The 288358-nt window shown below is 45.6% G+C and overlaps 1 protein-coding gene across 1 annotated transcript; it reads right to left on the bottom strand.

Annotated features, from left to right (window-relative positions):
- Nucleotides 1-45449: 45449 nt before the first annotated feature.
- Nucleotides 45450-283603, bottom strand: ARHGAP35 (Rho GTPase activating protein 35). Its single transcript, XM_033953808.1, has 7 exons — nt 283395-283603; nt 212870-216764; nt 153796-153928; nt 107568-107645; nt 81738-81869; nt 61677-61782; nt 45450-51103 (listed from the first exon to the last, which is right to left on the bottom strand). The coding sequence occupies exons 2-7, from the start codon at nt 216551-216553 to the stop codon at nt 50755-50757; spliced, it is 4482 nt and encodes a 1493-aa protein (XP_033809699.1). The 5' UTR covers nt 216554-216764; nt 283395-283603; the 3' UTR covers nt 45450-50754.
- Between the last annotated feature and the right edge of the window lie 4755 nt (nt 283604-288358).

Here is a 288358-nt window from a genome sequence, read left to right as displayed (position 1 = left end):
AACTGAAGAAAAACATATAAATATTTTGAATATGACAAACGCTTCAATCAAAAACAATACCTCAGGGAAAAAAGAACACTACATGAGTACCATGAGGAGCATTATTTTTATCCAATGTGTCTTTCTTTCATAGTTATATTGTAAGCTCTTTTGAGCAGGGACTGCCTCTTGTGTATTTGATGTATAGTGCTGCATGCATTTGGTAGCACTATAGAAATAATAAATAGGAGTAGTAATACTGTATATTTTCTTGCTGTATGTTGCACATTCTTTTCGAACTGCTTTGTATTTGATAGTAATAAAAATAAATTTTCCTCTTGATGTATCATTTTCCTGATTGTTAGGTCTGATTATGTTGACTTTTCCTGAATGTTACATGTTGACTGTTTTATTAGTTGTTTATCAAATATCAATAAAAATATTGAACTTAAAAATATATACAGTATATATATCTAAACCTACCTCTCTTGTCCCACTACTCTCTATCTCAGTGGATAACACTAATCCTCCTTCTCGGGTCAGCTGACAACCCAGGGTCATCTTTGACTGACTTTCTATCTCTCTCTCTCTCTACACAAATCCAATGACCACCAAAACCTGCCATTTCTATCTCAAAACTATCACCAACATCTTACCCTTCCTCTATGAGCACACCAACAAGACCCTTATCACCTCTCACCTGGACTATTGCAACTTGCTTCTCACAGCTCTTCCGCGTAACCATCTCTCTCCCATTTAATCTGTTCAAAATTCACACAATTTATATTCCACCAGAGTTGCTATGCTCACACTACCCTCCTCCTCAAGTAACTTCATTGGCTCAATATATAGTTCCACAAACAGTTTAAATTCCTTTTATGGACCTACAAGTGCATTCAATCTGCAACTCCTCTCCTCTCTTGCTATACTTGCCGGGAACTCAATTCATCGGGAAAGTCTCTCCTATTTGGACCCTTCTCCTCTGCTGCCAACTCCAGGCTATAGTCAGACATAGTATGGTGGTAACATGCATAGTCGTGGAGGCTATACATTATACCACAGGAGGGGTACTTGGAGCGGTAGAACATTATATGCTATGCCCTCTTCCTCTGGAGTTTCCTTTTAGAAACATGATGATAGATAAAGTCCAAATGGCTCAACCACTCTGCCCATCCACAGCATCCACTTTCTCCTCTCCCTATTGGCTAAGGCTCTTAACATATTCATCTCTTCTTCCTATGGGCTAAGGCTCTATACACCTGTATTGTGAGGTCATAGAGTTTTATGGTTATAGAAACATGATGACAGATAAAGACTAAATGGCCCATCCACTCTGCCCATCTGCAGTAACCATTATCTCTTCCTCTAAGAGATACCACGTGTCTACCCCACAGCTTCTTGAATTCAGACATAGTCTCTGTGTCCATCACCTCTTCTGGGAGACTTTTCCTTGCATCTACCGCCCTTTCTGTAAAAAAGTATTTCCTTAGATTACTCCTGAGCCTATCACTTCATATTTCATTATTTTTTTAAATGTCTTACTGACATTCTACAGTTCTGAGCGAGTTACAAAGAAACACTCATAATTAACATGACAGACATCCTATGCCCTCTCATTCCAGAATTCCTTTCAATTGAAAAAGACTCAACTCATGCGCATTTATGCCACATAGATATTTAAACATCTCTATCATATCTTCCCTCTCCCGTCTTTCCTCCAAAGTATACAGATTGAGATCTTTAAGTCTGTCCCCATATGCCTTATAACGAATTGAAAAAGACTTGCCTCTTATGCAGTGTTCTCCCCAGAAATTTTTTCCAGTCGGGTACCTTTTTGTCTGGTTATTTCATGAGTCTCTGGTTGCACTTCTACTGACTGTAAATCCAATATTTCTTTTTTCTGACACTTCCCTTTTCTTTCTCTCTTTCTTTCTCTCTCCCCCTGACTGCCTGTTTCTCTCTCCCCCTGTCCCCCCCAAGCCATCGCGCCGATTTCTCCACTTCCCTGATTTTTTCCCTACCCCCTAAGCCACCACACCGATTTCTCCCTGCTGCTTCCCTGAGCTAGGCCAGGCATGTACAAGCGCCGGACTCACAAAACTTCACTTCTGACGTCAATACTAACGTCGGAGAGGAAGTTCCAGGCCAGCCCTTTTCTTCCCCCATGCCCTGGCATCTCCCTCCTCCCCCCATATGCGCTGACATCTCTCCCCTGCTCCATTGTCTGGTAGTTCCTTTCCCTCCCTCCCATAGTCTTGGTGTCTCTTGCCTCTACTCTCCCTTCCCTGGTCTTCCTTCTCCCCTCTCTCTCCCCAATTGGGCGCTGCTGCAGCAGCACTTCTCATCCTTCCTCCCCCTCCCCAATTGGGTGCTGCTGCAGTACTTCTCTTCACCTCCCCCCTCCCCATTTGGGTGCTGCTGCAGCACTTTTCTTCCACTCCCCCTCCCCAATTGGGTACAGCAGAAGCACTTCTCTTCCCCTTCCCCCTCCCCAATTGGGTGCAGCAGCAGATTTTCTCTTCCCCTCCCCCATTGGGTGCACCAGCTTTTCGCTTCCCCTGCCCCCCAAAAAAATTGGGTGTAGCAGCAACATTTCCCTTCCCCCCAAAATCGGTGCAGCAGCAGAATATTTCTCTTCGCCCTCCCCTCCCCTATTCAGTACAGCAGCAGCATTTCTCTTCCCATTCCTCCCAGCTCAAACCCGTCGGTAGAGTTGCTAGGGAAGTTGTAAGCTTCCCTCAATTGCTGACCTATCTTTCATAGCGACGGAGGGAAGCTTACAACTTGCTGCTTTTACTTGCTTTGGGCCTTCTTTGTTGCCGGGTCCTGCCTACTTTGTTTCCGCGAAGGCAGGACCCGGCAGCAAGGAAGGCCCGAAGGAAATAAAAGCAGTTAAGTTGTAAGCTTCCCTCTGGGGCTCTATCAGGTGCGTGCCGGCTTCCCTTCTCTCCGAAACCGGAAGTTGCGTCCCGTGGGGGGTAGGGAAGAGAAGGGAAGCCGGCACGCACACGATAGAGCCCCGGAGGGAAGCTTACAACTTACTGCTTTTACTTCCTTCCGGCTTTCCTCGCTGCCGGGTCCTGCCTTCGCGGAAACAAAGTAGGCAGGACCCAGCAACGAAGCAAGTAAAAGCATGCTGGCAAAAAAAAAAAAAAAAAAGACACTCGTCAAACAAAATTTTCGACGGAGAGTCAGCCCAGGAAGGAGCATCGGCAGCTGCAGAAGGATTCGCCGGGCAGTCATCTAAATTAGCTGGGCGGTGTGCCCGGCTAAAAGGCCCTGGGGAGAACACTGCTCATATGAATTTATGCCAAGTAGATCATGTGAATTCCAGTAGGTAAAGCCAAACACCTAAAGAAAAGGTTTGTAATAGGGGTAGGAGACTGCTTGTCAACACGTACGCTAGTGGAAATTTGACAAATAACTTTGAAGAGCCAGCACAAATGGAAGACAGACTTGAAGGACCAAAATCATCCGATCAGATCTGAAGAGTGCCAATACAAGAGCTTGACTGGCCTTGCAAGGCCAAAACCATTGGAACAGTGCCATCATAGCAGGAAGATAGACTGGAAGGTCTTCAAAGCAGCAGGAGAGGCTAGAACCTCAAAATGTATTTTATTCAATTTTCTAAACCGTTCTCCCAAAGGTTCTCAAGTACTTTTCCCTGTCCTGGTGGGATCACATTCTATAATGTACCTGGGGCAATGGGGGGATTAAGTGACTTGCCCAGGGTCACAAGGAGCATGTGGGTTTGAGCCCACAACACCAGAGTTTAGTACCTGGTGGGCATCGCAAATATGGTACCTGCAAATCATGTAATATTACGGCACAGATTTCCAACTTTCTCCTCCTTTACAAAGCCACACTAGCGTTTTTTAGCACCGGCCACAGCGGTAACAGCTTCTATGAGTATCAGAGCTGTTACTGCCGTGGCCAGCACGGCTTTGTAAAAAGGGAGGGGGTGGGGTTGTGAATCCCTTTGATGGTACGGTTTACTTTTGTCAGTGTGTTATGACTTGTAAATCTTCTAATGTAATGAATATCTTAAAAAGTAAGTACAATAAACTGTATGTGGGCAAGTCTATTCATCTGCTACATGTGCGCATTAATGAGCACCGCTCATGTGTCACCAGGAGAAGAACAGGAGCCCCACTGGTTGCACACAGCATTAGTTTGCAACACACATTTGTTGATTATGAGTGCTTTGCTTTTGACAAAGTGTCTTCTTCGGTGTAAGCGGGTAATATCGACAGACTTCTTTGGCAACGTGAACAGAAATACAGTAGATATACATTTTAAACACCCGAAAGCCTGTGGGCCTAAACAGCAGCATTGAGCGGGCTGCGTTTTTAAAAAAATGAGTCTGCCAGTTCCTCCCCTTAATGGGAGGTGCTTTCCCATGTATGTGGTGTGACATTGAAATACAAAGTTTACATAAGCCTCACGGGTGTTTGCTCTGGTTCACAAAGAATGGGGCTTTTTTTTTGCCATGAAATTTTATTGAAAAGTTTTGTTAAAATACAAAAAGGAAACAAGATAGAAACTTCCAACATCAACACTTCATTAACATCCATTTCAGTGGAATTTTATAAACTCTATAAGAATAAACTATCACCTATACTCAACTCTCTGTTCAATTCTTTTCAATCTACCACTGTTTCTAATAGCCACTTCTTAGATGCTATTATTACGGTAATTCCCAAACCTAATAAAGATCCTCAATTAGTTCAAAATTACAGACCTATATCCCTTTTAAACACAGATTACAAAATTGATGCTACTATCCTTTCTCGCAAACTTAAAGGCTTTATAGGTAAAATCATCTCTCCTCATCAAGTTGCTTTTATGCTGGTCAGGCTTATTATCACTGATAACTCATCTTTTCTTTCACTTAGCCTCTATTGCTCGCACTTTTTTTTTTAATATCTTTATTCATTTTAAAGCCAAAAATGAGTGCAAAATATTATACAGACATTTTACACTTTAACAGCAATTAAATTCTATCAAATTATATTTTATGACAAATATATATATCATCCCCCCCTTTATACATATCCAACAATTGCACTCTAATTAAAAGTATTGCTCGCACTTCTAATGACCCTTGTATTGCTTTATCATTGGATGCTGAAAAAGCGTTCGATAGAGTTGAATGGCCACATCTCTTTAAAACTATGGCTTGGTTCGGAATTCATCATAAATTTATAGACTCTGTAAAGATTTTTTATTCTAATCCGAAAGCTTCCGTCCTTACTAATAACACTCTCTCACCCTATGTAACCTTGCACAGAATGGAGCTTTTTAAAGAAATTCTTCATAGTGATTTTGGATCGGGCTCACATAAGATGGACTGGCTGTTTTTTCCGCAGAGATAAGTAGGACTTGCTCTTAGTGTTTGTTTAGAGTGGCATGCTATTTTGCAGCTGTTTTGAGAATTACACAGAGCAAGTTTTAAGACTGTTTTCTCTTTTACACGGTGAGTCTTCCAAGTTTGATTTTTACCATAACATTGAATCAGCTGTTTGTTTTGAATGGGTTCACTTTAAATGGGCCAGTTCCTTCCTCCCAGAGACAGGCAGGGCTTGCTTTCAGCATCTTTTTAAAGCAGCATGCCATTTTGTATCTGTCTTGAGAATTACACAGAGTGAGTGTTAAGACTGCATTCTTTTTTTCCACGGTGAATTTCCCCCAGTTTGATTTTACTTTTTTGTCAATTTTATACTCTTTTTTGTTTCAGTGGACAAGGTTCTCCAAGTGGCTGTGTCATTATTTATTTGCTCTACTTTATGACTTTTTTTATGCTCAGCATGTGATCTTTTGTTTTTGTAGACACAGCACTTTAATCCCCTGAAGAAGCTTGTTGATGAAACAGGTCTGGTTGGAATACAAGATAAGTGTTTGCTTATTATTGAATTTTTGATCAGTGTATCTTGATTACATCACATGTTGAATTTAATTTGAATGTATATGATTTATACATATGGAGGGGTTATTTTGCCGATGAAAGATATTCAGTCCTAAGATGAGGTAGCATTATCACATCTGGACTTCTGAGGATTGGGTAGAAAGAGATCTGTTTGGTTGGGTATTAAGCTAATGTAGGCCATGCTTAACCAATCTATTAGAATTCCCTGAAGGTGTGAATATACATGTGGATAAAGCTGAACTGGTCAATACAGTGTATGTGAATTTTCAGAAAGGATTTAATAAATTCCTTAATGCAATATTCCTCAAGAAAGTTAGTTAACTCTCCATTGCACCAAGTACAAAATTTAGAATGTGAGCCCACTAAGTAAAGGAAAAATACCTACTGTACCTATATGTACCAGTAGAATTTAAACCGCTTTGGTTGTATCACAGAAAGGCAGTGTATCAAGAGTAAGGATCGGATGTAATGTTTTAATTTAGATTGGTAACTAGCTAAAAGTTAGCAATGAGGACTAAATGATTAATTTTCCTAGTGGAAAGAAATAAGTAGTGGAGTGCTTTAGAGATATGTGCCGAGACCAGTGTTATTTAATTTATTCATTAATGATCTGAAAAGGGAGTAGCAAGTGAAGTGATCATACTTGCGAATGACACAAAAATATTAAAAGTAGTTAAAAATAAGAATTTTGGCAGCTGGGTATCTAAATGGCAGCTGAAATCTAACAAGTGCAAATTGAGGCATAAGGAGAAAATAATCCAGATTATAGGTACACAAGACTGGATTCCATATTAGGAATCTCCACACAGGGAAAGCATCCCAGAGTCATAAGAACATAAGAAGTTGCCTCCACTGGATCAGACCAGAGGTCCATCGCGCCCAGCGGTCCACTCCCGCGGCAGCCCATCAGGTCTATGATCTGTGAAGTGGTTCCTGACCATTTCTATAACCTACCTCTGCTTCTATCTGTACCCCTCAATCCCCTTATCCTTTAGGAACCTATCTAAACCTTCCTTGAACCCCTGTACTGTGCTCTGGCCTATCACAACCTCTGGAAGCGCGTTCCATGTGTCCACCACCCTCTGGGTAAAAAAGAACTTCCTAGCATTTGTTCTAAACCTGTCCCCTTTCAATTTCTCCGAGTGACCCCTAGTACTTGTGGTTCCCCACAGTCTGAAGAATCTGTCCCTGTCTACCTTCTCTATGCCCTTCAGGATTTTGAAGGTTTCTATCATGTCTCCTCTAAATCTCCTCTTCTCTAGGGAGAACAGCCCCAGCATTTTCAACCTGTCAGCGTATGGAAAGTTTTCCATACCATTTATCAGTTTAGTCGCTCTTCTCTGGACCCCCTCAAATACTGCCATGTCCTTCTTGAGGTATGGCGACCAGTACTGGACACAGTACTCCAGGTGTGGGCGCACCATTGCACGATACAGCGGCATGATGACTTCATTCGTCCTGGTTGTGATACCCTTTTTAATGATACCCAACATTCTGTTCGCTTTCTTTGCGGCTATCGCACACTGTGCCGATGCTTTCAATGTTGTGTCCATCATCACCCCCAGGTCTCTTTCACCCCTAGCAATGATCCCCCCATTTTGTAGCTGAACATTGGGTTCTTTTTCCCTACATGCATGACCTTGCGGATGTGTTGAAATCCACTGCTCAGTGTGCAGAGACAGTATGACTCGGAAAAGAAAAGAGAATGCTAGTAATTATTTGGAAAGGAATGGAGATTAAAATGGAGAATATCATTAGACTTTTGTACATCCTCCCCTTAAGCATTGTGTGCCATTCTGGCCACACCATTAAAAAAACCCCAACAGATATGGCAGAATAAGAAAGGTATAGAGAAAGCAACCTAAATGATAAAGGAGATAAAACAGCTTTCCTATGAAGAAAAGTTAAACAAGTTAGGGCTTTTAAGCTTGAAGAAGAGACAACACACATGGACTACTGTTAGAAACCTCTGCTATGATCCAGGCATAACATAGTTTGTGTTTTTATGTTTCTATGCTGCATTCCATGCTATCCCCCTGAGATGCAGTTTTAAGATCTTCAGTATTGTTGCTTGTCTTTCAAACATTCAAGTTTCAAGTTTCAAGTTCAAGTTTGACCTTTATTTGATGAATCGCTTATAACAGTATCTAAGCGATGTACAGTGTTAAAAACCATCAGAATGTGGTAATACATTTAATTTACAAAAGTCACTCAAAAGACAAACAGAATTGAACGAACAAGAGGGGGTGGGAAGGAGGGGGAAAAGTTACAATGTTATTCTTTGTTAGAAATTGACATCAAAGGGAAAGCACATTGGGTAATAATGGGTTAAGATACGATAGGAAGAGTATGAGAACCTAAAGAATGATAATTCATATGTCAAACGCGTCTTGGAATAGGTATGTTTTTAGAATTTTCTTAAACGCAACGAGGTCTGTTTCATTTTTAATGAAATTTGGAAGGGAGTTCCACATTGTAGGGGCTTTTACAGAAAATATGTTGTTTCGTCTTGTGCCTATGACTCTTAGCGAAGGGACTGAAAGCAATTGTGAAGAAGAGGATCTTAAAGAGCGAGAAGCTTTGTGTGGGACAATCATTTTTGTAATATATTGAGGTTCATTGAAGGTCAATGTTTTGTAAACCAGAAATAAAATTTTAAAGGTAATTCGATGGGTTATAGGAAGCCAGTGTGATTTGATTAGTAATGGGGTAACGTGGTCAAATTTCTTTGCATTATGAATTAATTTGACTGCTGTATTTTGGATGATTTGGAGACGTCTATTTTCTTTTTGAGTTATGTTGATAAGGAGAGAATTACAGTAGTCTAGCTTGGAAATAATAAGAGTGAACTAAAATATTGAGTGATTTAGAATCCAAAAAAGTAGAGATTGAACGTAAGAGCTGTAGTCTGTAAAAGCATGATTTGACTATTTCACTGATATGATCATGAAAAGATAGATCTGCGTCGATTATTACACCTAGGATTTTTAGCTTAGATACCGATTCTAAAGGAGTGTTGTCAAGTGTGAATGGTATTTTTTGGGATATGTGTGAAGGTAAAAAAAAATTAAAATCCCAAACCTCCAAATCTATACTGTTGCGTCTCCACCCTAGCATGAATAAGAAGTGGCTCCTTCCTCTATGTCTTTCTTCGGTTAACTACTTGCTAAGCAGACACCTGTCAGTTCATATGTTAGGGCCATGTTACCCCATGCAAGAACCAGACAGGGGTTCCTGTATTGGGCATAAGAGAAAAAGAGCAGGGAGGGGAGAGGAAAGTATGGACAGAGAAGCAAGAGTGATGTGATCAGATTGAAAAGAAAAAGTGTGAAAGGACTGAAGTCCCCATTCCCCTCTTGATCACAAGATGGAAAGCCGTGCTACCAACAATCCCACCCCCCACAAGTCCTGGAACAAAAAGAACAGCTTACCTGGCTGGCATGACTGACTCCAGCTCTGCCCTTTGTAATGTAATGTAATTGTAATTTATTTCTTATATACCGCTAAACTCCGTTAGGATTCTAAGCGGTTTACAGAAAAATAGACAATAGGGTACATTAAAATTATAAGTAAAATAGGTACTTAGAATTTCCCTTACTGTCCCTTTGCACCTGTTGAGCCCACTCCTCTTGGACCCTGGGGTGTTGCCAGCTGACCATCCGTTGCAGCTTTTGCTTTTCCTTTAAACTGTTGGTGGGTCAAGCTGCAGACAGCCGGACACTCCATAGACCTTGGGCTGGAGTTAGCCTCACTCTCCCGTTCAAAAAGCCTGTTCCTCAGTACTGACACTTTCCTTTCAAGAGCGCAGTGGTCTCTGCAAGCATTCTGGAGTCTTTATGAATTACAGACAGATTTGGCTCTTTCACAGCTTTTCCCTCTCTCTCAGACAGGCATACAAACATCCCCCACCCCTTTTCAAGCCCATCAGTTCTTTCTTTCAAATGCTGATTAGCGGACATTGTGAGTAGAGGAGGCGGAGGAAATTCCATTACTTTCTTGAATATTCAGGCATAAACACACTCACCCCCCCCCCCCCTAGCATATTGATGTTCAGAACAGGCATCACTTAAACCCCTGTACTGAAAACCAGTACTACGGTAGCACTGCTACTGATCAGAGACACAGCTCTGGATGAGAATACAGTAACAGGTGCAACTCAAACATAATGTGATTCAGCATCCACACATGTGCCCTCTGTACCTCCTTTCCTGCTTGAGGAATGCCAAAAATGCAGCTTTATGTGGGATCTACTTAGCACATCTCTGAGCAGGACTCACCAGAAGTGTTAACTGGATGGCTCAGGGTAGGAATTGGAATATAGGACTGGAGGGTTCAGTAGATGGACAGAGAGCCAGTCATCTCTAGGACTGGCAAGCTCAGAGGATGGGCAAAGGGATACAGAGCCTGTCATCTCAAGAAGTGGTAGGGCACAGGAATATATGTGCAGGGATGTATGTGCAGGAATATAGAACTTGTCCCTGCTAGGACTGGAGGGCTCAGGGCATGGGTACAAGGATACAGAGCCTGACACCTCTATGACTGGAGAGAGCTGAGCAAGTAAACAGCAAGACAAACCGTTTACAAAATCCAATATGGTTAGTAAGAAAACCAAATAGACTATTTAAAATTGAAGTTTTTATTCATTCTAGTTGGCAACCAGGTTTAATGCATAAAGCCTGACATGGCAATACCCCAAAGGGGCTGCTTCAGGGTTGAATGGATACTGTTAACATGTGCAAACATAATATTACTAATAATTAATTGTATGCAAATCATAGAAAACCCAAAAAGTACAGAAACATTTATATTAAAACACTCAAAAAGAAACCATATATATAAAATATAATTTAAATGAGAAAAACATCATAAGAACCATACAACTCACATAAAAGTCATGCAGGAGCCAATCAGACACAAGTGAGTTTACCCAGTAGGTATAAAAATCCAAACTTCACCAAACTGTAAAAACTAGCATAAAAGTAAAACCTTTTACAATGTTGTAAGGGTTCAGGCACTTTAAAACCAATTAAAATACAGACTGGAGATAGATTGAGATACTCACCTGTATTTCTGACCTGGGTTTTCATATAGTGAGACAGACTAACTTACTGGCATACCCTAACTTAAATATTTCACTTGTAATGTTAGCTAAGTCACACACAACAAAACTATAACACAATTTGAAAGCTGGTCTCTCAAAGAAATGATTGGATTGTAAATTGGGAACTTGCTTTTGATGAAGCTTAGAGGAAGTGAAACCGGCAGTTTGTTACATATAAGTTCCCTGCTTCTTTTCAATTAAATATATCACTATTGTTTTCATATTGAATATATTACTGATGAGAGAAGAAAACTATAGGTTAACTATATTAAAGAAATACAGGCAATCCCCGTGTTAAGAACAAGTTACATTTATAAAGCTGTTCTCTCCACCCCTCTCTTACCTCCCTTTAATTTATTTTATCTCGATGTACTTTACTCCTCCTTACCCATGGATCCCTTTGTTACCATACATCTCTGTCTGATCTGTCCTCGATATTTTAACTATGAAATGCCCCCCTTTTTAAAAAAAATTTAGTATTGTAAACCGTCTAGGTAACCATTGATAGACAGTATGAGATAAATTTGGAAACTTATAACTCAGAACTTGTGAGGTCACGTGGTATCATGCACGAGTGAGGACGTCTCCTCGTTTGCTCCGGGGCTGCCCTACAAATAACTGACCCGATCGAGCCAATTTGACCGGCCACGGAGCTCACAGCGCGCTTGGAAGTACCCCCCAATTGCATGGACAGATATTTAACTCGATCACAAAACTCCATGCAGGCGAAACCAGCCAGGAAGGAGCGCGATCGAGTGCGGCCGACCGAAACCAAAATGGCGATGAGCCCCGCGGCGGCGGTATCTAACCTCACAGAGGCCGCGCTTAGCGATATAAAGTCGGCACTGGCACAGGTACTGGGGCCCCAAATGGACACTCTGACTGCCCAGATTTCTAACATTGAATCGCTCCTAGCCGCGGCAGCCACTCGAACCTCTGAACTGGAACAACGGGTGTCTGACCTAGAGGACACATCCACTGCACGTGCGGCTGAGGTAGAGACTATGCAGGAGAAACTGAGAGCCCAAATTGATAAGTTGGATGACCTAGAGAATAGGTCGCGACGCTCTAATTTGCGGCTGCTGGGGGTCCCGGAGACTATTGCTGACCATCTCCTGCTGGAAATTTTGGAAAAATGGCTACAAGACGAATTCTCCTTCCCACCTTCTATGGGGCCTTTGCGCTTGGAAAGAGCGCACCGCTTGGGCCCTAAGCCTGGACTAGACACGCGACCCCGGGTGGTCATACTGAAGATTTTGAATTTCAGACATAAGGTGGCCCTCTTGCAACAATTTCGAACCAGGAGGGAGAGTTTGAAATATGATGGACACTTGATTCGCATGAGTCAGGATTTTTCTGTAGCGCTGCAGGAGCGACGGAGGCCGTATTACCCTCTTTGTGCCCGGCTCTCCGAGCTGAAACAACGCTTTCAATTTAACTATCCAGCCATACTGAGGGTTCAAAACAATGGAGTTTGGAAAACTTTTCAGACCCCAGAAGCCGCTGCTGAGTATATACAGCGCTTGGCGAGTCCGGGGACTGGAGCTGATTGACTATAAGGATTAGTGCCACACTGAGAGGGGCATGAGGACTAATGGCATAGTTTACTGTTCTAGTTACTTAAGGAGGGAAGGGTGGCCTATTGGCTCTTTTGAAAGAATTATATTGATGGTTGGGGTGGCCCTGGGGAGATATCTCTCGTGACCTGTACCCCCAACACGGGATGGGGGTTCTTGGGATACCTTGGGGATATGGCAGGGAAAGGGAAATTTGGGGGGCAGCAGCGGTGGGGTATTGTTCTCTTATGATCTACTTTGCTTATTATTTTGGGTTGAATTTCATGTGGTGGAATGGATGGTTTGCTAACACTGTGAGTGTACTGTCTTGGGGTGAGGCTGGGCGCCCTAGGACCCTTCCTTTTGGGGAGATTGCCTATACTTACAAAGGGAGTGTGGATCCTTATGGGTGACCGGAACATACGTATAATCTCCTGGAATGTATCGGGCATAACATCCCCTGTTAAACGCACTAAAATACTTTCACAATTGAAACATCACTCTGCAGATATAGCTTGCTTGCAGGAGACTAGGCTTACTGATAGTGAACATCGGAAACTTCAGAGGGGTTGGGTCGGAGATTTACACTTTGCTTCGGCACCAGGGAGGAGAGCTGGGGTGGCCATATTGATTCGCAGGGGCTTCTTAGGTACAGTGCAAGTATTGCGACGTGACCCTCAGGGCCGGTATCTATTGGTGAAGGTGGAGGGACCTGGTGGGATCTTCAGACTATTGGTGGGATATGGTCCAAATAGCTATCAACATGCATTTTTTCAGAATCTGGTGAATATAAGCGTGCAGGATCTGGGCTGCTCACTAATTTTGGTGGGCGACTTAAATCAAGTACATAATCCCACTATGGACTGCTCTGGGTCGACGACTACGGCCAGAGTGAACCATACGAAGGGCATTCCCTATTTGTGTAGAGCCTTGGGGTTGGTGGACCCCTGGAGACTACTCCATCCCTCTGAACGTGATTATACGCACCAGTCTAGAGCTCACGGCTCTTTTTCTAGACTCGATTACATATTACTCTCTGAGACATTGTTTACTAGGGTCTCGGAGGCCATGATAGGCCCTCTGGAAATATCGGATCACAATATGATCTGGATTGATGTGGCACTGGGTGGTCAACGGGGACCGGGGGCCGGATGGAGATTTCCCTCCTATTTACATAAAGATGCTCATTTTCAAGAATTCTTAAAAGAAAAATGGGAGGCTTACTGTACACACAATGCCCAACATGTTGACCAACCAACTTTATTTTGGGATACGGCCAAGGCGGTATTGCGCGGAGATATTATTGCTTATGTCACTACTAGAACCCGTCGCATTGCACATCGCATAATATTTCTTGAACGACAAGTGACAGTGTTGAAACAGGACTTGTTGCGTGATCCATCTGAGGCTAACAACGAGGCATACAGGGCGGTGTTGGTGGAGCTTAATTCCCTAATCCACGAACGCACTAAGAAACTCCTGTTTTACCGTAAATTTCACTTTCATAAATATGGTAACAAGGCGGGGAAATTGCTTGCCTCTATAACAAAAAGCTGGAAGGGGTCCAGATACATACCCATGATACAGGAGAGCTCGGGGAGGCTCCTAACTTCGTCAGTGGATATATCGGCTGGCTTTCGGAAATATTTTGAGGCCTTTTATGCTTCCCCCGGTCCTTATACGGGTCCTGACGTACAGGACTATCTGGCGGATGCGGGAATGCCTCGATTGACGGCGGCCCAGACGTCCAGATTGGACAGGCCATTACATGTACAGGAGGTGACCCAGGCAATACAAAAATTGAGATCTTGTACTGCACCGGGACCGGATGGTTATTTGCCCGAGTTCTATAAGATCTTATCCCCTTATATAGGCAAACCTCTTTTGGATTATTATCTAACTATCCAAGAACAAGGGGTTTTCCCCCGTCATAGTAATGAAGCTCTGATTACATTGATCCCAAAACCATCTAAGCCCCCAGAAGATATAGAATCATATCGCCCAATATCTTTACTAAATGTTGACGTTAAAATATTAGCTAGAGTCCTGGCCGATAGGTTGGCCCTTATTTTGCCGTCCATAATAGTGCCCTAACAGGTGGGATTTGTGCGGAATAGACATTCCACCATTAATGTCAGGTGCACACTTTTAGCTTTTTCCCGCGCACAACAGGAACACCGCCCTGGATTACTTGTCGGGTTAGATGCGGCAAAGGCCTTTGATAAGGTTAACTGGCACTACCTGTTTCAGGTTTTACACTATATAGGGATCCCCGTGGGCTTCCTATCCTCTGTGCAAGCACTATACACTGGTCCGACGGCCTCAATTTTGGTCAATGGAGTGAGATCTTCTCCCTTTGACATAGGTAGGGGGACAAGACAGGGCTGCCCACTATCTCCCTTACTTTTTCTGTTATATTTAGACTCATTGCTGCGCACTATACAAAAGGATGATATACTTCTGGGTTTACCTGAGGGCGCGTCGCAATTACGGGTGCTAGCCTTTGCGGATGACCTCTTACTTGCATTAGATAACCCCCACAGCTCACTACCAAGAGCGTTAGAAATACTGGATGAGTTTCACATTTATTCTGGCCTGGAACTAAATAAGCAAAAGTCTTTAGCACTCCCCACTCTTTTAGAAGTGAGACACACTTGGCCGGGTGATTTTCCATTACAATGGGCAACTTCTTCATTGACATATTTGGGAGTAATTATCCCCCAAAATTTGACTAGACTTTATTCAGCAAATATAATACCCTTGCTTCATCGAACCTCTAGTACATTGAATGGCTGGCGGACATTTCCCATTTCCCTGTCCGGCCGCATAGCTCTCTATAACATGATGGTTGTGCCTCAATGGACATATGTCCTACAAATGCTCCCTATCATGTTAACCGCACCTCACATTGCACTTCATAGATCCCATCTATCTAAATATTTGTGGCAGGGTAAAAGAGCGAGGATTTCTTTGGCTAAGTTAATGCTTCCTGTGGATCGAGGGGGGTTGGGATTACTATGTATATCTCGGTTTAACCTTGCATGTCAACTACGTCATATCCATGACTGGTTCTGTACCACTTCTGATTTTTCTATGCCTGTGATTGAATGTTTTTCCTTACAGCCGTACCATTTTAGCTATCTTCTCCATGCTCCTCAGTTACCAGACTTACCTCAGCTGAAGTCCCATCCACTTTTGCCAGCGATGCGTACAGCATGGAAGTTGTTGTGCAAGGGCTTGCAGATTTCTCCGCATCATACCCCTTGCCTCCCATTAGTGGGAAATGGAGACTTTCTACCTGGCATGGATTCCGCAGTGTTCAGACGTTGGTCTCATGAGGGCTTACAATATGTGTCACAGACCATACAGGATAATGGTTCACCGATCTCCTTCAGTGACCTACAAATACAGTTTCGGCTACCATCTACGGACTGGTTTGCGTATCAACAGCTTAAACATTATTTACAGTTCTTGACTCCGGTGAGGTTGAAGGAGGATGTGCAAGACCGACTGCAAGAAGCGATTGCACTCACTGCTCCTGAGTCCATGTCCCTCAGATTCTTCCACAAGTGGCTGCAGAAACGGGCGGGTGAATTAGACTTCATCGCCTTGGCTCGGAGGTGGTCTGATGATCTTCGGTTGCCCATTGCTGCAGCTGTGCTTCGCAGAGGCCTTCGCTTGGGAAAGGCCACGACTGTGTCCTCGATTGAGAGGGAACGAAATTATAAATTTATACTAAGAGCCTTCTGTACGCCCAAGAGGGCACATGTGATAGGGATCAGCGCGGACCACGGTTGCCGGAAATGTGCGGGTCCTCAGGCATCGTTTGGACATATGTTTTGGTCTTGCCCCATGATATCTTCCTTTTGGATACAGTTAGTGTCTTTGGTGGCACGACTTTGGCATTGCTCTTGGAGATTACACCCAGATTTCCTTTTCACGATGCAGGTTCGATTTCATCCACCTAGACCAGGTTGTGCAGCATTCTTCAGGAAAACCGTGTTGCTGGGACGGAAATGTATCTTGTTGCAATGGCTTTCACCCCACCCTCCGACCGTACCACAATGGAGAGCATTGATGTTACATCAAATGTTACTGGAACGTCGTGAAGTGCTGGACTTGTCGACTAAAGCTGGACGATTGTACGCTCAGTGTTGGTACCCTTTTAGCTCGACTTTTACACCTTACGTTCAAAACCGACTCTGGGGTACTTAATTGACTTCTTTTCCCCCCTTTTGCTTTATTTTTCTTGATTTGTTACCGCTGCTGCCGGGGTGGGAGGGAGGTTGGCGGGTTGGGTGGGTGGGGATTGGCCTTGTGTGATATTTGAAAATAGTGCTGTGTTTTGTTCATTGCTATGTTTGTGCTTCAATAAAAATGATTTAAACATAACTCAGAACTTGTAGATTTTAAGATTCTTGTTGCTTAAGCTCTGCTCCCAGCTTACAAAAGAGCCAACTGTCCCTACCAGTGTTCTCTCTAAGGTACAGCATGCAAACCACACACTGTTCTTAATGTGGTTGTGCATCATTCCTGAATCTGCTACAGGAGAAGCATAGACATCTACGCCACTGGAAATACTGCTCAGCGAAATCAAATGAAGCTGCAACTGTGTTCTTAAGAACGAGTCATACTTAAGCCTGATTTGCTCTGCCGCGTCTCTGATGATGTCATCAGGGACATGCCAGAGTAAATCAGAGCAGTAGAAGGAACCGAAGCAGCGTGTGAAGACTGCTGCACACGCTGGAATCGCCAGGTTCGTAGTCGGGACCGCGGGAAGGGAAAGGGGGGTAGAGGAAACGCTTATGCTGCTGCACAGGAAAGTGGTGTGGGGGAGGGAAATGGAGGGGGAGGGAATGCTGCTTTGGACAGACAGACAGACAGACAGAGGGAGGAAGGGAGACAGAAAGAAAAGAAGAAAGACACAGGGGCAGGGAGATACACAGAAAGACAGACAGACAAAAGGGGCCAGGGACAGAGAGAGACAGAAAGCAAGACAGCGGGAGGAAGAGAGAGACATAAATAAAGACAGACAGACATATATTCTAGCACCCGTTAATGTAACGGGCTAAAATACTAGTAAGAATATAATCAATGTGGGTGGTTTTGTATGCTCCCAGTTCTACGCGCAGAACCCAAGAGGCAGGTATAGAGAGTTGCGCGGGGACAGAAATCCCACCTGTCCCCACCAAAATCCCACCCGTCCCCATGAGGAATCCCTCTTTCCCTGCAAGGAATCCCCTCCGTCCCCACCCATCCCTGCGAGGAATCCCCTCCGTCCCCGCCCTTCCCTAGAAACTTCAGAAATAGTTATTTCATTTAATTATGCTACTGAATTAAAGGCTCTGGTAGAGACCTATTTACAAATAAGCAAAGACACTTTATTAATTTGGAAATATTAATTAGGAAGAATACATACTTTGTAAACAAATTTCTACCAGAGCCTGTAATGTAAATATAAAATATATATACTCAGCTGATGAGAACCCCCAAGCTGTCAGCTGAGGACTTCCTTTGCAGTTGGCCGGGGGTCCCTTTTGCCAAGCTTGGCAGGCAGCAGTAGCGTCCCTGAGTCACAGATGCTGGCACCTCAGTGGCTCATGGATGTTGCCAGCAATGCTGTGCTTGGTGGAGGGGAGTTCTGGCCACCTCTAGAGGAGGTCCTCTGCTGGCTGTGCTTGGGGATCCCCACCAGTCACAGCAAGGTCAGCAAGTACTTCAACACTGTAGAAATAAAACCAGAAATGTATTTCCTTTTCTTTTGAACACACTACAAAGACATCTACTATATACATTTCCCAAAGCTAACATATTTTAGTCAATAAATTCTGTTTTTTACCTTTGTTGTCTGGAGACTTATATTTCCATAAAGTTGGTCCCAGTTTCTTTTTTCTGCTTTCCCATCTTCTGTAAATTCTTCTGTTGTTGTCCATTGGTTCCTCCTACCATGGTCCAGCATTTATCCCTTTCTCATCTTTCGCCCCTGCCCACCAGCCCCATGCCCAACATTTCTCCTTCTATCATCCCTCTCCAGCACCATGCCACATCTCTCCCTCCATTCCCTTCACCACTATGTCCATCATTCCTCCCTCTTGCATCCATTTCAATCTGTCCCACTGTTCCCTTTCTACCACAATATTTCTCCCTCTCATCTGTACCTCCCTCCCTCCCTATGACCAAAAATTCAACTTTCTTCCATTCCCTGTGTACACAACCATCTCTTTCCTTCTCACTGACACACCCACGCCCAATTCTTCCTTTCTATTTCTTCCCCCCACCTCAGCATCTCTTTCCCTCCCTTCCTCTCTCCCAAGTTCATGCCTTCTGTGTCCAAAATAGAGAGTTGCACGGGGACAGAAATCCCACCCATCCCCGCCTGTCCCTGCCAGGATCCTCTCCGTCCCCACCCGTCCCCGACAGGATCCTCTCCGTCCCCACCCGTCCTCGTCAGGATCCTCTCCGTCCCCACAAGGAATTACTTCCATCCCCGCCCGTCCCCATAAAAAGCAGCAATTACTTCTGACAGGATCATCAATTCCACAGTTTCTTTTGTGTTTGCACTGCTGTTTCCCTTGTGGAATCTCTATGGTGGAACCCTTTTTTTGTTTTCTGTTCAGGTAATTAACTTATAAACCCCCTCTTTTACTAAGGCTGACATGTCCATTATATTATATGGACGAACCCTGCTTCCAAAGCCTTCCATCCCCGTGGGAGTCCCGTTGGGTAGAGGGGGGTCCCCGTGGGAGTCCCGTGGGTTAGGGGGGATTTCCGCGGGAACCCTGTGATCCCCGTTCTCGTGCAGACCTCTAATCCAAAAACACATTTCCTCCCCCCACCTTAGCATCTCTTTCCCTCCCTTCATCCATCCTCTCTCCCAAGTTCATGCCTTGTGTCCAAAAACTCACTCCCTTTCCCCTTTTGTGTTCCGCGTTTGCCTCCCATGTTCGACCTTCTGTCCCTCATTTGCCTCCCATGTTCGTGTCCAGCCTTCTTCTGCCAGCAACTTTCTCATCCAAATGGAGCGCTGGGAGGTAGCTGGAGCCGCGAGGCTCATCTTCTATTTCCTGCCTGCACTGCAACAGCACACATAGCCGACCGGAAGTCTTCCCCGATGTCAGCACTGATGTCTGAGGGAGGTAGGGCTTTGCTTAAGCCCTCCCTCCAATGTCAGAGCTGACATTGGGGAAGACTTCCGGTCAGCTATGTGTACTGCTGCAGGGCAGGTAAGAAAAGAAGATGAGCCTCGCGGCTAGAGTTGAATCGAACCCCGCAGGATCCCCAAGACCATGGGAGGCGTCCCCACGGGATCCCTGCGACCCGAGGGAGTGTCCCCACAGGATCCCCGTGACCCGAGGGGGCGTCCCCATGGGATCCCCATGACCCAAGGGGGCGTTCCCACAGGATCCCCGCAACTCGAAGGGGGAACCCGCGGGATCCCTGTGGGTCCCATAGGATTCCCGCCGTCCCCGTTCCTGTGCAGCTCTCTAGGCAGGTACAGCTCCAAAATCTCAATGCATGGTTGAGACAATGGTGCAGGGATGAGGGATTTAGATTTGTTAGGAACTGGGCAACCTTCTGAGAAAGGGGGAACTTGTTCCGAAAGGACAGACTCCACCTTAACCAGGATGAAACCAGGCTGCTGACACTAATGTTTAAAAAGGCGATAGAGCAGCTTTTAAACTGAGATGCAGGGCAAAGCTGACAGTCGCCTGGTAGCAGATGGTTTGGTGTGAGGTATCCTTGGAGGATACTATTGAAACAGGATATTTAGAGAGTCCCGGTAGAGAAGTTCTAATAATGGTTAAAGAAAGCCAGGAGGGTTTAAGAGGAAGGCAGCGTAAAAGACTCAACTTTTCCCTGTCTTCTCAACAGACTGTAGTTGCAAGGAAAAAACACAATTTGAAGTGTCTGTATACAATGCTAGAAGCCTAAAAAATAATATAGGAGAGTAAGAGTATATAGCACTGAATGATGAGATAGATATAATAGGCATCTCGGAGACCTGGTGGAAGGAAGACAATCAATGGGACACTGTATTACCTGGGTACAAATTATATCGCAAGGATAGAGTAGATCAAATTGGAGGGGGTGGGGGTTGCACTATATGTTAAAGAGGGAATTGAATCAAATCAAATAAACATTCTGCATGACATAGATAGCAGTGTGGAATCCTTATGGATAGAAATTCCATGTGTGAAGGGAAGGAATATAAAAAGGTAGGGTTACACTACCATCCCCAAGGATAAAATGAGCAGACAGATGAAGAAATGTTCTCAGAGATTAGGAAAGCTGGCGAAATGGGCAACACTATAATAATGGGTGATTTCAATTACTATTTGAAAAATTGAGAAGCATATGTTTCACCAACAAAAATATCAAAAAACATATGCTAGACACTTATCTCGGTCTATCTGATCTACAGAGCTACAAGGTGAAACAGATCCAAACTGGAGCAGTGCTAGAGCAGTATTCCTTCAACCCGAGGAGCACCTTTCAAAAAAATCAAAATTTGGAGAAAAAAAGACTTCTGTTAAAAGGCTTCATGGGTCTAAAAAAAAACCTCCAAAATAGCTACCACTCGGGTCACCACATTGTACTTCTGTACTTTAAATTTTTATTGCAAATTTTACTCTAAGGCACAGTCCCAGATGGTACACACTCAAGGTCTAATCCCAGAAGGTCGTTCAGCATCAACATGTGCTTCTAATCACAACTACATAGCACTGAATGTAAAAAAAAAACAGAAAGGAAGACTTAGCTTATGCAAAGGTCCAGCAATATTCACCTTTTCTGTTGGTTCCACTCTGTACACAGGCTAAAGACGCCCATTCCTGGAACCCAACAGGGAGTGCCCATTTCACATGTCAAAGCTGAGTCAGGGGTCTTGCCAACAGGACAACGCTGCTGCGAATTTAATATCACATAAGTCACATCTAATGTGAAAAAATGGCGCCACGATTCAAAGATGCTCAGACAGAATTTAAACTCCCCTTTTGATGACGTATTGCCAGGGAGGAAATGCAGTCTAAACTAATCCACTCCTCCTTTGACTTCCAACCTTCTGCAATTGGATATAAACATCCAATGACACTCTACCAGAGGAGGAGTTGAAAAAAGAAAACAAATAATTCCAGCAATCTTTAATATGATCAAGTCTTCAAGAGTATCTATAGGCTTATAAAGACTGGCTACCAAAGACATCAAATTTGTAACCATTCAGTTCCCCATTCTTTAGTACACTGTAATTCCACTGTGATCTTCTGCAGGGATGAGGACCCCATATAGAGGAAAAAACAACCCAATAGAAAGCTGCCCATTCCACTCTGTTATTCAGACCCCCCAGGGCACACAGTACCCAATCAATATATCCATCGTTGCTTCCTTTGTCAAAGATAACACCGCCAGTTGCCTCTTCTTGTAACCACTTTACATTGTTCTAATACAATACATGTCAAATCTCTGAAAGTATGATAGACATCCTTACAATGAGCTACCAGTGATTCCTCAATTTGGTTTGTAAGGAGGCAAGATTTATGTTCTTGCCACCTGGTTTTCAAGACACGAGATGTCTGGTCAATGTACAAAAGGGGGCAAGGGCATTGAATGCAGTATATTACTCCACTCGCTCTAAATGTGGTATGGGCACTTAAAACCATACTTCTGGAGGGAAACAAGGTGTATAAACTGAGAGCCTTTCATCATCTGTGGACACATCTGACAGCTGCCACATTTATAGTGACCTGGCATTATTCCTATGGAGGTCCTTTCCATTATAGGGAGACAATTAGGACTAAGAATATCACAAAGGTTCGCATTTAATTGGAAAGAAAACATAAATTTTGAATTCTCAAAACATTGGGAGTGCTAGGGAGGTAAAATTCCTAGAAGTTATAAATGAATGCTTCTTGGAGAACTGGTCCTGGAAGCGACAAGAGGGGGTGCTATTTTAGATCTAGTCCTTAGTGAAATGCAAGACATAGTACAGGATAGAGAGTTGCGCGGGGACAGAAATCCCACCCGTCCCCACCCGTCCCCACGAGGAATCCCACCCGTCCCTATAAACTTCAGAAATAGTTATTTCATTTAATTATGCTACTGAATTAAAGACTCTGGTAGAAACCCATTTACAAATAAGCAAAAAGACTTTATTAATTTGAAAATATTAATTGGGAAGAATACATACTTTGTAAACGGGTTTCTACCAGAGCCTCTAATGTTTATAAATTTTTATCAACACAACTAATATACTACTTTATCCTGAAGCAAAAAAAAAAAAAAAGAAATAGAATTCTTTTCCTACCTTTGTTGCCTGGTTTCTGCTTTCCTCATGTTCTCATTCAATTCCTTCCATCCACTGTCTCTCTTCCTTCTGCATCTTCCATTTGCTCTGTTACTGTGCCTCTCCCTTTCTTCCCCTTCCAAATTGGTCTGGCACCCATCTTCTCTCCGCTCCCCCATAGTCTGGCATCTGTCTTCTTCCCTGCCAGCGTCTTCTCCCTACTCTCGCTTCCCCATTTCCTTTCAGTGTCCTTCTCCCCCCCATCTTCCCCATGTCCTGTCAGCGTCCTTCTTCCCCCTCTGTCTTCCACATGTGCTTTCAGTGTCCTTCTCCCCCCTCTGCTTCCCCATGTCCTTTCAGCGTCCTTCTCCCTCTCTGTCTTCCCCATGGCCTTTCAGCGTCCTTCTCCACCACCCCCCCCCATGTCCTTTCAGCGTCCTTCTCCACCCCTTTGTCTTCCCCATGCGCTTTCAGCATCCTTCTCCCCCCTCTGTCTCCCACAAGTGCTTTCAGAGTCCTTCCCCCCGCCCTTCCCATGGCCTTTCAACGTCCTTCCCCATCCCTTTGTCTTCCCCATGTGCTTTCAGCGTCCTCCCTCCTCTGTCTTCAAGTGCTTTCAGAGTCCTTCCTCCCCCCCGCCCGTCTTCCCCCCCGCCCGTCTTCCCCATGGCCTTTCAGCGTCCTTCTCCACCCCTTTGTCTTCAGTGCTTTCAGCGTCCTTCTCCCCCCTCCTTCTCTACCGCCCCGGGTGCAGCACAGCCGGCCAGGTCCCCTTACTTTTGTGGCACTTCCCCGACTGACTGACAACAGCCCCGGTCCGACAATCCTCCCTGCCCTTAACCGCGAATCTAAATTACCTTCTTATAGCTGCTGTATGAAGGTAATTTAGATTTGCGGCTACAGGGCAGGGAGGATTGTCGGACAGGGGCTGTTGTCGGTCGGTCGGGGAAGTGCCACAAAAGTAAGGGGACCTGGCCGGCTGTGCTGCAACCAGGGCGGACCGCCCCCCTCCCTTGGTAGCCACTCGAACTGCAAGGCTACTCTCCTTCTCCTTACCTGCCCTGCCTGCAGCACAGAGCGAACGGAAGTCTTCCCGACGTCAGCGCTGACGTCGGGAAGACTTCCGTTCGGCTCTGTGCTGCAAGCAGAGCAGGTAGGGAGAAGAAGAGCCACGCGACTGAGTACATCCAGCCCCGCAGGAACCCCGCGACCCTCGGAGGCGTCCCCACGGGATTCCCGTGACCCTAGGGGGCGTCCCCACGGGATCCCCGTGACCCGAAGGGGGAACCCGCGGGATGCCCGTCGTCCCCGTTCCCGTGCAGCTCTCTAGTACAGGAATTAACTGTGTTGGGTCCACTGGGAAACAGTGATCATAACGTGATAAAATTTGAGCCGATACCGAGAGCAACGTCGCAAAAGAAATATACTGTAGGGGCGTTTAATTTTCAAAAGGCGTTTAATTTTCAAAAATGAGGAAAATGGTTAAAAAGAAGCTAAAAGGATCAGTTGCAAAGCTTAGGACTGTAAACCAGGTGTGGATGTCATTTAAAAATACCATCGTGGAAGACCAGATCAGATGTATTCCACGTATCAGCAAAGGTTGAAAGAAGAGGATATGAGAGCCGGCATGGTTAAAAGGTGGAGTGAAAGAGGCTATTAGAGCCAAAAAAAATCCTTTAAAGAATGGAAAAAGGATCCGAATGAAGAAAATAAGAAGAAACACAAGCACTGGGATAAAGGGATCATGGGATACTGAGGGAGGAGCTGGGATGTAACACAAGTATAGAAAGCTAATCAGGTAATGAGTATAGAAACCAAACCAGGTCGTGCATGTGCAAGACCGGAGGGTTAGGACTTCGATAGGAAGACAGGACTTAAATGAGAAACCAAGGTGGCAAGGGAGCCCCTTCTGGTGATACAGACAGGTCGTGACCTGTTTGGGCCGCCGCGGGAGCGGACTGCTGGGCAGGATGGACCTGTGGTCTGACCCGGCAGAGGCACTGCTTATGTTCTTATGTTCTTATGGCAAGTTAGATGCAAAGCATGGATAAAAACAGCTAAGAAAGAATATGAAGAAAAACTTGCAAAAGAAGCAAAAACCCATAGCAATTTTTTTAGATACATCAGAAGTAGAAAACCTGTTGGGGAATCTATGGGACCATGGGATGATAGAGGAGCAAAAGGGGCACTCAAGGAGGATTAGGCCATAGCGGAAAGATTGAATTAATTATTTGCTTCAGTCTTTAAAAAAGAAGGAAGAGATCTACCTGAACCAGAAATTGTTTTCAAGGGTGATGATGCAGATGAACTGAAAGAAATCTCTGTGAATCTGGAAGATGTACTAAGCCAAATCGACAAGTTAAAAGAGATAAATCGCCAGGACCGGATGGTATACATCCCAGAGTACTAAAAGAACTCAAACATGAAATTGCTGACCTACTGTTAGTGATCTGTAACCTGTCACTAAACTTGTCTTTAGTACCTGAAGATTGGAGGGTGGCCAATGTAATGCCAATATTTTTAAAGGGCTCCAGGGGAGATCTGGGAAATTACAGACTGGTAAGCCTCACTTCAGTGCCAGGCAAAATGGTAGAAACAATTATAGTTTAAATCATTTTTATTAAAGTTTCAGATATAATTACAAACAATAATAAGTTTATAAATTATTTTCCAATAGTATAAAACAAAATCAATAAAACAATTTTTCAATTTCCCCCTCTATTCCCCATCCCCTTCTAAGAACTGTGATTACAAAAGAAATTAAGAAATTATTATTAATATATTATGACATTTTAACTAAAATATGACTATGGGTATATGATGTTAAAGTGTCTAAATAAGAAAATTATAAAAAAATAAAATTGTGGAACATGATTTAATGAGATGGAGTCAGCATGGGTTCAGCCGAGGGAGATCTTGCCTCACCAATTTGCTTACTATTTGAAGGTGTGAATAAACATGTGGATAAAGGTGAGCCGGTTGATATAGAGTGTATCTAGATTTTCAGAAAGCTTTTGACAAAGTTTCTCACGAGAGGCTCCTGAGAAAATTAAAGTGTCATTGACTAAGTGACAAAGTTCAGTTGTGGATTAGGAATTAATTTATCGGATAGAAAGCAGAGGGTAGGGTTAAATGGTCATTTTTCTCAATGGAGAAGAGTAAACAGTGGAGTGCTGCAGGGTCTGTACTGGGACCGGTGCTGTTTAACTTATTTATAAATGATCTGGAAATTGGAACGATGAGTGAGGTGATTAAATTTACAGATGACACTAAACTGTTCAAAGTTGTTAAAAAGCATGCGGATTGTGAAAAATTGCAGGCGGACCTTAGGAAAATGGAAGATTGGGCATCCAAATGGCAGATGAAATTTAATGAGGACAAATGCAAAGTGATGCACATTGGGAAGAATAACCTGAATTGCAGTTACCGGATGCTAGGGTCCACCTTGGGGATTAGCACCTAAGAAAAGGATCTGGGTGTCATCGTAGACATTATGATGAAACCTTCCACCAATGTGCAGCGGTGTCCAAAAAAGCAAACAGGATGCTAGGAATTATTAGAAAAGGGATGGTTAAGAAGACTAAGAATGTTATAATGCCCCTGTATTGCTCCGTGGTGCGACCTCATCTGGAGTATTGCATTCAAATCTGGTCTCCTTCAAGTTTTATTACAATTGGATAAATCGCTAATCATAAATACTAAGCATTTGACAATAAAAATTAAAAATGGGGAACAATCAACGGACTTAAAATACAACTTTGCTTACATGAAAACAACAAGAAAGTGGTGAGAAATACAATTTTAAAAGGTTAAAAACAAAAGGGAAATAGAAGAAATTATATTGATGTTGAATATGCGTAAAAACAGAATGTGGCAGGAAAGGAGCCAGAGATTGATTAGCAATCATAAGCATCTTTAAATAAGAAGCTTTTAAGGTTGCCCTTAAATTTATCTAGATTTTGCTCCACCCTTAAATATGATGGTAGCGCTAGAAAAGGTTCAAAGAAGAGCAACCAAGATGGTAAAGGGGCTGGAACTCCTCTTGTATGAGGAAAGACTAAAATGGTTAGGGCTCTTCAGCTTGGAAAAGAGACGCCTGAGGGGAAATATGATCGACGTCTACAAAATCCTGAGTGGAGTAGAACGGGTACAAGTGGTCGATTTTTCACTCCATCAAAAATTACAAAGACTAGGGACTCCTTTTACAAAGGTGTGCTAGTGGTTTTAGTGCGCGCTTAGCGTGCGCTAAAATGCCGCACATGCTAGCTGCTACTGCCTCCTCTTGAGCAGGCGGTAGTATTTTAGGTAGCGCGCGCTAATCCTGTGCGTGTGCTAAAAACGCTAGCGCACCTTTGTAAAAGGAGCCCTAGGGGACACTCAATGAAGTTACAGGGAAATACTTTTAAAACTAATAGGAGGAAATTTTTTTCCACTCAGAGAATAGTTAAGCTCTGGAATGCGTTGCCAGAGGATGTGGTAAGAGCGGATAGCGTAGCTGATTTTAAGAAAGGTTTGGACAAGTTCCTGGAGGAAAAGTCCATAGTCTGTTTTTGAGAAGCCACTGCTTGCCTTGGATCGGTAGCATGGAATATTGCTATTCCTTGGGTTTTGGCCAGGTACTAGTGACCTGGATTGGCCACCGTGAGAATGGGCTACTGGGCTTGATGGACCATTGGTCTGACCCAGTAAGGAGCTTGGCATAGGGGAAACCAGTGGTGGACATTTGTTTGAGGTCTATAGATTTTTCTTCCTGGTACAACCTAAATCCATGGAGAGGTGGTAATGTGGATACTCTGCTTCTGAGAACAGAAGAGGGTTTTGTTTGTTTTTTTTAAGTTTAATATAGTCAAACCTTGGATAGCGAGTAGCGTGGTTTATGAGTGTTTTAACTTGATAAACGAGTGTTGTCTTACATATATGTGCATCATGTCAAATATGCACAATATATGCACGTCACATCACTGATTACAGCTGAATGTAATACATGCACCCGCAGTTCAAACAAGCACAACATACACACATCTCACGCTGAGTATGGTTGAACATAATAAAAGTATCACACCCAATTCACCTGCAGTGTAGCGACTGTTCAAAATTAGAGATCTTGTAATACAAGTATGTACAGTACTGTATTTTCTATTAAAGTTTTTGGGGATGTAGAACAAATCATCCGAGTTTCCATTATTTTCTATGGGGAAATTTGCTTTGAAATATGAGTGCTTTAGATTAAAAGTATGTTGTCTTGTTTTAACCTTGTTTTGAATTATATATCTTGGCCCTGATTCTCCAAAAGTGCGTCCCGATTTTAGTCAGCTGTAGGCGTCCTACAGCTGTCTAATCAGCCAATCGGGATGCACGTTTTTTTAAAAAAATGCTCCCCAGGCAGGCCTAAAGGCGCCTCCGGGAGCCTAGGGAGACCCGCAAGACGCCTAAGCTCGCCTAAGGGCCTTAGGCGAACCTAGGTGGCCCTACGCGTCTCCCTAGTAGAGGAAGAAACCTTAAAATGTAGGCCAGCAAAATGCTGGTCTACATTGTAAGTAGACGCAGCCGCTATACTTATCGCGGCAAGGGATCTCTCTGCCGCTATAAGTATAGCGGGCCGCGGCCTGTCCGATCAGATGTCCCCCCCCTCTGACACTACCGACCGCCCCCCCCCCCCCGACACTACCAACCGCCCCTCCCCCAACATTACCGATCTCCCTCCCACCCCGACACTACCGATTGCTGGCAGGAGGGTGTCCAATCCCTCCTGCCCGAAGATGCCCCCCCGCCCCCCCAGCGCTAACAACCTCCAAACTAACCTGTTCTTCAGGCCAGACGGTTCTTGCCCGTCCAGCCTGTAGCCCGCCTGGTCGAAATGAGGCAGGCTCGCCCCTTCCCGTCCCATCCCGCCGAAGCCTAAGGCCTGATTGGCCCAGGCTCTAGAAGCCTGGACCAATCAGGCCTTAGGCATAGCGGGTCCGCCCATCCCCACTTAATCTAAGGCCTGATTGGCCAATCTAAGGCCTGATTGGCCAATCAGACCTTAGACTTAGTGGGGATGGGCGGACCCGCTATGCCTAAGGCCTGATTGGTCCAGGCTTCTAGAGCCTGGGCCAATCAGGCCTTAGGCTTTGGTGGGATGGGCCGGGAAGGGGCGGGCCCGCCTCATTTCGACCAGGCGGGCTACAGGCTGGACGGGCAAGAACCGTCTGGCCTGAAGAACAGGTTAGTTTGGAGGTTGTTAGCGCCGGGGGGGGGGGGGGGCGGGGGGTGCGTCTTCGGGCAGGAGGGATTGGACACCCTCCTGCCAGCAATTGGTAGTGTCGGGGTGGGAGGGAGATCGGTAATGTCGGGGGGGGGGGCATCCGATTGCGGGCCTCGCCTTCAATATAGGCGGCCTGCCTGGAGAGCTTTTTTTTTTTTAAAACGTGCATCCCGATTGGCTGATTAGACAGCTGTAGGACGCCTACAGCTGCCTAAACTCGGGACGCACTTTTGGAGAATCAGGGCCCTTATGTATGTAACCATTTGTAAACCGCTTTGGGAATAAAAGGTATATAAATTTTAAAAATAAAATAAATAATGCTCACAAACCAAGGTACCACTGTACTTCTAAACCAGTCTATCTTTTTATTAATTTTTGCTCCAGCCCTTATTAATTTATTTAGCATGTTTATGTTAATCAGGTTTTCTATTCCATCTTTACCTATTCAGTTCAAGGTCAGATAACAAGAGGTTGGGTCAGTTACAATGGACAGTTTAGTTTGACACTGACATTTAATAGAGTTGTTATTACAGGTAGATCAGTGCAGTTATTAATACAGTTAGGTCATAGTAGTATGATCATCTAAGTGCTGTTTTATTGTGGTCTTTTAGTTATATTTATTCACCCATTTATTATGTGAATTACTGATCCAAATATTTTTTATGTTTGATAGCCATTAGAGGATTATCCCTAGAAGTTTTGATGTTATTTTTAGGTTTCTGTTACTTTTACTTTTTATAAGATTATTAAACAAACATTTCTTTTATACGCAATTGTACATTAATATCAGGGCATTAGATTCATTTTGTTTTGTTTTTAAAGAGTATGATGATTTTGCCTGTGGTTTGTTACCAAATGGGTATATTGCCAGTTTATTTTCAGGGTTCCTTTTATAAGAAATTAAATAGTATTCTTAATAAATTTATTTGGCTGGGTAAAATTGCTCTAATTGCTTTAGTATCTTTACAAAAAACAATTGCAGCGGGTGGGGTAAATTTTCCCAATTTTTAGAGGTATCATCAGGCCTATATACTGCGTCAGGGTATGTATTAGATCCTCCCCAAGCTCATGGAACATCTCCCTGATTGGTTATATTTAGAGTGGCAATTGATGTCCCCATTACGACTGTTTCATGTGTTGAGTATCAGATTACCCAGATATGTTATGGACAATAGTATTATATTTGACACCTGGAAAACTTTAAAATTTATTAATTAACAGATGTTCCAGTAGAGAAATCCACTTATCAATCTTTGTGGTTAAACTCCAAGATTCAAATAGACGGATCTGGGATCACCTAGAAGCACTGCATGCAAGCAGGCATACGTACACTAGATGATGTTCTATCAAATGGGAAAATGCTTGATTTTTCACGACTGCAACAAACATTTGGTATTCCAAAGTCTCAGAATTATAAGTGGTTGCAGTTGAATCAAGCCCTTCAGAAGAGGTTACCTGATTGGCAAAATCTAAAAAATTATTACAGCTTGTAGGTCCTATGCTTCCAGATGGATTCGTTAGGGCATCAAGCTGCCTGGTGGTATAAATTAATATCTGATTTCTTGAATTAAAAAACCCAAAAATGGTCTTAGAGACATTTGGAACATTGAGATTAAGCAGTATATTTCTGCATCTCGAAGGCCACGAATTTGGACTCGGAGGATGAGATGTACAGCGTCAGCATCTATGAGACAAACATGTTTTTTTTCTGTTACATAGATCTTTTTGGACCCCTGTTAGGTTGCACAAGTTAGACAATTCTAAATCTAATAGATGCTGGCATTGTCATCTGGACATAGGGACACTGGATCATCTGTTGTTCTATTGTCCTTTGATACTTAACTTTTGGAGGTCAATATGGGGTACGATTAACAACATATTGGAATCATCAATTCCACTGACGTATGAGGCAGTCATATGTGGAATGTTATTACATGTTAAACCCCCTATGGATCGTTATAAATGCTGCCTTTTTCTTGTCATGACCAGGATAGCTTTGCAGATGGTAACCCAAAATTGGAAGAACTATGTAGGGATGAAACACAGCAAACACACAGGATACAAGTCGGGAGGAGGCATTGCCATGGCAAGCTCCGAGCCCCTTTTATTAAGCTTCTAGGCTAATTACATCAAAGTACCTCCCCTAATTACATAACTAAGGATTGGTGGATACAAAATCACATGCATTTACATCATGTCACCCTCAACTCAGCACTTAGACAATGCCTGTGTTTCTGCACGTATTCAATACCTGTGTTTTTGCATGTAGTCAATGCCTGTCATCTGATGCCCTTTTCCAAATAAGAACTACATAAATAAGATAAGGGTTAATTTGTGACAAGTAAGGTGGAGAGAGGGAATGATTCAGCATTCTTTCACAGGGCTTGTAATGTCAGTGTGCTGAACATTATCCTGTTTCAGAATGGCGTCTCTACAGAACTATGACCACCTAAATTTTCCTTTCTGGTGGGCAAATTTGTGTTCCAGCTATAGAAATGAAAAAATGAATGCTGATAGTTTGGGACACAGTAATTTATTTAAGCTGGTTTGGAGACTGTTGACATCATATATTACCTCACTATAGTAGGTCTTTGATTATGAGTCAGTTTTGGTTTATTTTCGTACACATCCAGGAAAGAGAGTTTGGGGGGGGGGGGCTATTTCTGTCCACCTGGGGTGGGTGGATATTTTTAATCTGAATAGGGTAAGGTTATTGGGATAGTCTATGTTTCTGTGTTTTACTGAATAATCATTGGGTGGAGGGGGGGGTGAGAAAATGGTTGGTTATGCATATTTGTAAGTTGAATATGCTTTTATTAACTTATTATATAATATATATTTGTGTATTGCACTTTTGAAGTTTAGAAAAATCAATAAAGAATAAAAAAAAAAGGAGTATTTTTATTTTCAAAACATTTTTATTGAATTTTTTTTTAGATAGCAGACAAGTGAAGGGGGCATAATCAAAACAAACGTCTAAGTTGAATTTGGTCACATGCCACTAGATGCCCAAAGTCAGCAGTGGGAAAATGTCCATTCTCAAAAAATAAGTCTAGAATATTTTTTTGAAAATAGTCTATCTGGACGTCAAGGCTACTGTTCATCTAGACCATCAGTACATCCATCTTTATACCACAGTTTTGACCAAAATTTAATCCAAGTCCCAAATGCCCAGAACAAGACCGTTTAGACGTGGGAGGGGCCAATCTTGTAATGGACTGGCCCCCCAGACATGGCAACAGAACAGTGGGGCATCTTACAGGTTACTGCTGTTAACTTCACAAAAAGGGTGCCACAAAGACATCTCACAGAACTCGCTTATAGGTTATGGCGAGACCCCCCCAAACCCACCTGTCTACAACCCCAATAGCCTTTATGGCTGCAGGTAGCACCTATATGGCAGTAGAGTAGGGTTGGGGGGGGGGGGCGCGCACATGTTCCACCATAAATGTAGAAGTATTTTGCATTCCTATAATGAAGGGGTGCTCTAACCTAAGAGATGAAGTTGCATTCTTCATGGAGAGAAAGAGAAGTGGGTTAGACCGCCACCTCTCCAATCTGCTTACCACGACGCCCAACTACAAAACATTCAGGAAAGAACTTAAAACTATACTATTCAAAAAATGTCAAATGATCTAACTAAACCTGATCGACTCTCTCCAGATCCTGACACATACTGTATCTATTAACCTTGTAATCTCCCTGGGAATGCTCAGGCCAATTCTTGTAAACTGCCTAAAACTGAAAGGTATTGGTGGGATAGAAAACACCAATTTAATGTAAATTTAATGATGGAGCTGTGTCCCAGACTCAGAAATGAGATGAAACTGTGCTCTTCTTGATGAGATGCAGCACTGCTATATGTACCTAAAGGACCCATGGGCTCCAAGTAGAAAAGGAGCTGCATCCTCCATGTAGAGCAGTAGCTGTACCCTCACAGCTTAGATGGGGGAGTGTTCCATGTCCAGACATGGGGCTGTATTCTGCGTTCAGATGTAGAGTTGTGCTCTGTATTCAAAACAGGCATTATACTGTTCATCCAGAAATGAATCCATGGTCCAAATCGAAAAGGACCTATGTTGTTCATTCATATAAGGAATTGAACTATACAGCAAAGATGGATAAGTGCAACCTCTGTAGAGGTAAATCTATGCTCCAGATCCAGGAAGTAGCTGTGCTAGATGGAACTGTGCTTAAAAGCGAAGCAGGTGTATTTCTGCATGTACTCCTCATTTGCAAGTACTGAATCGGGACCTGCCCACAAGGACTGCCCTAAGAGTGGAGAATATAAACCACCAAAAAAATAGAACAGAAACAACCTATAGAACAGAGAGAACGGAAATAAGCCAGACATCCTGAGCTGCTTTATAGGCACCTAATAAGATGTACCAGCCCATCAGGATTAAGGTTACCAGATATCTGGGTTTCCCTGGACCTGTCCTCATTATAAGGGCTACGTCAGGTGTCCAGGCGGCTTTTGAAAATTCTTAATTTTTGTCCAGGTATCCACAGCGCTCCAAACTTCTGGATGCAGCGTGTAATCCCGTATGGCATCAGAGTCTTTGCCTGAAACGAAGTGTGTCCTTCCCTACTTACATCCATTTCCCCTCATCTGCATGCACAGATCGGAATTGGATCGGAGGAGAGGTTAGCGAATTGGGTCGGAGTAAAATCTGGTCGCAAACCAATCGGTACACGATTGGTTTGTTTAGTGAATCTAACCCAAAGTGCTAAAGAAGTGAGATCAGAAATACTGTTTAAACAACAGTTTTCATGAATATTAGAAAAGGAATATTATAAGCAATATATAATTAAACATATCTTCTAGTAATCTAATTTAGATTTTTAAAAAAATTACTGTACAATAAAATATTCATACCTCACAGGTCAAGATGAATTTAACAGATGCTAAGGGACAGTTCTAAATGAGAAATAGTTCAAAAACAGTGAGAACACATATCTTTACACAAACAGCACCCTCTGCTGGACAAATAACATAATTACAATTGTACCTGATCAAATCTAAAAAAACATTATGAGTTTGTAACAATATCCCAATAGCATTAAATAACCCAGAGTAAATAATCATCACATATAAAAACTGAACTATTAATAATTTGATTTCAGATGAGATATAATGGGCATTCCAATATATTCATGAATACATAACAAAATACATACAAAAAATAGAATCCTATATTCATTAAGCATAATAAAACAGGCTCAAAAGGCAAGGTAAAAAATAAGGGGTAAAAATAATAATAAATATATGCCCTTGATAGTCACAGACAGAATGCGAGTTGAGTGTCTCTTACAAGTATGAAATAAAATAAATATTTCAAAGAACATCGACACTAAAAAGTAAGCACCTTCTCAAATATTAATCAAATGGATGGATATGCGAAACCATTTGCTTTTGTTATTGGCAATACTTGGTATTGTAGCTGCATGCACTGGCAGCATATATCAGAAATATATAATATAAAATAAAACAGATAATAGATGCATGCAGTGCTAAGGCATTCCATTGGTAAATCCCATGGACAAAGGCATCGCTCAAAAAAAAAAAGTATGTAATGTGAATGTCTTCAGCCAGTTTGATACTATATAGTTAACATCACAATATAAACAAGGATAAAAATATAAAATGAAATTACACCTGTGGACATACAGTACAAACACTCAACCCATAAAACAAACCATCCAAATATTAGGAACATAGCGGCAGAATCTCAAAACTAAAATCTGCCTTTAATGTACTTGCTAAACCGGTTCCAGCTGATTTAGCATGCATGTATTTTAGCAGAGGATTAACAAAATGTCTTACCAAGGTTTTTTCAAAGTTTTCTAGCAGTCTGATACTGCCATGCAAATGTAGTACAAGGTCATTAATATTAAAATGATCACTCCGAGCGATTATCTAACCTCATTATGCCACATTTGCAGCCAAAATTTGCAGACAGGTATGAGCTGTTGTTGCCTTACTTTCTAATGAGTACCTGAGCACTAATTTGCTCAGACACTGGCAGGAAAGTAAAGTTTGACTGCTCAGACCCCCACGCAAATAAAAAAAAAAAAAAACAAAAAACAAATTGAAGAGTGGCAGGAGAGATGCCCACTCTATCCTGCCATGTCACAATCACCTGACACTGCTAGCCCCCCCCAAAAGAAATGCCCACTCCCACCTGCTTAGCAACGCCCCCCCCCCCCCCAGGGGCAGCAGGAAAGATTCCCACTGCCTCCTGCCACCAAGCAACAACCCCCTCTAGCAGCGGGAGAGATGCCCACTCCCTCCTGCTGCCAAGCAACACCCCCATGCCTCCGTTTTTGTCCTTCCCCTTTACCTTGTAATCAATTTCTAAATTAAGACCACTGGGTTGGATAGTATTAAACTTATAAATCCAACGTTGTTCATAAAAGGACTTTATCTTTAAAAATTTTGAAAAATGAAAAATCTAGGTTCTGTGATTATATTCCTTCCAATGTTCAATGATAGAGACACAATGCATATTTTAGCTAATGTAACTATGATGTTCAATAATCCTTGTTTTGATCTTTTTGTTTTGCCTACATACATTATATTACATGGGCAGATGATAATATACAAGGGGTATTCAATAATTTATCTACCTCAGTGGGAATGAAGTTTATTTTTCAATATAATTCCCCAATAGGGCTTACATAAGAATAGCCCTACTGGGTCAGAACAGTCCATCGAGTCCAGTAGCCCGTTCTCACGATGGCCAATCCAGGTCACCAATACCTGGCCAAAACCCAAGGAGTAGCAACTTTCCATGCTACCAATACAGGGCATCCACTTTTCCTGCAACTTTAACCCCTTTGAAAAGAATTCTCCTGTTTGACCTTCAAACCAGGATGTCACAGCTTCCTTGACTTCTTCAAAACTCTGAACAGGAAATAATCCAAGGGAGCTAGGTCAGGACTATAGGGTGGATGGTTCAGCTGCTGAAACCCATATTGTCAGATGGCAGCCTATGATTGTCGTGACATGTGCACTGGTACATTGTCATGAAGAAGCAGCAGCACGCCTGCTGTGAGTTTCATCATCATTTTATTATGGCATACAGTGTACAGCATGAACAAAGTACAAGTACAAACTGTTAACATTCTTCAACGTAGTCTCCCAGGTTATCTTGTGTGTCATCCAGTTTGTGAGGGACACTCTGTGAATGTAGTTACAAGTAATTTCTGCAGTTCGGGAGAAATGTCCAGAACTGTTGCACAAAACCATTATCCTACATGACAATGCTGCAGCTCAGACAGCAGACAGTCATTTACAGCATTGGGGATGGAAGACTACTTTGAATGATGTTAACAGTTGTGGTATGCAGCCTATGCCTGCTAGGAGTGTCCCCGGAGCAGTGCACAGGTCTAACACAGGCTCTACTCATATAGCCCGATTTAAACCATAATTTGAGTCAGTTGATGACTTTCCTTCCTTGAACTGTAGAGGGAGCAGGGGAGCAGAAATGCAGGTTTCCCATCTCCCACAGAATCCTAGGATAATGGCCCGTAAATCATTTCCACCTGAGGGTTTGGGGCAGGGCTGCAGGCTGCTTTCCCTAAGAACTAAACTGTTAGCGAGATAGAAGCAGGAGGAACAGCCAGAGGACAGGCCACAGCGCTCAGGGCTGAGAGCTCTGGATCACAGTCAACCTCCAGAGTCTATGGAGCTTGCAGAGGCTGGTGAGGAAGTGCCTCTTAGTATGCTGGAGGAGTCTCAGGATATGGAGCTTGACCCTGAGACAAAAGCTGAGTTGCCAGATGAGGTCCTACCCATGGAAGTATGCTGTATGAAAAGCAAGTAACTACTTATGCTTGTGTGAGTACCTGAAGTCTGACTTGTCCAGATTGCTTACAAGTATTTGATAACCCTGTGATATCTGAAAAGGGGAGAAACGCTTATAAGAACTGTGCAAGGACTTATATTTGGTATTTTACTGGGGGGGGGGGTTTCTTTCCCTGGTGAGGGAAGTGGACTGTTTCAGTCACAGGCAGTGGGGTTTGCCCTGTGTTCATTGTGGTGGGATAGAGGGCCTGTTATTGGCAGAATTGTTACCACAAAGCACTGTCTGACCAGCACTTCAGCTGCTGAGGTCAGCACGATTGCACTGACTCAGGCTGAGTTTGTACAGCCCTGAAGTTTGTTTTTGGTTTTTGAGGGTTTTTTTCTTTTCTGCTTAGTTCATGGACTGTGGATTGAAAGTGGACTTTGCTCTGCTCAAAGATTTTCTTTGTTGAATACATTTGGACTATTTTTACCTGAGATACTCTCAGAGACTATTGGCTTATACAGTAGTTTTGCAGTATTAATTTTGAGACTATTTGCATGTACAGAAACCATCCTGACAAGGTTCCTGTTTATTTTTGATTTGAGAAAAATAAATTTCAAGTATTTTTGTGGAAGTACTTACCTGGTGCGGTGGTGTTTCTTGCTCTGAATTTTCTTTTTTTTCCTCTCCTTGTGCAGCCCGCAGTGACTCACAAGAGTTTTTTTCCTGTACCGGTGACCCAAGACCCATTGCCTTGAGGTTGCCGGTTACACATAAGAACATAAGCAATGCCTCTGCTGGGTCAGACCAGAGGTCCATCGCGCCCAGCAGTCCGCTCACGCAGCGGCCCAACAGGTCCAGGACCTGTGTAGTAAACCTCTATCTATACCCTTCTATCCCCTTTTCCAGCAGGAAATTGTCCAATCCTTTCTTAAACCCCAAAACTGTTCTCTGCCCTATAACGTCCTCTGGAAGCACATTCCAGGTGTCGACCACACGTTGGGTAAAGAAGAACAAACTAGCATTCGTTTTGAATCTGTCCCCTTTCAACTTTTCCGAATGACCTCTTGTTTTTTTATTTTCTGAAAGTTTGAAGAATCTGTCCCTCTCTACTCTCTCTATGCCTTTCATGATCTTGTAATCTCTATCATATCCCCTCTAAGTCTCCTCTTCTCCAGGGAAAAGAGACCCAGGTTCTCCAATCTCTCAGCGTATGAAAGGTTTTCCATCCCCTTAATCAGTCGTGTCGCTCTCCTCTGAACTCTCTCGAGTAACGCCATATCCTTCTTAAGGTACGGCGACCAATACTGGACGCAGTACTCAAGATGCGGACGCACCATTGCCCGGTACAGCGGCAGGATAACTTCTTTCGTTCTGGTTGTAATACCCTTCTTGATTATACCTAGCATTCTATTCGCTCTCTTAGCAGCCGCTGCATACTGTGCCGTCGGCTTCATTGTCATGTCCACCATTACCCCCAAGTCCCTTTTCTGGGTACTCTCAGTCAATAACATCCCTCCCATCGTATAATTGTGCCTCGGGTTTCTGTTTCTCACATGCAATACTTTACACTTCTTAACATTGAACTTCATCTGCCATCTCTCAGCCCATTCCCCTAGTTTGTCCAAGTCCCTTTGCAATTCTTCGCATTCCTCCTTCATCCGAGCTCCATTAAATAGTTTGGTGTCTTCCGCAAAATTATCTCACACTTCGTTCCTGTTTCTAGATCATTTATGAATATATTAAAAAGCAGCGGCCCGAGCACCGAGCCCTGCGGAACACCACTCGTGACCTTCCTCCAGTCCGAGTAGTGGCCCTTCCCTCCTACCCACAGTTAAACACGCTCAAGCTGTATGTTTGGTTTAGTGAAATAGCTAATGGAAGATTAGGTTCTTACCTTGATAAATCTTTCCAGTAGAAAGCACACAAAACCAGAACTAGTAGCTTGTGTTATCTTCACCTGCGAAGGAACGCAGACATTGTCTACTTTTCAGCTCCACCTCCTTATATCAGTAGGCAGTGCCCTATCTCCTCAGTTCATAGCAAAGAAAAAAACAAGGAGGGCATAGGGAACTTCCAACTCACTTTTAATATATTCAGAAACAAAAGACAAAAAATTAACAATGCAACATAGTATTAACAAGGTGGTGTGAAAAACAAACCACCTACCTGAGTGCAACCAGCACTAACACTTGTTCTGCTCTGAAAACTCTGACCAGTGTGATCGAATATAGATTCTAACTTCTCATTTTTTAAGATAGCAGCCCGCAGCTGCAAGCTGCCTTAATACAAGCCCCTGGAGAGACCTCCCATTCTGCGGTTGAAAGAACAAAAGTGAAAAATAAGAGTAAGGAATAAAAGTGAATAATGCACCATTGTTGAATAATAAAATAGTGGCGGATGCAATATAACTAAACAATGATTGAAATTCAAAACTTCATATTAGGGGTGTGTGTCCCTTTAGCATTAAGGATGATATGAAGAGTGAATATGTGAAAGTATAAATGAAGGAAAATATGAATGATGTGTATGACATTACAGATAGTGACATTTTATTTCCATCAATGTATCGCATCAACTGTTCTGCACAATCCTCATGTCATTCTTTGTCTGCTGTTTCCTACAATGTCTTCTTGAAAAGATCTCCTTGCCGTTATCGGCTCTTGTAAGCTCTCTTCTTCACTGTAACCCACTACTGCAGCTCTTCTATAAGCTCTCTGTTTGTATGGGCTCTTATAAGTCCTTGATTAGATCCTCTTATAGTCAGATCATGACTTCTGAGTTTTCATTCCTTTGTCTATATGTTTTTCAGCTCAACTGCTCCTTTCCTATGCACTCACCTTCACCATTTTTATTTTTTCATACTGCAAGGAAATATCACACTATCCATAATATCATATACATCATTTACACTTTCACATATTCACTCTATCATCCTTAATGCTAATGGGACACAAACCCCTAGTATGTCATTTTGAATTTCATTCATTATGTTATATTGCATCCCCACTATTTTACTATTCAATGATGGTGCACTATTAATTTTTATTCCTCTCTTCACTTTTGTTCTTTACTTTTCATTCTTGTTTTTCACTTACTATCTATACATACTTTCATGTATTCATCTAACTCTCTTCTTTCCTAAAATATGCCTGAATGAAAAATCTAGGGTTTGATTTGGAAAATATTACCATCTTTGTGAGCAATTATCTGTGGTATAAGCATTATCTTGTCCAACACACAGATTGTAATGCTTTTAACTTTTAAGTCTTTATATGCTTTTATATTTAGACATTTTTTAAACATACTTTTCAAACTTGCTCTGCCCCATTTTGGTTTTGGATTCTCCTGCTTAAATGTGGAACACAGGTCTCTTTTTTTTTCTTTTTGTTGTTGCTTTGTCTGCTTCAGACAATATATCCTTTTCATCCTGGTACCATATTTTAAGTTATCCAGAGGATAGATTGCAACTTCTACAAAATCAACCAACCATTGAGGTAGGAGATAATCCTGCACCATTTTTGGATCAATGAAAAATGGTTTGCGGTTTTTTTTCCTTAATCAAATCATCATTAGACATGAGCTATATGCTTCCTTTTTATTAGAATATTGTTACCAACAGAAAATCCTACATAGCCTCAGGATCACTAAAGGAACAACTATATTTCTGGATGATCAGGATTTTCTCTATTAATGGTGCACTATACTCAACAAATGCTTATTGGACCTAATGATCCTACTTACAGAAACTTACTACTTACAGAAAGATAATAGAAATAGATCAAAATTAGATAAACAATTAAATACTCTTAGGAAAGAAGATTCCACTTTTGATGCACTGATACAAGATGTTCACTCCATAAAAACTGTTTTTAATAAAAGAACTTAAAGCTGGCAAAATTGAAAAGAGATGCTCTACAGATGGGGAAAAGGGGCTGATGACTGGAAAGCAGTATATACTAATGCTTGAAACAAGATTCTGGATCTAGAAGCCGAGATGGAAGATCAGTTGGATATAGTGGCAATCACGGAGACGTGGTTCACGGAGAAACATGACTGGGATGTGGTTATACCGGGCTATAATATGTTCAGAAAAGACAGCATAGGGTGTTATATGTTAAAGATCATATTAAAGCCACACAATTGGAAGATCTGCAGGGCAAGGAAGAGGCACCGTGGATCAATTTGGAAAGAGGGAATGGTGAATATATTCACATTGGTGTGATATACATGCCTCCTTAAGAGACATAAGTGGACAGAGATTTAATAGTAGACATTCAGAATATATCTTAAAAAAAAAGGGGGGTGGGAAGTTTTACTAATAGGTGATTTTAACATGCTGGATGTTGATTGGGGTATCCCTATTACAGAGTCTTCTAGAAGTAGGGAGATCATGGATTCTCTACAAGAACTGTTCCAGCAGTTGGAAATGGAACCCACACGAGATGGGGTCATATTGGACTTAGTGTTTACAAACAGGGAATGTGTTTCTGATGTTACAGTGGATGATCATCTGGCATTCAGTGCATGGTACAGTTTAATATTAAGATGGGTACAGAGTAGAGGTCTGTACAGGAACAAGGATTGCAGGAATCTTGCAGGGATGCCCCCAGGTCTACGGGACTCCTGTGGGGATCCCCCCCCCCCCAGGCTCACAGGACTCAAGCAGGGATGAACCCGGGGTTCCTGAGGCCTGGAAAGATAATTAGTAGAAGATAAACAAAAGCAGAAACTAGGACAGGGGTGTCCAATGTCGGTCCTCGAGGGCCGCAATCCAGTCGGGTTTTCAGGATTTCCCCAATGAATATGCATGAGATCTATTTGCATGCACTGCTTTCAATGCATATTCATTGGGGAAATCCTGAAAACCCGACTGGATTGCGGCCCTCGAGGACCGACATTGGACACCCCTGAACTAGGACCAAGGTGATGGAAAAACAAAATGTCCCACCAGCAAGGGAGATGTTCATTTTGAGGGGAGCTAAGCTCAAAGTGGGAGGACAAGCCCAAAATGAAATACTTGCTAAGTTTGTTTTGGGGTTTCTAGTTCAGTTTTGGCACATTTTTCTTATGCAACCATTGTCCTGAAAAGTGCTTCTCTCAATTCTGCTTTAAATGATTTTGATGCTGTATTGTTTGATTCTTTACTCATTGCTGCATTAAAAATCATTTGTGGATCTTGGAAACAAATAACTGAACAGAAATAAGAGATGCATACATCACTGGAAAGAATTAGAATAGACATCATGTGACTGTAAGGTCAACCATTTCTTATTAAAAGAAATGAGTTTGATTTTTTAGCAATATAAAGCTCATATCTGTAGCGCAAACAAATCTGGTTCCACCATCTGGCTTAAGTCACTTGTGAGATGATGGCTGGCGTCCATCATCAAGATCACACAGGTGAGATATGGAGGGGTACTCCTTTGGAAAGAGGATTCAACCAACAGGCTAGACTGCAATGAGCCTCTGCTGTTCAAGGGAAACACTAATGTAGCAGATCCCTTTGCGGACTCCAACGGAAGATAAGTGCCTCTTGCAGTGGGCCACAAGTGAGTGCTTGCCCAGGGAACATCTATGGTTGCGACCATTGACCCCAGGACCTGCAAGTATTGCCAGGCTGTCGGGGCCTGTGTGTTCAGAAAGGCATGTATCAGCTGGAGAAGCTTCTCCTTGCCTGGTTCCAGAACACCGTGTACAGTCCTGTGATGAAACAGACTCCCAGGTATTCCAGGTTGTGTCATAACGAGGTGATTCTTTCAAAAGGTGATCTGTGAGCATCTTCATGATGTCTGGATGGTCAGGAAAGCAGGAAGACTGTAGTTTCATGCTATTCATAAGGAGCACTACGCTGCCAAGGTCTGAGGAGTCTCTAATTTGAACTTGTGTATGAATTCCAATCAACCCTATCAGCGCTGACGGTTTGAACATTGTCTGCACAGTGGGGTCTTCCCCAAGATTTGAAGCATTCCTCCAAATCTGGGTCCTGCAGCTGTGACTCCAGCCTCATTATCTACTGCCAGAGAAAGTAAAAGCATTAAAATTGCATCCAGATCATCTGCATCGATCACAGGCAGACTGTCCCCTAACTGCGTTTGACTCCGGCACTGGAGAAATCAAAGCAGGATAGTGGAAGATGTATGTCAACAAAATCTGAGATCTTTTCCTCCTTTAAGGTAGATTTCTTATTATCAACTTGGTGTAGTACTTATCCGGCACTGGAGACCCACACTGTTAGGGAAAGAAAATCCCGGGCGCCAACGGGGCCGCAATATTAGATGAATTCATAGAACCCTAATTAAACAAATAATCCTGAAACATCATATTAATAAATTCTGGGGGAAATTCTTGCCCCCGAGGTGCGGAGGATACCTCTGACCCCTGTTTTGAACCTTTTTTAGATTTTAGCACCGAATCATGGCCGTGCTTCGCCGGGGATGCACTTGTTTTGACCTCCAGCTCAAATTTGGACTTTTTGGATGATCCTTAGAAGGAATGGGCATCAGAACTGCCCAAAGGGGCAGAGGGGGCTAAAGAAGATGCTACCACCCTTCTTGCACTACACAACACACAGATGCACCTCTAATAGCCATCTGCTGCAAACAGGACATAAAACTACAATATCCTACCCTGAGGAATCCATCCCAACCATTTTTAGCTGTAGCAGCAGCAATTTTAGTGCTGAAAACAGCCTGGGAAACCAACACTGAAAAATTTTTAAAAGATGATTTTAGAATTGTTGAGGTGGGACCTAGGACTAAACCACCCAAAACCTGATTTTGTGGAAACCCTCCAAAATCGATCTCATAGACTTTCAGCCTGTTACTCACTGTGCGATGCTGTGTGCTGCAAGATGGAAGCTATAACAGCTTACAGGGCGATCCCTCTTGTCTCAAGAAGCCTAGAACCTGGACTGTTTCTTCTGTCTCTTGTGTTTAACGTACTAGCTGGAGATCTCCACCCCTTCTGGAATCCATGCACACTAACAGGTGGACACAACCTTGATCCTGGATAACCTGTCACAAAGCCATGCAGACTGTTCTCAAAACCACTAACAGACGAACCTAGGGTAAGTTATGCTTCCAAGGTAACGGTTCCTGAGCTTCCAAACTGTGAATGCAGGCTGTCCAGTTAGGTGCGCTGCAAAGTAGTCAACCCCCCTGGAAGCGGACTCTGCACCTCAGAATCTGCAATCTCTTGCAGCCAGAGCTGTTCCCCAAGGGGATCCTCTATAGCACGAAAAAGAAATCACACCAATCCTTCATCATCAAATTAGCCAACCGCTTTTAAGAAGCGATCCCATCCCTAATGTTTTTCCCCTTTTTTCTTTCCTTTTCCCTTCTACCCTTTTTTTTCTTCACCACTAATAATGTACTCTTACTCCCCCCCCCTCTTTTTTAACCTCACCATCATGTTTGTTACTGTTAAATGTCCTTTATGTACACATCCCCTCTTTCTTATAAGTATTACTATTTATAAGCATTTCTCTTATTCTTATTTTATCATTTTATTGTAAACCGGCTAGATACCAGTTGATGGTCGGTATATTAAAAAAATAATAAACTTGAAAAATAAACATGAGCAGAAAAACCTAGCTTCTACTGTCTTGCTTGTAGGAAGACAACTGGAAATTGGAGGGCAGTCCAGAAGAGAAGAGGAGCAAAACTATACAAATGAAACTTCTTACATGAGATCTCACGAGTTGTGATTGACTATCCAAGAGTTTAAGAATAGAGTGGGGTTGTACAAGAAATATACACATAGTGTGTGTGTATATATATATATATATATATTTTTTTTTTTTACACACATACATACATATACACACTTTAATTATTTTAAATACAAGAATGGATTCTTATTTTGCTTTCCTTTTTTCTAACAATATTGATTTATTAACTATCTAAGGCTTTAAAATGTTTTTACACCATTCCCATTGGTACAATACCTGGTAGGAAATACATTTTAAAATATTGTTAGCAGAAGCTGATCCCAAGAGATTTTACATAATCATGCACTAAAGAGACTGACCTTGGGAAAAAGAACATTTACCACCCCTGTTTTATGAAGCTACATTAGGGTTTGTTTGTTTTTTAAATTTCAGGCTGTGGCGGTAAAAGCTCAGATGCACATAGAATTCCAATGAGCTTTGACTGCCGTGGCCTGTGATTCATAAAAGGGGGGAGGGTTATGTTAAAGAATAATGTCTTCAGAAGAGACAAAAAAAATATCAGTCTATCATTGATTTAAAAAAAAGATGTATCTGCTAAGCCCTCCAAAAAATGGAAAGCAACCAATTTTAACTCATCTACAGCTATTTTTTATTTTAGAATATATTTTTCTGGCTGCATAAACTTATCAAATCATTAACAACTTTTATTTTACTTTTTCTCTTTAATACCATCGATATTTTAGTGAACTCAATATATGTTAATTCATAAAAGTATATTTAGAGCATAAAAACAGTTTTTCATGTAAGTACTGGGAAATAACTGCTAATTTCCAGTTTATTCAAGGATTTCTAATCCCCATACAATTAAAAAAATTAATGTACACAGGCAACCAAAATGGATTCAATATTTTCCCTCTTTTATTATTATTTAGACAAATAACTTATACTAGCTGTAGCTACAATTAAAAATACAACAGGTAATGCTGTACTTTGTTTTGCAAAAATTAAAAAAAAAAAAAAAAAAATGGGTGTTGAAAAACCATAAAACCTAGGACATTATCAATAATGATACAGGTAGTGAACAGAGATGTCTGGTGGAAAGGCCTAATCATGCCCAGAAGATGCAAACACAGAAGGTATATGGAGATGTAAGGGGGCCACTTTGATCCCAAGCACAAAGGCCTGAAAAAGAAAAACTAGTCCCACATGAGCAAGGGATTTACACATGCTTTCCAAAGCTCTTCTATGCTTCCAGATAACTCTAGTTAGTCCAATAATAGGTTAAAATGCCATTGACTACGCATCAAGTTCCTGGAGAGGGGTCATTTTAGCACTTTGTACCTCTCAGTCAATACATTTTGGTATTTGATTTCCATATGAAAGAAAGGAGGACAAGTACTACGGCACACTGAGGATAGCTGAAAAGCCAGGATTGGTTTATGGAGCGTTTCACTCCTGAAAGCCAAGCTAGATGCAGGACAGGTTTCCTTAGTGAAAATAAATGGCACTAGTAAAAAAAAAAATAATAATAATATTACCAGTTCTATACAAGTGAGTATTGTGGTTGATCTGGGCAGAGTAAGAAAGAATTTGAAGGCCCTTTTACCTGGAAAAAAACAACCACCCCTGGTCTTAGACTAGAGATTTGCATGGCCAAATTTGCGTTTAAAATAGGGTAGCTCCGAGGATCTTCATCCATGGCATCCTCATCTGCTTCCCATCCTAGTAGTTTCTGTAGTACAGCAGGAAAAGATACCGGAGATTCACCAGAGGTGCTTCAGCAATCAGCAACACCCATCAATTGTTCATTTGTACCCTCAGCATCAATACAGAAATATTAATACAATTCTTTTGTCTGTACATGCGATAAATCACAGTATATTGGAGCATTTTTACATTATAAATGATCAAGACAACACTGCTCAGTTCTCTTTGGGAATGTACATGATCTGAAAACCCAGGTAGATTTTCAGTCTCCTCTCCCTCCCACCAGGCTTTACTAGCTCAAGAACTTTAACAAGGTGCCTATGCTAACTTCAAAAACACAACTCCAACTGTCAGGGGAGGGATTTTTCAATATTTTCTCTTCCAAAATGAAGATAGTACTACACACAGCCAACCTGAAAGTGCTAACCAGGCAGGGATTTAGCACTTATGTTTGCAGCATAAGGGTCTGTCTATTTGAAGGACTATAATAACCACAGAAAATGTAAACAAAAGCTTTCAACACTCCTTCCCCTCCTAAAAACCCTTCTCAATGTCTCAGGGCACTCTTCATTATATACTTCTGTTTCCCTTGTGGTATAACATATTAGAACACTGTAGATATGGTACTTGGAGCGAATCAAATCCTGTCTCATTGCCTAGAAGTATAAAAAAGCACTACTTGCTATTACTGAGCAATAGCTGCTATTAGTGATTTGTGCAAAATATAGGTTTTCTAACACACCAAAAAGTGGATTTTTATGCAAAGAAAATGAAAGGTGTACCTTTTAACTCAAAAGAAGAACAAAAACCCTGAAAGCAGCAGGATTTGAGGGCTACACGTTTGATTTTCTTTTTATCAGTTTTTACCCATCTCAAAGAAACATGCTGGACATCAAGGACATAAAACAGCATTCTCACAATTCTTTCAGCATCAGGTAGAACAGGCTAAAACCAATGAGAAATAAAAGCAGTTTCTCCTAGGTTTTCTAGGGATTCAGCAGCATTTCAGAGAGCACAGAGGAAAGACATGTCTGGACAAATAGAAACCACAACAGATTACTAAAGATGCCTTATCATTCACATTCATGCTTCTCTTCATCTCTCTACTGCCCCTTCCACATGAACAAGACTACACATTTAGCTGCTAACCTGATCTCCAGCTGCTGCACTGACTATGTACCAATCCCATTTCGTCATCTAAAGCAGAAATGGAAAAATGAAAGGAGTCCAGGAGTTCGAGTTAGCATCTATTGATTAAAAAAAAAACCAAAACACACACTCATACACACATGATTTCCTACTCCTGTTCACTCTAAAAACTGGATCCCAATATAAACGACTGGGTAAATTCAAAGAAGCAAAAAAGTTCCTAAATTAACCGTATCAAAAAACAAACTGGTAAAGGAACTCACTAGCTACTTCAAAAATCTTTTAACATTAGGTGGTGCTCAGATTCCGAGATGGAAGAGTTCAGTATGGGGACTAAACCCCTATGGAAACTCTTATGGTATCTATCATTGCACCGTATGAAAAAGATGTTTTAAAGTGCTCACAGTATGAACTCATAGTATTCCCAAAGTCCTTGGAAAAACACCATTATTGTCCAATCTTTGTATAACTTCAATGGAGATTAACTTCAATATATGCAAATTTCAAAGAAAGGGACTTAGCTGAAGAATACTGAAAGCGTTGGTGATTGCTGGGACATAATTCTGAACAGGGGTGCAGAGCCATGTAAGGGTTGTGAACAGTAAAAAGCCTCAATGAGAAGTGTGTTTGTATATATTACATATAAAACTTTCAGCACTCAAGCACCCTCATACATGTAGTACTGTCCTACTCAACTATCTGTAGTGAGCTTTTCATAAATGTAAAACTGAAATTTAAATAATGCTCACCACTGTAACCTTTAACTTATTTACAGCGCTTGAATGAATTATAGGCAATATTGTAAAAAAGTGATAACTATTACGTGGCCACCAGGTTGCTCCTTACCAGTGACCTTTTATGCAAGCCAGCAACCATCTTTACGATAAGCTAAAGCAGGCCTGGCTTTGCAACAAACAGTACAGCCTTGCTTCTTTTCAGGCCCATTAATACAATTGGCATAAAATCAGGACTGGCTCAGTCTGTCCTTGATAATATAGGTCCAAGTAGTACTGGGACACTTTTCTTCTCCACCATCAGCCATATGCCACCACTCATCACTGATACATTCAGACTACAGATTAATAGATATGTCACTGCTCAGCAGCCTCCAGGATGTAATCAACCCGCAACCACTCTGCTCTATTTCATGCAACAGCACTTGTAAGCCTGGTACTACCCCTCTCACTTCTTATTCCCACCCCACTCAGTGTACAGGTTGTTTCCAGAATGGACATGGGGAGAGGTTGCTATCCTTGAGAGGAATGTTCCTTCTCTATTTCCCAGAAAGATACAAAAATATGCATCTTGTATACCAGGGAGCTGTAACACATCCATTATTTATAACAAATTGAGATTTTGGATGTTTAGAAACAGCTACTTATAGAACGCTTACAAAGATCTTTTGGGCACTATTTTGCGATACACAGAGTTCTTAAATGCATTTAATTTTTTTATTAGTACATAAATAACTCAATTTATTTCTAGAATGAATTGTTTGTTTCTCATGCCAAAAAATGCATTAGAATCTGCAATTACAAAATCCAGAGCTACATATTATACAAATGAAAGATGGGAAACCCCTATCCTGTTCTACTGGTTATTTAAAGTGCGAAGAGAAAGAGAGAATGGGGAGATTATGAGTCTCCCCATCGTTACTCTACATGCCCCAGCAACATGAGGGAGACACCACGCATGCAGCCCTGACGAACTCTACCAACCAGGGTCTGAATAAATGCACCAAGGGCTGAGAAATAATGGGGAAATGAAGAGGTGAAAACATGTATGCATGTGCACTTACATGCACTCTTGTGCATACACATAAAACCCACAGGAAGTGGCCAACGGAGCAACTATGGAAAGGTGCTCCCCTACATTTTTAACACATACACATATCACAAATGCACATAATGGAAGCACATATGCCACTCTGGGCATGCCTCTCTATGAGATGGGAACATGCAAATGTGCAATAGTCCCAGGAAGTGTAGAATGGGAAGGCTGGTATAGTTTATGACATGTAAGTAAAGACCCTCAGTCTGCAAAGGTTCTGTATACCCCCAAGTAAACTGAACAGTCAGACATATTATATATTCCATTCTGCAATTACATTATCTGTACCACCAATTTACACACAGCATTCTGACAAAATTAGAAAAGCAGAGTGTAGAAATCATCACCCCATCTAAAATGCCTCCCTACCACAGGTGTCTGCTTGCCAACACATGGTCAATCATTCTTCCACAGGAATATATGCAGCAAACATGCCCCTTACTTATTTCTTTACTAGTCAGCACACATCATGAAAAAAATTAAATATTGTAGTGTATTATCTGTAGCGATGTAGTATGCTTTTTCCACCCTCTAAATACACAAGAGGAAAAGCCCTCTTCACCACATACATTTAACAGTAGTGTTTCAGTGACAGTCTAAATATTCAGCTCGACTCTTTCTTCCCCTGCCCCTTCCTATGCTAGGCTTTTATCTAGTCATCCTTTTCTCTAAGTGCTAATTGCCATCTCTTTACTGCCAAATAGATGTTAATAACTGGATACCAGATGGCGGCCCTGGTCAATTCTGAGATAAACAGGACCCACTGGTACACTGTATGTGTAAGTTAGGGGGAGGAGCGGCAAATGACATTCTTAGCTATAGGCCCAGCTTCATCCTTCCCATAACACAAACAAAACAGTAGATCTAAGCCTCTCTCTCTGTAAACATACAGTACTGCTCCTCTCCTGTCAGTCATGTAAGTACAGTACACTGTGAAGAATACAAATAAAAGAGACAGCAACTACTCACAATTATTAAAAATGATCAATGTTGGAATAAAAGGCATAGTGCTTGCATCTGAGCAGTGGGAGGCAATGTGGGATTTCAGGGAAAAAGTTATGCTTGTTTCTCAAAGCAAAAGCCAGCCAGTTCCTCCTAAGTAGTGGCTCCAGCTAAACCTCTTTATACTGCCCTGTGTAGGCCCTCAATACAAGTGGCAGTGGTGGCAGCAGCCAAAGAGCATATGCACAAGGCTGAATTCTTAATATGAATTTGTGCACCCTCAGTTTTGCCAGAATTTAAAAAGGACAGAATGACATCCAGCTCACGCAACACAATCTCAGTACTTGAAAGAAAAAGTCCCCTCTCTATTAGAGGCATAACATATTGTGCTCCCCTCTTCACCTGAATAGCTGCTTGTCCAATGTCCCTCAACAAACCTCTCCAAGGCCTAGCTAAAGTCTGTGGTAATAGTACTGATGGTAGTAAAAAGAAATTGGGGTAGCAAATCAGATCCTGGGTCCCACACTCATCTCCACCTCACAGATGAGAACTTCTCCCTTCCTCTGTCCCACTTCACAGTGTATGCTGTTCAGCTTGAAGCTGTGGGGGGAGGAGTGGCATCTGCACCAGGGACTGTTGTGTTAGGGGAGGAGACTGTGGGGGAGATGGCAAGGTTGGAAAGGGGGTATGAGCTGCAAGAATGGAGGAAGGAGAGCTGGGTACAGCCCCAGAAGGATCAACAGGGGACTGGTGGTAAAAGAAGAAGGGGCACTGTTGAATAAAGAGTTCGATGATTGTCTGGTAGGTCCGAGTGGCAGTCAAAGCATCCATGGTGCTAAAATCCGGCCGCATCAGGGTAGGCCAAAAGCAGATGGACAGATTCTCACTGGTCATCAAGTTCACCTTGTTATTCTGGCTGACCCTGGGGAACAAATAAAAATGAACATAGTGAAGCTATTTGCTTAAAAACCTAGAGATCCAGTTATTCAAGCCTTTAATTAGTCTAGCTGAGCTTTATTTTCAAAAACAGATTTATGCATCTACTAGTACTAACAAGAATATTTTTGGAAAAGAAAACCATTTTTGTCAGCCTTTTACTTAAAAGTACTTATTGGACAATTCAGATCTGCTCTCCCAGGACCCAGGGAAACCCAAAAAGTTCTCTCAGCTTGCACAAATGTTCCTCTGCCTGCATGTCAGTTGCTCCTCTTCCTCAGCCTACTTTATCCACTTGGCAAACCAATAATGGGATTATGCTCTCTCTCTCTCTCTCTTCCCAATAAAAAAATCAATATTGAAATATTGATATCCTAGCTAAAAGGTACCAACCCTGAGGTCCCAAAATAGCATCTGTGGGAATTTCTGATTCAAGCACCAAAGGGCCAAACCACCCAAGGAGCTCAGAGGACTCTATAGATCCTAGTGTCCTAGAACAAAAAAGTGCCAACTGCACAGGCCACTTTGTAGTACCAGAGAGTTGGGGGGGGGGGGCAATAGCAGTAGAAGCTATGTTCTCTGACAAGGTGGTTGTACAGTGCAATTACTCTACTGTAAAGCAAAGGCAGCATGCTCTTACAGAGAGATCCCCTATCTGCAGCTCAAACAGCAGCTGTCTTTTTATTAGAAGCTTTATCAGTGTAGTGCTTGTGGTGAGACCCTCATCATTTGAGACCTTCTCATTCCCAGTGCTGAAAAGTGTACCTGTCTTGCTTGCTGCCTTAAATGTATCACCAGGGGGTACCAGGCACATGCTTAGTCATCCAATGAATAACAGATCTCCCATACTGCAAAGGCTGAACACATTATTAGCCATTCCTCCACTGATATGGAATTGGCTCTTTTTGGGATTTCAACAGCATATTTGAGAAGGTTACATTGAGATTGCCATTCAAGTCCTTGTTGGGCCAGTGATTTAACAAACAAACCACAGACCAAAAACATAACCATAGGGCAGCAGTTGGTGGTCTGAATTACAGCAAAGCTCTATCCATTAACATCAAGGAAGCCTGTATTCTGCTTAACTCAGGCTCCTGACCACTGCCAACAGCCCACATGACCAGAGAGAATGGAGGTACAGAACCAGTTGCTTTTGACATGCTCACTCCCCTGTTTGGTACCTTACTTGTTGATAGCATATGTCTCAATCCCTTGTGTTTTAATAAATGCAAGGTCACTAGGTAATAAATTAGAAGTACTAAGGCAGTGTTCTTCAACCTTTTTACACCTATGGACTGGCAGAAATAAAATAATTATTTTATGGACCGGCACCTGTCCGCGGACCGGTGGTTGAAGAGCACTGGGCTAAGTCATGAGCCAGACCTCGCCCCCATAATAGTACTAATTGTAACACTATTTTTTCCATTCATTTTTCACACAATATAATCTTATTAACAAAACATAATGGTTAACCACAAAATTTAACTACACAAAAGTACATTGTATGTTTCTCAACATTCATTCCTACCAGAACAGATTACCCCTATGCAAATACAGGACCACAAACTAAAAGTACAAATGTATTCAAACGAAACCCTGAGATTCAAGGCTCTGCATGCCGTGCAACCCCAGAGAAAAAGAAACAAATATATTTCTTCCTGAACAGGGCAAAATATAGACAGCAGATGAAAATTCTCAAAATTGACACAATTCAATCACTAAATTGAAAATAAAATCATTCCCCTTACTCTTTGTTGTCTCCCTCCTTACATGCTGTGTCTCAATTAGATGCCTCCCTCTGCATGCATCTGCTCTCTGACCTCCTTGTCAACATGCCATCCCTTCATCACGGCAGTTGGGTGAGGCTGGGTATCCTGCCCTATCTTGTTGGGTGTGACATTAGGCAAGAGTGAACAAGAAAGGGACCTGGGGGCACTGATAGACAGGACCCTTAATCCGTCGGCGCAATGTGCGGCGGCGGCCAAGAAAGCAAACAGGATGTTGGGCATGATAAAAAAGGGAATCATGAGTAGATCGGCGGACATCATAATGCCACTTTACAGAGCAATGGTCAGACCACACTTGGAGTACTGTATTCAGCACTGGTCTCCCTACCTTAAGAAGGATATAACCCTGCTGGAGAGGGTGCAGAGGCGAGCCACGAAACTAGTAAAAGGCATGGAAAATATGAGCTATAAGGAATGCCTCAGAAAACTGGGTTTGTTCACCCTCGAGAACAGAAGACTGCGAGGGGATATGATAGAGACCTTTAAAATACTAAAAGGATTCGATAAAATAGAACAAGAAACGTTATTCACATTGTCAAATGTGACTCAGATGAGAGGCCATGGACTGAAGTTGAGAGGCAACAGGCCCAGGACAAATGGCAGGAAATTCTGTTTCACACAGCGAGTGGTGGATGCTTGTAATGCACTCCCGGAGGAGGTTGTGACGGAGACCACCATTCTTGGTTTTAAGGGCAAGTTGGATGCACACCTTCTTGCAAATCACATCGAGGGATACAGGTAAACAAGGTCTTCCTCAGGGAACACCTAGCTTGGCCTCCGCATGTGCGGGTCACTGGACTAGATGGACCAAGGGTCTGATTCGGTGAAGGCGTTTCTTATGTTCTTATGTTCACAAACAATGCCTTGAGAAAGCCAGCTGTCTCTTCCTCCCCCTCTGCAATAAACATACCAGCACTCCCATCTGGCCATTTTATGCTGCCCGCAGCCAGCGCCCTCTTCCTCACTGCTGCAGTTTGTTCAAAGCCACGTGCGGCGGCTCCTCACGCGTCCCATGCCTCATCCAGAAGCCTTTCTTCTGATGTTGCGATGACAGAGAGAAAGCAGCTGATTCAGGTACAGGATGCACATAGTAGTCGCAGCCCACGGCTTTGTGCACTGATCTCCTCAGGCCCAAAGTGCGAACCAGCAGGAAATTTCTGCGTATCGTCAATGGTCCGCGCACCGGCGGTTGAAGAACACTGTACTAAGGGATTTAGTGGAGGGATACAGACAAGGGTTTAGTCTTTGTTACTGAGACATAGAAGTAGATTGCAGTAATCTAAGCGTGAGGTTACGAGAGCTTGGACAAGGGTCCGGGTAGTGTGCTCAGAGAGGAAGGGGCAAATTTTGGTGATATTGAACAGATAAGAGTGACAGGTCTTAGCCGCATGTTGGATATACATAAAAAATGAGTGGTCAGAATCGAAGATGACTCCAAGGTTGCGAGCAGAAGAGACTGAAACAATGAAAGTATTATTTACAGAGATGGAGAAAGGAGGAAGAGCAGAGGATTTAGGAGGAAAGAGAAGCAGCTTAGTCTTGGACATATTTAGTTTCAGATGACGGCAGGACATCCAGGCAGCAATGTCAGCCAAACAAGCAGAGACTTTTTCTTTTACTTTAGGTGAATTTCAGGTGTAGAGAAGTACAACTGAGAGTCATCAGCATAAAGATGATACTGGAAGTAATGGGAGGAGATCAGGGCATCGAGGGAAGAGGTATAGAGAAGAGAAGAGGTCCTAAGACAGAATCCTGGGGTACACCAACCGCTAGCGGGGTGTCAGCAGAAGAGGACCCACCTATACATACACTAAAGGTATGTTGGGAAAGGTAGGAGACAAACCAAGAAAGGACAGAATCATGGAATTCAAACAAGGACGAGAACCTCAAAAACCCAGCAGTCAGAGGTAATGGCCTCCAATTCTGCCAAAAAGGCCAATAACCGCCCCCCGAAGCACGGAGGGGGAGACAGTGGGCTGGTATCAGAACTGTTTCTTGGTGGCAGCCACCGGTTGACTTTCCACAGACTGCTGATGGCAAGACCTGCCAAAGTGCAGTCTGGCAGATGAGGAGGAATGATAACCTGTAGAAGGGCCAGAGTACGGGCGAGAATGCCAAAAGGGATGAAAATGAGAATACCCAGAAGGGCAGGACTTGCTCCCAGGTAATGCCTTGAGATTATGATCCTGAACACTGGCCATAAGGTCACCCAGACCTTGACCGAACAGGAGCTGAACCTTGAAGGGCAACCTGCTCAATGTAACCTTAGAAGATGAATCACCAGACCATTTCCGGATCCAGAGCATCCAGCAAACTGAAACAGAATAGGCGCCAAGCTTGACGAAAACGTTCAAGATGTCGTACAGGGCATCAGCCTTGTAATCCACTCCAGAGATGAGAAGATCCAAATCCCGAAGCACCACAGTGTCGGGATCGTGGTGCAGCTTGGAGTGGCATGCCTGAGTCACGAAAGAGGAAACCATCTCCACTTTGACCGCAGCCGCGGCTGAATTAAACAGATGCTTAAGGATAAAAGTCAAGCGTCTGTCCTAGACATCCTTCAGGACCCCCCCTCCCCCCCATCGCTAGGGAGAGATGTGCGCTTGGCGATATGCTCCACCAAAGAATCCACCTTCGGAGAAGTAAAGCGCTTGTTAAAGCCATCCAGCATAGGATAAAGATGCCATGGCTCGAACACATTTCAAGGGACCCTCAGAAGTCTCCCAGATATCCATAGGAATCCAGACAACATCAGGATGATCGGCAGATTGTGGCCTCTGGTCATTCATAAAGGGAACATTCAGTAGAGACTGGCTTTTCCGTCTGTAGTTTCAATTCCTGCAGAGAATCATCAGAGATTAAATCCACAAGGTGTGCGGGTTTGAAGAACTTGTGCACAGTGGGATCCTCCCCCAAATCACGGGCTCTGTAGCAGTCCAGATCCTGGAGATCCGCTAGATTCGCCATGTCCATGGCTGCCACAGAGCTGCCCTGTGAAAGCAGAGGAATGGAAAGTGTGTCTGGCACAACTGCGGGCCAGTACACTTGCAAGAAGACAAGAAAAAAAGACCCTAGTTTCTTGGAGCAGGGGTCCCTGTGATTGGCACAGAAGCCGGTGGAAAGAAACAGGCAGGGAGGGACTTTTTAACTAAGTATGCCTGATAAAGCATGTGCACAAATTCCAGGGGGGGACCATCCTCTGCTGCGGGAGCTGACTTCTGCATCTCAGATTTGGAATGTTTGAAAGATTTATGAGGGTTTTTACAGGAGTCGCGCTTACAGTTCACTGAAACGCTGCCAGCGCACTCCCCAGGGCCCCCCAATGCCAATTTTGTGGGAGTCAGGGCCTAAGGCACTTGAAGATCCTCCCCAGAGATCAAAGGCACCGCATTTGAGCAAATCTCGCCCCCCTCACAGACCGCAGCGCACTTGGAACACGGCTGTGCAACAGACAGCCATCTACCGCAAATGAGGCATGAATCCATCCCATCCTGCCCTGGGGAGATCATCTATGTGGTTTTCTTTCATACATGAAGCTACCAAGTATGAAAAGAAAACCTGGAAAATCCAAAACGGCCACTGAGGCCCTGTTTTGACTAAAAATAGCCCAGGAAAACTACAGAGAACCCTCAAAAACAGAGCTTTTAGGATTTTAGGGGTGGGAGGTATAGGACATGCAGGGAAACCACCTAAAAACTCCTTTTTAAAGAGCACCCCAAATCTCTGATTCAAACTGTTAGCTTACTCTCACATAACCATGCTCACAGGAAAAACTGAAACATTTTACTCACTGTGCTGAATGAGAGAAACTGTATGCAGCTGAATACAGCTTGCAGGGAGATCCTTTGCCTCAGTGAACTGGAAATCTGGATTTCAAGTCTTCTCACTGCCCCACCGGCCTGATCACCACAGCCGGAGACCTCCGCCATCCTTGAACACAATGTGCAAATGCCTGGCGGAGGGATGCAGTCTGGCTCTGATCCCAGTCGCACCTCAATGGAACCGTCTTAGCCTGTGCTACACCAACTAGTGGATGAACCTGGGGTGAGCTAGCTCCCAAGGGAAAGGTCCCAGAGCCCTGATTTAATGTGCAGGCTGTCCATGGGGCTTACTGCTAAGCAGGGACCCCCCAGAAGCAGACGTTCTCCAACAGTGTGCGATCTCCCGCAGTCAAGGATGTCTCCGCAGGGAACCTTCACAGCATGAGGGCGAAAACCACGAACAAAAAATACTGAAAGATCAAAATAAAACACAAGCAGAAAAGATAAGCTCCTAATGGCTGGCTTTGTAGGAAGATAAGACTGGAGAGCATGCTCAGAGAGGAGATATGTAAGGGAGGGGGAAAAAGCCTCTGAAGTTTTGAGGCTTCCTACAGACTCTGGCAGGTGGAAGGAAATAACCCACTGGTCCCAGAATAACATAGTAGATGACGGCAGATAAAGACCCGAATGGTCCATCCAGTCTGCCCAACCTGATTCAAATTAAATTTTTTTTTTTACATTTTTTTTCTTCTTAGCTATTTCTGGGCAAGAATCCAAAGCTTTACCCGGTACTGTGCTTGGGTTCCAACTGCCGAAATCTCTGTTAAGACTTACTCCAGACTATCTACACCCTCCCAGCCATTGAAGCCCTCCCCAGCCCATCCTCCACCAAACGGCCATACACAGACACAGACCGTACAAGTCTGCCCAATACTGGCCTAGTTCAATATTTAATATTATTTTCTGATTCTAAATCTTCTGTGTTCATCCCACGCTTCTTTGAACTCAGTCACAGTTTTACTCTCTACCACCTCTCTCGGGAGCGCATTCCAGGCATCCACCACCCTCTCCGAAAAGTAGAATTTCCTAACATTACCCCTGAATCTACCACCCCTCAACCTCAAATTATGTCCTCTGGTTTTACCATTTTCCTTTCTCTGGAAAAAATTTTGTTCTACGTTAATACCCTTCAAGTATTTGAACGTCTGAATCATATCTCCCCTGTCTCTCCTTTCCTCTAGGGTATACATATTCAGGGCTTCCAGTCTCTCCTCATACGTCTTCTGGCGCAAGCCTCCTATCATTTTCGTCGCCCTCCTCTGGGCCGCCTCAAGTCTTCTTCCGTCTTTCGCCAGATACGGTCTCCAAAACTGAATACAATACTCCAAGTAGGGCCTTACCAATGACCTGTACAGGGGCATCAACACCTTCTTCCTTCTACTGACTACGCCTCTCTTTATACAGCCCAGCATCCTTCTAGCAGCAGCCACTGCCTTGTCACACTATTTTTTCGCCTTTAGATCTTCGGACACTATAACCCCAAGGTTCCTCTTCCCGTCCGTGCATATCAGCTTCTCTCCTCCCAGCATATACGGTTCCTTCCTATTATTAATCCCTAAATGCATTACTTTGCATTTCTTTGCATTGAATTTTAGTTACCAGGCATTAGACCATTCCTTTAACTTTTGCAGATCCTTTTTCATATTTTCCACTCCCTCTTCGGTGTCTACTCTATTACAAATCTTGGTATCATCTGCAAAAAGGCACACTTTTCCTTCTAACCCTTCAGCAATGTCACTCACAAACATATTGAACAGGATTGGCCCCAGCACCGAACCCTGAGGGACTCCACTAGTCACCTTTCCTTCCTTCGAGCGACTTCCATTAACCACCACCCTCTGGCGTCTGTCCGACGTCCAGTTTCTGACCCAGTTCACCACTTTGGGTCCTAACTTCAGCCCTTCAAGTTTGTTCAACAGCCTCCTATGAGGAACTGTATCAAAGGCTTTGCTGAAATCCAAGTAAATTACATCTAGCATATGTCTTCGATCCAGCTCTCTTGTCACTCAATCAAAAAATTCAATCAGGTTCGTTTGGCACGATTCACCTTTTGTAAAGCCATGTTGCCTTGGATCGTGTAACCCATTAGATTCAAGGAAGTACACTATCCTTTCTTTCAGCAACACTTCCATTATTTTTCCAACAACTGAAGTGAGGCTCACCTGTTTCCTGCTTCATCCCTGTGACCACTTTTATGAATAGGGACCACATCCGCTCTCCTCCAATCCCCAGGAATCACTCCCATCTCCAGAGATTTGTTGAACAAGTCTTTAATAGGACTCGCCAGAACCTCTCTGAGCTCCCTTAGTATCCTGGGATGGATCCCATCTGGTCCCATCGCTTTGTCCACCTTCAGTTTTTCAAGTTGCTCATAAACACCCTCCTCCGTGAACGGCGCAGAATCTACTCCATTTTCTCGTGTAACTTTGCCTGACAATCTCAGTCCTTCTCAAAGATTTTCTTCTGTGAATACAGAACAGAAGTATTTGTTTACCACATTTGCTTTCTCCTCATCACTCTCCACATATTGGTTCCCAGCCTAGCAATTCCATTTTTTATCTTCCTCCTTTCACTAATATATCTGAAAAAATTTTTTATCTCCCTTTTTTACATTTTTAGCCATTTGTTCTACCGCCTGTGCCTTCGCCAAACGTATCTCTCTCTTGGCTTCTTTCAGTTTCACCCTGTAGTCCTTTCTGCTCTCCTCTTCTTGGGTTTTTTTATATTTCATGAACGCCAACTCTTTCGCTTTATTTTCTCAGCCACTAGGTTGGAGAACCATATTGGCTTCCTTTTTCTCTTGTTTTTATTGATTTTCTTCACATAAAGGTCTGTAGCCATTTTTATCGCTCCTTTCAACTTAGACCACTGTCTTTCCACTTCTCTTATGTCCTCCCATCCTAACAGCTCTTTCTTCAGGTACTTTCCCATTGCATTAAAGTCTGTACGTTTGAAATCTAGGACTTTAAGTATTGTGCGGCCGCTCTCTACTTTAGCCGTTATATCAAACCAAACCGTTTGATGATCGCTACTTCCCAGGTGAGCACCCACTCGAACATTAGAGATACTCTCTCCATTTGTGAGGACCAGATCCAATATCGCTTTTTCCCTTGTGGGTTCCGTCACCATTTGTCTGAGCAGAGCCTCTTGAAAGGCATCCACTATCTCCCTACTTCTTACCGATTCCGCAGACAGAACATTCCAGTCCGCATCCGGCAGGTTGAAATCTCCCAACAGCAGAACCTCCTCTTTCCTTCCAAACTTTTGGATATCCACAATCAGATCCTTATCAATTTGCTGCGATTGAGTCAGAGGTCTGTAGACTACACCCACGTAGATAGAAGTTCCATCTACTATAATAAAGTGGATTGTACAAGAAATGGTTATTTTCTCTACTGGATTCTTGGACATTTTCTCCCAAAACTGGATTTGGGTATCACTGAAAATACCCCTCAGTGTGTGTTGTTGATTAAAGCCATTATCCTATTTAGGTTAAAAAAAAAAAAAAAACCCCCAAAACATTGGGTGGACATTTTAAGGGCTTTAGTCTGCTCAAGATAAAAGGTCAAAGGTCTCTTGCAATCCAGTATGTGGAGTAAGATTTTATCTTTATGGGCATGAGGTCTGGGAAAAAATGTTAGAAGGGCAATAGACTAATTAAAATGGATAACCGACACATCCTTAGGAAATATTACTATAAGAACCATTCTCTTATTGAATATTTTGGTATAAAATGGATTCAGTTATTAGAGCCTAGAGTTCACTCACTCTGCATGCTGAAGTCACTGCCACCAAAACAGGAACTTCCAGGTCAGTTCACTGATAAAAATGGCTCAAAGAAAGCTCAATTAACACCATGTTAAGTCCCATGACACTGTGGGAAGCTTCAGTAGAAGCAAGCCCTGCATCAAACTAAAAGCTGTACAGACAGGAGCTCCTTATTTGGTTGATGACCCGGTATACAAAGCTAAGTTTTAGTTTAGTTTAGTTTTCCTTCTACAAGGCACCAATTGCACACTTAAAGGGTACCTTTGCTCTGGATCGGTAACATGGAATGTTGCTACTCTTTGGGTTCCAAAATCTTGATACTCTTTTAGATTCTGGAATCTTGCTACTGTTTGGGGATTCCACTTGGGAATGTTGTTACTCCTTGGTTTTTGGCCAGGTACTAGGGACCTGGATAGGCCACTGTGAAAACAGGCTACTGGGCTTGATGAACCATTGGTCTGACCCAGTAATGTTCTTAAAATTAAAGTAAGCCAGCGAAGGTAAGGGGAAGGAAGGGAGGGAGCTGCTTGACAGCGGCAGGCGGGCAGGAGCGAGGGAGGGGATGCTGGATGAGGTGAAGGGGGGTGGAGAGAAACAGATCCTGAACACTTTGGTGAGGAATATATGTGGGGGTGGTGACGGGGACTGAGCTCGCGGGGATGGAGCTCGTGGAGATGGGGACAAATTTTTTCCTCGTGTTATTCTCTAATGCGAGGGTAGCATAGCTGTTATAAATATATTTCTCTAAATCTAAGGATCTATGTCTGTTCCCTCTCTCTCTTAATTCCCTCCTTTCTCTAGGCTTCACTATTTTCTTTGCATGTCCATTCCATGTTCACACTGCCAAACTAGGAGTCAGACATATTCATATCTCCTGTTTTCACTGAAGTGATGAGTAGTAACAACATTGGTCAATATACAAAATAAACAGAGACCACATGCAGGTGGACCTCTTCCAGAAACTGAAGAGGAGAGTATAATTTCAAGGCTCTATACAGAGGCAAGTAAGGGAACTGGAAAAGAATGTAGTATTCAGGCATATTAAATACAAAAGAGAATCCTCCCAGTGCTTGAGACCCCTGTGATGCATGGCTAGTACAATCAATGGGTCATTCAAGCTCAGATGTTGAGCACTCTTAACATGTTCAAGGAAATGCAGTCCAAACACACATGCTGGACATACCGGTTTAAATGAGAAATGACATATTTAAAGATCTCCTGGTTTTCTTTAGGAAATTTCTTCAGTACTTCCTTCAGTGCATACAGCTTCTGTTCATGATCATTGATTTCTGGAAGAGAATGAATGCTTTCAGACAAAATGAAAGAAAGACATAGAAAAACCACTTGTATGGATAAGAAGCTTGAGTTTTATGGGGCTAGGTGTTGTTTATCTTTTCCACACAGCAAGTGACAGGAGAGAATATAAAGCACAGGATGATCACAGTGTCACCAGCACTGGAAGATTAGGTTCTTACCTTCGATAATTTTCTTTCTGGTAGTCCCTGGAAGATTCTATACGTAAGGTGTCCAAATCCATTCCGCGATCTGGGACTTGCAGAAATCCACACACTTTTCTCACCATGTGGTGCTCCTACTACTGAGAGAGAGGCAGAGCCCCTTGCAGTTACGTCAAAAAGCCACGCCACCACATTGAAACAAGGCAACAACAAATTAGGAGGCATGGGGGAACCTCCCCAGAAACAATTAAGGTCTGTTTTGTTAGAAATAAGAACATAATTAATAAACAGGCAACAATGTAGAACTTATTTATTTTAAAAATTTATATACCGCCTGTTACCAAGTGGTTCCAATTAAACATGCATCATTAAGACAAATATCATTACAAAGACAAGAACATCTTACTTTACATCTTCATTACTAACTAACCTGCTGTGTGCAACAAGCATTCACAGGAAACCTGCTATCGGTAAGAATGGTACTCACATAAGAATGAATTTCCCCACAGGGTACATCTCCTGGCTGGAAGATACTTTGGCCTGTAAGGAGAAAAGACAGGCAGAAAAAATGCAGGCGATTCAGAAAAAACTGAGCCTATACTGAGAGGGCGGATCATATAGAATCCTCCAAGAACTACCAGAAAAAAAGATTATCAAAGGTAAAAACCTAATCTTCCATTCTGGTACGTCCCTTCTGGATTCTACATGCAAGGAGACGTACCAAAGCAATAGTATCGTCTAGGGAGGGACAGAAGAGCCTGCCCTCAACACCGATGTCTCAAATACTGCATCAGAACAAGCCGCTACATCTACTTGGTAAAATCTGGTAAAGCAAAGACCAAGTACCTGTCCTATAAATGTCACCCAGAGGAATTGCTTGAGCTTCTGCCCACGAGGCAGAAACACTGTTGAGCGGGCCTTGAGAGAAACCAGTGGCTGTTCACTGTGGGCAATGCAAATTGACAAAAGTGTCATAGGGACCCAAAGGCATTAGAAGCCTTAGAGGCTGGGCTATCTTGGTAAAACTGGGCAGTCAGGATAAAGAGATGATCATAAAGACTAAAATCTTTAGATTTCTCCAAAAGTGAAAGAGGACTCTCCGCACAGCCAATCTGTGCAAGATTTTATCCTCACTTTCTGACCCCATGGAGCGAAAAGCAGGTAAACTAACAACCTCGTTGACATGAAACTCTGAAGTTACTTTCAACAGAAAGGAAGGAATAGTAAGGAGAACTCCCCCCGAGTCTGTTATCCACAGAAAGAGCTCTCTACATGAAAGAGTCTGAAACCCCGAAATACACGGTGTGCAGATGACGATCACTAGAAAGACAGTCTTGAACGTCAGATTCTAAAGCGAAGCATCCTTTAGCGGCACGAACGGGGCCAAACAATATTAAGATTCCACTTAGTAAAAGGCTGATGTAAAAGAGGAAACAAATGAAGTGCCTTTCTGAGAAATCTGGTCCCATCTGGATGAGCCATCAGTGAACAGAAACCAATGTGCACTTGAAAACACGAAAACACTACCACATGAACCCTAAAGGTTTGGCGGTGGCCTCCCTTATCTAAACCTGCTTGAAGGAAAGCCTGAACCCTCACTGGCTCCACTTAGTCTTTGGCACACCTACTGCTGTATAGCCTTCCATGCTGTGGCAGATGGAGCCTGAATTAAAATATCATTCAGATAAGGATGGACTTAAACACTCCTCTCCTGCAGAGGAAGATCACCACAACTATCATAACTTTAAGGAAGGTGCAGGGAACTATCACTAGCCCAAAGGGCAGAGCTGTAAACTGGAAATGCTGCTGAAGAACATGAAAATGCAGAAACCTGCAATGATCCAGATAGATTGAATATGGAAGTAAGCTCCTGTGAGATCCAAGGATGTCAGAAACTCCCCCAACGAAACAGCAACTATGACTGTCTCTAGAACCAGAATGGGTCTCTAGGCCTTTCATCCTTTCTTTGGCACGATAAAGTATAAGGAGAATCTGCCTAAGCCCAATTCTTTTTCTGGAATGGGCTATACCACTCGGATGTTCAAGAGATGTTGCAGAGTAATGGAACCTTTGACTCCTTCTCCAGCCATCCTGCAAGAGAATCCAGGAACAAATCCGGAAAAAGGCAAAAGAAGTATATCTTGTGCCCCTCCCAAATTATATCACGTCCACTCTTGGTAAAACCAAGAGAGCCGGCCCCTGATCTGAGGGAGCGCTGCCGGACTTCTGGCGTCATTGTGACTTCTTAGGAGCTGCACTGGGATGATATCCTGATGCATGTGGATGCCTGAAGTAGAATTGTAATCTGGTTAGTATCCTTGGGAATATCTTTGGGTCGAAGAGCCCAAGGAACCTTGATGAAATCTGCGGGAGGGACAAGTAATAATAATAATAATAATTTTATTTCTTATATACCGCTATACCCTAAGTTCGAAGCGGTTTACAATGAGGTTCGTGCTGAGAGAGAGTGCAGTGTTTACAGCAGGAGACATATGTTTACAACAAGATACATATGTTTGGAACAAGATATAAGCTAGGTATTGGAACCAGGAATTTGAGATACATAAGCTTTGTGAATGTAATATCCTACTTCTCATTCACATTCTCAATGAATAAGATACAGGAAATTACAATGTGCATGAGATATTGGGGGATGTTTACAGTAAGAAGAGGATATTACAAAGTGAACAGGAACAGGAAATGTTTACAATACGATACAGGATAATACAAAGTGAGCAGGTACCGGGGATGTTTGCAATAAGATACAGTAAATTACAGAGTGAACCGGTACAGGATGTTTACAATAAGATACAGGATATTACAATATGAACAGGATACAAGAGATCAACGCTGTTTACAGGAGGATATATACAATGTGAGTAAGAGAGGAACACAGCAATAAGCGTTGGAGGTGGAAGGAAGGTAGGGGGTGGGCATTCGGGGGGGAATATAACTGGTAGAGGGGGAAAAGCTTAGGTGGTGTTGAAGAGACGGGTCTTCAGAGATTTTCTGAAGTCAGCGTATGATGTGGCCTCGAGTATTGGTTTTGCTAGCCATGTGTTCAGTTTGGCTGCCTGGAATGAAAGCATTCTGTTTAGGTACTTCTTGTAGTAACATGATTTCAGGGATGGGTAAGTAAAGAGGTTTGCTCTGCGGGAGATCTTTTTTGGGCAGTTGGTGAGGATTTGGGAAGCTAGGTAAGTTGGTAGCATTCCGAAGATCGCTTTGAAACTGATGCAGGCAAACTTGAAAAGTATTCTGGATTCTACTGGCAGCCAGTGAAGAAGTTGGAGATATGGGGAGATATGTTCCCATTTTTTTAGTCCGAAGATGAGGCGGACTGCGGTGTTCTGGATTAATCTTAGCTTGTAGAGTGACTTTTTGTATGCTCCCAAAAATATGATGTTGCAGTAGTCCAGAGTACTCAAGATGGAGGCTTGTACTAGTAGACGAAAGGATGATTCGTCAAATAATTTTTTGATGGTGCGAAGTTTCCAAAGAGTAGAGATGCATTTTTTGAACATTAGATCAGTGTGTTTTTCTAGTGTTAGATGTTTGTCAAGGGTAATCCCTAGTATTTTAATAGATTGAGCAATTTCGTAATCTTTGCCGTTCAGGTGGATCTTGTTGTCTTATCTACTCGTTGGGAGAGGCTAGGAAAAATTTGGTTTTTTCTGTGTTCAGTTTGAGTTTGAAGGCCTTCATCCAAAGTTCTATTTGGTTTAGGATATTGGATAGGTGAATGATGAAATTCGGCGAAATATCGGATAGTGGGAGTACGACGGTGATATCGTCAGCGTAAATGTGGAAGGTGAGATTTAAGCTCTGTAGTAGGTGACCCAATGAGATGAGGTAGATGTTGAAGAGGGTCGGTGAAAGCGGGGAGCCTTGGGGAAGTCCGCAGTTGTTGTTCCAGCTGAAGGAGAGTTTATCTTCTTTGAGTACTTGATAGGATCTGAATTCAAGGAATCCCCGGAACCAGGTATGGGTGTTTCCTGAGATGCCTATTGATTCCAAACAGTTCAGCATGATGGAGTGGTCAACTAGGTCAAAGGCGCTACTTAGATCCAGTATTGCAATTCCCTCCTGAGGGGCGCCGAAATTTGTTCTCAAGGAGAGACTCAGGGTAGAGACCTGCACTGCTGGCCACTACATCATCCAGACTTTTACCAAAAAGTAGCTGACCCTAAAAGAGGAATCTGATTAGAGTCACCTTAAAGGCAAAATCACCTGTGCAATGATGGATCCAAAGACTCTGACACGCTAACATTGCATAAGTTGAGACCTTACTGAGAAATCATATGAGATCATAAAGGGCATCCGGCCACATAATCCATGCCTTCCAACCCCAGCTGGGGACAGGCATCCTCCTCCGCAAAGGGCACCCGGCATAATCTCATGTGATATGCACGTGCCGCTAAGGAAGCCTCTGCAGCAGCCTTGATACCCGAGAAAGCCACATTAAAAAGTTTGGGGGGGTTTTTTTTTTCCAATTCTTTATTCATTTTTCATCTTACTTCAAGTACACAATATTACATCAATTGAATCATACACATCACTTGAAATTCTTTCAATTGTCATCTTAAATATATAAATTATCTCCCTCCCCCACCCACTTCACAAATATTGTAATCAAAAAATATCATACATGTGTTATATTCATAGAATTAATTAAATCTATATTGTAACTATATACCACCCCCTTTCCCATAATTATAATTATACTTTCAGTGTAAAAAGGCGTCTAATCATTACAATAAGTTATCAATGGCCCCAAAATCTTTTTTAAATTATTATAATTCCCTTTTTGTATAGCAATTGTTCTTTCCATTTTGTATATATGGCACAACGAATTTCACCAGAAGGTGTAATTAAGTCTGGTGTAATTTTTCCAATTTCTGGTGATATGTTGAATGGCGACTCCTGTCATTATTAATAAGTTTATTATTACTTGATGAAATTTGACTTTTTGTTCTCTTAGACGTACCAAATAGAATTGTATCATATGATAGAGCTACATGGTTTTCTAATAAAAAGTTTTAATCTAGATAATGTCCACTCAGTGAGTTTGGGAGTCTTGAGACATCCCTCCATCGCTAGGGAGGGCCATACATTTGAAAACCTGTGTCACCGTGGATTCCCCCTTGGCCTGCTCAAAAATAAAAATTTCTGAAATTCAGGAGCCACAAGATAAAGCCTAGACAGAGCTTTAGTCAGCTGGAAAGAATTCTCAGAAGCATCCCACTGCATGATAACCAGGACCATGAGCTTTGGATGTGCTGGAGAAAAAGAGCTCAGAGCATTAGAGTGACACATGACTGAACACTGTGATGTAGAGGGTTGAGATTCCAATTTGAGCTCTTTCATGGCATCCATGATGAAATGGCGAACAGATACAGACTTTAAGAGCCTGAAGATGGAAGGGTCATCACCCAGATCTGGATTGCTCAGAGATATCCCTCTGAAATGATCAACAGAGGGCATTAGTCATCAGTGTAAGGAGACAGGATAGGCATAGTATCCCTGTTCAATCTAAGGCAATCTGGGTCTGTGGTAGCCAGCATAGAGGAGCCCTACAGAGGGAAATCCAGCAACAGAGACCTAGTTTGTCAAAGGAGACCCCGCTCACTTCACGCGTCAAATGCGCTGGATCCGTGGAATACACTCTCCACAAGAGCTGAGTAATATCACGAGAAAACAAATACCCTATGGCAGCAGCCAAGTCTCGCCAAGTTGCTGGTGCTGCTCGGAAGGAGCCCCCTGACATTGGTGCCACCATGAAAAACAGACTTCGGGCGTACACGAACGCAAGGAGCCTTAGAAATAAGATGGGTTAATTAGAAGCTGTGGCACAAAAGGATAATGTTGACATCATAGGCATCACAGAAACATGGTGGACTGATGAAAATGTCTGGGACACGGTGCTACCGGGATACAAACTATACCGCAGAGACAGAGTGACTCAAAAAGGAAGAGGCATTGCCATATACGTCAAAGAGGGAATTGAATCTACTGGAGAGAACTTGCCACAACAGACGGATAAGTTAAGTCTCTATGGGTCAAAATTCCAGGAACAAACGGACCGGAAATGAGGATAGGCATCTACTACTGACCCCTACGGCAGTCCGAAGAAATTGATGGAGAAATGACGGAAGAGATTAAACGCAACTACAAGGGAAGCAACGCAGTTATCATGGGCAACTTCAACTATCCGGGGATAGAATGGAACCTAGGCACCTCTGACTGTGTTAGAGAGACCAAGTTCCTGGAAACTGTAGACGATTGCTTCCTGGAACAACTTGTCAAGGAGAATATAAGAAGAAACGCAATTCTGGAGCTAATTTTAAATAAACTGCGAGGACCGTCACAAGATGTAGAAGTAGAAGGAACGCTGGGAAACAGCGATCACAATACGATCCGCTTCAACCTGGAAATAGGGGCGAAACATCGGTCCAGAACGACGGCCACGGTGCTAAACTTCCGAAAAGGGAATTACGAAAGGATGAGATGCATGGTAGGGAAGAGGATAAACACTGTAAAGACGCTAGAGCAAGCTTGGTCTCTTTTTAAGGATACGGTCACCGAGGCACAATATCAATATATACCGCGTATCAACAAGGGATCAAAGAGGAAAAAGAAAAAAGAACCAGCGTGGCTCACTGTAGAGGTAAAGGACGCGATCAGAGACAAAAAAGCCTCATTTAAGGAATGGAAAGGATCAAAAACAGACGAAAACTGGAACAAGCACAAACAACATCAACGAAGGTGCCATAAGGTGGTAAAATGGGCCAAAAGAGACTATGAGGAAAAAATAGCCAAGGAGGCAAAAAACGTCAAGCCGTTCTTTCGATATATTAAAAGGAAATGACCCACGAAGGAAGCGGTGGGACCGCTGGATGACCAAGGAATAAAGGGAGCGCTAAAGGAGGACAAAGCAATCGCCGACAGACTGAACACGTTTTTTTGCATCTGTTTTTACCGAAGAGGACATACACAGCATACTGGAACCCATCAGGCTATATGCTGGAAGTGAAAAAGGGAAACTGACAGGGTCTAGAAGAGGTATGCAAGCAGATTAATAGGCTTAAAAGCGATAAATCCCCGGGACCGGGTGGCATCCATTCGAGGGTCATCAAGTAACTGAAAGGGACCATAACTGAACTGCTTCAACTGTTGAACGAATCGGGAAAGATTCCAGAGGACTGGAAGGTGGTGAATGTTACACCGATCTTCAAAAAAGGTTTGAGGGGAGACCCAGGAAACTACAGACCGGTGAGAGTCTGACCTCGGTACTGGGAAAGATGGTAGAGGCGCTGATAAAGGACCGCATCATTGATCACCTTGACGGACCAGCCAGCACGATTTCAGCAAAGGCAGATCTTGTTTGACAAACTTGCTGCACTTCTTCGAGGGAGTAAACAGGCAGATAAGACAAGGGCGACCCGGTCGACATTGTATATCTGGACTTTCAGAAGGCATTCAACAAGGTTCCGCATAAACGACTACTTCGGAAAATTGCAAGCCATGGAATTAAGGGTGAAATACTCACATGGATTAAAAACTGGCTGGAGCATAGGAAACACAGAGTGGAGGTAAATGGACAATACTCGGACTGGAAGAGTGTCACCAGTGGGGTGCCGCAGAGCTTGGTGCTTGGACCCGTGCTCTTCAACATCTATATAAACGATCTGGACATAGGTACGATGAGTGAGGTGATTAAATTTGCGGACAACACAAAGTTATTCATTGTAGTGAAGACACAGAGGGATTGCGAAGATCTGACATAATCAGGCTCAAGGAATAGGCATCGACATGGCAGATGAGATTTAACGTGGATAAGTGTAAAGTGATGCATGTCGATAATAAAAATCTCATGCACGAATACAGGATGTCCGGGGCGGTACTTGGAGAGACCTCCCAGGAAAGGGACTTGGGAGTTCTGATCGACAAGTCGATGAAGTCGTCCGCGCAATGTGCGGTGGTGGCGAAAAGGGCAAACAGAATGCTAGGAATGATAAAGAAGGGGATCACGAACAGATCGGAGATGGTTATCATGCCACTGTACTGGGCCATGGTGCACCCTCACCTGGAGTACTGCAGCACTGGTCGCCGTACATGAAGAAGGACATGGTACTACTCAAAAGGGTCCAGAGAAGAGCGACCGAGATTGTTAAGGGGTTGGAGGAGCTGCCTTACAGCGAAAGATTAGAAAAACTGGGCTTCTTCTCCCTCGAACAGAGGAGATTGAGAGGGTACATGATCGAAACATTCAAGGTACTGAAGGGGATAGATTTAGTAGATAAGGACAGGTTATTTACCCTCTCCAAGGAAGGGAGAACGAGAGGCCACTCTCTAAAGTTGAAAGGGGATAGATTCCGTACAAACGAAAGGAAGTTCTTCTTCACCCAGAGAGTGGTAGAAAACTGGAACGCTCTTCCGGAGTCTGTCATAGGGGAAAACACCCTCCAGGGATTCAAGACAAAGTTAGACAAGTTTCTGCTTAACAAGGATGTACACTGATAGGGCTAGTCTCAGTTAGGGCGCTGGTCTTTGACCAGAGGGCCGCCGCGTGAGTGGATTGCAGGGCATGATGGACCACTGGTCTCACCCAGCAGCAGCAATTCTTATGTTCTTAAACCCGGACCCATGCTGGCTCATACCTGGAGGAAGTGAGGTCTGAAGCTCCTGGCCCCCTCCTCCAGTGCACTCCGGCACACAGAACATGGATGCTTCTCAGCCATCAATCTGGCGCAATCCAAACATGTTTTTGACAGATATGAGGATGAGGAGTGCATCCCTACCGATTTTAAGCAATTCAAGGGGTTTTATGGAAGAATTTTAGCTTAGAAAAAAAGATCAATAAAAATCCAAGATGGCCGCTGGCCAGCAAATTCGTGCCAAAAACAGGAAAAATAAACAATTCTAAAATATACAAAAAAACAATTTGGAGTTTGGGGAGACCTGAACCTTACCCTCAGAAACTCTTAAAAACATGTTTCTCTGTCCACACCCGATGCTCCCATAGGAAACAATGGAGGTGTACTTAGTCATTGAAGTGCCTTGTCTGTCGGCTCTTTTTACTGCAGCTGAATGGCGAAAAAGGATTTTCTGCCAACCGAAACCTCTGCCCTCTCAGAAACTCTACATGCAACTGGAGACGGAGAACACAGCCTGTGCCATGAAACCCCAAGGGGCTATTACTCAGGATGCACCCTGCCTGTGCTTAAACCTCTGACATGGTCAGGAGGCAAGCTAGCTCCCAAAGGGATGGATCCCAAGCCCAAAAAAAGGTGGCATGTAGTAGGCTAGCTCCACAGGTCCACTGAAGTTTCTTTTTGAAGCTATAGTCCACTCTGCGGAAACTGCTTCCTTTCCTCCAGCAGTAGACCACCGCAAGGGGTCTCATGGCACCCAAGCAACCGAAAATAAACTTTAATTGAAAAATAGATCAGAAAGACTTCTGCTCGGATCGCTTGCAGAATTTTGAAACTGTCTCTCTTTCAGTAGTAGAAGGAGCACATGGTGAGAAAAGTGTGTGGACTTCTGCAAGTCCCAGATCGTGGGAATGACTTGATCCGGAAGGGACTTACCAGAAAGCACAGTTACATACCATAACAGGTGTTATCCAGGGACAGCATGGCAGATATTTTCATAAGTGGGTGATGTCATCCACGGAGTCCCGGTACGGACACTTTAAAAGTGCATCGCCACTTTTAGAACTTGAGAAAGTTTGCAAACTGCCCACACCACGCATGCCCAAGTGCCTTCCCGCTTGACACCGCTCACGGCTCTTCAGTTCATTAAGCAAGCTAAGAAGCCAACCAGGGGAGGTGGGTGGGTTGTGAGAATATCTGCCTGCTGTCCCTGGATAACACTTGTTATAGTAAGTAACTGTGCTTTATCACAGGATAAGTAGGCAGCATATTCTCACATGTGGGACTCCCTAGCTTATAAGAATGGGATGGAGGGAGAGTTGGCCATTAAGAAAATATATTTTGCAATACTGCTTGGCCGAAGAGACCATCCCGTCTGGAATAAGCTTCCAGACAGTAGTGTGATGTGAATGTATAAACTGAGGACCAAGTAGCAGCTTTATAGATTTCATCAATAGGAGTGGAGCGAAGGAAAGCAACTGAAGCTGCCATAGGTCTGAATTTGTGGGATGTGACATGACTCCCCAGTTGTAGCCCAACCTGAGCATAACAGAAAGAGATACAAGAGTGCAATCACGTGGAAATCGTTTCTCTTGGATACTTGACATCCCAACTTGTTAGGATCAAATGAGACAAAAAGTTGAGGAGATGTTCTATGCGGCTGAGTTTTCTGCAAATAGTAGGCCAATGCTCATTTGTAGTCCAGAATGTGAAGAACCGTTTCCCCAGGATGAGAATCAGGCTTAGGAAAGAATACTGGAAGAACAATAGATTAAGGTGAAATTCCGTGACAACCTTTGGAAGAAACTTGGGATGGGAGCGAAGCACCACTTTGTCATGGTAGAACACTGTGAAAGGAGTATCCGCCACCAGTGCTTGAATTTCACTTACTTGTTGAGCTGAAATAAGGGAATTTAGAAAACCCACTTTCCAAGTAAGGTAGTTGATATGAGCCGTAGACATTGGTTCAAAAGGATGGTTCATCAAAGCAGCAAGGACCACATTAAGATTCCAAACTATTGGAGGTTGTTTGAGAGCTGGTTTGGCATTGAAAAGTCCTTTCATGAATCTGGACACGAGGATGAGCAGTGAGATGTTTTACCATCGACTGGTCTGTGAAAAGCATTGATAGCACTGAGATGAACTTTAATCGAAGTGATTTTGAGACTGGAATTGGATAAATGTAGAAGATATTCCAATACTAATGAGACAGAGGTGGATTTAGTCTCATGATGATGAAGAGCACACCAAGTGGAAAACCATGTCCATTTCTCCTGGTAACACTGCTGCGTAGACAGTTTCCTGGATGCTTCCAAGATTAATCTGACAGACTGAGAAACATGAAGGTCAGCCAATGTTAGACCGAGAGGTACCAAGCTGTCAGGTGCAATGCTGGAAAAGTGGAATGCAGAATAGACAAGTAATTCTGTGTGAAAAGAGATGGAAAATTTGAAGAGGTATTGGTTCCTTCAGACTGAGTTGAAGTAGCAGGGAAAACCAAGGTTGTCTGGGCCACCGAGGAGCTATAAGAATCATGGTGGCCGATTCCCATTTGTGCTTGACAAGGAGGAAAAGCATAAGGAAACTTGTGAGTCCAATCTAGTAGGAAAGCATCCGCTTCCAGACAATGAGGACAGTACTGCAGGGAGCAAAACTGGGGAAGTTTGTGGATGTGGGGGGACACAAACAGGTCTATCTGAAGTGTCCTCCACTAAGATGCGATGCAATGCAGAACTGAGTGAACACTCGTGTGGTTGAAGAAACTTTCTAAGTCTGTGTGCAAGAGAATTCTGTTCCCCTTGAATATATATTGTTTTCAGGACTATATTGCAAGCAATGGCCCAGGTCCAAATCTTCTGGACCTCCTGACAAAGATGCACAGACCCCTTTCCTTCTTGTTTATGTAATACATCGAGACATGATTGTCCATGTGGATAAGAAGGACAGTGTTGGTCACAATGTGCTGAAAAGCTTTGACAGCACTGTAGAGCGCTCCGAGTTCCAACAGATTTATATGACAAAAGCGGTCCTGGGGAGACTAGTGGCCTTGCGTGCAAAGCCAATCCAGATGAGCTTCTCAAGTGCAAGTGGACGAGTCCATGGTCAGAACTTTCTGACGAGGAAGGGTATGGAACAACAACTCTCTGGACAGATTGGAAGAGTTCATCCACCACTTCAGCAACCGTTGATGTGAAGGAGTGACTCTAATGTGTTGAGAGAGTGGGTCGAGTGCTTGAGACCACTGAGATGCGAGAGACCACTGAGGTATCCGGAGATGAAGTCTCGCAAACTGAGTAACATGCACTGTGTGACACAGTAGTACCATCATTTGTCTGACTGAGATTGGCAGTTAAGTCTGAGGGAACTAGACTACTGGCAGCCAATGCGAGGAAGGAGATCGACAGGGCTTTAAACTGAGGAGAGGGGGAAAGCCGACAGCCGATCTGATGTTGACGCTTCGGACAACAGTATCCAGAACAGATGCTGAACGGGCTGACTGCAAGGAGGAAGTAGAGAGACCGGTGGATCTTACGATCAGACAGCGAGGGAAACATCAGGTAAGGGGAGCTTGCTGGGAGGAGACTAAGGGGCATGGAGACACAAGGGGACTGGGTGGCACGAGGGCAAAAGCTGAGGGCAACATAGAGGTGCCACAAGGCGAGGGGGATCAAACAGAGGCTCAAGGAATGATAGCCCAGGAGGGGGCCGGTAGGGCTAGAAAACCCAGAGGAAAAGCCGGGAAGTGGGGTGGCGGGGATGTGGAGAAGCTGAAAGCTAAGAGGGTAAAGGCTGAGGGCAAGGCAGAAGCACAGGGAACGGAAAAAATGCCCGAAATCCAAGAGCAAGTGGCCCAGGTAAATGCAAAGGTGGAAGAAAAACGACGGAACCTGAGGTGCTTATACGCAAACGCAAGAAGCCTCATGGCCAAGATGGGTGAACTAGAAGTCGTGGCCAAGGGGGAGGACCTGGATATAATTGGAATTGTAGAAACCTGGTGGACAGAGGAAAATCAATGGGATGTGGTGTTGCCGGGGTACAAGCTTTACAGGAGGGACAGGACCCACAAGAAGGGAGGAGGCATAGCACTATATATAAAGGACTCTATCCACTCGGTCGGGATGGATATGGCAACAAAGGCAGAGGGGCTGGAATCACTATGGATCAAATTACCCGGAAACAAGGGTGCGGGCATAAAACTGGGGCTGTACTATCGACCACCTGGTGCGCCAGAAGGAGTCGGACACGACTTGGAAGCAGAATTGAGACAGGAATGCAGGACTGGAAGTGTAACAGTGATGGGGGATTTCAACTACCCGGGAATAGACTGGAGTACGGGTCACTCCAACTGCACTAGGGAGACAGGATTTGTAGAAACTGTGAAGGACTGCTTCATGGAGCAACTAGTCAAAGAACCGACGCGAGGGGGTACTACTCTTGACCTCATCCTAAACGGATTAGGGGGGCCTGCTAGAGGGATAGAAGTGGGAGGACCACTAGGCAACAGTGATCACAACACGATCAGATTCACATTAGAAAGAGAGACACCCATAGTAAGGAGGACCGCAACAACTGCGCTAAATTTCAAGAAAGGGAACTATGTTGCTATGAGGGAAATGGTGGGGAGGAAGCTCAGAAACATCTTTAGGATGGAGACTGTGGGAAGCGCCTGGACCCTATTCAGGGACACCCTGCAGGAAGCACAGAGAATGTACATCCCCAGTTTCAGGAAAGGCTGCAAGAACAAGCGATCAAAGGACCCGGTTTGGATGTCAACAGAAGTAAAGAGGGCGATAAAGGACAAAAAGGTATCCTTCCGGAGATGGAAAAAGGACCCAACGGAGGAAAATCACCAGACGCACAGGAAATGCCAAAAGGAATGCCACCGGGAGGTTATAAAAGCAAAGGGGGAATACGAAGAGGGGCTGGCCAGAGAGGCGAAAAACTTCAAGGCATTCTTCAGTTACGTTAAGGGGAAGCGACCAGCGAGAGAGGAGGTGGGGCCGTTGGACGATGGGGATAGGAAGGGAGTGATTAAGGAGGATAAAGAGGTAGCTGAGAGGTTGAACACGTTCTTCTCGTCAGTTTTCACGAGCGAAGACACATCTAATATACCGGACTCAGAGGAGCTCATGAGTGGGGAACAGGCTGAAAAATTGGATCACATAGAGGTAAGTAAGGAGGATGTCCTCAAACAGATAGACAGGCTAAAATGCGGCAAATCACCGAGCCCGGACGGGATCCACCCAAGAGTTCTGAAGGAACTAAGACAAGAAATAGCGGGCACAATCCAGCATGTGTGCAACCTATCCTTGAAAACTGGTGAGGTACCAGAGGACTGGAAATTGGCGAATGTCACACCTATCTTCAAGAAGGGATCGAGGGGTGACCCCGGGAACTACAGGCCGGTAAGCCTGACTTCAATTATAGGGAAGATGGTGGAAGCTATGATCAAGGACGGCATTTGCGAGCACATCGAGAAAAATGACCTATTGAGAACAAGTCAACACGGATTCTGTAAGGGAAGGTCGTGCCTAACGAACCTTCTGTACTTCTTTGAGGGAATAAGCAGTCGGGTGGACAATGGGGAACCCATAGACATCATTTACCTCGATTTTCAAAAGGCTTTCGACAAGGTGCCTCATGAAAGGCTGCTTAAGAAGCTGTGGAACCACGGGGTGGGAGGGGATGTGCACAGATGGATCAAGCACTGGTTGTCGGGCAGACTGCAGAGGGTCGGAGTAAAGGGTCAATATTCTGACTGGCGGGGAGTCACGAGCGGTGTACCACAGGGGTCGGTGCTGGGGCCGTTACTCTTTAACATATTTATCAATGACCTGGAAAAGGAGGCAAAGTGCGAGGTTATAAAATTTGCAGACGATACCAAACTGTGCGGCAGAGTTAGGACCAGGGAGGAGTGTGAGGACCTACAAAGAGACCTGGACAAGCTAGAAGACTGGGCAAACAAATGGCAAATGCGCTTTAACGTGGACAAATGCAAGGTCATGCATATAGGGAAAAAGAACCCGTTGTTCAACTACAAATTGAGGGGGGTATTGTTGGGAGACAGCAGACTTGAGAGAGACTTGGGTGTGCTGGTGGATGCATCACTGAAGCCATCTGCACAGTGCGCAGCAGCCTCGAAAAAAGCCAACAGGATGCTTGGCATCATAAAGAAGGGCATAACAACCAGAACACGGGAAGTCATCATGCCATTGTGTCGAGCGATGGTGCGTCCACATCTGGAGTACTGCGTTCAGTATTGGTCGCCGCACTTCAAGAAGGACATGGCGGTACTTGAGAGAGTCCAAAGGAGAGCAACGAAAATGGTAAAAGGGCTGGAACACTGCCCATACGCCGAGAGGTTGGATAGGCTGGGGCTCTTCTCTCTGGAAAAAAGGAGGCTCAGGGGAGATATGATAGAGACCTTCAAGATCATGAGGGGTATAGAGAGGGTGGATAGGGACAGATTCTTCAGACTGAAGGGGACAGCAAATACGAGGGGGCATTCGGAGAAACTGAAGGGAGATAGGTTCAAAACAAACGCAAGGAAGTTTTTTTTCACCCAAAGGGTCGTGGACACTTGGAATGCGCTACCGGAGGAAGTGATCAGGCAGAGTACGGTACAGGGATTCAAACAGGGATTGGACGGATTCCTGAAGGATAAAGGGATCGTGGGATACTGAGGGAGGAGCTGGGATGTAACACAAGTATAGAAAGCTAACCAGGTAATGAGTATAGAAACCAAACCAGGTCGTGCATGTGCAAGACCGGAGGGTTAGGACTTCGATAGGAAGACAGGACTTAAATGAGAAACCAAGGTGGCAAGGGAGCCCCTTCTGGTGATACAGACAGGTCGTGACCTGTTTGGGCCACCGCGGGAGCGGACTGCTGGGCAGGATGGACCTGTGGTCTGACCCGGCGGAGGCACTGCTTATGTTCTTATGTTCTTAGTACCAAGCTGAATCAAATTGTATTGTCTTTGTTGCGGTAGAAATGCCCCAAGATGAATGGTGTCAAGCAGAGCTCCTATAAATTGTAAAGTCTGAGATGGCTGAAGTTGGGATTTGGGAAAGCTGATTTCAAAACCCAACTGTTGAAGGAAGTCGCCACTATTACCATTTGTGAGGTGCAGTCCTTGATCAGCCAGTTGTGCAGGTAAGGAAAGACTTGAAGGTCCTGAGACCGTAGTGCTGCTGCCACTACCACCAGGCACTTGGTGAATACTCTGGGAGAGAATGCAAAGCCAAAGGGTAGTTCTTTGTATTGATAACAGTGATGAGCCACCTGAAACCGGAGGAATCGCCTGGAGGCCAGATGCACTGGAATGTGAGTGCAAGCTTCTTTCAGATCGAGAGCACATAACCAGTCGTTGCGATCTAAGAGGTGATATAAAGTTGCCAGGGATAACATCTGAAACTTTTCCTTCACTAGGAGGGGGATTCTATCTCCCGAAGAAGGGATGTCTGCTGAGGGCAAGAAGATGACTCTCTTGGAGGATGATCTGGAGGAACATCGATGAAGTGGTAATTAGTTCCCAGCGAGTCCTCCGATGAGTTGAGGGAGAGGCTGGTATAGAGGAACAGCGGCTATGCTCTCGAGAAGCACGTCAAAAAGACAGAACAGGCTTTTATGGAGCTGTTGTCTGGGCTTTTTGAGGATGCTGTTGTTTCTGTTTCTTCTGCTGTGGTCTAGCAGGAGCAGCAGGTTTGGAAGAAAAACACCTCTGATAGGAAGAGAAAGACTTGGAAGCTGAAGGTTTACACTTGGATTTAACCAAAGCATCCCAATGTTTCTCTTGGTCAGTGAGCTTTTAGGTAGCATTTTGAAATAGAATCACCAAACAGCACAAAATGTTAGCCAATTTATCCTTGAGGTTGACATCCATATCAGAGACTCTGAGCCATGCCAGACGTCTCATTGTCACTGACATAGCTGAGGCTCTGGAAGACAATTCAAAGACATCATAAGCCGATCTCAGCATATACCTTCTAGCTAGGTCAAGGGTTCAAGAGATGTGATGAAAATCCTGTAATTGCTGTGAAGGGATTTACCTATCAAAAGAAGGCAATTTCTTAACCATAGTCCTGACATAGCAGGAAATATAGAAATTGTAGTTTAGGACTCTATTAGCCAACATGGAGTTTTGGTATAGGCAACGGCCAAATTTGTCCATAGTGTGCTTGTCAGGTCCCGGGGGCACTGAGGCATAAACCCAGGATGGAGTACATTTTTTCAAAGTTGACTCTACCACCAGGGACTGATGCTGAAGTTGTGGTTTATCAAAAACAGTAGAAGAGATAATTTTGTATAAAGAGTTCAATTTTCTGGGAGCTACAGTAATGGTAAGGGGGAGTCTCCCAGTTCTTATGAAGAGTCTCTCTGTCAATACCATCTAATGGTAATCTTAGAAGTTCCTTAGGAGGCTCATCATAGTCCAAAGCCTCTAAATATTCAGCACTATGAGCTGAATCAGCTTTTAATTTGATTGGAAGCTCTTTGCCCAATTGCCGAATGAATTTTGGGAAAGAAAGTCTTTCGGTTGGAGACTTAGCTCTGTGAGGAGACTTTTGAGGAGACTTTTCAGTAGTAGTGTCATAAGTCTCTGTAGTAGACTCAGGGACATCATCTGAGTCAGACTAAGTTCGAGTCAAAAAAGTCTTTTGGCGAAGGAGTGCGTCGGGATTGATGACGTCAAGTCTGGTGCCGGTCCGATGAAGATGATGATGTACGATGTGACTTCCTTTTATGCTTAGAAGAACAGGATGCCGAGCGGACTTGGATCGTCGAGAGGATGAAGGACGATGCCGAGCGGACTTGGATCATCGAGAAGATGAAGGATGATGCCGATTTCTTGAAGAACTGGATCGAAACCGTGATGGAGAATGGAATCTGCGATGAGACATGCTGTTTTTATGCATGGAACATAGGCTTGGTATCGGAGATCCAGTATCAGTACCACAGGACCTGGTGACCTTATGCTCAGGCTGGACCGATACTGATGGAGACAGTGTCGGAGCAAGAATTTTGAACATGTCACTGACTTGGAAAAGTGCTTCCAGCTTCACACAGTACAAGAGCACTGGTACTGTTTGGCGTTCTGCTGGTACCATCGATGCCTTGTCTGGCTTTGGCGAGGGTGACCTTGAAGAGGATGCACACCTCGATGTAGGAGAGGCCAGATGTAAGAACAGTCGTCGCCTGGTCAGTATCATGACTTGATGCAATGTTCACCTGTGAGACCTGTTGGGAAGCTAGCGACTTTTTAGCTGGCTTAACCAATGGAGCCATGTCCCTTGACGTCGACACTTTCGATGTTGAAGGCTGCGATGTCTTCTCGGTATCCATACCAGTGCCAAACAACTTTTCTTGTTGGAGCTTTTGTCTCTTAATGGTACGTTTTTGCAAGGTAGAATACCATGCACAGGATTCAACACGGTGTTCTGGACCAAGGCACTGTAAGCACCAACTATGAGGTAAGGCACTGTAAAAATTTACTGTTGGCACCTGCAACACTTTTTAAAACCAGTTAGCAGCCAGGATATCGACGGAAAAACCGCCTCAGCCAAATTGAATTCAATGGCTAAAAAAAAATACGAGGCCCAATGAGCGAAGTCTGTAAGGTAAGAACAGCGAGGAAAAAAATGTCAACTGTTTGATTATTTTTTTTTTTTTAACTCAAATAAAGTACGTATCTAAAAGATGAAGAAAAATATGACTAAAATATACGCATGAGTGGGAAGGCAATGACAAAAATTGAACATACATTTAAAAAACCAACTTCTTACCTCCATGGAAAACTAAGAACTGAAAAGCCTCAAGCAACATTGGGCAGGAATGAAATTGTGCATGCGTGGTGCTGGCAGTTCACAAATTCTCTCAAGTTCTTAAAGTGGCAATGCACTTTTAAAGCTGTCCATATGGGGGCTCCGTGGATGACGTCACCCACATGTGAGAATATGCTGCCTGCTTGTTATTTGTCCCCCCAAAATTACTATTGTTAAACGCATTGAATTATTTGATATTGCGTTCAAATCAAAATTTTAATAAACTTGAAACTTGTCCTGGGATTATATGCTTTGTCTTTCTACCAGTAAACATAGAGCTTGTAACAGTGTAACCTTTCTTGTAATTATTTTTTTTTGGTAAAGCAACTCAAGTTAAAGATAGTGTAACACAAAGGCAGGCTACAGGGCACTATTCTTATCTATCAAAGGATGACACTGCAAAATAATGTCAGGAGCCACTTACCAGCCAATAAAAGTAACCCACTGTTTAGCAGTGCAACCCTGAAATGCACACAACTGCTGCTACTCAAACTTTATGCCTGCAGTATCTACATATCTTACACAGCAAGATATAACTGCTGAGATAGGGAGGCTCAAACCCTTCAATACTGAGTTCATAAGTAAGATATAGGCTGAACTGAAGAGGAAAGAAGTCTGTGTAAGTGGCAGGATTCACTATAATTCAAAGGGTCCTAGATGATCTAGTCAGACATTAAAGATCCTTCACACTGAAAATTTAAAGCAATTTATGTTCTGTTCAGAGAGAAGTTTTACACCTAAGAATACAGTGAGCTATCTGACCAGAAGAGGGGTCGATTGCCATTACAAGATGCATCCTGGTGCACAGCAGGACAGGGATTTCAGCATGCTCATGATTCCTGTTTTTCATGAAGGGATAGACACACCAACATTGCTCAAAATGCTGCCTAGAATGGACACCACTTCTTTAAGATCAACTAACTGACTGTATGAATCAGAAATACTTCCCAAATCAGGGATTGCTTTCAGCCACTCTATATTTTCAACATAAGAGGGAAAGGGGCTTTTTATATACTGCTTGGACAAGGCATATTAAATGGTTTACAATCAGGTACTCAAGCATTTTTCTCTGTCTTGGTGGGCTCACAGTCTCTCTTATGTACCTGGGGCAGTGGAGAATTAAGTGGCTTGTCCAGGGTCACAAGAAGCAGCACGGGATTTGAATCCACCACCTCATGGTGCTGAAGCCTTAGCTCTAACCACTATGCCACTCTCCGCTCCTCTTTCCTCAGTTTAATATAATCACCAATCTTACAGCTGTCTTTCATGGGCCCATTCTAGTATCCCTTCCCAGACAGAGAAGACTCACTGTGTGCCTCTACCAGCTCATTCTGCATATTGTAAGGTACGAGAGGGTCTGGCAGTTCAGAGAAGAAGCTTTTCATTGCCCCAGCCACTGCATTTACTGTGAAGTCTTTTTCCACCAGGTCCAGGTTGTGATCTGAAAGGGAAGAAATGTTTGTGAAGACAACTGAAGAAGAAGCAACAATGGAGGGATAAATTAAAGGGAAATTATGTTATTCCAAGCATCTATCTCCATTTTTGCTCCAGGCATCTGTTGTGTTTCTGCTTCCATGTGCCACATCCAGAGCCCCCATACCTACCCTTGTCATATAACCAACAGCATCGTAAAACTGATAATATTCAATGGGAGAGAAGAAGATACAGAATGGCAGAGCCAGAGGTACAGCCAAAAAAGTCTGGTCTTCCATATTAATTAAACACAGGAATGTCATCAGAACACAACCATCTAACACCTTTTCTTCAATCAGTAGCCTCCTTTATCTTCTAACTCCTGTTACTTTATCTATCTGCATGTGTCACCTCCACTTACCTCCTTTTGCTATTATGTTTTAATGTGTATTCTATTAACATTGTAAAGAAGTACACTAAGATGTCTAATTTCAAAACATATGGGTGTCCCAAAATGCTGAAAGAGACATCCATGTGCTTGAAACATCCAAACCCCAATTTTGCAAAGGCAGGATTAGGAAGGGCCCAAAATCAGGACATCAAATGATTAATGAAGGGGAAGAAATGTCCAAGTCTAAAAAGTAGTACCTCCTGAGAGATGAAGTAACATCACAGCTCTTGAGGCAGCCTGATCCCTGAGCTCCTGCTTCTCCACTAACTTAACTTGCTAATCCTTGCCATCCACCTTTCACATTAGCCTTACCTATGCTTCTGAAGTGTTGGATATTATGGCTTCCCAAATGAAATCTGCTACTAAGGAGGGTGGTACATTCTCCCATAAGTCAGGACACAAAACGTCCTTGTGCCATGCATCCCCAGACCAAGATTCACTTTGCTGAAGGATTATCTTGAACATAATCTGGACTCCTAAAATGTTGTTTGGGATGCCCTTAAGCAGTTTCTAGGGGTCTTTTTTCCCCTTTAAAGCTGCTTCCCAATGTAAGCCCCGAGACTAGATTAATACAAGACTGTACTTCTAATATTAGCAGTTTACAGGCTCTGAATCTGGCTTTCAGCAGTTACAGGTTATCAGATTGCAAGATAGCTAGTACACAGAAATATTGGCCTTTGCCTCTGCCAGGCTGAAACATCAAATTTATGAGAAAAACAATAAGATAAACCATGACTGATAAAAGGAAAGATTAGGTTCTTATCTTGGTAATCTTCTTGCTTGCAAATCCACACTCTACTCCTGAACAAGTAGGTAGTCAATCCAATCTCACGAGATATCTTGTAGGATGCCTCATTAGAATAACTTTCTGCTCCTGTTCTTTTACCTCTGGACTACCCTCCAACTTTTAGTGTGTGACAAAGTAGATAGTCATTTCTGTAGAGGACACTAAAGAGTGAGGGGTACGAAGAAGCTCCTCGAGAACAAGTTTAATCTGCTCATATTAATAAACATTAAATCAAACAGGTTGTGAAAACATAATAATCGCTAAAACCTGGAAAACGAGATGACTCAGCCTGCACCAACAGTGTGGGGCACAATAGCAAAAGACCTCCAGGAGCAAAGTGAGAATGTTGATCCTGGAAAGACTGGTTAAAGACTTACCGGCACTTATGGAGGCAATCAGCAAATCAGTAATTCCCACGGTAGGCTTCAGGAATAGCATAGTTATTTACCATAACAGGTGTTATCCAGGGACAGCAGGCAGATATTCTCACATTTGGGTGATGTCATCCACGGAGCCCTGATGTGGACAGCCTCACAAGCAAACTTGCTTGTAGAACTTTAGAAAGTTTGCGACTGCTGCACCACGCATGCGCAAGTGCCTTCCTGCCCAACCTAGGGTATGTCTCCTCAGTTCAGATAGCTAGCTAAGAAGCCAACCAGGGGAGGTGGGTGAGTTGTGAGAATATCTGCCTGCTGTCCCTGGATAACACCTGTTATGGTAACTGTGCTTTATTCCAGGACAAGCAGGCAGCATATTCTTACATGTAGTGACCTCCAAACTAACCATAATGGGATGGTGGGAGTGTTGGCAATTTAGAAGAATAAGTTTTGTAAAACAACCTGGCCAAAATGTCCATCCCATCTGGAAAAGGAATCCAGAAAATAATGAGAGGTGAAGGTATGAACCGAGACCAAGTGGCAGCTTTGCAAATTTCCTCAATAGGAGTAGATCTACGGAAAGTTACTGATGCCGCCATAGCTTTGACTTTATGGGCTGTGACTAGACTCTGTAGATGAGCACAGCAGAAAGAAATGCAAGCAGCTAACCAGTCGGAGATGGTGCACTTGGAAATTGGATGTCCCAAGTTGTTTGGATCGAAGGAGACAAAGTTGAGGTGTAGATATGTGTGGCTTAGTTATTTGCAAGTAGAAACCCAAAGCACATTTACAATCTAGAGTATGAAGAGCTGTTTCTCCAGGTTGAGAATGAAGCTTTGGAGAAAAAAACACTGGAAGTACAATGAATTGATTGAGATGAAATTATGAAACCACTTTAGGTAAGAATTTAGGATGAGTATGGAGGACCACCTTGTCATGATGAAACACAGTGGTACGTACCTTGGATTATGAGCATAATCCTTTCCAGGAGCATGCTCGTAATCCAAAATGCTCATTTATCAAAACGAGTTTCCCCACAGGAAATAATGGAAACTCGCTTTGATGCGTTTCCCCACCACCCCCCGAGAACCGGCATTGCTCCCCTCGATGGCCCCCCCTGCGATCCGGCACACCCCCTCCCCCCCTGCGATCCGGCCCCCCCTCCCCCCCGCTGCGATCCGGCCCCCCCCCCCCCCGACATGATCAGGCACCACCCCCCGACACGATCGGGCACCCCCCCCGCCGCTTCTTACCCTCATCTGGGCACCCCGAAAATCGGCTTCCTTGTCTGCTGGGCCTTGAGCATCTGAGCATACTCAAGGCCTGCGAGTTCATAAGGCACCGATTTTGCAAATGTTTTGCTCGTCTTGCAAAACACTCGCAAACCGGTGCACTCGTAAAACGAGGTACCACTGTACTGTGAAAGGTGGGTCCGCTACTAAAGCTTGTAGCTCACTGACTCTGCGATCAGATGTGAAAGCAATGAGAAAAACCACTTTCCAAGTGAGATATTTGAGATGAGCCGAAGCCATTGGTTCAAAAGGAGGCTTCATCAATTCAGCAAGAACAACATTGAGATCCCAACCCACTGGAGGCGGTTTGACATTGAAAAGTCTTTCATAAATCTGGAAACCACAGGATGAGCAGAGAGGGGTTTCCCTTTGATAGGCTGATGAAAAGCAGCAATTGCACCGAGATGGACTCAAATGGATGTGGATTTGAGACCAGATTGAGACAAATGCAACAGGTAATCCAAAATTGAAGACAAGGAGGCAGATTGAGGCTCCTTGTGATGAATGATGCACCAAGCAGAAAATCTAGTCCATTTCTGGTTGTAACATTGCCGAGTAGTAGGCTTCCTAGAAGCTTCTAGAATGTCCTGTATAGATTGAGAAAACTGTATAGTGGCAGTTAGGTTGAGAGGTACCAAGTTGTCAGGTGTAGAGACTGCAGGTTGGGATGAAGCAGAGACCCCTGACTCTGTGTAAGCAGAGACGGAAAAACTAGTAGAAGAAATGGCTCCCTGCTACTAAGTTGAAGTAGAAGGGAGAACCAAGGTTGCCTGGGCCATCGAGGAGCTATCAGAATCATGGTGACATGGTCTTGTTTGAGTTTGACAAGTGTCTTGAGTAAGAGGGAATGGAGGGAACGCATAGAGAAACTAATTCGTCCATTCCACTCTGTATTGAAAATGAAGATTTTCCACTCGAAATCTGAGGAACTGGCAAGAGGCTGGATGAATGGGAATGCGAGTGTAAGCCTCTTTGAGATCTAGAGAACATAATCAATCGTTCTGATCTAGAAGGGGATAAAGGGATGCCAGAGACAACATGCAAAATTTTTCTTTGACAAGTTTGTTGAGTGCTCTGAGGTCCAAGATCGGTTGCAGATCGCCCGTCTTATTCAGCACTAGGAAGAAACGGGAGTAAAACCCCATGTTCTGCTGTTCCAGAGGAACCTCCTCGATGGCACGGAGATGGAGCAGAGCCTGGGCTTCCTGAAGAAGGGAGGTCTGTGATGGATTTGAAGGAATCTGGGTGAAATGAAAAGAGTATTCTTCCCTGATTGAGAGGGCCCAGAAGTCAGATGTGATTAGCTCCCATCATTGGTAAAAATGATGGAGACGACCACCAATGAGTAAAGGAAAGGACAGAGGCAGAAAGATTGAGGTTATGCTCTGTGTTAGGTGGTCAAAAAGACTGCGAAGGCTTGGGTGCAGCAGAAGGCTGAGATTTTTGTTGCCTTTGCTGTTGCTGTTTCTTAGGGGGCGCCCTTGAATAAGGAACTGCCCGCTGAAGAAAACGCCTCTGGTAGGATGGAAGAGGTCTAGTAGTCTTAGCAGTGGAAGACTTAGGCTTTGGTCTGATGATAGAAGCAAATGATTTCTCATGTTCAGACAAGTGTTTGGTAGCTGCCTCGACAGAGTCATCATTGCCCTGACAAGGAATATTGGCCAGACGATCTTAAAGATTCGAGTCCATGTCTACAGTGCAAAGCCAGGCAAGGCGGCGCATAGCCACCAAGAAAGCAGTGACCTTCAAGGAAAGTTCAAATGAATCCTACGAGGATTGAAGAAGATGCATGCGTAGTTGAGCCAATGTGAGTCAGCTGTTGAAACTCTGGAAGACAATGTTGTGGAATATATCTGATAAAATCAGGCAAGCTGTTGACCAGATAAAAGGAAAGACAAAGTTGTAATTCAAAACCCTGGTTGCCATAAGGGAATTTTGACACAAACGACGTCCAAACTTCTCTTCCAGGGGGGACAGTGGCGTAAACCTTGGCAGGGTTGGTTCTTTTCAAAGAAGACTCCACTAAAAGGGACTGATGGGATAATTGAGACTTATCAAAACCCTTGCAAAGGACCATCCTGTATCGAGATTCCAATTTCACAGGCACAGCAGGAATGGAATATGGTGTCTCAAGGTTTTGTTTGAATGTTTGAGAAAGAAGTCTGTTAATGGGTAATTTGAGAGATTCCCTAGGAGGATGAGGAATACCCATTTCTTGCAAATACTCCGTAGAGTATTTGGCGTCAGAGTCCAAAGTGATATTGAGATCTTTACTCATCTGGGGAGGAATGTAGAAAAAGATACTTGCTCTAGAAAAGAATGGCCTCGTGAGAGAGAAGGTGACCTCGAGGCACCTCACATGGCAGAGAACGAAGGTGAAGCTTCTTGGGAGTATCGATACCCGAGTTCTGAATATGCAGATTTAAATGACTCACTGAGAGAATAGGCAGAGTACCTTGCAGGAGAAGGACTCGGGCGGCGAGAGTGTAAAGGCTCTGCAAGTGGTCTTCTTGGATGAGGAGATGAAGGCCTCGAAGAGTCTCGATGTGTGGATAAACGAGACCTGTCTCAAGATGAGGACCTATGCCTCAATGTCGGCAGATGATGAGAACTGTGCCTCGAGTCAGACAGATCCTGCTTCGATGGATGTTGAGGCGTCCTCACCCTGTGCCTCGAAAAGGGCAAGGCCTTATATGAGGAAGGAGGGCTGGAAGTTGGAGATCGATGTCGAGACACCAAAAAGGACTCATCTCCTTGTGTCGAGGTATCTCGAGGCACTCGCAAGAACTCAGCTCCTTGAATAGAGTGTGTAGATTTCAGTCGAGACACTCGCAAAGACTCAACTCCTTGCATAGTGTAAATTCAGAACAAGGCACTCTTAAGGACTTGGCTCCTTGTACAGAGTGAGTAATTTCAGATCGAGGCACTTGCAAGGACTCGACTCCTTGTGATACTGCTGAGTGCTCAGGCTGAACTTCAGGAAGCAGAGTCGAGGCAAGAGTGTATTTGGCAAGCATGCTACCAAACTCCTGATGCAAAATAGCTTAGATCATAGCCTGCAAATGGGGCACCGAGACTTGAGGTTCTGGTACATTTGCAGCGGTTATGTCTCCAAGGAAGATGAAGAATGACGCTTCGATTTGGAGATATGGTGCTTGGGCAGCTTCATGACTACCCGTTCTAAGGGTGGCATGTCCAAAGGAGGCTGTTGAACTAACTTACCTGAGGAAGACAGTGAGGAGAGCTGCTCCTGGGAGGATTTGCTCGAAGACAAGGACTTTCCAAACAAGGAAGGTTTAATTAAGGCCGAGGAGGTATACCTCAGGAGCCCCGTAGAAGACTTGACCGGATTGGGGGTCGAGGTCGAAGCCGGGGTTGGAGTATCCATACCGCCAAAAATCTTCTCTACCTGAATTCAACGACATTTAATGGCTCGAGGTTGAAGAGTAGCACAGTGAGTACATGACTCCGGACGATGGACAGGCCCTAAACATTGAACATACCATCTTTGTGAGTCAGTGGGATATTGCGCGCTGGCAACGGCTACACTTCTTAAAGCCTGTGACCGGTTGGGACATAGAAGGGAAAATAGACGCGGCCAAGTCGAAGCCTGCAGGCTGAGGCTGCGGGTAAGGCCAATCTTTTTTTTTTTTTTTAAATAAAAGACTCAGTCTAGCGCAGAGCGTCGAATAGAGCAGTGGTTCCCAACCCTGTCCTGGAGGACCACCAGGCCAATCAGGTTTTCAGGCTAGCCCTAAGGAATATGCATGAGAGAGATTTGCATATAATGGAAGTGACAGGCATGCAAATCTGCTCCATGCATATTCATTAAGGCTAGCCTGAAAATCCGATTGGCCTGGTGGTCCTCCAGGACAGGGTTGGGAACCACTGGAATAGAGGACTTCTTGGCTCCGCAGAAAACGGAGACGCGCTCTAGGTTGGGTGGGAAGGCACTCACGCATGCACGGTGCAGCAGTCATGAACTTTCTAAAGTTTTACAAGCAAGTCCACTTGCAAGGCTGTCCGCATCAAGGTTCCATGGATGACGTCATCCACATGTGAGAATATGCTGCCTGCTTGTCCTGGGATAAAAGTATGGAAGGCAGATATTCTCACGTATGGGTGATGTCATCCACGGAGCCTCAATGTGGACAGCTGCACAAGCAATTTTGCTTGAAGAACTTTAGAAAGTTCGCGACTGCTGCACCGCGCATGCGCAAATGCCTTCACGCATCTCCTCAGTTCAGATAGCCAGCAAAGAAGCCAATCAGGAGAGGTGGGTGGGTTGTGAGAATATCTGCCTGCTGTCCCTGGATAACACCTATTATGGTAAGTAACAATGCTTTATCCCAAGAAAAGCAGGCAGCATATTCGCACATATGGGTGACCTCCAAGCTAACCAGAATGGGATGGTGGGAGTGTTGGCATTTAGGAGAATAAATTTTGTAATACTGTTTGGCCATCCTGTCTGAAAAAAGAATCCAGACAGTAACGCGAGGTAAATGTATGAACCGAGGATCAAGTGGCAGCTTTGCAGATTTCCTTAATAGGAGTAGATCTAAGAAAAGCTACAGAAGCAGCCATAGCTCTAACTTTGTGGGCTGTGACTCGGCCCTCCAGTTGCAGCCCAGCCTGAGCATAACAAAACGAGATGCAAGCAGCTAACCAATTGAAGATTGTTCTCTTGGAAACTGGATGTCCCAACTTGTTTGGATCATAGGAGACAAAATGTTGTGGAGAAGATCTATGTGATTTAGTCCTTTATAAACAGAAGGCCAAAGCAGGCTTGCAGTCCACAGTATGAAGAGCCGTTTCTCCAGGATGAGAATGAAGCTTGGGAAATAACACTGGAAGTTCAACTGACTGACTGAGATTAAATTCTGTAACAACTTTGGGTAAGAATTTTGGATGAGTGCAGAGTACCACCTTATGATGGAATACTGTAAATGATGGGTCCGCTACCAAAGCATGTAGCTCACTGACTCTGCGAGCAGACATGAGAGTACTTTCCAAGTGAGATATTTAAGATGAGCCAAAGACATTGGTTCAAATGGAGGTTTCATTAATTTAGCAAGTACTACATTGAGATCCCAAACCACTGGAGGTGGTTTGAGAGGTGGTTTGACGTTGAAAAGTCTTTTCATAAATCTGGAAACTACAGGATGAGCAGACAGTGGAAAGCAGCAATTGCACTGAGATGGACACTAACAGAGGTGATTTGAGTCCAGATTGATATAAATGAAATAGATAGTCCAGAACTGAAGACAAGGAGGTAGACTGAAGCTCCTTGTGGTAAAGATCGCACCAAGCATAAAACCAAGTCAACTTCTGGTTGTAACATTGTCTGGTGGCAGGTTTTCTGGAAGCATCTAAAATGTCCCTGACAGATGGAGAAAACTGAAGGCTAGAAGTTATGTTGAAAGGAACCAGGCTGTCAGATGTAAAGACTGCAGCTTGGGATGAAGAAGAAAACCGTGACGCTTTGTAAGCAGAGACGGAAAAACTGGTAGAAGTAGTGGCTCCCTGCTGCTGAGTTGAAGTAGAAGGGAGAGCCAAGGTTGCCTGGGCCACCGAGGAGCTATCAGAATCATGGTGGCATGTTTGTGTTTGAGTTTAACAAGTGTCTTGAGAACAAGTGGAAATGGAGGGAATGCATAGAGGAACTTGTTTGACCAATTCAGTAGAAAAGCATCTGCCTCCGGGTGATGAGGAGAGTACAGTCTGGAGCAGAATTGGGGAAGTTTGTTGTTGTGAGGAGACGCAAAAAGGTCCCCCAGTGAGGAAAAAATCTGATGAAGAGTCGGCGAATTGAGCATCCATCCATGAGATTGCAAAATGCAACTTAATTTGTCTGCCAGTGAATTTTTCTCTCTTTGAATATAGATAGCTCTCAGAAAAGTGTTGTAAGGTACTGTCCAATTCCAAATCTTCTGAGCTTACTTGCAAAGGGGAAGGGATCCCATTCCTCTCTGCTTGTTGACATAGTACTTAGCTACTTGGCTGTCTGTACTAATGAGAAGCACTTGATTGTGAAGGAGATGCTGAAAAGCTTTGAGGGCATTGAAGATCGCTTTGAGTTCCCACAGATTTATGTGATGGTGACAATCTATGCCGGACCAATGCCCTTGAGTACTGAGACCATCTAGATGAGCCCCCTCCCAATCGTAGGTTGACGAGTCTGTCGTGAGAATCTTCTGATGAGGTGTTTGAAACAGCAAACACCTGGAAAGATTGGAAGACAGCATCCACCACTTAAGAGATTGCCATAAAGAAGACATCACTGTAATATGCTGGGAGAGCAGGTCGAAGGCCTGCGACCACTGAGAAGCCAGGGCCCACTGAGGAATCCTGAGATGAAGTCTGGCAAAAGGACTCACGTGCCCTGTAGAGGCCATGTGACCAAGGAGAACCATCATGTGTTTCACTGAGAGTGAAAATAGGGCAGACACTTGTTGGCAAAGTTGTATAAGAGCATCCTGGCGCTGTTGGGGAAGGAATGCTCTGAGTTGTACAGTGTTTAGAAGGGCTCCTGTAAATTGCAGGGTCCAAGAGGGCTGCAGTTGAGATTTGGGAAAGTTGATTTAGAATTCCAAATTCTGCAGGAACCAAACAGTCTGTTGTATCGCTACAGTAACCCTTTGAGATGTAGGATTTTTGATGAGCCAATCATCCAGATAGGGAAAAACCTGGAGTCCGGGAGTCCATGACTTCGTAAAGCTGCTGCTACCAATACCAGGCACTTGGTGAAAACTCTGGGAGATGATGCCAGGCCAAAAGGTAGCACCTTGTATTGATAATATTGATTTCCCACCCGAAATCTAAGGAACTTGCGAGAGGCTGGATGAATGGGAATGTGAGTGTAAGCCTCCTTGAGATCCAGAGAGCATAACCAATCGTTGTGATCCAGAAGGAGATACAAAGATGCCAGAGACAGCATCCGAAATTGTTCTTTGACGAGAAATTTGTTGAGAGCTCTAAGATCCAATATCAGTCGGAGCCCTCCCGTCTTCACTGGGAAAAAGAAATACCGGGAGTAAAACCCCGTGCTCTGCTGTTCCAAAGGAACTTTCTTGATGGCATGGAGAACGAGCAGAGCTTCGACTGCCCGAAGAAGGAGGGAAGTCTGCAGAGAGTGGAAAGAGACTCCCTGGGCAGTTGATCTGAAGGAATGTGAAGGAAATGAAGAGAATAATCCTCCTGAATGATGGAAAGAACCTAGAGATCCGACGTGATTAACTTCCATCAATGGTAGAAGTGGGAGAGACGACCCCCGATGGGAAGAGGGGAAGACAGACACACTGATTGGAGTTATGCTCTGCCGCAGATGGTCAAAAAGGCTGTGTTGCTTTGGATGCAGCAGGTGTTTGGGCCTTTTGGGGACGTTGTTTCTTTTGCAGTGGTCTAGAATAAGGCACAGACTTCTGAGGATAACGCCTCTGGTATGAGGAAGATGGTTTGAACCCCCTAGATGCAGAAGATTTAGCTTTGGGCCCGAGTAATGATGCAAAAGATTTCTCATGCTCCAACTATTCCGTAAACACCTGAAAACTTGGCTATTTTCAAAAATGTCAATTTTCGCTTTCCCCTACCACCACTGTACTTCCCTTTTAATTTTTGTAAACCGTGTTGAGCTCTATATTTATAGAGACGATGCAGTATATAAGCTTAAGGTTTAGTTTAGAAAGCTTCTTTGTTGCATTTTCTATGGAGTTCCCGAAAAGTTCATCCTTCAGGCAAGGGATGTTTGTTAACTGGTCTTGGAGGTTAGGGGTCCATGTCTGCAACTCTCAACCAAGCCAGTCGCCTCATGGCTATTGAGATTGTCGAGACTCTGGAGGTCAGCTCAAGTGCATCATAAGAAGATTACATTAGATGGACTCAGAGCTGAGTAAGAGTACGGTACATGTGCTTAAACTCTGGTAGATGGTGAGAAGATAAAGTACTTGAAAAAGGTTGGCATGGTCTTAATCCAGAATTTTAAGTATGAAATGAAGTAAAAGTTGTAATTTAAAACTCTGTTGGCCATCATAGACTTTTGATACAACCTTCTACCAAACTTGTCCATGCTTCTACCCTCACGCCCTGGAGGTACTTTACCATATACTTTATAAGGGGCTGGACTTTTTCAGAGTAGACTCCACTACTAGAGACTGGTGGGCTAGATGAGGTTTTTCGAAACCTGAACAAGGAATGACCTTGTATCAAGAGTCCAGTTTCCTCAGGAACTGCTGGTATTGAGTATAGGGTGTCCAAATTTTTGCAGAAGGTGTGCTTGAGAATGTCATTCATAGGGGAGCTTGAGCAAATCCTTAGGATGTTTGATCTCCAATTCCGCTAGGTACTCCTTGGTATATTTGGAGTCTGCTTCCATTGTTATGTGGAGAGATCTTTACCCATTAGTCGGATAAAGCGGGTAAAGGAGACAGGTTCTGATGAGAAGTGGAATGAGTAGACTTCTCTGCTGGGGAACTATAAGCCTCCATGGAGGAAAGTGAACCTTCGTGTGTATACTTGTAACAAATATCGGAATCCTCAGGTATGTAAGAACGACGGAACTTCTCTTACTGGAACAGTATCGAGGTGAAGACTCAGGCGATGCAGATCTCTTATGCTTGGCTGAATGTGCAGGACAGAGGTGCTTCGACTTGAAAGCATGTTTCCCAGACTTCGAGGATCGTGGAGATGAATGTCTAGAACAACTCGATCTGTGTCCCGAAGCACGACAGTGCTTCTGCCAACACTCTGAGGAAGCAGAATGGTGTCTAGGAGAGTGATACTTCGAAGGTTGATGCTGTGTAGAAGACGACCGATGTTTTGAAGGTGGATGCTTTGCAGAAGATGGTAACCGATGCTTCGGTGAAGATGAAGAATAATGCTTCGGCAGTGAGCGACGCTTTGAAGAGCGATGCTTTGGTGAAGCAGATCTTTGCCTCAAAGATAGATGTCGAGAAGTATAGCTCAAAGACCAGGATCAACGATGTCGAGGCGGCACCAATGCCTTGGTACCTTCAAATTGGCATGGAGTGATGCTCAGAATGGACCGGTACAGAAGTCAACATGGGAGTGACCATCGTTAACATGTTCCCAAACTCCAACTTAAAGAGAGCAACGAGCTTCTCTTTAAAGGCCTGCACAGATACCTGAGGGGCTGATGCCAGTATCACTAGTGCTGCGCTCGCTCTGGAGAGGAAGACATAGAAGAAAATGCACCTCGAGACTTGGAGGCGAGCCACATCAGAGGTCCTTGTGTGGCTGATACGAATGCGCTCAATACTTGTATGGCCTGAGACCCTGTCTGGGAAGCTGGTGTCTTAGCTGGCTTACCTGACTTAAGACAGAGACACCAACTTGGACACCGATACTTCGGTCGATGTCTTCGATGTGGATGAGTTCACTGAAGTAGCATCCATGGTCCTGAAAGTTTCTTTGTTGTTTTAAGACAGTTTTTAATTTTTCTTTTCTGTAGCGTGGCACAGCGAACAAGACTTCACACAGTGGTCCAGCCCCAAACACTGTATGTACCACTTGTGGGTGTCTGTTAAAGAAATTGTGCGCTGACATCTGCTACACTTTTTAAAACTGGTGATCAGGTGGGACATGGACGGAAACACCGCCTCGGCCAAATCAAAGTCTGAGGCGGAGGACAAGGCCCCGCCATAGAAAATGGCTAACAAAAGAAAAAAAAGACAGAAAATATATATATTTTTTTTTAATTTTTATTTTATGAAAGATAGATAGATAGATTGAATAATCAAAACGAACCCGAAGGGAAAAAAATCCTGCGCGAGACACACTAGAAAAACCCGCAGAACTTCAAAGATGGACTTCTCAGCTCCGCGGAAAAACTAGAACTCAGCAGAGGCGCGCCCTAAGTCGGGCGGGAAGGCTCTTGCAGATGCGCGGTGTGGTCAGTTGCAAACTTTCTAAAGTTCTTCAAGCAAGACTGCTTGTGCAGCTGTTTGCATCAGGGCTCTGTGGATGACATCACCCTTACGTGAGACTTTGCTGCTTGCTTGTCCTGGGATAATCAGTGCTACCAGCCTATAGACATGTTGGGCAGAAGTAACAGTGTAGCCATACACGGCACATGAGAAGGCAATGGCAAACCACTCCTGTACTCTGCTGTGAAACATCTCAGGGTGGATTCCTCACAGTGCATGTTGCCAAGAGTCAGTGGTCAACTCAGTGGTATAATCTATTCCTCATCTTTTTCTCCAAAGAGTACTTCAACGCTATTTAATCCAGAATCTTCTGAGGTACCAGACATGGATTCTGACTTGTCTTCACCCATACTACTACATTATCTGCTCCAGAATCCTATGAAATCCTTCGAATCCATCTCCTCCTCCGTTTTTCTTCAGTATATCAGAAGTTAAGATAAAGCTCTGACTCTCAAATTGGAGTCAGATACTAAACCCAGAGCATGGATCCTTGATTCCCTAGATTACGATGAGCCTCCTACAGAACTTCTTAAGTTGCTTCTGTATTCTCCTTCAGAATGCGTATAAGAGTGGGAGAACCCTCTTCTCTTACTATTGCTCCCAGCACGACTGACTCTCTTCGATCCTCAAATGAGAGTTTCCTGACTTCCAGCTGTGCATACTGATCTTCCTGAGCTGGATCATCAATTTCTCCATAATCTACTTTGAAACTGGGACTTTTACCTATTGTCTACACTGCGCATACTCACATTGACAGCACTATTGAATAGCAAACAAGTCTATCAGCAGGGTTCCTAAAAACAAACACATGATGAAGCGCAACTGGGTTTAAGGTCTACTCGTGTGGGTCGAGTTTCCTGCTGAGTGAATCTGCAATGATATTGTCTTCTCCTGGAATGTAAATTGCATGCAATCTGGTTTAATTCCTCATTGCTTCTCCTAAAATGACAAATGCATTCATTAGAACGTAGATGGTGTTTAAACCCTACTCAAATTAACTTGGATAAATTTAAAGAACATTCAATGTTTTTACCGCCTCACTATTAATGTCGAAAAGAAAAAATACTACACCAAACAAATTACTAAAGCAAAAAATTAATCAGCACTTTTTTCAATACTTAAAAGTTTAACACAGTTTAAACATAAACCAGTTATTTCCAAGATGGAATCTCCCTCTGCGCAAAGTCTAGCTGACTTCTTCCAGTTGAAAATTAAGTTAATCAGGAATACTATTAGATCTAAAATTCCCAACTCATTCACAACTGGTAAATCCAATCTCAACTTACCGAAGTAGATAAAAATTACTCTCTAACTGCTACTTGTTCCAATTTCTTCCTACCATCTTTAAAGGATTTAACATCTCATTAATTCCATAAATATAAAAGGAGCCACTTTAGAACTAATTCCTCCATTCATCTTAAAATGGTACTTTTCCATCTTCGGCCCCTACATTCCACAAATTATACATAATAGTCTTATTACGGTGTTTACCTACATACGGGAAACACTCCATCCTTCATCTGGTTATCAAAAACCCAAAACAAAATATTAAAGATTGTGCAAACTACCGCCCAATTGCTAATTAACCATTCTTAGCGAAATTAACAGAGAAAATTGTTGTCAATCAACTTTCTGACTTCGTTGACAGAACCCAAGTTCTACATCCTAATCAAACCGGTTTCCGCAGAAATCATTCCACTGAATATTCCCTCTTAGGACTAACCACTACTATTCACTACTTCTTAGATCAGTATTCTTCATCCGCCGGTCCGTGGACCAGTGCCGGTCCGCAGAAATTTTCTGCCAGTCCGAAGGGCTGGCACCTCCATCGGGCCCAAGAGATTGTTCTGTAGCCACTAGTCCTCGGTACGATCAATGCGGCGTCTTTGGGCCGGCTCCCTGAGTGCTGCAGTGCACAAAGCCATGGGAAAAGGCTCCTACCTGCGCCTGACCCAGAAGCCTTCTCTCTGACGTCGCAACATCAGAGGGAAGGCTTCCAGATGAGGTGCGGGACGTGTGCGAGGAGCCGCTTCCCATAGCTTTGTGCAATGCAGCACTCAGGGAGCCGGCCCGAAGACCCTGCATTGATCGCACCGTGGACCGGCCTGAAGCTAACACCGGGGGGCAGGCCAGAAGGCAAGACACATGGAGGTAGAGAGACAACAACTGTAGGGGAAATGCTTTTATTTTTATTTGGTGATTTTACATCTGTCCTAAACTGTCTGATCAGGAAGAAATGCATTTGTTTCTTTTCCTTTGGGGTTGTACTGCTTGCAGAGTCTTGCATTTTAGGGTTTGTTTGTGAATATTAGTACTTTTAGTTTTTGGTCCTGCATTTGCATGGGGTTATCTGTTTTCTGGTAGGAATGAACATTGAAAAGCATACAGTGTGCTTTGTGTATTTTAATTTTGTGGTTAACCATTATGTGTTGTTAATACGTTTATATTGTGTGTGTGTATATATGAAAAATGGATAGAAAAAAATGGTGTTACAATTAGTATATTATGGGGGCTGGGGTGGAGATTGGGTGGAGATGGGCACGACTTAGCCCAGTGTTCTTGAAATGCCGGTCTGCGGACCAGTCCACAAAATAATTATTTTATTTCCGCCGGTCCATAGGTGTCAAAAGGTTGAAGAACACTGACTTAGATCTTCACAAATCTGTACTTCTCATTTCCTTGGATCTTGTAGCGGCATTCAACACTATTGATCATCAGCTTCTACTTCAAATATTACCTTCTATCGGCATTATCAACCAGGTTCTTGACTGGTTTGAATCATATCTTTCTAACAGATTCTCTACTGTCCACTTCAATGGCTCTAATTCTAAATCATTTCATACTGAACATGGAATTTCTCAAGGCTCAATACTATCCCCTCTGCTTTTCAACATTTATCTCGCTCAACTACTAACGCTCTGCCAATCTGTTGGATTTACAGTATATGCCTAAGCTGATGACCTTCAACTTTTTCACAGTATTGATCCTTCTGACTCCACTTATATCATTTCTATCAACCATAAATTAACTAAAGTGCACGACTGGCTAACTTCAAACATGCTATCTCTAAGTATCACAAAAACTAGTACCGTTCTTTTTCCTTGGAAAGAAGGCCAGCACTTAGTCTCACCAATTTCCATTGATCAAATCCCACTAGAATCTACTTTGACAGTAAAAATCTTAAGTATCCTCATTGACAATAATCTTACTTATCGTTCTCAAATTAGTTCTCTGGTTAAAAACTGTTTCTCTAAGTTAAGGATGATAAGATCCTTAGCTCCTCTCCTTGACCTTAATTCCCTCAATATTCTAATTCATTCTATAATATCCAAAATTGACTACTGTAACTCATTATATAAAGGTTTATACTAGTGCTGCCCGATTCAGGAAAAAAAATTTTGATTCGATTCAGCCCACTGAATCAATTTTTCGATTTGATTCAATTTTCCTGCCCAATTGGGTATTTTTTATTTTTTTTTTTAAACACCCTGGTGGGTTTATTTTATAGCCTCTTCACCCCCTTTGCCTTCTCTTAACCACACTGGTGCTGTGGTGTAAACAAAATGAACAAACAAAAAAGACTGTTCCTCTCTCTGTTAAATCCTAGCTCACGTTTGCGGTCTATCACCAGCTCTGGCAAGATACACGTTTCAAATCCAACATATTGTAATCACAAAACAGAAAAGAAAATTAGTTTTTCTACCTTTTGTTGTCTGATCATCATTCAAATCTTGTCAGTCCCAGGCTCTGGTTGTCTTCTGATAACTTGCTTGCCAGGGTCTCCTTCTTTTTCCATGCTAACCATCCATCTGCCATCGCTGTCCTCCCCTTCCGTTTCCCTTTCCTCCCCTGGAAGTCTGGCATCTTTCCTTTTTTCATCTCCATCCACAGATCCACCTTTTTTCAACTACCCTTTCATCTAGCATCTCTCCCACCTTCCCCACCACCCCAGGGTCCACCATCTCTCCCTTTCTGTTCCCAACTATCCAGTATCTCTATCCTATCCAGTAACTCTATCCCCCCCTCCACACCATCCCTTGTGTCCAACTTCTCTCCCTTTCTGTTCCTTCCCTCCCTAAATCCAATTGTCCACCATATCTCTCCCTCTCCTCTGTCTTTTTCTTCCCCCCCCAAAGTCTGGCATATGCACGTCTCTTTGAACCCCCTCCCCTCCCTCCCTCTGTGTACTTCTACACCAGGGCCCCCCCGAAGGGCTGCCCCCCACCCCTGAAGGCCTGCCTCCCCCCTGCCAAGGCTACCTCACCATGCCCTGCCCCGCCCACATATACCCATTTTCTTACTTCTTTTGCCCTTCTGGCTTCTCTACTTCTCTTCACTGTTCTTTTTCTTTCCCTTTCTCTGCTCACTTCATCCCTCTCTCCAAATACTCTTTATCCTCTTTCCAACCCTTTATTTCTCTTCCTGTCTCCTTTCTCATTCCAATCCTTCGTTCAGTACTTTTTCACTCCTTTATAGCCTAGTCCTATTGGCTCTTCACTCCTTGCCTCCTTCCCCTCAGCTCTCCTCTCAGGCTGCCTACATTTGATCTCTCTCTTTTTTTTTTTTTTTTTAAATCGTGCAGCAGTCTAATGGCAGCAGAAGAAATGCTATGCTGCTATAGGTCCAGTCTCATGGCAAGTGTTGCAGGATCCTCCCTTCCTCCCCCCGAAGCCTGCCTGCCTTCCCCCAAACCGACCTGCCACCGATTCTGCCTCCTGCCACTCACCCCCTGCCTGCCGCCGCTGCTAGCCAACTCCATTTAACATACACCCACCTGTTGCTGCCACAACTTCAAAAGGTCCAGGTGCGTGCAGCGATTGTACCTACTGGTCCATAAGCCTTCCCCCAACATCTTTTTTTTTTAATCTATCTATCATTAACATAACAAGTATAAACTTGTACAGAAAGGTAAAGTTAAGCAGAAAATAAAATACAATGCAAATTACAATACAAAACAAAACAGAACAGATTGTCTGCTATCATAACACAAATATATATATATATATATATATATATATATATATATATATATATATATATGAAATTATAAAACGCTAGCCGCGCATGCGTACTCAACTGCGTGATTCCGTTTTCCCTGATCCGAGATGTATGTTCATGGCCTTGCAGGTAGGAGTGCGCATGCGCGAGCGCTGGGCAGGTCACCTCCACAAGCCGGGACCGCAGCCAGCCACCGCGACACGGTGGAAGAACAGCAGCAGCCCCCGAGCTCCTTACCAGCCTGTCCCACCCCTTTGACAAGGGCTGAAAAGCTGGCCTCGCGCGCTCTGCAGCCAACTGCCGCTCGCTTCAGCGTGCCAGGGTGATGCGCAGGCGCGGGGGCTCCCGCAGTGTCCGGAAGCGGCGATGGCAGCGCTGCTGCTGGTGGCGCTGCTCCCGCTGCTGTGCACGAGCGACACGCCGGAGCAGGACCCCGCCTGTCGGCAGCATGCGCTTCGCTCGGCCGCTCCTTCTCCAAAACACCGGTCCGCTATTTCCAGCCCGCTGTCGGCGCCTGCAGGCCGCAGTGTTGGTTTCAGGCCCGCGGTGCCGAGCGGCGGCTGACAGGAGGAGAAGGTTTCACCGCGCACACCGGTGCGGAGCAGTGGCTGCCAGGAGGAGGCCTTCACAGAGCGGGGACAGGGGGAGCTGTTCCTGCTCCCCCTGTCCAGCAGTAGACCTTCCTTCAAGGCAGCACAGCTAAAGCACTCAGGTAGTAGGGGGGGAAAAAAAGGAAGGGAGGCCTACTGCTGGACAGGGGAAGCAGGAACAGGTGCTGATGGACAGGGGGCGAAAAAGGAAGGGAGGCCTACTGCTGGACAGGGGGAGCAGGAACAGGTGCTGATGGACAGGGGGGGAAAGGAAGGGAGGCCTACTGCTGGACAGGGGGAGCAGGAACAGGTGCTGATGGACAGGGGGGGAAAAGGAAGGGAGGCCTACTGCTGGACAGGGGGAGCAGGAACAGGTGCTGATGGACAGGGGGGGAAAAAGGAAGGGAGGCCTACTGCTGGACATGGGGTGCAGGACCAGGTGCTGATGGACAGGGGGGGGGAAAAAGGAAGAAAAGCCTACTGCTGGATAGGGGGAGCACAGAAAGCGGCTGAGGAGACAGAGAGAGAAAGAAATAAAGACAGACACACACACACACACACATATTCTAGCACCCGTTAATGTAATGGGCTATAAAGATGCTAGGGGATGAAGAGAAAGGGACAGGGAGATATAGACTGACAAGTGGAGAGAGGGAGGGGTATTCTGAAAGTGGTGAGCCATTTGTATGAGGTCAAAAGGGAGATGACAAGATGAATGAGAGTATGGAGAGAAACAGAAAGAAACACAGACATATATTCTACCGCCAGCGGGAGGAAGGGAGACAGAAATAAAAGAAGAAAGACACAGGGACAGCGAGAGACACAGAAAGACAGACAGACAAAGGGGGCCAGGGACAGAGACAGACAGAAAGAAAGACAGCAGGACAGAGAGAGAGAGAGAGACACGGAAATAAAGACAGACAGACAGACATATATTCTAGCACCCGTTAACGTAACGGGCTAAAATACTAGTGTATATATATATATATATATATATATATATATATATATACATACAGATATATATAACTTAACTTTAACTCAAGTCCTCATCTAAACCAAGATGTAGAATCGGCAAAAATTATAGAAGTAATGTTTATTAAACAGCAAGGCAAGACAGAAATATGAGCATCAAAAACATTTTATGATATAACCAAACGTTCCCAAATCCCCAACCCACCCAACCCTCCCCCCCCCCCTTCTCCCCACCCCACCCCACCCGGGCAGCAACAGCGGAGAAGAACATAATATAAGAAAACCTATAGCATCAAATTGGTATTCAGATCATTCTGTCCATAGTTGTTGTTGAATAGGTGTGACAAAGGTTAAACTAAACAGGTACCAGCATTGGCGGAACAGCCTGCCCTTTTTTGCTTGCAAATCCACAATGTCCCTTCTTTCCAACAACATTTGTTGTAACATGAGTGATCGCCACTGTTGTAGAGAAGGAGGCTGAGGTGAAAGCCACTGTGTCAGAATGCATTTCTTGCCCATAAGTACAGTCTTTCGGAGAAAGGGCGCACATCCCGGTTTAGGTGGATGAAAACGGATTTGTAAAGTAAAAAGAAAACTGGGGTGCAACCTCCACGAGCATCCCCAAAGCGCGGCCACCGTAGACATTAGATTCAACCAAAAGGTAGACACCAGGGGGCATGACCAGAACATGTGTCCAAAGGATGCCATAGGAGAGGAGCATTTTCCACAACCAGGGGACGTACCAATCCCCATTATCATAGCCCTCTTGGGTGGATAGAACGCTCGCAGCAGAAACTTGTAATTACGCTCTTTCTCCGTCGAAGACAAGGTAGGATCGCGCCCCACGCGAAGGCCCTTTCGTAGCATATCATCAGATATAGGCACCTGCAGGTCAGCCGACCATTTCTGTGCGAGAGAAATGAAATCCAACTCTCCAGATAGGTCTTGCAAGAATTTATGATAAAATTTTAAAGGTACATGGTCGTGGGCCGTGAGATCAAGTGCTTCCCGTAAGCTAGATTGAACCTCTTCTCTCAGCAGTACAGGAGTCAAAGTCTGTATATAGTGGCACAGTTGTCGATGAGCAAACCAGTCCCCAGTTACAAAAGTAAACTCAGTCTGCAAGGCAGTAAGTGGAGTCGGAGTACCCGTATCCTGCACCACCTGGAACAGGTAATGAAGACCCAGAGAAGTCCAGCGTCCAAAAACAGCAGAGTCCATGCCTGGCGGGAAGGCTCCGTTGCCCGCCACAGGGAGATAGGGCGTTGTTTCAGAGGAAATTTTCAATAACCTACATAACTTTTTCCAAGCTGTTCGCATGACCTGCAAAAAGGGATGGCAATATAGCGATGGCAAGTCAGGCAACTGTCGAACATGTAAGAGGTAACTGAAATGATACGGTCTGAACTCAAAGCATTCATTCTCAGGCTGGGAAAACCATGAAGTATTACAAAACCAATCGTGTAGATGTCTAAATTGACATGCAAGTGCAAATCGGGAAATATCCAGTAATCCCATCCCCCCCCCCCGGTGTCTTGGCAGCATCAACTTGGACAATGCTATCCTAGCCCGCTTTCCCTGCCATAAATAAGCAGAGAGGTGAGAGTTGAGCCGTGTTAAGTGTCTCGGTGTAAGCATAATGGGCAGCATTTGCATAATGTAGAGCCATTGCGGCAAAAGCATCATATTGTATAATGCTATTCGGCCAGAGAGAGACAAGGGGAGCGCCCTCCAACCCGTTAGAGTGGACAGAGTGCGCTGAAATAAGGGTGCGACATTAATGGAATACAGCCTGTCCAGGTCCTGAGGGATCACCACCCCCAAATAGGTCAGCTGAGATGCAGCCCACTGTAAAGGAAAATCTCCCTGCCAACCCAGACGCACCCCAGGTGATGTTGGCAACACCATGGACTTCTGCTTATTAAGCAATCGGCAAAAATTATAATAAGAAATTACAAATTAGAAATCTATAAGATTAAAAGATTGTATAGGCTGAGCTAGAAGGTCAAACAATCAAAGAGTACTCATATCTCTCCTCCTTTTTTCAGGTGAACCATTGACAGGAAGGTTATAAGTTGGCTAGGTTCAAAGAATACATATTTTTGCATTTGATGCAATATCACACATTTACATGGGTGACGAAGAAAGAAAGTCGCCCCTAGAGCTATAACACCTGGTTTTAACAACAGAAATTCACGTCAACGTTTTTGAGTATCTCATGACAGATCTGGAAACATTTGTATCTTATACCCAAGAAATTATTTTTGTTTATTTTTAAAGAAGAGTCTCAATAACCAGTTCTTATCAGGTGAGAAGAAGAGTTGCTGGCATTGCTATTTCCCTATCTGAAAGTTCCAAAACCGTAGAAATGTTTAACGTTTGTTGATCATCTTCCTTCAATTTTTCTTCCCCTTTAACAGGTAAATAGTACACTTGGGTGAATGGCAGTAATAGTTCCTCAGTAATTTCTACAACTTCCTTCAAGTAACGTTTCAACATGTCTCTAGGAGTCACTGCCGCAACCCTAGGAAAATTAATTAGCCTAAGATTGTTGTTTCGGGAAAAGTTTTCTAGAGACTCCAATTTTCTCCTTAAATTAATGTTATCTCTCACCAGTGTTTCAGTAACTTGTTTAGTTAATTTCATTTCCTGGGAAGAAACCAGTGTTGAATTTTTAAATCTTGCAAATCAACTTTTATATTCTTGATTTCATTTTCTTGGATATGAACCTTACTCTCCAATTGAGACAATTGGGGCTTAATGGATTTAGCTAGATCCGCCACGAGATCCCAAATTGCCTCAAGAGTTACTTCTTGGGGTTTCTTTAATGTTATAAGAAATTCTTTAAGGATAAAACTCTCACCAACCAATATGCCTTCCTGGCTGTGGCTCTCCTGCTCTCGAAAAGAGCGATGGGATGACAAGTCCCAGTAGATTGCCCTGTGAAGACAGGGGATCCAACTCCATGCTCCCCTTTTTGGTCCCTACAGCCTCCGGAAGGAGTCCCTCACCGTCTTCCAGTGGTTCCTCCAACCGCGATCTGAGGAGGAGGAGGCACTCTGGCGTCGGGGCTCAAGGTGGTCTCTAGGCCCATGGAGAACGCTTCCATATCGCCCCGGTGCGTCTCCTGCGGGCGTGCCGATGCCGCTGTGACATCCTGCATTCGGCGCAAAGTTGATCTATGCTGGCGAGGTCTGCCGGGGCAGAACGCTGCGAGGCTCCAACAGCGCTACAGCCCCTCCACTTAGGCATTACCACAGGTTAGTAATCAGGAAAAGAAACAATAGTGCACGATAACTCTGCAGCGAAGCACTCAGCCGAACAATCCATCCGCCATCTTGGTTCTGAGTCATGCTTCTCCCCCCAACATCAATTCTGACGGAGAGAAGGTTTATGGGCCGGCGGCTGAGCAATTGCTGCACCCGCCTGGCTCTTTTGGAGTTGTGGCAGCAAGTGGAATTAAATGGAGCCGGCGGGCGGGTCGCAAGCAGGCAAGGACCAACAGCAGCATTGTCTATAGAGGCAGAATATATACACAGAAACACCATTGCCGCCTGCACTCATCATAGCAGCGCATCGGGCCCACCCTTTAATCCGGCCCTAGATGCGCGGGGGGAAGCCGGAAACCAGCACTTCCCGACTAACCCTCCCCCCTCACCCTCTAAAGCAGGAGTGGCAGCGGCCGGCCAGCAAGAGGCAGCACTGCCGCTCCTGCTTTAGGGGGTGAGGGGATGAGGGTCAGTAAACGAATCGGGAGGCTGGTATTTTTGTTTTGTTTTGAATCGATTCACCTGAAGTGAATCGGTGAATCGATTTGAATCATGAATCGGACAGCACTAGTATATACCAAAAGGACATCAGACGTCTTCAACTTATACAAAACAGCAATAAAACTTATCACTAACTCAAAAAAATTTGATCATGTTACTCCCCTGCTGAAGAACACTCACTGGTTACCCATTTATCATCGGATCATTTATAAAATTGCCCTTCTTACTTTTAAGACCCAACAGACCAATGTCCCAGCATTCATTGACAGAATTCTTATCCCATATGATCCCCCCCAGAACCTTAAGGTCCTCATTCCAATATACCCTTAATATTCCTTCACTAAAAATAATTGGCACTCGTCGTACATACATTTTTTTCAGTAACAGCACCCTCTATTTGGAACTCACTTCCATTACATTTAAGAGCAGAACAAAATTTGGCAAAATTCAAGAGCAGCATGAAATGCTTTCTTTTTAAAGATGCATATGTTTGATGTATTCCTTTCTCTTTTAACTTATTTTTTATCAACTTTTAAAACATTTCCTAACCATTCCCTTTGTTTTTTTCCTTAGTTTTTTTTTTTTTTTTTTAAAGAATTGTAATTTTTTTCCCCTTCTATCCTTTTTGTTCTACCCTTCCCCCTAAGTAAGTCTGTTTTCTTACTATATCCTTTTTGTTCTACCCTTCCCCCTAAGTCTGTTTTCTTACTATTTTTGTCTTCTGTTTATTTTTGATTTTAACTGTACAACGCTCTGAAATGTTATGTTAAGCGTTTTATCAAATTTTTAATAAACTATAAACTATAGTGCAAAAGGTCCAGAGATAAGCTTCTCTGCAAAGGTGGAGGGATCCAGATCCTCCATCGCAACTTGGTTGTCTGTTTGTATTGGAATCCAACGACTGCAAATCCTAGAAATTGAAAGCTTGAAGAGTATAGTAGATTGCTCGAAGTTCTAAGTGGTTTATGTGAAAACATGTCTCTGCTGATGTCCATTGACCTTGAGTTTGAATCTGGTCCAAGTGTGCTCCCCAGCCCTTGGTGGAAGCATCGGTAGTGATAGTGAGCTGAGGAGGTAGAGGTTTGACTAGGCAGCCCTCTTTTAGGGAAGGGGAATGAGCCCATCATAGAACTGAAGATTTGATGTGTGCATGCACAACCACTTTTTCGAAAGTGGTTGTGCATGCTGATTCCAGTGCAGCTTGAGGTGCCATTGGAGAGGATGCATGGGGAGTCTTGCATGGGGAACCAGAGATAGAGATGCAGCTATATTACCCAGGAGGCGTGAGATGACTGCCTGAGATAGGAGACTAACATGGTCTGATGTCGATCTTCTGGTAGATAGGCCTTCACTGTGATGGTGTTGATGTTTGCTCCAATGTACATGAGGGAGCGAACTGGTATGAGTTGTGACTTTTTGAAATTGATGAGAAACCGAGATCTTGCAAGGTTTGCACTGTGAATTGAATTGTGTGCCACAGCCGTTCTTCGGAATGTGCTACGAGAAACCAGTCATCTAGGTAAGGAAACACTGAATGACTCTGCTTCCGCACATTTACTCATTGCATACCAACAACAGATTCAACATATAAATTAGACAAATATAGCACATAGCAAAATCAAACGTATTCCATCAGAACTAGCTCAGAATTTGATTAAGTTACAACAAACTGCACTTCCACTAAAATCTTCCAAATTCTGATATGAAAAAGGAACTTTAAACTAAAGTGTATGGGTACCATCTATATTACAGAAAAAAGTTCAAAACAACTAACTTCCAAACTACAAGTATCTGAGCTGGCAGGGATTCCCCCAAGCCTTGCCAGCTGAAGATGTTCCTGAAGGTGCCCAGATGTTCCTGTGCACAGCTCAGTCAGCAGCAACTTCCTGAGCCAATGCAGATACTCTACACATGTATGAAAGCTGGTGACAGCACCTCAGAAAACAGCTGCTGACTGCTGAGTTGTGCAGTGCATAGGCGCTTCTGTGAGTCCCGCAGCATACCTGGGCAGCATTCATGGCACAATGGCTGAAAATTACTGAGATCATACATTAACACCCAGATATGTTGCACCTAAGTGTGCACTAGGAAAGCCACATTTGACCTACTGAATACACTCATCTACATACTCTTATCTATAAGTCGAGGACAGTTTGGGGACCAAAAATGATATGGGGGAGGAACTGAGATGCTGAACTGCAGCTGGAGGAGGGAGACGGTGGAGGGAAAGATTCCAGGTTGTGCCGCTAACAAGGGGTGTGGAAATGGATTAATTTTCTCAGTGCTGTGGAGTTGTTACCCATAGATATGATTCCGGTTTTTCTGATGCATTTTACAGCACAAATGTCTCAACTTTTAGATGAGTATATACAGTATGTTCTGGGGAAAGCAAAAAGAGCTCACTCGGTGGTAGGTCTTATGATACAGCGTTATAGTTATATTTTGGGGAAAGAAAAGAATGGATTTTCATAATTCAATTTGAAGAAAAAAAAAAAATCCTCCCACACAGACATCTACTCTGTAAAAGGGTGGACAGAAGCATTACCTTGATCAAACTGTCTCTGCAGACTCTCCATCTCAGACTTGTTCCCACTCACACGGTAGATGCCTTCAGTACTTATCCCTACGAGCAGGAGAAAAGAAAACAGTCACAAGAAGGAAGAATGCAAGTTATAGAACTAAGATTACAAAATAAAGAAAATAGAGTTGATGTTTGGTAAGATCCATTTTTTAGCCCTGATGCCAGAGGAGAAGTGAGGTGCTGACAATAAGGTTCTTAGATCTGCCAGGTGTAGATATGTGTGTCAACCAACAGATCAACTAAAAGTAGAAGGATACTCTGCAACAATTCTACAGCATTACTGAATATTGCTATCCCAGCAGAAAGTCTGTTCTGGAGAAGCAACTCAGAACCTGGCAGCGACAACTAGAGACGGCATTACAGAGGTTGTGGTAGAAGACAATCCGGAGATCCAGTGATCAATGTATCATATCAATAAAATAATGAACAAGAACCAAACTACAGTTAAACTTGGGTCCTACATTTCAGAACAGCTGAATTTAAGAAAATGATTATCGTATTTTTCGCTCCATTAGATGCACTTTTTTTCCACCCAAAAGTAGGTGGAAAGGTCGGTGTGTCTTATGCAGCGAAGATATAAATTTTTAACACCCCCCCCCCCCATCGGGCCTTTTAAAAACACCCCCTGTACCTTTTTTAACTCTCGTCCCTTTTTAAAACACCCCTGTCCCATACCGCTTCAAATCTCTCCCATTGCCTGGTGGTCCAGCGGTGCATCGGCCGACAGGCGCAAGCCTTCTGCCCGCACCGCCTCTTCCTATCCTGGCCCGCACCCCCTTAAATGTCTTCGATTGCCTGGTGGCCCAGTGGTGTGTCGGCCGCCAAGCATAAGCTTTCCGCCCGCCTGCCTGGGCCAGCGCCGCACTCTGAATGGTGCCTTCAGTTCTCGCGGCGCTGGCCTAGGCAGGCAGGCAGAAAGCTTGTGCCTGCCAGTCAACGCACTGCTGGGCCACAGGCAACTGAAAACATTTAAGGAGGTGCGGAACAGGACAGGAAGAGGCGGCGCAGGCCCAGGCAGGCGGGTGGAGGGCTCATGCCTGCCAGCTGATGCACCGCTGGACCACCAGGCAATGGGGGAGATTTGAAGCGTTATGGGACGGAGGGTGTTTTAAAAAGGGATGGGGGTTAAAAAAGGTTGTTTTTTAAATTTTTGGTTCATTGTTTTGCATACTGGAGGTTGCACCCTGTTCTAGGAGGGGGAGGGGGGATCATGCTGTGGTATTCTTGATTATTGTTCCAGTTTTGTATGGGACTTGTTTCTGTTTTGGGTTATGCCCCGTTTGTAATTTATTTTGGAAACCAATAAAAATTGTTGTACCATAAAAAAGGGAGGGGGGAATTTAAAAAGGTACTGAGAGGCAGGTTACAGGGCCGGGCAGTGCAGTGGGACAGGGTACAGAGCTTGGCAAGGAGTGTAGGGTTGGGTGCAGAGCCTGGCAAGGAGAATTTGGTTCAGAATATTTTTTTTCTTGCTTTCTTCCTGTAAATCTAGCATGCGTCTTATGGAGCGAAAAATACGGTAATTATGGACATCTTGTCAGGAATCTTGGAAATACAGAGAATTATAGCATTAAAAAGGAATACTGAAATGGCAACAAGTCAATGCACCACTACAATTCATCAAGGTAGGGCAAAAAAAAAAAAAGACACACAAAATTCCTGAAACACATACATAAGAAGGGCAGCAAAATTACCAGGAGAAGCAAAAGGAGGTAAGAGCAGCAATGAAACAAGCAAGAACTGAAATGGAGGGACATATTACCCAATCAGTAGAGATAAGGCATAAAGCACAATTACTTACCGTAACAGGTGTTATCCAGGGACAACAGGCAGATGTTCTTACATGTGGGTGATATCATCCACAGAGTCCTGGTACGGACACTTTAAAAGTGCACCGCCACTTTAAGATTTTTAGAAAGTTTGCGATAGACTGCACTACGCATGCGCAAAAGTGCTTTCCCACCTGGAGGTTCACAGTTCCTCAGATCATTAAGCAAGCTGAGAAACCAACCAGGGAAGGTGGGTGTGTTATAAGAATATCTGCTTGCTATCTGGATAACACTAAGTAACAGTGCTTTATCCCAGGACAAGTATGCAGCATATTCTCACATGTGGGACTTCCTAGCTTACTAGAATGGGATGGAGGGAGAGTTGGCTAATTAAGAAAATAAATTTTGCAATACTGCTTGGCCGACATGACCATCCAGTCTGGAATAAAATTCCAGACAGTAGTTTGATGTGAATGTGTGAACTGAGGACCAAGTAGCAGCTTTACAGATTTCATGGAGCAAAAAAAAAAAGCAACTGACTTTATGGGCTGTGACACGACTCTCCAGTTGTAGCCCAAATTGAGCATAAGAGAAGGAGATTCAAGAGGCCAACCATGTGGAAATCATTCTCTTGGATACAGGATGTCCCAACTTGTTAGGATCAAGTGAGATGAAAAGTTGAGGAGATGTTCTATGAGATTGAGTTTTGTGCAAATAGTAGGCCAAAGCTCTTTTGCAATCCAGAGAGTGAAGAGCTGTTTCTCTAAGACAGGGGTGTCAAACTCAAATCACATAAGGAGCCGAAATCTAAAACGCAGGCTAAGTCGTGGGATGGATTTTTTATTAAGATACTTTTCCCCTCCTTTTCTGATGCGCAGTGTGGGTCCCAGCGCCGGTGGCGGCTCTGATGCTCAAACGACTTCTGTGAGCGTCGGATCAATCACCAGCGCCAAAACCCAAGCTGCGCGCCAGCAAATGAAGGGGTTAGTCTAAGTAGAAGTATAGGGATGCAACCTCTCCAACCCCACACCGGCTACAAAAGAAATAAAAAAGACTTTTCCTCTCTTTTAGGTCCTAGTTCACACTTGCTGTCTAGCACCAACTCTGGCAGGATACACATTTCAAATCTGACATATTGTAATCACAAAATATAAAATAAAATTATTTTTTCTACCTTTTGTTGTCTGGTTGTTTTGCTTTTGGTCCCAGTTTCTCTTTCTGATTTTGTCTATCTTCCAATTCTCTTTCTAGTGTCTGCTGTCCATTTTTTTCTCCTCTTCTCTCTTGCTCCAGTCCCTGTCTCCAACATATTAATTTTTCCATTTTAACTTTATTCCTTTTTTTCTTTTCCGCCTCTGTTCACTCAAATCTTGCCCACTTTCTCATCCTTCTCCTTTTTAAATTTTCAGCTACCTATCAATTTTCCATCTTCTCTTATTCTGTAGCTCTCCCATTTCCCATCTCACTCCTTTCCCAGCCTATTCTTTCCATCTCTCCTCCTCTCTCCTCTTGGTCCAACATTTTGCTCCGTCTCTTTTCTGTTGTTCTTCTTCCCTCCCCTCTTGATGCTGAACAAGATGGAAGGGAAAATAAAAGAGAGAGAGAGAGAGAGCTGCTGCATCTCTCTCTTCCTTCCACCCCCAGGCCTAACATTTCTCCATCCCCTTCCATCTCCAGATTCAACTTCTCTCCCTTTCTCTTCCAACTGCCCCCATCCCATCTCTCCCCTTGTCTGCCTGCCTCCCTCCCCCCAGGTCCACCATTTCTCCCTTTATCTTCCCAACGGTTATCCCTCTTTCTCCACATTACCCCAGGTCCAACCTCTCTCCCTTCATCTGCTCTCTTCATAGCCCGTCGTGTCTTTCCCTCCAGCACCGGTCCGATGTCGCTGCCGGGCCAGGGAATCTGCAGGCCTCAGCGATTCAGGAGTGTTGTGCGTGGCTCCTCCTCCTGCTTTTTGCCAGCTGCGGTCTGTCTCCAATGACGTGCAACTTCCTGTTTACGGAGGGCAGGAGGGGGAGCCACAAATGGAGCTGTCGAGGCCGGCGGACTTTCCGGCATGGCGTCGTCGGAGCAGCGCAGAGGGAAAGACACGCTGGGCTCAGAAGGGGAAGATCGGGAATGTTGCCGCAGACCATCATAAAAAGGCCAGGCAGGCTGGATTTGCCCCGCGGGCCTTGTGTTTGACACATGTGCTCTAGGATGAGAATGAGGCTTAGGAAAGTACACTGGAAGTACAATAGATTAAGGTAGAATTCAGTGATAACCTTTGGAAGAAACTTGGGATGGGTGCAAAGCGCCACTTGTCATGGTGGAACACTGTGAAAGAATTCACCTATTCGAGCTGCGACTTCAGTATGCCCATACCTTTTAGCTCCAAGCACTGTTTCAAAAGGTTCTACACTGACTGGTATATCCACACATTATGCAAATTACATCTGGAATTAATCAGAAAACTAGACTCCTGAAGCAGGCCGGTTTAGCCGAAACACGTACATGTCGAGTCATTGAGTTATTGGATGAATAAAACTATTTGAACTATTGGATGAATAAAAGGACATTTTTATAACAGTCTTATTAGGACAATTCCACTCCTTATTCTGTATATTTGTGGTTTTGTTTCCCCTTTTCTTTTTCCAAGATTAGTCTGACAGACTGAGAAAGATGAAGATCAGCCGATGTTAGGCCAAGAGATACCAAGCTGTCAGGTGCAACGCTGCAAGATTGGGATGCAGAAGAGACCTGTGATTCTGAGTGAGAAGAGATGGGAAAATTTGAAGAGGTATTGGCTCCTTCATACAAAGAGGAAATGGATGGAGCCGGTTGAGTGACTAAGTTTAACACCTGCATAGACTCCCATGTGAGAGTAGGAAAAGCTGCAGATTTAAATAAATGCAGAACTGTGGGATCATTCCCAGGTTCTAAAGCTTCTGAGGGATCTGACGATCCAGCATACAGCCCGGATTCCCAGTCACGGGAAGCGCAGCACCGGAAAACAAGGGGTCTGAAAACTGGTCAATATCATCATCAGTATCCCCCAGGCCGAGGTCAGCCAGACATAGAACAGTGGTTGACTGTGAAAAGGCTGTGCCCAAAGAAGTAATGCCAGCCAAAGACAAGTGTGTGGCGGAGCAGAAATGTGCACGAGAAGAACGGCTACATTCAAACTCATTCCACAGATATTTCATGAAATTTGGGAAAGCCTCTGGACCCTGAGGCAGAGAGTCACCCTTTAATGACTGCACCTTACGTTTCTTGGGATGTGGAAGGTCCACATCCTGTCATGTGGAACCTTCAGCCCTGCTGAGCCTCAAAAAGAGAGAATATCACCCCAATGGGCTAGCCGTGTGTCTTGTCCCCTTTTCACTCAGGGAAGAGGCTAGGCTTTGCGCTGCTGCCTCTCCTGGCTGAGCCACGCAACACATGGCGCAAGGACACTCCTGAGGCACTAAAAAGCACAGTTACTTACCGTAACAGTTGTTATCCAGGGACAGCAGGCAGATATTCCCACACATGGGTGACGTCACCGACGGAGCCCCGCAGCGGACAGCCTCGAAAGCAAACTTGCTTGAAGATCTCGAACTTTCGAGCACTGCACCGCGCCTGCGCGCGTGCCTTCCCGCCCGAACTAGGGGGCACATCTCCTGAGAGGATCCTCAGTTCAGATACCTAGCCAAGAAGCCAACCAGGGGAGGTGGGAGGGTTGTGGGAATATCTGCCTGCTGTCCCTGGATAACAACTGTTACGGTAAGTAACTGTGCTTTATCCCAGGACAAGCAGGCAGCATATTCCCACACATGGGTGACCTCCAAGCTAAATAGAAAGGGATGGAGGGAAGTTGGCATATTACGAAAAAAGATTTTGCAAAACAGATTGGCCAAAATGGCCATCCCTCCTGGATAAGGTATCCAGACAATAATGAGAGGTGAAAGTATGAACCGAGGACCAAGTGGCAGCCTTGCAGATTTCCTCAATAGGAGTTGATCGGAGGAAAGCTACAGACGCCGCCATAGCTCTAACTTTGTGGCCCGTCACTCGACCTTGCAAGGAAAGACCAGCCTGAGCATAGCAGAATGAAATGCAAGCAGCCATCCAGTTGGAGATTGTGCGTTTTGATATAGGACGTCCCAACCTGTTCGGATCAAAAGATATGAAAAGTTGAGGAGATGTTCTGTGAAGTTGAGTGCGTTGGAGGTAGAAAGCCAAAGCACGTTTACAGTCCAATGTATGAAGAGCCGCCTCTCCTGGATGAGAATGAGGCTTTGGAAAAAATACAGGCAGAACAATAGACTGATTGATATGAAATTCTGAAACAACTTTAGGTAAGAATTTAGGATGAGTACGGAGAACAACCTTGTCATGGTGAAAAACTGTGAAAGGTGGATCAGCCACCAGCGCTTGTAACTCACTGACACGTCGAGCAGAAGTGAGGGCGATCAGGAAAACAGTTTTCCAAGTGAGATACTTGAGATGAGCTTTGTCAAGTGGTTCAAAAGGAGATTTCATAAGTTGAGCTAAAACAACATTGAGATCCCAAACCACAGGAGGTGGTTTAATAGGAGGATGGAGATTGAGAAGTCCTTTCATAAAACGAGAAATCATAGGATGTGCAGAAAGGGATTTTCCATCCAAAGGCTGACTCGGATAGATGTAGTCTGAAGTCCAGATTGTGATAAATGAAGTAAATAGTCCAGAATTGATGTCAAGGAAGCAGATCTGGGAAGTAAATTATGTGTAGAACACCAAGCAGAGAATCTTGTCCACTTTTGACCATAACATTGTCTAGTTGATGGTTTTCTGGAAGCAAGTAAAATATCTTGAACAGACGGAGAGAATTGAGAAAAGTCTGTTATATAGAAAGGTACCAAGCTGTCAAATGTAGAGACTGTAGATTGGGATGAAGCAAAGATCCTTGATTCTGCGTGAGTAGAGAAGGAAATATTGGAAGAAGTAGAGGCTCCCTGGTGCTGAGTTGAAGTAGAAGGGAGAACCAAGGTTGCCTGGGCCACCGAGGAGCTATCAGAATCATGGTGGCATGGTCTGATTTCAACTTGACTAGAGTCTTGAGAATCAGAGGAAACGGAGGAAAAGCATAAAGGAACTGATTCCTCCAGTCCAGTAGAAACGCATCTGCTTCGAGACGCTGAGGAGTATAGATGCGGGAGCAAAATTGAGGCAGTTTGAAGTTGAGAGGTGACGCAAACAGATCTATCTGTGGAGTCCCCCAACGAGCAAAAATTTGGCGAAGAGTAGGAGAATTGATTGTCCATTCGTGAGGTTGTAGAAGACGACTCAATTTGTCCGCCAAACAATTTTGTTGACCCTGAATATAAACCGCTCTGAGGAAGATGTTGTGAAGAATCGCCCAATGCCACAATTTCAGAGCTTCTTGACAGAGGGAGTGAGATCCCGTCCCTCCCTGTTTGTTGACATAATACATGGCTACTTGGTTGTCGGTACGTACTAGAATCACCATGTCGTGAAGTAGATGCTGAAAAGCTTTGAGAGCATAGAACATCGCTCTGAGTTCCAACAGATTTATAGGACACCGCCGGTCCGCTTGGGTCCAGAGCCCTTGAGTGCAAAGACCGTCCACATGAGCTCCCCATGCATACATTGACGAGTCGGTTGTGAGGACCTTCTGATGAGGAAGAGGATAAAACAGTAAACCTCTTGAAAGATTCAAAGAGAGCATCCACCAACGGAGAGACTTCTTTAATGAAGGCGTGATGGAAATTAGTCGAGTTGGTGGATCCACTGATTGTTGCCATTGAGATGCCAGTGTCCATTGAGGAATGCGAAGGTGAAGTCTGGCAAAAGGAACCACATGAACTGTAGAAGCCATGTGACCGAGCAGAACCATCATTTTCCTTGCTGGAACAGAGGAAAGTTGGCAGAATTGTTGAGACAGTTGAAGGAGTGCATCCTGACGTGGTTGTGGAAGGTATGCTCTCAGATTGATAGTGTCCAGAGTAGCTCCTATGAACTGGAGGGACTGAGAAGGAGTCAGCTGAGATTTGGGAAAATTGATGTGAAATCCCAAACTTTGTAGAAAAAGAATAGTCTGTTGGGTCGCTGCAATAACCTCTGAAAAAGAGGGAGCCTTGATGAGCCAGTCGTCTAGGTATGGAAATACTTGAAGACCCTGGTTGCGAAGAGCTGCAGCTACAACCACTAGGCATTTGGTGAAAACTCTGGGGGAAGAAGCCAGTCCGAAGGGGAGAACTCTGTACTGAAGATGAAGATTTCCTACCTGGAATCTGAGGTACTTGCGAAAGGCTGGATGAATAGGGATATGAGTATAGGCCTCTTTGAGATCGAGAGAGCACATCCAATCCCCTTGATCCATCAAGGAATATAGAGTTGGCAGAGTGAGCATTCGAAATTTCTCTTTGACTAGATATTTGTTGAGAGCTCTGAGATCCAAAATCGGTCGCAAATCCCCCGTCTTTTTGGGAACTAGAAAATAACGGGAATAAAATCCCAAGTTCCTTTGTGGAAGAGGAACTTCCTCCACTGCTCGCAGGAGAAGAAGAGCTCGAGCTTCTTGAAGAAGGAGGGGAAAATGCGACTGATTTGAAAGACACTCTCTTGGATGGCGATCTGGAGGTACCTGAAGGAGTCGAAGAGAGTATCCCTCTCGTATGATGGTAAGTACCCAGAGGTCTGAAGTAATGAGCTCCCATTGGTGATAAAAAGTGGACAGGTGACCCCCTATGGGGAGGGGAGAATTTGGAAACAGAGAAGTTTGAATGCTCAGGTCGAGATTGTCAAAAAGACTGAGCAGGCTTGGTGGCAGCAGGAGTCTGAGATTTTTGTTGTCTTTGTTGTGGAGGAGGCCGACGAGAAGGAGGTCTAGAAAAAGCAGGAGTTGTTTTCTGCGGATAGCGACGTGGAGTTTGTTTGAAACCTCTAGTTGGTACAGGTTTAGGTTTTGGACGAATGAGGGAAGCAAAAGAGCGCTCATGTTCTGAAAGACGCTTTGTAGCCGCCTCAATAGAGTCATCAAATAATTCATTTCCTTGACAAGGAAGATTAGCCAATCTATCCTGAAGGTTAGGATCCATGTCCACTATCCGTAACCATGCTAACCTACGCATGGCTACAGCAAATGCAGACACTCTAGACGAGAGTTCAAAGGCATCATAGGAAGCTTGTAGCATGAAGAGTCTCAACTGAGAAAGAGTCTTAAGGATATTTTTAAATTCTGATAGGCGATTGGTAGAGATGTCCGGGTAAAATGAAGATAAAATCTTTAAAAAATGGTTGAAGTAGGACGTAAATATGTAATTATAATTAAGAACTCTATTTGCCATCATAGAGTTCTGGTATAAACGACGTCCAAACTTATCCATGGTACGGCCTTCCCTACCAGGAGGAACCGAAGCATAGATTTTGGAGGGATGTGCTTTCTTCAATGATGATTCTACAACCAGAGATTGATGAGAAAGTTGAGACTTTTCATATCCTTTACAGGGGACCGTTCTATAACGAGATTCTAATTTGGATGGAATAGCAGTGATAGAATAAGGAGTTTCCATATTGCGAGTGAAGGTCTGCTGCAGAACAGGAGTCATAGGTAATCTGAGTGACTCTTTTGGTGGATGGGGAAGCTCCATATCCGCTAAGTATTCAGGAGTATATTTTGAGTCTGAATGAAGGTCTAGCTTGAGAGCTTGGCCCATGTCAAAAATAAATTTGGCAAAAGAAATCGATTTTGGATCAGATGTTTCCTCAGGAGAACCACTGCGAGATTTAGGTTGAACTGAGTAGGATGGAGAAGCCTCTCTAGAGTATGGTGAAAGGTCTGATTCCAGACGTAGAGTGACCGAAGAAGCTGCACTGTGAGTTGGAGTAAGAGAATGCTTTCTTTTCAAACTCCTGGAAGGAGAAGTACCAGGTGTACGTGGTACAGAATGAGTCGAGGTATGTGGAGGACTGTCTCGACGGACTGGCTTCGACGGTGTTCTGGATCGAGAAGGGCTTCGAATCGAGGCTCGATGATGTCGAGATCCATGCTTCGACTTCGAAGAACGAGGTAAAGAAGCCTCGGTATCCAAATTCGAAGACTCCCTCCGAAGCTTAGAAGTAACAGGTCTTGAATGCTTCGATCGATGCTTCGGAGGAGGTGAGCCCGGAGAAGACTCTGATGAAGAAATGTTCTTCGGTGTCCGGGATCGGCCTCGGGAGACTGGAAGCTCTGGTTGAGTGACAGGCTGATCAGTCCGAGGCAAGGTCGAGGACGGGACCAATTGAGCCACTAAGGAGGAAATCTGAGTGGTGAGTATAGATTTCAACATGTCCTCCAGCATCGGCACCGAGACAGAAGATTCTGACCTCGTAGGTGCAGCAGTACGCTCCGAAGAGGGCGACCTCGAAGGTGAGTATTCCCTTATCTTGGAGGTACGCTTCGAAGGTGGACGTGCCGAGGACTCTGGTGGCTTCTTGGATACGGCACCTGAAAGGGAACTCGGAGACTTACCCCCCGTAGAAGACTTCGTGGATGGCGTCGTCTTCGAGGAAACCGAAGCAGAATAGGTCGAGGCCTTCGAGACCACAGGTGTCGAGGTCGTCGGAGTCGAAGCCTTCGAGACCGGGGCAGCCGCTACGGTCGAGGCCGGATCCGAAGATTGCTCCATGCCGAAAATTTGAAAAAATTGAGCACAACGTCGCCGAAAGGCCCGTGGAGTAAGGGTGAAGCAGCGATGACAATCTTCTGGGGAATGAGAAGAACCCAGGCACTGTAAACAACGGCAGTGGGGATCGGTGACAGAAATCACCCGATTACACTGTCGACAACGTTTAAACCCGGTAAGAGGCCGGGACATGGAAAAAATAAAGTCCGTGTCGAACGAAGGAGCCTAGGCCTAGGCCCAAAGCTCGACGGCCGAACAAAAAAGAAAAACAATATATATATATTTTTTTTTAATACTTTTATCAAAAGAAAAAGAAAGGAAAAAAAGACAAACACAGCGACCGACTTTAATAAAGAAACAGCCGCGGTGATGAGAAGGCAATGCTGCAGAGAAAGAAAACGTGTCTTCTTGTCTCCGCGGAAATAAACGAACTGAGGATCCTCTCAGGAGATGCGCCCCCTAGTTCGGGCGGGAAGGCACGCGCGCAGGCGCGGTGCAGTGCTCAAAAGTTCGAGATCTTCAAGCAAGTTTGCTTTCGAGGCTGTCCGCTGCGGGGCTCCGTCGGTGACGTCACCCATGTGTGGGAATATGCTGCCTGCTTGTCCTGGGATAATATATGCAATCCTGGCAAGAATTCACAATAGGAGAGCCCAAGGACTCCATCTCAAAAAGTTTTAAGGCAAAAATTACAATTTTGGAAGTGTAGGGAACTTCTGAAAAAAAAAAAGCTAAAAATCTAAAATGGCTACCCTTAAGAAGTTCATGCCAAAATCGCAATATTTTTCACATATAGCAAGTCACAAAAACGGAAATTTTAAGATTTTTTAGGTGGGGGAACACAGGGGACATACAGGAACCTTCAAAACTGCCAAAATCAGTCACCCCTCACCCTGATCCACCTTACAAGCTGTGACAGCTTTACTCACTGTGCCCTGTGCTGGAAATGTGCTGCAGCCTACCTCAGCCCTCTCAAAGTAGCTAGAATCAGAGAATCAATACCTCATGCTGGGAATGCCTCTTCAACACTGATCTTCTGGCTGCCAGTCAGGCACAGTGCCTGACCATACCTCCACCCTTGTGGACCGACGAACATGCTCAGGAAAGGATAGAGGTGAAAAAATGCAGCCAGCTCCCTGCAAGCCACTGCCGAGTCTCCTAGATATGCCTAATAGCCTACACTTGAACCTCTGTTTGGCAGTAGGTGGAAAAATGTGGGGACAGCCCCAAGCTCCTAAGAAATCAATGCAGGCTGGCTAACAGGTACCCTCTGGGATCTGCCTGTCAGCTGCAGACCAAAGCTTGTGTGTTCTCAATGCATGCAGAGTTTAAGAATCACTCTGAGTACAAAGAAATCCTGAAAAGGGGACAAAAACACCATGTAAAGTAAGAAAAAAGCACTTCTTCAGGCATGTGCGCAGAAGGGAAAAACTACAGATGCTAGAGCGCTCAGTGAAGTAGGGGAGAGTCACAAAAAAATCTGGAGTGGATTCCTTCTGAATATGGCATGCGGCCATTGGGAGATAACCCACATGTCTAGAATGTCTCACCTATTGCACTGGAAATTATATTAGCTTATAAAGAATGAACAAGTAACTTGTTATTATAATTGCTTATGAAAGAAGCAGCAATGGCATGGACATACAGTAGTTTTAACTGGCCTTATCAGGTCTGGCCTGACGTAGGAAAACATTCCTAATCCTACCACAAATATTACAGTCTGCAATAAACCACTAAAGGTCAGGGTTTGATTACTCAATAGTTAACTGGTATCTGCTTTGAAAAGGAGACAAGAATAAGGTAAGTAGAAATGCAGTACAGTGACACCCACACAAAGCACAACTGACATTTGATGTTCAAAAATAGAAAGCTTGCTGCTAGTTACCAAATGAGAGCCTCAATGCTGTGGATCAATAAGAAGATTTTAAAGCATCCTAGAGAATTCAAAGTTACATAATGTCAGTCATGCATTCGCTATTATTTCTATAATGTTTCTAGATGTACACAATGTTGTACACAAACATAAGAGATGGTCTACAAACTATTTCAAGACATACAGACAAAAATCAGAAAAAATTATGGAATTTTTATATATTATGGCAATGGTTAAAAACATGAGTATGAACAGAAGAATAAGGTGTTAAGGTTTAAAAATAGCTTTAGAAACATGAGCTTTAGGGCACCAGAAGAATCTTGACACATTGACTTGGTAAGTTTATTCCAGGTGTATGGAGAAGAGTACAGATAAAAGGCTTACTCAATGAGTGGAGTTTACAAGGACAATATAGTAAGAGAAGAGAGATTGAAGAACTACAGAACAAATGCACTTGTAGATTAGCAAGAGAAGTTTGAACTGTAAAAACCCAATAATGTGACTTTTAAGAGGTTATACGAGTATAATTAGTGACACTGACAATATAAATCATGCAGTCAAGTCTTAAAAGACTGAAGAGTTGAGATACGATTCTGTGGGAAGCCTATGAGAAGCAGGTTCCAATAATCTAGGCAAGTATACATAAAGATACATAAGGATTTTGGTAGTGTGTTCAGAAAGAAAGGGGAGCACTTTGGTGATGTTACAGAGAAATTCATGCAAAGAGGGATGGATTTTGACTTCTAAGAAGTTTAAGTCCATGCTTGAACATTTTATTCATACATGTATTATAAGCTTCAACGATAATATCATAAGGAGATTAATGCTAGTAATCTGTTTAGAACAGGGCAAACTTCTACTTTTGATACGAGCACAATTTAGTTAATGTAATAATCATTTTTGGACTAATATTTACATTTGTTAAAGAAGCATATGAAAAACTATTGAACTTTGAACCCTTTCTGATATATGATTGTGCCATTGTCTTCCAGTAAAAGAGATACTTTTCCTGCATTACTCATGTAGCTTATTCTTATTGAAGCAAATACAACAGTGTTGATGAAGGCACAGAAACATCAATGGTGCTCACACAAATCTTTTATCATACCAACAAGGTTTTGACTTGACATGTCGGGTTTCAGCTATAAAGCACAATTACTTACCATAACAGGTGTTATACGGGGACACCAGGCAGATATTCTCACATGTGGGTGACGTCATCTATGGAGTCCCAGTATGGACAGTGGTAAAATGTACTGTCACTAAGTTTTTAGCAAAGTTTTGAGACTGCCCACACAGCGCATGCGTAAGTGCCTTCCCACCTGACACCAGCTCCCAAGGTCATCAGTACTATGCCCAAGTGAAGAAGACAATCAGTGGATGTGGGCAGATTGTGAGACTATTTACCTGCTGACTCCAGATAAAGCACAGTTATCCAGGGACAGCAAGCAGATATTCTCACACATGGGTGGCATCATCGACGAAGCCCCAGTACAGACACTTGGAAAGTGAATTGTAACTTTAAAGTTGAGAAAGTTCACGATCAGCCTGCACCACGCATGCGCGAGTGCCTTCCCGCCCAATGTAGGCACACGGTCCACAGTTAAGATAAGCCAGCTAAGAAACCAACCAGGGGAAGTGGGTGGGTTGTGAGAATATCTGCCTGCTGTCCCTGGATAAAACCTGTTACGGTAAGTAACTGTTCTTTATCCCAGGACAAGCAGGTAGCATATTCCCACACATGGATGACCTCCAAGCTAACTAGAATGGGATGGTGGGAGAGTTGGCCTTTAAGAAAATAAACTTTTGTAATACAGACCAGCCAAAGTGTCCTTCCCGTCTGGAGAAAGACTCCAGACAATAATGAGAAGTGAAGGTATGAACTGAGGACCAGGTTTACAAATTTCCTCAACAGGAGTGGATCTGAGGAAAGCTACAGAAACTGCCATAGTTCGGACTTTGTGAGATGTGACACGACTCTCGAGGTGCAGTCCAGTCTGAGCATAGCAAAACGATATACAGTGGTACCTTGGATTACGAGCATAATCCGTTCCAGGAGCATACTCATAATCCAAAATGCTCGTTTATCAAAGCGAGTTTCCCCACAGGAAATAATGGAAACTCGCTTTGATGCGTTCCCCCCCCCCCCCGAGAACCGGCATTGCTCCCCTCGAAGGCCCCCCCCCCTGCGATCAGGCACCCCCCCCTGCGATCCGGCATCCCCGCCTCGAACCGGCACCCCCCGCCCGACACATTTGGGCACCCCCCCCCCCCGACACAATTGGGCACACCCCCGCCGCTTCTTACCCTCATCTGGGAACTCTTGAAAATCGGCCTCTTCTTCTGCTGGGCCTTGAGCAACTGAGCATGCTCAAGGCCTGCAAGTTCACGTTCTGAACGTGAACGTGAACTCGCAGGCCTTGAGCATGCTAAGATGCTCAAGGCCCAGCAGACGAGGAGGCCGATTTTCAAGAGTGCCCAGTTGAGGGAAAGAAGCGGCGGAGGGTGCCCAATTGTGTCAGGGGGGGGTCGGATCATGGCGGGGGGGGTGCCCAATCGTGTCGGGGGGGGGGGTCGGATCGTGACGGAGAGGGTGCCCAATTGTGGCGGGGGGGGGGTCGGATCGTGGCGGGGGGGGCTGCCGGTTCGAGGCAGGGGGGGTGCCGGATCGCAGGGGGGGTGCTCGTAAATCGAGCCATGCTCGGTTTCCGAGGCACCGATTTTGCAAATGTTTTGCTCTTCTTGCAAAACACTCGCAAACCGGTGCACTCGTAAACCGAGGTACCACTGTACTGTACAGGCCACTACCCAGTTGGAAATCGTTCTCTTGGAAACATGATGCCCCAACTTGTTAGGAACAAATGAGATGAAGAGTTGAGGAGATGCTCTATGGAGCTTTGTTCTGTCGATGTAATAGGCCAAAACAAGTTTACAGTCTAGAGTGTGCAGCGCCGTTTCTCCAGAATGAGAATGAGGATTAGGGAAAAAAACTGGAAGAACAATACAATCGACTGATTAAGATGAAACTCCGTGAACATTTTTGGCAGAACATAAGAATTGCCGCTACTGGGTAAGACCAATGGTCCATCGGACCAAGCAGTCCGCTCCCGCGGTGGTCCTTAGGTCGAAGACCAGTGCCCCGACTCTAGCCTTACCTGCGTATGTTCTGGTTCAATAGAAACTTGTCTAACCTTGTCTTGAATCCCTGGAGGGTGTTTTCTCCTATAACAGCCTCTGGAAAAGTATTCCAGGTTTCTACCACTGTCTGGGTGAAGAAGAACTTCTTTACGTTTGTACGAAATCTATCTCCTTTTAACTTTAGAGAGTGCCCTCTCATTCTCTCTACCTTGGAGAGGGTAAACAACCTGTCTTTATCTACTAAGTCTATTCCCTTCATTATCTTGACTGTTTCGATCATGTCCCCTCTCAGTCTCCTCTTTTCAAGGGAGAAGAGGCCCAGTTTCTCCAATCTCTAACTGTACGGCAACTGCTCCAGCCCCTTAACCATTTTAGTTGCTCTTCTTGTCAGCATAGCTATCGCTAGCATTCTTAGTTGGCATTACTAATGTCAGCGAAGGCCTATGGGAAATTATATCAATCTGATTCTGGCATGTGAATGCAGATAGACCCTGAGGGTAGGGAGACTGTTTTAAGTAGCCCTGATTGATATGTTTTAAGTAGCCCTGATTGAATCATGATTAGCTAAAAGGTGTTAATGTCTGATTAAGAGGGTGCTTAGGACAATGGGTCCAGGTGCACAGATAACTTAATCAGAAACTATTGTCAGAGACAGACTGGAAATACATATATGACCATAGCCTATTCTTCGGCTGTCTAGCACAAGTTTAAGATTTAACTTCTATTGAAGCTCAATAGTTTTCTATATTCAGAATAAGATTCCAAGCTATAAAAGCCTCCTCTCTGCAACACACAAAAAGCTATCTCTTGGCTCTTGGCACTCTGGTTCTCTCTTGTTTCTCTTGAGCTCTAGCTCTCTCTCTTTCTCTGTCTATCCTTCTCTTTATCTATGGAACACTAAGCTTGGACCATCACCCCATCCCCCTTTTTCTCTCTCTCTGCCTCTCTTTAGAACTTCAGGCTTCTATGTCTCTCTTTTCCTCTGAACTCTGTAAGGCATGGAAACTGCGTTGCTCTCTCATAAATTGTAATGCTTAATTGTTGTAATGCCTATGAATACTACTTTTTTTGTAAGCCAATTTCTATAATATATTCTTTATGCAATCACCTCTGGCTGTGCCTCTTTGATTCTACTTCCTGGTGAATCATCTGTGAGGGAACTGAACCTGGGACCTGGCGTTTGTAAGGGCGCCTCTCAAGTGACCCCACCAACCATATATTGTGGGGGGCCACTAACAAACCTGACACTTCTCTGGACCCTTTCGAGTAGTACTGTGTCCTTCTTCATGTACGGCAACCAGTGCTGGACACAGTATTCCAGGTGGGGGCGTACCATGACCCGGTACAGCGGCATGATAACCTTCTCCGATCTGTTCGTGATCCCCTTCTTAATCATTCCTAGCATTCTGTTTGTCTTTTTTGCTGCCGCCACGTATTGAGCGGACTAACAGACATCCTGTATTCATGTATTAAATTTTTGTTACAAACAAGCATTATCTCATACTTATCCATATTAAACCTCATTTGCCATGTAGCAGCCCATTTCTCGAGCGTGTTTATATCATGTTGCAGGTCTTCGCAATCTTTCTGTGTCTTCACTACTCTGAATAATTTCGTATCGTCTGCAAATTTAATCACCTCGCTCGTCGCACCAATTTCCAGGTCGTTTATAAATATGTTGAAGAGCACAGGTCCAAGCACCGAATCCTGCGGCACTCCACTCGTAACACTTTTCCAGTCCGAGTATTGTCCATTTACCCCCACTCTGTTTCCTATCAGCTAACCAGTTTTTAATCCATGTGAGTATTTCACCCTCAATTCTATGGCTCGCAATTTTTCAAAGTAGTCATTCATGCGGGACCTTGTCGAACACCTTCTGCAAATCCAGATATACATTGACGACTGGGTCACCCTTGTCTATCTGCCTGTTTACTCCCTCGAAGAAGTGCAGCAAGTTAATCAAGCCAGATCTTCCTTTGCTGAAGCCGTGCTGGCTGATCCTCATCAGATTGTGTCCGTCAAGGTGATCAATGATGCGGTCCTTTATCAGCGCCTCTATCATCTTTCCCAGTACCGAAGTCAGACTTACCGGTCTGTAGTTTCCCGGATCGGCTAACATTCGCCACTTTCCAGTCTTCCGGAATCCTTCCTGATTTGATCGACAGATTGGCTATTAGTTGGAGCAGTTCAGCTATAACCCCTTTCAGTTCCTCGATTACCCTTGGATAGATGCCATCTGGTCCTGGGGATTTATCGTTTTTACCTCTATCAATCTGCTTGCATACCTCTTCTAGACTGACCGTCAACCCTGTCAGTTTCTCAACTTAGTTTCCTGCATATAGCCTGTCGACTTCCGGTATATTGTGTATATCCTCTTCGGTAAATACAGACACAAAAAATGTGTTCAGTTTGTCAGCGATGGCTTTGTCCTCCTTTAGCACTCCCATCATTCCATGGTCATCCATCGGCCCCACTGCTTCCTTCACGGGTCGTTTCCCCTTAATAACGTAAGAATTGCCGCTGCTGGGTTAGACCAGTGGTCCATCGTGCCCAGCAGTCCACTCCTAAAAGAACGGCTTGGTTATTTTTTCCTCATAGTCTCTTCTGGCCCCTCTTACCACCTTATGGCAGTTGCTTTGATGTTGTTTGTGCTTTTTCCAGTTTTTGTCCATTTTTGACCTTTTCCATTCCTTAAACGAAGTCGTCTTCTATGCGTGCGGAGAACCACTTTATCATGGTGAAAAACTGTGAAAGATGGATCCGCCACCAAAACTTGCAACTCACTGACCTTTCTAGCTGAAGTGAGTAAGATAAGAAAAACTATTTTCCAGGTAAGAAACTTGAGATGAGCTATAGTCAGTGATTCAAAAGGTGGCTTCATCAACCTGTAAAGGACTACATTAAGGTCCCAGACTACAGAAGGAGGTTTGAGAGGTGGTTTAACATTGAAAAGTCCCTTCATGAATCTGGAGACCAAAGAATAGGCAATAAGAGGCTTTCCTTCGACTGGAATGTGAAAAGCTGTAATAGCACTGAGTTGGACTCTGATAGATGTAGATTTGAGTCCAGAGTCAGACAGATGAAGAAGACACCCCAACACGAAGTCCACTGATAATGAAGTTGGATCATGATGATGAAGAAGACACCCCAACACGAAGTCTACTGATAATGAAGTTGGATCATGATGATGAAGAAGACACCCCAACACGAAGTCTACTGATAATGAAGTTGGATCATGATGATGAAGAAGACACCCCAACACGAAGTCTACTGATAATGAAGTTGGATCATGATGATGAAGAAGACACCCCAGCACGAAGTCCACTGATAATGAAGTTGGATCATGATGATGAAGAAGACACCCCAACACGAAGTCCACTGATAATGAAGTTGGATCATGATGATGAAGAAGACACCCCAACACGAAGTCCACTGATAATTAAGTTGGATCATGATGATGAAGAAGACACCTCAACACGAAGTCCACTGATAATTAAATTGGATCATAATGATGAAGAAGACACCAAGAAGAAAACCTAGTTCACTTTTGTTGATAACATTGTTGAGTGGCTGGTTTCCTGGAGGCATCGATAAATAGTGCAGAAAGGCCGAGAAAGATGTAATTCAGCTGAATTCAGTCCGCGAGAAACCAAGCTGTCAGGTGTAACGATTGCAGGTTGGGATGAAGAAGGGTTCCTTGATTCTGTGTAAACAGAGAAGGAAAAATTGGAAGAGGTAGGGGGCTCCCTTGTGCTGAGTTGAAGTAGAAGGGAAAACCAATGTTGTCTGGGCCACTGAGGAGCTATGAGTATCATGGTGGCTGACTCCTGCTTGAGTTTGAAAAGTGCTGTGAACAAGGCTGCCCTGTGAACTTCAATAAGATAAGTTGCTCTGCATTTCATATTCTGCTCTTTTCACTGGTTTTCAGCATTATATCTGCTTAATTTCTCTTCTCATCCCCGTTTCTTACTAAAAAAAAAAGGACAAAAAAATAAACTCTTCTCTTTCCTCTGTTAAATCTTATTTCCTCTTTCCCTTTCTCTTCATAGGAATAAGGGTAAGACTTATAGTCCCACCAACCCCAGGGACCACTATTCATATATAGAGACCCATATAATCAGGACTACTCAAATCAAGTTACTTCACAACCAATCAAGATGACCTTTATTCTATGCAATCACTGTGGTGCTTTAATTCCAAGACATACTATTTGGAGGCTTAAGGCTTGCCCCATCTGTCTTCAACTTGCTAGTATTAAGGAGGAGCTCTGCAAACTTAAACAGGAATTGAATACAATTAAAGCAGCTTCCATCACTCCACAAAATCATACCAACTTACCACCTCTACCTCAAAGAATAAAACAGCCCAGGAATAAATGGGTCACAGTAGGCTCAGGAAGACTGCGATACATAACACAGAAACATCCACCTTCACTAATATTACCTCTACAGAAATCCTTCGCTCCACTAGTGCACTGCGATACTCAAGAAAACAGAAGGGAGGTGGGACTGGAACCAATGAAGGTAACTCAAGAGAACAAGCGCACCCTAAGTACAAATAAAAAAGCCAAAAACAGAAAACTATTACTGTTGGGGGATTCCATCATCAGAGGCATTAACCTTGGAACACAGGGCGAGGAGACCAAAATAGTGAAATGTCTTCCAGGATCCTCAGCTACCAGGAGTTCCAGGCAAATACTGACTATAATTAAGGAAGAAACTAAGGATTTTATGTTTAAATGATTTTTATTATTCCAGCAGTAAGAAGCAAATACAAACAGTAGTACCATTCAGGAAATAACATTTTCAACAATATAATCAGTTCCCCTCCCATCCCCCTCCTCCCCTTCCCTCCCCAAGAATCCATGGCCGGTCCAACAACTGAGAGTGGGAATAAAATCTTAAAGATTCAAAAGTCTACTGCAAGCACGCGGTGTGAGGTTCTGCCAGAAGTGCTCCCACACCTGACAAAATTTGCGACACGGGCCAAGAGTCAAGTCTCCCACCATGCGTCTCTCCAGTGTTGCATGCACTATCATTAGGGATCTCCATTGTGCATATGACGGGGGATCACGGGAGAGACAGTTGGTGAGGATGGCTTTTTTCCCCATCAAAAGGGCTCTGGAGATAAATGCTGACATTCCCCTGGGTTTGGGCGAGGCTATATTATAAAATCCAAATAACGCCCTCGGTTGCGGAAGCCATCGCCTTCCCCAAAGCGATGTGGTATATAGGCCAAGACGTCTCCAAAACTGTTGGATTGCGGGGCAGGCCCAAAACATGTGACTCAAAGATGCGTGAGCCTGATTGCATTTCGGGCAAGAATGCGACGCAGTAATCCCCATCCGGGCTGCAAGTTCCGGTGGAAGGTAAAGTCTAAGAACAATTTTCAATTGCATTTCCCAGTGAGTAATATTGGGTGACACCTTCTGAATGTTCTTCAGGACCCGTTGTAACTGTTGAGCAGTCAACTGGCAATGCAAGTCCTCAGCCCACGCTGTCGCTAATATATCCAGATTCGTACTTGGTTTGCAATCCCGGATCCCCACAATATGAAATCGTAGAGGAATCCTCTGTTGGGCTGAAAGGCTGAAGAGTTCCGAAAGCGCCTCCCTGCAGACTTCAGTAAGGGCAGCCACTGGGAGGGACTGAACATAGTGACGGATCTGGTAATAGGCGAAGAGATCATTAGCCTGTAGGTCAAAGTTCGTTGCAGCTCGGCAAATGTGACCAGGCTCCCCTCCTCCGAAAACAGGTGAAAAAGATATTGTAGACCTTGTGCTTGCCACCTAAGAAAGGTGGCATTTTGCATGCCCGGTTGGAAAGCTCCATTGCCCAGTATAGGCAAATATAAAGACACCCTAGAAGACAATTTGGCTGTTTTACAGACCCATCTCCATGTCCTTCTGGCCGGCGTAAAAATGGGGTAGTGAGACACCAAAGGACGCATCCTTGGATCCGCCACATGTAGAAAATAGCTCACATGGAACGAAGCCAGCAAAGATAACTCCAGTGGTGTAGCAGAAAAATCAGATGTGCCTCTAAACCAATCATTAATATGTCTCATCTGACAAGCCATAGCATACCAACATACATTTAATAAACCATAGCCCCCCCTATCCCTGGGCAGACACATCCGTAGCAAGGGCATACGTGGTCGCTTACCACCCCATAGAAAACGCTGTAGCTCTTTCGTTAAACAAATGGTATGGGCATGGGACAACAGCAGAGATAAAACCTGAAAACGATATAACCATTTGGGAAAGAGCACCATATTAAAAAGGGCTACCCGGCCCGCCACCGATAATGGAAAAGTGGACCAATTCTGTAGATGTTGTGAGGTGTCTTGAAGCAATGGGGTGATATTGCTGGTGTACAGAGTCGTAAGGTCTTGGGGGATCTATACCCCCAAATAGCAAATTGAAGTCTGAGCCCACGTAAATGGGAAGTGACCGCTCCAGGTCTGTTGTAGTGTCAGGGGGCTAGCTAGGGCCATAGATTTCTGGTAGTTCAACGTAAATCCCGAATAAAAGTTGAATTCGTCAAGCGCTTGCAATAAATATCGAACAGAGTGAGCGGGGTCAGTTAGCAAAAATAATAGGTCATCTGCAAAGGCCAACACTGAGTGAATGAGTCCCGAAGTCCACACCCACTATGTCGGGGTCCTGAGACACTGTGCGAAGAAAGGGTTCGAGGTACAATAGAAATAAGAGGGGTGACAGGGGACAGCCCTGTCGAGTTCCCCTCTCAATAGGTATTGGGTCAGTAATAATGTCATTGACAAGTAGTCTTGCTGTTGGAGTGGAATATAAAGTGTGTAATGCCGAGGCGAACCAGCCAGATATCCCCATACAATTTAACACTTCAAAGAGGTACGTCCAATTGACCTGGTCGAATGCCTGTGCCGCATCCAAACTGAGTAGAAGCATAGGAGTGTGATGGAATTGCGTGTGTGCTAAGGCTATCAATGCTTTACGTACGTTGTGTACTGCTTGTCTACCCTGTACAAAGCCAACTTGTGTGGATGCAATCACATCGGGGAGAAGGGTCGCTAATCTATCAGCTAAGATTTTGGACAGAATTTTGATGTCTACATTCAGCAAAGAAATTGGGCGATAGGACTCGGAAGCAGAACTGTCTTTGCCAGGCTTCAATATCAACGTGATTAAAGCCTCATTCGCTTCTCCAGGGAAATGTTCATCCTGGATTACCTGGGAATAATAATCCCTTAAAAAAGGACTAAGATGTCCTGAGAGCAGTTTATAAAATTCTGCCGTAAAGCCATCCGGCCCTGGAGCCGAAAAATTTTGTTGATTGTGAATAGCTTTATGTAGTTCTTTAGGGGTGATGGGTGCATTAAGAAACCTAACATCCGAGTCAGAGAGCGGCTGTAAACCGGAATCCGTGAAATAGTCCTTAATAAGGGGTTCAGCTCCCGAGTCCCGGCGCCCATATATCTTCCCAAGTGGGACTGAAAAATTTGTGCAATGTGTTAAGTAGCGTGTTGAAATTGGCCCGTACTATCCCTCAATCCCAAAACATAACGGTGACCCCGCACCTGGGAAGTTAAGCGGGCTAATAACTTCCCTGCCCGATTTCCATAGCGATGGTAGCGAAATTTTTGATACAAGAGCATTTTCACCATGCGCTCATGTATATCGGAGTTGAGGGTCGTTTCCACAGAAGCTAATTGTTCCCTAGCGTGGCGGGTCGGGAACAGAGTATACTGACGCTTAGCGCTTGCTAGTTCTTTTTCCAACCACAGTATTCCCCGGGACAAACGGCGATTACGCGCTATTACATAAGCTATACAACCTCCTCTGAGCACCACCTTAGCCGTGCTCCAAAACAGTGTCGGATCATTGCTATGCTGACCATTAAAGTTTAGGAATTCACCCCATTTAGTCGTTAGGTATGTTTTGAAATGGTCATCAGAAAATAGATAACTAGGGAAGCGCCAACATTCAGGTCCGCGTAAACCGAAGCCCACATTCACATCTAGCCAGATCATTGCGTGATATGAAATCACCGACGGGCCTATTACCGCTGCATCCACATTTAGAAATGCTCTGCGCGTGGTAAGGATGTAATCTATCCTAGATTGTGTGTTATGTGCTTTGGAGCGGTGTGTGTAATCCCGTTCAGTGGTATGGAGAATTCTCCACAGGTCCACCAGATCTAAAGTGGCGCAAAGATAGGGCAGGCCTCTGGTATGAGATATACTCGCACCAGGTCCCGGCTGAGAACGATCACAAGTCGGGTCAAACACCTGATTGAAATCCCCTGCAATGTATACCGGATCAGTGACCCGCCCAAAAAGCATGGCAGTGAGACCCTCAAAGAAGGAATGGTCATAGGTATTAGGTGCATATACATTCATCAAGTAAAAGGAATATGTGCCTACTGACAACTGCAGCAAGAGGTAGCGGCCCTGTGGGTCCGAGGCTACTACTTTCGCAGTGTAAGGCAATGTCTTACTAATCAGTATCGCCACCCCTGCCCGCTTATGAGTTGAAGATGCTGCATGCACTGCGGCTACCCAGGACCTCCTCAATTTCTGATGTTCCAAGTCTGTAAGTCGGGTTTCTTGCAGACAGGCTATGTTGACCTTATGTTGTTTGAGCTGTGTTAAAATTTTTGTTCGTTTTATGGGAGAGGTAATGCCCGAAACATTCCAGGATACTATTCTCAAAGTGTTAGCCAGCAGGTACCAAAGGGGCTAGTACAAACATATAAAATGCTAAGTGCGGAAAAAAATCCACCCCGGGTTCCCAGCCATACCCAGGGCAGCCACATGACGCTCAGGACCTGCCCGAGCAGCACCAGAACCATGGTAAATGTCAGGTGCAGGAGTCTCGCAGCAGGGTCTGATCCCACCCTTCCCAATAATCGAAAGAATACCAGCAGCAACTACGTAGGCCAAGGACTCCCCCCCCTGGAACCCCAACCCTCCCCCTCCCTTCCCAACCTTTTCCCCAATTGCATGGTTGTGGTCACAGCCTCAGGTTCGCCCTAGGCGGTCCCAAAGGTGTGAAAGATCACAAAACAATGCCACTCCGGGCCCCGAGTTCCCATACAGTAAATACAATAGTCATAAGAACAGTCTGCAGAGCAAATGAACGTTAGGATGAGCTCAAATATACAGTATATCAATTTCTGAACTAGAACAGGAAAAAACACAAAATTGTAAACAAACTTAAACCAGAATAGCAAGTAACAGCCATATTATCTGAGATCTAGGCTTCCCCCAAACCAGGAGATCCCAGTGCATTCACAATGCCACAGGCACACAGGAGCATGTGACAAACAAGGAAGCACACCATGTGCTCTTTCATGTAAGGTCCGACTGGGGCAACACCTGAGTGTTCACATAAAGGGCTGCCTCAGCCGCGGGCTCAAATACCTGCCAGCGTCCCTGATGGTAAATTTTTAAAGTGGCTGGATATAAAAAGAGAAAGCGTTTTTTTTTTTCAGCCAAAGAGGAGCAAAATGGGTAGAATTGCTTCTTGCGCTCCGTTAGGGCCACAGAGTAATCCTGGAAAATGCGCACCTCAGACTCCTCAAATGCTAAAGTCTCCCGAAGTTGTTTATATTTGCGCAAGATTTCCACTTTATGGTTATAGTTTAAAAGTTTGGCTATTACCATGCGAGGCCTCGCCTTTCTTGCTTGTTCTCGGCCTAGCCGGTGTACTCTCTCCAGTAGAATAGGCCCCAGGCCCTCCTTCAAAGGAAAGGAACTGGTCTGCCAGGCCTCCAGCACCTGCAGGAGCTTAGGACCGGGTACTGTTTCCGGACTCCCCAAAAAACGTAAGTTAGATCTTCTGGATCTATTTTCAAGATCATCCAGTCTTTCTGCTTGTTTTTGAGTCAGAGCCTGCAGTTCCTGTAATGTGGTGTCATGTGCCTGCTGTGTATCCTCGACACTGGAAACCCGAGTCTCCAGCGCCGCGGTGCGGCTAGTAGTCTCCATAAGTAGATTTTCAAGCTTTTGGAACTGTTCAGAAAGTTTTTCTATGCTGGGCTGCATTGCCACTGTTACTGCTTGAGTAAGGGCCGTCAGTGCCTCCGGCGCTATTTGCTGAATCGCGGCTGTGGAGGTGACCGGCACCATTTTGTCAGCGCCATGCTGTGGGCGGTCCCGATCCTTTTTTTGGATGCGGGTGGACATCGGCGAAGCAGGAGAGGACAGAAATCTGTCCATATATTGTGCACAGCAAACACTGCAAAGCGCTGTCTCCCGGTTCACCTCCAAAGGCTAGTAACAGGGCGCTTCAGGACTTGGGGCCCGAGAGTTCAGGCAGCCTGCTTCTGCCTTGGCTCAGTGCATCACGTGATCTCAAACTAAGGATTTTAACACTGATGTTGTTATCCATCTGGGAACAAATGACCTGGCCAACAACTCCACATTTACAGCACAGAAAGCTTTTCGGGAGCTTGGTGAGGGCGTGAAACTTTTGTAAAGACTTTAGCTTTTTCTGAAATACTGCCTGCATATGGAAAGGGAGAGCAAAGAGTGAAAAACACAGAGGACTTTAATAGATGGCTCAAAGCCTGGTGTCATCAAGAAGGCTTCAGGTACATAGGGGAAATACATGGAAGGACAAGAAGCTATATTGCACTGATGGGCTACATATTACTACAGCAGGAAAAAGAAACCTTGCAGAGAAATTTAGACAATATTTTTCTAGGCATTTAAACTAGAAGGTGGGGGTGGTGTATGTACGAAGGACAATTATAGAGACCACCCCCGGCAAAAGAAAGATGTGATAGTAGTAAAGACTGCAACATAAGAATATCAGCAACTCATTTCTTAGTATTGCAACGGAAAGTTAAACGACACAAAAATCCATACGAAAAAGGAGATTATCGCTGAAAAATAGCTGGAAAGCGATGACCACAAATGCTCACAGTCTAAGCAACAAAGTTCATGATCTGCAAGCCCTGATGTTAGAGGCAGATCTAGATATTGTCGCTATCACAGAGACATGGTTCAGTGAATCACATGGATGGGATGCAAACATACCGGGATATAATCTTTTTAGGAAGGACAGACATGGTCATAAAGGTGGAGGAGTAGCTCTCTATGTAAAGATCAATATCCAAGCGACCGAAATGCAAGGGACCTGGGGAGAGGAAGAAGCGATATAGATTGCTCTGAAAAGAGAAGATGGAACTTCTATCTACATGGGTGTAGTCTACAGACCTCCGACTCAATCGCAGCAAATTGATAAGGATCTGATTGTGGATATCCAAAAGTTTGGAAGGAAAGAGGAGGTTCTGCTGTTGGGAGATTTCAACCTGCCGGATGCGGACTGTAATGTTCCGTCTGCGGAATCAGAAAGAAGTAGGGAAATTGTGGATGCCTTTCAAGAGGCTCTGCTCAGACAAATGGTGATAGAACCCACAAGGGAAAAAGCGATATTGGATCTGGTCCTCACAAATGGAGAGAGTATCTCTAATATTCGAGTGGGTGCTCACCTGGGAAGTAGCGATCATCAAACGGTTTGGTTTGATATAACGGCTAAAATGGAGAGCGGCCGCACGATACTTAAAGTCCTAGATTTCAAACGTACGGACTTTAATGCAATGGGAAAGTACCTGAAGAAAGAGCTGTTATGATGGGAGGACATAAGAGAAGTGGAAAAGCAGTGGTCTAAGCTGAAAGGAGCGATAAAAATGGCTATGGACCTTTATGTGAAGAAAATCAATAAAAACAAGAGAAAAAGGAAGCCGATATGGTTCTCCAACCTAGTGGCTGAGAAAATAAAGGCGAAAGAGTTGGCGTTCATGAAATATAAAAAAATCCAAGAAGAGGAGAGCAGAAAGGACTACAGGGTGAAACTGAAAGAAGCCAAGAGAGAGATACGTTTGGCGAAGGCACAGGCAGAAGAACAAATGGCTAAAAATGTAAAAAAGGGAGATAAAAATTTTTTTCAGATATATTAGTGAAAGGAGGAAGATAAAAAATGGAATTGCTAGGCTAAAAGATGCTGGGAACCAATATGTGGAGAGTGAAGAGGAGAAAGCAAATGTGCTAAACAAATACTTCTATTCTGTATTCACAGAAGAAAATCCTGGAAAAGGACCGAGATTGTCAGGCAAAGTTGCACGAGAAAATGGAGTAGATTCTGCGCCGTTCACGGAGGAGGGTGTTTATGAGCAACTTGAAAAACTGAAGGTAGACAAAGCGATGGGACCAGACGGGATCCATTCCAGGATACTAAGGGAGCTCAGAGAGGTTCTGGCGAGTCCTATTAAAGACTTGTTCAACAAATCTCTGGAGATGGGAGTGATTCCTGGGGATTGGAGGAGAGCGGATGTGGTCCCTATTCATAAAAGTGGTCACAGGGATGAAGCAGGAAACAGGTGAGCCTCACTTCAGTTGTTGGAAAAATAATGGAAGTGTTGCTGAAAGAAAAGATAGTGTACTTCCTTGAATATAATGGGTTACAGGATCCGAGGCAACATGGCTTTACAAAAGGAAAATCGTGCCAAACGAACCTGATTGAATTTTTTGATTGGGTGACCGAGGACATATGCTAGATGTAATTTACTTAGATTTCAGCAAAGCCTTTGATACAGTTCCTCATAGGAGGCTGTTGAACAAACTTGAAGGGCTGAAGTTAGGATCCAAAGTGGTGAACTGGGTCAGAAACTGGCTGTCGGACAGACGCCAGAGGGTGGTGGTTAATGGAAGTCGCTTGAAGGAAGGAAAGGTGACTAGTGGAGTCCCTCAGGGTTCGGTGCTGGGGCCAATCCTGTTCAATATGTTTATGAATGACATTGCTGAAGGGTTAGAAGGAAAAGTGTGCCTTTTTGCAGATGATAACAAGATTTGTAACACAGTAGACACCGAAGAGGGAGTGGAAAATATGAAAAAGGATCTGCAAAAGTTAGAGGAATGGTCTAATGCCTGGCAACTAAAATTCAATGCAAAGAAATGCAGAGTAATGCATTTGGGGATTAATAATAGGAAGGAACCGTATATGCTGGGAGGAGAGAAGCTGATATGCACGGACGGGGAGAGGGACCTTGGGGTTATAGTGTCCGAAGATCTAAAGGCGAAAAAACAGTGTGACAAGGCAGTGGCTGCTGCCAGAAGGATTCTGGGCTGTATAAAGAGAGGCGTAGTCAGTAGAAGGAAGAAGGTGTTGATGTCCCTGTACAGGTCATTGGTGAGGTCCCACTTGGAGTATTGTGTTCAGTTTTGGAAACCGTATCTGGCGAAAGACGTAAGAAGACTTGAGGCGGACCAGAGGAGGGCAACGAAAATGATAGGAGGCTTGCGCCAGAAGACGTATGAGGAGAGACTGGAAGCCCTGAATATGTATACCCTAGAGGAAAGGAGAGACAGGGGAGATATGATTCAGACGTTCAAATACTTGAAGGGTAATAACGTAGAACAAAATTTTTTCCAGAGAAAGGAAAATGGTAAAACCAGAGGACATAATTTGAGGTTGAGGGATGGTAGATTCAGGGGCAATGTTAGGAAATTCTACTTTACGGAGAGGGTAGTGGATGCCTGGAATGCGCTCCCGAGAGAGGTGGTGGAGAGTAAAACTGTGACTGAGTTCAAAGAAGCGTGGGATGAACACAGAAGATTTAGAATCTGAAAATAATATTAAATATTGAACTAGGCCAGTACTGGGCAGACTTGCACGGTCTGTGTCTGTGTATGGCCGTTTGTTGGAGGATGGGCTGGGGAGGGCTTCAATGGCTGGGAGGGTGTAGATGGGCTGGAGTAAGTCTTAACAGATTTCGGCAGTTGGAACCCAAGCACAGTACCGGGGAAAGCTTTGGATTCTTGCCCAGAAATAGCTAAGAAGAAAAAATTAAAAAAAATAAAAATAAAAAATTTTAATTGAATCAGACTGGGCAGACTGGATGGACCATTCGGGTCTTTATCTGCCATCATCTACTATGTTACTATGAGTTTTCAAGATGAGAGGAGTGGGAGGAAATGCATAGAGAAATATTTGCGTCCAATCCAGGAGGAACACATCTGCCTCCAGACAGTGAGGTGAATAAAGTCTGGAGCAGAACTGGGGCAGCTTGCGATTGTGGGGAGCTTCAAACAGGTCCACTTGCGGAGTGCCCCATTGTGCGAAGATGGACTGGAGACTTGTTGAGCCAAGGGTTCATTCGTGAGATCGAAGAATTCTGCTGAGGTTGTCTGCCAAGGAATTCTGCTCACCCTGAATATAGACTGCCCTCAGGAAAAGATTGCAGGCCGTTGCCCAAAGCCAGATTCGTTGAGTTTCCTTACAGAGTGGAAGAAATTCCATGCCTCCTTGCTTGTTTATGTAGTACATTTCTACTTGATTTTCCGTGTGAAGGAGAACTTGATCTCTCAGAAGATGTTGGAAAGCTTTAATTGCATAATACATCGCTCTGAATTTGAGCAAATTGATGTGAAATTTGCATTCTGTGGCAGTTTAATATCCCTGCGTTTGAAGGCCATTCATATGCACCCCCCAGGCATACAGGGAAGCATCTTTCGTGAGCACCTGTTGATGGGGAAGCAGATGAAAGAGAAGACCTCTGGATAGATTGGAGGTGGTCATCCACCAATGGAACGACTGTAGAAGAGATGAGGTTACAGAGATGTGCTGCGAGAGCCAATCTGTCGCCTGAGACCAATGTGAAGCGAGGGCCCACTGGGGAGCACGAAGATGCAGTCTGACAAGTGGCATCACATGAATTGTGGAGGCCATGTGACCTAGGAGCACCATCATGCACCTTGCAGAGATTGTGTGGATATTAAACATCTGCTGGCAGAGATGAATTAGAGTGGATAGGCGATCTGGAGGAAGAAATGCCCTCATGAGAGTAGTGTCGAGAATGGCTCCGATGAACTGGAAACGTTGAGTCGGTTACAGGGATGACTTGGGGAAATTGATCTTGAATCCCAAGGCCTGAAGGAAGGAGATGGCATGAGTTGTCGCTAAAGCCTTGATCTACCAGTCGTCCAGGTAAGGAAAAACCTGGAGACCGTGAGACCAAAGGGCTGCAGCTACCTCAATCAAGCACTTGAAGACCCTGGGAGAAGATGCCAGACCAAAAAGAAGTACTCAGTATTGGTAATGATGCTGGTTCACTTGAAAGTGGAGGTATTTCCTGGAAGCCAGATGGGTTGGAATGTGAGTATAAGCTTCCTTGAGATCCAGAGAGCATAGTCATTCGTTCTGAGCCAATAGTGTATAATGAAGGGCGAGGGAGAGCATTTGTTGAGACCTCGGAGATCCAGTCTTCTTTGGTACCAAGAAATATCGGGAGTAGAAACCTTGGTTGCGTTGAGAGAGGAACCTCCTCAATGGCATTGAGGAGAAGAAAGGATTGAACCTCCTGGAGAAGAAGAGAGGATTGTACAGGATTTGAAGCAGATTCTTGGAGGATGATCTGGATGAAGGGTGTGGAAATGAAGATTGTAACCCTGACGAATGTTTAACATCCAGAGATCTGAGGTGATGAGCTCCCAACAATGGATGTAAAATTGGAGTTACCCCCCTATTGGCTGAGGAAGTGGTTGCAGAATGGGAACTGTGGCTATGCTCAAGAGGAACACGTTAAAAAGGCTGCTGAGGTTTCTGTTGAGCAACCGGCTGTTTAGGTGGTTAACACTGCTGTTGCCTCTGCCTTCTACGTGGTGAAGGAGCAAGAGCCTTTGCAGCAAATATACACTGCTAAGAAGAGGCAGGTTTGAAAGGTGGAGGGGTCTGAAGTTTCTTTTTAGGCTTTACCAACGTGTCCCATCTGGTCTCATGGGCAGATAGCTTTTGTGTGTCAGTAGAGTCACCAAAAAGTTAATCACCTAGACACGGAGCACTGGCTAGACAATCCTGGTGGTTGACATCTAGATCTGAAAATCGCAAACCCGCAAGACATCTCATAGCCACCAACATGGCTGCTGCTCAAAAGGTGAGCTCAAACGTGTCATAGGTGGATCTGACCATATACAGTCAAACCTCGGTTTGCGAGTACCGCGGCTTGCAAGTGTTTTGCAAGACGAGCAAAACATTTTTGCAAATCGTGACTCGCAAACCGAGCATTGACTTGATTTGCAAGTCCCCCTGCTCACGAACCGGCATCGCCCCCCGCCGCAAACGCCACACCTCGCGAACCGACATTGCCCCTCCCTCCCCCCCCGGCAACCCCGCCCACCCAAACTGAAGGCTTACCCCTAATCTGGCACCAACCCACAGGAGGTGCCGGTGCCCAAAGATCGTGCTGCTTACCAGACTGGGCCTTGATCATCTGCATTCTGGCTGTCATTCTGTCCGAGAATCTCGGAGAGAGGCGGGAGCCAGAAGGCCTTGAGCATGCGCAGATGCTCAAGGCCCAGTCCAGGAAGCAGCACGATCTTCGGGCACCAGCATCAGCACACCCTGTGGATTGGTGCTGCATGCCAGTGCCAGATTGGGGATAAGCCTTCAGTTTGGGCAGCGTTTGCAGGCGGGGGGCGATATAGAAGTGCACCAGTGGCCTCGGGGGTGGAGCGGTGCTAGTGGCCGGGGGGAGGGGAGGTGGAACCAATCAAGCAAGTTTTCCTTACTTCCTATGGGGAAATTCGTTTTGATATGAGTAATTTGGTTTACGAGCATGCTTCTGGAACGAATTATGCTCGTAAACCAAGGTTTCACTGTATTTGTGCAGTTGAAGAACATTGGAGACCAGAGAGTGATTTGAAAGGCTGAAAACTGTTTGACTAGGTGTTTGAGATAGCAGGGAAAATAGAAGTTATAAATTTCCTGCTCAGTTCGCTAGCATTGAATTTTGATAAAGGCGTCTACCAAATTTATCCATCGTCCAGCCCTCTCTGCCCGGGGGGATGGATGCATAAACACTGGCCACAAAAGACTTCCTTAATGTAGACTCCACCACCAGAGACTCATGAGGAAGTTGAGGCTTGTCAAAGCCTGGAACAGGCACCACTTTATACAGAGACTCCAGCTTCTTAGAAGCCACTGGGATGGAAAGAGGGGTCTCCAAATTGTTTAAAAAAAAAAAACCTCCCTCAGAATGGCATGAAGAGGTAACTTCAACATCTCCTTTGGGGGTTGGTCGTAATCCAGGATCTCTAAATAAGCTTTACTATATTTAGAGTCTGCTTTTAAAGAAATATCCAGGTCTTTTCTCATATGTCAAAGAAATCTAGAAAAAGAGTTTCTCAGAAGAGGGCTCTTGTGGAGAACGAGAAGGTGATCCAGAATCAGAAGAATCATCTTCAATGGTAGATAGTGGTTCTGGATCAGAATCTCCCAGCAAATCAGAATCTCTGAGCATGGATGATGATTTATGTTGGGAACAGTGCCAAAGAACCGGTGTCGATGAGACAAGATGCTTTGACTTATGTGAGACTTTGCTCGAGAGGTCTGGATAGAGGAAGACTAGTGCTGTAAAGGTGGATTGCTTGACTCCCGTGTCGAGGACATCTGCACCAGTTGAGCAGCAGTAACAGATGTGGTCGGTGTCATGAGCAACTCAGACTGGATCTGCACCGGGAGAGTCTGTGTCAACAGCGGCACAAGCTGAGTTGGTGCCAACAGTTGTAATCTGTTCAGAAAACAGAATCACAGCAATATCAAAGGTCTACGCCCAATTGATCTTCCTGCAGCTGATCATTTAAAAGCTATCACAAAGCATGAATTTAAACCAGGCCAAAAGCTTTGCCCAAGATGCAGGCAAGACCTGCATGTCAAACTGCAAGATCTAAGTAGCTCTGATTCTGACAGTGATGACCCTACCAATGCATCTGAAAACTTCAATGCCAGCTTTTCACCACTAGGAATCTCTCCTCTAAAGATTCAACGGATTAGCAAGCAAAATTCCTTAAGTTATGCTAAACGCAAACTCTCTGCAGCCCATAAAGCAATGTTACTTACCGTAACAGTTGTTATCCAGGGACAGCAGGCAGCTATTCTCACTAGTGGGTGACATAATCCGATGGAGCCCCGATGCGGACGTCTCACAAGCATACTAGTTTAGATAGCTAGCAGAGAAGCCAACCCAGGGGAGGTGGATGGGACGCGAGAATAGCTGCCTGCTGGCCCTGGATAACAACTGTTAAGGTAAGTAACATTGCTTTATCCCAGGACAAGCAGGCAGGTATTCTCACTAGTGGTTGAACTCTAAGCTAACCAAAATGAGATGGTGGGAGAGTTGGCAACTTGGGAGAATACATTTTGCAAACTGTCCATCCCATCTGGAGAAAGTATCCAGACAATAATGAGAAGTGAAGGTATGAACCGAGGACCAAGTGGCAGCTTTACAAATTTCCTCAATCAGTGACGATTCTGAGGAAAGCTACAGATGCTGCCATAGCTCTGACCTTATGGGCTGTGACTTTACTGTGAAGGGGTAATCCAGCCTGGGCATAGCAGAAAGAGATACAAGCCGCCATCCAGTTGGAGATGGTACACTTAGAGATAGTTCGTCCCAACTTGTTCGGATAAAAGGAGATGAAAAGTTGAGGAGCAGTTCTGTGTGGCTTCGTGCGTTCAAGGTAGACAGCCAAGGCACGTTTACAGTCCAGAGTATGAAGAGCCGATTCTCCAGGATGAGAATGAGGCTTTGGAAAAAACACTGGAAGAACAATGGATTGATTGAGATGAAACTCCGAGACAACTTTAGGCAGGAATTTCGGATGAGTGCGAAGAACCACCTTGTCATGATGGAACACTGTAAAAGGTGGATCCGCAACCAATGCTTAAAGCTCACTGACTCGACGAGCAGAAGTGAGGCCAATGAGAAACGCCACTTTCCAAGTGAGAAATTTCAGATGAGCCTTGTCAATAGGTTCAAATGGAAGTTTCATAAGCTGAGAAACAACAATATTGAGGTCCCAAACCACTGGAGGCAGTTTGAGAGGAGGATTGACATGGAAAAGTCCTTTCATGAATCTGGAAACCACCGGATGAGCAGAGAGAGGTTTCCCTTGAAGCGGCTGATGGAAAGCAGCAATTGCACTCAGATGGACTCGGATGGATGTAGATTTGAGGCCAGAATGAGATAGGTACAAAAGATAGTCCAAAACAGAGGATAAGGAGGCATGTTGAGGCTCCTTATGATGAGAAAAACACCAAGTAGAAAATCTAGTCCATTTTTGGGAATAGCATTGTCTAGTAGAATCCTTGATTAGCCAGTCGTCGAGGTAGGGAAACACCTGAAGACCATGGTTCCTGAGTGCTGCGGCCACTACAACCAGGCACTTGGTGAAGTCTCTAGGTGATGAAGCCAGGCCGAAAGGGAGCACTCGGTATTGAAAATGAAGATGTCCCACCCGGAATCTGAGGTATTGACAGGAGGCCAGATGAATGGGAATGTGAGTGTAGGCCTCCTTGAGATCCAGAGAGCATAACCAGTCGTTCTGCTCGAGGAGGGGATAGAGAGAAGCCAGGGTCAACATGCAAAACTTTTCTTTGACCAGAAACTTGTTGAGTACCCTGAGATCCAAAATAGGACGCAGATCGCCATGGGAAACAATTGTCTTCTTTGGAACAAGGAAGTACCGGGAGTAAAAACCCTTGTTCCGTTGAGCCAAAGGGACTGGCTCGACAGCCCGGAGCTGGAGCAAAGTCTGAGCTTCCTGAAGAAGAAGGGCAGTCTGGGTCAAGTGGAAGGATACTCTCTTGGAGGATGTTCCGGAGGAACTCGATGGAACTGAAGAGAGTATCCATCCCTTATGATGGAAAGGACCCAGAGGTCGGTGGAATAGCCGTCCATCGATGATAAAAATGATGGAGGCGACCTCCGATGGGGAGAAAAACAGGGAAGGGCAGAACGACGGACGTTACGCTCTCCACGAGACAGTCAAAAAGGCTGAGGAGCCTTGGGGACAGCAGACGCTTGAGGTTTTTGTGGCTGCTTCTGCAGATGCTGCCTCTTGACAGGCTAACGGATAGGAGGGGCCTGTTTCGGTGGATAATGCCGCTGGTAGATCAGAGGCGGGCGTGATGGACGAGGAGGAGCAGGCTTAGGCTTCGGGCGGAGAATCAACTGGAAGGATTTCTCGTGGTCCAACAGCTTTTTGGTTGCCGCCTCGATGGACTCAAAGAGGTCGGCTCCAGCACACGGGACGTTAGCCAGCCTGTCCTGAAGATTGGGGTCCATATCGATGGTTCTAAGCCACGCAAGGCATCGCATGGCAACCGAACAAGCTCCAGCCCTTGCAGAGAGTTCAAAGGCTTCGTAGGAGGACTGCATTATCTGCAACCAGAGTTGGGATAGCGAAGCAAGAACCTCCTTGAACTCAAACTGCGCTTGAGAGTCCAAATAGGGCAGGAACTTTTGCAGGACCGAGAGGAAAAACTCAAAATAGGTTGTAAAATGAAAATTATAATTAAGGACTCAAGAGGCCATCATCGAGTTCTGGTAGATGTGCCTGCCAAATCTGTCCATGGTCTTGCCCTCCTGGCCAGGTGGAACGGTGGCATAGACCTGGGAGGGGTGAGACCGCTTCAATGAGGACTCCACCAAGAGGGACTGATGGGAGAGCTGGGCACCATCAAATCCTTTATGGTGTACTGTGCGATACCTGGCATCCAATTTCCCGGGAACAGCGGGGATGGAGTAAGGCGTCTCAAAACATCGCATGAAGGTCTGGTCCAGCAGCTTATGCAGAGGAAGCCGAAGGGACTCAGCAGGTAGCTGAGGGAGATGCATCGTCTCCAGATATTCCTTAGAAAATTTGGACCCTGTGTCCAGGGTAATGTCCAAATCCACAGCCATCTGCCAAAGGAAAGAGGAGAAAGACAGCTGGTCAGCAAGAGCAGGACCACGAGAAGGACTCGAGGACGTCGAGGCCTCTGGATCCAACGAGGCCGGGGATCGACAGGGGAAAAAAGATCCCATGGTGTCCTCGAGCTCCGGCATAGGAGGAGGCGAGGTGGCCTGTGGCGAGTATTCGAGAAAAGGCTGCTTCCGACAAGGTGAGGCATGCCTGGATGAATGCCTCGAGCGATGACCAGAACCGTGCCTGGAAGTAAGCCTCGAACGTCGAGGCGAGCGAGGCGTCATCGAGGCGTCCAGCGAGTGGATGGGGCTGGAGGCGGTGGATCGCAGCAGAAGTGGTTGGGTAGAAGCACCTCGAGGCACCCGCCAAGCCTCGAGGCCTGGCAGCAAGGGTATCGGTTCCAAAAGAGGCACTCGCAAAGACTCTGCTCCTTGCATGTAGTGAATCGGTTCCAGTGGAGGGATGGGCAAAGACTCTGCTCCTTGCAATACATGCATCGAAGCCAGACCAGACACTCGCAGAGACTCGGCTCCCTGCAGAGAGTGCATGCGTCACTGAGGCACTGGAGGCGGCTCGACCTCGTGGGAGGCCTCCGCGTGCCCAGGCTGGATTTGGGAGAGAAGCTTCGGCTCCATATTGTAAAGAGCTCGATGAATTGCTTCTCAAGCAAGGTCTGGAATGAAGCCGGCAAGGAGGGATCCACATCGGGACCTCCTGCACAGGCTTCGCGCTCCCTGGAGCCCGAGTGCTTGGGCTTAGAAGCCTTGGGCATCTTCAGCACCACGGGGGGGAATGGGCTGCTGTGCTATCTGACCTGAAGAGGAAGGCATCGCAGCAGGCGTCGGAGCCAGAGCCGGCACAAACGAATCCAGCTTGAGCAGACTCGACGCCGCAGAGGTGGAAGGCTGTAGAGTCGAGGAGGAAGTCGAAGGTGTAACGCTCTTCGATGAAGACAGCTCCGTCGAACCCTCCATGCTGAACAGCGACTCCCACAAGAAGCAGCGACACTTGAACGCACGTGCTGTAATCGTGGAGCAAGGCCGCCACGATTTTGGAAGGTGTTGAGGCCCAAGACACTGAAGACAGCGTCTAACTACATGGGTTGGGGATTGGCTGAGCGGTAGACTTCAGAAGGTGGTGGTGAACGGTACCCCATCCGAAGCATCGGACGTGATCAGTGGAGTGCCGCAGGGCTCGGTCCTGGGCCCGATTCTATTTAACTTATTCATAAGAGATATGACGCAAGGACTTAGAGGAAGGGTATCACTGTTCGCCGACGACGCCAAACTTTGCAACATAGTAGGCAAAAGCTTATTACCTGATAATATGACACACGACCTACTGTTGCTGGAACAATGGTCAACTACTTGGCAGCTAGGCTTCAATGCTAAAAAATGCAAGATAATGCACCTGGGTAAGAGAAACCCACGTAGAACTTATGTTCTAAATGGTGAGACCTTGGTTAGGACCACGGCGGAACGCGACCTAGGGGTGATCATTAGTGAGGACATGAAGGTTGCCAATCAAGTGGAGAAGGCTTCCTCCAGGGCAAGACAAATGATAGGGTGTATCCGCAGAGGTTTCGTCAGCAGGAGACCTGAAGTTATGATGCCGTTGTACAGAGCCATGGTGAGGCCTCGCTTGGAGTACTGTGTTCAGTTTTGGAGACCACACTACCGAAAGGACGTGCTGAGGATCGAGTCGGTTCAGCGAACGGCCACCAGGATGGTCTTGGGGCTCAAGGATCTCACATATGAAGAAAGATTTAAAAAATTGCGGCTGTACTCACTTGAGGAAAGAAGAGAACGGGGAGATATGATTGAAACATATAAGTACATCACGGGACGCATCGAGTCAGAAGATGATATCTTCTGGCTCATGGGACCCTCGACCACCAGAGGGCATCCGCTGAAAATCAGGGGAGGGAAGTTTCATGGCGACTCCAGGAAGTACTTCTTCACCAAAAGAGTAGTGGATCATTGGAACAGACTCCCACTCCAGGTGATAAAGGCCAGCAGCGTGACGGATTTTAAGAGAAAATGGGATACTCACGTGGGATCTTTAAGGGAGTAAATTTAGGGGCGGGGATACTTGGAATGGGCAGACTTGGTGGGCTATAGCCCTTTTCTATTGCTTTTTTCTATGTTTCTATGATGAGGGTCCATCAGCGAAATCGCGCGCTGGCACTTGACACACTTCTTAAAAACGGTGATAGGCCGGGACATAGGCCAAAAAAGCTCCGCCGCAAGATCGAAGCTGCGGGGCTGCGGCCACGTGGCCTGCCCGGTCGAATGGATGGAAGAAATTTTTTTTTTTTTTTTTTTTTGAAAAAACAAGAAAAACGACGAAAACCGACAATTATGAGTAAAAAGAACCCAAAAACGTGGACTCAGAAGGCACAAGTGAAGTTACTTCGCGCAGAGTCGAAGACGGACTTCTTGGCTCTGTGGAAAAGTAAGAACTGAGGAGACGCGCCCGGTGCACTGGGCGGGAAGGCACTCGTGCATGCACGGTGCGGGCGACTCGAAACTTCTAAAGTTTCTACAAGCAAGTATGCTTGTGAGACGTCCGCATCGGGGCTCCATCGGATGATGTCACCCACTAGTGAGAATACCTGCCTGCTTGTCCTGGGATAAGAGTGCAGTTCAAGTTTGCCTGTCTCTGTTTCAAATCCTTTTTTGTTCGGCCCCCTTATACTTGGTTCCCCATTTTACCTTAGACTGCCCATCCAGACCCACTCGCAGAGCTTATCTCTTCAGCCATCCAACTCTAAAGGCCTGCCATTACAAAAGATACCTGAACAGAGCACTTGCCTTCCAAGCAGGTCATCTAAATGATTGGCTGAGCAATATTATCTCATGGTGAATTAACTCCAGCTTATATCAAAGCAGAACCAGAAAGTGGCTAATGTAAAAGGTGTTCTATGACCTTCTATTAACTGAACTGAAGCAGAAGTTGGAACTATCTAGTAATAGGGAGAAAATACAAATTCTCACTCTTGCTCCACACAGCTGGACTATAGAGAAAAATGCTTTGGAATCTGACGTTTCAACAAGAATGGTTAAAAAGGCCAGGAAGTTGAAAAGGTAGGGTGGCATTCTTGCTGTTCCAGCAACTAAGAGAGGAAAAGTGCTTGCTCAGCAAATTACACAGAAAGTCTTGGATTTTTATGACGACGATGAAATCTCTAGAATATGCCCAGGCAAAAAAGATTATGTCTCTGTTCAGATCAGTGGTGAAAGAGTGCAAAAGCAGAAAAGATTGCTATTTTGCAATCTGAAGGAACTGTACACCACCTATCGCAGTCAGCATGGGCCTGAAATTGGGTTCTCAAAGTTCTCTGAGCTTCGGCCAAAGTGGTGTGTCACAGTCAGGGACTCTTCAGTCTGTGTCAGCACAATCCACCAGAATGTGAAACTTATGCTTTCAGCAATTGAAGTTCCAGATGACTATAAGGTGCTTCTGAATAAAATTGTCTGTGTTATGAACTCAAAAAACTGCATGTTGTAGCGGTGTGAAATATATCCTGGTCAGATCCTTCTAGAGGAATATTTTACTGAGTTCTTTGGTGAACATGATCCAGATGATATCATTGAATTTAAGCAGTGGATTCACACTGATCGGGATACACTGGAAACTCAAGTTATCCATAGAGGATTTCATTTCTGAATTACAGTGGTACCTCGGTTTACAAGTGCACCTGTTTGCGAGTGTTTTGCAAGAGCAAAACATTCGCAAAATCGAAGCCTCGGAAACCGAGCGTGGCTCGATTTACGAGCAACACCCCCCCCCCTCCCGCCGCGACCTGAAGTCCCCCAGACCCACCCGAACCCGCTTCTTACTTTCAGCTCGGCCTCGGCACCGGCATGTTCTGTGCATTGGTGCCGGTGCCCGAAGATTGGCCTCCTCTTCTTTGCTGGGCCTTGAGCATCTGCGCATGGTCAAGGCCTGCAAGTTCACGTTCTCTCCACAATCTCCGAGAAACCTCGGGGGGGGGGGAGGGGGGAACGTATCAAAGCCTTCGGGACAGTAAGGGAATTTTTCAAGTACCTTTCTTATTTCTAATCTTAATGTATATTTTCTGTAAACCGCTTAGAACCTAACGGATGTAGCGGTATATAAGAAATAAATTACATTACATTATTTCCTATGGGGAAACTCGCTTTGATATAAGAGTATTTTGGTTTATGAGCATGCTTCCGCAACAAATTATGCTCGTAAATCAAGGTACCACTGTAATTGGAAAAATTTCTATTTTGGCCAGCCACCATTTTATTTCCAAGTAACAAAGTGCTTATCTGAAGGAACTGAAAGTAAATATAAAGGAGGGGCATACTATTGTTTTGATTGACTTCGCTGAAAATTATTCCTTCATCGTTCAGGATGCAGTACAGGGGTTTCACTGGGAAAATAGCAACATTACATCCCTTCGTTGTCTACTTCTGCAACCCTGATATCCAAAGCCTATGCATATGCATGATCAATGACTACTTGCATCATGCATTTTTGCAGCAGCTTATTCTGCATCTGAGGGAAGTCTTGCCTGTCTTAAGCCATATTCACTACTTTAGTGATGGTTCTGCTGCGCAATATAAAACTTCAAGAAGAGATCCAAGATGGCCGCGAGCAGATGAGAGTGAGAGAGACGCCGCCAGAGACTCCAAGTAACAACGTTTACTCACAGCTTTATCGATGCCGAAAAGGAGAGGGAAAGGTGCTTCTGGAGCCTCGAGGCGCCCGGAGACTCCTCTTCAGATGTCCATGGAGGATTTCTTGCGGCGTCTAAACCAAGAGGCAGCAGCTGCATCGGGGAGTCGCCCGCTGGAATCGCCGGGAAGGAGTGAGGTCGCGGCAAGCTTCCCTGGGCTAGAGTCCACTCTGAGCCCCGACGCCAGAACCCCGCCCCCTCAGCCGCAGCGTGCTAGCTCTCCACGGGAGAGTAGTCAGTCCGAGGAGGCAGACTTCGTCTCCCGGGAGGCTGAAATGGGCGTAGCACCGGAGGAAGAGGAGACTGCGGTGAGAACAACGAGGGAACATGAAATAGAACAAGGCTCCCAGAGGGAGAAGACTGTCATTGCTGTGGAAGCTGGGACAATGCAAGCAAGTATATTTTCTGTTCCTAAACCCATGAATGTTACCCTAGACTCTATTTGGGACTTGGTAATTACTCTGGGACAAACATTGTCACCACAAATTAAAGCACTAGAAGATAAATTCCTAGAACAAAGAAATGAAATAAATGGACTTAAACAGGAAAATACATTGATGAAAACTAATGTGGAAAAAATAGATAAAAAGATAAGTGAAGTAAATCAAGTTCAAACGACACTGATTAAAGACAATATCAATCTTAGGAGAAAGGTGGAAATGATGGAAAATAATATGCGGTTGAATAATCTTAGATTTTTGAACTTCCCAAAGATTCCTTCTTTATCAGCAAAAGAAGTTTTGAAAAAGTACTTTTGTGAAGTTCTTAATGTTCCTAATGATGCCTTTCCTCCCTTTTCCAAAATATATTATTTGCCAACATCAAAAAATTCGGAAGAACAGCGTCTACCAGAACAACAAGGTCAGGGTGAACAAATGGACATAACATTATTATTGGAATCTTCAATGAGGGAGGTAGCTATTCCAGCTACCCTATTGGCTACGGTGGTTTTATCACCAGATAAAAATTGGATACTACAGCTTTATTTTAAGAACAGACATAAAGAATTTCTTGGATGTAAAGTTCAAATATTTCCGGATGTGACAAGGGAATCCCAGAAACGAAGGAAGGAATTTTTGCTTCTTAAGCCTGGGGTTGCGGCAATGGGAGCATCATTTCTTTTACGATATCCTTGTAAATGCATTGTAAAGTATAAATCTTGCAATTATATTTTCTTTGAACCTTCGCAGCTGACAGGATTTCTCTCCAGGAGAGGCCTTGAAGGGGATCAAGAAAATCTCAATGCATAAATTTACTCTTGGTCCATTCTCATCTGACCGCCTAATTTGTAATTTGAATTTCTCTTTTTCCTTTAAATAGTTTCTCACTCAGGAACATCTTGGATCTCAAATTTTGGGACTTTAATTTTGATTGAGTAAATAGTAATTTTGTTATATAAATGTTACTTCATTTGTTTTATGTTATGTTGACTTAATCATATTCTGTACAAGAAGTTTATTCTTGATAATATATTCAAAATAAATAAAGAATTAAAGATAAAACTTCAAGAATTTCATTAACCTCTGCAGCTATGATACTGACTTTCAAATTACTGCCGAGTGGCAAATCTTCCGGCTCACCACACAATTGTTTCCCATGTATTCACCTTTATAGGACCCCCAGGGACCCCTGAAGAAGACTTTTTGTCAAAACGCGGACCGTGTTGGGTCCTGTATCCCTAGCGGACTAGGTCATTTAAGGCTTTTATGTGGATAACCTATTTTTATGTGGATGAATTTATTTTATGTGGATGATTTCAGTGTACCTTTGGAACTTTGACACTTTCAAATAAAGTCCATTTAGGACAGCGGTCTCAAACACGCGGCCCGCAGGCCACATGTGGCTCTCCAAGTTTTTTTTGCGGCCCGCGGTCTGAACTGGATCATTGCCTTCCTTTTGGAGCAGCAGCGAGTCTGGCCGGTTCGTTCCGTTCAAAGCCACGGGTTGGCGGCTCCTTGCGCTATTCACTCCTGCATCGGAAGCCTCTCTGACAGCACAACTTCAGAGAGGCTTCAGACGCAGGCACGGATCTCGCAAGAAGCCGCCACCCGCGGCTTTGAATGGAATGAGCCGGCCAGACACGCTGCTGCTCCAGTGGCGTACCAAGGGGGGGGGGGGCGGTCCACTGTTCTCCTTAGAGTGCGGCTCGCGGATAGTCTGCTTCCCTTCCCTTCTCACCGCTGCCATCGGGGAACAGGCCGGCACCGTATCTTTGATCTCCCTGCTTCTCTCGCCACCCGACCTCAATTCTGACGTCGAGAGGACGTTCTGGCTAGCCAATTGCTGCCTGGCTGCCCGGAACGTCCTTTCCAACGTTAGAATTGACGTCGGGAGGGGAGAGTTGGCCCCGTGGAGATCTCGGCTTGTTCCCGATGGCGGCAGCGGCAGCAGCAGCAGCAGCCTATTCCCCGGTGGTGGTGGCATGGGGGAGGGCAGGAAGGAAGAAAGAAAGAAGGGGGGGACAAGGAGCCAGAAACAAAGCAAAAAATGGGACACGGAATCAGAGAAAGACAGACATAGAGAAAGAAAGAAAAAGTTGGGGGAGAGAATGAGGTCTGGAGGAGAGGAAGCATACAGGAGGCTGAAAGAAGGGAAGAAATATTGGATGCACAGTCAGAAGAATAAAGTGCAACCAGAGACTGATGAAATTACCAAACAAAGGTAGGAAAATGATTTTATTTTCAATTTAGTAATAGAAATGTGCCAGTTTTGAGAAAGAAAAGATATTAAACTTTAAATGTGAGTGCTGCAGAAAAAATAGAGTACTTGGAGGGCCGCAGAAAAAAATAGTTAATGTCTTATTAAAGAAATGACAATTTTGCATAAGGTAAAACTGTTAAAAGGAAAGTTTTATAAACTATAAAGAGTTTAATCTCATGCAAAATTGTCATTTCTTTAATAAGACATTAACTATTTTTTTCTGCGGCCCTCCAAGTACCTACAAATCCAAAATGTGGCCCCGCAAAGGGTTTGAGTTTGAGACCACTGATTTAGGAACATCGTCACTCCAGAATTTTTTTGGTTTTCTCTGGATTTTATTCTCTGTGGATATTTTGGGGTCAATTCCTTTTGTTTTTAATAAAGCTTAGACATTTATATGGTATTATCTGACTTAGGAATGTCTTTCAGATAATGGATCAATAACTGATAAATATGTGGTCTCTGTGTATAATACACTTGTTATGATCTTCACGACCAGTGGCAGTGGGTATATGAAAATGCATGGATACAGGGAAGGGATCATAAAACAGTAACATAGTAGATGATGGCAGATAAAGACCCGAATGGTCCATCCAGTCTGTAACAATCTGAACTTAACTGTGAAACTTCATGTACCTTGTTCATTTGCATACAACATAGGTTTGTATTAAACATGCTTCTTTTCAATATTAAACATTCGTGCGCATATACAGCTAATGCTTATCTTTGAAGCTTTAGTTCTCACCAAAGAAAGGTCGGGTCCAAGATGAAACAGGACAGCTTCTGTAGCAAAAACATGCTCTTTCAAATGATATTAAAAAAACAAAAAAGAAAACTATATATTTGAGCTATTTGAATATGAAAAACAGTGAAAATTAGCATAAATGCATAAAGCCATATTTTTGGGATGGTTATATTTTCAGCTTCACTTGATTGTAAAAGCTCATATTGCAAATCTTGGAAGTACCTCACGGTACATGTCTGCTGGTAAAGTTGTACCCTCAGCTGACTTACCTACCAGCAGCAGTATGGAGCCAAACTTTGCCAAAAATTTTTATTCGTGAATTTTTTTTGCCTAATTTGCTGACCTGTAGAAATGGAAGAACGTTCGTAAAATATTTCAAACTTGGCACAGAAACTTGCACCAAGGTGTTGTACCAAACTGCAAAATTTCAGATTTCTAGGTAGTTTCCTTCTGCCGCAGTGCTTAAGCAAAGTTGGCATTTTAGGTCAAATAAGGCATGGAGGTGAATCGATTGCTTTTGTTCAACCACCCCTAGCTCCTGACCAAATTGAGATAGATCCAAAATTTTTTTGCAGAGTTTCATTTGAGACCCTAGACAACACCCCTGTAAAATTTGGTTGGATTTCAACGGGGTCGAGCGTGGGCTCCTGGTCCACTTGACATGGAATGACCCTTTTGAGAATAAAATATATCCTATGGTTTAAGGTGTTGCGGCCTTCACTGGGGTGCGCTTGGTAACTTGAACTACCAGAGAATTCACCTTTGGGGAAACAAAGAGCTGATTAAATGCAGCATCCTTTTGGCATCTCCCAGTGATCCGTACGCATTTTTGTAATGTTTGAATGTGATGAAAAACAGGAAGACTGTGGCTTAGTGACACTTATAAGCAAGAATTGGGTAGCCGATGCCTGAGGAGCCTCCAGCTTTAACTCAGGGTTGATCATCCTTATCAACACTGATGGTTTAAACAGTCTGTGCACAGAGAGGTCCTTACCAAGATCTGGAGCATCCCCCAGATCTAGGTCCTGCAGCCCTGTAGTTGAAGAATCACCCACCCACTGTAGAGGTTCCTACCAGAGAAAGTAAAGGCTTAATAATAGAGAGAAAGTAAAGGCTTAATAATAGAATCTTGATCAACTGAGTCATCCACAGGAGGACTGTCCCCAACCTGTGCATGGTCCTTCTGTGGGGGGATTTATGCTCTTGGGATTCTGCGGCACCAGTAGGGTTGCAATACCAGATGAATTCATGGGGCCCTTGTTAATCAGATAAGCCTGAAACATTTTATTAATAAATTCAGAGGGACATCCGTGCCCCTGAGGTGCAGAGGGTCTGTGGTCCCTGTTTTGCACTCTCAGGATTTACCTGCCAAATCACAGCTTTGCTTCAATGGGGGCACACACTTGCATCCTGGCTCAAATTTGGACTTTTGACACTTTCCTCAAGTGCAATAAGAACTCGCAGCAGCCAGTCAGTGGACTAAAACGGGGCTGGAGGGCAGGAAGATCGCTCCTGCTCTGTGCACCAGCTGGCTACCAGGGATCCGAAAGGTACATGGGGGAGGTGGGAGGGAGGTGTGGTTGTCAATTTCGGAAGGCACAGGAAGCAGAAGGGATTCTTCCTGTCCCGCCCAGCACGAGGCCGCTGAGGGTAGGGGGTGTGCGGAGGAGGCGGAGGGTTTTGGATTCGGCCGGGATGGGAGATGGGGGACCCCTCATGTTCTAACCCACTGCTGGACTACCGGGTCTTGCGGCAGGCCCTGTGGAGGCCTGCAATAGGTCCGGGAAGGGGGAGGGCAGGTAGGCAATGGCCTGAATATAAGCCAAGACCCCCATTTTACAAATACATAAATAGATCTTAAGAAACAGCATGATTTGGCACTGGAGGCAATCTTACCTGTGTTTTCGATGTACTCGATACATTTTTCAATGAAGATGGGAATGGGTTTCTCTGTAGTTACCACACTGCTCAAAGGCACGCCAAAATAGTTACTCTTGGTGATGGATGGACGAAGTTTAGCCTTTGGTCTCTGCAAGAATAAAATGACCACAAAGTCACATTTGAATAAACTAAGCCCAAGTGCACAAGTTGTCTCAGTTTCGTTTGATCTTGTATTATAATTTTTCTCAAAAGAGAAAACACTTAGAATAGAAAGGCAAAATGGACTACAGGAAACAGCTGTGTCTGATAGAGAACAATGGGTAATAGTATATAAAACAAAAATGCTCACCTGTAGCATTCTCATATATGAGCAACATGATGCAACATAGTCCTAACATGGCTGCTGCTCAGTGTTCAAGAGGAATATCAAAGCCTTTGGCGGCACTGTACCACACGAGTGCCTTCATGAACAGGACCAGAAGTACAGTAAAATTCTATACTCAAAGAGTTTTAGGATTCTTTATGCCAAACATGGCGTTCTTGTCTTGCTTTATATTCTTCTTTGATAACTATAAATTGCTTCTACAAGATGTAAACATGCTTGGAGAAAATATCCCTCAAGGGTTACACAAGACCAGTACAATCAAAGTTTGCAATTGTACAATTCCGAGGCTGTGCTTACAAAGGAGAAAATGTTATAATTAGACTAATATAAGAGGGCCATTTTAAAAGTAAGAATCATTTTGTTCTAAACCCCTAATTATTGTAACTCAAAAACTTTCTAATTACAGCGAAAATATACTTTCTAATATAATCCCTGTTGACGTCCAAGCATTTTTGAGACCAGGAGACAAGCTTGACAAACCCCCTCATTGAAAAAGTCTGCCTGTTCCTTGAACCAGTTGCCGACAGTTTCATGGATGGTGTCATTGGTCTGCATGTGTTTTTTGCCCAAGAATACCTTTAATTTTGGGAAAAAATGAAAGTCCCATGGCGCCAGGTCCAGGCTGTATGAAAGATGGCCCAGTATCTCCCAGCGGAATGTCTGCAACACACCTGCTCGGTTTCAAGCAGCATGAGGATGTACATTATCATGCAGCAGACCCTTAGTGAGAAGACCTTGCCATTGGTTCGGTATAGCTCACTGTAATTTCTAATACCTTTATACATTTATGGATTCTCCTCGAGGCAGAAAATCAATCAGGAGAATGCCTTTCCAGTTCCAAAACGCCTTTGCCATGGCTTTCATAGTTGAAGGTGTCTGTTTGAACTTTTTATGTTTGGTTGGAGAATCTGAATGGTACCATTCAAGAGACTGTCACTTAGTCTCTGGTGTGTAGTGAGACACTCATGTCTCGTCTCCCGTCACTATGCAAACCAAGAATTCATCCCCTTCGGCACCGTAGCACTCAAGTAATGCTCGAGAATCAGACATTCTTTTCTGTTCTGGTGTCAATATTCTTGGAACCCACCTCGCAGAAATCTTCTTATAGTGAAGGCAATCAGTAACAATTTTGTAAACAGAACAAAAAACATAAGAAAGTGTCGTATGAAGCTCATCAATTGTGAATCTCCTGTTCTGATGAATGTGTGCATCAATTGCAGTTTCCAATTCTTCGGTGATCTTGCTTCATTGTGCACGTTTGTTCTCCCTTCATTAAGCAACCGACATAATTTCTGTACATTTCAATTACCTGTTGATTAATTTCAGCTGGGTGAATGTTCTTTGCGTTTAAAAAATGAATTAGAGATCCAAGATGGCCGCGAGAGGCTGAACGTCGGGAAGTGTCTCTCGAGCGTTCGGTAGAAATTGGGAATTTTTACCTTACTGCATCATCTCAACTTTGCCTGAGTGTTTCCCCCATGCCTGAGAGGGAGAAGTGCCGCTGGAGCCTCGCGGCGCTCTGAAAATCCCCCTGCTGTTACTATTGAGCAGCTCTTGAATCGCCTTCAGAAGGAGCCAATAACTTCAGGGAATTGCCCGCTGGACTCGGTGGCACAGAATGACGCTGCAAGAATCCCTGGGTTAGAGGTTACGCTGAGCCCTAAAGCAAGACACTCCCCCCCAACCGCAGCGTACCAGCTCACCGCAGGAAACAGGCGCGTCCAACGAGACAGTGCCTGTAACCTGGGAGGCTTGTTCATCTGGGAGCTGTGTGACGGACACACAAAGACTTTTTGAGTCTGGAGAGTGATACTTCAGCTGGAACATCGAGGAAGAGGGAGGCACAACAAGACCAACAAACTACAAACTTGGGAGGTGAGGTTTCTACCTTCATGGTTGAAAAACCCACTGAAATTACAATGGAGTGTCTCTGGGACTTAGTTGTTAAACTGGGAAACTCCTTGAATCCACAAATTAAAGTGCTGGAAAAGAAAATTGATAAACAGGAACAAGAACTGAATGCATTACAATTGGAAATGACCTCAGTTAAAACTAAGTCTCAAAAAAATGAAGCTGAAATAACAGGGGTCAAACAAGTACAAGAAGTTGTGATTAAAAACAGTATTAACATTAGGCGGAAACTGGAAATGATTGAAAATGGCCACCATGCGGTTCTTAAATTTCCCTAGGTTCTTCTATGTCCCCCAGAGCTTCTTGACAAAGAGAGGGAGATCCCGTCCCCTCCTGTTTGTTGACATATTACATGGCGACTTGGTTGTCCATCCAAACGAGGACTACCTGGTTGTGAAGATGTTGTTGAAAAGTTTGAGAGATTGAAGATCGCTCTGAGTTCCAATAGATTGATGCGACACTGACGATCCGTACTGGTCCAGTGGCCTTGAGTATGGAGACCATCGAGATGACGACCTTTGGATGAGGGGGCGTTTTGAAACAGCAAGCCTCTGGAGAGATTGGAAGAGAGCATCCACCAACGAAGGAGTGACTGTAATGTGTCAAGAGAGTGGGTCGCAAGCCTGCATCCACTGAGATGCCAGGGTCCACTGAGGAATTCTGAGGTGAAGTCTGGCAAAAGGAGTCACGTGTACTGTGGAGGCCATGCAACCTAGGAGTACCATCATATGTCTCGCTGAGATTGAAGAGTGAGAGGACACTGCATGACAGAGTTGAAGAAGAGCCTCCAGATGTTGCTGCGGAAGGAATGCTCCGAGTTGGATAGTGTTCAGAACAGCTCCGATGAACTGTAGATTCTGAGAGGACTGAAGTTGGGATTTGGGAAAGTTGATTTCGAATCCCAAACTTTGTAGGAACCATGTAGTCCGTTTGTTCGCTACAATAACCTCCTGAGATGTGAATCCTTGATGAGCCAGTCGTCTAGGTAGGGGAACACCTGAAGACCATGGTTCCTTAGAGTTACTGCTACCAGCATCAGGCACTTGGTGAACAGTCTGGGAGATGAAGCCAGACCAAAGAGTAGCACTCTGTATTGGTAATGCAGATACCCCACCCGAAATCTGAGATATTGACGGAAGGCCGGATGAATGGGAATGCGGGTATACACCTCCTTGAGATCTATAGAACATAACCAATCGTTCTGATCTAGAAGGGGGTACAGGGACACCAGGGATAACATGCAACATTTTTCTTTGACTAAAAATTTGTTGAGAGCTCTGAGATCCAGAATGGGTCGCAGATCGCCCGTCTTCTTCGGAACTAGGAAGTAATGGGAATAAAAAACCCTGTTCTGCTGTTCCAAAGGAACTGGTTCGATGGCACGGAGACGAAGCAGAGCTTGAGCTTCCTGAAGAAGAAGGGCGTCTGGGATGGACTGGAAGGATACTCTCTTGGAGGAAGCTCTGGTGGAACCTGAGTGAATTGAAGAGAGTATCCTTCCCTGATGATTGACAGCACCCAGAGGTTGGATGTAATGGTCTCCCATCGATAATAAAAATGATGGAGACAACCTCCTATGGAGGGAAGAGAGAACAGAGACAGAACGATGGAGGTTATGCTCTGCTTTAAACAGTCAAAAAGGCTGCACAGCCTTAGGTGCAGCAGAAGGCTGCGGTTTCTGTTGCTTCTGTTGCTGTTGTTTCTTGGGAGGCACTCAATTGTAAGGAGCTGCCCTCGGAGTATAACGACTCGGGAAAATTGGAGTAGGGCGTGAAGGTTTCACAGGAGCTGGCTTAGGCTTTGGTCTGACAATGGGAGCAAAAGATTTTTCATGTTCAGACAATTTCTTAGTGGCTGCCTCTATGGATTCATCAAAGAGGTCATTGCCTGCACAAGGAATGTTAGCCAGGCGGTCCTGAAGATTAGAGTCCATGTCAATGGTGCGAAGCCAGGCCAAGCGGCGCATTGCTTCAGAGAAAGCAGTGGCCCTGGCTGACAATTTAAAAGGTATGATAAGAGGACTGAAGATGCAATCTGAGTTGTGACAGAGTATCAATAACTTCTTGGAATTCAAAGTGTTTCTGTGTATCTAGGTAATTGAGAAATTTGGGAAGGAGATCAATGAGGAACTTGAGATAAGTAACGAAGTTAAAATTATAATTAAGGACTTTGGATGACATCATAGCATTTTGATAAAGACGACGTCCAAACTTGTCCATAGTTTTCCCCTCCCTTCCAGGAGGAAAAGTAGCATAGACTCTGGAAGGATGGGATCTTTTTAAGGCAGACTCCACAAGAAGTGATTGGTGAGACAACTGCGAATTCTCAAATCCTTTACAATGCAGAGTTCTATACCTGGAGTCCAATTTGCCTGGAACAGCAGGAATGGTATAAGGGGTCTCCAGGCAGCGTGTGAAAGTCTGAGACAAAAGCTTGTGAAGAGGAAGCTTAAGTGACTCTGCAGGAGGTTGAGGGAGATGCATGTCCTCGAGATAGTCCTTAGAGTACCAAGAACCAGCATCTAATTGAAGTTCTAAGTCATCAGCCATCTGGCGAAGAAAAGCAGAGAAAGACAGCTGATCCGCCAAGGCCTTGCCCCGAGAGGTATTTGATGACCTCGAGGTGGCCTGGGTAGGAGGTGAAGCCTCTCTGAAGAAATGACCATCAAAAGAATTATGAGACTTGGATGAGGCAATGGAAACAGTTGAGTCCTCGAGGTCTGGAAGTGGAGACCTCATTCGAGGAGTTGGTGGTCTGGAAGAGCTGAAAGGTCTGGAATGAGGCCTAGACGAAGAAGGTTGCTCTTTGGAAGAAGACCTATGCCTGGATGGATGCCTTGATAAAGGCCTTGATCGACGACGAGAGTGGTGTGCAAAAGCAGGTCTCGAGGATCGAGGAGACTTTGCCCTAGAGATGGAAGTAAGCAATGCTACCGGTGAATGGATAGGGCTAGAAGTAGTAGATCGAAACTCAGGGAGTTTGATGGAGGAATCTGTAAGCACTCACAAAGACTCTGCTCCTTGTATAGAGTGTGAGGAATCCTGTCGAGGCACTTGCAAAGACTCTGCTTCTTGCATAGAGTGCGTAGATGCCAGACCAGACACTCGCAAAGACTCTGCTTCTTGCATACAGTGCGTAGATGCCAGACCAGACACTCGCAAAGACTCTGCTCCTTGCATAGAGTGTAAAGGTTCAGCTCGAGGCATAGGCAGAGATATGACCTCGCAGGAGACTGCTGATTGCCCAGGCTGGATTAGAGAAGACAGCGTCGGCCCAAATTTGCTCAGTAACTGAACAATCTGCTGTTCTAACATGGTCTGGAGAGAAGCTGGCAAAGATGGATCCGCGTGCTTGCTGAGGCTGTATGCTCCAAGGTGGCAGTGGAGATGTGCTTTGACTTAGAAGTCTTGGAGAGCTTGAGGACCACCGCCGGAACCTTCTGCATAGGTATCTGACCTGAGGGAAGCTCAGGGGAAGAGGCAGCAGGTTTACTAGAGGTCATAGATGTCCCAAATGAGGAAGGTCTGATGAGGCTCGAGGTCGGAGTCATGGAAGCAGGAGGACCCTCGGTGGAAGATGGGACCGAGGCAGCGCTCGAAGTCGAGGGTGTGACTGAAGAGTCCATCCCGAAAAGTTTCTCCACTAAAATCCGACGACGTTTAAGGGCTCGAGGTTGAAGAGTAGCACAGCGCTCACACGACTTAGGATTATAGTCAGGCCCGAAGCACTTGAGGCACCAACGGTGTGGGTTTGTGAGAGAAATCGCACGCTGACACTGGCTACACTTCTTGAAGCCTGTTGTTGGCCGGGACTTAGAAGGAAAAATAGCCGTAGTGAAGCTGAAGCCCGCAGGCTGCGGCCGAGAGGCCTGCCCTGCCAGTCGAATGAAGAAAAAATTTTTTAAAAGTTGTTTTTTTTTAACTGAAATAAAATAAAGTAACAGCGATTCGCGACAAAAAGAAAACAAATCGCAGTGAGAGAAGGCACGAAGTAATGAAGTTTAGCGCAGAGTGTCAAAGACGGACTTCTCAGCTCCACAAAAAACTGAGAACTGAGGAGACTCGCCCTATGCTGGGCAGGAAGGCACTCGCGCAAGCGCGGTGTGGCTTGACTCGAAACTTCTACGTTTCTACAAGCTAGGCTGTCCGCATCCGGGCTCCGTAGATGACATCATCCATATGTGAGAATAGGCTGCCTGCTTGTCCTGGGATAATTACATTTACCTAATTACAGCAGCGGAGCAGCATGCAGAGAGGATCGCCAGTGCTGTAACGATCCTTGCAGGCTGCCATCAGCCTCCGGAGCTGTCATTCCCTCTGCTGCGATCCTGCCCCTGACATCAGAGGAGAGGCAGGACCGCAGCAGAGGGAATGACAGCTCCGGAGGCTGATAGCATTAGTAAATAGAACAACTTTATACAAATAAACATACAGTGTATACATACAAATAATTACCAGTACAAAAGGAAAGGAGGGTGAACTACAATCTTTAAAGAAACTAGAAATACATTTAGGGAAAAAAACAACTGGAGGGTAATAGAAATTAATCTTGAAAGCATTTTTAATAAACTTGAAACTTACCAGAATGGATATGAAGTTTGGAGAAAGTGTTGACAACTGACACCACCTTTAGAAGGAACTTGTAAGCTTTATTAATAATAGCACGATAATAACTTTCACCAAAGCATGAAGAAAAACATGTGCAGCCTCTTTTAGGGAGAGGTGCCTTTAAATGAGCTTAATGGCCTGTTTAATTAAGTGTGGCAACATGTGGAGAATCACTCTTATGATGGAATCTTGTTTAAGGTAGATCAGTTGCTAGGGACTGAAGCTTGCTAACCCTGTGTGTTGAAGTGACCGCCACCAGAAATACCATCTTCCAGGTCAAAAATGTCAGGTGGCATGTTTCAACCGGCTCATAAGAAGCTTTCATCAGCTGGAAGAGGATAACATTGAGGTCCCATAACACAGTGGAAGGCTTGATTGATTGGGGGGGGGGGAGGAGGTTGTAATAAGCAACCCTCTCATGAATTGAACAACTAGAGGCTGTACAGAAATGGGCTCACCTTCCACACAGTGATGGTAAGTGCTAACGCCTATTGCACCAAGTTGAATCCTTATGGAGTTGATCTTGAGACCAGACTCAGATAGGTGTAAAAGGTTCTCCAGCAGTTGTGCAAGGCACAAAAAAAGATCTAAGGCATTACCCCCGCACCAATCCATTTAAAATTATATGATGTACTCCTGGCGGAATTCTGCACAACTGCGCAATGCAGAATTTCGGTTTGAGGAGCATGCACTTAAGCGGAGTCGACTGTACATAAGACTTACTATCTGGGGACAAATACTGGTGGGGGGGAGAGAAGGGGGTGATGTGGGTGGCGACATTGAAATCAACACATATTAGTGTCTAACTCATAGTTTTCGGGCTCACTGAGATGAATATTGACTCCCGATGCCGTTTAAGTACAAGTTCAGCCCCATAGAGAGAGACATTCCTGTGTGTGGGGGGGGGGGGGGCAGGAGGACGGGACATTTTGGGATTAATAAATATCCGGGCAACACTGGGTGATTAGCTAGTAAAATAATATAACTAGGGTTTACGAACCAAAATATATTGTGTCCAAAGGGAAAGGGAGTACAGGGAAAGCACAGTTACTTACCGTAACAGGTGTTATCCAGGGACAGCAGGCATATATTCTCACATGTGGGTGACGTCATCTACGGAGCCCCAGCGCGGACAGCTTTTCAAGCAAACTTGATTGAAGTTTCAAGTTTGCACACTGCACCACGCATGTGCATGCCTTCTCGCCCACTAGAGGGCGCATCTCACCTCGTGGTCCTCAGTTCCATAACTAGCAAAGAAGCCATCCCCGGGGAGGCGGGCGGGTTGTGAGAATATATGCCTGCTGTCCCTGGATAACACCTGTTACGGTAAGTAACTGTGCTTTATCCCAGGACAAGCAGGCATGATATTCTCACATGTGGGTGACCTCCAAGCTAACCAAAAAAGGGCAGGTGGGAGGATGGCAATTTAGGAAAACAGATTACGCAATACCGACTGGCCAAACCGGCCATCGCTTCTGGACAATGTGTCCAGACAGTAGTGGGAAGTGAATGTATGAACTGAAGACCAAGTGGCCGCCTTGCATATGTCCTCCACAGGTGTAGAACGGAGGAAAGCTACCGAGGCTGCCATCGCTCTGACCTTATGCCCCGTGACTCGACCTGGGGGCGGAAGACCAGCCTGAGCATAGCAAAAGGAAATACAAGCAGCCAACCAGTTAGACAGAGTGCGCTTGGAAACAGGATGCCCTAATCGATTAGGATCAAAGGACAAAAACAATTGAGGAACTTTCCTATGAGACCTGGTGCGTTGAAGGTAATATGCTAACGCCCTCTTACAGTCAAGTGTGTGAAGCGCCGTCTCGCCAGGATGGGAGTGGGGTTTCGGAAAGAACACAGGAAGGACAATGGACTGATTGAGATGAAAATCAGACACCACCTTGGGCAAAAATTTCGGATGCGTGCGGAGGACCACCTTATCATGATGGAATACAGTAAAGGGAGGGTCCGCAACCAAAGCTTGCAACTCTCCAATCCTTCTAGCGGATGTGAGAGCAATCAGAAAAATCACCTTCCAAGTCAGAAATTTCAACAGAGACCTGTCGAGTGGCTCAAAGGGAGGTTTCATCAATTGAGCCAAAACCACATTCAAATCCCACACGACAGGAGGAGGCTTAAGAGGGGGACAAACCCTGAGTAGCCCTTTCATGAAACGTGTCACCAAAGGATGGAGCGAAAGAGCACGTCCATCCAGGTGATGATGGAAAGCCGAAATGGCACTAAGATGAACACGCACAGAGGTGGTTTTCAGACCAGAGTGCGACAGGTGCCATAAGTATTCCAGGACCGAGGACACCGGAACCGAACAGGATCCAGGTGAAAAGAAGAACACCAGGTGGAAAACCTGGTCCATTTCTGTGAATAACAAAGCCTGGTAGAAATCTTGCGGGAGGCTTCCAATACCTCCTTCACAGATTGAGACAGACTGGGCGAAGTTAAGGAGCAAGAAACCAAGCTGTCAGGTGTAATGACTGAAGATTGGGATGTAACATTGACCCTTGACTCTGAGACAGCAGAGAAGGAAACACAGGCAGAAGTAGCGGATCCCTGGCACTGAGCTGCAGCAGCAGGGAGAACCAATGCTGACGCGGCCACCGAGGCGCAATGAGAATCATAGTGGCCGCGGACGATTTGAGACGCACTAACGTTCTCATGATCAGCAGAAAGGGAGGAAACGCATACAGGAACCTCCCTTCCCAATCGAGAAGGAAAGCATCTGCTTCCAGACGGTCCCGGGAGTACATCCGAGAACAATACAGGGGCAGTTTGCGGTTTTCCAGAGAGGCAAACAGATCCACCTGCGGCGTTCCCCAGCGATCGAAAACCTCGCGCAGGACTCCGGCGTTTAGGGACCACTCGTGCGGCTGCAGAAGCCGACTGAGTTTGTCCGCCAGACAGTTCAGTTCCCCCTGGATGTAGACCGCCCGAAGGAAGATGTTCCGGGAGACCGCCCATTCCCAAAGACGAAGCGCCTCCGAGCAGAGGGGCCAAGACCCCGTCCCACCTTGCTTGTTCACATAGTACATCGCTACTTGGTTGTCCGTCCGAACGAGGACTACCCGATCTTGCAGTATGTGGTCGAATGCACGAACCGCCAGAAAGATGGCACGAAGTTCCAGCACGTTGATGTGACAGCGATGGTCTTCGGCAGACCATAGTCCCTGCGTTCGAAGACCGTCGAGGTGGGCTCCCCACGCATACTCCGAGGAGTCTGTGGTCAGAACCTTGCGAAAGGGAGGGGTGAGAAACAGTAAACCCCCTGACAGATTGGAAGAGTTGGTCCACCAACGCAGCGATCTCCGCAAAGGAGGAGTCACCGTAACGAGACGAGACACCGGATCGCGATCCTGACGCCACTGAGAAGCGAGGGTCCACTGAGCAATCCTCATGTGCAGCCTGGCGAACGGAGTGACGTGGACCGTCGATGCCATGTGGCCCAGCAGCATCATCATGCGCTGGGCCGAGACCACCGATTGTTGAGAGATCAGACGGCCCATCCGCACCAAGGCTTCCAACCGCGGAGGCGGAAGGTACGAGCGCAGGCGCACCGTGTCCAGCACTGCGCCTATAAATTGAAGAGACTGGGCCGGGGATAACTGTGATTTGGGAAAATTTATCTCGAACCCGAGTCTCTGCAGGCAGACGATAGACTGTCGGGTCACTGAGATAACCCCCTCCCTGGTCGGGGCCTTGATGAGCCAATCGTCCAGGTACGGGAATACATGCAGCCCACGAGATCTCAGGGCTGCCGCGACCACAACCATGCACTTCGTGAAGACTCGAGGGGACGAGGCCAGGCCGAAGGGCAGGACCCTGTACTGAAGGTGCAGATCTCCCACCTGGAACCGTAAAAACCTCCGGTAGGCGGGGTGCACCGGAACATGGGTGTACGCTTCCTTCAGGTCGAGAGAGCACATCCAGTCCCCTTCCTCCAAAAGAGGATACAAGATCGGGAGAGACAGCATTCGAAACTTCTCCCGGACCAGGAATTTGTTGAGCTTCCTGAGATCCAGAATGGGGCGTAAGTCCCCGGTCTTTTTTGGGACTAAAAAGTAACGGGAGTAAAACCCCTTCCCCAGCTGATTTTTGGGGACCGGTTCCACCGCCCGAAGCTTCAACAGAGCCCTGGCTTTGGCCAGAAGGATGGGAAGTTGTGCTCGGTTGGAAGAGGAAGCCCCCGGGGGTTGATCCGGTGGCGCGGACACAAAGTTGAGCGAGTAGCCCTCGGAGACGGTCCGGAGCACCCAAGCGTCTGATGTTATCTCGGTCCAGGCCACATAGAAGGACCGAAGACGCCCCCCTATGGGAAGGGATTCCTGTGAAATCGCGGAGGGGAACCAGCCCCTTCCGCTCAGCCCGTCAAAAGGAGGGCGCGGGTTTGGAAGGACCCTGCGCCGGGGCTTGGGATTGTCCCCCTCTGCCTCGCTGAGATGGACGTCTCGGCGGTGGCCTAGAAAAAGCCGGGGTAGACTTCTGAGGATATCGGCGCGGCGGAGGACGGAAGGGTTTCTGCGGCGGGGGCCTAGGCTTGGGGCGGACCAGGGAGGCTAACGAGCGCTCCTGTTCTGACAACCGTTTGGTCGCCGCATCTAAGGACTCGTCAATTAACTCGGACCCCACACAAGGCAAGTCTGCAAGACGTTCCTGCAGGTTTGGGTCCATATCGAGGGTGCGAAGCCAGGCCAGACGGCGCATGGCCACCGCGAAAGCCGACACCCTCGAAACCAGCTCAAATGCATCGTACACCGCATGGAAGAGGTACAACCGCAATTGAGACAGGTTAGACATAAACTTATCGAATCCTGCTCTTTGGGAGTCCGGTAGGGAGTCTCGATATTGAGGAAGGTCCTTCACCATGCCACGCAGATATGAGGAGAAGGTGAAGGCATAATTTAGTACCCTGGTGGCCATCAGGAAATTAGTATAGAGGCGACGGCCAAACTTGTCCAGGGTCCGCCCCTCCCTGCCGGGTGGAACCGCCGCAGAAACCCGGGAGGCTGTGTTTTCTTAAGGGCAGACTCCACCAGTAGAGACTGGTGGGAGAGTTGCGCCTTCTCAAACCCCTTAGGGGGCACTGTCCTGTACTTCGCTTCCATCTTGGATGAGACAGACGTGACTGTAAGAGGGTTAGCCAAATTCTTCAGCCAGGTCTGCAGGAGGATTCTATTCAAGGGGAGCCGAGGCACTTCCCTAGGTGGGGTGGGAAGGTCCTGCTCCTCCAAAAATTCTTTGGAATATTGAGAACCCACCATGAGGTCCAACCCTAGAGCTCGGGCCATGTCCTGAACAAAGGTGGAAAATGAGGACGGCCTGGCGGGTGGAGAAGGGGTTCTCGACCTCCCCACCGAGGAGAGGGGAGAGGCTTCGTGGGAATAATGAGGATCCCTCGCCGACCCCAAGCCCCAGGATTCCCGCTCCAAAGGCCCCGAGGGGGAAGGAGAAACTCTCCGCCTCGAAGAACCCTTGGGCGAGGACCCCGGGGTCCGGGGGAGCCTCTCCCCCTTCCTCGGCGAGGCGGCACGGGAAGTCCTTACAGGAGGAGATCAGAGAAGCCTCGGGTTATCGAGGCGCAACTCCGATACCTGCAAAACCTCGCCCCCGAGCGGCGAGGAACGATCGTGCTGCCGAGGAGAGCCCCGCGGGCGCTTCGGCTTCCTCGAGCGGCGCCCCGTCCGAGGTTGCGTCGAGGGCGAGGCGCCCCGGGAAGAACCCGAGGAGGAGGAGGAGGAGGAAATGCGGCGCACCCGGCGCATCTTGTCCTTGGGTCGCACGCTCTGCTCAGGTGGCACCCCCGAGGCCGAGGTCGAGGGCAAGACCGGGGCCGAGGTTACTGGAGCCTCAATACCCGAGGCCGAGGCCGCCGAGGTCGAGGCAGCCGTGACTGAAGCCCGTTGCAGCACTTCCAGGGCCCCCGACAGCTCCGATGAAATAAGAGCTCGGAGGAGGTCCTGAAAGGCCGGAATCCCGACGAAGGTCGGGAGTTCCGTGTCCGGAGCACACTCCCTGGAGGGCGACCTCGGTCTCGAGTATTCCCTCGGGGTGTGCGATGCCGGGGTCCTAGGCGGGGCCGAGGCCGACCCACTCGCCTTAGCCGGGGCAGAGGATGGCTTCTTAGCTGTCGAGGATGGAACAGAGGACTTACCCGACGTAGGTTTTCCCGAGGACGCCTTCGATGTCGAGGGTCGAGGCGAAGCCGAGGCCCCCGAGGGCGCCGAGGTCAAGGCCGGGGCCGAAGCCGAGGCCGACGTCGAGGCCTTCACAGGCGCGTCCACGGCAAACAACTCCGCCATTCTGGCCCTTCGGCGGCGGAGAGCTCTGGGCTGAAGAGTAGCACAACGGTCACACGAAGCTGTCGGATGATCCGAGCCCAGACAAACAATGCACCACCGGTGAGGGTCGGTGATAGAAAGCAACCTCTCACACCGGCTGCATTTCTTAAAACCCGTCACAGGACGGGACATGTACGGAAAAACGGGCCGGGAACGACCGACGTCCCGCGGCCACGGCTGCCGGGAGCCCCCGGAGCCCAACGAAAAGAAAAATATATATTTTTTTTTTTTAAAAACGAAGGAAACTAACACTAAAACAAAACTAAGAGCTCCGCGATTCGAAAAAATACTCAAACGCGGTGGCAGAAAGGCAGCAAAATTGGAGCTCAAATCCACAGGGCTTTCTGGCTCCGCGGAAAAAATTGAACTGAGGACCACGAGGTGAGATGCGCCCTCTAGTGGGCGAGAAGGCATGCACATGCGTGGTGCAGTGTGCAAACTTGAAACTTCAATCAAGTTTGCTTGAAAAGCTGTCCGCGCTGGGGCTCCGTAGATGACGTCACCCACATGTGAGAATATATGCCTGCTTGTCCTGGGACATTTTGGGATTAATAAATATCCGGGCAACACTGGGTGATTAGCTAGTAAAATAATATAACTAGGGTTTACGAACCAAAATATATTGTGTCCAAAGGGAAAGGGAGTACAGGGAATAAAAAATACATCGAGATAGAAAAGAAAAGAAAAGAAAAGGAGGATTATACCTGGGGACTCTATACTCCCTTCTAGAACAAAACAAATGGCTATGCTCTTTAGACCTCAAAAAAGCTTATACACATATCTAAACATCCTGCTCACAGAAAGTTCCTACGGTTTCGTGTAGCTGAACACTTTCTGTACAAAGTTCTGCTGTTCGGCCTCGCATCCTCTCCAAGAGTATTTACCAAGTGCCTACTGGTCGTAGCAGCAACTCTGCATACTCACAAATTTCAAGTATTCCCGTATCTGGACGATTGGCTAATAAAAGCTGCCTCACTTCAAGAAGTACTTTCTGCAACATATTTGTCAATAACATTTTTCAACAGCTAGGGTTCGAAGTCAATTTTCCAAAGTCTCAACTTCAACCCTCCCAAAATCTGCAATTCATAGGAGCCCTACTCGACACTATTTTTCTAGGGGCTTTCCTTCCTCAATAAAGACAAGATGCTTTGATTCACCTTTGCGAGCAGGTTTCTTTTCTACAAACTATTTCAGCCAAAATGATGCTGTTCTTAGGACATATGGCATCCACAGTCCATGTTACCCCTTTTGCAAGACTCCACCTCAGACAAGCTCAGTGGACCCTAGCCTTTCAATGGTCTTAAGCTCTCGATCCCTTCTCTCAAAAGATTAGTCACCTCATCTCTTTGTCAGTCTCTTCAGTGGTGGATGAATCAACCAATCTTTCCAGAGGTCTACTATTTCACATCGCTCCACATCAGAAGGTGTTCACCACAGTTGCTTGGGGAGCTCACTTGGACGGTCTTCCCATGTAAGGTCATTGGTCTGTTCAAGAAAAAGCATTCCACATCAACCTCTTCTGTGGTGGTGTTTTGGAAGAGGAGGATATTGCAGGGTATCAACTCTTATAAGAGTAAGCAGCTGATCTTGGAGCTGACAAATGGTTGAGTTTTATTCTTTTTTCTGTACAAAGAATTCACGTTCTGCTCGTGTTGAGTGAGCTTCTGGGTAGCCATCTCTACTCTATCCCCAAAGAACTCGTCCCCCAGACATGGAATGTTGGCTAGACAGTCCTGGAGATTAATATCCATATCTGAAACTCTTAGCCAAGCCAGACGCCTCATAGCCATGGACATGGCGGATGCTCTGGATGACATCTCAAATGCATCAAATGCCATCCAAGCCATATATTTCCTAGTAAGAGAAGGCTATAAGTAGATTTGTTGAAAGTCCTCAAGATGTTCCGGGGGAATATATTGCTCAAAGTCTGCCAACTTCTTTACAAGATGTTAAAAGTAAAATGACATAAAGAAGTTATAATTCAACACTCTATTGGCCAACATTGAGTTCTGGTAGAGATGGCAACCAAATTTGTCAGTGGTACAACCCTCACACCCTGGTGGTGTAGAGGCGTAGATTCTGGTACTGGAGAACTATATGAAATTTCTTTATAAAGGATAATAGTCGGTAGACACATAGAATGTTAAGAGAAAAACTAATGAAGAAATATAGTTGCTCCATTATTACCTTGTAAAAAGCCACATTTACCAATAGGTAGAAATCCATGGTTTACAAAAGATCTTCAATTCAAAAATGCACAGTTACTTACTGTAACAGGCATTATCCAGTGACAGCAGGCAAATATTCTCACGTATAGGAGACGTCATCCATGGAGCCCCGATGAGGACAGCTGCACAATAATTTTTGCTTGAAAAACTTTAGAAAGTTTGCAAATGACCGCACTGCACATGCGCAAGTGCCTTTCCGCCTGACGTAGATAGCCAGCTAAGAAGCCAACCAGGGGAAGTGGATGGGTTATGAGAATATCTGCCTGCTGTCCCTGGATAACACCTATTACGGTATGTAACTGTGCTTTATCCCAGGACAAGCAAGCAGCATATTCTCATGTATGGGTGACTTCCAAGCTAACCAGAATGGGATAGAGGGAGTGTTGGCGTTTAGGAGAATAAATTTTGTAATCCTGTTGGCCAAAGTGGTCATCCCGTCTGGAAAAGGAATCCAGACACTAATGAGAAGTAAAGGTATGAACCGAGGACCAAGTAGCAGCTTTGAATATTTCCTCAACAGGAGTGGATCTAAGGAAAGTTGCTGAAGCTGCCACAGCTCTAACTTTGTGGGCTGTGACTCGACCCTCCAGTTGCAGCCCAGCCTGAGCATATCAAAACGAGATGCAAGCAGCCAACCATTTGAAAATTGTCTTCTTGGAAACTGGATATCACAACTTGTTAAGATCAAAGGAGACAAAAAGTTGTGGAGAAGATCTATGTGATTTAGTCCTTTGTAAAAAGAAGGCCAAAGCATGCTTGCAGTACAGAGTATGAAGAGCTGGTTCTCCAGGATGAGAATAAGGCTTGGGAAAAAACACTGGAAGTACAACTGATTGATTGAGATGAAATTCCATAATAAATTTGGGTAAGAATTTTGGATGAGTGCGGAGTACCACCTTATGATGGAAGACTGTAAATGGTGGGTCCGCTACCAAAGCTTGTAGCTCACTGACTCTGCAAGCAGACATGAGAGAGATGAGGAAGACCACATTCCAAGTGAGATATTTAAGATGAGCCGTAGACATTGGTTCAAGAGACGAACAATAGAAACTGTTACCAACAAGAGGGGCAAACAGATAAAATTAGAGGAACAGGAGAAATCGGAAAATCAGGTTGCGGACAAAAAGGATGCACCAAAAAATGAGGAAGAAAGGAACAGAAATCAGGGACTGGCGGCCCAAATAGGGGATGGCAAGAGGAGCAAAACACATGAAAAACCAGAAGAGAAAAGAAAAGACCGGGACTTAAATTGTTTGTACGCAAATGAAAGGAGCCTAAAGTACAAAATGGGAGAGTTAGAAGTCAAAGCCAAAAAAGAGGACCTAGACATCATTGGAATCATGGAAACATGGTGGAACGAGGATAACCAATGGGACATAGTACTGCCAGGATACAAACTCTATAGAAGAGACAGGACTCACAAGAAGGGTGGAGGAGTAGCACTATACATAAAAGACACCATTCCCTCGTCCGCAGTGGATATGATATAGAACCAAAGGCGAAAGGATTGGAATCATTATGGGTTAAATTACCGGGAAAAAATGGCCTTGACATAAGATTGGGTCTATACTATCGTCCACCTGGACAAACGGAAGCAAACGACAAAGATCTGGCAGCAGAATTGAGGCGGGAAGGCAACAACAGGAACGTGACAGTAATGGGAGATTTTAACTACCCCGGGATAAACTGGAGTATTGTAAACTCCAACTGTGCAAGTGAAACAGAATTCTTAGAGGCTGTGAGGGACTGCTTTATGGATCAGCTTGTCAAGGAAACAACAAGAGGGAATGCCACTCTTGACCTAATCCTCAATGGACTAGGGGGACCTGCAAAGGAAGTGGTAGTAGTAGGACCACTAGGAAACAGCGATCACAACATGATCCAGTACAAATTAGAAGTAGGTACAGCAAAAGGGAAAAGAACCACAGCGACAACGTTCAACTTCAAGAAAGGGAACTATGATGCTATGAGAGCAATGGTAAGGAAAAAACTCAGAAAAAGCTCAAGAAAAACAGAAACCGTAGAGCAAGCCTGGTCTCTATTCAAGTGCACAGTACAAGAAGCACAACATATGTACATCCCCAGATTTAGAAAAGGTTGCAAAAAAAAAAAAAAAACCCCGAGCAAAAGATCCCACATGGATAAACAATGAGGTGAAGAAAGCGATAGGAGACAAGAAAAAATCATTCGGGAAATGGAAAAAGGACCAAACTGGGGAGAACTGGAAAGAAGTTTCAAGTTTATTATTATAAAATTATAAGTTTCAAGTTTATTATAAAATTTGATTAATCGCCTATTCCAGGTTCTAGGCGATGTACATCAGTAATTACAAAATTATATATATTTATAACAATTTAAAACACATTAAAATATCCGAAGTATACATAACATAACTAGACAAACTTGAAAACAATAGGTAAGATGAGGAGTAGAAATACATTTCAATATAATAGAAACATTTAAGAACACAGGAAAAGTCAAAAAGAATGTCATCAAGTGGTTAGGAGAGCGAAAAGAGAATTAAAAGAGAGGCTGGCCAGGGAGGCAAAAAACTTCAAATCGTTCTTCAGATATGTTAAAGGGAAGCAACCGGCGAGGGAGGAAGTAGGACCTTTGGATGATGGAGACAGAAAGGGAGTGATAAAGGAGGAAAAAGAGGTAGCCGACAGGTTAAACAAATTTTTCTCGTCAGTCTTCACAAGCGAGGACACATCCGGTGTACCAGAACCCGACATGATCTTCCATGGAGACCAAGAAGAAAAACTGTCAACAATAGAGGTGAGCCATGAGGATGTCCTCCAACAGATAGATAGATTGAAAAGCGACAAATCACCAGGCCCGGATGGTATCCACCCTAGGGTACTAAAAGAACTAAGAAATGAGATAGCGGGAATACTCCGAGTTTGCAACCTATCCTTGAAAACTGGAGAGATCCCGGAGGACTGGAAGATAGTAAATGTTACACCTATCTTTAAAAAGGGGTCAAGAGGAGACCCGGGAAACTATAGGCCGGTAAGTTTGACATCGGTTCTGGGCAAGATGGTAGAAGCACTGATAAAGGACAGCATCTGTGAGCACATCGAAAAAAATGGGCTGATGAAAGCGATCCAACATGGCTTCTGCAAGGGAAGATCGTGCCAAACAAACTTACTGCACTTCTTTGAGGGGGTAAACAGTCAGTTGGACAAAGGGGAACCCGTAGACATCATTTACCTCGACTTCAAAAAGGCCTTTGACAAGGTACCCCATGAGCGGCTACTTAGGAAGCTGTGGAACCACGGGGTGGAAGGGGACGTGCACAGATGGGTCAAACACTGGTTGGCAGGCAGAAGGCAGAGGGTTGGAGTGAAGGGTCACTACTTGGGCTGGAGGAAGGTCACGAGCGGAGTTCCGCAGGAGTCTGTACTCGGACCGCTGCTGTTCAATGTATTTATTAATGACCTGGAAACGGGGACGAAGTGTGAAGTTATCAAATTTGCGGATGACACTAAACTCTGTAGAAGGGTTAGAAATGCGGAAGAGGGACCTAAACAAACTGGAGGAGTGGACGAATAAATGGCAGATGGACTTCAATGTAGGGAAATGCAAGGTCATGCATATAGGGAGAAAGAACCCGATGTTCAGCTACCAAATGGGGGGATTAGTATTAGAGGGAAGTAACCTTGAAAGAGATTTGGGTGTACTAGTGGACACAACAATGAAGTCAACAGCACAATGTGCAGCAGCCGCGAAGAAGGCAAACAGAATGTTGGGTATTATTAAGAAGGGTATTACGACCAGAACGAGAGAAGTCATCCTGCCGTTGTATCGGGCAATGGTGCGCCCGCATCTGGAGTACTGTGTGTAAGAAGGATATGCCAATACTTGAGAGGGTCCAGAGGAGAGCGACACGAATGATTAAGGGCATGGAAAACCTTTCATACACTGAAAGATTGGAGAGACTGGGGCTCTTCTCCCTGGAAAAGCAGAGACTCAGAGGAGACATGATAGAGACCTACAAGATCATGAAGGGCATAGAGAGAGTAGAGAGGGACAGATTTTTCAAACTTTCAAAACATAAAAGAACAAGAGGGCATTCGGAAAAGTTGGAAGGAGACAGATTCAAAACGAATGCTAGGAAGTTTTTCTTTACCCAGCGTGTGGTGGACACCTGGAATGCGCTTCCAGAGGATGTAATAGGACAGAGTACGGTACTGGAGTTCAAGAAAGGATTGGACAATTTCCTGCTGGAAAAAGGGATAGAGGGGTATAGATAGAGGGCTACTGCACAGGTCCTGGTCCGGTTGGGCCGCCGCGTGAGCGGACTGCTGGGCACAATGGACCTCGGGTCTGACCCAGTGGAGGCATTGCTTATGTTCATTAATGTAGCAAGAACGACACTAAGATCCCAAACCACTGGAGGTCCTTTCATAAATCTGGAAACCACAGGATGAGCAGATAGAGGATTTGATAGTGGTTGATGAAAAGCAGCAATTGCACCGAGATGGACACTAACAGAGGTGGATTTGATATAAATTAAATAGATAATCCAGAACTGAAAACAAGGAGGTAGACTGAAGCTCCTTGTGATGAAGATCACACCAAGCAGAAAATCTAGTCCACTTCTGGTTGTAACATTGTCTGGTGGCAGGTTTTCTGGAAGCATCTAAAATGTTTCTGACAGATTGGGAAACTGAAGGTGTGAAGTAGAGAATGACACGGTGACAAAATTCATCACCGTCCCCGTCCCCGCGGATAACCGCGGGAAACCATCTTCATGTCATTCTTTAAGGAGAGAGGGAAGAATCAGAGAATAATTGGGCACAACCACTGACCAGCAAGCTTTGCTTTGAAGAATGCTGGTGTAGAAGGACCGAGGTTGAAATAGACACTAGAAAATGACATGGGATTATTTCCCGCGGTTATCCGCGGGGACGGGAACGGTGATGAATTTTGTCACCGTGTCATTCTCTTCTGTGAAGTTATACCAAGAGGAACCAAGCTGTCAAATGTAGAGACTGCAGGTTGGGATGAAGAGAACCGTGACTCTGTGTAAGCAGAGACTGAAATATTGGTAGAAGAATGGTTCTCTGCTGCTGAGTTGAAGTAGAAGGGAGAACCAAGGTTGTCTGGGCCATTGAGGAGCTAACAGAATCATGATGGTAGAGTCTCTCTTGAGAGAGCTTTTTAGCTGCATTTTCCATAGAGTCTCCAAACAGCTCATCTCCCAGGCATGGAATGCTGGCTAACCAGTCTTGGAGGTTAGGGTCCATATCTGCCACTCTCTACCATACCAGTCATCTCATGGCTATTGAGATTGCTGAAACTCTGGATGACAGCTGAAAGGCATCATAGGATTGTACCAGATGCTGTCGGAGCTGTGTGAGAGTGTGGTACATATGTTTGAAATCCGGTAGTCGATGGGAAGGCAAGTATTTGAAATAGGTTGGCATAGTCTTAATCGAGTATTTCAATTATGAGGTGAAGTAAAAGTTATAATTTAAGACTATTGGCCAACACAGAGTTTTGGTATAACCGCCTCCCAAACTTATCCATCGATCTATCTTCACACCCTGGAGGTACTGTAGCGTAAACATAAGAACTGCCGCTGCTGAGACAGACCAGTGGTCCATCGTGCCCAGCAGTCCGCTCACGTGGCGGCCCTCAGGTCAAAGACCAGGGCCCTAAGACTAGCCCTACCTGCGTGCGTTCCGGTTCAGCAGGAACTTGTCTAATTTTGTCTTGAATCCCTGGAGGGTGTTTTCTCCTATGACAGATTCCGGAAGAGCGTTAGTTTTCCACTTTGGGTGAAGAAGAACTTCCTTAGAATTGTACGGAATCTATCCCCTTTCAATTTTAGAGAGTGTCCTCTCGTTCTCCCTACCTTGCAGAGGGTGAATAACCTGTCTATCTACTAAGTCTATTCCCTTCAGTACCTTGAATGTTTCAATCATGTCCCCTCTCAATCTCCTCTGTTCGAAGGAGAAGAGGCCGAGTTTCTCTAATCTTTCGCTGTACGGCAACTCCTCCAGCCCCTTAACCATTTTAGTCGCTCTTCCCTGGACCCTTTCGAGTAGTACCGTGTCTTTCTTCATGTACGGCGACCAGTGCTGGACACAGTACTCCAGGTGAGGGAACACCATGGCCCGGTACAGTGGCATGATAACCTTCTCTGACCTTTTCGTGATCCCCTTCTTTATCATTCCTAGCATTTTGTTTGCCCTTTTTGCCACCAGCGCACATTGCGCGGACGGCTTCATCGACTTGTCGATCAGAACTCCCAAATCTCTTTCCTGGGAGGTCTCTCCAAATACCGCCCCGGACATCCTGTATTCGTGCATGAGATTTTTGTTACCAACATGCATCACTTTACACTTATCCACGTTGAACCTCATCTACCATGTTGATGCCCATTTCTCGAGCCTCCATTAATAGAGACTGGTGAGACAACTTGGGGTTTTCGAAACCCGGACAAGGGATAACTTTATATTGAGAGTCCAGTTTCCTAGAGGTTGCTGGCATAGAGTATGGGGTTTCCAAATTTTTATCGAAGATGTGCTTCAGGATGCCATTCAATGGAAGCTTAAGCTATTTTTTTTAGGAGGATGCTTTATTTCTAACTCCTCCATATACTCCTTGGAAAATGTGGAGTCTGCTTCCATCTTTATCTCAAGCTCCTTACCCATCTGTCTAATGAATATATCTATCTCCTTGGAAGTTAACCACACACTTACAGGGAAACTTTAAAACAAATGTTGCTCCCAGTTGTAAGACTTGTGAGGAATGTGTGGCGCGATGGTAGAGAATGACACGGTGAAAAAATTGGTCCCCGTCACCGCCCCGTCCCCGTCTCACCATCCCCGTCACCGCCCCGTCCCCGTCTCACCATCCCCGTCACCGCCCCGTCCCCGTCTCACCATCCTCTTCACCGCCCCGTCACCGCCACTGCCACCCCATTCACCGCCCCGTCACCGCCACTGCAATCCCATTCACTTTTCTTTATTTACGTATAAAGGAAACATTCTTTAAAACTTTAAAACTTAGTTAAATATTAGTTAATAACTATACAAAAACAAAACACGCAGAGAAAAAATTAATTAATATAAATTCTCAAAACTGACACATTTTGATCATTAAATTTAAAATAGTTATTTTTCATACAGTTTTTCAATCACTAATCTTCCACCACCCCTGGGGCTAGCAATGCAAAAACAAACACGACATGTACTTTAAATGCTTATAAAGTCCCACCTCTTTACTAGAGATCTTACTGAGCTCCTTCAAACCCCCAAGCTCCCATCCCATACACCTCATTTGGGCCAAAAGGGTTTCCGAAAGTACTTTAGCCCAAAGAATGTAGGGCCTCCCTTTAGGTACAATTATTCCAAGGAACCCCAATGGCCAAAATTAGAACCCATGAAGGGACACAGAGCGTAGAAGTCTGCTTGGTGTTCTCTTTAAGTCTCAACTACTGGAGTTGCCATTGAAGCATATTCTAATGTCTTGCCATACATGAGACACACACTGTAGAAATCTGCCTGACTTTGTTCTAATGTTCCAACTACTGAAATTGCTGTTGAAGCCCTATCTAACACATCCTAATCTGTCTTACCACACATGGAACAAAGACCATAGAAGTCTGTTCAACACTGGCCTTACTGTAGTTCCTCACAGCCAGAGTCGCTGTATAAGCAGTGCTGCAAGTCTCCCCTCCCCCCAGCGATCACGGCAGGAGGGCACCCAACCCCTCCTGTAGACCCCCCCAACGGCCCTCCCGACAATCGCAGCAGAAGGGTACCCAACCCCTCCTGCCGGTCCTCCCAATGGCCTCCCCTAAGATCGCCGGCAGGAGGGTACCCAACCCCTCCTGCTGGACCCCCCCCCCCAATGAACCCTCCCACCCCGGAACCCCCTTAGTCTTACTTTCCAAGTTGGACCGGACGGCTCCTCACACGTATGGCCAGCAGGCTTGCCTCCGTCCAAATGAGGCGGGCCCGCCCCTACCCTGCCCAACCCACAGGATCCTAGGGCCTGATTGGTCTAGGCACCTAAAGCCACTCCCGCTATAGGAGGGGCCTTAGGTGCTTGGGCCAATCAGGCCCTAGGATCCTGTGGGTTAGGCAGGGGAGGGGAGGGGCGGGCCCGCCTCATTTGGACGGAGGCAGGCCTGCTGGCCAGACGAGCGAGGAGCTGTCCGGTCCAACTTGGAAAGTAAGACTAAGGGGGTTCCGGGGTGGGAGGGTTCGTTGGGGGGGGGGGGGCCAGCAGGAGGGGTTGGGTACCCTCCTGCCGGCGATCTTAGGGGAGGCCATTGGGAGGACCGGCAGGAGGGGTTGGGTACCCTTCTGCTGCGATTGGCAGGAAGGGTTGATCTGACAAATGAGGAGCACGGTGAAACACAGGTAAATAGCGGTTCCTAGAAGGGGGTACATTGGCCCGCGGGGACAAACCTGTTCACCGTTTCCGCGGTCGGTGAATGGCCTTGTCCCCGTCACCGCAGCGACTGCTAGTTTTCTTCCCCGTTTTCGGCGGTGACCCGCGGCTTAAATGCGGTGGCCGCGGGTAAACCGTCACCGTGTCATTCTCTACGCGATGGTTGAAGCTACAGCCTCAGCACCCTGGGGTTGTGTGTTCAAACCCCGCGCTGCTCCTTGTGATCCTGGGCAAGTCACTTAATCCTCCATAGCCCCAGGTACGTTAGATAGATTGTGAGCCCACCGGGACAGATAGGGAAAATGCTTGAGTACCTGATTGTAAAACCGCTTAGATAACCTTGATAGGCCGTATATAAAATCCTAATAAAACTTAAAACTTAAACTTGGGATCGCAATAATAGGAATTGCTTCCTTTTTTTTGTTAATCTAGACACATCTGGATACATTCGAATTTTATAAATGTCATAAACAATTTTTCCCTGGCTTTAAAAAACGTTTTTAACAACCACTCTATCCGAATCTAAAGCTAATTGTACAAAGTAGCTGAATGAGCCAATTCAAAATCAGATTTTTCCAAAATATCAGTTAAATTTAGAGTTTCAGTCTCTGGTTCAACTTGAGCATCAGTCTCTGGTCCAGCTTTGTCTTCAATCAATCTTTTCTTTCCCAAAGGAAGATAGAAAATCTTTGAAATAGGAGGATATGAAGATTTAGGCACCTTTAAAATCTCAGATAGATACCTCTTAAACAAATCTAGTGCGGAAACACTAGGAATTTTAGGAAAATTGATCAGTCTGAGATTCTGTCTCCGTGCTGCGTTCTCCAATATCTCCAATTTACTATTAATATATCCATTTTTTCTCATTAGGAGCTGATTTTGTGCTCCTAAACTATCTAATATTTTCGTGATCAAGACCCATCTTTTTTCTAAATATTTGACTGTTTAATGAATCATCTTAATTCATGTAACATGTTTACTTTTATAAACTTTTTGTAAACCGCATTGAACTTCTGGTTGCGTGATCAATAAGCACAATGTTATGTTATCTCAAATTCAATTGGGAAATACATCGATTCTGCTCATAACAAGCACTAAGATTTTAGGTGTAATCTAAAATGACAAATTAACATACCATTCATAAATTTCTAAAGTTGTTAAAAGTTCTTTTTTAAAACTGCGTCCGATTAGATCACATTACTCTGTTTCTAAAAGAGGCCTATTGGCTTCCTGTTAAACATCGTATTATATATAAAATACTTTTAATAACTTTTAAGGTACTAACTTCCGAAGAGCCTTTGTATCTTGAACACTATCTGAGCCCATATACCGTATTTTCACGCAGATAACGCGCACCCGTGTAAAACGCGCACACGGGTATAGCGCGCAGAAACCACGATTTTATGTACAAAAACTTTTGTATACCGCGCTCACGGGTATACCGCGCATGCAGCCCGACTGTCCTTTCGCCCGCCCCGACTCTCCTCTGGCCACCCCGACTCTCCTTTCGCTGTCCCGACTCTCCGTTCACCCTCCCTGACTTTCCGTGCACTGCCCCGACTCTCCGTGTGCTGTCCCGACTCTCCGTTCACCCTCCTGACCACGGCGACCCCCTACCCCCACCCCGCACTACATTACGGGCAGAAGGGATCCCAGGCCCTCCTGCCCTCGACGCAAACCCCCCTCCCTCCAACGACCGCCCCCCCCCCCCAAGAACCTCCGACTGCCCCCCCCAGCCGACCCGCAACCCCCCTGGCCGACCCCCACGACACCCCCACCCCCCTTACCTTTGGTAGTTGGCCGGACAGACGGGAGCCAAACCCGCCTGTCCGGCAGGCAGCCAACGACGGAATGAGGCCGGATTGGCCCATCCGTCCCAAAGCTCCACCTACTGGTGGGGCCTAAGGCGCGTGGGCCAATCAGAATAGGCCCTGGAGCCTTAGGTCCCACCTGGGGGCGCGGCCTGAGGCACATGGTCGGGTTGGGCCCATGTGCCTCAGGCCGCGCCCCCAGGTGGGACCTAAGACTCCAGGGCCTATTCTGATTGGCCCACGCGCCTTAGGCCCCACCAGTAGGCGGAGCTTTGGGACGGATGGGCCAATCCGGCCTCATTCCGTCGTTGGCTGCCTGCCGGACAGGCGGGTTTGGCTCCCGTCTGTCCGGCCAACTGCCAAAGGTACGGGGAAGGGGGTGTCGTGGGGGTCGGCCAGGGGGGTCGCGGGGCGGTCGGAGGTTCTTGGGGGGGGGCGATCGTTGGAGGGAGGGGGGTTTGCGTCGAGGGCAGGAGGGAACTGGGATCCCTCCTGCCCGTAATGTAGTGCGGGGTGGGGGTAGGGGGTCGCAGTGGCCAGGAGGGTTTGGGCTCCCTCCTGGCCCGATATTGTCGGGGAGTTGGGGAGTCGGCCGGGCAAGAGGGCTTGGGCTCCCTCTTGCTCCGATCGTGGATGCGGGTGCGGGTGGGAGCGCGTGCGAGCGGTTGTTCGGGGTGGGGGTGCGGGCGGTCCTGCTGGGGGGGGGGGTGAATCGGGCGTCGGGCGGGGTGGGAACTATGTAAAAAGTTTTTGTATACCGCGCTCACGCGTATAACGCGCGAGGGGTATGCGCGGTAGGTAAAAACGCGTATAACGCGCGCGTTATATGCGTGAAAATACGGTACATCAGTAAGAACATTAATATTGTCGAGTAAGCAATTTCTTAAAGATCCATCTTATTGGGAAATACTCCATGAACAAGTCAGAGATGCTATTTTTTTTCTGTTAATGACCCAAAGCTTTGGAATTCCTTACCAATATATCTATCTTCAGTCAATAACCTCTATTGATAAGTTTAAAGCAGACTTGAAAATTTCTCTTTTCTGATGCATATTAATCTTGGTATTGACCGACTGCGTTGCAGGTATTATGCAAAACAGATAATAATCCAATGTATTTTTCTTCATTTATTTTCTATTAAATTTTGTAGTTCTTTCTCTATCTTAATTTCAAGTGTATTTAAAATTTGTTTTTATTGTTACCATATATATTTTTAGATTGTAAGCTGCCCAGAAGGTAATGCCTTGGTACGGGATAGTAAATTTTTAATAAACTTGGAAATTTAGAAAGGGTAGATGTGAATCACTTGTTCACTCTTTCCAAAAATACTAGGACTAGTAGGTATGCAATGAAGCTACTATATAAAGAGAGGAAAAGTCCAAGGAAGCATTCTTTCTGAGAGGAGAAAAATAGGAAAGAGAACATTCTCTTTCTGGGAGGAGACGAGAAAAAGACATATCTTTGGGCAAGTATACATTATTTTGCCCTGAGCTTTGATAGGTTTGGGGAGAAAAGTTCAATTGTAGGTTCCCTTCTATAGATAGTTTAGATCTTAAAAGAGCAAGTCTCCATAGGATAATAGCATTTTATAGTACTACAGTTTTGTAAGCTTGAACCTTCTGCTAGAGATAGTTTCTGGCAGGGTGAGCAGAGTCTGGCTTAGTCTCCATTCCCTCCTCTAACTCATTTCTTTACTTCTGGACTTAATTTATTGTCAATTATTCTAATTAAGACAACTTTCATTACCTGCAAAGAATCAAGAACTATATAAAGCATATAATATAATCCTAAGGCTCTCTATACTAGTCTAATACAGTGGTACCTCGGTTTTTCGAGTGCACCGGTTTGCGAGTGTTTTGCAAGACGAGCAAAACATTTGCAAACTTGGTGCCTCGTAAACCGAGCGCGCCTCGATTTGCGAGCGCCCCCCCCCCCCCACCGCCATCGGGCACCCCCCCATCCCCAACCAGAGATCCCCCCAACCCACCCGAACCCTCTTCTTACTTTGATGTAGCCTCCGCACCGGCACCAGCATGTCCTGTGCTGGTGCCCGAAGATCTGCCTCTTGTGCTGGGCCTTGAGCATGTGTGCATGGTGCGGAGGCTACATCAAAGTAAGAAGAGGGTTCGGGGGGATCTCAGGTTGCGGCGGGGGGGGGTACCCGATGGTGGCAGGGGGTGCCAGATCACGGGGGGGGAGGGTGCCGGTTCGCAGGGGGGGGCCTTCGGGGGGAGCAATGCCAGTTCTCGTGGGGGGGGAGAGCAGCGCTGCTGGCCTCGGGGTGATGGAGGGTGGGAACCTATCAAAGAGAGTTTCCATTATTTCCTATGGGGAAACTCGCTTTGATAAACGAGCATTTTGGATTACAAGCATGCTCCTGGAACGGATTATGCTTGTAATCCAAGGTACCACTGTATATTCTTAGTAGCTTAATAAGGTTTAACTATTCAGCTCAATAATAAGATGCAGACAATAGTCCAGCAGCAAGAGGAGTGCTATCCAGTCTTTTGCACCGAGTGCCACATGTATGATTTTCTCCTGGTTGCTTAGTAGCTATGTATGTGCTTGCTGCAAAGAGCTCCTATCTCTCAAAGAATGTATACACTTCTACCTCGTTATTCGCGGGGGATACGGGTAGAGCCGGACCGCGAATGGTGAAAAACCGCGATTATCCGGCTCTGACCCACCCCCACCTCCCTGCCGCCTTCCCGGCCTTACCTGGTGGTCTAGAGGGCTTTCGGGGCAGGAGCGATCTTCCTACGCTCCTGCCCCATGCAGATCGCCATGAGGAAATGGCTGCTGTGAGTTCCCGTAGTCTCTTGAGGCTACGACGGGAACTCCCTACATCCATTTCCTCATGGAGATCTGCACGGGGCAGGAGCGTAGGAAGATCGCTCCTGCCCCGAAAGCCCGCTAGACCACCAGGTAAGTCCGGGAAGGCGGCAGGGAGGTAAAAAAATATGGGTTTTTAAAATTTTTCCCCTCTCCAGAAAAAAATTGCGATTATGTGAAATCGCGAGAGCAGAAACCGCAAATGGGGAGGGTGAAGTGTACATTCCCTTGAGGCTAGAGTAGCAGACTTGGAGGGGCTGAGGGAGACAGAGAAGTATATAGAGGAGACCTACAGGGATGCTGTAGAGAAGTCCCACCTCCAGTCTGGTAGCCCCTGTGCTGCCTTGAAAAGAGGTCTCCTAGAAGGAGAGCATCACCCTGGTGAAATAAGAAATAATCCTGTAGCTAGGTCCAGCCCACCAGGGGATGAAATATCCTCTTGCAACGAGGATGTGTCTCCAGGGACTTCTGCCCAAGAGGGAATGGTTAGGACATCTACTGTAGTTGGTGATTTGATAATTAGGCATATAGGTAGCAGGGTGGCTGGAGGGCACGAGGATCGCCTGGTACTTGCCTGCCTGGTGCGAAGGTGGCGGACCTCACACGTCACTTAGATAGGATTTTAGATAGTGCTGGGGAGGAGCCAGCTGTCTTGGTACATGTAGGTGCCAATGATATGGGAAAATGTGAAAGGGAGGTTTTGGAAGCCAAATTTGAGCTCTTAGGTAGAAAGTTGAAATCCAGATCCTCCAGGGTAGCATTTTCAGAAATGCTCCCCGTTACTTGCGCAGTACTCAAGAGAGAGGCAGAGCTCCAAAGTCTCAATGCATGGTTGAGACGATGGTGCAGGGATGAAGGATTTAGATTTGTTAGGAACTAGGCAACCTTCTGGGAAAGGAGAAGCTTGTTCCAAAAGGATGGACTCCACCTTAACCGGGATGGAACCAGGCTCGGGCACCAACGAATAAAAAGGAGATAGAACAACTTTTAAAATGAGATGCGGGGGAAAGCTGACAGTCACCCAGGAGTGGATGGTTCGGTTTGAGGTATTCTTGAAAGATACTATTGAAATAGGATATTTAGGGAGTCCCAGTAGAGAGGTTTCAATAATGGTGAAAGAAAGTCAGGATGGTTTAAGAGGAAGGCAGAGTAAAAGATTTTCCCTGTCTGCTCAGCAGCCTGTTGTTACAAGAAAAAACACAATTTGAAGTGTCTGTATACAAATCCTAGAAGCCTAAAAAATAATAAAATAGGAGAGTTTGAGGGTAGAGCACTGAATGATGAGGTAGATATAATAGGCATCTCAGAGACCTGGTGGAAGGAGGACAATCAATGGAACGCTGTATTACCTGAGTATAAATTATATCACAAGGATAGAGTAGATCAAATTGGGGGGGAATTGCACTTTGTGTTAAAAAGGAAATTGAATCAAATAAAATTAACATTCTGCATGACATAGATAGTGTGGAATCCAAATGGATAAAAATTCCATGTGTAAAGGGAAGGAATACAAAGGTAGGGTTATACTACTGTCCCCCAAGACAAAATGAGCAGACAGATGAAGAAATGTTTTCAGAGATTAGGAAAGCTGGAGAATTGGGCAACAGTATAATAATGTTTTTTTGACCCTGGGAATCGAGAGCTATTTTGTGGGCAGTTTTTTGGCCCTGGATGCTTTGTTGTGAAGGTGTTTGTGACCGATAGGAGCCCTTCATTTCACTATCAAGTTTGGAGCAGATTCCTTTTTCTTTCTATTTCAATTACCCCAACATTGACTGGTTAAATGTTACATCAGGGAGTGCTAGGGAGGTAAAATTTCTAGATGTCATAAATGACTGCTTCTTGGAGCAACTGGTCCTGGAATCAACAAGTGGGGGAGCTATTTTAGATTTGGTCCTTAGTTGAATGCAAGGCTGGTAAACAATGATCATAACGTGATAAAATTTGAGCCGATACTGGGAGCTGCAAAAGAAATATACTATAGAGGCATTTAATTTTCAAAAGGGAGACTATGATAAAATTAGGAAAATGGTTAAAAAGAAGCTAAAAGGATCAGTTGCAAAGGTTAGGACTGTAAACCAGGTGTGGATGTTATTTAAAAATACCATCGTGGAAGCCCAGACCACATGTATTCCAAGTATCAACAAAGGTAGAAAGAAGAGGAAATGAGAGCCAGCATGGTTAAAAGGTGAAGTGAAAGAGGCTATTAGAGCCAAAAAAACATCCTTTAAAGAATGGAAAAAGGATCCAAATGAAGAAAATAAGAAGAAACAAGCACTGGTAAGTTAGAGGCAAAGCACTGGTAAGTTAGAGGCAAAGAAAGCTAAGAAAGAATATGAAGAGAAACTTGCAAAAACTCATAATAATTTTTTTTAGATACCTCAGAAGCAGAAAACCTGTGAGGGAAACCAAGGGACCATTGTATGATCAAGGGGAAAAATGGGAGCTCAGGAAGGATAAGGCCATAGTGGAGAGACTGAATTAATTCTTTGCTTCAGTCTTTACGGAAGAAGTTGTAAGAGATCTATCAGAACCGAAAATGGTTTCCAAGGGTGATGATGCAGAGGAACTGAAAGAAATCTCGATGAATCTGGAATATGTACTAACCCAAATCTACAAATTAAAAAGTGATAAATCATCTGGACTGGATGATATACATCCCTGGGTACAAAAATAACTCAAACATGAAATTGCTGACCTGCTGTCGCTAAAATCATCTGTAGTACCTGAAGATTGGAGGGTAGCCAATGTTACACCGATTTTTTAAAAAAGTTCCAGGGGAGATCTGGGAAATTACAGACTGGTAAGCCTGACTTCAGTGCTGGGCAAAATGGTGGAAACAATTATAAAAAATAAAATTGTTGAACATGTAGGCAAACATGATTTAATGAGACAGAGTGAGTATGGGTTTAGCAAAGGGAAATCTTGCCTCACCAATTTGCTTGACTTCTCTGAAAGTGTGAATAAATATGTAGATAAAAGGTGACCCAGTTGATGTAATGAATCTAGATTTACAAAAAGATTTTGACAAGTTCCTCATGAAAGGCTCCTGAGAAAATTAAAGAGTCATGGGATAGGTGGCAAAGTTCAGTTGTGGATTAGGAATTGGTTATCAGATAGAAAACAGAGGGTAGGGTTAAATAGTCATTTTTCTCAATGGAGGAGAGAAAACAGTGGAGTGCTGCAGGGATCTGTACTGGGAATGGTGCTATTTAACTTATTTATAAATTAGATGGAAATTGGAACGAATAGTAAGGTGATTAAATTTGCAGATGACACTAAACTGTTCAAAGTTGTTAAAACACATCAGATTATGAAACATTGCAGGCAGACCTTAGGAAACTGGAAGACTGGGTGTCAAAGTGGCAGATGAAATGTCATGTGGACAAATGCAAAGTGATGCACAATGGGAAGAATAACCTGAATTGCAGTTACCGGATGCTAGGGTCCACTTTGGGGGTTAACACCCAAGAAAAGGATCTGGGTATCTAATCTAATCTAATCCTTAGGTTTGTATACCGCATCATCTCCACGTTCGTAGAGCTCGACGCGGTTTACAGTAGAAGAAATAGGAAGGAACTACAACAGAGGGTTAGAGGTAGAAGTGTGAAGACTAAAACAGTTAGGGGTATCATTGTAGACAATACGATGAAAAACCTTCCACCCAATGTGCAGCAGCGACCAAAAAAGCAAACAAGATGCTAGGAATTATTTAAAAAGGGATGACTGAGAAGACTAAGAATATTATAATGCTTCGTATCGCTTCATTCTGTGACCTCACCTGGAGTATTGCGTTCAATTCTGGTCTCCTTATCTTAAGAAAGATACAGTGGCACTAGAAAAGGTTCAAAGAAGATCGGCCTCATATGAGGAAAGACTAAAAAGGTTAGGGCTCTCTTCAGCTTGGAAAAGAGACAGCTGAGGGGAGATATGATTGAAGTCTACAAAATCCTAAGTGGATTAGAACAGGTACAAGCGGATCAATTTTTCACTCAGTCAAAAATTACAGACTAGGGGACACTCAAAGCTACAGGGAACTACTTTTAAAACCAACAGGAGGAAATATTTTTTCTTTCAGAGAATAGTTTAAGCTCTGGAACGCTTTGCCAGAGGTTGTGTGGTAAGAGCGGATAGCGTAGCTGGTTTTAAGAAGGGTTTGGACAATTTCCTGGAGGAAAAGTCTGTTATTCAGAAAGACACAGGGTAAGCCACTGCTTGCCCTGGGTTGCTAGAATGGAATGTTTCTACCCTCTGGGTTTTGGCCAGGTACTTATGGTGACCTAGATTGCCACCATAAGAACGGGCTACTGGACTTAATGGACCTTTGGTCTGACCCAGTATGGCTAATCTTATGTTCTTATATATTAAGTAGTACATTTAAAACAAACTGGAGAAAATATTTCTTCACACAATGTGTAATTAAAAACTCTGGAATTCTTTGCTGGAGAATGTGGTGAAGATCAGTTAGCTTAGAAGGGTTTAAAAAAGGTTTGGACAATTTCCTAAAAGAGAAGTCCATAGGCCATTGAGATGGCTTGGGGAAATCTACTGCTTATTCCTAGGATAAGAACATAAGAATTGCTGCTGCTGGGTCAGATCAGTGGTCCATCGTGCCCAGCAGTCCACTCCCGCGGCAGCCCTTAGGTCAAAGACCAGTGCCCTAACTGAGTCTAGCCTTACCTGCGTACATTCTGGTTCAGCAGAAACTTGTCTAACTTCATCTTGAATCCCTGGAGGGTGTTTTCCCCTACAACAGCCTCCAGAAGAGCGTTCCATAAGAACATAAGATTTGCCTCTGCCGGGTCAGACCAGGGGTCCATCATGCCCGGCAGCCCTCGAGGTCCTTGACCTGTAAGTTCCCACCACCTGAATTGTTTATGCCCTAATCCTGAAGTACCCTGTATAGTACCCCTCTATCTATGCCCTGTAATCCCTTTCTCCTTCAAGAAGTCATCCAGGCCCTTTTTGAAACCCATTATTGTACTCTGTCCTATCACCTCTCCTGGAAGCACATTCCAGGTGTCCACCACCCTCTGAGTGAAGAAGTACTTTCTAGCATTCGTCTTGAATTTGTCTCCTTTCAGTTTTTCTGAATGCCCTCTTGTTTTCGATGTCCCCGCTAGCCTGAAGAATCTGTCCCTCTCCACCTTCTCTATACCTTTCATGATTTTAAAGGTCTCTATCATGTCCCCTCTAAGTCTCCGCTTTTCCAGGGTAAAGAGCCCCAGCTTCTCCAGCCTTTTGGTATTTGCAAGGTTTTCCATGCCCTTAATCATTTTTGTTGCTCTTCTCTGGACCCTCTCAAGCATCACCATATCCTTCTTAAGGTGCGGCGACCAGTATTGGACGCAGTACTCCAGATGCGAGTGCACCATTGCTCTATATAGCGGCAGGATAACTTCCTTCGTTCTGATAGTGATACCTTTTTTGATAATGCCCAACATTCTGTTCGCCTTTTTTGAGGCCGCTGCACATTGTGCCGCTGGCTTCATCGTTGTGTCCACCAATACCCCCAAGTCTTTTTCAAGGTTGCCTTCCCCCAATACCCTCCCTCCCATCGTATAGCTGTACATCAGGTTCCCTTTCCCTATGTGCCATCTTTTTGTCCACTCACCCAGCTTGTTCAGGTCACTTTGTAGATCTTTGCATTCCTCAACAGTTCTGACCCTACTGGAGAGTTTTGTGTCGTCTGCGAATTTTATAACTTCACACTTTGTCCCCGTTTCCATGTCATTAATGAATATATTGAACAGCAATGGTCCCAGCACTGACCCCTGTGGGAAACCACTCGTGACCTCTTTCCAGTCAGAGTAGTGTCCCTTTACTCCTACCCTCTGCTTCCTGTCCGCCAGCCAATTTTTGACCCATCTGTGCACGTCCCCTTCCACCCCGTGGCTCCACAGCTTCTTTAGTAGGCGCTCGTGGGGTACCTTGTCAAAAGCTTTTTGGAAATCCAGATATACAATGTCTATAGGGTCATCTTTGTCCAATTGTTTGCTTATCCCCTCAAAGAAATGCAGTAGGTTCGTTTGGCATGATCTTCCTTTACAGAAACCATGCTGGCTTGTTCTCAACAGATTATTTTTTTCTATGTGCTCATTAATACTTTCCTTGATCAATGCTTCGGCCATCTTCCCCGGAACTGAGGTTAAGCTCACTGGTCGCCTCTCGATCCTTTTTTGAAGATAGGCGTAACATTTACTATCTTCAAGTCCTCCGGGATTACCCCTGTTCAAGGATAGATTACAAATCTGTCGCAGTAACTCTGCTGTTTTGTCTCCGAGCTCTTTCAGTATTCTTGCGTGGATTCCGTCTGGGCCCGGAGATTTGTCAGTTTTTAATCTATTTGCTTGAGCATGTCTTTGAGGCTTACCTCCAAGTATGATAGTTTTCCCTCTTGATCCCCCTTGAAGATTTTTTCCGGTTCAGGCACGTTAACGCGTTTAGTCTGTCAGCCACCTCTTTTTCTTCCTTCACCACTCCCTTCCTGTCTCCCTCGTCCAAAGATCCCACCTCCTCCCTCGCCTGCTGCTTTCCTTTCACATATCGGAAGAATGGTTTAAAATTTTGTGCTTCCTTGGCTAGTCTCTCTTTGTATTCTTTCTTTGCTTTTCTGACCACTCGGTGACATTCTTTTTGCTGCTTCCTGTGCTCCTTCCAATTTTCATCAGTTTTGTCCTTTTTCCACTTCCAAAATGATTTTTTCTTGTCTCCTATCACTTTTTTTACTTCATTGGTTATCCACGCTGATTTTTTGTATTCTTCTTGCATCCTTTCCTAAATCTGGGTATATACAGGTTTTGCGCCTCGTTTACCGTGTCTTTGAATAAAAACCAGGCTTGCTCTACAGTCTGAGCTTTCTTGGTGTTGTTTCTGAGTTTCTTCCTCACCATTTGTCTCATGGCATCATAGGTCCCTTTCTTGAAGTTAAACACTGTTGCATTGGTTCTCATCCCCTTGGGTAATTCCATTTCTACTTTGAACCGGATCATGTTGTGGTCACTGGTTCCTAGTGGTCTCACGACCTCCACTCCCTTTGCGGGTCCTTTCAGCCCATTGAGGATTAGATCCAGAATCGCTGACCCTCTCATTGGTTCCTTGACAAGTTGTTCTATGAAGCAGTCCAGTACAGCCTCCAGGAACTCCGTTTCCTTAGTACATTTTGAATTTCCAAGACTCCAGTCTATCCCGGGATAGTTGAAATCTCCCATAACTATGGTATTAGTATGCTTGCATTCCCGCCTCAACTCAGCCTCCATTTCTGTGTCAGTTGCTTCATTTTGCCAAGGTGGACGGTAGTACAGCGCCCCATCTTTATCTCGGATCCATTTCTACCTGGTATTTTAACTCATAATGATTCCAGTTGGACATTTGTCGCTGCTGCTGCGTCCACTCTGGCCGAGTGAATGGTGTCCCTTTATGTATAGTGCTATTCCTCCTCCTTTCTGATACATCCTGTCTCTTCGGTAGAGCTTGTACCCTGGCAGTACTGTGTCCAATTTGTTTTTCTTGTTCCACCATGTTTCCGTGATCCCTATGATGTCCAGGCTCTCATTTTTGGCCATGACTTCCAATTCCCCCATATTGTTTTTTTAGGCTCCTTGCATTAGTGTACATGCAGTTCAGGTCCTGGTATTTTCTCTTCCTTGCTGTGTTTCCTTGTATTTCATTCTCCTTTCTGTCCCCTTCCTGACTTGCCGACTCCTGATTTATGTGTCTTTTGTCTCCCCCTTGTGGTATGTACCTATTGTCCTCCTCTTGTTCCTTCCCGTTATCCAGTTCCATTTTGACTTCCCTTTGCAGTATGTTCCTCCTGACCTCTTCTTGCTTCTTCCGTTTCCCTTGTTTATTTCGCTCATGATGTTTGCCATTTTTGTCTTCCCAGTGTTTGTCCCACCCAGTATTTTCTCGGGATACTTCCGTCGACACCAGGTCAACTGTCGGCTTTCCCCTTCTACTAGCTCCATCCGCACACGTAACGCCCACTTGTTTGCCTTCCCGTCCCTAAAGTGCTGCATCTACAAGCGATTCCTCGACAGATCCCTGGTGTTCCAGGCATGCAAATGGAACAAATGTCTATCCACTCATCTCTAATTCTCCCTCCTACCAAACTTTCAGGAAGTCAATCAAAACTTATCTCTTTGACAAATATCTCTGACTCCTGCCCTCCTTGTAACTTTTAACTATGCCTTGTACCTCCCACCTTCCTGCACCTCCCACCTACCTGCACCCGACTTCCTAAGCCATGCCAATTGACTTGTTTATAACCTCTCTATCTCCTTCTTGCCTGCTCCCGACTCGCTAAGTTATATTGATTGATTGACTTATTTGTAAATTTCGCTGTAGATGTACAGTCTCTTGTCATGTAAACCGCTCTGAACTATTCTGGTACTGCGGTATACAAAAATAAAGTTATTATTATTATTATTTAAAGCTTGCTCTATTGCTCTTTGACATTATTTGCTTGTTGTCTAGTTCCCGCCGTGCTCAGGTGTAGTCCGTCTTTCTTGAAGAGCTTGTTCTTACCCCAGAATGTTGTCCAGTTCCTCACAAAGAGAAATCCCTCTTCCTCACACCATCTCCTCATCCACACGTTTATTGATTGTAGCTCCGTCTGCCTCTTCGGTTCTGCTCTCGGCACTGGTAGGATCTCTGAGAAGGCTATCCTCCGAGTCCTCATCTTCAGTTTCCTTCCCAAGGTCTTGAATTGTTCGGTCAGTGCATTCTTGCTGTAGTCTCTCCTGGTGACATCGTTCGTCTCGACATGGACTATCACTGCTGTCTCTTCCGTCTCTGCTCCCTCCAGAATTCTTTTAATTTTGTCTACGATGTCCTTGGTTCTTGTTCCTGGGAGACAGGTCACTAGCCAATCCTCTCTTCCTCCTGCTATGTGACTGTCTACTTGCTTTAGGATTGAGTTTCCCACCAGGATTGCAGATTTCCCCTTTTTCAGCCTCCACTGCGGTCGCAGGTCCGTGTTCTTGGTGGGCTTTGTTTCTTCTCCTTCTAGAGGCTGCAGTGGCCTTCACGCCCTGGCACCCTTCCTGTTAAGGGGGAGTCGGGGCGATGATGCTGATGACGCAGAGGGGGTGGGCAGAGCTTCCTCTCGCCGCTACCCGCTCCTCTCCGCCGCCACCGCTAGCTCCTCACAGTCTCTTCCCGGCTTCTCCCCGCCGGCTGCTCTCTCCTGCCTCCGCTGCTCCTCTCCAAGCGGCTGCAGTGAAGAAGAACTTCCTTACATTTGTACGGAATCTATCCCCTTTTAACTTTAGAGAGTGCCCTCTTGTTCTCCCCACCTTGGAGAGGGTGAACAACCTGTTTTTATCTACCGAGTCTAGCCCCTTCAGTACCTTGAATGCTTCAATCATGTCCCCTCTCAATCTCCTCTGTTCAAGGGAGAAGAGGCCCAGTTTCTCTAATCTTTTGCTGTACGGCAGCTCCTCCAACCCCTTAACCATTTTAGTCAATCTTCTCTGGACCCTTTTGAGTAGTATTGTGAACTTCTTCAAGTACGGCAACCAGTATTCCAGGTGGGCCCGGTACAGTGGTATGATAACCTTCTCTGCTCTGTTTGTGATTCCTTTCTTAATCATTCCTAGCATCCTGTTCACCGTTTTCGCCGCCACCGTGCATTGAGCAGACAGCTTCATCGACTTGTCGACCAGTACTCCCAAGTCTCTTTCCTGGGGGGTCTCTCCGAGTACTGCACCGGACATCCAGTATTCATGTATAAGATTTTTGTTACTGACATGCATCAATAAATTCTGTTTTACTACTTGGGATCTTGCTAGGTACTTGGGACCTGGGCTGGTCACTGTTGGACACTTGGCTTGATGGACCTTTGGTCTTTCCCAGTATGGCAATTCTTATGCTATCAAGTGTGCTCTTTATCACTGCTATTCATTCAATTGGTTTTACAGCATATGCGTATGCAGATGATTTCTAAATCATACATCCCATTGATCCATCTAATAGCAATGACCTCTTTGCTATAAATTTGAAACTTGATCTTATTAACGATTGGTTAAAAACAAATAATGTTATCTCTTAATATTCCTAAAACTATTAGTCTCTTTTTTCCATGGGAAGATAATATTCAAATTACATCTCCAATATGTATTAATAACATTCCAATCAAATCTGTCGACATGATTAAAATCTTAGGTGTAACTATAGATAACCAACCCAACTTTCGTTCACAAATCGGGTCTGTGGTAAGAAGCTGCTTTTACAGACTTAGAATGATTAGATCCGACAAAAATCCTGGAACCATCATCAATTAATATTTTAATTCATTCACTTATCTCGAAAATAGATTATTCTAACTCCTTACATCAGGGAATCTGTCAGAAAGATATCAGGCGCTTACAGTTAATACAAAATACTGCCAAAGTGATTACAAACTATGGAAAATAAGAACATGTTACCCTTCTTTTTTTAAAAAAAGCCCACTGGCTTCCAGTCCAATACAGGATAACATATGATTGCCCTTTTAATATTCAAAACCCTCAAAACTAAAGAATCAGCATTCCTCAATAAAAATCTTATACCTTATGAATCCAATAGATTCTTAAGATCCTCCGGACAGCATCTACTCTGGGTTCCTTCTTTAAAAATAATAAATACCCGTAGAACAACAATATTCTCAGTTACCGCACTCACACTCTGAAACATATTACCCTGCCTTTGCTTTAAAGTACTATACGGACTAGCCCCTATATACATAACTGACCTTTTCTCCTCAGCCAACAGGCATAAGAGAAGCTCACATTCGAGCTGTTTCCCCCCCAGTTAGAGGATGTAAACTCAAAAAACACCTTCAACACCATCTCTCACATCAGGCAGCATTATGGGGTAAAGATCTAGAACAATTGCTTTCGCCCACTACTTATGAGGAATTCAGGAAGCGCTTAAAAACATATCTGTTCCTGAAGTATCTAGACCAGTGGTTCCCAAACCCTGTCCTGGGGACCCCCAGCCAGTCGGGTTTTCAAGATGTTAGAGGCAGATCTAGATATTGTCGCTATCACAGAGACATGGTTCAGTGAATCACATGGATGGGATGCAAACATACCGGGATATAATCTTTTTAGGAAGGACAGAGATGGTAAAAAAGCTGGAGGAGTAGCTCTCTATGTAAAGATCAATATCCAAATGACCGAAATGCAAGGGACCTGGGGAGAGGAAGAAGCGATATGGATTGCTCTGAAAAGAGAAGATGGAACTTCTATCTATGTGGGTGTAGTCTACAGACCTCCAACTCAATCGCAGCAAATTGATAAGGATCTGATTGTGGATATCCAAAAGTTTGGAAGGAAAGATGAGGTTCTGCTGTTGGGAGATTTCAACCTGCCGGATGCGGACTGGAATATTCCGTCTGCAGAATCGGAAAGAAGTAGAGAGATTGTGGATGCCTTTCAAGAGGCTCTGCTCAGACAAATGGTGACGGAACCCACAAGGGAAAACGCAATATTGGATCTGGTCCTCACAAATGGAGAGAGTATCTCTAATGTTCAAGTGGGTGCTCACCTGTGAAGTAGCGATCATCAAACGGTTTGGTTTGATATAACGGCTAAAGTGGAGAGCGGCCGCACGATACTTAAGTCCTAGATTTCAAATGTACGGACTTTAATGCTATGGGAGAGTACCTGAAGAAAGAGCTATTAGGATATGAGGACATAAGAGAAGTGGAAAGACAGTGGTCTAAGCTGAAAGGAGTGATAAAAATGGCTATGGACCTTTATGTGAAGAAAATCAATATAAACAAGAGAAAAATGAAGCCGATATGGTTCTCCAACCTAGTGGCTGAGAAAATAAAGGCGAAAGAGTTGGCATTCGTGAAATATAAAAAAAACCAAGAAGAGGAGAGCAGAAAGAACTACAGGGTGAAACTGAAAGAAGCCAAGAGATACGTCTGGCGAAAGCACAGGCAGAAGAACAAATGGCTAAAAATGTAAAAAAGGGAGACAAAATTTTTTTCAGATACATTAGTGAAAGGAGGAAGATGAAAAATGGAATTGCTAGGCTAAAAGATGCTGGGAACCAATATGTGGAAAGTGATGCGGAGAAAGCGAATGTGCTAAACAAATACTTCTGTTCTGTGTTCACAGAAGAAAATCCTGGAGAAGGACCGAGAATGTCTAGCAAAGTTACACGAGAAAATGGAGTAGATTCTAAGCCGTTCACGGAGGAGGATGTTTATGAGCAACTTGAAAAACTGAAGGTGGACAAAGCGATGGGACCAGACGGGATCCATCCCAGGATACTAAGGGAGCTCAGAGAGGATCTGGCGAGTCCTATTAAAGACTTGTTCAACAAATCTCTGGAGACGGGAGTGATTCCTGGGGATTGGAGGAGAGCGGAAGTGGTCCCTATTCATAAAAGTGGTCACAGGGATGAAGCAGGAAACTACAGGCCGGTGAGCCTCACTTCAGTTGTTGGAAAAATAATGGAAGTTTTGCTGAAAGAAAGGATAGTATACTTCCTTGAATCTAATGGGTTACAGGATCCGAGGCAACATGGCTTTACAAAAGGTAAATCGTGCCAAACGAACCCGATTGAATTTTTTGATTGGGTGACCAGAGAGCTAGATCGAGGACATATGCTAGATGTAATTTACTGGGATTTCAGCAGAGCCTTTGATACAGTTCCTCATAGGAGGCTGTTGAACAAACTTGAAGGGCTGAAGTTAGGACCCAAAGTGGTGAACTGGGTCAGAAACTGGCTGTCGGACAGACGCCAGAGGGTGGTGGTTAATGGAAGTCGCTCAAAGGAAGGAAAGGTGAGTAGTGGAGTCCCTCAGGGATCAGTGCTGGGGCCAATCCTGTTCAATATGTTTGTGAGTGACATTGCTGAAGGGTTAGAAGGAAAAGTGTGCCTTTTTGCAGATGATACCAAGATTTGTAACACAGTAGACACCGAAGAGGGAGTGGAAAATATGAAAAAGGATCTGCAAAAGTTAGAGGAATGGTCTAATGCCTGTCAACTAAAATTCAATGTAAAGAAATGCAGAGTAATGCATTTGGGGATTAATAATAGGAAGGAACCGTATATGCTGGGAGGAGAGAAGCTGATATGCACGGACGAGGAGAGGGACCTTGGGGTGATAGTGTCCGAAGATCTAAAGGTGAAAAAACAGTGTGATAAGGCAGTGGCTGCTGCCAGAAGGATGCTGGGCTGTATAAAGAGAGGCATAGTCAATAGAAGGAAGAAGGTGTTGATGCCCCTGTACAGGTCATTGGTAAGGCCCCACTTGGAGTATTGTGTTCAATTTTGGAGACCGTATCTGGCGAAGGACGCAAGAAGACTTGAGGCGGTCCAGAGGAGGGCGACGAAAATGATAGGAGGCTTGCGCCAGAAGACGTATGAGGAGAGACTGGAAGCCCTGAATATGTATACCCTAGAGGAAAGGAGAGACAGGGGACATATGATTCAGATGTTCAAATACTTGAAGGGTATTAACGTAGAACAAAATCTTTTTCAGAGAAAGGAAAATGGTAAAACCAGAGGACATAATTTGAGGTTGAGGGGTGGTAGATTCAAAGGCAATGTTAGGAAATTCTACTTTACGGAGAGGGTGGTAGATGCCTGGAATGCGCTCCCGAGAGAGGTGGTGGAGAGTAAAACTGTGACTGAGTTCAAAGAAGCGTGGGATGAACACAAAGGATCTAGAATCAGAAATAAGATTAAATATTGGACTAAGGCCAGTATTGGGCAGACTTGCACGGTCTGTGTCTGTATAAGGCCGTTTGGTGGAGGATGGATTGGGGAGGGCTTCAATGGCTGGGAGGGTGTAGATGAGCTGGAGTGAGTCTTAATAGAGATTTCGGCAATTGGAACCCAAGCACAGTACAGGGTAAAGATTTGGATTCTTGCCCAGAAATAGCTAAGAAGAAAAAATTAAAAAATTTAAATTGAATCAGGTTGGGCAGACTGGATGGACCATTTGGGTCTTTATCTGCCGTCATCTACTATGTTACTAATGAATATGCATGAGAGAGATTTGCATATTCATTAGAGATATCTTGAAAACCCGACTGGCTGGGGGTCCCCCAGGACAGGGTTTGGGAACCACTGATCTAGACAGTTGACCCGTACAACTCTTTCTCTTCAATAACGGTTCTCTTGACCTATTAACCACTTTCTTTCACCTCTATTTACGGTCCTGTGGTATATAAGGAGAAATTAGGTTCTTACCTGCTAATTTACTTTCTTTTAGCTTCTCCAGACCAGTAGAGGTTAACTTTACGAATGGGTATATATCTAATCATGACCAGCAGGTGGAGACTGAAAACAAAACTTTGGGACAGTATATCCTAGCCCCTCCTCTCTATTTCCCTCAGTCTGCCGAATAGCCAAGCAGAACCAAGAACTGGAAAAAAACAGAGAGAAAAAACAATACTCCGAAAGGAGTAACAAATAACATACCCAAAATGCTGTTGGAAAATGCAGAGGAGAAATTCCCGAAGGAAGAATGTCCCCACAGCTCGCCAGCTAAGCCAGCCGAGCCACAGCCGCTGTTCTTCAATTCTCCCCGGCCCTAGAAAAATACTAGAACCCGCAGCAAAAACCAAAAACTGCCCGCGCAACAGACCCAACAACAACAACAACAGACAGGGTGGGGACCTCTACTGGTCTGGAGAAGCTAAAAGAAAGTAAATTAGCAGGTAAGAACCTAATTTCTCCTTCTTTAGCACTCTCCAGACCAGTAGAGGTTAACTTTACGAATGGGACGTACCAAAGCAGTCCCTCTCACGGGCGGGACCCCCAAAGGGCCGATACCAGTACACGCTCACCGAACACCGCGTCCCGACGCGCCTGCACATCAACCCGATAATGACGAACAAAGGAATGCAAGGAAGACCAAACCGCAGCCTTACAAATATCCACTGGAGGCACGAGCGACGACTCAGCCCAAGAAGCCGCCTGACCCCGAGTGGAATGAGCCTTGAGAAACTCCGGAACAGGCTGCTGTTTCAGAAGATAAGCGGAAGCAATCGTCTCCTTGATCCAGCGCGCAATAGTAGCCTTAGAAGCGCCAGCTCCCCGACGAGGACCTGCCAGGAGGACAAAGAGATGATCGGACTTCCGGAATTCCTGGGTCCGCTGCACATAAGAGCGAAGGACCCGACCGACATCCAACTTGCGCAGCTGCCGTTGCTCAGAAGAGCCCTCCCGACCACCCAAGACCGGGAGAACCACCGATTGATTGACATGAAAAGGAGAAACAACCTTCGGCAGAAAGGAAGGAACAGGCCGCAAGACGACCCGCTCCCTAGAAAACTCCAAGAAGGGAGCCCTACAAGAGAAAGCCTGCAGCTCAGAAACACGCCTAGCAGAAGTAATGGCCACCAAAAAGACCGCCTTCAAAGTAAGGTCCTTCAAAGAACAGTCGTCCAAGGGCTCGAAAGGCGGACGCACCAAAACAGAGAGAACCAGATTAAGATCCCAAGAGGGAACCGAGGGCCGTAGGGGAGGCCTAAGCAACTTGGCCGCCCGCAAAAACCGAATCACATCAGGAAGAGCCGATAAACGCTGACCTGACACCAACCCTCGAAAAGCCGACAGGGCCGCAAGATGAACCCGGAGAGAAGACCAAGCCAGGCCTCTATCCAGGCCATCCTGCAAGAACTCCAGAATGGTAGGCAGAGAAGCGCGAAAAGAGGTCACTCCCCGCGCCCGACACCATTCCTCAAAGAGACGCCAAACCCGCACATAAGCCCGAGAGGTAGAAAGCCTCCGGGACCCCAACAGTGTAGAGATCACCTTGTCTGAATATCCCTTCTTGCTAAGGCGACCCCTTTCAAGAGCCACGCCGTAAGACAGAAGGGAGACGGGTCGAACATGGGAATGGGACCCTGCATCAGAAGGTCGTCCGAGAGAGGCAGAGGAAGAGGATCCGCTACCAGGTGCCTCACCAGATCCGCATACCACGGACGGCGAGGCCAATCCGGCGCCACCAGCACCACCAAACCCGGATGGTGAACAATGCGAAGAAGCACTCTGCCCACCAGCGGCCAAGGAGGGAACACATACAACAGCCCCTCCGTTGGCCACTGCTGGACCAGAGCATCCAGACCCTCGGCCAGACCGTCCCTGCGACGACTGAAGAAGCGGGGCACTTTGGCGTTGCCACCCGTGGCCATCAGGTCCATCAGGGGCTGCCCCCAAGCCTGCACTATCAACTGAAACGCCTCGGCGCCGAGACACCACTCTCCTGGATCTAGGAAGTGACGACTGAGGAAGTCTGCCTGAACATTTTCTACTCCGGCTATATGAGAGGCCGAGAGGTCCAGCAGATGGGATTCCGCCCAAACCATGAGCAGAGCCGCCTCCTGCGCCACCTGAGTGCTCTTGGTGCCCCCCTGACGATTGACATAAGCCACCGCCGTGGCATTGTCCGACAGCACTCTGACCGACTTGCCCAGCAACAGGGAGTGGAAAGCCAACAGCGCCAGACGGACCGCTCTGGTCTCCAACACGTTGATCGACCAGGCGGCCTCCTCCGCGGACCAGGTGCCCTGAGCTGAGTGACCCAAACACTGAGCCCCCCAACCCAGGAGACTCGCATCCGTCAGGAGCACCGTCCACTGCGGGAGATCCAGACCCACCCCCTGAACTAGGTGAGTGGTCTGGAGCCACCAACGCAGACTGCAGCGCGCCAAGCCTCGCAGGGGAACCGGAACATCCATCCCGTGCCTCTGGGGAGACCACCTCCGGAGCAGAGCATACTGGAGAGGACGCATGTGGGCCCGCGCCCACCTCACCACGTCCAGGGACGCCGCCATCGACCCCAAGACCTGGAGGAAATCTCGCGCCCGAGGACACCGGGACGCCAAAAGCAGGCGAATCTGAGATTGCAATTTGCTCACCCGGCCCTCTGGGAGGAAGACCTTCCCCAAGGAGGTGTCGAACAGCACCCCTAGGTACTCCAGACGCTGAGCCGGGACCAACCAACTCTTGGAAAGGTTGACCACCCAGCCCAGCGACCGGAGAAACTCCACCACCCGAGCAGTAACCCGGGAGCTTTCCTGCAACGACTTTGCCCGAATTAACCAGTCGTCCAGGTAGGGGTGTACCAGGATGCCCTCCGACCGCAAGGCTGCCGCGACGACCACCATCACCTTGGTGAACGTCCGAGGAGCCGTGGCCAGCCCAAAGGGAAGCGCACAGAACTGAAAGTGCCGACCCAAGATCGCAAAGCGCAGGAAACGCTGATGAGAGGCCCGAATGGGAACATGCAAGTAGGCCTCCGTCAGATCGAGAGAAGTGAGAAACTCCCCCGGCTGAACCGCCAGAATGACCGACCGCAGAGTTTCCATACGGAAAGAGGGAATCTTGAGAGCCCTGTTGACCCCTTTTAAATCGAGGATGGGCCGAAAGGTCCCCTCCTTTTTGGGCACCACAAAGTAAATGGAGTACCTGCCCGTGCCCCACTCCGGAGGGGGCACCGGAACAACTGCCCTGAGATCTAGCAAGCGCTGAAGGGTCTGGCGAAAAGCCTGCGTCTTCCCCGGAGTCTGACACGGAGAAGCGAGGAAAAAATCCGGCAGAGAGCGGGCGAACTCCAGGGCATAACCGTCCCGCACCACCTCCAGGACCCACTGATCGGACGTGATCTCGGCCCATTTGGGGAAAAATTCGCGCAGCTGAGCCCCCACCGGAACCAAAGGGGGCGCCGGCAAGGCGTCATTGTGCAGGACGGGAAGCGGGGGAACCGGCGGAGGGATTCCCTGCCCCCCGACGGGCCCCCCGAAAGGGCTGCATGCGCTGGAAGAACCGACCCCGGGAAAATCCCGGAGACTGGAAAGAAGCAGCCCCACGCCCAGGGCGATACTTGCGAAAATCCCGCAAACGCCCCCGGGCCGCACCCCCCCGAGACGCCGGGCGGGCACGGTCCTCCGGCAGACGGGGAACTTTCGAGTCCGACAGAGTCTGAATCAACTTATCCAAGTCCTCTCCAAACAAAAACGACCCCCGAAAGGGAAATTTAGTAAGCTTAGCTTTGGACGCAGCATCCGCCGCCCAAGCGCGCAGCCACAACACACGCCTTGCGGCCACGCCAAAAGCCATAGACTTAGCCGATATCCGCACCAAGTCATATAGAGCATCTGAGAGGAATGAGGCCGCCATCTCAATCTTCGCAACCTCCTGATCCACCAGAGACCAGTCGTCAGACTCTCGATCCAAGACCCGCTCCGCCCACCGAAACACGGCGCGAGCGACCAGTCCCCCACAAATAGCCGCCTGGACCCCAAAGGCAGAGACCTGAAAATTTTGCTTAAGGATGCTCTCCAATTTGCGCTCCTCAGGGTCCCGCAAGGCAGAACCGCCCTCAACAGGCACGGTATGCCGCTTGGAAATTGCCGAGACCACCGCATCCACGACTGGCGAAGCTAACGTAGCCCGATCCCCTTCAGGAATGGGATACAGGCGAGCCATGCTGCGCGCCAGCCGAAACGGCGTCTCCGGCGTTTTCCACTGCTCCAGAATAATATCCCGAATATCCTGATGCATAGGAAAAGAGCGGGAAACGGAACGGATCCCCCGTAACAGGGGGTCCCCCACACGCGGAGTCTCCGGCGGCGCGTCCTCAAAACGCAAAACCGAAGAAACCTGTTGAATAAGGTCAGGCAGCTCATCTTTCTGAAAAAGGCGCACCACGGACGCCTCGTCACTGGAGAACGGGAAATCCGACAACCCGCCGCCAGCTTCCGTCCCCTCCAGAGAGTCCTGGAACTCCTCAGAAGGGTCCAGGTCCTCCTCCAGACCGACCCGTTCCTCCGACCACAAATTCTCGTCCCACGACACCCGCGGACGCTTGGACAAGGGAGGCGGCGGAGGGGACGTCACGCCAGACGAAAGAGGCAAAGCCGCAGGGAGCGCGGAGGAAAACCCACCCCCCGAAACCCCCTGGGCGCAACCGGGACCCCCAGCCGCCTGAAAATAGGCTCTGCATAAAGAAAAGAAAAATTCAGGAGAAAAAACCCCCGAGGGTCCCAAGGGACTCCCTGCCACAGCAGGGGACCCAGCAGAACCTTGCCCCTGCATAGTCAAAACAGGGGGAAGGTCACCTGAGGTGGAAGACAAAATGGAGGGGCCAGACAGAGAAGATGGCGGTTTTCCCGCCAAAAAAGCTCCCTCCATAGCCTGAAGCGGCTGAGAAACCTGAATAGTCTCAGCCGCTAAAGCAGGCAAGCCGGCATCAGCTGTCAAAAAATCAGCTGAGAGGGAATCCTCTAAAACCCGACCGTCGGCGGTTTGGGGAATCCCTCCGTGGGCGGACGGAGAAGACCGGGCTTCCCCACCGTTCCCTGCCGACTCGCGAGGCACCATCGGCGGGGAGCTCTGGGCGCCTGCAGCCGCTGCCGACGGAGCTCCTCCACCGCACCGGCCTGAACACCGCTTGCACAGGCCGGCCGCGAGTGCCTCGCGTCTGGAGCACAATGAGCACTTTTTCCCTTTAGAAGTGCTCATTGCTCCATACGCGACCTAGCTACAAAAAAGTGCCGGTTAGTTGAAAAAATACAGTAAAATACAGTTTTCTTAAAGGGATACAACCCTCCAGACCAGCACTACCTCAGGATTTTTTTTTTTTTTTTTTTTTTACAGAACAGACTCCACAGGCTCTCGAAGCAATATGCCTTGCTTGATTTAGGGGACAAGGCTTACTGCTGAGGCTCCTCTAAAAAAATGTGGGGAGGTGGAGGAAGTGGGGGGAGGGACCCCGCTCGTGACCCGCCGGGTTTGACACCCCCGAGGTCGGACGAACCCCCAAACAGAGTCCGTCCAAGCTCCGTCCGGCTAAAAACAGGGACAATAAACCCCCTAAACAAATTCCAACAGCCCTACCAAGGGAGATGGGTACAGATCACTCAACACCTGCTGGAGACTGAAAGAAGACTGAGGGAAATAGAGAGGAGGGGCTAGGATATACTGTCCCAAAGTTTTGTTTTCAGTCTCCACCTGCTGGTCATGATTAGATATATACCCATTCGTAAAGTTAACCTCTACTGGTCTGGAGAGTGTTAAAGAAACTGTTATTATTATTATTATTATTATTACTTATCTTCGGGCAGAGCAGAACTTAGATAAATTTAAAGGAGCTTTAAAAAGCTTCTTATTCATTGATGCTTTCGGGTAACTATGCTACTATTCTTTTCTTATTGAACCCCTTAATCCTTTTGTTTTTTTCCCCATATATGTTCTCTTTTCTGTATTTATTGTAGTTCTCCACCCCCCCATCCTTTTTGTTCTTATTACATTTATTTTGTGTCTTGTTCATCTGAGTATATTTTGTCTGTTTAATACTGTTGTTTTTAATTCTGTTTTTATTTCTGTTCTTACCCCTATTTTACTGCTGTAATACGCTTAGTATTTTGATAAGCGTTTAATCAAATTTTCAATAAACTGGGAATTTTGGTTTTGGAGTCCTTTGCCAGAGTTCTAAGTTAAATATAAAACAGTGCGTCCAACTTTTGATATGGAACAGCTAGCAAAAGAATTATTTACATCCTTGAAATGTGATACTACAACTTCTGTAAATGAGAGAGTACAACAATGATAATGACCTTGATTAAGGCATTGGATGTAGTTGCCCCAGAAAAATTAAGGAGAAAAGAAGGCTATATGCCGAGGTCATGGAGAACAGAGGTGATTTGTCAGGTTCAACAAATGGTGAGAAAGGCAGAAAGACAATGGAGGACAATGAGGGACATTGATGATTATGATAGCTATAAGATCAAGCTGTTGGAGGATTTGAATCTGTGTGAAAAAGAAAAAATTAAATTCTTTCAGATGTGAATAAATGGTGTAATTAACAGACTATGTGGATTATAGCATACATTCCGTTATTTAGTAAAAGGATGCAAGGATTTAGAAAGCAATAGTGGACCAGATGTTAATAGCCATTTGGAATTTTTGAAAGATAAATTGAAGTATGATAGTGGGAGTTGAGAAAGCATCTTCAAAAGATTTGCAAGGAAAATTGGATAATACAAAATTGCTCATGTTTGAAAATGTGGTGCAGAATGAGTTGGTAACTGTTATTAAGGAGTGTACGCCAACACGTACTTTAATGGATCCTTGCTCAACAAGAATTATTTAATAGCTTGCAGAAAAAGTGACTCCCTTTATTACAGAATTGGTTAACAAATCATTACAGGAAGGGGTATACCTGGATGGATATAAACAATCCACTGTTAAACCCATTATGAAGCAGCAAGTTATAGCTGTTATCAGATGGCTAATTTTCATCCAATATCTGTGGTACCATTTTGAGGAAAGTGTTGGAAAAATCGTTTTATCCCAATTAATCAAACTTATTGGATAGGAACAATGTTTAAATCGCTATCAGTTTGTGTTTCGACAGGCCCATAGCGTAGAGCTTTTGTTGATGTCTGTGATAGATGCTTTGCACCAGGGAATGGATAAATATGTAACATACTGTATAGTTTCGACTGATGTGGCTGGTGTATTTGATTCTGTTGACTTAAACCTGATGTTGAGAAAGGAAAAATTATGTTCTTACCTGTCAATTTTCTTTCCTTTAGACGCAGCAGATGAATCCAGAGACTAATGGGATAGCACACATCTACCAGCTGGCGGAGATAGAGAAACTGATTAATAGGTGGTCCTATTGGCTGATACTCCTCCTGTATCTCCAGTATAGCTCCTTGCCCAAGCATCCGTAACCATCAATAAGCATAGCATGTAAAAAAAAAAAAACTTCTTTCCCATAACAAATCTCAAAAGGCAATAATACAGAATACAACCATCAATAATAAACTTCGAAAGTTGGAAAAGAAAAAACTGACAGACAATATCCAGAAAGAGTGGAGCTCTGGATTCATCTGCTGCGTCTAAAGGAAAGAAAATTAACAGGTAAGAACATAATTTTTCCTTCCTTAGCAACAGCAGCAGATGAATCCATAGACCAATGGGATGTAGCAAAGCAATCCTCAATCTGGGTGGGAAGCAAACGCCGCCTCCACAACAACCGAAGCACTAAACGCATCTACTGCATGCACCCCCACATCCAACCAGTAATGCTGAGAGAAAGCACTCTCAGAAGACCAAGTAGCCACGAGACAAAACTCCTCCAAGGAAAAAACCTCTGGACCGAGTCCAAGAAGTAGCCATAGTTCTGGTGGAATGGTCATGAAGTTCCTTCGCTAACCGCTTCCCTGCCATCAAGCAAGCGTAAATAATGTCCTCCTGGACCCATTGAGCGATGGAGGCTTTAGACGCCACCATACGTTTGAGGCGCCCCGTGAAGAATACAAAAAGGTGGTCTAAACAACTAAAAGTTGTTAGAAACCTAGCTCGCGGAGAACGCTACTCACTTTCAAAAAAATGCAGTGAATAAAAGCATGTCTCCCCATTTCTTCTCCCAGGAAGAAGGAAGGAAAAGTGAGAGTGTCATAAAAGAAAGGATGACACCGAAATTGTGGTACCGTCCGAACTGACACCCCAGATTTTGTAAATCAGAAATAGGAATCCCCGCCAAACAAGGCCTGCAACTCAGAAAACCGCCGAACTGAAGCCATGGCCACAAGAAACCCGGTGTTCAACGGCATAGCCCTTTAGAGTCTCAAAAGACAAGGATGAAATGAAGCCTTCGGTAAACTGCGAAGAAGTACCTTAAGACTGTATTCTGGACAGGGCTTTCTAAGAGGTGTACGAATATACCGTACTCCGTTTAGGAACTGAACTACATGAAGCTGAGAAGTAATCGAAGAGCAATATACCTTGTAACAAGCTAAGAATGGCACTTGAAGCTGTAGGGAATTGAACGCTAAGTCCTTGGCAATACACTTGTGCCAAAAAAGAACTCTGGAAGGGTGCCAATGTTGAGAAGTACCCAAGAAAGGAAAAACCTCCAAAAGGAAGCAGAAGCCACAAGTGAAGATGTCTGTATCGCCTGGATAAGAGAAGAAACAACCTGCTTCGCATAACCCTTACATGTCGGCCATGACTTTACAAAAGCTAGGTCGCAATACCAAAGTAGTACGAATATCCATGTTGATCGAACCCTAGGTGAGCAAATCCAGAGATACCAGGAAACTCAACAGTCCGGCTGTCGAAAGACTCATCAGATCCGTATAGCAAGGGTGGTGCAGCCAATCCAGAGATCCTAAAAAACTGTGCCCTGAAAGCGAGCTTGAGATGGCAAATCCAAACCATCATCAGCCAGGGGAAAATACTGAAAAAAGAGAAACCAGAGGCGAGAAAAAAGCCACGCTGCTACCCCCTCTGACTCCCACTCCCTGTGCCCCCCGAAGAAGCTAGGAAGCTTAGAATTTTGAGACGAGGCCATGAGGTCTAGCTCAAGGAGATCTCACTTCCATAAAAAAAGCTGGAACGCCTGAGCCAAAATTCTCAATATCCAGGATGTAGAAGATTTCACTAGTACTAACATTTACACTTTCTAGAGCGTACACAGTGCTATACACTGTATCATACAATAAATGGGCCATGCACAGATTTCGTGGAGAGAAAATCTATCCAAACTCTTTTCCTGACCCATTAAAATGATTTGCCAACAGAAGAGGAAGATGAGGGTCCACCCATTGAAGTAGAACCATAACTTTACCTGCTAACTGAGCACATCACCTACTGCCCAGGCTGTAGAGAAATACCCCCATCATAATTCTGACTGAAAAGACCTTCAGCGTCATTCTGGAAGTATGGTCTGAAGCTCCAGAAACTGTAGCCTGACCATGCTCCAGAGTAGAAAAATGAACAAGTACCGAGTCGCCTCTTAAGACTAGATTCCTGGAGCTGAGGATGGAAGGCACCGAGCCCCCCAACCCGACAGCCCGGGATTATTGGTGGCCATGAGCTAGTCTAGCAAAGACCGAGGCATGCCTTTGAAAAGAGAAATCTTGCTGAGCCATCAAATCATACAGAACGATGCTTGAGGAGCCTACCAAATAATTGGAGCCTGAGATACCGGGAACCACCGGAACAAAAGCGACTGCTGTAGCGATATAATGGGAAAGCAAGCCAAAGTTCTCAGTGGAGTCAGCAACATGGATCCTAGAACCTGTACAGAATCCCATACTCTTGGTCATGGTAACCAAAGAAGAATACAAACCTGAGACTGTGACCCATCGCTCTAGTCTCTGGGAAGAAACACATTTCTCTCCTATATGAATAAAAACATCTCCCCGATATACCTATAAATAGTACAGGAGAAAAGAGCGCTGTGCCAATTCGAAGATTCACGTCCAAAGAACTGAGGAAAAGAAACCACCCTTTTCGTGTCAGTCAAATGGCCCGACTGGAAGACGTCCGAATCAAGCAGTTAGTCAAGAAGAAATTAGGTGAATCGCCTGGTAGCGCCAAAACGGTACCACTGCCCACATTTTCTAAAATGTTCATGAAGCCTTGGGTAGGCAAAATGGCATGTGCCAAAACCGAAAGTGCTCTCCAAGAGAGGCAAGCAAACCTAGTGCAGATTCGGAGTCCATAGTGAAAATGTAAATATTCTCCCAGTTTTTTTGAAGAAATATGTAACCCTGAGAAACTAATTCAGCAGAATGGGATCCAGCCTGCCCAATGCCCCCGTCTTGGGCACCATGCAGTAAGTGGAACAACATCCCTTAATTCCTGAAGAACTACAAGAACTGCCCTGAGGACCAACAACACTTAAAAGGGAAACACAAAACATAGAGACTCCAAGAACTAACCGGAAACCTGAGGAGGATGCAAAGTTGCAAGCATCCTGAAAAAAGTTCACAGCCCCCTGACCTGACATTATAGCATCTTCTCCCTCATGAGAAAGCCTGAAGAGTCATTGGAAGAAGTCTAGATCCCCTCAGAATGAAGTGCAGAAGGTCAGGGAACAGCAGGATGAGAACTGAAGTTCGCAATGTAAAGAGGATTATACTGGAACCATGAAAACAGTACTAACTCCATGCAACGTGAGCGAAATACGTATGTCCTTTAAAGTGAATATGTACTAGACGCAATCAAGATGCTGCCTCTACCGCCCCGCATCCTAACAGGTATCAGACAAAGCTCACATCGCTGATGAGAGCTTCAGGGATGAGGCTAACCGCCACACAGCGCACGCTCCTCCACGCATTTGATAGAATAGGTAACTGGCTCCTAGTTAGAAGGAGATGTACAGCTCTTCCTGTCTGGTCAGCGGGTCCGTCTGGCATGTGCCATGAGAATATGGCAACAGGAGAAACCAGCGTGATAAGCATGGAAATCTGAAGTCCAGGCCCCCTCAGAAATAGAGAAAGAGAGTCCTGGCCGCAGAAAGATGCGAAGTGTCATTATGCCCATAGAGACAGCCTGAACTTGGAAACTGTTAGTACTACCTTAAGGCATATATATCCTATGCCACTACTAGACACATGCAGCGCAGCACAGAGGCCCAAATAAGAAGGACAGTTACCAACAGACAAAGGCTCAATCTGCAGGGACTCCAAGAGAGACAATGAGATACCCGTATGAAATACAAGGCACTATCTTACTGCTGATCTCACTGTGCTGTGAGTTGCCGTATGTCGGCTCAGTCCGGAGACAAACCGAGACTGGGTGACCTAGCACAGGTCAGAGTCTCTCTGTTAATCCCCTCGAGTGCTAACCCCAGAGTCCGATTAAACTAGCAGCTTCCTTCAAGGTAATACAGCAGGAACACAGACATAGACATATAAAATCTGCCCAAGCTTGTCCCAAAGCTGGGGTGAAACACGTAGAACTTGTCTGAACCGGAAAGGAGAGAAGCCGCGGCATACTCTGACCAAAGTCAGCTGTAAATAAACTACCGGAACGCTGCAGCTCTCCCGCCATCACCGAAGACCCAAGTGCACGCCTGATTCTCGCTGACACGTGGCCGCCGCATCAACGCTCCTAGAAACATAGTCAGATTCAAGCCCCGCAAAATTTACCCTGCTGCGGCATGCATAGAAAGAAAGACTCGGGGAATAACCAGAAGAACAGTGGGGTGCTTCCCACAGCGCCAGAAAAAAACATGTCCCATCTCATGCACGCTGCTATAAACCGGCACCTGCACAATCAGCTACACATGGCCGTGACAAAGAAAGAGAGCCTTGGAATAAACAGGACTACTACTGCTGCACTGAAACTCAACAAGGAGTACAAGTGCAAGCATGAAATCGCACCGCTACTGTCGCGCTGTAACCAACAAGGAAACCAAGCGCGTGCATGCAAAGGGCGGGAAAGTCCCAGCTCCCTCAACGGATTTCTAGTCATAAAACTTAGCCTCAATAAAATATCCATTCCTTAAATGTATATTGACCAAACCCAGTACTAAGACTCCCAAACAGAACCTGAAGTTCAAACAGACATACTCAAGCTTGTTGTTAGGGCCGGTTGAAGCCAGTTAGAGATGGATGAGCAGCACTAACAGAGCAGAATGTAGCAACTGTGGTCTCCTTTTTTTTTTTTAAACAGAGAAGGGAAAGAAGAAAAAAATCGAGACCCAGTCAGACCCTCTAGCAATGGAGGGAGGGTGAGGCAGGGACCTGGGGAGACCCAGGTGTAACCCCTAAAGCCGGCACCGTTCAGCCGGACACCCCTGTCTCACTGAAGAGAAAATCTCAACAGGAGAAATAGCATTGCCAGCTCACTGAAGAGAAACCTCAACAGGAGAAACAGAATGGCAGTCTCACTGAAGAGAAACCTCAACAGGAGAAAATAAAGTTCCAGTCACAGCCAGAATCCAGGAGCTAGTTGAATAGCGATCATTTCCTGCTGGGAGATAGGGAAAACTGGAGATACAGGAGGAGTGCCAGCCAATAGGACCACCTGTTAATCAGTTTCTCTACCTCCGCCTGCTGGTAGATGTGTACTATCCCATTGGTCTCTGGATTCATCTGCTGCTGTTGCTAAGGAAATTAGAAAATTTAGATATAGGGGGGTACTGTACTGCAATGATTTAGATTACAGAATGACACGGTGACTGGAGGGAAAAATTGACTGGTTGCTGCAGGTATGGGGACAAGGCTTTTCACCGCCCCATGGAGCGGTGAATGGCCTTGTCCCCACAGTAAAAGAATCTGCCACTAGTTACTTCCCTTCCCACCCCTCCTGGTCAGCAGCCCCCTCCCTCACTATCTATCATGGGTCCAACAGCCCCCCTCCTTGCTCACGATCGCCAACGCCAAAAAACAAAAACAAAAAAAAACCTTCACCTCCCCTGTTGGCCCTTTGCACCTCCCGGGACGGGCCTACCAGCTTCTTAGAAGCATTCATAGGATGAAGAGGCAACCTTGACGCACGCAGCACTGAAGTTCACTGAACTTTCTTCCCGCAGAGTCCCTCCTTCTGATCTAACTACTAGAAAGGGATGTGAGATGCTGAATATGGGGAACAATACATAAGAGACAGAAGATGGATGATGGGCAAGGAGAAAGAAAAAATGACAAATGGTCAGGAGACCCTGGCAAGTGAGTTAAGAGAAGACAAAAGAAAACAGAAACCAGTGCCCGAGACCAACATAATTTGAAGAATAAAATGACAAGCCAACAAAAGGTAGAAATTTTATATTTTATACAGGATCATGTCAGAGGGAACGTGCTACTGAGTTGGAGAGCGGCCTACGATCGCAGGCTGCTTTGAAGAGGAGCAGGCCAGAAGACGCCGGGATGGAGGGAGGGTAAGAACGGGAATAGAGGGGGCCAGGGGGAGAGGGAAAGGGGGCTGCTTTGGGAGGGAGGTGTGCTGGGGACAGACAGCTTTGCTCTGGGGGGGAAGACAGAAGGGGCCATGGAGACAGTTAGGGAGAGTGAAAGGGGGCTGCTTTGGGGGGAGGGGTGTGCTGGGGACATACAGCTTTGCTCTGGGGGGGAGACAGAAGGGGCCATAGAGAGACAGTTAAGGAAAGGGGGCTGCTTTAGGGGGAGGTGTGCTGGGGACAGACAGCTTTGCTCTGGGAGGAAGATAGAAGGGGCCATGGAGAGACAGGGGGCTGCTTTGGGGAAGAGGTGTGCTGGAGACAGACAGCTTTGCTTTGGGGGGGGAGACGGAAGGGGCCTTGGAGAGACAGTCAGGGAGAGGGAAAGGGGGGGGGAAGTGTGCTGGGGACAGACAGCTTTGCTCTGGGGGGGAAGATAGAAGGGGCCATAGGGAGAGTGAAAGGGGGCTGCTGGGGGGAAGTGTGCTGGGGACAGACAGCTTTGCTCTAGGGGGAAGACAGAAGGGGCCATGGAGAGACAGTTAGGGAGAAGAAAAGGGGACTGCTTTGGGGGGGAGGTGTGTGCTGGGGTAAACAGCTTTGCTCGGGAAAGAATACAGAAGGGGTACCACGGAGAGACAGTTAGGGAGAGGGAAAGGGAGCTGCTTTGGGGAGAGGGGGGGAGACAAAAGGACACAGACAGCAGCCAAGGAGAGAGAAAAAGAAACACAGACAGACAGACACATCTATTCTAGCACCTGTTAATGTAACAGGCTTAAAGACTAGTTCTGTAATAATTTGGCTTATTCAATTTTCTCGATGGAGGAGTGGAAATTTGTGAAGGGGAAGGGAGGGGAGACAGGTTTTGTTGATCTTGCTCTGTATTTGTGTTTATAAAATGGCAATTGTACAGAATATTGTTACTTTTTATACTTTAATAAGTTCAGTATAAAACAATAGCTATTTGAGGCTTCTGTGGATGGGATCAGATGGCTTGCGAGAATGAGACAGGGTGGGGACTTTCCCAGTGTCATTCTCTAGTTTAGATCATATTTGTTTAACTGTACATTTGGAGTGTACAATGGTAAGACAAAGGAAGCTTCAGTGAGGAGAGGTGTACCTCAAGGATCTGCTTTATCAGCACTTCTGTTTAATATTTATGTAGCATCATTGGGGAAAGAATTTGAACAACTGCAAGTTTCATACCGACAATATGCCGATGACGTGTTATTCTTCTTCCCAGTACATAAGTGGGGGATGGATTTGCAACAGTCTATAAATCATTACATGTTAAAGATAGAAGACTGGATGAGAAAGCATGGTTTATACTTAAATGTGGGAAAAAGAAAGGTAATGTTTGTTAGAAGGAGTGGGGAATAGCTATATGTTTTGGGGATGACACCATCTGTAAGGAAAGAAATGACTGTGCTGGGGGTTGTTTAACCATGTTTGCTTTTGTACTCTTGTGATTTATTAGTTGATGATTGAAGAGAAGAAATTGTTTTATTATGTAGATTTTATGATATGGTTTGTTTTTATCTTATATATGTTTTGATGTAAACCAAATAAAAAGTTTGAAAGAAATAAATAATCCAGATATCAGGGGTGTCAGAGTGTCAGAGTTTAAGCTTGCATTATTTGCAGATGTTATACTCTCCCTTATTAGCAGATGTTATACTCTCCCTTAATTTAACTGCCTAATCTCTTAAAGGAGATTTCATCTTACTCTGCTGTTTCTGGTTTTAAAATTAACATGAGAAACTGAAGGCCTTGCAACTGGACTTTCCCAGAATTGTTTAACTACTTTGCAATCATTTTCTTGGCTGTTACGTTGCTAACTATCCCATTCTTGTTAAAGTGAAAGAAGGAAAACTAAACATGGAAAGGCACTGAAAAAATATCATTTTACACGCACTGAGGGGAGACCATAAGGATGCAACATCTCAGTTCCACAGAAAAAAACCTTTACAGAGGAACCTGCACTTGCCTTTTGGGCAGGAAGATACCTGCATACGTTTGATAGAATGTTGCTAGAATTTTCTACTTGCTCTACACACTGGGCAGTGTCCCACACCAGACTCCATCAGATGATATCACCCAGATATGAGAATAAATATTGGCCTGTTTGTCCTCAGAGAAATAAAGCTTCAGCTGAAGATACAGCGAGAAGATTTCCTTTTACATGTGTTGATAAAGTGCCAATTATACTGAGACATACCCAAACAAATGTATTTACTGAGGCTAGACTGCTTAAAATTTAAACAATATTCAAACAGATTTTGCAAGGTACCACAAGGGATTGGCCAGTCAGCTGCAGAATGTAGTCTGCTTCTCCTCCATGCAGGCAGAGCTGTACACTTGACCAGAGGAGTGAAAAGACCAACAAAAAAGAAAGCAGCAAAACAGATCAGAAAGACTCCTTCAGGCTTGCGTGCTAAAAGAAAAAACTGAAGGGGTCAGCAGAGTCCTCTGGTGAAGTAGGAGGGATTCAAAAACTAGAGTGGAAAGGACTAAGGGGAAAACCCCACAGGAACGCAGGTAAGCAAAATCTTTGTGCATACCAGAAGCACTTGCTTCTCTAGGAAATGCTACATACCCACAGGCAATTTCAGCCAATTTCAGCTAAAAGTAGCTAAATTAACCCTACTTGCTCTTAGGGAAGAATTAACTGGGGCTCATTTTAACTTGTGCTTTGAGTATCCTATTCTGTTATTTAAAATGAACTGTTTGGGGGTACATGGGCAGAACATACAGTATTTATTTCAACTCGGTAGCTGGCAGGAGCATACATACAGGGGAGCATTTTTCAAGATACATAAAAGAACTCAAAGAATCCTCATTGGTTGTTTCCTCATTCCCTCCCCCGACCCCTCCTCCCCCCAGGCCCCTAGTATGCTGCCTTACCCTAGTTGTCCTTCTCAGGCTGCGCAGAATGTTCCTTCTCCTTGGATCCTCTCCATCAGGGTCATATGGAATGACAGCATTATCCCGTGAGCTCAGATCCTCTTCTTTCTTCCTTGTGTGCCCCAGCTCATCATCACTTCCAACGCTGAAGCTGGTCCTATAACTGGCAAATCTCCCTAGTTTTGCAGACCTGGTCCGATACAACACCGGCTTACTAACAATGGAAATTTTTCGGCCACGTTCCAGGGAGCTAGTGTCCATTTCACTGTCTGAACCATTCCCACTGCCATTGGACTGAGCCTTGTTGATATTACGTATGGTGATAATTTTACCCTGTGTACTATCATGTGGAACAGAGTAGATATTTTCTTCCTCACTTCTTGGTTTTACTACTGAATCCATGGGTTCTGCATAGTCAGATGGATCAAAGGTATCTGAGGGTACCCAATTTACACATGACAAGGACTTCCTCTGCCCATCCCTATTTCCTTGTTCCAGGTATGTCAGATCTCCCTTTGCAATGTCAAAAGTAATGGGAGGCTTTGGTTTAACTGCTGGAGGTGTTTTGTTGTTCAGTTTGCTTTCAAAAGTGCTTATAACAGACATGAAAGATGATAGACTATCATTTCCCTCCAGTTCCATGGAAAGCTTCGAGTGATCTTTGGACAAAGCAGCCATGGAGTGGTCTTCTCGGAATAAGATGTGGTGTGGTGGTGCCTCAATGTCTTCTTCAGAGTCCTGAAGATTTGAGTTGCAGAGGGGTGAACCTGCACGTGGTGAATTAAACACTTCTTCTGTGGTACTACAGGCTTCGGCAGCATTGTCATACATATGAGTGGCTTCTATTACATTTTTTTTCTCCATCACATCTTTGAAAAATGGATGAAATATATCAAGTCTAAGTTTAGATTGGCCAGAAGGTATAATTGTAAACTTTCCATCAATCTCTTGAGCAATCTCCTCCCCCTCATTCAACTGTTCCTGGCGTATATCATTGTCTAGACTACTTACCAAGCCATTGGTAAGTGCCACCAGTTGGATAGGTATAATGTCCTGAACCTCACAGAGAAAGGCACGGAGCATGGCCAAGGATGCCCTACGCTTGGCTGAATAAAAAACAATGTATCCATGGACTAACTGGCTTTTCCTAATGCTAAATGAAGAATGGTATGAGAGAACTAAAAGTTCAATGCGCTTTTTGTGAATTCCTATTGGTAATTCAAGGACAACTGAATTGCAGTTTCCACACTGGGAAGGTTTGCAGGTTGGGGACTGAAGGATAGGTAGCAGAATGTCATCTGTGTTGAATGGGTCTCCACACATCAAGCACATAACAATTCTAAGATCACAATCCACCATATCTTTCATACTTGATGTAGAACTTATAAGGTTCAAGTTACGCTTTGAATCCAGTAGCCCTTTCAAAACTTGACCAATTTGTTTTTCATTAATGTTGCGCCCATAGCCAATGCCTGTAGAAGCTGGGTCAAGAAAGATGCACTGGAGTTTACTAGCAACCTGCTGACCTTGCTGAATTAAGCTGTGTGCTGTCTCACCACTTGTATCTCCTCTCTTGTTAACCAATATTAATGTTAATGGCAGGTGAGCTATATGATTGTCCCTTCTGCCCAGGCTTGATTCTCTACTCTTTTCAATGCTTTCCACAATGTAAGACAGAGACTCCTTAGAATTATAAAGGCACAGACATCCATGGGGCTGAAATGTTGGGGTTTGGAAAGCATTCACTGGAAGTCGTACATTGCCCTCAATTGGTCTCAAGGAAAGTTCATACATTTTGCCATCAATCACATATTTGTCATCATTTGTGCAGAGCGCTCGTATCTCATTTGCCAACTCCCGTGCAAGCCCATCCTTGCCAAGAATTACTAAATTTATCCTATCTACATTTGGGTCCAAAGAAGAATTCTTCTGATTGCGATCAGATGGCCTGATGAATCTTGAACTAACCAAGTGCTCAATTTTAGTGTCTACACAAACAGGGCTGCTGGGGCAGGTTTCCTTTGTTGGGTAATAGACAAAATGAATGTGTTTTAGGATCAGGGCATCCCTCTCAGGCTGTAGCTTTTGCAAAGCTTTAAATCTCTGTTCCTCACCAAGAACATCTTGAATAACACCCATTTTCTCCTTGCTTGGTTTTGCATCCAGCTCCAATTCATAAAACAACTCTGAATATTCCAGAAGCAATTCTTGAAAGTCCTCTTTTGCCTTTTCTATGATTTCTTTTTGGTGTTTGCTATAGATCTCCATATACACACACTCTTCCAGCCACAGGTAAAATTCCTCATTCATAATAAAACTACGAGCTTCTTCCCAAGGCTTGCCAGGAGTTATGAAAGGGGATGTTTCCAGGTTTTCTTTAAAAGCCTTTTTCATTTCAGCCCTCTTCCTGGCAGTCCTCAGTTTCTCTAAGTGGGTGCAATAGAGCTCCTCTGCTGGCTGCGTCTGAATTAGGTCAAAGGGAATGCGTTCATCATCCATGTTATCAATGTGACTGGTTGCATCCCAGGGGGTCTCTTCCAGGATAACAAACCATTTAGGGAACTCTGGTTTAACTTCCAGGAGTTTCACCACTCTCACCCAGCTCAACTGATCTATTTCATCCAGGTTTGGTATGAGTGTATCCAAAGCTGTAGGCAGTACTGACAAATAGGTCTTCCTTCTGCGCTCTATATGCTCCAATTTGAGACGATCCACATGCTGCAAAAACAGTTTTTTGGCTTTTTGGGTCCCTTCCAAATAAATATAGTCTTGATATTCTGTACAGCTCTGCATTCTATGACTGACATTTGGCCAAATTTCATTATGGTTTTTGATAATGCGACTTACAAGCCATTCATACTTGTCCTTTGCAGCAGCTATCTGTTGACTCTGTTGTTTCAGAGCTTCAAAATATGGGATGATTTTAGCTTTACCTCTACTCTTGTCTATTAGCTGCACTAAGGTACTGAAAGCCAAGTCCACATTCACATTAGATCTAGCGGATGTTTCCACCACCTGCAGATTCTTTTTACTTAAGGCAAAAGTATGTGCATCCCTAATGTACCGTTCTACTCCTTCATCGCACTTCATCAAAATCACCACTATGGGCTTTTTAGTCTTTGAAAGTTGATTGTAAAGGTTTGAAACAAATTTGAGCTGATCGTCAAAGTTTCTGTTCATCCCCCTGCTAACATCTATGCAAAGAAGGAAGCCGTCTATTAGTAGCTTACCATCTGGCATCTGCTTCTGTTCAAAGTCCTGCTCGAGCCCCAGCTGATCAGTGCAAAAGTACATGAGTTTCTCAGCAGATGCCAGCTTAGTTGAGGCTGCCCTTTTGATATAGGGTTGTAGGGCTGTGCTACGATGAGGTTGAAAAGTCTGATCATCAATAAATTCAGTCTGTTCAACGATGTGTATTTTACATTCCATGCAATCCTCTAGAGAACGCCCAACCTCCCCCCAATACAAAAAGTGATCATTGTTGACAACCCGTCCTCCAAAGTCACTGGTACTAAGAACTGAGGTGTGATCCAGGTGAAAGTCATCCGCACTAGGTCGTACAAACCGATTGCACAGACATGATTTCCCGATGCCGCACTGCCCTTTTTCTTTCTCTGTTCCAGACAATCCCACCACGCCGATATTGTAGGTGGGGATGCGGACATCTTGCTTCCTTGCCATCATTATCGTAAACTCATCCTGCCCAAATTAACTGCTGCCGAGAGGATTTGCGATTCCAGTACCCCATGCAGGTTCTAATCAGAGAATAGAATATGTAGCTGTTAGTTGCCAAGACAAACTACTGTTGCAGCCAGATTTGTTGTTCCCATAATGAATGTGCCTGCAGCAGTGTAGTATTTGATGATCCTCATAGTTGGTCTGTTTGTGTTTTACCCTAGAAAAAAAGATAAAATATAATTAGTAACTTAATCGTGGAATACTATAAGATTTTAAAAATATCATAGAATGCAACCATAAGCTAAATGTTAAAACCTGAAAATGCTCATTTTTCAGCCACTCTCAGGGTAATTTCTCCACATGGTCTAATTTTGCTCATACCATTGTTAAGGGAAATTACCAGGTTAATGTCACAAATTATTTAGGATTACAGTGTAGAATCAGATAGAAGGTAAAGTCTAGGCAACACAAGTTAGCAAGAATTTATTTTAAAAATATTTATTTAAAAATCATATTCTGAGATCTATAATTGGGAATATTTTTACTACTGGCTGATAGTGGTACAGCAGGAATATCTGTTAAACAGAAACAAACAGTAAGAGCTTTCAAGATAGCATGTCTTGCAATAAACTCTATTCTCATAAAAACCATTCCTAGTGTTCTCATGGTGTGTGGGAATGATAAATTGTAGCAGATTTCTCGGAAGGAAACAGGAGCTCCCTGCCAATCCTGAGGAGGGGGGGAAGTGCTACATTCCTACAGAAATGTAGTTTTAAGGAAAGTTAATAGAATTTTGAAGCACACTTATAGCATTCCATATGTTAATAAGAAACTTTGTTAAGTCTAAGTACTTTGAAAATGAGACCCTGTGTGTGTTTACTTTAAATGTAGATCTGTTCACGTTTCACTATGTAAACTGGTAATCAGTACAGTATTGTAGTCTACAACCCCCTGCTATATGTTTATTTATATTAAGTACTAAAGAAATGATGAGTATTTGCTTCAGAATCCTCTGCTTTCCAGAAACCATATTTCCATATTTAAAAAGAAAAAGGAAACCATTACCACACATTTTAAAACAATAAACAGTCTGATGTATTAACAGAAGTACATACTGATTACCATGGGTATAGTTTGTCTCATTTCTCCCCCCCCCCAAATGAACTGCCACTACATCTCTAGAAGCTGTTCAAACTTCTCCTAGCTACTACCTGCAGTGGCCTAGAGGAACTGCAGGTTTCCCTATTCTGCCTCCCCTCCCCTGCTAACACCATTCAAAATAAAGTGAAACCATGCATGCCATCATAGTCCTGCATGTTGTGCCACCAGCTTCTCTCTTCCTTTCCTTCTCAAAACAGGAAATTATATCATGAGGGGGTGGAGAGAAGCCAGCAGCAGCATCCAGTGTTTCATTTTGTTTTGCAGTCACAGGGAACGAGTAAGAGCACATGAGGTCGCAGTTCCTCCAAGCCTCTGCCAATTCCAAAAAGAAGTAGCCTGGGGCATTAAGAGAGACACAAAGGTAAGACAATGGTGGGGTGGGGTGAGGGGAAAAAAAAATGGGATAATGCTGTATGATGAGGGAAGGGAAAAAGAGAGATACATTTCCGGTTGTAAACCCTGACGACTTCCTTAAGCCCAAATAGGCCGACGGTAATTCCAGTGGATCGTTTTTGGAACATCTTTGATCCTGTCTCAGAAACTTATGTTTCAAAATATGTGAAAAGTTGAAAAAATGCAGTTGTAAATTGGACCTATTTCCTTCTTATCTTTTCAGGGATACTCCTTTACAAGCTATATGGCTGACTTCATTATTAAATCATTTTCTTGAAAATGGTTACTTTTCGTTGAGTATGGTGAACATAACTTGACACCGTTATTGAAAAGCACCGATCTGGACCCTACAGTTCCTCTCATTATTGTCCAATCGCAAATATACCCCTTTTGACAATTGATTGAGTCAATTATTTCTATCAAACTTTCCAACTACTTGGAGAAATTTTCTATTTTGTTACCATTTCAACATGGGTTTAGACCAAACTTTAGCACGGAGACTCTCCTATTATTGTTAATCTCAAAGATTCAAAATTTACAGATACAAAATAAATGTATTGTTGCAATTTGATCTGTCAGCTGCGTTTGATGTCATTCATCAAGACATCCTGATTCATATGTCATCAGATATTGGTTTAAACCAAGTTGTACTGAATTGGTTTAATAAATTCCTCTTATTGCGAACTTATGAGGTATATTTGGAGGGTGAAACTTCATCCACTTGGAAATCCAGCTGTGGGGTGCCACAGGGATCTCCACTGTCGCCAATCTTGTTTAATGTATATATGACTACTCTGAAAAATTTTTGCCTTTCATCAGCAGAGACTATATATATCTATGCAAATGATATTTTCATTTTATTAGAAGTGGATCCTGATCTTAACAACCTGGTCCCTAGTATAGACTGCTTCATTTCCAAACTTCAACAGTGGGCTTTGTCTATTCAAATGAAACTGAATGCCTATCTTTAAAAAGGGATCAAGAGGTGACCCGGGTAACTACAGACCGGTAAGTCTGACCTCAGTTCCGGGGAAAATGGCGAAAGCACTGATAAAAGACACCACTGAGAAGCATCTAGAAAGGAATAAACTTATGAAAACAAGCCAACATGGCTTCTGCAAGGGAAGATCGTGCCTAACAAACTTATTGCACTTCTTCAAAGGAATTAACAAACGGATGGACAAAGGGGACCCCATTGACATCATATACTTAGACTTCCAAAAAGCCTTTGACATGAACGCCTACTTCAGAAACTGAAGAACCCATGGGGTGGAAGGAGACATACACAGATGGATCAGGAATTGGGTTGGCAGGTAGGAAACAGAGGGTAGGAGTGAAGGGCCACTACTCGGACTGGAGGAGGGTCACGAGTGGTGTTCCACAGGGTTCGGTGCTTGGACCGCTGCTATTAAATGTATTCATAAATGATCTAAAAACAGGGACGAAGTGCGAAGTAATAAAATTTGCAGACGACACCAAACTATTTAGTGGGGCTAGGACTATAGAGGACTGCGAAGGTTTACAAAGGGACCTGAACAAACTAGGAAAGTGGGCAATGAGATGGCAGATGAAGTTCAATATAAAGAAATGTAAAGTCTTGCACATAGGAAACAGAAACCCGAGACAGCTACACGATGGGAGGGCTGTTATTGAGTGAGAGTACCCAAGAAAAGGACTTGGGGGTACTGGTAGACAAGGCAATGAAACCGTAGGCATAGTGCGCAGCGGCCGCTAAGAAAGCAAATAGAATGCTAGGTATAATCAAGAAAGGTATTAGAACCAGAACGAAAGAAGTTATCCTGCCGTTGTATTGGGCGATGGTACGCCCACATCTGGAGTACTGTGTCCAATATTGGTCGCCGTACCTGAAAAAGGATATGGTGATACTCGAGAGGGTTCAGAAGAGAGCAACACGTTTGATAAAAGGTATGGAAAACCTTTCATATGCCGAAAGATTGGAGAAACTGGGAGTTATCAACATGCTATTCCAGGTGAATCTGACTGACAGAGTTAGTCAAATCCATCTATTATGACATCTTGTTAGTGCCGGGGGTCCCTTACTCTAAGGACGCAGGTCCCCCATCAGAGCCATTCCCAGTCGGGGGACAGTCTGCTTGAGGATGACTCGGATGATCCGGATGATGATCTCATGCCTATACTTTCTCTGGAAGATGTGGCCTTAGGACCTGGATCTGGTGGACGCGCCTCATGTTGGGGAGGACCCCACAGTGCGGTAACTTTTAAAAAAAAAAATCTTCAGTGTTGATAGCGATCATTTCAGAATCCCTTCAGAAGTTGAAGTTAAGAGACTCCTCAGTTCTTGATAGCGCAGTGCTCCCTTATATGTAGCTTTCCCAAAGCAGCAGGGGTAAACTGAAACAAACCAGTTGCAGGACCATCCCATAAAGGACCGCATCATTGATCACCTTGACGGACACGGTCTGATGAGGACCAGCCAGCAAGGTTTCAGCAAAGGCAGATCTTGTTTGACAAACTTGCTGCACTTCTTTGAGGGAGTGAACAAGCATATATACAAGGGCGACCCGGTCGACATTGTATATCTGGACTTTCAGAAGGCGTTTGACAAGGTTCCGCATGAACGACTACTTCGGGAAAATGCGAGCCATGGAATTGAGGGTGAAATACTCATATGGATTAAAAACTGGCTGGAGCATAGGAAACAGAGAGTGGGGGTAAATGGACGTTACTCGGACTGGAAAAGCATCACCAGTGGGGTGCCGCAGGGCTTGGTGCTTGGACCCGTGCTCTTCAACATCTTTATAATTGATATTACTCAACACCAAGAAAATGGAATGACAACAAACAAGCGCTTGAAGAATTTATTTACCAGAACTCCCTAACATCACCTCATAACCTTCTCCTAGGAGACATAAACCTCCATCTAGAAGATCACACCTCAAAACAAGTAATAAATTTACTCTCATACCTCAATGCACTAAACTACCAGATCCTCAATCCCCAATCCACACACGAAAAAGGACACCAATTAGATCTTGCTGCTTATATGACCCAACATCTTCACAAACCCAAAATCAATATCTCTAATGGGGCATGGCACCCCTCCCTTTGGTCAGATCACTATAAATACACCTTTGACATCAACTGGCCTCAAAACATTAACAAACAACCTCCAATAAAAACCTCCTTCAAAACACGCCAAAAAATCGAACCCTCCATATTCTGGGATAAAGCAGACCACGCCACCACCAACATAGCTCCCAACGAATTTATATCCCAATGGAGATCCATAAGCGAAACCATTCTAAATGAGCTAGCCCCAGAAAAACTAAAATTCAAAATATGCAGACCTTCTGATAAATGGTTCGACGCCGAACTTCTCCAATCTAAAAAGCTCTGCAGACAACTAGAAAGAGTATGGAAAAAAAACAAGTGTTTAGAACACACTAAAACTGCATGGAGATACCAAATTAATCAATACAAAACCAAACTCAAGGAAAAACGAAAAACCTACTACTCCAATATGATAGGCAAAAAAATCCCAGACACAAAAAAGCTATTTAATCTATTAAAGAACCTCACAGATACCAAACCTTACCTCTCCACCCAAGGTATCCACCCACCAACAGCCATCCACCTAGCAGACCATTTCAAAAACAAGATCACCAATATCAGATCTACATTCATCAACACACACACCCATCTAGAAAAGATAACAACAAACCCATCAACTAGCGAAGCCATCGTAGCAGACAGAAGCTGGTCCGATTTCCCAATTCTAGTCTGGTCGGATATGAACCGACTCTACAATAAATACAGCCATGCTTCCAGTGACCTAAATAATTGCCCCACCTACATATTATCAAACGCCTCCACCACATTCAAAACCAACTTCATGCTATGGATTCAAACCACATTGACAGAAGGCCAATTCCCACAGGACCTAGGAGAGATCTTAATCACTCCAATCATAAAGGATCACAAAGGCCCAATAGATAGCCCCTCCAACTACAGACCTATCGCTTCAATACCATTGTACGTTAAAATAATAGAAGGCCTAGTGGCACAATACCTCACCGAATATCTGGAAAAACATAACCTACTCCACCCCTCACAATCAGGATTCCGAACTAACCATAGTACAGAAACACTACTTGTCACATTACTAGATACAGCCCGACAACACATCAGTAAAGGAAAAAAAATGATATTAATACAATTAGACCTCTCCGCAGCATTTGACCTAGTTGACCACACCTTATTACTACAAATTCTCGACGCCATAGGAATCTCAGGCAAGGTCTACAAATGGTTTCAGGGGTTCCTCAAATCTAGAACCTACAGGGTAAAATACAATGATATCAAATCAGAACCATGGACAAATCCCTGCGGAGTTCCACAAGGATCACCTCTCTCACCTACGCTCTTCAACCTCTTTATCTCCTCCCTAGGAGCCACTTTAGATACCCTAGATGTCACATCTTTCAGCTATGCTGATGACATCACCATAATCCTCCCATTCGACCCATCAGAGACCACCACCACAACAAAGCTAGAAACAACCTTAGACACAGTAGAAAAATGGATGATGGATCACAAACTAAAACTAAATTCTGAAAAAACAAAATTCCTTTTACTCGAAAAAGCCCAAACTCCTACCATCACTGAACTGAAAATCAAAAATACCAAATACCCAATACAACCCGAACTAAAACTCCTAGGAGTTACGATAGACAGATGTTGCACAATGCAGCCCCAGATCAACAAAACAACCCAAAAAGCTTTTCTAACCATGAGAAATCTCCGTAAAATCAGAAAATTCTTTGACCAAGCACAATTTAGACTAATCGTCCAATCCCTAGTCTTAGGTCTGCTGGATTATTGCAACTCCCTATATCTTCCTTGTCCAGCCACTATGATAAAACAACTCCAGACCATACAAAACACCGCCCTCAGATTGATCTACTCACTCAAAAAATATGATCACATAACAACTGCCTTCTTAGACTCTCACTGGCTACCCATACAAGCACGAATCCAATTCAAATTCTACTGCCTGATATTCAAAGCATTACACGGCTCTTCCCCCTCCTATCTAAATAACCGCTTAAACCAAATCTCCACCTCAAGACACAGAAGAACATCGAACCCTTTCGCCTTCCCCCCACTCAAAGGCACACAACGCAAGAAAATGTTTGACAACCTTCTAGCAACACAAGCAGCAAAAATCAACCATTCCATCTCCAATCTTATGACAATATCAGACAACTTCAAAACATTCAGAAAAGAAATCAAAACCCTGCTTTTCAAAAAATTCATCCAAATATCTTAACCCCTCCTCTTTTACCTCCAGAAGATTCACCTACCTTCAGATAACCTTCCCCCAAATTACCCACCTTAACACCTTCCAATTAAACAAATACCATAAATAGATTGTAACCTACCCTCTCTAACTGAATTCCATATGTATTTTTCATACAGTTCTTCACTGTCAGTTTAATTTCCATCCTATAAATTCACATAGAATTTTTCTTTTTTCAACCATCTTTATTTTCTCTTCTTTATTAATTTCCAGGTACTTTAGTTAGATTGTGAGCCTTCGGGACAGTAAGGGAATTTTTTAAGTACCTTCTTACTTCTCATTTATAATCTTAATGTATATTTTCTTCAAACCGCTTAGAACCTAACGGATGTAGCGGTATATAAGAAATAAATTACATTACATTACATTTATAAATGATCTGGACATAGGTACAACGAGTGAGGTGATTAAATTTGCGGACGATACGAAGTTATTCATTGTAGTGAAGACGCAGGGGGATTGCGAAGATCTGACATAATCAGGCTCGAGGAATGGGCAGATGGCAGATGAGGTTCAATTTGGACAAGTGTAAAGTGATGCATGTCGGTAACAAAAATCTCATGCACGAATACAGGATGTCCGGGGCGATACTTGGAGGGACCTCCCAGGAAAGGGACTTAGGAGTTCTGAACGACAAGTCGATGAAGCCGTCCACGCAATGTGCGGCGGCGGCGAAAAGGGCGAACAGAATGCTAGGAATGATAAAGAAGGGGATCACAAACAGATCAGAGAGGGTTATCATGCCGCCATACCAGGCAATGGTGCGCCCTCACCTGGAGTACTGCGTCCAGCACTGGTCGCCGTACATGAAGAAGGACATGGTACTACTCGAAAGGGTCCAGAAAAGAGCGAGTAAGATGGTTAAGGGGTTGGAGGAGCTGCCGTACAGCGAAAGATTAGAGAAACTGGGCCTCTTCTCCCTCGAACAGAGGAGATTGAGAGGGGACATGATTGAAACATTCAAGGTACTGAAGGGGATAGACTCGGTAGATAAAGACAGGTTGTTCACCCTCTCCAAGGTGGGGAGAACAAGAGGGCACTCTCTAAAGTTAAAAGGGGATAGATTCCGTACAAACGTAAGGAAGTTCTTCTTCACCCAAAGTGGAAAACTGTAACGCTCTTCCGGAGTCTATCATAGGGGAAAAAACCCTCCAGGGATTCAAGACAAGTTCCTGCTGAACAAGGACATATGCTGATAGGGATAGTCTTAGTCAGAGCACTGGTTTTTGACTAAAGGGCCGCCGCGTGAGCGGACTGCTGGGTATGATGGACCGCTGGTCTGACCCAGTAGCGGCAGTTCTTATGTTCTTATACATACCCGTGGCTGTTGGACATCACATCTTCCGGGGCAAAGCCAGCAACCAAGGATATGTATGGGAAGGTCCTGCAGCTAGTTTGTTTCAGTTTTCCCCTGCTGCTTCAGGAAAGCAACAGCAGTGGTTGGAATGCTAGGGGGCAAACACTAGTAGAAGTAAGGTGTGAGGAAAGAGAGAGGGGGCAGAAGGTAGTGAAATTAAGTTTGGGTAGGGGGAGAGGGGGTAGATTCTAGATAGAAAAGGGGAGGGAGAGGGCAGATGTTGGGGGAAGTGAAATGGGATGCTGAATGGAAGGTGAAGGGAAGAGAGGGAGCAGACATATGTAAGGGGAGAGATTCAAAGAGGATGGAAATACTGATGGAAAAGTAGAGAGGGGAGATGCTGGATTGAAAGGAGAGGGGGGAATAAGCTGTTCAAGAGGGAGACAGAAGCCTGGATGGAAGAGGGGAGACACAGGAGAGAGATGATGGAAGGGCAAAGTGAAAGGGGAGAGTTGTAGAGACACTGAATGGGGGAAAAGACAGATGAGGGAAATACTAATGGAAGGGAAGAGAGTTGTAGAGACACTGAATGGAAAGGGGGAGAGAGGAAGCAGATGCTGTAAAGAAGAGTGGAGAGAAATGAGCAGATATTTAGGGGGAGGGGGAGACAGAAAGGAGGGAGATAATGTTGGAAGGGGAAAGAAACAGTAGATATAGGGGATAAACACTGTATAGAAGGGAGAAGAAAAAGAAGGTAGAGTTAGTGAAAGCCTAGCAATAAGGGGAAGTAAAATAGGAGAGCCAGAGTGAGGGAAAGAGTTTGAAAGCTGCCGGTAGACCGTTTAAAAAAATAAAAAAAAAAAAGAAGGGAACTTGTAGATAGTAAGAATGAGTTAAATCTAGACATAGAGGTAGAAAAATAAATTGAAGAAAGCCGAAAGGAAAAATCCTGGAAAGAGACTTACAATAGATGAAAGCAGAAACCAGAGAAATAACCATAAAAAAATTTTACTTTTAATTTTGGATAAAATAGTGTTGTACCCATGTTTATAAAGGTTAATAAACATAACTATAAAATAGAATTAATATGATATATTTTCATTTTTGACTGTCAAGAGACCAAAACTTCCTTTCTAAGGTCAAGACAGCTTAGTAGCATTTTGAATTTTGGTGGGAAATGTGTGACCAACTGACACACCCATCAAAATTCAAAATTGGTGACCAACGGACTTTCCAGCCTCATTCACTCAAGCTCCAGCCAATTGGGTTTGGAGGACCTACTATATAAAGACAAACTGCAGACTTTCACTTTTACCAATGTCTCTTTAGAACTCTTGTGCTTTCAGGATACATATTTTAGTGCATATTTTCACTCCATTCCGTCGCCCTGATCTTGATCTCTTCCCTGTAGAGTTCTTCACAGTTCCTTGAAGAAAGTCTGGAGTTGGGTCTGTAAATTCAATGGCCTTAAAGCTACTGTATTGTCCTTTTTACCTTTACGTTTCAAAACAAATTTCCCTCCAGGCATTGATACTGATGTATTTGCTAGATGGGAAGCATGGGGATTCTATATTTATTTCACTTGGTCACGGACAATTAAGCCTTTCTTCAGGTCCGTTTTCGGACAGACCGTCCCGTTGTCACGACCCACCGCTTCGGGACACCAAAATGTTCCATTTTCAGGAACAGCGTCCCGAAGCTGTGCGCGGGGACACCAGGACGGTCGATCACTTTCTCTCCTTGCCACGCCGATTCAAACCCTGGGCCGCCGCTGCTGCTTCTTGCCTTCTTCCCGACATCAATTTTGACATCGGACAGGAAGTTCCGGGCCAGCCAATCGCTGCCTGGCTGGCCCGAACTTCCTCTCCGACGTCAAAATTGACGTCGGGAAGAAGGCAAGAAGTAGCAGCGGTGGCGGCCCAGGGTTGGAATCGGCGCGGCAGGGATGCTGACTGCAGTGGTACACGGACAGGCAGGCGGGGGGTTGAATCCGCGGGAGGGGTTGAATCAGGCACTGAAGGGAAGGAGGTAGGCAGGCAGTCTGGCTTCAGGGGAGGGACAAAGGCAAGGGAAGACATAGGAAAAGGGGCACTATGGACATGGGAGGGAGGCACTACGGACATGGGAAGGAGGCACTGGGGGGCACTAAAGACACAGGACAGAGGCACTGGGGGGCACTAAAGACACAGGACAGAGGCACTGGGGGGCACTAAAGACACAGGACAGAGGCACTGGGGGGCACTAAAGACACAGGACAGAGGCACTGGGGGGCACTGTGGACATGGGAAGGAGGCACTGGGGGCACTGTGGACATGGGAAGGAGGCACTGGGGGCACTGTGGACATGGGAAGGAAGGAGGGAGGGAATAGAAAGGGACAATTGTTGGGTCTGAGTGCAGAAAGAAAGGAAGAAAAGATACAGTCAGAAGGAAATACAACCAGAGACTCATGAAATCACCAGACAGCAGGAAAAATTATTTTATTTTCAATTTAGTGATCAAAACGTGTCAGTTTTGAGAATTTATATCTGCTGTCTTTATTTTGCACTATATTTGTCTATTTTTCTATAGTTATTGAGGTTACATTGCATATTTTAAAGTCATTTGCCTTGACATCTTTGAAAACCCCCAAATATAAATGATAATTAACATTTTCTCTGCGTAGTGTGCTTTGTAGTTTTTTTTTAATTTTAAGGTTACCATTATGAATTAATATGAAGATATTATGTGTACATGAAAAATGAATGGAAGAAGTTGGGGGCGGGATTGGGAACGGGACTGACAATTAATACATGTCCCCTTCTGATGAAAAAAATAAATGGTCACGTTAGGCATACCCCCTACAGATGGGTTTGTCTATTTGCAGATTAGGCATTATTTGCGCTCCATAAAGCCTGAGGCCATTAATAACAATCGCAAAGAATTGCTATCAACTGTCTACACCATTGACTTCCAACACCATGTTCCTCTTAAACTTTATCACCACTACTTGAAAGATGAGTACTCCTTGCTTGACCATTGTAAGTTATAAACTACTTGGGCTCGCGATTTATAAGTGGAATTACCTGAGGATGCGGTTTCTAAGGCTCTCAAATGGCTCGGTAACCTTCCTAAGTGAGCCTACCTTGCTCATTTTCGAGCAATGGCTGAGCATCCCAAATGCAATTTCCCAGAGGCGGGCTTGGGTCATATGGTTTGAACTTGTCCTCTCATCAGGGCAGGATTAAAGGGTAGGCACGGGCCTAGGGCCCGAAATGGTCAGGGGGGCCCACCAGTGCGGTGTTTTAGGGCCGTTTGGGCTCACCCTAGCTGGATTCACCGGCAGCAGCAGCATCATCGCCCCAGGCCCCCTCCCCTCAACCAGCAGCAGCGTTGTCCTGGCCCCCCCCCAGACCGACAGACAAACCTCCCTCCAGCAGTGTTGCTGCCGACGCTGCTAGAGGCAATGGCGTACCAAGGGCGGGGCAGACTGTCCCAGGTGCAAAGCTGGCAGGGTACAAAACCTCCAGCCCTACTCTAAAACAGGACCTTCACCTCAGCACGGCTGCCATACTTATTCCGAAGCAGTTGGCAGTTTCGCTGAAGAGCAGGAAAGTCCCATAATGACTGTGTTTGCCGGCTCTGCTCCGGAAGTAAGTGACGTTGGAGGGGATGGACCGGCAGCCAGTCATCGCGGGACCTTGCGTCTACCAGCCCATCCCCTCCAACGTAACTTACTTCTTCCGGAGCAGAGCCTGCAGTTGCAGTTGTCGCGGGACCTTCCTGCATTGGTTTGGAGGGAGAGAGAAAGGAGCATAGAAACATGATGACAGATAAAGTCTGCCCATCCACAGTAACCATTATCTCTTTCTCTCTCTACGAGATCCCAAATGCCTATCCCAGGCCATCTTGAATTCAGACACAGTCTGTTTCCACCACCTCTTCCGGGAGACTGTTACACACATCTACCACCCTTTCCGTAAAAAAGTATTTCCTCAGATTACTCTGGAGCCCATTACCTCTTAACTTCATCCTATGCCCTCTCATTGCAGAGTTTCCTTTCAAATGAAAAAGACTCGACTCGCACACATTTATTTTACACGTATTTAAACGTCTATCAAATCTCCCCTCTCAAGCCTTTCCTCCAAGTATACAGATTGAGATCTTTAAGTCTGTCCCCATACACCTTATCACAAAGACCACACACCATTTTAGTAGCCTTCCTCTGGACCAACTCCAGCCTTTTTATAGCTTTTTGAAGGTGCAGCCTCCAGAATTGTACACAATATTCTAAATGAGGTCTCATAAGAAACGCCTTCACCGGATCAGACCGAGGTCCATCTAGTCCGGTGCTTCGCACACACGGCGGCCCATTTAGGTACTCCTTTTTGGAGACCCGACTATACTGTATCCTTCAATATGATATGCAAGAAGGTGTGCGTCCAACTTGCGTTTGAATCCCAGTACAGTAGTCTCCGCCACAACCTCCTCTGGGAGTGCATTCCAAGCACCCACCACCCGCTGTGTGAGACAGAATTTCCTGACATTTGTCCTGAACCTGCTGCCACTCAGTTTCAGGCTATGACCTCTTGTCCATGTCACATCCGAAAATGTTAGCAATGCTGCTTCTTGGTCTATTTTATCAAATCCTTTTAATATTTTAAAAGTCTCTATCAAATCCCCTCTCAGTCTTCTCTTCTCGAGGGTAAACAGTCCCAGTTTCCTCAGTCGTTCTTTGTAGCTCAAATGCTCCATTCCTTTGACAAGTTTTGTGGCTCGCCTCTGCACTTTCTCCAACAGAGTTATATCTCTCTTGAGGTATGGAGACCAATGTTGGACACAATATTCTAAGTGCGGTCTAACCATTGTTCTATAAAGTGGCATTATGACTTCTTCTGTCTCACCAGAGTCTTATGCAGAGGCATCAATACCTCCTTTTTCCTACTGGCCATACCTCTCCCTATGCAACCTAGCATCCTTCTAGCTTTCGCTGTCACCTTTACAACCTGTTTGGCCACCTTAAGATCATCACATACAATCACACCCAAGTCCCGCTCTTCTGTCGTGCACATAAATTCTTCACCTCCTAAACTGTATCGTTCCCTCTGGTTTTTGCAGCCCAAATGCATGACCTTGCATTTCTTAGCATTAAATTTCAGCTGCCAAATTTCAGACTATTCTTCAAGCTTCGCCAGGTCTTTCTTCATGTTATTCACACCATCTGGCGTGTCTACTCTATTGCAGATTTTGGTATCATCTGCAAAGAGGCAAATCTTACTCGACAACCCTTAAGCAATATCATTTATAAAAATGTTAAAAAGAATAGGCCCAAGAAAAGAACCTTGAGGCACACCACTGGTAACATCCCTTTCCTCAGAAAGATCTCCATTGATCACTACCCTCTGTCGCCTTCCACGCAACCAGTTCCTGACCCAGTCTTTCACTTTGGGGCCCATCCGAAGGGCACTCAGTTTATTTATTAGACATCTGTGCGGAACACTGTCAAAGGCTTTGCTAAAATCTAAATAAACCACTTCTAGCGTACATCCTCTATCCAATTCTCTGGTCACCCAGAAATTGATCAGATTTGTCTAACAAGACCTACCTCTAGTGAATCCATGTTGCCTCCAGTCTTGTAATCCACAGGATTCCAGAAACTTGACCATTCTCTGTTTCAAAAACATTTCCATTAATTTGCTTACCACAGAAGTCAGACTTACTGGCCTGTAATTCCCTACTTCTTCCTTACTTCCACTTTTGTGGAGAGGGACCACATCCACCCATCTCCAGTCCTCCAGTACCATTCCTAACTCTAGAAACTCATTGAAAAGGTCAGTCAGAGGAGCTACCAGAACTTCCCTACGTTCCTTCAGCACCCTTGGATGTACACCATCTGGCCCCATCGCTTTGTCTACATTTATTTTAGCTAGCTCCTCATGAACACAACCATCTGAAAATCGATCAGAGTGTATTACTCCTCCATCCCTATTCACGTTTGTCTTCTGCGGTCCCGCTCCCGGCACTTCAGCCGTGAAGAACAGAAAAATTTGTTAAGTAATTCGGCCTTTGCTTTATCAGCTTCTACATATTCTTCCCCTTCACCTTTGAATTCTTTGAGTCTCACAATGCCACTTTAGAACAACTTCCTATCACCAATATATCTAAAAAATGTTTTGCCTCCCCATTTTACCGTGTCAGCTATTTTTTTCTTCCATTTGTATCTTTGCTTTCCTGACTACACGACCAGCCTCTCAACTTTTCCAGATATTTTTGCCTGTCTTCCTCTTTCTGTGATCTTTTGTAGTTTATGAAAGCTTACCTCTTATTCCTTCCATCTCAGCTACTACTTTTGAGAATCAAAGCGGCTTTCTTTTCCTCTTACACTTCTCCCTCAGTATTCGCAGGGTTTAGGTGCAGAGCCAGACCGCAAAGTGTGAAAAATCGCGAATAACTTCTCGTCCGGCTCTGACCCACTTCCGCCTCCCTCCTGCATCTCTGGAACCTTACCTAGTGGTCTAGCGGTGAAGCGGGGTAGGAGCAATCTTCCTATGCTCCTGCCCCGTGCAGAGCTATCATCAGAATGGCTGCCGGAAGTTCCCATTGTAGTCTCGGATACTGAAACTGCAGATACGGAGGGAGAAGTGTACTTTTACTTATTTGCCTTACAAAAAGGTTTGTTGCCCTTACAAATTGCTCCTTTCAGTTTTGCCCACCACATTTCCATTCCTTCCAGACGTTCCCACCCACACAATTCCTTGACGTAAACCCACATCCAAAGTTAGTTTTTTTAAAGTCTAGAACCTTTGCTTTTGAATGAGCCCTCTCTATATCCATCTTAATATTAAACCATACCATGCAGTGATCACTGGATGAAAGATGATCACCCATTGTGATATCAGAAACACTTTCCCCCTTTGTAAGCACCAAGTCAAGTATGACCCCATCCCGCGTGGGTTCCATTACCAACTGCTGGAACAGTTCTTGTACAGAATCCAGAATCTCCCTACTTCTAGAAGACCCTGCAATAGGGATACCCCACTCAACATCCAGCATGTTAAAATCACCTATTAGCAAGACTTCCCCTTTTTTAGATATATTCTGAATGTCTACTATTAAATCTCTATCTGCTTTTTCCGTCTGTGAAGGAGGCCTGTATATCACACCAATGTAAATATATTCACCATTCCCTCTTTCCAAATTGATCCACAGTGCCTCTTCCTTGCCCTGCAGATCCTGCAATTGTGTAGTATTAATACGATCTTTAACATACAGTCTCCTCCGCTTAAGTGCAAGGCCTCTGGACCGAACTGCTACGTGCACTTAATTGGAGTACCACATTTTAGTCATGAAAAATCACAATACGCTGTAGTCAAATGCAATAAAACTTTTATTCAGCAAAAATAACACCGAATATAATTTAACATGGTTCAGTTATAGAAACAGCACTGTTCCATCTAATGCAATACACTGTCATGATGACCGCAACAGTTATCTCCATCCTCATCAGACTCTTGGTTGGCAGCAGTGTCCTTTATGACTGTACAGACATCGGAATTGATGATGTGGGCACATCGTTGTCAACGGCGACATACAGCTCAAACACTTGTGGCGAGAGTCCAACTGGGATTTCAATGGACGAAGTGTCAGCTTCAGTTGTCTCATCAGATGCGTGAACGAAGCTCGCCCATTGATAGCAATTTGAAATCGTTGGTGATGAGACTTGACTCCATGCCTCCCGTAACATGTGAAGAGTCGAGCACCATCATTTTTCTCGTGAGCTGGATTCCGTGCTTGAATCAATCACTGCCATGCCATCACATATCTTAAGACAAGCGACGTCTGAAGTTAGCGATTATCCCTTGGTTCATCAGTTGGATCAAAGAGGTCGTGTTTGGCGGAAGAAACACGAGTTTGATGTAGGTTAGTCTTATATCATTGTTGTGTGCTGCACAGTTATCACAGCATTACAATGTGCTTCCTATGCCTTCTCATCAGATTGTCAAGCTTCTGCAACCATTCAACCCACAGTGTCGCCGTCATCCATGCGTTTTTGTTGCTTTCATATTCAACAGGCAAGCATTTAATGTTTTTGAAGCACAAAGTATTTTGATTCTTCCTAATCACCAGTGGCTCGAGCTTTTCACTACCTTCCATATTGTAACTGAGTAGCAATGTCAATCATTCCTTTGGCACCTTGAAGCCAACAGTTTTGCTGCGTTTGAAAGCCAATGTTCCATCAGAGATGGCACGCCAGTACAGGCCCATCTCATCAGCATTGAAAATGTTGCATAGTTCATATCCACCAGTGACTGATGGCAATACTTCCATTACCCATCTTTCTGCACCCTACTCATCCAAATCTTGTTTTTCACCATGCTACTTCTTAAATTTTATGCCGTTATGAACTTTCCACCTCTCTAGCCATCTGTTTGTTGCTTTGAAGTCTTCTATGCCCAGTTCTTTGGATAGCTGTGCTGCTTTCTCCATCAGTAAAGGCCCACTGATTGGCAGTTGACAACTTTTAGCTTCAGCAAAGCATCGCAGCAATTTCTGTTCAACGTATTCAGCCTTCCCAATTCTTTTCCGTTTTCTGGTAGGATTGCTGTTTTCTTGCCAGTCTTTCAATATGGCTTGCATTTTTTTGTAAATTCGAGAAATCTGGCTAGGATGAACGCTGTAATGTTTTGCAATAGAAACCCATTAGTCAAGTCTCTTTAAGACATCAACACATTCTGCCAAAGACAATGACTTTTGTCCAGCATGGTGGACACGTTCAGCCAAAGACTTTTGTCCACATGACACCATAGTGAGTTCCGAAAGTTGGAACACCTGGCCAGGCCTGGACTGCTGATCCGAAAAACATGGCTCATCCACGTGAGAACGTGATTGCTTTTAACCGGAGTGAACGTAACATTAACGAATAAAGGTGGGACATATAACATCAGTGCGCATAAGTGGATTGTGTGCTTATCAGAATTGCAATTATCTGGAATATACATCCATTGACTTTAATGTTAAAAAAAACAAAACACACAGGACCATGGTGGTAGGCTACGGATAACCGAAGTGTGCGCTTAACCGACGGGCACTTAGGTGGAGTTGACTGTATAACGCTACTCCCTCTCCTTTTCTTCCTACCCTGTCTTTCCCGAACAGATTATAGCCCGGTATAACTACATCACAGTCATGATTCTCCGTGAACCACGTCTCCTTGATCGCCACTATATCCAACCCCTCTTCTTCCATCACAGCTTCTAGATCCAGAATCTTGTTTCCCATACTTTGAGCATAAGCATATACTGCTTTCCAGACATTGCCCCCTTTACCCATGTGTGTAGAGGTATTCAGTTATTTACTTACCTGAGGGCTTATACTCGCCCGGGAGCTTTGATTACCCTACCCCATCTCTTCTAGTTTAAAGCCCTCTTCAGGAAATTAGCCAGCCTGCCAGCAAAGACTTCTTTCATAGATCTTCCTATGTGTTTCTGTGTATGTAGTGAGAAATAGCCTCACAGCATTTACTCCAGTAAATAAGAATCCACGAAAGCGGCGAAAATACAATTTCTAAAGTACTATACGGGAGTTCAGACTTCCACCTGAATCAAATAGTTCCAGGTGGTGGTATTCTTCATTATTCCCAATACTTATTCTTTTTTATTTCATTTTTTTCCTTTTTTATTTCATTTTATCCTTTTTTTATTTCATTTTTAACCTTATTTCCTTATCCACAATTCATTTAATAAATAGGGTATAAGTAAGTTCATAACTTAGCTTTAGTTAATAGCCAATTCCCCTTCCCAACACATTTCGCATGACTTTATCAAGGTCAGAGGAACTGTAAAAGAATAGAAAAACAGTGTTTACCACAGCACAATAGTGCTAAAGATTAAATTGTAGCTTCAATATATTCCCTTAGTTTTACCTTAAAATTAGAGCTGAGCTTCTCCTATTTAAACCAGCCACCAGCGATCCATAAAGATGGCCGCGAAGTTCTGTAACATCGCTTAAGTAAACTCGCCCATATTATGATGTCATGTCACCTCCGTGCAACCCAGCAACCACCCAAACTAAAAACTTTATCCAAAATAAGCCATGACAGGAGATGAATTTTGACAGATATTACAGATTTTAACTATCAACCTGAGCCATCCGGTCAGAAGTTTCATTCAGGCCACTCGGTGCCATGGTCTGAAGTTCAAACATCCACCTGAGTTCTGAGGTTCAGCGTGCGATCGATACTACCTCCTTCCCACCCTATCTGAATCATATCTAAAACTCTCCATTTAAGATCAAACAATTTGTGACCAAAGGCAAGGGAAAAGTATAGGGGAGAATGTAAATCATAGTATTTTAAGGGAGATAAAGCAATGTTACTTACCGTAACAGTTGTTATCCAGGGACAGCAGGCAGCTATTCTCACTAGTGGGGGTGATGTCATCCGACAGAGCCCCGATACGGACATCTTGCAAGCATGTCTTGCTTGAAGAAACTCAGAAGTTTCGAGATGCCCGCACCGCGCATGCGCCAGTGCCTTCCCGCCCGATGGTCCGGGCGTGTCTCCTCAGTTCAGGTAGCTAGCAGAGAAGCCAACCCAGGGGAGGTGGGTGGGACGTGAGAATAGCTGCCTGCTGTCCCTGGATAACAACTGTTACGGTAAGTAACATTGCTTTATCCCAGGACAAGCAGGCAGGTATTCTCACTAGTGGGTGACCTCCAAGCTAACCTCAATGGGATGGTGGGAGAGTTGGCAACTTAGGAGAATAAATTTTGTAACACTGTTTGGCCAAACTGTCCATCCCTTCTGGAGAAAGTATCCAGACAATAATGAGAGGTGAATGTATGAACCGAGGACCAAGTGGCAGCCTTACAAATCTCCTTAATCGGTGTCGATCTGAGGAAGGCTACAGAGGCTGCCATTGCTCTGACCCTATGGGCTGTGACCCTACAGGGAAGGGGTAATCCAGCCTGGGCATAGCAGAAAGAGATACAAGCTGCCATCCAGTTGGAGATGGTGCGCTTCGATACAGGTCGTCCCAACTTGTTTGGATCAAAGGAGACGAAAAGTTGAGGAGCAGCTCTGTGTGGTTTGGTGCGATCCAAGTAGAAAGCCAAAGCACGTTTACAGTCCAGAGTGTGTAGAGCTGATTCTCCAGGATGAGAATGAGGCTTTGGAAAAAACACTGGAAGCACAATGGATTGGTTGAGATGAAATTCAGAGACTACTTTAGGTAGGAATTTTGGATGAGTGCGGAGGACCACCTTGTCATGATGGAATACTGTGAAAGGTGGGTCCGCCACCAAGGCCTGAAGCTCACTGACCCTGCAAGCAGATGTGAGGGCCACTAGAAAAACCACTTTCCAAGTGAGAAACTTTAGTGGAGCCTTTCTCAGAGGCTCAAAAAGAGGTTTCATAAGCTGAGAAAGGACAACATTGAGATCCCAAACCACTGGAGGCGGTTTTGAGAGGAGGATTGACATGAAAAAGTCCTTTCATAAATCTGGAAACCACAGGATGAGCAGAGAGAGGTTTCCCTTGCAGAGGCTGATGGAAAGCCGCAATAGTGCTCAGGTGGACTCGATTGGAGGGCGACTTGAGACCAGACTGAGACAGGTGTAGAAGATAGTCCAACACAGAGGAGAGGGAGGCTCGCTGAGGCTTCTTAGAATTGGATATACACCAGGAAGTAAATCTAGTCCATTTTTGGGAGTAGCATTGACAAGTAGCAGGCTTCCTGGAAGCCTCCAAGACATCCCCTCACCGCCTGGGAAAACTGGTGAGGAGTTACGTTGAGAGGAACCAAGCTGTCAGGTGGAGAGACTGCAGGTTGGGATGAAGTAGCAATCCCTGATGCTGAGTAAGCAGTGAAGGAAACACCGGAAGGAGAAAAGTTGCTGAGTTGAAGTAGAAGGGAGAACCAAGGTTGTCTGGGCCACCGAGGGGCTATCAGAATCATGGTGGCACGGTCGGACTTCAGCTTGACCAGAGTCTTTTGAATGAGAGGAAAAGGAGGAAACGCATACAGAAAGCGATTCCCCCAATCCAGCAGGAAAGCATCTGCCTCGAGGCGATGAGGAGTGTAGATCCTGGAGCAAAATTGAGGCAGCTTGAAATTGTGGGGAGCCGCAAAGAGGTCTATCTGAGGCGTCCCCCACTGAGCAAAGATCTGATGAAGGGGCGTGGAATGGAGCGTCCATTCGTGAGGCTGGAGTAGACGACTCAAGTTGTCCGCCAAGACATTGTCCTTCCCCTGAATGTAGACAGCTTTGAGGAAGGCGTTGTGGTGAACCGCCCAATCCCAGACTCTGAGAGCTTCCTGGCAGAGGGAGGCCGATCCCGTGCCCCCCTGCTTGTTGACATAATACATGGCCACCTGATTGTCTGTGCGAATCAGGACCACCATGTCGTGAAGCAGATGTTGAAATGCCTGAAGAGCATTGAAGATGGCTCTGAGCTCCAGAAGATTGATTTGATGGAGTCGGTCCGCACTGGTCCAGAATCCCTAAGTGCGAAGCCCATCCAGATGCGCTCCCCAGGCATAGGTCGAGGAATCGGTTGCGAGGACCATCTGGTGGGGAAGAGAGTGAAACAGCAAACCTCTGGATAGATTCGAAGAGGTCATCCACCAAAGTAGAGACTGCCAAAGAGCAGGAGTGACGATGATGTGTCGAGTCAACGGATCCGACACCTGAGTCCACTGAGATGCCAGGGTCCACTGAGGAATTCTGAGATGGAGTCTGGCAAACGGCGTCACATGAACTGTAGAGGCCATGTGGCCCAGGAGGATCATCATGTGTCTCGCTGAGATGGACTAGCGAGAAGACACAGACTGGCAGAGACGAAGAAGAGCATCCATGCGCTGAGGAGGAAGGAACGCTCTGAGGCGAACGGTATCCAGGACCGCCCCGATGAAGGGAGAGACTGGGTAGGTTGTAGATGAGATTTGGGAAAGTTGATCTCGAATACCAAACTCTGCAGGAACAGAATTGTGGACAGGGTCGCCGAGATGACCCCTGAGGCCGAGGGAGCCTTGATCAGCCAGTCGTCGAGGTAGGGAAATACCTGAAGACCTTGATTCTGAGTGCTGCGGCCACCACCACCAGACACTTCGTGAAGACTCTGGGGGATGAAGACAGGCCGAATGGAAGCACTCGATACTGTAGATGGAGATGTCCCACCCGAAATCTGAGGAACTTGCGAGAGGCCGGATGAATGGGAATGTGAGTGTAGGCCTCCTTGAGATCCAGAGAGCATAACCAGTCGTTCTGCTCGAGGAGGGGGTAGAGAGAAGCAAGTGTCAGCATGCAAAACCTCTCTTTGACTAGGAATTTGATGAGGACCCTGAGGTCCAAAATGGGTCGCAGGGCGCCCGTCTTCTTCGGAACAAGGAAGTACCGGGAGTAAAACCCCTGGTTCAATTGGTCCGTCGGGACCGGCTCTACGGCACGAAGCCGGAGCAAAGCATGAGCTTCCTGAAGAAGGGCGGTCTGAGTCAAGTTGGAAGGATACTCTCTTGGAGGGTGGTCCGGAGGGACCCGATGGAAATGGAGAGAGTATCCTTCCCTGACGATAGTAAGGACCCAAAGGTCGGATGTTATGGCCTCCCAGCGATGATAAAAATGATGGAGGCGCCCTCCGATGGGAAAAACAGGGGGAGGCAGAACGAGGTTGGTTATGCCCTCGACGAAACAGTCAAAAAGGCTGTGGCCTTAGGGACAGCAGGCGACTGAGACTTCGGCTGACCCTTCTGAAGAGGCTGTCGCTTCGCCGGTTGCCTCGCAAGTGGAGTTTGCCTCGGTTGATAATGCCGCTGATAAATCAACGGTGGACGAGAGGGTCGAGACTGTTGAGGCTTAGGCTTCAGCCTAAGAATAGACTGGAAGGACTTTTCATGATCAGACAATTTCTTCGTGACAGTCTCGATGGATTCGTCAAAAAGATCCGCCCCAGCACACGGGACGTTCGCCAGGCGGTCCTGAAGATTGGGATCCATGTCAATGGTCCGCAACCAGGTCAACCGACGCATCGCTACCGAGCAGGCCGCCGCTCAGGCAGAGAGCTCGAACGCATCATAGGCAGATTGCATCAACTGAAGTCGAAGTTGGGACAGCGAAGCAACCACTTCCTCAAACTCAAACCAAGCCTGGGTCTCGATGTATGGTGTGAATTTCCGAAGCACAGGCAGAAAAAATTCCAAGTAGGCTGCAAAGTGGAAATTGTAATTCAGGACTCGGGACGTCATCATAGAATTCTGATAGATGCGTCGACCAAACTTATCCATGGTTCTGCCCTCGCGGCCCGGAGGCACTGAAGCATAGACCTGGCCAGGATGAGACCGCTTGAGCGAGGATTCGACCAGGAGGGACTGGTGAGAAAGCTGAGGACCCTCGAAGCCCTTATGATGCACCGTGCGGTACCGAGCATCCAATTTTCCAGGGACCGCAGGGATAGAGTAAGGAGACTCGAAGCACCTCATGAAAGTTTGGTCGAGGAGCTTGTGCAGAGGAAGGCGCAAGGACTCGGCCGGAGGACGAGGCAAGTGCATGGTATCGAGGTACTCCTTGGAGTATCAAGACCCAGCATCGAGGGTAATGTCCATGTCATCCGCCATCTGTCTGAGGAATGAGGAAAAAGACAGTTGGTCCGCCGTCGCCGGTTTACGAGAAGGACTGGAAGAAGACTAGGCTTCGGGCTCCACAGAGGCTTGTGAGCAACAGGGCGAGTAGAAAACCTTGGGGTCCTCGAGCTCCGGATCCGGAGGCGGAGACCCAGCCGAAGCAGCATACCCCATCCGAGGCAACTTCTTCTGAGGCAAGACGGTCGAGTGTCGAGAGGAATGCCTCGAAGAGTGTCTGGATCGATGCCCCTCTCGATGCCTGGAAGGGGATCGAGCCCGTCTGTGAGAAACCTGGTCAGACGCCTACAAGGAGCAGATCGGACTCGATGCCATCGATCGCAGAGGCGGAAGAGTCGAAGCCTCCCCCGACGACACCCAAGCTTGATAGGGGGTTCGGAAGAACTCGTCCTGCTTCCTTCTATGCCCAGGACTGGGAGGCCTCGAAGGTGGACGCCACACTGTGTCATGGGGCGGGGTAATAGGTTCCAAGGGAGGCAAGTCGCTAAGCGAAGCTTTCCTCGAGGGAATAGGCTCCAAAGGAGGCATATCACTAAGGGAGGCCTTCCTCGAGGGAATCTGTTCCAAAGGACGCATAACACCAATCGAGGACCTCCTCGAGGACCCGGACACCGCACGCCGCTCCTCCTCGCCGAGCAACGAGGTCGTGCGGCGCAGCGGAGGAGGAGGGGGCGGTCCGCCCCTCGAAACCGGAACCGGGAGGTCACCCTGGATCGAGGCGATCAGCCGGGGTCCCATGGTGTGCATGAGTTCCACAAACTGAGCCTCCAGAAGGGACTTCAACGAAGCTGATATGGAGGGATCCGCACCAAAAGGGGGCCCTTCCGCACGGTCTCCGCGCTCTTTCGGTGTCGCATGCTTCTGCTTGCCAGCCTTCGGCACTTTAAGCACCACCGGTGGAACTGTAGGGGTCGATACCTGCTCTGAGGAGACGGAGGAAGGCACCGGCGCCGAAGTCGATGCCGGTTTCAGGAGGCCCGAAGCAGCCGGGGAGGCAGCTGGCTTCGCCGATGGAGTCGAAGCACCAGTCGATGTCGAAGCTGAAGGATCCAACGAAGCTTCCATCTTGAACATGGACTCCCACAGCAGACAGCGGCGCTTAAACGCTCTCGCCGTCAAAGTGGAGCAAGGCCGGCACGATTTCGGGAAGTGATCCGGTCCCAGACACTGTAAGCAGTGTCGATGAGGGTCCGTGAGCGAAATCGCGCGCTGGCACTTGCTACACTTTTTAAAACCGGTAATCGGCCGGGACATAGGCCGGAAAAGTTCCGCCGCAAGGTCGAAGGCGCAGGGCCTCAGCCACGCGGCCGACCCAGTGTCTGAAGAAAAAAAATTTTTTTTTTTTTTTTTAAATGAAAACAAAGAAAGAAACAAATGCACAGGAGAGCCAAAAGAACTCAACCCGCAGCAAAACAGAAGGCAAAAAACGAGATTCAATGGGCGCGAAATTGAAGATAGACTTCTCAGCTCCGCGGAAGAAAATGAACTGAGGAGACACGCCCGGACCATCGGGCGGGAAGGCACTGGCGCATGCGCGGTGCGGGCATCTCGAAACTTCTGAGTTTCTTCAAGCAAGACATGCTTGCAAGATGTCCGTATCGGGGCTCTGTTGGATGACATCACCCCCACTAGTGAGAATACTTGCCTGCTTGTCCTGGGATAACAGCTGATACTCTGGGTTTACATGTGCCTTGTGGGCAGTGCCAATGGTGTGCATATACCCTGGCACGGGAAACTTGGTAATCATCCGGTTACGGGAAAAATATACAAAGCTAGGTACCAAACTAATTGTAATTCCCACCATGTGATTTATCTTATTCAATGCCCCTGTCCTAAGTTATACATAGGTCGCACGACCCGCATGATTAAAACAAGGCTAACAGAGCACAAGTCCAGAGTTTATACCCAAAATGAAGTATTCCCTCTTGTTCGGCACAGTAAATTATGTGATCACAAATTGTTTGATCTTAAATGGAGAGTTTTAGAGATGATTCAGATAAGGTGGGAGGGAGGTAATATCGATCGCACGCTGAACCTCAGAGAACTCAGATGGATGTTTGAACTTCAGAACATGGCACCGAGTAGCCTGAAAGCAATGTTACTTACCGTAACAGTTGTTATCCAGGGACAGCAGGCAGCTATTCTCACTAGTGGGTGATGTCATCAGACAGAGCCCCGGTACGGACGTCTCACAAGCACGTGTTGCTTGTAGAAACTTAAAGTTTCTAGATGCCCGCACCGCGCATGCGCCGGTGCCTTCCTACCCGGAGATCCGGGCGTGTCTCCTCAGTTCAGGTAGCTAGCCTGAGAAGCCAACCCAGGGGAGGTGGGTGGGACGTGAGAATAGCTGCCTGCTGTCCCTGGATAACAACTGTTACGGTAAGTAACATTGCTTTATCCCAGGACAAGCAGGCAGGTATTCTCACTAGTGGGTGACCTCCAAGCTAACCTCAGTGGGATGGAGGGGGAGTTGGCGACTTAAGAGAATAAATTTTTCAATACTGTTTGGCCAAACTGTCCATCCCGTCTGGAGAGGGTATCCAGACAATAATGTGAGGTGAATGTGTGAACCGAGGACCAGGTGGCAGCCTTGCAAATTTCCTCGATTGGTGTTGATCTGAGGAATGCTACTGAGGCTGCCATTGCTCTGACCTTATGGGCTGTGACCTTACAAGGAAGTGATAATCCAGCCTGGGCATAGCAGAAAGAGATACAAGCCGCCATCCAATTAGAGATGGTGCGCTTTGATACGGGTCTTCCCAACTTGTTAGGATCGAAGGAGACAAAAAGTTGAGGAGTGGTTCTGTGTGGCTTGGTGCGATCCAGGTAGAAAGCCAAGGCACGTTTGCAGTCTAGAGTGTGAAGGGCCGATTCTCCGTGGTGAGAATGAGGCTTGGGGAAGAATACTGGAAGTACAATGGATTGGTTGAGATGAAATTCGGAGACCACCTTAGGCAGGAATTTCGGGTGAGTGCGGAGGACCACCTTGTCATGGTGGAATACTGTGAATGGTGGGTCCGCCATCAATGCCTGGAGTTCGCTGACTCTGCGAGCGGACGTAAGGGCTACAAGGAAAAGCACTTTCCAGGTGAGATACTTCAGAGGGGCCCTGTTGAGTGGTTCAAACGGGGGCTTCATGAGGTGGGAAAGGACTACATTGAGGTCCCAAACTACTGGGGGTGGTTTGAGAGGAGGGTTAACATGGAAGAGTCCTTTCATAAATCTGGCGACCACCGGATGGGCCGAGAGGGGTTTCCCTTGTAGAGGCTGGTGGAACGCCGCAATAGCGCTCAGGTGGACTCGTATGGATGTGGACTTGAGCCCAGATTGAGATAGGTGTAGGAGATAGTCCAGCACGGAGGATAAGGAAGCTCGCTGAGGTTCCTTTGACTTAGAAACACACCATGAGGAGAATCTGGTCCATTTCTGGGAGTAGCATTGTCGAGTGGCGGGCTTCCTGGAAGCTTCCAAGACCTCCCTCACTTCTTGTGAGAATTGGTGAGGGGTTACGTTGAGAGGAACCAAGCTGTCAGGTGGAGAGACTGCAGGTTGGGATGAAGTAGTGATCCTTGATGTTGAGTAAGTAGTGAAGGAAACACTGGGAGTGGTACTGGTTCCCTGCTGCTGAGTTGAAGTAGGAGGGAGAACCAAGGTTGTCTGGGCCACCGAGGAGCTATTAGAATCATGGTGGCCCGTTCGAGTTTCAGCTTGACCAGAGTCTTCTGGATCAGCGGGAATGGTGGGAACGCATATAGAAATCGTTTCCCCCAGTTCAGTAGAAAAGCATCTGCCTCGAGGCGATGAGGAGTGTAGATCCTGGAGCAAAACTGAGGCAGTTTGGCGTTGTGGGGAGCCGCAAAGAGGTCTATCTGAGGCGTCCCCCATTGCGTGAAGATTTGGTGAAGGGGGTTGGAATGGAGAGTCCATTCGTGCGGTTGTAGCAGACGGCTTAGTTTGTCTGCTAAGACGTTGTTCTCCCCCTGGATGTATACTGCTCTGAGTAGGGCGTTGTGGCGCACCGCCCAGTCCCAGACTCGTAGAGCTTCCTGGCAAAGGAGGGCCGAGCCCGTGCCTCCTTGCTTGTTGATATAATACATGGCGGCCTGATTATCTGTGCGAATGAGGATTACCATGTCGTGGAGTCGGTGTTGGAAAGCTTGGAGCGCATTGAAGATGGCTCTGAGTTCCAATAGATTGATTTGGTGTAGTCTTTCCGCACTGGTCCAGAATCCTTGGGTGCGGAGACCCTCCAGGTGGGCCCCCCATGCGTAATTCGACGAATCGGTTGTGAGAACTTTCTGATGGGGGGGAGAGTGCATCAGCAAACCTCTGGATAGATTCGAAGAGGTCATCCACCAAAGTAGAGACTGCCGAAGAGCAGGTGTGACTACGATGCGTTTGGACAGTGGATCGGATGTCTGATTCCACTGTGATGCCAGGGTCCACTGGGGGATCCTGAGGTGGAGTCTGGCAAAGGGTGTCACGTGTACTGTGGAGGCCATATGGCCCAGGAGCACCATCAGTTGTCTCGCCGGTAGGGTTTGGCGAGTAGCCACCGACTGGCAGAGATGAAGAAGAGACTCCATGCGTTGCCGGGGCAGGAATGCTCGGAGTCGGGTGGTGTCCAGGACCGCTCCGATGAAGGGGAGGGACTGGGTGGGTTGTAGATGAGACTTGGAGAAGTTGATCTCGAAGCCCAAATTCTGGAGGAAGTAGGTTGTAGCCAAGGCCGCCGAAGTGACCTCTGGGGCTGATGGGGCCTTGATGAGCCAGTCGTCGAGGTATGGAAACACCTGTAGACCCCTGTCCCGGAGTGCTGCGGCCACTACCACCAGGCACTTTGTGAAGACTCTGGGGGACGAAGATAGGCCGAATGGTAGCACTCGATACTGTAGGTGCAGATTTCCCACCTGAAATCTGAGGAACTTTCGGGAGGCCGGGTGAATGGGGATGTGAGTGTAGGCCTCCTTGAGATCCAGGGAGCATAACCAGTCGTTCTGCTCGAGGAGGGGGTATAGAGAAGCCAAAGTCAACATGCGAAACTTCTCTTTGACCAGGAACTTGTTGAGGGCCCGAAGGTCTAAAATGGGTCGCAGGTCGCCCGTTTTCTTCGGGACGAGGAAGTACCGGGAGTAAAACCCTCGGTTCAATTGGTCTGACGGGACGGGCTCGACAGCCCGAAGCTGAAGTAAGGTTTGGACTTCCTGAAGAAGAAGGGCGGTCTGCGTCGAGCTTGAAGGATACTCTCTTGGAGGATGGTCCGGGGGGACCCGGTGGAATTGAAGAGAGTATCCTTCTCTTATGATGGAGAGGACCCATAGGTCCGTGGTTATGGCCTCCCATCGGTGGTAAAAAAGATGGAGGCGGCCCCCTATGGGAGAGGCCGAGGTTATGCTCCCGGGAGGGGCGTCAAAAGGGCTGGGGAGCCTTAGGTACAGCCGGTGGCTGAAGTTTTTGCTGAGACTTCTGGGGAGGTTGTCTCTTCGCAGGCTGTCTCGCAGCAGGCGTTTGTCTGGGCATGTAACGCCGCTGGTAAATCAGGGGTGGCCTGGAAGGTCGAGACTGTTGAGGTTTGGGTTTGGGTCGTAGGATGGATTGAAAGGATTTTTCATGATCCGACAGCTTCTTGGTAACAGTTTCGATAGACTCATCGAACAGGTCAGCTCCAGCACATGGTACGTTGGCAAGTCTGTCCTGTAGGTTGGGATCCATATCGATAGTACGGAGCCATGCCAGGCGACGCATAGCTACCGCGCTTGCGGCGGCGCGTGCCGAGAGTTCGAATGCATCGAAGGAGGATTGCATCAGCTGGAGGCGTAATTGGGAGAGGGAGGCTACCACTTCCTCGAACTCGAATCGAGCCTGGTTGTCTATGAACGGAGTGAACTTGCGGAGCACCGGCAAGAAGAACTCCAGATAGGAAGAGAAAAAGAAGTTGTAGTTTAGCACCCGTGACGCCATCATGGAGTTTTGGTAGAATTTTCTACCAAATTTGTCCATCGTTCTCCCCTCTCGGCCCGGCGGTACAGAGGCGTAGACCTGGGAGGGATGAGAGCGTTTAAGGGAGGACTCGACCAGTAGGGATTGGTGGGAGAGTTGAGGGCCCTCGAACCCTTTATGGTGCACGATGCGGTATCGAGCATCGAGTTTGCTGGGGATCGCCGGTATGGAATACGGCGTTTCGAAGCACTGCATGAAGGTCTGGTCCAGTAATTTATGCAAGGGGAGCCGAAGCGACTCCGTTGGAGGGTTAGGTAAATGCATGGTGTCCAGATACTCTTTGGAGTATCTGGAGCCCGTGTCAAGGGTCACATCCAGATCATCCGCCATTTGTCGGAGGAATGATGAGAAGGACAATTGTTCCGCCAGCGTCGGTCTGTGGAACGGGCTGGAGGAGGATGAGGCCTCCAGGTCCGTGGACATCGGGGAGTGACAAGGAGAATCAGGCACCGGTGTCTCCTCGTACTCCGGGCCCCTCGGAGGGGACACCTCTGATGAGGAGTATCCCCTACGTTGCAGTTTTTTCTGCGGTGACACCTCCGAATGGCGTGAGGAGTGCCAGGATGAGTGTCTCGATCGGTGCCCGTCTCGGTGGCGGGACGGGGATCGGGATCGTCTGTGCATCGCATGGTCTCCCGAGGCCCCCAAGTGGATAGGGCTGGAAGCGGTGGATCGTAACTGGGTTTGCGATGCGGGTTCTTGCGATGCTACCCAAGTCTGGTAAGGAGTACGGAAGAACTCTTCCTGACTATGCCCAGGGCTTCGAGTATCAATCGGAGGTCTGGTCCCATGTTGGCGCGGAGGCGTAATGGGTTCTAATGGCGGCATATCGGTAAGCGAGGCTTGCCGCGTGGGCATCGCCGCCCTCCCCCGTTCGTCCTCGTCAGTTGTCGAGGTCGAACGGTGTGGGGGAGGGGGAGGGGGCGGACCGCCCCTTTGGATCGGTACCGGGAGGTCACCCTGTATGGCAGCGATGAGCCCGGGTCCGATGGTCTGCATGAGCTCAACGAATTGAGCTTCCAGCACGGACCGTAGCGAAGCCGATAAGGAGGGATCCGCACCGAAAGGGGGTCCTCCTGCACGGACATCGCGCTCCTTCGAGGCCGAGTGCTTCTGCTTAGTAGCTTTCGGCACTTTGATGACCATTGGTGGCACTGTGGAAGGAAGAGGTACCTGAACCGAGGAGACCGGGGCAGGCACCGACGTCGAGCTCGTGGATGGTGTCGGGGCGAGCGATGCCGGTTTCACCACGCTCGATGCAGGAGGGGTCGATGCCGGTTTTGCCCGAACCGGGGAGGTATCGGATGAAGTGGAGGCTGAGGGATCCTTAGCTGCGTCCATCTTGAACATCGATTCCCACAATAGGCAACGCCGCTTGAATGAGCGTGCCGTAAGGGTAGAGCAAGGCCTGCACGATTTCGGAATGTGGTCAGGGCCCAAACACTGCAAACAGCGCCAGTGAGGGTCCGTGAGTGAAATCGCGCGTTGGCACTTGCTGCACTTTTTAAACCCGGTGATTGGCCGGGACATAGGCCGGAAAATCTCCGCCGCGAGGTCGAAGCCAGTGGGCCTGAGCCACGTGGCCGGCCCGTTCGACCCGCCGGAGGAAATAATCTTCTTTTTTTTTTTTTTTTTTTACCGAAAAGAAAAGAACTGTTAACTGTAATTAAAAGAAAGCGAAAACGCGGACAAGGAAGGCAAATTTAACTGAATTCAGCTAGCGCATGATGAAGTTGAACTTCTCAGCTCCGCGGAAAAGAAAGAACTGAGGAGACACGCCCGGATCTCCGGGTAGGAAGGCACCGGCGCATGCGCGGTGCGGGCATCTAGAAACTTTAAGTTTCTACAAGCAACACGTGCTTGTGAGACGTCCGTACCGGGGCTCTGTCTGATGACATCACCCACTAGTGAGAATACCTGCCTGCTTGTCCTGGGATAATGAAACCTCTGACAGGATGGCTCAGGTTGATAGTTAAAATCTGTAATATCTGTCAAATTCATCTCAATCATGGCTTATTTTGGATAAAGTTTTTAGTTTTGCTGGGTTGCACGGAGGCGTCATGACGTCATAATATGGGTGGGTTTACTTAAGCGCTGTTACAGAACGTCGCAGCCATCTTTATGGATCGCTGGTGGCTGGTTTAAACAGGAGAAACTCAGTTCTAATTTTAAGGTAAAACTAAGGGAACATATTGAAGCTACAATTTAATCTTTAACACTATTGTGCTGTGGTAAACACTGTTTTTCTATTCTTTTACAGTTCCTCTGACCTTGATAAAGTCATGCGAAACGCGTCGGGAAGGGGAATTGGCTATTAACTAAAGCTAAGTTATGAACTTATTTATACCCTATTTATTAAATGAATTGTGGATAAGGAAATAAGGCTAAAAATGAAATGAAATAAAAAAGGATAAAAATGAAATAAAAAAAGAATAAGTACTGGGAATAATGAAGAATACCACCACCTGGAACTATTTGATTCAGGTGGAAGTCTAAACTCCCGTATAGTACTTTAGAAATTGTATTTTCAGCGCTTTTGTGGATTCTTCTTTGATAGATAAACATGATTCCTGCTCAGCAACCCTTGGAAAATCATCCCATAGTCCAGGAAGCCACGCTCTCGACGACACCATCCACATAGCTATGCATTCATCTCCAGGATGCGAGCTTCTCTGTCCTGGCCTTTATCCTCGACAGGGAGGATAGACGAGAATTCCACCTGCACACCTGACTAATTCACCTTCTCTTCCAGAGACACAAAGTCATTTTTAACACATTCGCATGGGTACCTAGCAGTATCATTAGTGTCAATGTGGATGAGCAGCATCGGATAGTAGTCATCAGGCTTGATGAGTCTCGGCAAGCTCTCTGTAACATCTTGAACTTTGGCACCAGGTAGGCAGCATACCTCTCATGATATGTCTGGTCTGCAGATGGATGCTTCTGTACCCCTTAGAGGGGAATCGCCAACTACCACTAACTTACGCCTCCTAGTGGTCATGGATCCAGTAGTTTTGGGGATCTCAAGCTTTGGTTCTTCCTCTCCTTGGGATGTTCTCATCTCCTCCACTTCCAGGAAGGTGGTATGGAAGGGTGGTGGAGGGAGAGAAAGGGGGAAGGATACTGGATGGAATTGGGTTGGAGGGAAAGAAGGGGCAGATGCTGATGGAAGTGGGGGGAGAGGAGAGAGTGAAATGCCAGACCATGGGGGTGTGGGAGAAGGAAGGAGAGAGAGAGATGCCAGACCATTGGAGGGAAGGGAAGAAGATGGATACCAGACCAATGGGGGTGAAGGGAGGGATGGAAAAGGGAGGCAGTTTCTGGAAGGGACATAGAGGGAGAGAAGATGCCATATGGAAGGGGGCAGAGACAGGGTAGAGAGTGGATGAAAGGAAGAAAGTGACAAGAAGATGAGGAAAGCAGAAACCAGAGAAGACAAAGGTAGAAAACATTTTTCTTTTTTTGCTTTAGGGGACATACATTGCTGTTTCTCTTGTGTTGCATTGTATGCAAAGTCCAACTTCTTGGTGGTTCAATTTAACCTTTGTCTACGTATTTTTATTTTATTCCCCCCTTTTACAAAACTGTAGAGCATTTTTTAGTGCCGGTCGTGGTGGTAATAGCTCTGATGCTCAGAATTCTATGACCATCTGAGCTATTACCATTGTGGCTAAGGGGACCCAGTGTACTTGTGTGCCTAGGGGCCCTCAAAGAATTAATCCTGCCCTCCCTCTCATTGCTGTCTTTTGGAACCGCATCCTCACTTTTGCGAAGCATATTTGGCGGATTACTATCTGCCGCTCCCCTCTGTTTCTTTTTGGTGAAGTTCCTAATTATCATCCTTGGCAGAGGGGTGCAGGAACTTTTCTTAAATGGACTGTGGGAGAGTAGAGATCGAGACTTCTCATCCCTTCGAGGAAGGTCCTTTCAACGGGTGTGGGAGCCCTTCTGGACAACTGTGACACTAATAGCACGGAGTCATCTCCTGAACTTGAGATTTGATTTCTGTTTTTGAACTTTTAGTATTTTACCCTTTTTCTGTTGCAAACCCCATTGTATGGAGCCACCCTGGGGATTGGGGGGAGGGAAGTTGGGGAGTATGTTTTTGTTGGTTTGGAAAACTTTTGAGCTTTCAGTTACCTGTAAAAACTCTGCTGTATTGAGCTCAATAAAAATCATTTGACCATAAAGACAAAACTGCAGGCATCACAGCATACCCAGAAGAAAGCCACAGTATGCTGGCTGAAATGTTGGTTCTACCTGACAAGATGCTGTGAGACTCAGAAACCTGCAATAAGCATGATGCCAGCTGCAGAAATCCTTAGAGAATGATAAAGAAGTTTCACTGCAGTATTTTGAAAAGCTTTAATCTGGGAGGCCTTCCAAACTGTAGTGCAATCCCTAATCCTATCTCTACTAGACTACTGTAACATTACCGTATTTTCACGCATATAACACACGCGTTATACACGATTTTTACAAACTGTGCATAACCTTGCGCATTATACGCGTGAGCGCGTTTTACAACTTTTTTTTACATAGTCCCCCCCCCGATTCATCATCCGAAGGACCGCTCGCACTCCCACCCTAAAGGACCGCTCGCACTCACACCCTGAAGGACCGCTCGCACCACCACAGCCTCCTCCCATCCCCCATGGAGAAGCTGTCTACCTTGTTTCCGGATGCCAGTGAGCCCAGCTGCTTCCTCTGCTGGCGGTCCTGCCCCTTCTCTGAGCCCTGCGCTGCGCTGCTTCCTCTTCCGGCGGTCCCGCCCTTTCTCTGACGTCAGAGAAAGGGCGGGACCGCCGGAAGAGGAAGCAGTGTAGCGCAGGGCTCAGAGAAGGGGCGGGATCGCCGGCAGAGGAAGCAGCTGGGCTCACTGGCATCCGGAAACAAGGTAGACAGCTTCGCCATGGGGGAGGGGGGGAGGCTGTGGGGGTGCGAGCGGTCCTTCGGGGTGGGAGTGCGAGCGGTCCTTCGGGGTGATGAATCGGGTGTCGGGGAGGGGGGGCATCAGGCTTTCAGGATGGGGACAGGCAGACCTTCAAGGGGGGACAGGCAGACCTTCAAGGGGGGACAGGCAGACCGAAGGGGGACGAGAAAAAGAAGAAGGCCGGGAACGACCGACGTTCCCCGGCTCAGGCTTCCGGGAGCCCCCGGAGCCCAACGAAAAACAATTATTATTTTTTATTTTTTTTTTTTTTTTTTTTGTAAGACGGACGAAAAATAAAGCAGCACCGCGATTAATCCGATCAATAAACAAACTAAACGCGGCAGCTAGAAGGCAAAAACACTGGAGCTCAGATCCACAGGGCTTTCTTGCTCCGCGGAAAAATTTGAACTGAGGACCACGAGGTGGGATGCGCCCTCTAGTGGGCAGAAGGCACGCACATGCGTGGTGCAGTGTGCAAACTTGAAACTTCTAGCAAGTTTGCTTGAAAAGCTGTCCGCGCCGGGGCTCCGTAGATGACGTCACCCACATGTGAGAATATCATGCCTGCTTGTCCTGGGATAAAGCTATAAAATAAACCCACCAGCGTGTCAATGTGTTGAGAGGAAGAGGTGTTCTGGGAAATTCTGCTGAGAAAACTCTGGGTCCTTTTCCACCCCCCAGTTACCGTAGTCCACTCCACTGAACTGGTTCACACACTGAGTGGTGTTATGCCTGGGTAGTTGTTTTGGGATCTCTTCTAGTGGTTTGTCAGTATCTCCTTATGGTCCAAGGAAGGAAACTTTGTTAACCTTAGCATTGACCTTCAGAATATATTTGTGTGGCATTAGGCTATGTAGTGATCGAAAGAAAATAACAGACCTTTGCACATTTTTGCACTAGGTATATGGTGGGTGTATGAGGAGATTCACATTTTCTGCACAGCTAAGTCCTTGTGAAGTTACCTTGTTCTTTCTGTATTTGACATCTAGCAAGGTCTCTGTTTGGAAGGAAAGATTTAAGCTATGGTAAAAGCAGATAGCGTTGCTGGTTTTAAAAAGGTTTGGACAAATTCCTGGAGGAAAAGTCCATAGTCTGTTATTAAGACATGGGGGAAGCGTCTGCTTGCCCTGGATCTGTAGCATGGAATGTTTGCTATTCTTTGAGTTTTGACCAGGTATTAGTGACCTGGATTGGCTACCATGAGAATGGGCTACTGGGCATGATGGACCATTGGACTGACCCAGTTAGGCTATTCTTATGTTCTCATCTGTAGGGGCTTTTGTTTTCACTTCTTATTTTAATGTATTTTTTTCTGGGGACTTATCAGTGTTTTTTATAATGGGAACAAAAATATAGAAACACAGAAGTTGACGGCAGAAAAGAGCTATAGCCCATCAAGTCTGCCCACCCTATTGTCCCTTCCTCTTAAGTCTATACCTAGTGACTATTTATTCAGATTGACTCTCTTAGGGATCCCCTATAGGCATCCCATTTGTTTTTAAAGTCCCATTTATTCTTAAAGTCCAACACGATGCAGGTCTCGATCATCCCATCAAGTCTGCTGACTCATCCTCTTAAGTCTATACCTAGCGACTGATGTTCCAGTTCGACCCTCGTAGGGATCCCACATAGGTATCCCATTTATTCTTAAAGTCCAGCACGCTGCTGGCCTCGATCACCTGCGCTGGAAGCTCATTCCAACGGTCAACCACTCTCTCTGTGAAGAAGTACTTCCTGATGTCGCAATGAAACTTCCCGCCCCTGAGTTTGAGCGGATGCCCTCTGGTGGCAGAGGGTCCCCTGAGAAAAAAGATATCATCTTCCACCTCGATACGTCCTGTGATGTATTTAAATGTCTCAATCATGTCTCCCCTCTCCCTACATTCTTCTAGAGTGTAGAGCTGTAGTTTGTTTAGTCTCTCCTCGTACGAGAGACCTTCGAGACCCGAGATCCTCCTGGTGACCATCCGTTGAACCGACTCGATTCTAAGCACATCTTTACGGTAATGTGGCCTCCAGAATTGTACACAGTATTCCAGATGAGGTCTCACCATGGTTCTGTACAATGGCATTATGACTTTAGGCTTCTTGCTGACAAAGCTTCTACTGATACATCCCATCATCTGCCTTGCTTAAGATGAAGCCTTCTCCACTTGATTGGCAGTTTTCATGTCTGCACTGATGATTACTCCTAGGTCTCGTTCCGCCGAAGTACTAGTTAAAGTTTCTCCATTCAAGGTGTAATTTCTGCATGGATTACCGCTACCGAGGTGCATAACCTTACATTTCCCAGCGTTGAAGCCCAGCTGCCAGGTCGAGGACCATCTTTCCAATGTAAGCAGGTCCTGCGTCATACTATCCTGTAAATTACATTCACTTACTGTATTGCATAGTTTAGCGTCGTCGGCGAATAATGTTATTTTACCCTGAAGCCCTTGAGTCAGATCCCCTATGAATATGTTGAAAAGGAGTGGGCCCAGGACTGAACCCTGCAGTACTCCGCTGGTCACCTCCGATGTTTTAGAGAGGGTACCATTAACCATTACCCTTTGAAGTCTTCCGCTTCAATCCTTGACCCAAGTAGTTAGTGTTTCTCCTAACCCCATCGATTTCATTTTGCTCAACAGCCTGCGGTGTGGGACGCTATCAAATGCTTTACTGAAATCCAGGTACACGATGTCCATAGACTCTCCCAAGTCTAGCTTCCTTGTCACCCAGTCAAAGAAGCTGATGAGATTGGATTGGCAGGACCTACCCTTGGTGAATCCATGTTGATTGGGATCCCGTAGATTCCCCTCATACAGGATCGTGTCTAATTTGCGTTTAATTAAAGTTTCCATGAGTTTACACACTATTGATGTGAGACTCACCGGTCTGTAATTCGCAGCCTCTGCCCTGCAACCCTTTTTGTGCAGAGGAATGACGTTGGCTGTTTTCCAGTCCAAGGGTACTCTCCCCGTGCTTAGGGAGAGATTGAAGAGTGCAGCTAGTGGTATCGCCAGGACATCGCACAACTCTTTGAGCACTCTTGGGTGCAGATTGTCTGGTCCCATGGCTTTATTTACCTTTAGTCTTGACAGTTCGCTGTAAACTTCACCTGGTGTGAAATTCTGAAACGGGTCGTCCGCACTTGACTTAGCCTCTAAACCATGTCCTGGTGCCTCGCAAGTGAAGACCGAGCAGAAGTATTCGTTCAGTAGTTCAGCTTTCTCTGAATCTGCTTCCACGTAATTCCCATCCGGTTTGCTAAGGCGTACTATCCCGTCTGTGTTCTTTTTCCTATCACTAATATACCTGAAGAAGGATTTGTCCCCTTTCTTAATGTTCTTTGCTAGAGTTTCTTCCACACGAAGTTTGGCCTCCCTAATTGCTGTTTTGACCGCTGTAGATCTGGTCCTATATTCCGTGATAGCTTCTCTTGTTTCCGCACGCTTGTAGGAAAGAAATGCTTTTTCTTCTCCTTAACAAGGTGCGAGATCTCTGCGGTGAACCATTGGGGTTTATTGTTTTTGTCGTTTATTTACTGATTTTATGTAGCGGCTAGTTGCTTCATGTATGGTTGATTTCAGTGTTAACCACTTAGCTTCTACATCATCAGTCTCCACTTGGTCCTTCAGCGTCCGATGGACGAAATCTCCCATGCGTGCGAAGTCTGTGCCGGAAATGGAAGAGAATTACCGTAATATGTGTGGAATGGGGTGGTGGGGGGGGTTTAACTACCATAATTTCTTCAGCTAAATAACGGTAATGCAATCCACCTCAACAAGACATAGGAGAACTCACGCACCATTCACACACCCTCCAACCAAACACGTCAAAAGAAAAATCTGTTCATTCTTATAAACAACCGTATAACTTTTAATCTAGAGTTAGTGAGTATGAATTCAGCAACAAGAATAGAAATCACATGTTCATTCTTATAAACTATAACATTAACCGGTAGATCAAACGAAGTATCGAGGACAAAATAATCTACGGTAAATACAGTTACCATAGTTGCGGTAAAGTTGTAAATAAACAAAGTTTACAGGTTTATTCAGTCATCATCACAGTCATCTGAATCGTTGAATCCATCAAAATCCGAATTGTCATCATCGTCATTAAATAAAGTGAGCACGGCCTGCAGACGATCCTCGTTTATTTCCGAAGTGATATCGTCATCATCGCTGATATCCGTGTTGTTGCCTCCTTCCGTTGCACTGGTAGTAGCCGTAGTGTCATTGGTTTCATAAACAATGCCCGCTTTTCTAAATCCGTTTACAATAGTATCTGGTGTTATTTTGTCCCATGCTGAAGCCACCCACTTGCAGACTTCTGTGAAAGTTGCCCGCTTCAGCCGCCCCGCGGGTGTGTACTCGTGAGTGCCGCTCTGCATCCACTCCTCCCACTCCTTTCTAACAAAAGTCTTGAATGGATGATTCACTGCAATGTCAAGTGGCTGCAGCTTACACGTCAGGCCTCCAGGTATCACAGCGATGTGGGCACCAGTAGAATTAATGTAGGCAGCCATGTCATCAAAAATTAACAAGGATTTTTTTGCAAAGAATCCACCTTGTCTTGCCCTAAAGCATTTATCTACCCACAATCTCATTACGTTGCAGTCCATCCATCCCTTCTTGTTGCAGTGCACAACCACACTGGTGGGCAGCTTTTCACGGGGCATAGTGACCCTTTTGAAAATGAGCATGGGCTTTAACTTAACCCCGCTAGCTGAGCAACCAAGAACTACTGTAAAACACATTCTTTCATGCCCAGTTGTGGTGATGGCAACAGATTTAGTACCTGTGGGGGCTACGGTTCTTGTCGCTGGAATGTCGAATGCCATTGGAATTTCATCCATGTTGATGACGTCCTTTGCAGTGATGGCAAGTTCAGATATTTCTTTGGCAACAAAGTCACGGAAATCAATCAATTTTTGCTGCCAGTCATCCGGAAGTCGCTGGCCAACAGTTGTTCTCATTCGAACTGATAGTCCGTCCCTTTTCATAAATTTTGAGATCCATGTGAAGCCAGCTTTGAAGTCGGGTATTCCTCTTCCATTGGCAAGTAGTTTTGCCTTCATCTGAATCGCAACAGTAGAGACTAATTGATTTTGTTCCCTTCTCGCCAGAATCCACTGCTTCAAGTCATCCTCCAGCTGAGGCCATTTTGGTTTGGCCCCACGACGTGCCCGTTTGCGCGGATTGCATTTCTCCAGTTCCTTCTTATCTTTTCTCCATTCACGCACCGATGTTTCTCCAACATTGAACTCTCTCGCTGCGGCCCGGTTGCCTATTTCCTCAGCTTTCGCAACGACTTTAAGCTTAAAGTCTGCTGTATATGACTTTCGTCTCATTCCTGGCATTATGGCGGTAAATTTAAATTTAATTGATAAACTCTACTACCGGGTAGATAAATGCAGAATACCAATCTGAAGAGATCAAATTAAAATGTGGGCTCTACATGCAGCATTAATCTTTTATAGGCTTACCCAAAGGCTGAGATGCTGTTGTATAGTCAAAATAGTATTCACTGGGCAAATTACAAGGCCAGATAGAGGGGGGCCACAGCCACGTGGTGAAAAGCACACCGCCAGAAAAACCGCCTTGGTGATAGGTCAAAAGCGCGCCCCCACAACCCGGCGCAGAAAACTGAGTGGCAAGCATGCTCAGACCATTGCGCATGCTTACAGAGCTGGGAGCAGGGCAGGGCGGGCGAAAGGAGAGTCGGGGCAGGCGAACGGAAAGAGAGTCGGGGCAGGCGAACGGAAAGAGAGTCGGGGCAGGCGAACGGAAAGAGAGTCGGGGCAGGCGAACGGAAAGAGAGTCGGGGCAGGCGAACGGAAAGAGAGTCGGGGCAGGCGAACGGAAAGAGAGTCGGGGCAGGCGAACGGAAAGAGAGTCGGGGCAGGCGAACGGAAAGAGAGTCGGGGCAGGCGAACGGAAAGAGAGTCGGGGCAGGCGAACGGAAAGAGAGTCGGGGCAGGCGAACGGAAAGAGAGTCGGGGCAGGCGAACGGAAAGAGAGTCGGGGCAGGCGAACGGAAAGAGAGTCGGGGCAGGCGAACGGAAAGAGAGTCGGGGCAGGCGAACGGAAAGAGAGTCGGGGCAGGCGAACGGAAAGAGAGTCGGGGCAGGCGAACGGAAAGAGAGTCGGGGCAGGCGAACGGAAAGAGAGTCGGGGCAGGCGAACGGAAAGAGAGTCGGGGCAGGCGAACGGAAAGAGAGTCGGGGCAGGCGAACGGAAAGAGAGTCGGGGCAGGCGAACGGAAAGAGAGTCGGGGCAGGCGAACGGAAAGAGAGTCGGGGCAGGCGAACGGAAAGAGAGTCGGGGCAGGCGAACGGAAAGAGAGTCGGGGCAGGCGAACGGAAAGAGAGTCGGGGCAGGCGAACGGAAAGAGAGTCGGGGCAGGCGAACGGAAAGAGAGTCGGGGCAGGCGAACGGAAAGAGAGTCGGGGCAGGCGAACGGAAAGAGAGTCGGGGCAGGCGAACGGAAAGAGAGTCGGGGCAGGCGAACGGAAAGAGAGTCGGGGCAGGCGAACGGAAAGAGAGTCGGGGCAGGCGAACGGAAAGAGAGTCGGGGCAGGCGAACGGAAAGAGAGTCGGGGCAGGCGAACGGAAAGAGAGTCGGGGCAGGCGAACGGAAAGAGAGTCGGGGCAGGCGAACGGAAAGAGAGTCGGGGCAGGCGAACGGAAAGAGAGTCGGGGCAGGCGAACGGAAAGAGAGTCGGGGCAGGCGAACGGAAAGAGAGTCGGGGCAGGCGAACGGAAAGAGAGTCGGGGCAGGCGAACGGAAAGAGAGTCGGGGCAGGCGAACGGAAAGAGAGTCGGGGCAGGCGAACGGAAAGAGAGTCGGGGCAGGCGAACGGAAAGAGAGTCGGGGCAGGCGAACGGAAAGAGAGTCGGGGCAGGCGAACGGAAAGAGAGTCGGGGCAGGCGAACGGAAAGAGAGTCGGGGCAGGCGAACGGACGGAGAGTCGGGGCAGGCGAACGGAGAGTCGGGGCAGGCGAACGGAGAGTCGGGGCAGGCGAACGGAGAGTCGGGGCAGGCGAACGGAGAGTCGGGGCAGGCGAACGGAGAGTCGGGGCGGCATGCGCGGTATACAATAATTTTTTTACATAGATTTGTGTTCCCCACGCGCTATACCCGTGTGCGCGTTTTACATGGGTGCGCGGTATATGGGTCAAAATACGGTAGTTCTTTGCTCTAAAACATTATCGTACCTACAACTAGCTCAAAATGCAGCAGTAAGACTCATATATGGACTGTGGAAATTGAAACACCTACTATATGAAACTACATTGGTTGCCCATAACCACAAGGGGAGTGTGTGGTGCAATGGTTAGGAGCTACAGCCCCAAAACCTGGGGCTGTGGGTTCAAATCACACACTGCTAATTGTGGCCCTGGGCAAGTCACTTAATCCCCCAGTGCCCCAGGTACATTAGATAAGAGTGTGAGCCCGCAAGACAGATAGGGAAAAATGCTTGAGTTCCTGAATAATTTATAATCTGTATAGAATTGAAGGATATGTGGAATATAAATAATCTAATATAATAAAATGGTAGGCCGCGCATGCGCACTAAAAAAAACATGTTCCCTGATCCGTCGCGAAAACACGAATGCGCGGGTTTTACGTCACCACTTGCTCGCGGCGGCTTTCAAATAAAAATAAAAAATGACACAGCTGCAGCAGCCTTCCTCACCCCCGCCTCTCACTGTCAATGGTACCGGCTCCTCTCTCAAACTGCACCAGGATCGAGAGAGGAGCTGCATCGCCGGCTTTCAACTTAAAACAAAAAAAATAAAAAAAACCCCAACTGGAGATCGCCGCTCTCAACCCCCTCCCCCCCCCAAACTGGAGATCGCCGCTCTCACCCGCTCCCACTGTGCAAACCCCCCCCAACTGGAGATCGCCGCTCTCAACCCCCCCCCCAACTGGAGATCGCCGCTCTCACCCGCTCCCACTGTGCAAACCCCCCCCCCCAACTGGAGATCGCCGCTCTCCCCCCTTCCCCCCCAACTGGAGATCGCCGCTCACACCCACTCACACTGTGCACCCCCCCAACTGGAGATCACCGCTCTCACCCCCCTCCCCCCCAACTGGAGATCGCCGCTCTCACCCGCTCACACTGTGCACCCCCCCATGGGAGGATGCGCCGCAGCAAAGTGCTGCACAGGTACTGGAGGGGGAGAGACATATCGCTTCTGCACCGGTACAAACATCCCTCCAGCGTTGGCACTCGCTGCACGTTAAACAGGCTGCTTCAGCCTTTCTCCTACAGTTGAGTCCCTTTGCCGCTTCACTGATTACGTCATCAATGACGCAACAGAGAGCCTCAACGGCAGAAGAAAGCAGAAGCAGCCTGTTTAACGTGCAGCGACTGCCAACGCTGGAGGGAGGTTTGATATTAAAGTCATCTTGCTGGGAGGGTCGCAGAGTCAGCGGGGGTTGGGCTGGGAGGGGAGAGCAGGGTCTGCCTCGGGTGCTTCAGGCAGCAGCAGCGTTTACAATTCGCTGCTGTTGCAGGCTTCACGCCTTCCTCTCTGGCCTGTCCTGCCTACTTCCTGTTTTCATGAAGACAGGACCGGCCAGAGAGAAAGACCTGAAGCCAGCAACAGCAATGAATTGTGAATGCTGCTGCTGACCAATGAAGTAGTTAAATGAGGAAAGGGAGCAGAGGGGGAGAGAATGCCTTGGAGGGAAGGAGGAAGGTATGCCAGACCAAGGCAAAAGGAAGGAGGAGATGGAGAGAGGCCATATGGGAGAGAAAGCAATGTTACTTACCGTAACAGTTGTTATCCAGGGACAGCAGGCAGCTATTCTCACTAGTGGGTGATGTCATCCGACAGAGCCCCGATACGGACATCTTGCAAGCATGTCTTGCTTGAAGAAACTCAGAAGTTTCGAGATGCCCGCACCGCGCATGCGCCAGTGCCTTCCCGCCCGATGTACCGGGCGTGTCTCCTCAGTTCAGGTAGCTAGCCTGAGAAGCCAACCCAGGGGAAGTGGGTGGGACGTGAGAATAGCTGCCTGCTGTCCCTGGATAACAACTGTTACGGTAAGTAACATTGCTTTATCCCAGGACAAGCAGGCAGGTATTCTCACTAGTGGGTGACCTCCAAGCTAACCCCAATGGGATGGTGGGAGAGTTGGCAACTTAAGAGAACAAATTTTGTAACACAGTTTGGCCAAACTGTCCATCCCGTCTGGAGAAAGTATCCAGACAATAATGAGAGGTGAATGTATGAACCGAGGACCAAGTGGCAGCCTTACAAATCTCCTCAATCGGTGTCGATCTGAGGAAGGCAACAGAGGCTGCCATTGCTCTGACCTTATGGGCTGTGACCTTACAGGGAAGGGATAATCCAGCCTGGGCATAGCAGGAAGAGATACAAGCCGCCATCCAGTTGGAGATGGTGCGCTTCGATACAGGTCGTCCCAACTTGTTTGGATCAAAGGAGACGAAAAGTTGAGGAGCAGTTCTGTGTGGCTTTGTGCGATCCAAGTAGAAAGCTAAAGCACGTTTACAGTCCAGAGTGTGTAAAGCAGATTCTCCAGGATGAGAATGAGGCTTTGGAAAGAACACTGGAAGCACGATGGATTGGTTGATGTGAAATTCAGAGACCACTTTAGGCAAGAATTTTGGATGTGTACGAAGAACCACCTTGTCATGATGGAATACAGTGAACGGTGGATCCGCCACTAGGGCCTGAAGCTCACTGACCCGGCGAGCAGACGTGAGGGCCACCAGAAAAACCACCTTCCAGGTGAGATACTTAAGTGGAGCCTTGTTGAGAGGTTCAAACGGAGGCTTCATGAGATGAGACAGGACAACATTGAGATCCCAAACCACAGGAGGAGGTTTGATAGGAGGGTTGACATGAAAAAGACCTTTCATAAATCTGGAAACCACAGGATGAGCAGACAAAGGTTTCCCCTGTAGAGGCTGATGGAAAGCCGCAATAGCACTCAGGTGGACTCGTATAGAGGTAGACTTGAGACCAGACTGAGACAGGTGTAGAAGATAGTCCAATACAGAAGAAAGGGAAGCTCGCTGAGGTTCCGTGGCATTGGAAATACACCAGAAAGAAAATCTAGTCCATTTTTGGGAATAGCATTGTCGAGTAGCAGGCTTCCTGGAAGCCTCCAAGACCTCCCTCACTGCTTGAGAGAACTGGTGAGGAGTTATGTTGAAAGGAACCAAGCTGTCAGGTGGAGGGACTGCAGGTTGGGATGAAGTAGTGAACCTTGATGTTGAGTAAGTAGTGAAGGAAACACTGGAAGAAGTACTGGCTCCCTGCTGCTCAGTTGAAGTAGAAGGGAGTACCAAGGTTGTCTGGGCCACCGAGGAGCAATCAGAATCATGGTGGCATGGTCTGATCTCAACTTGACCAGAGTCTTTTGAATGAGAGGGAATGGAGGAAACGCATATAGGAAGCGATTCCCCCATTCCAGTAGAAAGGCGTCTGCCTCGAGGCGATGAGGAGTGTAGATCCTGGAGCAAAACTGAGGCAGGTTGAAGTTGTGGGGGGCTGCAAAGAGGTCTATCTGAGGCGTTCCCCACTGAGCAAAAATCTGATGAAGGGGGTCGGAGTGGAGCGTCCATTCGTGAGGCTGGAGAAGACGACTCAATTTGTCTGCCAAGACGTTGTCTTTCCCCTGAATGTAGACAGCTCTGAGGAAGGTGTTGTGGCGGACAGCCCAATCCCAGACTCGAAGAGCTTCCTGGCAAAGAGGGGCCGAGCCCGTGCCCCCTTGTTTGTTGACATAATACATGGCGACCTGATTGTCTGTGCGAATAAGGACCACCATGTCGTGAAGCAGATGCTGAAAAGCTTGGAGAGCATTGAAGATGGCTCTGAGCTCCAGAAGATTGATTTGATGGAGTCGCTCCGCACTAGTCCAGAACCCCTGATTGCGAAGACCATCCAGATGAGCCCCCCATGCATAGTTCGATGAATCGGTCGTGAGAACTTTCTGGTGAGGAGGAGAGTGAAACAGCAAACCTCTGGATAGATTCGAAGAGGTCATCCACCAGAGAAGAGACTGCCGTAGAGCAGGAGTGACTACAATGTGATGGGACAACGGGTCGGACACCTGAGTCCACTGAGATGCCAGGGTCCATTGAGGAATTCTGAGATGAAGTCTGGCAAAAGGCGTCACATGAACTGTAGATGCCATGTGGCCCAAGAGGACCATCATGTGTCTCGCTGAGATGGATTAGCGAGAAGACACCGACTGGCAGAGTAGAAGGAGAGCATCCATGCGTTGAGGAGGAAGGAATGCTCGAAGTTGGATGGTATCCAGGACAGCCCCGATAAAGGGGAGAGACTGGGTGGGCTGAAGATGTGACTTGGGAAAGTTGATCTCGAAGCCCAAGTTCTGCAGAAAACAAATTGTAGTCAAGGTCGCCGAAATGACCTCTGGAGCCGACGGTGCCTTGATGAGCCAGTCATCGAGGTAGGGAAACACCTGGAGACCCATGTTCCGGAGTGCAGCGGCCACCACCACCAGACACTTCGTGAAGACTCTGGGCGACGAGGAAAGGCCGAATGGAAGCACTCGATACTGCAGATGCAGATGTCCCACCCGAAATCTGAGGAACTTGCGGGAGGCCGGATGAATCGGGATGTGAGTGTAGGCCTCCTTGAGGTCCAGAGAGCATAACCAATCGTTCTGCTCGAGGAGGGGATAGAGAGAGGCAAGGGTCAGCATACGGAACCGCTCCTTGACCAAAAACTTGTTGAGGACTCGAAGGTCCAAAATGGGACGCAGATCGCCCGTCTTCTTCGGGACCAGGAAGTACCGGGAGTAAAACCCCCGGTTTTGCTGATCTAATGGAACCGGCTCGACGGCCCGAAGCCGAAGCAGAGCCTGAGCCTCCTGGAGGAGAAGAGCGGTCTGCGTCAAGTTTGAAGGATACTCTCTTGGCGGGTGGTCCGGGGGGACCCGTTGGAAATGAAGAGAGTATCCCTCTCTTACGATGGTAAGGACCCAAAGGTCCGTGGTGATTGTCTCCCATCGATGACAAAAATGATGGAGACGACCCCCTATGGGAAAAACGGGGGGAGACAGAACGAGGTCGGTTATGCTCCCTGGAAGAGAGTCAAAAAGGCTGAGTAGCCTTGGGTGCAGCCGGCATCTGAGGCTTCTGCTGAGGCTTCTGGGGAGGCTGTCTCTTTGCAGGTTGTCTCGCAGGAGGAGTCTGCCTCGGCTGATAACGCCGCTGGTAAATCAGAGGCAGCCTAGAGGGACGAGACTGTTGAGGCTTAGGCTTAGGCCTTAGGATAGACTGGAAGGACTTCTCATGATCCGAAAGCTTCTTAGTAACAGTCTCAATAGACTCATCGAACAGATCCGCCCCCGCACAAGGCACATTTGCAAGTCTGTCTTGGAGGTTCGGATCCATATCAATCGTACGAAGCCAGGCCAGGCAACGCATGGCTACTGAACAGGCCGCAGCCCGTGCCGAGAGCTCGAAGGCATCGTAGGAGGATTGCATCAGCTGCAGGCGTAACTGGGAAAGGGTCGCCACCACCTCTTCAAACTCAAATCGAGCCTGAGCATCGATAAAAGGGATGAACTTGCGTAGCACCGGCAAGAAGAAGTCCAAATATGAAGAGAAGAAGAAATTGTAATTGAGCACTCGAGTCGCCATCATCGAGTTCTGGTAGATACGTCTACCAAACTTATCCATCGTCCTCCCCTCACGGCCCGGTGGAACTGAGGCGTAAACCTGGGAGGGATGAGAACGCTTGAGGGAGGACTCGACCAGGAGGGACTGATGGGATAGTTGTGCCCCCTCAAACCCTTTGTGGTGGACGATGCGGTATCGAGCATCCAACTTACTGGGAACTGCAGGAATGGAATATGGTGTTTCAAAACAACGCATGAAAGTCTGGTCAAGCAGTTTATGCAGAGGAAGCCGGAGCGTCTCCGCCGGAGGGTGAGGCAAATGCATGGTGTCCAGATACTCCTTGGAATATCGAGAACCAGTGTCCAAAGTTACATCCAAGTCATCCGCCATTTGTCGGAGGAAGGAGGAAAAGGACAGTTGGTCCGCCAGCGCCGGCCGGCGAGACGGACTAGAAGCAGTGGAAGCCTCCGGGTCCAGAGAAAGCTGGGAGCGACAAGGAGAATAGGAGGTAGAAGGTTCCTCATACTCCGGTCCCTCAGGCGGGGATAAATCCGACGAGGAGTATCCCATACGCTGGATCTTCTTTTGCGGGGACACCTCCGAATGACGTGAGGAGTGTCGAGATCGATGCCCCTCCCGGTGACGGGATGGGGAACGAGATCTTCTATGCATCGCACAATCCCCCGAAGCCTCCAAGGAATGGATGGGACTAGATGCAGTGGATTGCAGAGGTGGCAAGGATGCGGACTCACGCAGCGCCACCCAGGTCTGGTATGGAGTGCGGAAGAACTCTTCCTGCGATGCGGTATGCCCAGGACTCCGATTATCAGGAGCTGACAAAGTACTCTGATGTCGAGGAGGCGTGATGGGCTCCAAAGGTAGCATATCACTAAACGAAGCCCGCCTGGAGGCTTCCGCCGCCCTCCGTCGATCCCCCTCGTCGAGCAGAGAGATCGAACGACGAGGAGGAGGGGGAGGGGGCGGTCCGCCGACCGGGACCGGGAGGTCACCCTGAATGGAGGCGATAAGCCGGGGTCCCATAGACTGCATAAGCTCGACAAATTGAGCTTCCAGCAGGGATCGCAGCGAAGCCGATATGGAGGGATCCGCACCGAAAGGGGGTCCTCCAGCACGGTCTTCGCGCTCCTTTGTGGCTAAGTGCTTCTGCTTGCTAGCTTTAGGCACTTTGATGACCACCGGAGGGACAGTGGAAGGCGGTACCTGAGCCGAGGAGACGGGGACAGGCACCGATGTCGAACTTGAGGCAGAAGTCGGAGTGAACGATGCCGGCTTCACAATGCCAGATGCAGGAGTTGTCGATGCAGGTTTCGAACGGACCGGCGAAACATCAGCAGAAGTTGAAGCAGACGGCTCTTTGGCAGACTCCATCTTAAACATCGACTCCCAGAGCAAGCAGCGCCGTTTGAACGAGCGCGCAGTGAGCGTGGAACAAGGCCGGCACGATTTCGGAACGTGTTCTGGACCAAGACACTGAAGACAGCGTCGATGCGGGTCCGTCAACGAAATCGCACGCTGGCACTTGCTGCACTTTTTAAAACCGGTGATCGGCCGGGACATAGGCCGGAAAATCATCGCCGCAAGGTCGAAGGCGCAAGGCCTAAGCCACGAGGCCGGCCCGGCCGAACCGCCGGAAGAAATAATTTTAACTTTTTTTTTTTTTTTTTAGAAAATATAAAGTAAAATTGAAATAAATCAAAGAAACATAAAACGCGGTACAAAGAAGGCAAATTTACTGAAATTCAGTCAGCGCAGAATGAAGAGAAACTTCTCAGCTCCGCGGAAAGAAAAGAACTGAGGAGACACGCCCGGTACATCGGGCGGGAAGGCACTGGCGCATGCGCGGTGCGGGCATCTCGAAACTTCTGAGTTTCTTCAAGCAAGACATGCTTGCAAGATGTCCGTATCGGGGCTCTGTCGGATGACATCACCCACTAGTGAGAATACCTGCCTGCTTGTCCTGGGATAAAGAGAGAGATAGAAAGAGAAGAGAGGGTAGTGAATGGAAGGGGCAACATAGAGGGTGAACAGTATTCTAGCACCCGTTAATGTAACGGGCTTAAAGACTAGTAAAATAATAATAATAGTAACCGCAAGGATCAAGTTTAAATTAGGCATCACTACCTTTAAGATCCTAAGAGGGAATGCCCCTATCTAACAGAATTGGCCTTCCTATTCCAGGGCGCCTCCAAAAGATATTTCACTAGAAATCTTTTCCACTTAAAATTCCCAGCATGCAACAATATAAAAAGTCTACCAGGCAAATCAACTTATCCATTCAATATCAATTAGCAAAATGCTGGAATAGACTACCACTTACACTATGATCCTGTGACCACTATCTCAGGTTCAGAAAGCTTTTAAAAGTATTTCTGTACCAAGAAAGGGAGCCAATCCTGAAGTAACTGAAATGGTAATTGTAAAAGCCCATTTCTAAACTGCCTAATGCAACCCCTGAGACATAACGACGAGCCAACGATGAATTACACTTGTAACTATTTATTTGTAATTATGACCTATCTGTATTAATAGTTGTACTGATCTACCTGTACTAGCAACTCTATTTGTGTCAAACTGTCCATTGTATCTTCCTGGGAACTGACCCAACCTCTTGTGATGTAATCTGACCTTGAACTGAACAGGTAAAGGCAGAATAGAAAACCTGATTAACAAAAATTTTGGAGACCTATGAGAATGCAATTGCAATAATCAAGTTTAGAAAATACCAAGGCCTGAAGGAGACTATGGAGAGAACCTGTGTGAAGAAATGAGCGAATAGAATGGATATGATGAAGAGCAAGAAACAATGAGGAACACGCTTTAGAAATATGGGAGAAAGGATAATGAGGAATACGCTTTACATTACATTAGTGATTTCTATTCCGCCAATACCTTGCGGTTCAAATGGAAGTGAAAGAATCCGGTACCACTCCAAGAATCTTAGTGGATGCAATGAATTGGAGAATGGCGTCTTTCATTGTGAAACTTGGCGGGTTTAGAAATGGATTGCCAAAAGAAAAAAAATCATTACCTTGAATTGATTTTTAGTTTATTTACTGTCAACCAATCTGCCACACTGTCTAGTTTTTCAGAGATAAGGGAATAAGTGAGGAACTGTGTCAGGAAGGTAGTGGTCATTGGAGATCACTCTGAGGGAAGAGATGTTAGTGGTGTGCCTCAAAGTTTGGTTCTTGGGTTTGTTCTTTTTAACATATTTGTAAGCAATATTGCTGAAGGGTTGTTAGGTAAGATTTGCCTCTTTGCAGTTGTTACCAAAATCTGAATGGAGTAGACACCCTTGATGGTGTGAATAACATGAGGAAGGACCTAGCATAGCTTGAAGAATGGTCTGAAATTTGGCAGCTAAGATTTAATGCTAAGAAATGCAAGGTTATGCATTTGGGCTGCAAAAACTCAAGGGAATGGTATTGTTTAGGGGGTGAAGAATTTCTGTGTACGAAAGATGAGCAGGACGTGGGTATAATAGTATGTGATGATCTTAAGGTGGCCAAACAGGTTGAAAAGGCTACAGCGAAAGCTAGAAGGATGCTAGGATGCAAAGTGAGAGGTATGGCCAGTAGGAAAAAAAGGGAGGTATTGATACCCCCGTATAAGACTCTGGTGAGACTTCATTTAGAATATTGTGTACAATTCTGGAGACCGCATCTTAAAAAAAAAAAAATAAACAGGATGAAGGCAGTGGTCTTCATCATAAGGCATATGGGAACAGACTAGAGCAGGGATCTCAAAGTCCCTCCTTGAGGGCCGCAATCCAGTCGGGTTGTCAGGGTTTCCCCCAATGAATATGCATTAAAAGCAGTGCATGCACATAGATCTCATGTATATTCATTGGGGAAATCCTGAAAACCCGACTGGATTGCGGCCCTCAAGGAGGTACTTTGAGACCCCTGGACTAGAGAGTTGTGCGTGGACAGAAATCCCACCCATCCCCACCCGACCCCACCAGGATCCTTTCCGTCCCCACCCATCCCCATGAGGAATTCCCTCCATCCCCACCCATCCCCATAAAAAACAACAATTACTTCCGACAGGATCATCAATTCCACAGTTTTCTTTTGTGTTTGCGCTGCTGTTTTCTTTGTGGAATCTCTTTGGTGGAATCCTTTTTTTGTTTTCTGTTCAGGTAATTAACTTATATTCCCCCTCTTTTACTAAGGCGTGCTACCCGATTTAGCATGCACTAAATGCTAACGCGTCCATATAATATAATGGACACATCGGTATTTAGCACGCACTAAATTGGCTAGCCTGCTGTACTCACTACTGCTCCGTCCTCAGCTTGGGTCTGAAGGAGAAAAAAAAAAAAAAAATCGGCTGATTCCATGTCACCTGCCTCCTCGGGTCACCCTCTTCGAGTTCGAGTCTCGCCAGTATCAGGGCCTTAAGGGTTCTAGGAGGATCACTAAATATATCCTGTGTCTTCCCACTCTAGCCTTGCCAACCAATCAGCAAACAAGGCTCTCAGCTGTGTACATGCTGAGCAGTGAGCTCAGCACCTAAACAGTTGAGAGTCTTGCTTGCTGTTCCTGCCCCACTGTGCCGCCGGACCAATTAGCAAGGCTTTCAGCTGTGTGCGTGCTGAGCTCACTGCTCAGCATGGCTGTTTCTGCCATGGCGCCGGACTGGTCTCTCAGCTGCGTCCAAAATTAGGTAGACCTCAGTAAGTCGAACCCTGCTTCCATCCCCGTGGGCCAAAGAGGTGTCCCCGTGGGAGTCCCATGGGTCAGGGGGGATCCCTGTGGGACCCCCGCGATCCCCATTCCCATGCAGACCTCTAGAATAGACTTAAAGATCTCAATATGTACATTTTGGAGGAAAGGCAGGAGAGGGGAGATATGATAGAGAAGTTTAAATACCTACATGGCGTAAATGCAAATGAGGCGAGTCTTTCATTTGAAAGGAAGCTCCAGAATAAGGAGGACACGGTATCAGTGGCATACCTAGGGGGGGTGGGGGGGGGGGCGGTCCGCCTCGGGTGCACGCCCCAAGGGGGTGCACAGGAAAGAGCTGAACCGGGACGATGGGGGGACCCGCGGGGTTAAATATAACTCGAGCCGCGAGGCTCGTCTTCTGCTCCTACCTGCCCTGCCGCTCACATATAGCCGATCGGAAGTCTTCCCCGATGTCAGCGCTGACGTCGGAGGGAGGGCTTAAGCTAAGCCTGCCCTTCAACGTCAGCGCTGACATCGGGGAAGACTTCAGGTCGGCTATGTGTGCGCGGCAAGGCAGGCAGGAAATAGAAGACAAGCCTCGCGGCTCGAGCTCCATTTTGCTGAGAAAGTTGCTAAGATGGGCTGGGAGGCAAACGCGGAACACAAAAGGGGGAAGGAAGTGCGTTTTTGGACACAGAAGGCATGAACTTGGGAGAGAGGAAGGGAGGGAAAGAGATGCTGAGGTGGGGGAGGGAATGTGTTTTTGGACACAGAAGGCATGGACTTGGGAGAGAGGAAGGGAGGAAAAGAGATGCTGAGGTGGGGGAGGGAATGTGTTTTTGGACACAGAAGGCATGGACTTGGGAGAGAGGAAGGGAGGGAAAGAGATGGTTGTGTACACGGGGAATAGAAGAAAGGAGAATTTTTGGTCATAGGGAAGGAGTGAGGTACAGACAGTGGCATACCAAGGTGGGGGTGGAGGCGGTCCGCCCCGGGTTTACGCCCCAAGGGGGTGCACAGCTGGCCACCCTCCAGTGTTCTCCCTAGGCCGGCAAACTGCGTCTCTTTAGCCACTTGAGTTCCACCGCCGCCATCGGGAACAGGCCGGCGCCAAGTTCTCCCTGCTTTTCCCTGTGGGGCCGACCAAATCTCGCCACCCACATCAATTCTGACGTCGGAGAGGACGTTCTGGGCCAGCCAATCGCTGCCTGGCTGACCCAGAACGTCCTCTCCGACGTTAGAATTGACGTCGGGTGGCGAGAGTTGGTCGGCCCCACGGGGAAGAGAAGCAAGGCGAACTCGGCGCCAGCCTGTTCCCGATGGCGGCAGTGGCAGCCTATTCCCCAGTGGTGGTGGCAGCATTTTCCCAATGGTGGTGGCATAGGGGAGGGCAGGGAGAAAGAAAGAAAGAAAGGGGGGGGACAGGGAGCCAGAAAGAAAGAAAGGGGGCAGGGTGAAACAAAGAAAAATGGGACACTGAGAGAGAGAAAGACAGACATACAGAAAGAAAGGGGGTATGGAGAGAGAGAGGAAAAGAAAGAAGGGTGCAGGGTGAAAGAAAGAAAAAGTTTGGGGAGGGAATGAGGTCTGGAGGAGAGGAAGCATACAGGAGGCTGAAAGAAGGGAAGAAATATTGGATGCACAGTCAGAAGAATAAAGTGCAACCAGAGACTGATGAAATTATCAAAGGTAGGAAAAATGATTTTATTTTCAATTTAGTGATCAAAATGTGCTGTCTATATTTTGCACTATGGCCCCCTTTTACTAAACCGCAATAGCGTTTTTTAGCACAGGGAGCCTATGAGCGTCGAGAGCAGCGTTGGGCATTCAGCGCAACTCCCTGCGCTAAAAACCGCTATCGCAGTTTAGTAAAAAGGGAGGGGGAATATTTGTCTATTTTTGTATAGTTGCTACTGAGGTGACATTGCATAAAGTCATCTGCCTTGACCTCTTTGAAAGCCCGCGGAATATAAATGATAATTAACATTTTCTCTGCGTACAGTGTGCTTTGTGTTTTTAAAATTTTATTGTTGGTAGATCATTTTGACTTGGCCACAAAGGTAAGGGGGAGGGATGGAGGGGAGCTGCTGAAAGACATCTAGTAATCCTTGCAGGCTTGACTGTGCAGGGAATTATTTTTGTAAAATCATGTTTTGTTATGTGACTGGCATTATTTAGACTTTAATTTCTATGAATGAATAGAATGAAAATGATATAAAATTACTTGCTTGTTTTATGTGCGTGCGCTGAAGGAAAGTGGAGAGAGAGTGGGCTGAGGACGCTGAAGGGAAATGGGGAAGAGAGAGTGGAGAGAAGACGCTGATTTATAAATTGACAATTGTACAGAATATTGTTTCTTTTTATACTTTAATATAAACAATTTAAGGCTTGTGAGGATGGAATCGGGTGGTTTGCAGGGATGGGGACCGAGCTTACGGGGATTAGTCCAATAAAATGTTATTTTTTTATTTTTCATTATGTTTTATTTTTATTTGTTAATTTGTAAAGTGGTGATTGTTTTGTATCAGTTTTTTCAAATTTACATCTACTGTCTTTATATTTTGCACTGTATTAGAGGACATGTGTTACTGTTTTTGTGGTGTTGCATTGTATCCAGGGTCTAGTTTCTTGGCAGTTCAGTTTAACTTTTGTCTACATATTTCTATTTTTAGTTTGTGATTATTCCATATTGGGCGAAGGTGTATCTCTGTTCTGTGTGTATGAAAAGAACATAGTTTTCAGTTGGCATTGACTACAGGATCAATTGACTATGCGGGATACAATGTATGTGTTGGTGTTCTAGTGCTCACTGCAGTGTTTAAGATGCTGCCTTTTCCTAGGTACACTCTTGTTGTGCAATATGTGGATTGTTACTAAAAATCATATTTTTCATATAGATAGGGGGGGGGGTCAAAAAATGATGGGCCCCGGGTGCCACATACCCTAGGTACGCCACTGCACAGTATTACTCGAAAGGGTCCAGAAAAGAGCGACTAAGATGGTTAAGGGGTTGGAGGAGCGAAAGATTAAAGAAACCGGGCCTCTTCTCCCTCGAACATAGGATATTGAGAGGGGACAAGATCAAAACATGATTGAAGGGGGTAGACTTAGTAGATAAGGACAGGTTGTTCACCCTCTCCAAGGTAGGGAGAACGAGAGGGCACTCTCTAAAGTTGAAAGGGGATAGATTCCATACAAACACAAGGAAGTTGTTCTTCACCCCGAGAGTGGTAGAAAACTGGAATGCTCTTCCAGAGTCTGTCATGGGGGAACACACACTCTAGGGATTCAAGACAAAGTTAGGCAAGTTCCTGCTGAACAAGGACAAATGCTGGTAGGGCTAGTCTCAGTTAGGCGCTGGTCTTTGACCAAAGGGCCGCTGCGTGAGCAGACTGCTGGGCATGACGGACCACTGGTCTGAACCAGCAGCGGCAATTCTTATGTTATTATGACATAGGCTCAGGAGTAATCTAAGGAAATACTTTTTTATAGAAAGGGTGGTAGATGCATGGAATTGTCTCCACTACCCCTAGTGGGAGCCTAAGAATATCTGAATTCAAGAAAGCATGGGACAGACATGTGGGATTTCTCAGGGAGAGGAGGAGATAGTGGATGCTGCAGATTGGTAGACTGGATGGGCCATTTGGTCTTTATCTGCCATCATGTTTCTATATATCATCTGGAAAACAAAATTCTGGTGTCTACAATCTTCCACTTACCCCATCAACCAGGAGAGAAAATGCCTGCAACAGCAGCAGGTTACAGGAAATAAAATAATTATAATAAAAGGACTTAAAATAGTGCAACTATTAAGAGTACTAGCAATAAATTTCAGAGACTGAAATTGCCCCAAAATACTCTAATTAGGAGACATTACCCCCAGCAGACAGACTGGAAATACTTCTCAAATGGAAGCAAATTGTTCTACTGTCATTAATAAATCATAGCCCGAATCCGAGTTCTTTCAACATAAATCCTCTCTCTTTTTCACATTTTCTAAGGATTTCTCACATGGAATGCAAAATGAAATATTCCTCTTAAGTAGTAATTTTATAAAGGGAATGAAGAGGCAGAGAGACAGAAGAACCACTGGGATTCAGGCTCAGAAACAGATGAAAAGCATCAATAAGCTACAAAAATAGAGTGTTGCAATAATTACATTAGGAACGTAAATTAGGGCAAACACACATTCAGGGAAAAAAGGATGCAAAAGGAAGTCAGACTGACAAAACAATTTCTGGCCCAAGATAGGAACTGAATGGGCATGCTCCACTTAGCAGAAGGGGTGAAGGGGCAAACATTTACAGAGGCAACATTCAGACCAGGATAGGGAAGAGTAAAGCTTAACATAGAAACATGAGAAAATATGGGGCACAGTTTGTTGGAGTGATAAAAAGTATACTAAGTCAATGAGGAGGTAGGAAAGGGTAGAAGAATGCTAGAGGAGAAATTAAGGGGAAGAAGGACATTACGAAGAGAGAGGAAGAATGATATTTAAGGGCACAAATGAATTCTATAGCTAGGGAGCAAGACACCCACCGGGGCAAACCAGAGATATCGATGAGGAAATGGAAGCCGAGATGAAGCGTGAATGCAAAAGCGGCAACACGGTTATTACGGGAGACTTCAACTACCCTGGGATAGACTGGAGGCTTGGAAGCTCGAAATGCGCTAGGGAGACAAAATTCCTGGAAGCTACACAGGATTGTTTCATGGAACAGCTTGTTAGAGAACCGACGAGAGGAAATGCCACTCTGGATCTAATCCTAAATGGGTTAAGGGGACCTGCAAAGGAAGTAGAAGTAGTGGGACCGTTGGGAAACAGCGATCATAATATGATCAAGTTCAAGGTTGAGGTAGGAGTGTCAAAAGGCAAGAGATCCATTGCGACAACTTTTAACTTCAGGAAAGGAAACTACGAAGCAATGAGGGAATTGGTAAGGAAGAAACTTAGGAACACTTCCAAAACATGGCTAACGGTAAATCATGCCTGGTCCTTCTTCAGGGACATGGTGAGCGAGGCGCAAAATCTGTATATCCCCAGATTCAGGAAGGGGTGTAAAAAGAATCGAACAAAAGACCCAGCGTGGATAACCAAAACAGTGAAGGAAGCGATAGGCAATAAGAAAAAATCATTCAAGAAATGGAAAAAGGACAAAACTGAGGGGAACTGGAAAGAGCACAAGAAGCATCAAAAAGAATGTCACCGTGAGGTTCGGAAAGCCAAAAGAGAGTATGAAGAGAGGCTAGCCAGGGGAGCAAGAAATTTCAAACCATTCTTCAGATATGTTAAAGGGAAGCAGCCGGCTAGAGAGGAAGTGGGACCGCTGGACGACGGAGACAGGAAGGGAGTGGTGAAGGAGGAGAAGGTAGTGGCAGAAAGGCTTAACATGTTCTTCTCGTCTGTATTTACAAACGAAAACACGTCCAACATACCGGAACCTGAGCAATTCTTCAACGGAAGTCAGGCAGAAAAATTAACATCCATAGAAGTGAGCCTTGAGGACGTTCGTAGGCAGATAGAAAAACTAAAAACTGACAAATCCCCGGGTCCGGATGGCATACATCCAAGGGTTCTGAAGGAATTAAAGGAGGAGATAGCGGAACTACTGCAGCAAATTTGCAACTTATCCCTGAAAACAGGCGAGATCCCGGAAGATTGGAAGATAGCCAACGTTACGCCCATCTTTAAAAAGGGATCAAGAGGTGACCCGGGAAACTACAGGCCGGTGAGCCTGACTTCGGTTCCGGGGAAAATGGCAGAAGCACTGATAAAAGAAAACATCGATCAACATTTTGAAAAAAATGAACTTCTGATAACCAGCCAGCATGGTTTCTGCAAGGGAAGATCGTGCCTAACGAACTTATTGCACTTCTTCGAAGGGATCAACAAACGGATGGACAAAGGAGACCCCATAGACATCATATATCTAGATTTCCAAAAAGCCTTTGACAAGGTGCCCCATGAACGTCTACTCCGGAAACTGAAGAACCATGGGGTGGAAGGAGACGTACATAGATGGATCAGAAACTGGTTGGAGGGTAGAAAACAAAGGGTAGGAGTGAAGGGTCACTACTCCGACTGGAGGAGGGTCACGAGTGGTGTCCCGCAGGGCTCGGTGCTCGGGCCGCTGTTATTTAATATCTTCATAAATGATCTAGAAACAGGAACGAAGTGCGAGATAATAAAATTTGCGAACGACACCAAACTATTTAATGGAGCTCGGACTACAGAGGACTGCGAAAAGTTGCAAAGGGACTTGAACAAATTAGAAGAATGGGCGGCGAAATGGCAGATGAAGTTCAACATTGAAAAATGTAAAGTATTACATGTGGGGAGCAGAAACTCGAGGTACAACTATACAATGGGAGGGATGTTATTGAATAAGAGTACCCAGGAAAGGGACTTGGGGGTAATGGTGGACATGACAATGAAGCCGTCGGCACAGTGTGCAGCGGCCGCTAAGAGAGCGAATAGAATGCTTGGTATAATCAAAAAGGGTATTACAGCCAGAACGAAAGAAGTTATCCTGCCGTTGTATCGGGCGATGGTGCGCCCGCATTTGGAGTACTGCGTCCAATATTGGTCGCCGTATCTTAAGAAGGATATGGCGTTAGTCGAGAGGGTTCAAAGGAGAGCAACACGTCTGATAATAGGTATGGAAAACCTGTCATATTCTGAGAGATTGGAGAAGCTGGGTCTCTTTTCCCTGGAGAAGAGGAGACTTAGAGGGGATATGATAGAGACTTACAAGATCATGAAGGGCATAGAGAGTAGAGAGGGACAGATTCTTCGAACTTTCGAAAAATAAGAGAACAAGAGGGCATTCGGAAAAGTTGAAAGGGGACAGATTCAAAACAAATGCTAGGAAGTTCTTCTTTACCCAACGTGTGGTGGACACCTGGAATGCGCTTCCAGAGGACGTTATAAGGCAGAGTACGGTACTGGGGTTCAAGAAAGGATTGGACAAATTCCTACTGGAAATGGGGATAGAGGGGTATAGATAGAAGATTACTGCATAGGTCCTGGACCTGTTGGGCCGCCGCGTGAGCGGACTGCTGGGCACGATGGACCTCGGGTCTGACCCAGCAGAGGCATTTCTTATGTTCTTATGTTCTTATGAGTCAACAAATTGCAACTAAATGCCTCCAAAACAGAACTCCTTTGGATCCACAAATGACACTGCAAACGCATTTCTTGCTGCACTTGGACTTGACTACCATGACTGCAAAAGACCAAGTAAGCAGCCTAGGAATACTCCTTGATTCCAACCTATTACTCTCTAACTATCTCTCTCAGGTGGTATTTTCCTTATTTTACCAGAGTCTGACTTCACCCAACTACTCTATGCCTTAGTACTCTCCCGCATGAATTACTGTAATGCGCTATTCAACGGTCTCACTATGAAGAATGTATGACATCTCCAGCATGTACAAAACGCAGCAATCAGACTTCTAAAAATACTCCATGCCCTCGACCCTGTCTCCCAGGCTCTATTGGTGGCTCACTGTCTGGCTGCCCATAGCCAAACGTTGTGTCTTCAAGGGCCTGGTATTAGCATTCAAATCCTTGCACGACATGGTGCTTGGCTACATGACAACCAAGCTCCCTCCATATATGCCAAACAGGTCCCTCCGCTCTCAGGAAGAAATATGCTCACAACACCCCATGGTCGTGCCCTTCAACTGCAAACCGCCAAATGATGCTCCTATTCCCACTTCATACCAAGCCACTGGAATTGACTGCCCCCGCAAACCAGATCCCTTGAATGACTCCTCAACTTTAGGAAAGCAATAAAAACATACTTCTTCACCTAACTCCCCTGCCCATAACCAAATGATTACAAACTAGATCCTGGTATCTGTCACATTTAATCTGTAAACTGTAGTAAGTATATTGGTATTGAAACCCTAGTGTGTGTCAAGTTAAGATAAAAACTTGTACGGTAAAATTTGCACTGAATCTATGGCAAACCATAACCTGTTAACTAACTGTACATTATGTACGCTTAACTAACTGTACATTATGTACGCTTAACTAACTGTACATTATGTATGCTTAGACCTGTAACCCGTTCTGAGCTCTTTGGGGAAAACAGGATAGAAAATTAAATAAAAGTGAAGTGAAGTGGGGAAGGCAATATAATAGTATTATGAAAGGAAAGACAATGGGAGAAAGGCAGACCAATGAGGAGGATGGAAAGGAAAACACATGGAAGGCCAAAAATGGCAGAAGAAAGAATGGATGCGAGGACTAGAGATGAAAGAGGAAATAAGATTCAGGCATGGGATAGAATAAAAAGACAGCAGAATACAAGGCCATGCGGTATGAATATGAAAGCAGCAGGATTAAAGTTTAAAGTTTATTAGGAATTTATATACCGCCTATCAAGGTTATCTAAGCGGTTTTTTTACAATCAGGTACTCAAGCATTTTCCCTATCTGTCCCGGTGGACTCACAATCTATCTAACGTAGGCAAAAAGGAAAGAGATGAAAACATCTATCCAATAAAAACGGGGTGGGGGATAAAACATGAAGAATGCATTAGAAGGGTGCAAGATCATAATTCTGAGGGACCAAGATACCTTTTTGGGCTGAAAAAGTAACTGAAAAATGTAGACAGATTAAAATCTCTGAACAATATAGTGTTCCTCCTACCATCCAAGTAGAGCGGGAAGAGAGGAACTAGTTTCAAGTTTCTTATGGTCTTTCTATCCCACATTAACCTTCTAGGCCACTTACAATCTGAATGAAGGGGAAGGGGGGGGGGTTCTCTAGAAATAACAACAACTTTATTTTTTCTATACCGCCACAATCTTGTGACTTCTAGGCGGTTTACAGTGAAGAGAGCTGGACAATCAGCGAATTACACAATACAAATAGGTAAGATGTCACTGAGCAATCAGTGATTACAGAGTACAATTAGTGAGAAACATAATATCAACATGTTACAGTGAAGAGGGCTGGACAACCAGCGAATTTCAGAGTACAAATGGCGAAGATGTCACTTAACAGTCAGTGAATACAGAATACAATTAGTAAGAATACGCAATATCAACATGTTGAATAAAAGTTGTTTTGTTTTGGTTTTTAAAAAAGGGGGGGAGGGTATCTGACTAGGAGATAAATCTATCGAACAGAGCTGTCTTAATTTCTTTCCAAAAGGTGCCATAAGTCAACCTGGCTCTATTGATGTAATGCCTAGCCAGGTCTGCTGTTTGCTAGCTTGAAACTTAAAGGTTCTGTCCAGAAAGGACCTATATTTGCAATCGGTGATCTTTGGATAGGCAAAGAGATTGCGATTTCTGGTTGTCTTCATGGGGATATATAGTTCGAAGTGTGGTAAGAGATAGGTAGGGGCCATTCCCCACACCAGTTTATAGCAAAAGCAAGAGAATTTGAATATTATCCGTGCCTCCATTAGCAACCAGTGTAGCAGTTTGTAGTAGGGACTAATGTATTCGCTTTTGTTTAGTCCAAAATTAAGCAGACAGCCTTGTTTTGCACTATTCTTAATTTTCTCACGGGTTTTTTTAGGTATACCCACATAAATGATGTTGCAGTAGTCTAGGGTGGATAGAATCAAAGACTGTACCAGTAGTCTGAAAGATAGAGGGTCGGAATATTTTTTGATGGTTTTTAATTTTCAAAGTGTAAAGAAGTACTTTTTTTGTCACCAAGTTCATGTGTTCAATCGAGGTCAAGTGGGTGTCTAAGGTGATTCCTAATATTTTTTATAGTTTTTGATATTGGGTGATCGTGACCGTTTAGGTGTATTGATGTTATAGTGATTTTGTCCTTTGGGCTTGCCAAAAAAATTTTTGTCTTTTCTGTGTTTAATTTCAATTTAAAATTAATAGTCCATTGTTCAATTTCAGTCATGATATGGGAGATATGTTTTAAAGTGAGTGGGTAGAACTAAAATTTACTGAAAGGGGGAGAGGAAAAAAACATAAGGACAACTATGTAGAACTAAAATTTACTGATAGGGGGAGAGGAAAACATAAGGGCAACTATGTGTCTATCTGGACTCTATTAAGGAAGAATAAAAGAAATACAGTACTCCCCCAAAATTTGCAGGGGTTCCATTCCAGGAGCACATCCGAATTTTGAAAAACCGTGATAATTGGATGCGGTTTAGGGGAGGCAGGAGAGGGCTGCAGGACCAGTTTTCTCTGTATTTTCGCACTGTGCAGGTTGCCCAACTTCGGTGATGCGCTCCTCTGCCAGAGGTTGCTCCCTCATTGCATCAATGCCCTGCAGTCAGTCTACTTGCGCTTCTGGTTTTTACCTGGCATTCTTCGCCATGCCATGGAACCGTCAAACTTTTTCTGTCTTTCGCCCTTGCAGAGTGTCTTTCTGTATTGACTTGCAATGGCGAGTGCAAGCTATGAAGTTGCACTCAGAGAAAGAGGCTGCATGGAGTGCTGGGTATTTGCAGCAGGGGAGAGAAGCACGCGGGATAATATGAAAAACAGTAATATTTTTGAGGGAAAAACCCCCCATAAACAACTGGGGCCGTGAAGACTGAACCGCGAGTTCGCGGGGGAGTACTGTATTGTATAAGTAGTTATGAATAGACATCTCTAAAGAGGAAAGTCTTCAGCTCAGATCTGAATTGCTCTAAAGATGTCTGGAGTCGCAGGGATGCAAGGAGAGAATTCCAGAGCTGGGGACCATGAATTGAGAAAATTGCATGCCAAATGTGTTCGTGTACTGTTATGCAGTAGATGAAAGATCTTATAGGGGGCATATGGGATGAGAAGTCATGTAAGACAGTGTTTTTCAACCTTTTTACACCCGTGGACCGGCAGAAATAAAATAATTTTTGTGGACCGGCAAAACTACTAGGACTAAAATTAAAAAACTCCATTTCTGCCCCATCTCTGCGAGCTCAGTCACCTCAGTAACTATAGAAAAATAGACAAATATAGTGCAAAATATAGACAGCAGATATAAATTCTCAAAACTGACACGTTTTGATCACTAAATTGAAAATAAAATCATTTTTCCTACCTTTGTTGTCTGGTGATTTCATGAGTCTCTGGTTGTTTCCTTCTGTCTGTGTATCCTTTCTTTCATTTCTTTCTTTCAGCACTCAGGCCCAAGAAATGTCCCTTTCTATTCCCTTCCTCTTTCCTTCCTATGTCCTTAGTGCCCCCGGTGCCTTCTTCCCATGTCTTTAGTGCCCCCAGTGCCCCCTTCCCATGTCCTTAGTGCCCCCGGTGCCCCCTTCCCATGTCCTTAGTGCCCCCGGTGCCCCCTTCCCATGTCCTTAGTGCCCCCGGTGCCTCCTTCCCATGTCCTTAGTGCCCCCGGTGCCTCCTTCCCATGTCCTTAGTGCCCCCGGTGCCTCCTTCCCATGTCTTTAGTGCCCCCGGTGCCTCCTTCCCATGTCTTTAGTGCCCCCGGTGCCTCCTTCCCATGTCTTTAGTGCCCCCGGTGCCTCCTTCCCATGTCTTTAGTGCCCCCAGTGCCTCCTTCCCAAGTCCTTAGTGCCCTTTACTATGTCTCTAGTGCCCCCAGTGCCTCCTTCCCATGTCTTTAGTGCCCCCAGTGCCTCCTTCCCAAGTCCTTAGTGCCCTTTACTATGTCTCTAGTGCCCCCAGTGCCTCCTTCCCATGTCTTTAGTGCCCCCAGTGCCTCCTTCCCATGTTTTTAGTGCCCCTTCCTATCTTTAGTACCCCCAGTGCCTCCTTCCTATCTCTTTAGTGCCCCCAGTGCCTCCTTCCTATGTCCCTCACTGCCTTCCACACTTTGTCCCACCCCCACCCCCAAAGCCAGCCTGCCTGCCTGTCTATCTCTCTCCCTCCCTGGCCAAAACCAACCTGCTTGCCTGCCTACCTATCTCCTTCCCTCCCTGCCGCACAAAAAAAAAAGCCTCCCTCCTTCCTTTCCCCTGCTCTTACCGCCCTGCTGCTGCTGCTAAAGCCAACAGGAAGTCTTCTTTCCGACATCAATTCTGATGTCGGAGAGGACGTTCCGGGCCAGCCAGGCAGGATTGGCAGCAGGGCGGTAAGAGCAGGAGACCGGGGGAAAGGAAGGAGGGAGGCTTTTTTTTTTTGTGCGACAGGTAGGGACAGGAAATGATTGCCTGTCCCGTTGTCCCCAAGCACAGCTTCGGGACACTGTCACGAAGTTGTGTGTGGGAACAACGGGACAGGAGGTCTGAAAACGGTCACCTTAATCTTGCTGGCCCTGCGCGGACCGGCAGAAATTTCCTGCGGACCGACACCAGTCCGCAGACCGGCGGTTGAAGAACAGTGATGTAAGATATGCTGGTTCTCCTAAATTTAATACTTTAAATATTAATACTAGTGTATTGTAAGTGATCCAAAAAGAGAAAGAGGAGTAAAATGACCAAATTTTTGAGCATTATAAATTAACCAAAAGACTATTTTGGATCAGTTGTAACCTACAGATAAATCTTTGTTTTAAGCCTGTATACAGAGTTACAGTAGTCGCTATGTTGAATGTTCAAGAAGTAGATTAGGAGGTTCAACATAGAAGGGAAAAGAAACTAGCGAATAGATCGGATCATATGCAGTTTGAAGAAAGAACGAGATAAAAGGACTGGTAATCAGGGTGGAGGAAGAAAGAGGGAGTGCAAATATACTGTACTTGTTTGCCCCTAATGATAAAATGCATGATTAAAGATTTGGGGGTCAGAAAGCATGAAAGGATACTTACTACAGCATTACTGCTGGCACAGTTTCTGAGCAGTCCAAGAAGTGAGAAATGTATTTGAAGTCACAACATTCTTGCAAAAGGGGTCTCCCTCCCCACCAATATTTTGGCACCCAGTGTGGAGCAGTCAGTGTCTCTCACCCATTAACACAGCCAACAAGCCTATGCTGCTTTTAGTATGGCCATACTTGGGGCACCATGAAGCCTCCCCTAGGCCTCCACACTTTTATACCTGTCCCCAAGGTGGGTGCCTGCCTTGTCTAGCTTTCCACCAGGCCAGGGATGCAAGAGGGTAAAAGGGAAAGTTAAAGGACATGGAGGAAATTTGCAGTAGCCGCAAAACTGACAGAAAGAGACAGAGATTAAGTATACTATACAAGCATTTAATCATGAAGTAGTGCAACCTGTGCAGAATGTCAGCTTCAACTACGGCCACATTAAATAGACTGGATGGACCATGCAGGTCTTCTTTATCTGTCCAACAAAACAACAGAGATAACAGTCCACCAATGGCCAAAAAAGAACAACCAAGGAATCAATGAGTAATCAGAAGTCTTTAATGAAATCAAGTACGAGTTCATAACCACCATTAAGCAGATGCAGCGACATTTGAAGGCTACCAACATTGGAAGCTGTTTTATCACGTGTGCTTAATATGTAAATTGTAGAATTTGCATTGTACAAGTATTCTGACTCTTGATGCAGGCCTCACGGCCGAAACATGATCTGGGTTGAATTATCATATTTGATTTCATTAAAGACTTCCGATTAACTCATTGATTGTTTCCTCAAGTTGAACATTTTCGGCCACTAGTGGACCGTTATCTCTTCTGTTTTGTTGGATAGACTACACAGATTCTTTTTCTTCTGTTTTGTTTTGGTCTCTATCTGCTCACATTTACTATGAAGAAATCCAGAGGCAAAGCATAACAAGTGTGAAAGGAAAGAATGAGAACAGGCAAAAGAAAGCAGAAACAAAGAGGGACGGGGGAGAAGACAGGGCCATAAGGAGCAGAGGAAGTGAATGGAAAAATAGAGAGAAGAATAACTTGAGATCTGGACTAAGGGAAACACTGGATGTTAAGTACTTAAAGCTTTTTGATACAGTCATAAAAGCAACTTATAAATAAACTGAGCACTTTTGGTATGGGCCTAGTAACTGACTAGGTTAGAAACTGGTTTAGTGCAAGGCAACTAAGTTAGCAATAAATAGCCTTCCCTGAGTTACATGCAGTAACATAATAAATATTAGAGCAATACCAGTGAAGTGCCACAGGGATCCAATCATTGGTCCAGTTATTTTTAACATTTTGTGAGCTGTATTGTGGCAGGGCTGTCAGGTAAGATTTGCCTCTTTGCATATGATACCAAGATATTCTATAGGATAGAAACCCTAGCATATGTGGGTAAAACATAAGGAAGAATCTAGCAAAATGTGAAGAGTGGTCTAGAATTTGGTAGTTAAGATTTTATCCTAAGAGGATAAAGTATAGTACTTCTGTGCATGAAAGAACAGGGCCTGGGGTTGAATATATCTGGTTATATGAAGTGACCAAACAAATAGAAATGGTAAGTCAGGACAATGCTAGGCTGCACAGGGAGAGAAACATAGAAGAAAGGTCTATATAAGTCTCTGCTGAGACCTCATTTGGAATTCTGAATAAAATTATGGAACCTGCACTATCAAAGAGAGAACAGGATAGAATCAGTCCAGAGGGCAGCTATTAAAATGGTCAATGGTCCTCCACAGGGGGACAGAATATGTATATTTTGGAAGAAAAACATCATAAAAGACATTTAAATACCTCTGTGGCATAAATGCACCAGGAGGCAGACCTCTTTCAATTGAGAGGAAGCTCTAGAACAGGGGGTGTCAAAGTCCCTCCTCAAGGGCTGCAATCCAGTCAGGTTTTCAGGATTTCCCCAATGAATATGCATGAGATCTATTAGCATACAATGAAAGTTAGGATTAAAAAAAACCCTGTATTGTTAATTTGTATTGTAGGATTTAAAAAAACCCTGTATTGTTTACTTGTAAGGAAATTATGTATGTTAAACCCGTAACTTGTTCTGAGCTCTCTGGGGACAACGGGAAAGAAAACGAATTACCTTAAATATATAAATAAATAAGATAGACTCAAGAGTAATCTAAAGAAATTTTATTTATTTTTTTTAACAGAAAAGGTGATGGAGAAGTGAAACAGCTTTCTATTAGAGGTGGTAGAGATGAGGACTATTTAAATTCAAGAAAGACTGGCACAAGGAGAAAAGGTTTGTAGTGCTGATTAGTTGACATGGAAAGGTCATATGGCCTTTATCTGCAGTCAATTTTTAGATTTATAAGTAACAGACCAAGTTTTGTGTTTTGTTTACTGACTGTGTAATTTTAAAACTGTTACAAACCACCTAGTGTATCCTTTCATCAGGAAAATAATATAGAAACATGATCACAAGTTTATTTTATTTGTAGTTAACTCACACTTGCAGATGTAGTTTCATGCAAGATAAAAATTCATGCACAGCAAGTTCTTATTACGTTTTTATACATCACTTGCAAGCCTGAAAATTATTGGATCAGTACACATTCATGGCACAATAAATATTTTTCTATCAGTGGAGAATTCACATTCTAGATTTATATTTGAAGCAATGGAAGGTTATGTGACATGCCCAAGAATACAAGAAGCTGCAGAGGAATTTGAACTGGGCACCTCCTGGTCTCAGCCCACTAGTACTCCATTCCTCCACAAATAGAGAATAAGGGGATGAAGGATACAGAGGTATAAGGAGGAGGGGTGAACGATAGGGGGAGTGGTAGGATGCAGGAACACTGGAAGGGGGAAGGATGCAGGTACACGAAGGGGGGGATGTAGGGGGAAGTTCGAAGACAGATGTGGGCAGTAAGAAATACAGAACTTTGTCTGGAGATTAGTCCTCACAAGGGGTGCGAGTGCGACAAATTAAATTGCCCCTTTTGGTAACACGACTGCAGTAAGGTGCAGAGACACCAGCCCTAGCCCCACCCCCACTCCTTCAAATCTAGGCCAGCGAGAACGAGTTTCCCCTGAGACAGCCAGTGAGTGACAGTGGTAGCTAGGGAGACAAGGTACCTACCATAGCAGCGTCCTTCGTTCAGGCCTACGGGTGCGGCCGAAGCAGCACTCCGTCTTCTCGCACACACACACAGACGGTCCCTCGGGGCAGGAGCGGCCTATAATAATGGTTGCAGCTCCTTCCTACCAGAAGACTTGAGCCCGGCTGGGAAGTCTTAAGTAGCAGAGGGGAAAGGTCAGAAAAAATAGAGAGAAACGGGGCGCGAACCGATAGAGAGAAAAAAAAAAAATCGGGAGGAGCGAGACCGTGAGAGCGCGCGAGACGCAACGTGGGGGGGGGGGGTGCGCAGAGCACGCGCATGAACAGAGGGCAAGGGGCGGCCGTTGGTTTTACACTGAACGCGCAAGGGAAGACGCGCGTGCCCCGTTCACACAAAAAAAACACACCACCGCGCAACCAACTAGATTCCTAGCGACAACGCATACTGAAGGCGAAGGCGGGAGAGTTGAGAGCAAGCCTAAACCAATACCCCAAAAGAAGGAACGAAAGCTAAAGCAAAAAAGAAGATGAACGCTGATTGGCTTTGTTGATAAGAGATTAACGAGGGAGGGGCAAAGCGCGTGAGGGGAAGAGAGACGCAGCGTGAACAGGAGTCACGCCTACCGCCCCTTTTCGGAGAAAAGAAGGAACTAGGGAATACAAGGGTGCGTGACAAAAGAGAATGGTAAGAGCAGGGGAAGGATACATGGCACGTGATGAGCAACTGCGTGCGCGAACAAGAGGCATGGGAAGAGATCTGAATTAAAATTGAGTGCGATTGGATGAGACAGGGGTCGCTCCGCCCTCTCCCTCCCTATGGACGTCTGAAAGAATGTAGGAAGCAACGGATGGTTTGTCTGGCTGAGTTTCTCTTGTGCTCTTGCAGATGCGACAGTCGAAGTGCACTGATTTCAGAGCATGACTGTGCAGTATGCATTCCATATATACATGCTCTCGCTTGTAAGAATACTCACATTGCATATTCTTATAAAAGGATTGTTATGTCGTTCATACGTGGGATATATTTTTATAAAAGAATACCTGTATCTAAGTTGGAGAAAAGGTGTTTTTTCTAGAAAAGCAAAATAAGGGCCTATGTGAGAAGATTGGATACCCTAGACCTTCACTTCAACCTTCCACCCCCGCCCAATAATTTTCAAGTCCTTAGTCCCACCTACTTCATGGTTTGACAATTATGATCATCCTACAATAATTATATAAAAACGCTTTTTTGACATCTATATTAAATATTGTGTTCAGGGGGGGAAGTATGTGCTAATGATTCTTTGAGTTCGTTTGACTGTCAGGACTCATTGTTTTGCTTTGACTGCATTTATTTTTCTTCTCCCTAAAGCTGTCACCCTAGGTAACCGCCTAGATCTGTTAATAAAGGCATCTAGGCCCTGATTCTGCAAAGTGCATCCCGATTGTAGGCAGCTGTAGATGTCTTAATTAGCCAATCTGGAGGCACGTTTTCTAAAAAAATGCTCTCCAGGCAGGCCGCCTATATTGAAGGCACCTCCGGGAGCCTAGGGAGGCCCGCAAGCTCGCCTAAGTCTAGGCCAGTGATTCCCAAACCTGTCCTGGGGGACCCCCAGCCAGTCAGGTTTTCAAGATATCCCTAATGAATATGCATGAGAGAGATTTGCATATAATGGAAGTGACAGGTATGCAAATCTCTCTCATGCATATTCATTAGGGATATCTTGAAAACCTGACTGGCTGGGGGTCCCCCAGGACAGGTTTGGGAACCACTGGTCTAGGCGTTAGCCTTAGGCGAACCTAGGGGGCCCTATGCGTCTCCCTAGCAGAGCGGGAGATGCTTACAAAGTAGGCTAGCAAAATGCTGGCCTACATGGTAAGTAGACGCAGCCGCTATACTTTATCACGGTAAGGGATCTCCCTGCCGAGATTAGTATAGCGGCAAGGCCATCAGTCTTCCCCCCCCCCCCCCCACCACGACGATCGCTGCAGGAGGGTGCCCAACCCCTCCTGCTGCAGAACCCGCCCCCCCCCACCCCGAAGATCACCGGCAGCAGGATACCCAACCCCTCCTGCCGGACCCCTCCCCAACGACATGCCCCAACCGCCCTCCCCGGACCCCAACGGTCTCCCCGAAGACCGCCAGCAGGAGGGTGCCCAACCCCTCCTGTAGGACCCCCCCTCCAACGAAACCCCCACCCCGGAACCCTCCCTCGGGCTTACCTCCAAGTTGGCCGGACAGGTCTTCGCACCGTCCGGCCAACGGGCCTGCCGCTGTCCAAATGAGGCGTGCCCACCCCTCCCTTGCCCAACCCACAGGATCCTAGGGCCTGATTGGCCCAGGTGCTTAAGGCCCCTCCCTAAACTAAACTAAGCCTTAAGTTTATATACCGCATCATCTCCACGGAAGTGGAGCTCGACACGGTTTACAAAGTTTAAAAATATAGGAAGAGAGAGGAGAAAGATTTACAAGAGCATGTGAATAGAGGAGGATGTGGACAGGGAAAAGAGATGTTAGAGAAAAGCCAGGTTTTCAGTTGTTTTCGGAAAAGTTGGAGGGAGCCCAGGTTCCGCAGCGGGATAGTGAGGTCATTCCAAAGGCCTGTGATTTTGGAGAGAAGGGATTTTCCCAGTTTGCCAGCGTGGAGGATGCCGTGTAGAGAGGGGAAGGATAGTTTATATCTGTGAGCGGATCTGGTGGTGGCAGGCGTCCGGACGAGGAAGGATAGAGGGATTAGGGGCGGAAGGATGCCGTGAATGATCTTGAAGGCCAGGCAGGAGCATTTGAAGTGAATTCTGGAAAGTACTGGGAGCCAGTGGAGATTGGTAAGTAGAGGGGAGACTTGATCAAATTTTCGTTTAGCAAAAATCAGCTTGGCTGCAGTATTCTGGATAAGTTGGAGTCTGCGAAGACTTTTTTTTGTTAGGCCTAAATAAATGGCGTTACAGTAATCGAGTTTGGATAGGATGATGGATTGTACTAGGACAGTGAAATGTTGTTGGTGAAAGTAGGATCTTACTTTCCTCAGCATGTGGAGGCTGAAAAAACATGATTTTGCCAGGGAATTCAGGTGATCGTTGAGGGAGAGGGAGGAATCGATAGTGATGCCGAGGACCTTGCTTGAGAATTCAAGGTGCAGAGCAGGGCCTGTGGGCAATGTGAAGAGGGTGGGCAGGTGTAATAATTTTGGGCCGAGCCAGAGTAATTTTGTTTTAGATTCATTTAATTTCATCTGTACAGAGAGGGACCAGGCGTGAAGTCTCATTATGCATTCATGAAGTGATATTCTCTTGGAGGTTTGTGAGGTTCTGGTCAGTTTCGAGGAGGATAAGTATGTCGTCTGCGTATGTGTATATTGTTTCAAGGGGGGTTAATTTGAGGAGCTTCAGGGAGGTCATGTACATGTTGAAGAGAATAGGGGATAGGGGGGAGCCCTGTGGGACACCACAGGATGGTGACCACGGAGCGGATTTGGAGCCGTTTGTGTTGACAATGTAGGAACGCGCACGAAGGAAGTTTGAGAACCACTTTAGGACAAAGGAGTCTATTCCTATCTCAGAAAGTTGGTAGATTAATATGTCATGGTGCACGACGTTGAAAGCCGTGGAGAGATCGAACTGTAGAAGAACAGCAAATTTGTTTTGAGCGTGTAATTGTTGCACCTTTGAAATTAAGGAGACTAGGAGGGACTCAGTGCTGAAATTGGGTCTAAATCCGTATTGGTAGTGTTGGAGAATGGAGAATCTTTCTAGGTAGAAGGAAAGCTGAGTAGCGACTATGGTCTCTAGAAGTTTTGTTAAAAGAGGGATGTTTGCTATGGGGCGGTAGTTCGATGGTAAGGAAGGGTCGAGATCGACTTTCTTCAGGAGAGGGGATAAGGCAATGTGTCCCATTTCTGTGGAAAACAGGACCGATAGTAAAACTTTATTTATAAGGTTGGTGAGGGAAGAAATGGCCTGCACAGGGATGTTTTCATAAAGATAGGATGGGAAAGGGTCTAAGATGCACTTGCAGGATTTAAGTTTGAGGCAGAGTTTAGAGATCTGGGTTATGGATACGGGTTCGAAAGTGGTCCATGATCTGTCAGCGGGGATAGGGTCGGAGTCAATTGGAGGAAGAGAGTTGTACGAGATAGCTGGGGGGAACGAATTCTTTATGGTGGAGATCTTCTCATTGAAGAATTTGGCTAGGTCATTTGGAGATGAGGGGGAGGAGTCGTTTTATGAAGTTAGGTTTCGCCAGATGTGGAACAGAGTACTGTTTTGGTTTTTTGACCTGGAGATTTTATCTCCGTAGTAGTTCTTCCTGGCTTTTTTTAGTACGGAGTTGTAGTATTTGATGTTTTCTCTCCAGGATTGCCTGTCTAGGGGGGATTTTGATTTTTTCCATTTCCATTCTAGGGCCCGACATTTCTGTTTTAATTCCCTGTGGTATGGGAGATACCAGGGAGCCTTATGAGAGTAGGAGATGGGTTTAGTGGCTAGAGGGGCAAGGGCATGGCCCCTCCCGCTATAGGAGGGGCCCTAGGATCCTGTGGGTTGGGCGGGCCCGCCTCATTTGGACAGAGGTGGGCCTGCTGGCCGGACGGTGCGAAGACCCGTCCAACCAACTTGGAGGTAAGCCCGAGGGGGGGTTTCATTGGGGGGGGGCCGGTAGGAGGAGTTGGGCACCCTCCTGCTGGTGATCTTTTGGGGGGTGTTGGGGGTCCGGCAGGAGGGGTTGGGCACCCTCCTGCCAGTGATCTTCGGGGTGGCCGTTGGGGGGATGGCGGTTGGGGGGGGGGTCCGGCAGGAGGGGTTGGGCATCCTCCTTCCCTGATTGTCGGGTGTGGGGTGGGGTGGGGTGGGGAGAGGAGACTGGCAGCCATAGCCATGGCCGCTATACTAATCGCGGCAGGGAGATCCCTTGCCATGATTAAGTATGGCGGGTTTTGTTCTGATTCTTTATAGAACGCCCGGGACGGGTGTCCTATACAGAATCCAGGCCCCAGAGTCCTTCTCAT

This window comes from Geotrypetes seraphini, chromosome 8 (genome assembly GCF_902459505.1).
Source record: "Geotrypetes seraphini chromosome 8, aGeoSer1.1, whole genome shotgun sequence".
NCBI lineage: Eukaryota > Metazoa > Chordata > Amphibia > Gymnophiona > Dermophiidae > Geotrypetes > Geotrypetes seraphini.
Note: the sequence above shows the minus strand (reverse complement) of the source record. Positions and strands in the feature narration are given on the sequence as shown.

What these genes read in the sequence shown, in the direction of transcription:
- ARHGAP35 (XM_033953808.1), bottom strand. Translation starts at nt 216,553, where the DNA reads ATGATGGCAAGGAAGCAAGATGTCCGCATCCCCACCTACAATATCGGC. An exon ending in CGAGTACATCGAAAACACAG is followed by an intron (nt 107,646 to 153,795) that starts GTAAGATTGCCT and finishes TCCTGCTCGTAG; the next exon opens with GGATAAGTACTGAAGGCATC. An exon ending in GTCATTTCTCATTTAAACCG is followed by an intron (nt 51,104 to 61,676) that starts GTATGTCCAGCA and finishes TTTGTTCCCCAG; the next exon opens with GGTCAGCCAGAATAACAAGG.